General features: G+C 41.1%; 2 protein-coding genes across 5 annotated transcripts in view; both read left to right on the forward strand.

The window, feature by feature from the left end:
* Positions 1-17,991: 17,991 nt before the first annotated feature.
* On the forward strand, positions 17,992-146,827 carry LOC121276022 (kinesin-1 heavy chain). The gene is made up of 27 exons (XM_041183965.1): positions 17,992-18,385; positions 55,571-55,658; positions 70,141-70,214; positions 70,910-71,014; positions 71,505-71,553; positions 88,866-88,921; positions 89,017-89,104; positions 92,481-92,605; positions 96,004-96,108; positions 97,714-97,859; positions 104,883-105,031; positions 105,893-106,065; positions 107,231-107,299; positions 107,883-108,089; positions 108,432-108,575; positions 111,126-111,311; positions 115,837-115,954; positions 117,847-117,908; positions 118,098-118,207; positions 118,781-118,882; positions 119,175-119,235; positions 119,348-119,419; positions 124,082-124,186; positions 126,594-126,810; positions 127,683-127,821; positions 140,181-140,248; positions 143,973-146,827. Exons 1-27 carry the CDS (start codon positions 18,260-18,262, stop codon positions 143,990-143,992), a joined length of 2,964 nt encoding a protein of 987 aa, XP_041039899.1. The 5' UTR covers positions 17,992-18,259; the 3' UTR covers positions 143,993-146,827.
* A 62,178-nt stretch (positions 146,828-209,005) lies between these two features.
* The window catches only part of arhgap12b (Rho GTPase activating protein 12b), a 241,278-nt gene continuing 161,925 nt past the window's right edge, over positions 209,006-288,358 (forward strand). For 2 of the 4 annotated variants that reach the window (XM_041184244.1, XM_041184246.1), the window contains exons 1-2: positions 209,007-209,063; positions 221,975-222,779. In XM_041184244.1, coding sequence (XP_041040178.1) covers positions 209,035-209,063; positions 221,975-222,779 — 834 coding nt within the window. In that variant the 5' untranslated portion in view covers positions 209,007-209,034. Of the gene's footprint in view, positions 209,267-221,974; positions 222,780-288,358 lie in introns of all 4 variants that reach the window. The other 2 variants (XM_041184245.1, XM_041184248.1) reach the window with 2 other exon arrangements.

Raw genomic sequence — 288,358 nt, forward strand, 5'->3', positions numbered from 1 at the left:
TGTTTCTGTTTGCCATGTAAATCTCAAAATGCTGCAATGCCAGGCCCAAAGTCTCCGTTTTAATCGTTGAATATCTTCTCTGTTGAACATTCAACTTCCGTGAAAAATACCCTAATGGTTTCTCAATTCCAGTGTCATCTTCTTGTAACAATACAGCCCCAATGCCTATATCACTTGTGTCAACAGCCAACTTAAATTGCTTGGTATAATTGGATTCTGTCAAAACTGGTTTCATAGTCAATACAGTTTTCAAACTATCAAATGCCTTCTGACACCCTTGTGTCCATTGAAACTTCTTGTTCTTTTTTAATAGTTCAGTTAATGGTGCGACCACACTGCTCAAATTTGGTACAAATTTCTGGTAAAACCCACGCATGCCCAGAAATCTCAAAACTTCTCATTTTATTGTAGGCACAGGGAAATCCATGGTAGCTTTGACTTTCACATCTCTCAGAGCCACCTTACCATGTCCCATGGTATGGCCTAGATATGTAACTTAGCCTTTTGCAAATTCACTTTTAGCCAAGTTCATCACCAAATTAGCGTCTTGTAATCAATTGAATAATTCTTTCAGATGCTGTAAATGCTCCTTTCACATTTGACTGAAAACTATCCAGTTGTCAATATAAACAGCACAATTGCTCAGTCCTGCAATTACTTTGTTTATCAGTCTTTGCAAGTGCATTTTTCATACCAAATGGCATGACATTAAACTGATATAGTCCACATGGCATCACAAAAGCTGATATCACCTTTGCTCTCTCCGATAACGGTACTTGCCAATATCCTCTTAGCAACTCAATCTTTGTGAAACATTTTGATTGTCCCACTTTCTTAATACAAGTTTCCAACTTTTTTATAGATTATGAACCTGCTTTTGTCACCGCATTCATCTTTCAATAGTCCACACACAGTCTTTGTGTTCCATCCAGTTTCAGTACGAGTACAATAGGGGAATTCCAGTTACTGCAACTAGATTCAACGATGTCATTTTGTAGCATGAATGCAATTTCTTTCTGTACTTGTGATAACTTTGCTGAATTTAATCTATAAGGATGTTTCCTTATTGAAGATTAAACTATTACACACACATCATGTATAGCTAAATTTGTCCTCCCCAGCTTAATCCCACAAATAGTTTTGTGTAGCTGTGATAGGTTCTCCAAATCACTTTGACACTTGTCTGAAAGGTAATGCAATATTACATTTGAATTTTCAAGTACCCTTCATTATTCAATTTGATTAGAGGAAAATCAATTTCAGAATCCTGCATCTTTACCTTTTTCTCTTTATCTTCCACCACCAACATCTCCTTTTGGTCCTCTTCCCTGTCAGAGTACTTTTTAAGCATATTTACATGACACACCCTCTGCTTCTTTCTTCTATCTGGAGTATTTATTAAATAATTTACTTCACTCAGTTTCTTTTTAGCCCTGTAAGGTCCACTAAACCTTGCCTTTAATGAGTCACCCAGTACTGGTAACAGAACTAGCACTTTTCTCCCCAGCAACAAAACTACAAGCTGTAGCTTTCCTGTGTGCCTTTACTTTCATCACTTGCTGTGATATATTTAGATGTTCCCTAGCTAACTCAAATGCTCTGTTCAATCTTTCACTGAAGTTTGATACATAATCCAGGAGAGTAGTTTCTGAATTTTGACCCACCAATTTCTCATGAATCAATTTCAGTGGTCCTCTTGCCTCCTGACCATAAACTCATTCAAAAAGACTAAAACCAGTCGATGCATTAGGAGCATCCCTAATAGCAAATAACAAGAATAAAATTCCCCTATTCCAATCCTGTGGATAGTCCTGACTGTATGCCCTCATCATAGTTTTTAAAGTTTGATGCCATCTCTCCAAAACCCCTTTTAACTCAGCATGGTAAGCTGTTGACTAATATTGTTTTATCCCCTAACTATTTATTACTTCTTTAAACAGCTGTGACATGAAATTTGAACCCTGATCTGATTGTATTTCTTTTAGTAAAACATATCTTGTAAAATATTTAGTCAACTTTTTCACACTTTTCTTTGTTGCAATATTTCTCAAAGGTATCGCTTCAGGAAACCTTGTAGACACATCCAATATGGTCAGTAAGTACTGATTTCCACTTTTATTTTTAGGGAGGTGTCCTACACAATCAAACATGACCCTAGTAAAAGGTTCTTCAAAGGCTGGAACTGGAATTAAACCACTGCTTGTGGTTTCCTTATCACCTGAATGTGTGACACATTCCACAGAATTTGACTACATCTCTATGCAATCCAGGCCAATAAAAATGTTTTTGTATTTTCGCTTGTGTCTTTCTAATTCCTAAATGTCCCCCCATTGGAATTTCATGAGCTACCCTCATTTAATTTCTATATCCAAATGATATAACAATCTAATGCACTTCCCATCAGCTTTCATTTGCTGAAACATGATAATGCCACCATTACTCATTAAAACATTATTCTTAAGCTAATAAGTCTGGAATACATTTTGCCTCTGTTTCTGAGCAAGCTGTTTGATATAATTATAAAAACAAAAAAACTGCGGATGCTGGAAATCCAAAACAAAAACAGAATTACCTGGAAAAACTCAGCAGGTCTGGCAGCATCGGCGGAGAAGAAAAGAGTTGACATTTCGAGAGAGATACGGAAATCTTGTCGCAGAGAGGAACAGAACTTCTTCAAGGCTGCATTGTTCCAGTGAAGCCCAACGCAAACTGGAGGAATAACACCTCATCTTCCGACTAGGGACTTTACAGCCTTCCGGACTGAATATTGAATTCAAAACTTTAGGTCGTGAGCTCCCTCCCCCATCCCCACCCCCTTTCTGTTTCCCCCTTCCTTTTTTTTCCAATAAATTATAAAGATTTTCCTTTTCCCACCTATTTCCATTATAAAAAAAACCCCACTAGTGCTATACCTTGAGTGCCCTACCATCCATTCTTAATTAGCACATTCGTTTAGATAATATCACCAACTTTAACTTTAACACCTATGTGTTCTATTGTACTATTGTCATTGACATCTTTTGATGATCTGCTTCTATCACTGCTTGTTTGTCCCTACAACCACATCCCCCCCTCCACCTCTCTGTCTCTCTATCTCTCCGCCCCCCACACACACACCTTAAACCAGCTTATATTTCAACTCTTTCTTGAACTGGAACTCAAGTTCTGTCGAAGGGTCATGAGGACTCGAAACGTCAACTCTTTTCTTCTCCGCCGATGCTGCCAGACCTGCTGAGTTTTTCCAGGTAATTCTGTTTTTGTTTTGTGTTTGATATAATTGTCTTATTTGTATCCTTTTTATGTAACTCCACCAACTGCCTTGAGCTAAATACCTCAGCTGCATTATCCATTCTTTCTTCCTGAACAATCTTATCTTATCTTAGCATCAGATAATTGAACTTCCACAGCTTCTCCCTGCCTTTTAACTTCCTGTTCTTCTTGTTTCAACCTGTGAGCCTATGATCTTGTTATCACCTAGTCTGGAAACAATCCAGGATGCTCTCTATGCAACACTTCTGTTGAAAACACTTCTACAGTGTTGAAAACACTTCAACTACCATAGGCATCACCTACATTTGTGACCCAGCTATATCATTACTGAAAATAAATTGAACTCCTACAAAAGGCAATTTTTCCACTACTCTAATAATCACCTCACCTGTTTTCCACTTACTCTTTAAATTTACCTTCCACAAAGGAATATGTTTAGCATCACCATGAACCCCGCTTATTATCACCTGTTCCTGCAATACTCCCTCTGAACAACAAATGTCACTATCCCACAATGTTAAGAATTGACTAGCTCCTGTGTCTCTTAAAATTTTAACAACTTTACCTACTCCACCCTGTACACATGGACTTTCCCTTCATGTACAAAATCTTTAAACATCTCTGCAACCTGCTCCTCAGAACTCCCTTGAGTAAATTGTGAACACATTCCCACGTCTTTACCTATCACTGATTCTTCCTGTTTTACCTGTACACAAACCACTGGTTTTTCCTGTGCCTGAACCTCAGAACCCACAGTACTTTTACTTACAGAACTTTTCTGTACCCCAATAATCCCAACAGATTTTCCCTGTAATTTCCAACACACTGACTTTGTGTGTCAAACTTTATTACAATGAAAACACCTCAATTTTAAAGTGTCACTTCTACCCTCAGCACTTTTCTTTCACTACTCCTTCTCTTCCCTGACTACCCTCCTTCCTTTCAGCATCCCACTTTCTATCCTTCTCTGATTTAAAGGAATGACAAAAAAAGTTTAGTTATATGAACTAACTCATAATCATCAGCTATCTCTGCTGCTTGTCTTACCGTTTTAGCCCACTGTTCCTCCACATGAGGTCTAACTACCGAAAGAATTGAATCTTTAAATTTTTCCAAAAGAATTGCTTCTCTAAGACCTGCATATGCCATCTCTATCTTTAATGCCCGTATCCACCAATCAAAATTACTTTGTTTTACTCTCTCAAACTCAATATACATTTGCCAGGCTGCGTTTTCATATTCCTAAATTTTTGTCTGTATGCCTCAGGAACCAACTCATATGCACTCAAAATAGCCTTTTTTTTTACCACGTCATAGTTCACCAATATTTCTTCAGACACTGAAGCATAAACCTCATGTGCTCTACCCACCAACCTGGATTGTAACAACAATGTCCAGTTTTCCTATGGCCATTTCATCTGTTTAGCTTTCTTCTCAGATGAAATAAAAAATGCTTCAACATCTCTTTCCTCAAACCTTGGAAGAGTTGTACAAATTTAAACATGTCCCCACTGGATTTTAGGTTAAAGGTTTTTTCAGTTCCTTTGCTTGTTCAAATTGAAGCCTCTTCATTTCTAATTGAAGTCTCACTACATCTAGCTATGACTCACTAGTGTCAGGTATCACTTCCAACTTTAAATGTTGCGCTATCACTTCAACTATGTCTACTTTCTTTGCCCCTACAGGTAACCTCAGCTGAAACTTATCTGCCAACTCTGTTAACTTACCCTTAGATACTTTTTGTAACCCAATCAGAGTTTTATCTTATACTTCCAAAAAAGTGCTAGCCATGAATACAGCTATTTTTGCAGTCTTCCCACTTTAAAAATGCCTCACACCAACTCCTGAATTCAAAGTGTTCCTCGTACTTATAAATTTAAGATTCACTAACTCCAAACCAATCCAAGGAATTTCAAATATATTCTGTAAAGAGCCCCCAATTTTGTTATGGCACAGTAGACGGTAAATGCTGAGCTGCTCAAATCCCAGAGGGAAACTTGAAACAGCTGCCACAACTGTTTTGCAATTTGTATTTCTATTTCGAGATGTGTGCCTTGAATTCAGTAGTAATAAGTCCACCGAGTCTTAGAGGTTTTTTAACAAAATTAAGTTAAACATTTATTAATAAAAGAAATGATTTTAAGCACATACATAGGTCTACAAATTACTACTATAATAACTCCTAAATCTAATTAATCTAGCTCCCAGTTACATTACTGTTAAGGCAACAGTAAAACAACATAGATTTCAACAGACCCAGGCAAAGCACAAAATATCCTGGACAGTGATATTTAAAATGAATTCTTTTAGCTTCAGTTCCTGGAAGCGGCAGCTTGGTATATAGAGGCTGGAGACTTTTCACACTTGTTAGATCTTAGATTTCTTTCTTTCATTAAACATAACCTCATCTCCTTTATACAGGTTTTCAATGTAAATCCCATTGTTCCAAAATATCTTGGCAACTTTTTCGATAATATAAGTCTTTCATAGCACTAATATTATCAGTAAACTTAGTGAGAAATAAATGCACTGCTAGGCTTAGCCTCTGTTGGCTAGGTGTAACACCTTACCATCTCTTTGAAATTCATGACTCTGGTTTATCTAAAAATGCAAATGTTCTTCACGCCTCACATTCTGAAACTTCAGCCATATTTATGTATTTTGCATTTCAAACCTTGTTTCCCTTCTGATACATCAAAGCACCCAGACCAGCTGTCTGTAATTCAGTTAAAACCCACACACACATCTATACACAGAAACTAATCCAAACCCCATTATTAGCCTACCTTTAAATTACAATATTATGAAAATTGCATTTTCATGACAATTCTACCTAGTGTCTTATCTCCTTGCACATCCCCTCTTTTCAGGTAGCAATCCACTTTCCTTTTGAATACCTCGATCAAACCTGCCTCCACCACCCCTCAGGAAGTTCGTTCCAGGCTCCAGCCACCCTCTGGGTGAAAAAAATTTTCTTCACATTATTTTTACTCCTTTTGCCAATTATTTTGGAATTGTGCGCTCTGGTTCTTGATGCTCCCTTGAATGGGAACAGTTTCTCACTATTTACTCTGTCCATACAAGTTCAACATGATCTTCTTATTCTTGAACTCAATGCCCTATTAATAAAGCCTAAGATACTATATGCTTTATTAACTGCTCTCTCAACAGGTCCTGCCATCTTTAATGAATTATGTACATATACATGTACGCTGTTCCTGCAACTCCTTTAGAGTTTCTCCCTTTGTTTTTTGCTGCCGAAATAAATCACCTCACACTTCTCTGCTTTGAACTTCATCTGCCACTTGTCTGCCCAATCCACCAACAAGTCTATCTCCTTTTGAATTTCAAGACTATCCTTATCACAGTTGGCGATGTTTCCAATCTTCGTATCACCAGCAAATTTTGACATCACCACAGTCTAGGTCATTAATAAACATCAGGAGGAGCAAGGGTCCCCAACACTAACCCCTGAGGAACTCCACTACAGAGCTTCTTCCAATCTGAAAAACAACCCTTTATCAATACTTGCTGTTTCCTGTCACTCAGCCAATTTCTTTTCCAAGTGCCTACTTTCTCTTTTATTCCACGAGCTAGAATTTTGATCACAAGTCTATTGTGTGGCACTATATCAAATGCCTTTTGAAAATCCATATATGCCACATCAACAGCATTGCCCTTATCAACCTTCTTTGTTGCCTCCACAACACATTCCAGCAAGTTAGTGAAATGTGATTTTCCCTTAACAAATCCATGTTGGTTTTCCTTAATTGTCCTGCACTTGTCTAAGTGATTATTGATTTTGTCCAGAATTATAGTTTCCCTTCCACTGAAGTCAAATTGACTGGTCTGTAGTTGCCAGCTTTATCTTTGCACCCCTTTTTGAATAAGGGTGTAACATTTGCAATTCTCCAGTACTCTGGCACTACCCCCGTGTCTAAGGAAGACTGGAAGATTATCACTAGGGCCTCTGCAATTTCCACACTCACTTCCCTCAGTACCCTTGGATGCATCTCATCCGGTGCTTGTTCCTATCTATTTTAAGTAAAGATAGCCTTTCAAACACCTCCTCCTTCTCAACTGTAAATTCCTCGAGTGTACCAGTTACCTCCTCTCTCACCTCAGCCAGGGTAGCATCCTCTTCCTTTGTAAAGACAAGTGCAAAGTACTTGTTTAATACGTCCGCTGTTTCTCCTGCTTCCACATGCAAGTTCCCTTTTTATTCCTAATTAGCCTAACTCTATGTTTTACCACCCTTTTATTATTTATATGCTTATAGAAGACCTTGGGATTCACTTTTATGTTAGCTGCTAGTCTCTTTTTACACTGTCTTCTTGTTTTTCTTATTAGTTTTTTTCAGTTCCCCACTGGTCCTTCTATATTCAGCCTGATTCTCCATTGTATTTTCTACTAACATCTGCCATACATGTAGTTCTTCCTTTTCAACTTCACCTCTATCTCTCTCGCCATCCAGGGCGATTTATTTTTCATACTTTTCCCCTTCAAGGGAATATACCTTGACATTGCCTGCAATACTTTTTCTTTGAAGGTGGACCATTGATCAGACACCATCTTTTCTGCCAACATTTGATTCTAATTCACTCAATTTAGATGCATTCTAATCCCATCAAAGTTGGCTTTCCCCCCCCCCCCCCAACTAATTAATTATCCCTGCTTTGGATTGGGCACTGTCCTTTCCCATGACCAACCTAAACATTATGATACAATGGTCGCTGTCCCCTAAATGCTGTCCCACTGATATTTGATCCACTTGGGCCAACTTATGCCTCAGGACTGGGTGCCCAACCTTTCGTTGGACCGGAAACATACTGCTGCAGAAAATTATCTTGAACATATTTCACGAACTCACGCCCCTCTTCTCCCTTTACACTATTCCTATCCTAGTTTATATTTGGATAATTGAAGTCCCCCATTATAATTACTGTACAATTCTTGCACCTCTCTGTAATTTCTTTGCAAATTTGTTTCTCTATATCCCTTTCACTGGTTGGTGATCTATATAAGGCACTGATTAGCTACATACTACACCGATTATTGCATCTTTTTAATTCCTTACCTCTAGCCAGAGAGATTCTGTTCATGAGCCCGCTGGAACATCCTCTCTCTCTAGTACTGTAATGTAATGCCATCTTTAATCAATTTTGCCACTCCCCACCCCCTCCCACCCTCTTCTTCCTTTCCTGTCTCTGCTAATCACCTTGTACCCAGCAATATTTAATGTCCAATCTTTGAGCCAGGTCTCTGTTATAATAAAAATATCCTAATTCCATTTATCAACCTGTGCCGGTAGTTCAGCAAGCTTATTAGACACACTCCGTACATTCACATACATGCAAATTAAGCCTGATTTAGGCTTTTTTACTTCCCTGCTTACTCTGACTCCACCTAATGACTTACTATTTCCTTGTCTAATTTTATCAAACTCTCCAAGTATTCTATTTACATTGATACTGCTCTTTGACATATCCTCCTTATCAGTTAATACTTCTCTACTTCCCACTGCAAGTATTTCTCCTCTCTACTCTAAATGCCCCCTCACATTCCCATCCCCTGCCAATCTAGTTTAAACCCTCCCCAACAGCACTAGCTGAGGAGATTACAGAGATAGAGAGGAGCAAGGCCTTGGAGGGGTTTGAAAAAAAGGATGAGAATGTTAAGATCAAACCGTTGTTTGACCGGGAGCCATTGAAGGTCAGCAAGAATGGGGTGATAGGGGAAGCTGAGTTTTGGATGCCCTCAGGTTTACGGAGGGTAAAATGGAGACCAGCCAGGAGTGCATTGAAATAGCTGAGTCTAAAGGTAATGAAGGCATGAATGATGGTTTCAGCAACAGATGAACAGAGATGGGTGAAGTCAGGTGATGTTACAGAGGGGGAAATAGGTGATCTCAGTACTCGCACAAATATGAGGCTGGAAGCTCATCTCTGGATCAAATGTGTTGTGAACAGACTGGCTTAATCTCAGACTGTTGCCAGGGAGAGGGATGGAATAGGTAGAATGAAAATAAATGTTTTAAATAGAAGTAGCAAATAGTGGAAATACTCAGCAGGTCTGGCAGCACAGTGGAAAAAGAAACAAAGTAAATGAGCCTGATTTTAACCCATTCAAATGAACAATTAATCTAGCATCAGTTGCCATTTACAGGAGTTCCAACCTTCTATGATCCTTTGTGGGAACAACTGTTTCCTAATTTCACTGCCGAAAGGCTTGGCTCTAATTTTTATACTATGCCCCTTAGTCCTAGACTCCACGAAAAACATAAATAGTTTCTCTCAATCTAACCTATTTTCTTTATTATCTTGAAAACTTCGATCAAATCACCCCTTAAACTTCTAAATTCTGAGGAATACAACCCTAGTTTGTTTTATCTCTCCCCATAGCTTAATCCCTGGAGTCTAGGTATCATTGTGGTAAATCTCTGCTGCACTCCCTCCAAGGCCAAAATATCCTTCCTAAGGTCTAGTGCCCAGACCTGCTCACAGTACTCCTGGTGTGGTCTAACCAGGGCTTTGTTTTACTAACTGAAGCATGACTTCTACCCCTTGTATTCTATTCCTATATATATAAAAACCAGCATTCCATAGGCCTTTTAGATTTATTTCTGTACCTGTTCACGACATTTGAAAGATCTGTGTACTTAACCCCCATGTCTCTTCGGGCATTCACCGTTTCTAGCTTTTCACCATTTAGAAAGTACCCTGTTTTATCCTTTTCTAGGTCCAAAGTGGATAATCTCACATTTCCCTACATTTCTAGTACTGAGCCACAGCAGGAGAATCTGAATATACTTGGGAATTGGGGTGACAAAATTCAATGCATAGAACTGCAAACTGCTTCATATAGGGGCCAAAAGTTCTGGAAGGGTTTCATTGATTAAAGGAAAAGAAAATAACCTGTCTGGAGACTGAAAGACCTAATGGTCCAGTTTAACAATAAATTGAAACTGTCACAACATTGCTTAGAGGAAGTAAGTAAAATAAATCAGATATTGCAATGTAATAAGAGATCGATATTGAGCTGAATGAATGAGACAACTCTGCTGCTTTATAAATCATAGCTGCATAGAGAATAATGTGTACATTTCTGGTCATCACAGTATATGGAGGTGGTGGTGTAGTGGTATTGTCACTGGACTAGTAATTCTGGGACCTAGGGTAATGCTCTGGGAACCTGGGTTCAAATCCTACCATGGCAGATGGTGAAATTTTAATTTATTAAGTCTAATGATGACCATGAAATGATTGTTGTAAAAACCCATCTGGTTCACTAATGCCCTTTAGGGAAAGGAAATCTGCTGTCCTCACCTGGTTGGGCCTACATGTGACTCCAGACCCTCAGCAATGTGGTTGGCTTTTAAAAAAAAAAATGCCCTCTGAACAAGGACAATAAATGCTGACCTAGCCAGCAACATCCCACAATTGAATTTAAAAAAAAGGTTATTGAGATGATACAATAGAGAGCAATCAGAATGATGGAGGGGTTTGATTATGTTGAGCAATTATATAAACTGTGCATCTTCTCACCAAAAATGAGGATGAGAAGTGAAATGATTGCTGTTTTTAGGATTCTATTGGGGCCAGATAATGTTGACCATGACAAACTGTTGCAAGTGCCTGAACAGTAGAAACAAAGACATGGCCTGTGCCTGAAGAGTTTTAAATTTAAAACTAATCAGTGGAAATATCAATTTCAGTAAGTGGTAAAGCTGCGGGAAAAGCTCCCCAGAGAGATTGCAGAAGCATATGGAGTTAATTCGTTCAGCCACAAATGGATAGAATTCATTCAGAAAATAATATTTCAGGATACAGTATATGAGTAATTTGAGATAAATGTAGAACGATTAAGAGGAATGGGTGACTTTGAACTTATGGTTTCCAAAACTTTTCTTGCCTCATCACTGAGTCTGTTGTAGATTAAATGCCATTACTCACCAATTCCATTGTTGTATGATGTGACTACCAAGTTTGTAAAGGGTAAATTGGAAAATTGCGAACAGTACGCCCTTGTTCAAAAAAGGTTGTAAGGACAAGCCTAGCGATTACAGACCAGTCAGTTTAACTTCAGTAGTGGACAAGATTCTAGAGACAAGTATTCAGGATAGAGTTAGTAGTCACATGGAAAAAATTGGGTTGATAAGAGCCTGCATGGATTTCTAAGGGGGAAATCATGTTTAACTAACTTGCTGGAATTTTTTGAAGAGTTAACAGAAAAGGTTGATGAGAGTAATGCTGTTGATGTGGTGTATATGGAATTTCAAGAGGCATTTAACACAGTGCCACACAACTGACTTGTGAGAAAAGTTACTGCTCATGGAATTAAAGGGACAGTAGCAACGTGGATACAAAATTGCCTGAAAAATAGGAAGCAGAGAGTAATGGTCAATGGACATTTTTCGGGCTGGAGGAAGGTTTGTAGTGGAGATCCCCAGGGGTCGGTATTGGGACCCTTGCTTTTCCTGATATATATTAATGATCTAGCTCTTGGCGTGCAGGGGACAATTTCAAAGTTTGCAGATGATACAAAGCTTAGGACTGTTGTGAACTGCGAGGAGGATGGTGTGGAACTTCAAGAGGACATAGACAAGTCGGTGGAGTGGGCAGATGGATGGCAGATGAAGTTCAATGTGAAGTGTGAGGTGATACATTTTGGTAGGAAGAACATGGACAGATAATATAAAATAAGGGGTGAAATTTTGAACGGGGTGCAGAAGCAGAAAGACTTGGGTGTCATTAAAAGTGGCAGGACAGGTGGGGACAGAGGGCAGCTAATAAAGCATATAGCATCCTGGGCTTTATTAATAAGAGCATAGAGTACAGGAGCAGGAAGGTTATGCTGAATTTATACAAGACACTCATTAGAACTGTGTACAGTTCTGGGCACCATATTATAGAAAGGATGTGAACACATTGGAGAGAGTGCAGAAGAGGTTTACAAGGATGGTTCCAGGGATGAGAAGCTTCAGCTATGAGAATAGATTGAAGAGGTTGGGACTGTTCTTCTTCGAGAGAAGAAGGCTGAGAGGAGATTTGATAGAGATGTTCAAAATCATGAGGGGGCTGGACAGAGCAGATAGGGAGAAGCTGTTCCCACTCGTAAAAGGATCAAGAGCGAGGGGGCACAGATTTAAAGTGATTTGCAAAAGAAGCAAATATAATACGAGAAAAAGTGTTTCCACACAACTAATGGTTCGGGTCTGGAATGCACTGCCTGGAAAAGTGGCGGAGGCAGGTTCAATCAAGGCATTCAAGGACATTAGATGATTATTTGAATTGAAACAATGAGCAAGGGTACGGGGAAAAGACAGGGCAATGGCACTAGATCATAATGCTCATTCGGAGAGCTGGTGCAGACATGATGGGCTAAATGTTCTCCTGCTGTACCATTATGATTCTGTGAACTAGATAGGCGATGATCTTTTTCCATCTTAAAAATTCTACATTCTACTGACAACAGTATTGATATGAATTGACAATTGTCATTTAATTATCATGGAACCACACAATGTTGGAGCACAAAAAAGGGCCATTTGACTCCTCAGGTCTTTGGTGGTGTTTTCTCCACAAACCACCCATCTAATCCTACTCTGCTCCTCATCCCCATTAATATTCCACAGCTTCAAGCAAAGACCTAATTCCCTTCGAAAATAAATTATGTCTTTTCCTTAGGTTTGCCAATCCTCCAAGATTCCTGGAGCCTCCAGTAATTAATATTTAATATTCTGATTACTGCTGTGACCAACCCAGGAGAAAAATCATAGAGACTTTATAATAAATCGTGCAATTCTTTTTCAGTTTCTTTCAGCATTTATTAGTTGAACAAAGATTGCAGATGGACTATAAAGATTGTTTGACAGTCAATTATAGAAGCATAGGAACTGGAGTAGCTCCTGATACTATTCAATGAGATCAATGATTGATCTGTGGTCTATCATCATCCAAATGGGTAAGAAAAAGCAGGGCTACTTTAGCCTAGGAAAGTGGTGCACTGTAAGGATAGGTGTGTTGACAACAAATGGCAGGAGTATGTGAACATAAGAAATAGGAATAGTAGACGATACTGTCTCTCACGCCTGCTCAGCCATTCAATATTATCATGGCTGATCTTCTGCCTCACTTTCCCACTTGCTCCCCATATCTCATAAAATTGGAGGTGGGGGTAGGGTGGTGGAAGGCATGAGGTTATTTGATGAAACCTCGGGGAATACATCCAGCTACAGGTGGCACCAAACTTCTGCTTCATACATGACTTATTACAGGAATTCCACATTTAAGCCATTCCCTTAGAATTTTCTAACATTCCCTTTCATTACATGGAATAAAAGGAACAGTAGCAATATGGATACAAAATTGGTTGAGTGACAGGAAAGAGAGAGTAGTGATTAACGGATGCTTTTCGGATTGGAGGAACGTTTGTAGTGAAGTTCCCCAGAGGTCAGTGTTAGGATCCTTGCTCTTCCTGATATGAATGACCTTTGCAGATGATACTAAACTTGGAAGCATTGTAAAACAAAAACAGAATTACCTGGAAAAACTCAGCAAGTCTGGCAGCATCGGCGGAGAAGAAAAGAGTTGACGTTGACAACTCATCGACAGCAACACCCATCTAGGACCCTCCATCCCTGCCTGTCCCTCCGTCCCCACCCCATCTTCCAATCCCAGCCCCAGCCGTGTATTCACTATACCCCCGACCTTCCCCTCTCCGATGCTGAACGTTCAGTGCTCAGCAAAGGACTTAGTTTCATACCCCTACGCCCTCACCTTAATGAATTTCGGGCTCAGCACGATGCTGAACTCTTCTTCCGCCGTCTTCGTCTCCGGGCTCACTACTTTGGGCAGGAGTCCTCTCCCCGTTCAACGGATCCTTTCACCCACCTCCAATATTCTCCCTCCACCTGGAACCCTCCCTCTTGGTTCTTACCTTCTCTTGATCTTTTCATTGATAACTGTCGGCGCGACATTAGTCGTCTCAATTTCTCTGCTCCTCCAACCCATTCTAATCTCTCTCTCGCTGAACTTACTGCACTCCATTCTCTCAGGTCCAACCCTGACATCGTCATCAAACCCGCTGACAAGGGTGGTGCTGTTGTTGTCTGGCACACTGACCTCTACCTCGCGGAGGCTGAGTGTCAACTCACAGACACTTCCTCCTACCTCTCCCTGGACCATGACCCCACCACTGAACATCAAGCCATTGTTTCCAGGACTGTCACTGACCTCATCTCCTCTGGGGATCTTCCTCCCACAGCTTCCAACCTGATAGTCGCCCAACCTCGGACGGCCCGCTTCTACTTCCTACCCAAAATCAACAAACAGAACTGTCCCGGTAGACCGATCGTGTCAGCTTGCTCCTGCCCCATTGAACTCATCTCTCTTTATCTTGACTCCCTTCTCTCTCCCCTTGTCCAGTCCCTTCCCACCTACATCCGTGATTCCTCTGACACCTTACGTCACATCAACAATTTCCAGTTCCCTGGCCCCAACCGCTTCCTCTTCACCATGGACACCCTCTACACCTCCATCCCCCACCAGGATGGTCTGAGGGCCCTTAGCTTCTTCCTCGAACAGAGGCCCGAACAATCCCCATCCACTACTACTCTCCTCCGTCTGGCTGAACTTGTTCTCGCACTGACCAATTTCTCCTTCAACTCCTCTCACTTCCTCCAAATAAAAGGTGTGGCTATGGGTATCCGCATGGGCCCCAGCTGTGCCTGTCTCTTTATGGGGTATGTGGAACATTCCTTGTTCCAGTCCTACTCCGGCCCCCTTCCACAACTCTTTCTCCGGTACATCGATGATTACTTCGGTGCTGCTTCGTGCTCTCGTCGGGATTTGGAAAAATTTATTAATTTTGCTTCCAATCTCCACCCCTCCATCATTTTCACGTGGTCCATCTCTGACACTTCTCTTCCCTTCCTTGACCTCGCTGTCTCAATCTCTGGTGATAGACTGTCCACCAATATCTATTACAAGCCTACCGACTCCCACAGCTACCTCGACTACAGCTCCTCACACCCCGCTTCCTGTAAGGACTCCATCCCATTCTCTCAATTCCTTCGCCTCCGTCGCATCTGTTCCAATGATGCTACCTTCAAAAACAGTTCCTCTGACATGTCCTCCTTCTTCCTTAACCGAGGTTTTCCACCCACGGTCGTTGACAGGGCCCTCAACCGTGTCCGGCCCATCTCCCGCGCATCCGCCCTCATGCCTTCTCCTCCCTCCCAGAAACATGATAGGGTCCCCTTTGTCCTCACTTATCACCCCACCAGCCTCCGCATTCAAAGGATCATCCTCCACCATTTCCGCCAACTCCAGCATGATGCCACTACCAAACACATCTTCCCTTCACCCCCATTGTCGGCATTCCGTAGGGATCGTTCCCTCCGGGACATCCTGGTCCACTTCTCCATCACCCCCTACTCCCCAACCCACACCTATGGCACCACCCCATGCCCACGCAAAAGATGTAATACCTGCCCCTTCACTTCCTCTCTCCTCACCGTCCAAGGGCCCAAACACTCCTTTCAAGTGAAGCAACGTTTCACTTGCATTTCCCCCAACTTAGTCTACTGCATTTGTTGCTCCCAATGCAGTCTCCCCTACATTGGAGAGACCAAACGTAAACTGGGCGACCGCTTTGCAGAACACCTGCGGTCTGTCCGCAAGAATGACCCAAACCACCCTGTCGCTTGCCATTTCAACACTGCACCCTGCTCTCTTGCCCACATGTCTGTCCTTGGCTTGCTGCATTGTTCCAGTGAAGCCCAACACAAAATGGAGGAACAACATCTCATCTTCCAACTCGGCACTTTACAGCCTTCCGGACTGAATATTGAATTCGACAACTTTATGTTTTGACCTCCCTCCTCCATCCCCACCCCCACTTCTGTTTCTTCCCCCTTCCTTTTGTTTTTTTCCAATAAATTATATAGATTTTTCTTTTTCCCTCCTCCTATTTCCATTATTTTAACATCTTTTATGCTCCCCCCACCCCCACTAGAGCTATACCTTGAGTGCCCTACCATCCATTCTTAATTAGCACATTCGTTTAGATAATATCACCAACTTCGACACCTCTGTGTTCTTTTGTTCTGCCGTCTGTGACATCTTTTGATGATCTGCTTCTATCACTGCTTTTGCCTACAACCACACCACCCCCCTCCACTTCTCTCCCTCTCCCCCCACCCAACCCCCCCCACCTTAAACCAGCTTATATTTCAACCCTTCCTGGGATTCACCTAGTTCTGTCGAAGGGTCATGAGGACTTGAAACGTCAACTCTTTTCTTCTCCGCCGATGCTGCCAGACCTGCTGAGTTTTTCCAGGTAATTCTGTTTTTGCTTTGGATTTCCAGCATCCGCAGTTTTTTGTTTTTATTATTGGAAGCATTGTAAACTGCAATGAGGATAATGTAGAACTTCAAAAGGACATAGACAGGCGTGGTCAGAATGAGTGAATTTCAGTTAGGTAGATTGATTGGAGAAGCTGGGACTGTTTTTTTTGGAGAAGAGAAGGTCGAGGGGAGAGTTGATAGAGATATTCAAAATCATGAGGACAGAGTAGATAGGGCGAAACTGTTCCCATTGGTGGAAGGATCAAGAACAAAAGGGCACAGATTTAAGGCAACTGGCAAAATGGAGACACGAGGGGAAACTTTTTCACAGGCTCTGCCTGAGTGTGGTGAAGGCAGGTTCAATCAAGGAATTCAAGATTATCTGAAAATGAAGTATGTACAGGCCTATGAGGAGAAGACAGAGTGACACTAGTTAAATAGTTAAATCCTTTGGAGAGCTAGCACACGCATGGCCTCCTTCTGTGCTATAATAATTCTGTGATTGTGATTACTAGGGTTGCTAATCCTTCAGGGTTGTCCCAGCTGGAGTTTCCAGAAATTAACATTTAATACCCTGGTCACTATTATGAGCATCAGAGGAGGTAACTCATAAGGGCATCAAAAACATTTTGTCATTTCATCAATACTTTGTCTATTAGTTATAGCGACATTAGAAAATGAGGGCAGGGAGGGAATAAAGTCTATTTAACTGGGAGATGAAGTTACAGGCAGGAAGTCATATGATGAAACCTTCACACATATGTCCAATCAGAATTAGCAAACCTGTTAATTATCCATCGTTAACTTTAATTTGGTCAGCTGGCTTGTTTGCTTTTCAGGGTGCCTGGCAGAACGGGCCAAAGTCTGTACACAGAGCAGGACAGGACTAATAAAGTGCAAGCCTCCAATCCTGTAATTGAGTCATGTGATTGAGGGTTGAAAGGGTTGAGTGGTTTACTCTCAGCGCTGTCATCGCGGCGAATCTCGCGATATTTGGCTTCGGATGACATCATTTTCTCCACATATTACCCACAGAGCGTGGGGCGGCTCCTGCTCATGATAGCAGTACTAGCCGTCTTTCAATCAACTGAACATACTATTGGTCTTCCTTTTTGGGGGAAAAAACAAATTGTCCTCACGAAACTCTTAAAAGCAAAGTATGAACGACACCCGTCAATTCTTCCCGCTTCCTACTCAGGTTGGGAAGGGGGGAAAGCAAACACCGCGCGCGTGCACAATTAGGCGGCAGGGCATGTCACGCGCGTGCGCAGTTGGTCGGCGGAACACGAGCGGGGAGAGCAGCCGCGGGGATAGTATGGGTAGATATGACGGCACCGCCCCGCTCCCATTAGTCCCGCCCCCTCCCTCCCCGCGCGCTGAGTGAGAGTGAGGCCGCGGCTGCGAGACGGGTGTTCGCCGGTTTAATGGCGGCCATGTTGCATCGGAAGTGAAGTGAAAAGGGAGAGAGCGGAAGAAAAAAAAACAAAGTCGCCGTCAGGATCGCGAACCGGCTCGCTACGCTCGGCGGAGAGACATCAACCACCGATCAGGAGGGTGAAAGAAGCAAAGCTGTTAGGGGGGGGAAGTTTAATTTGTATTATTTTTGAAAATTTTCCCCCCCAATACAATAAAAAAGGACAATGGCGGATCCGGCAGAGTGCAGTATAAAAGTGATGTGCCGCTTCAGGCCCCTGAATGACTCGGAGGTCCAACGCGGAGATAAATATATCTGCAAATTTCAAGGGGATGAAACTGTGTCGGTCGGGGTGAGTTGTTTTTCTGGCTCCGGCGCTGTCATTCTTCGTGTGTTTCTAAAGACAGATTATTTTCAGTATTTTATGTGTGTTACCATAGACTGTTCAAGTTTGAGCTGTGCGTGAGTCTTCCTTTGGAATCGGATGCAGTATGAGATTGAAAGGGTTGGGGCTGTAAAATATAATCATCTGTCAAGGCGTCTCCCCGAAGTGTGCCTGTTGTTTAAAAACTTCTTCCAGGTCTACTACTGCTTCGCTCTGATATTTTCTTTCTACCGTAGAAATCATGATTTCTTTCACTGCTGAAGTATTGGAAAATGCCACGTCTTATCTTGGAGTGATTAGAGAGCATAGCGTAGGGTGTGGATATTTTAAATTGAGGAAAACGCACTGTAAATTTTGTCCTCTGAGTAATGCTTAGTGCTTGAGGCGAATGGAATGAGCCCGAACTTGACATTTAGGACGATCTTTTACTTTTTGGGAGGGAGGGTAGGTGGGAGTGACAGTTATTATAGTTCAGTACAAATATCTTGCAGCAAGAGCCCAAGCTTTCTTTAAAAGGCACGAACTTCTTTGTGCATTGATTTAATCAGAATTTGAAGTCAGTCTGGTAATTATTTTGAATCGCATTCAAATTGAGATTACCCTCATCAAATGGTATACGTTGAAGTTGCAAGCTGGAACTAGTTCTACTGATCTAGAGTGTTGATTTCTCCACCCTGAAAGCTGTTATTGGGCATGATGGAAGTTGGGTAGTATTTTAGGAGATGGTGTACTAATAAGTATGATTAAACATTTTAAAGTTCTGATTTATAAATTATTTAATAGGTAGCTACTTGCAATTGTTAGTAAAGACTGACTTTTCTTGTGATGTATTATTAGGCTTAGGTGATTTTTAAAGTGCAAGTACGCTGACCCAGGATTGTCATATGGGAAATTTCTAGCTTGATCTCCAACATCCCTAATGTAAAATTTCTTCTAATTTCCTCAAACATCAGGATCAAACAGCTATTTTCAAGAAGGAAATAAATGTTTTAGATACATTCTGACTGGAATTGCATGTTGTCCATTTAGATTTATTTACAGGTTTGGAATTGCGTGTTGCCTGGTTAGAGATTTATTTACAGGTCTGGAAAACAAAAGGGCTTTGATTTTTTTGAGGTGCCACCTGTATAAATAGGTAAACTGTTATTGGTAAATTTCTTGTCTGAAATCCTCAAAACGTTTAATGGGAATTAATGATCAATTAATTTTTTTGAACTTTTGCAGTTTTGTGAATTTATTTAAATTTTGTATAGAAAGTACAGTAAACACTGCTCAATTTTATGCAATTTCTGTGCTGTTTAAAAGTTTAAAGCCCCTCATTGACCCCGTTCTAGAATTATTAATTAGATGCAAACCATAACCCCAGTGGAAAACCCATGTGAAGTGGCACCAATTTAGTGCCTTCTGTAATTCTCAAAAGAAGCCCAATTTAATTCTCAGGGAAATATGTGTTACACAATGCATGGCCTGGAGAGTTGAAAATCTTTACTACCACTGACCTAATGAATAAAAATCTGACATCAGAAACTGTAGTACAGTACTTCTATATTGACTTATGCAATTGAAAAAGCTGTATGGGTGGGCAGTGATATTGGAAAATGACATAGGCATTCAAAGAATGAAATCATATTAGCTAAAGCAAGCCAAGAAAAACTTCTTTTTGGAAATGCAGTATATATTCACCTCTTCCTGTCACATGGCAGAATTTTTATACAAGGAGGACCTGTAAATTAAGCAACCTAATGACATAGAAAAACTAAGCCATAATTGAAAATGCAATCCTAACTAGTCAAAACTAATAAGGTAGCAGGATATTGACACCCCACACTGACAACAGCCACATAGAGATGAGAAAGAATTGCATATTCCATCTCCAACAGCTCAAGAAAGTAGTTTTTTCCTAATTGGGCTTGTGTTATAATAAGTATAAAGGAGTGTGAAAAGTCAAGGAGCCAGTATTGAGTAGCCTGAAATGTGTTCTAAATGATGAGTGAAAATATATAAATATTGGAAAGCAGGCGTCGTATGTACAGTTAGTTGGTGAAAAAGCTATGTTCAAATCTGGACGAAACTTTTTAATTGTTTCATTTCAACCTAGTATCCAATGAAGGGAGTAAATGTTTATCACTGTAATTTAGGCTGATCGAGGGTGTATTCTGATGACAATATTGCCCATTTCTTTGGGCTAATGTACTAGAGCCATTGATCGTGGAAAGATGTTTGGAATTGTAGCATACGGTTTCCTGAAAATGCACATTTTCCCCCCAAAATCCTGAAATCTTGTACAATAAAAATTAACTGATTTATTTTGTCACTAAATTTGTGGTGCTGTTTATATGGTTTCTTTCAGGTTAGAAGCTTTGGGGGGGTTGTGACGATCAACGTAATATGCTGCCCTATCACTTTTTTCCTATCAGAGCAAATAGAAGTCACCTAAAATGTTTCCCTACTTTGGCAATCGCCCACCAATGGTAGCTTTCCCAGCTTGCTGTTAGACTTTACCTCTATAGTGAGCAGTTGTGGCTTGCATTTGGCTAATATTTGCATATGGCAAATGTTTGCCGATCATAATCCTTTAAACTTATCCTATGATGTCAGTACAATAGCATACAACTTGAAACATCAGTCTCAATGTGGAAAATACAAAGTGAGATGTTTTCACTGTAAAATACAAGAATCCCTTTGTATCTGTACAGGAGTTTTGCATCTGAACGTTCAGTTGAGACTTTCTGACAAAATTTTAGAATGTTAACTTATGGTCTTTTTATTTAAAAAATCTTGCTAACTATCTGCTGCTCATCTTAACCTCTGACCTGAATCTGCTTGTTGAAAATTCATTCATATCTTCGGAACTTAGGGCAAAAACGTGTATTTTTAATATTTGTCTTTCCTCTTTCCTCATTGCTGAAAGTGGTGATTTATGTAGGTTAAAGCTCTCTGTCTGCTAGTAGCCTTCAATTGCCTATTCATACTTGAGCTTAAATAGTAATTATCACCATGCTATTCAACTTTGAGAGACTGTTATAGTTGAGCAGTGTCCTATTCTTGTCTGCTTCTGATTTTCACCCGCTCAACACATGCACTTTCCAGCAGGGGTCACTGGATAGCAAATAGGAGTTGGAATTCTGGTTCATTTAACCCCCACCTTTTTCCCAGTTTGGGCCATTAATATTAATTGTGGTCCAATTGATGCCTTGGTAGAGAGAGTTTCACTCCTGATGTGGATAACCTGTGCGAAGATACAATGGTATGATTCTCATGGCCATGTTTTGTTTAGGTACTGAGGTAGAACAATGGCCTGGCTGATTCTTTTAAGCTTGCATCTGGTTTGGCGTAACTACACAAGGCAAACTGGACAAGATCACTGTGATGACTCTTTTCACCTTATCTCATATCTTCCATGGTGGACAACTGTATTTTGCTTTTGAATTTTGGAAGTTTTTTGATCAGCTTCAGTTTGGTATAATTGGTAGGATTGTTGCCTGTTAGAACATAAGACCATAAATAGGAGCAGGAAAAGACCATTCTGCCCTTTGAACCTGCCCACCTTTCAATGAGATCATGGCTGACCTACTTCAACACCTTGTTCCTGCACTATCCCTCTCTCCTTTGATGATTTTAATACGTAGAAATCTATCAATCTCTGTCTTGAACATACTTAAGGCTGAGCCTCCACAGCCTGCTGGGGCGGAGAATTCCAAAAATTCACCACCCTCTGAGTGAAGAAACTCCTCCTCATCTCAGTCCTAAATGACCTGCCTCTTACCCTGAGACTATGTCGTCTCTTCTAGATCACCCAGCCAGGGGAAACATCCTTTCTGCATCTATCCTGTCCAGCCAGTATGATTTTATGTTTGAATGACATCACCTCTCATCCTTCTAAACTCTAGAGAATAAAGGCCCAGGCTATTTAGTCTTTCCTCCTAGGACAACTCCTCCATCCCAGGAATTAGTTTGGTAAACCTTCATTGCACTCCCTCTTTGGCAAGTATATCTTTCCTTGAGCAAGGAAACCAAAACTGCGCACAACACTCCAGGTGTGGTCTCACCAAGGCTCTATATAATTACAGTAAAACATCTTTACTCCTATACTCAAACCCTTTTGTAATAAAGGCCATCGTACCATTTACTACCTTAATGGCTTGCGTAACCTGCATTTTACCTTTCTATGACTCGTGAACAAGGACGTCCTAGATCCTTTGAAATTCAACATTTCCCAGTCTCTCGCCATTTAAGAAATACTCTTTTTTTCACATTGTGTTCCATCTGCAAAATTTTTGCCCACTCAACTTAGCTTCTCCAACTTCCCTTGAAGCGTCGTTGCATCCTCGCAACTTGCACTTCCACTTAGTTTTATGTCATCTTCAAACTTGGAAATATTACATTTAATGCACACATTCAACTCATTGATATAGATTATGAATAGCTGGGGCCCAAGTACTGATCCTTGTGGTACCCTGCTAGTTACAGCCTGCCAACCTGAAAATGACCCATTAATTCCTACACTCCTTTCTGTTCACAAACCAGTTCTCAATCCATGCCAGTATATTCCCCCCCACCCCCCGAATCCCACGTGCTCCAACTTTGTTTACTAGCCTCTTGTGTGGAACCTTATCAAAAACGAAAATCTAAATATACTGCATCCACCCGTTTCCCCATTATCTATTGTGTGAGATAAATACTCCAAGGTTCATTAAACATGATTTCCCCTTTCATAAATCCGTGTTGACTCTGCCCAATCTTACCAGTGTTTTCTAAATGTCCTGTTATCACATCCTTTATTATAGATCCTAGCATTTTCCCTGTAACTGATCTTAGGCTGAGGTCTGGAGTTCCCCATATTCTCTCTTTCTCCTTTCTTAAGTAGTGGGGTTGCATTTGCAATCAGCAGAAACCATTTCAGAGTCTATAGAATTTTGAAAGATGGTGACCAATGCATATACTTGCATCTCTACAGAAAGAGTTGACTATGGATATAGATGTATTGGTCGTCATCATTCAAAACTACAGGGGATTTATCTACTTTAAGTCCCATTAATTTCTCAAGTACCTTTTTTTTCCACTAATGTTAAAATCTTGCAGTTCCTCACTTACACTAGCCCCTTGATTCTCCATTTATTTCTGGGAGGCTTTTGGTATTTTCCTCTGTAGAGACAGACATGAAATATTTGTTTAGTTTCTCTGCCGTTTCCTTATTTCCCATTTACCCATTATAAATTCTTCTGACCCACATTTGTTTTTGCTAATCTTTTCCTTTGCACACACCTATGGAAGCTTTTACAGTCTTTTTATGTTCCTCGCTAGTTTACTCTCATTCTATCTTTCTTCATCTTTCTCTTGGTCCTCCTTTACGAATTCTAAAATGCTCTTAATCCTCAGGCTTGCCATTTTTTGGCAACTTTATGCATCTCTTTCTTTGATCTAAAAAGATCCTTGATTTCTTTCATTAGCTGTGCTTTGAGCACTTTCGTTTCCTGGGTTTTTGTGCGTTAAAGGAAAATATTTTTGTTGTAAACTATATATTAGTTCTTTAAATGTTAGCCATTGCCTGTCTACTATCATACTTTTTAACGTAGTTTCCCAATCCACCACAGCCAATTTCTCCTTCATACCTTCATAGTTTCCTTTGTTTAGATTTAAGATCCAAGTTTCTGATAGAATTTTACATTAATTTTTAAAGTGATATAGTTCTATCATATTATGGTCACTCTTTCCTAAAAGCTCCTTTACAACAAGATTATTAATTAGCCCTTTTTCATTACATAATACTAGATCTAAATAGCCCATTCCCTAGTTGGTTCCTCAACATACAATTCTAGAAAGCCATCTCGAGTATGTCCCAAGAATTCATCCTCCACAGCATCAGTACTAATTAGGTTTACTCAGTCATTGTTGATTGAAATCTCCCATGATTAGTGTGTCACCCTTGGTTTGTGCCCACATCAGGATTTGGGACTCCAGTGTAGTTTTATAGAAGTTTGAATTTCTATTCTTTGGATGAAACATTAAATCGGGGTCCTGTCAGCTTGTTCAGTGGATGTTAAAAGATTTTGTGGCACTATTTCAAGGAAGGAGTTTGCACATGGTCCTAATCAAATTTTCTTCTTTAAAGCAACATCATCAAAAACTGATTAACTAGTCATTGTGGCATCTTGCTGTGCACAGCAGTCACTGCACTTTATAGTTTACCTCGATGTGAAGTGCTTTTATATTAATATTCATGACTAATTTCATGATTCACAGCACTACTGTGAAGAAATTGTTCAAAAGTGTAAAGTAAATTTACATCTGGCATGTTTCTTAAACTTGGTACACAAAATAGTTGATGGAAAATCTTAAAATTGAGCAGAAAGCATATATTGTGCACCAACTCCACCTGAAAGCAAGGTTTTACTAACCTTTGTTTTTGAAACTGCTAAAAACTTATTTGTTGTTTCCATTATCGTGCATGTTTCCATCTAAAATTATTGGAATATTTTGCAGTTTAGGCATAGATGATCAGTATATTTTAAAATTTTTGATTTGACTTGTTTTCATGAAATATAGACCATTTAGCTTTTGAATTTTGATTGTTTTTGTTTTCTACTCCTGCAATCTTGCAGCCACAGCAAATCACATGAATATAGATGAAGTCCATTTTACCTATTGTAGCTTACCTACTGAAAATATTGTCGTTCTCTTCGTCACCCAACCTAGAAGTCATGATGTGTGTGGAAAAGAACTGTTCAGATTTCCCTTCTGTGAAATTGAATCAATCTATTTTTGACCCACTCTACAGTTTCACCCCAAAATAGTTGCCTGTATTTATACTTGCTGCACTAGTTAGTATCTCGCATAATAATGTGAGGGCCCTATTAGTTGTCTCCATTTATTCAGGTTTTCCAGCATTGACCATTGATTCAAGTGATTGAATAGCTCATTCTGTTCTAGATTTTTACCTATGTTTGGGGCTTGGTAATCAATTGTTTTGTCCATTCACAATATCTTATTGGTTTATGCAGATTGACCATGTCAAATTCCATTTTGGTTACATGGGATTCTGCTGTTTTAAGGATCAAATTCTGCTGTTGCAACCATTTTCCTGTGAAAACCAGTTGGTAGACACGTTCGTAACTCGGTCCACTGGCATTAAGTACAGCCTCTTATCTTGGAGCTTGATTGTCCCATTCAAAAATGGAGTTTGAATTATCGCTAACAGTTTTATGGCATATTCCAATTTGATTCCAATGACTTCCTACCTGACCAGAGCATTGTATAGTTCTAACATAAATTTCTTGACTTTTGACTTTGTTTGCTTGAATGGCTGCTTTTCATTGAACAACATATTAACAGCTGCAATAATATGGAGATAAAAACAAAAAAACTGCAGATGCTGGAAATCCAAAACAAAAACAGAATTACCTGGAAAAACTCAGCAGGTCTGGCAGCATCGGCGGAGAAGAAAAAAGTTGACGTTTCGAGTCCTCATGATGCTGCCGATGCTGCCAGACCTGAGTTTTTCCAGGTAATTCTATTTTTGTATTAACAGCTGCATCCACTTGAACCCATTCATCTCTTTAATACTTCTTCAAAGTTTGAAGAGGTCAAACCATGTGCACTAACATCATAAATTACTGTATTTTGTTAGAGAATTAGGCAAAATAAACCTTTTTTTTAGTTTTCATGTAAGGTAGTTGTGCAGCAATCAGTGTTTGCCTAATTTTTGTTTGCACTGTGTAGCCGGTAGGTCAAAGTGGATTAATCTGTTTCACAGATTGGTATTGGATTATTTCTGTGACTTTCATGCTGGTAGACAAAACATTGTCAGCTTTTTAATCATTTGTGCACTTTAATTTAAAAAAAACCTCAATCATTATGAGGACTTCATTATTTGCATGCTACGTTACAAGATTTTTGTGTTTTAGCAAAATATTTCTTTATAATAGCACATATTTTTAACCAGTAAGAATTTTTTGCCCTGCTAATAACCTCTGTGTTGCATAGTAAATATTAGATGAACTGGCTGATTACTAGCTGTGTTACATTGTTGGAGAGTCTATAAATCATTTCAATGTTAGTGAATTCAAATCTTACTAATAATAACATATGTAACTAGTTGGGATTAATCACAGTTTTAGTATTTTGTGACAGATAATGTTACTAAGACAACATTTTCTAATAAATTGTGTTTAGGGTATTGCTGGGGAAGCGATCTTTGCAGGTAAGTTATAGAACAAATGCCAGCTGAAACCCCACAACACATTTTAGGTTACAAATAATTTTTAGTACTCCTATATTGGATTTCATTTTGTTATTTATAATTTTCTTCAAATGAGGGTTTCGATGGCAAGGCCACCAATGATTGCCTGTCTCTAATTGCCCTTGAAGGTAGTGATGAGCCACCTTCTTGAACTGTTGCAGGCCATGTGGTGTAGGTACACCCGCAGTGCTGTTAGGGAAGGGGTTCCAGGGTTTTGATCTAGCGACAGTGATATAGTTCCAAGTCAGGATCATATGTGACTCGTATTGTTGTTAGTTGTGCTACGAAGATAGTTTGTTTAGTTGCACTGTTAAATGCTGAATACAATCAGGGTGGGGGGGAGAACATCTCTTTTTTCAAATTAAATTTAGAATTATTCCAGCTGGATTCAAATTAAAATGTTCTTTTAAAATAAAACAATTAAATTCCCACCTGCAAAAGTCATCATTTGACCTATTATTATCAAATGACATGTGGATAATTTCATTTTGTTTTTCAAAACTGCTTGTGGAACTTTTGGATATATTTACATTTTGTTTTTGCCAAATAGCATTGTCATTCACTATTTAGTGAAAGTCACAGAGCTGATGATAACTGGACTTCTATAGAGCAGACTTGGAATCTTGATACTCTGTTTAGGATGGAGGTTGATGTACCAACACGTGGATCTATTGCATGTCTACACATTGCTTCTGGTTTATTTTTGAATTCAGCAAGGTCAGTGATGTCAGTGCTGCAGAGTGGATCAATTGGCACCCAGTGTTCCCACTGGCATTTTGAGGTCAGGTCTAGCATAGGCTAAATAAAGCACTCTCGATTATGTCTGGATATTGACTTCAGAAAAGCACCTAATGCACTATGATAACATTTCTATTTTGCATAGAAGTCATTCTTGTGACCTATCTGCCAGTGGATATTGAATTGTTAGTTTTAAAATGGCGATCCCCTACTCTCAGGAATTTGGTTGAGAATGGCAGGCGCTATGTACATGACATTGATTCATTTATGGTGTGGCACACTTAGTATAGCATGACATGCAACTGAAGTTTTTAATATTCCTATAATCTACCCTGTTTAGTTTTCAGATTACATTAGATATTGCAAATAATTTTACAAACATTCACTTTATTTTTTGAGACCAGTGAGAGAAGAACTCGACAGTTTCAACTGAACCAGAGTAGTAAATGTAGATGTTGGCGACCACATCTGACATTTTATGTCTCATATTTCCATAGACATCATGTAACGGGGAGTGGAACTAATCCTTCCATCAGTCTCCATGCCCGTAATTATCAATTTTGTTTGCTCAGAACATTTAACCCATGTTTGGTATTGTAATTTGTTCATCTTTTTATATCACGTGTCAAAAATTGTTCTATCAATGAAACTCAGTACTATGCAAGTTGTCACTGAATTGTATTGTGTACCTCACTGAGCTATTGCAATAAGATAAAATAACAGGGTTTCATGCATTATCTTGCCACTTAAAATAAGACAAAATTGAATCAGAGTTAGATGCTTCAGTTTACATTGCCTGTATGAACAACTTATTTTTAAGTTTAGCTGATTTAATTAACCATGGAGGGAGAAAATTGCTTTGTTTTTGTGGTTGACATATATTAAACTAATTCTGGCTTTTGAGCATCTGCTATTTTAATCCACTGATGGGTGTGTTTTCTGTTCCCTAAACCCTAAATTCTGGAATATCCTCCCTACACCTCTCTACCTCGCCTACCTTGCTTTCTTCTTAAGGCATTCTTTAAAGCCTATCTGTTTGACCAAGCTTTTGGTCATCTGGTCTTATATCTCCTTATTTGACTCTGTGTCCTGTGAAGCTTCTTGGGACTTTTTTTGTGTTTAAAGGCGGTGGCACCTTGGTATTGTCACAGGACTAGTAATCCCTCTGGCTAATGCTCTGGGGGCCAAGGTTTGAATCCCACCACAGCAGATGGTGAAATTTGAATTCAATCAAAAGTCTAATTACCATGAAACCATTGTCACTTATCATCAAAACCCATCTGGTTCACTGCTGTCCTTTTTAGGGAAGGAAATCTGCTGATTTAACTCGGTCTGGACTACGTGACTCCAGATCCATAGCAATGTGGTTGACTCTTAAGTGCCCTTTGAAATGGCCTAGCAAGCCACTCAGCTGCATCAAACTGCTAAAAAGTCAAAAAAGAATGAAACGGCATGGACCACCCAGCATCAACCTAGGCCCTGGAACTGACACCGTTAAAAATTGGCCCTGTCGATCCTGCAAAGTTCTCCTTACTAAAATCTGGGGGCTTGTGCCAAAATTGGGAGAGCTGTCTCACAGACTGGTCAAGCAATGGAATCATACCTTGCAGACAATGTCCCAGATGCCACCTCACCATCCCTGGGTATGTCCTGTCCCATTGGCGGGACAGACCCAGCAGAGGTGGCGACACAGTGGTATAAAGTCGGGAGGTAGTTGTCCTGGGAGTCCTCCAACATCAACTCTGGACCCGATGAAGTTATGACATCAGGTCAAACATGTGCAAGGAAACCTCCTGCTGATTACCACATACTGCCCCCCTCCCTCCCCAAGCTGATGAATCAGTGCTCCTCTATGTTGAACACTACTTGGAGGAAGCAGTGAGTGTGGCAAGGGTGCAGAATTTACTCAGGGTGGGGGTCTTCAATGTCCATCACCAAGAGTGGCTTGCTAGCACCACTGCAGACTGAGCTGGCTGAGTCTGAAATTACATAGCTGCTAGACTGGGTCTGCAGCAGATGGTGAGGGAAAATATGCTTGATCTCATCCTCACCAACCTGCCTGTTGCAGATGCTTCTGTCCGTGCCAGTATCAGTAGAAGTGACCACTGCACAGTCCTTGTGGAGACGAAGTCCCGCCCTCACACTGAGGATACCCTTCATGTGTGTGGCACTGCCACAGTGCTAAACAACTAGAGACTGGGCAACGATGAGACACTGTGGGCCATCAGCAGCAGCAGAATTGTGCTTGACCACAATCTGTAACTTCATGGCCCGGCATTTCCCCATCTCAACCATTACCACCAAGCCAGGGGATCAACTCTGGTTCAATGAAGAGCGCAGGAGGGCATGCCAGGAGCAACACAAGGCGCACCTAAAAATGAGGTGTCAAATGAGGTGAAGCTATAACACAGGACTACTTGGTGCCAAGCAGCATAGGCTGCCAGTGATAGAGCTAAGCGATCCCACAACCAGTGGATCGGAACTAAGCTCTGCTGTGCTGCCACATCCAGGCGTGACTGGTGGTGGGCAATTAGACAACTCACTGGAAGAGGAGGCTCTAAAAATACCCTCCTCCTCAATGTGCAAAAGATAAGGGTGAAGCATTTGCAATGATCTTCAGTCAGAAGTGCTGAGTGGATATTCTATCTCTGCCTCCTCTGTGGGTCTCCAGCATCACAGATGTCAGTCTTCAGCCAATTTGATTCACTCCACCTGTTATCAAGAAGGCACTGGATACTGCAATGGATATGGACCCTGACAATATTCTGGAAATAGTGAAGACTTGATCTTTGGAACTTGCCACGCCCATAGCCAAGCTGTTCCAGTACACCTACAATGGCATCCATCCAGCAGTGTGGAAAATTGCGCAGGTATGTCCTGTACACGCGCAGTGACAAATCCAACCCAACCAACTACCGCATTGTCTTCTCTCTACACCAGTAAAGTGATGGAAGAGGTCATCAACAATACAATCAAGCGGCACTTGCTCAGCAATATTCTCACGGGTGCTCAGTTTGAATTCCATCAGGGCCAATGAACTCCTGATTCATTACAGCCATGGTTCAAATGTGGACAAAAGAGCTGAACTCGAGGCAAAGAGAGAGTGATTGCCCTTAGCATCAAGGCAGCATTGACCAAGTATGGCATCAATGAGCCCTAGCAAAACTGGAATCAGGAGAAAACTCTTCGCTGGTTGGAGTCATACCTAGCACAGGAGATGGTTGTGGTTGTTAGAGGTCAGTTATCTCAGTGCCCGGAGTTCTTCAGAGTATTGTCTTGGGCGCAACCATCTTCAGCTGCTTCAATGACCTTCCTTCCACCATAAGGTCAGAAGTGGGGATGTTCGCTGCTGATTGCGTAATGTTCAGCACCATTCGTGACTTCTCAGATACTGAAACAGTTCATGTCCAAATGCTGCAAGAACTGGACAATATCCAGACTTGGGCTGACAAGTGGCAAGTAACATTCATGTCACACAAGAGCCAGGCAATGACCATCTCCAATGAGAGAGAATCCAACCATCGCCCCTTGATATTTAATGGCATTACCATTGCTGAATCCCCATGATCAACATCCTGGGGGTGTTACCATTGACCAGAGCCTGAACTGGACTAGCCACATAAATACTGTGCCTACAAGAACAGGTCAGAGGCTAGGAATCCTGTTGCAAGTAATTCACCTCGTGACTCCCCCAAAGCCCATCCATCATCTACAAGGCACAAGTCGGGATTGTTTTGGAATACTCTCCATTTGCCTGGATGAGTGCAGCTCCAACAACACTCAAGAAGCTTGACACCATCTAGGACAAAGCCCGCTTGATTGGCACCCCATCCGCAAACATTGACTCCCTCCACCATTGACGCACAGTGTTAGCAGTGTGTACCTTCTACAAGATGCACTGCAGAAACTCACCATGGTCCTTAGGCAGCACCTTCCAAACCCATGGCCACTACATCTAGAAGGACAAGGGCAGCAGATGGTTGGGAACACCACCACCTGGAAGTACCCCTCCAAGGCACACTCCATCCTGACTTGAAAATACATTGCCATTCCTTCACTTGTCTGGATCAAAGCCCTAGAACTCCCTTCCTAACATCACTGTGGGTGTACTTACACCTCATGGACTGCAGCGGTTCAAGAAGGCAGATCACCACCGCCTCTAGGGCAATTGGGGATGAGCAGTAATTGCTGGCCCAGCCAGTGATGCCCACAACCCATGAATGAATTTTTAAAAAATACTAGCTGTTCTTGTCTGTACTTAGAAATAATAATTACATCCTCCTTATCCTTCAAATAAATATTTCCATCACTTAAATGGTTACATTTGTGACATAACCAGGTATGTATAGACAAAATTAGTGGAAATTCTGTCAAGGCACCCTGGAGCAAGAATAAGTCTGCTGTCAGCTCCTTTGTCATTATAGGTAGCAGGTCAGGCAGCTGTGACTCTGTCCCTCCCCAGCAGGTTGTCTAACGTACCAAACTGCATATACCTTATGACTTTTTAAATTTAAGAGCTGGGAGTAGAGACAGTTGTTAGAGGGGGGAGGAAGCAGTGGAGGGAGAGTTGCTAAAAGGGGAGGGCCTTGGTCATATGGCAGCCATATTTATAACTTGTTTATGAAGCTGTGCACATTAAGCAGAATCATTTTGTGAACCTGAAGTTGATTAGTCACATTCAGGATTAAAATTAGTGAATTTACATGTGAGCTGGAATGAGGACCCAGAGACTGTATAAGTGAAGGTAGCAGTCTGGGAGCTTTATCCTACGTCTAGTCAGACCCCTGATATTCCTTGGCTAATGTTACCAATAGCTATGTGCGTTTTACTTGAACTTACTCACAATAGCATCATCTCTCGGTGCTACATGACGAACAAGCTCAGGAGTGATGAATACTGCATAACTTCAGTTTAGTATTTGGATTTTTCAACCGCTTCACGTTGATGTAATGGACTTCGAAGCATTTATGTACTACCTTATCACGTCCTCAGATCAGCCCAAAGTGACCTGCTTGAGAACCACTAACATTCCTTAAGTCCAGTTACTGTTATGCAAGCTGGCTGCTTTGTTTGCTTGCCTGTAGCAAGTTCCAAAAATAACACAAAATTAATGACCATATACAGTACCCTATTTTTGGTTGTATTGAGAGTGGAACGTTGCCAGGACACCTAAAACTCTGACCTTTGATTATTGCTTGGGGTGAATTCAGAAGATCCCAATCGGGAGAAGGAATCTGTGTATAACGTTATCTGAAAGACAGAACCTCCAGTGATGCAGTATTCTCCCAAAGCATCAACATGATGAATTTTTTAAAATGCTTTTAGGATGTGAGTGACAATGGCAAGGGATCATTTATTGCCCATCTCTAGTTGTTCTGAGGGAATTGAGGATCCTCTCTCATGGTATGGACTAGAATTATATAATCATAGAATGAAATAACACAGGCTTTTTGGCCCATTGTGCCTGCACTGGCACTTGGAATGTAACTAATTGTATCATTCTACTCCTGCTCTTTCTCCATATCTCTGTAAATCCGTTCCCTTCAATTACTTATCTCATTCCCCTTTGAAAATTACTATTTAATCTGCTGCCTCCAGTTTTTCAGGTTGTGCATTCCAGATGACAACACTTCACTAATATTTAAAAAAGGTTTCCTTGTGTCATCTGTGGTTCTTTTGTCAGTCAACTTAAATCTGTGTCCTCTGATTACTTCTCATATGGATTATTGCCACTGGAAATAGTTTCTCCTTGATTACTCTATCAGAACCTTTTATGACTTTGCATGTCTCTACCAAATCTCCTTTTAACCTTTTCTGCTCCAAGGAGAACAACCCCAACATCTCTAGTCTCCTCACGCAACTGAACTCCCTCATCCCTATTATCAATCTTGTACATCTCTTCTGTGCCTTCTATAAGCTCTTGACTTCCTTCCTAAAGCATGGTGCCAGAGTTGAACACACAAGAACATAAGTAGGAGCAGGAGTAAGCTATTCAGCCGCTTGAGCCTGCTCCACCATTCAATAAGATTATGGCTGATCTGCCCCAGGCCTCAACTCTTTTGTGCCAGCTCCTCATAGCCCTCAAATCCCCAATATGTTCCTTTTTTAATGTTCTACTCTTACTTTTATATTACCTCTACTCCTTCCCAGCAAAATTGTATCACTTCACATTTTACTGTCATGTGCCTGTCCATTTTCCCAGTTTGTCTCCTCAAGTTTGTTACTATCCTTTTCTTTGTTTCATATCATCAGTGAACTTATGTCCTGTGTAACCATGCCTAGGTCATTAATAGATATCAGAGCTGTGGTCATAATACTGACCTCTAGGGAATATACTTTTTAAAAAAAACAACTATTCATCACTATTCTCTGCTTTCTGCCCTTTGCCCAATTTTGTACACATGCTGTGACTGCCCCTTTAATCCAATGGACTTGAATTTTGCTAGCAATTCTACATGTAGGCCAGAGCAGCTTTCAAGGTGATATGATTTATTGAACTCAGTTGCACAATTGGCCATGGTGAGATTTAAACATGCCTGCTAACACAATACCATAACCAGTAGGCTAAAATACCTGTGACCCAAATCCATAATGGAGTTGGAACTCCAGAAGTCTGGCTCTGGTAAGAATACTAACAATTGAGCCAAGCTGACCCTTGTTCTTTAAGTGTAACTGGATTGCCAGCAATAGCTTGGAATATATTATATGATGTCAGTCCAGCATTCTGCTGCATAGCTCTTGTGATTCTTCTACCCTGCAGGCTCATGATATGATCAATAGGATGTCAATTCTTCTGTTTAGAATGCTTCCAGGATGTGTTTTGCTTGAATTGGTAATGATCTGTTCTTGCTCAATGCATTCTTTGAGGAGGTCAATAATAATTAAAATAAATAATTTCAGGGATGATGACTGCCCTGTCAGCCCATTCATTAAAGTCTTGCATGAACATTTTGATAGTCATGGTGATGTTGCAATGATTATATCATCTAATTTATAATGAAACTACTCCTTCAACTTGTCTTGCTTATCATTGGTGTAATAGCACTCATGGTCTAGTGATAGTCAGTTTTCAGGCATTCACCTATGTCATTTTGCAAATTAGCTTGCTAAAATGTAATTCATGGCCCCAACACCAGTGATCTGTGGTATCATTTTTTCAAGCAATCCAGAAGAAGGTAAGTCATTGCTACGTTTCACAACGTGACATTCTGGAGCCAGGATAATGTTATAATGTCATTGTAAGCCAACTCTTGTGCTGCTGTCTTTTTTAATCTTGTCTACAAAAGAATTCCATGAAGACGATCCGTATTTTTTTATTTCCTTCCTTTTATGACTGCAGCGAAAAAGTTTTGGCCTATCAACTTTAGCTAGGGCAGCATTTTGCGGATCCTGCCCCACCACCAAAAATGCCAGCAGGGGAGGCAGTGACGTCGTGGTATTGTCACTGGACTCGTAATCCAGAGACCCAGGGTAATGCTCTGGGTACCCAGGTTGGAATCCCGCCACAGCTGATGGTGGAATTTGAATTCAATAAATATCTGGAATTAAAAGTCTAACGATGACCATGAAACCATTGCCGATTGTCATTTAAAAATAAGATCTGGTTCACGAATGTCCTTTAGGGAAGGAAATCTGCTGCCCTCACTTGGTCTGGCCTGCATGTGACTCCAGACCCACAAATTGACTCTTAAAAATGCCCTCTGAGCAAGGGCAATTAGAGATGGGCAATAAATGTTGGCCTAGGCAGCATTGTCCCCATCCCATGAACAATTTTTTTTAAAAAAAGCAACGCATCCCCACAGCCATTTAGCACACTGAGTTGACTAGAGGCAGGACTTTAGCCCCTCACTAGTGAGGGAAGTCCCACCTCGGCTGCCAGCCAGTCGTTTTGACTGGCAGCTCTCTAGTTCCAGCACAATCATGTGTGATGGCCACTGTTGGGACTGAACATAGAATATAGGGACTAAGTGCTGGGAGCCCCAGAATCATGTAAATATGTGGATCTCATGACAGGGATTGGAGGGGTGGACCTGGAAAAGGGGGGTGGAGAGTTGGCAAGGTTAGTGGCTGGGGAGCACCTGATTTGGTTGGATTGGGGGGAGGTGATGGGTGTGGGGAGACCTTGGATGTCTGGGAAAAAGGGCCCTTAGGGAGGCCCCCCCCCCCGATCTCCCATTAAGGGTCTTGGTTGGTTTGAGAGTGGGTGGCCTGCTGTAGGCCCCAGTCACACACACACACACACACACACACACACACACACACACACCCCCCCCTCCTATAAAATTTCAGACAAGTCAGGGCAGCAAGGGAAGACCACCTAAGGAACTTTATTTTCCCGCCTGCCTGCAAACCTGCTGGCAGGAGCCCTTAAAATTCTGTCCCTGGTCTCACTGTTAAGATTTGTGTTTTGGATACCTTTTTTTTTTTCTCTTCTTTGCACGTGGGGTGAGCTATGGGCAGGGCTGCCAAGTCATCTGAACAATGCCGTAGACTCAAATCTAGGCCCAGGTTGCCTGCATGTAGGTATTCTGATACAGCTTCCACCTTTTCTACGAGCCCTAAGCTCTTCTGTCTTATCATACAAAATAGGAGCAGGAGTAGCGCATCAAGCCTACTCCTTCAATAAGACCATAGCTGATCTGATTGTGGCCTTAACTCTACTTTCTTGCCTATCCCCCATGACTCAAAGACCCAGTCTCCGCTGCTCTCTGTACAAAAAAAGTTCCAAAGGTTAATGACCCTCTTAACTGGGAAACCCCTCATGTTTAAACTGTGTCCCCCAGTTCTAGATTCTCCCATGAGTGGAAACAACCTCTCAGCATCTGTCAAGCCTCTTCAGAATCTCATGTTTCAATAAACTCACCTCTCATTCTTCTAAACTGCAATGAGAATAGGCCCAACCTGCTCGAACTTTCCTCAAAACAAACCCTTCATCCCAATGAATTTTCTCTGAACTGTTTCTGATGCAAGTATATCCTTCCTTAAGGAGACCAGAACTGTGTACACTTCTCCTAACCAATGACCTGTACAGCTGTAGCAAGACTTCACTACTTTTATCTATCCCCCTTGCAATAAAGGTCAAAATTTCACTTGCCGCCTTAATTTTTGTGATTCATGTACAAGGACACCGAGATTTCTCTGTACTGCAAAATTCCAAAATTCCCCTCTATTCAAAGAATACTCTACTTTTCTACTCTATCTGCTAAACTGGACAACATCACATTTTCCTACATTATACGCCATCTGCCAAAATTTTGCTGACTCTCAACCTATCTTATATACCTTTGTAGACTCTTTGCATCCTCCTCAAAACCTGCTTTCAGGGGAATTTTTTTTGATCAGTATGTCTTCAGCCTAATGAGGAAGGGGTCCAGATGACTGAAGTTAGGCCTGTCAGTGTGGGATCAAGTAAGTTTAAATACACAAGTGCCAGATTGAGAAACACAGTGCTTGGAGGGTTGTAGAACCAGAGAGATTCCAGATAGGAAGAATGAGCCCATGAAGGACTTCTAATGCAATGAGCATTTCAGACATAAAGCATTGGGAAACTTGCGTCCAGTGTAGGCAAGTGTGAGCAAGAGTGAGATGGAGGAGGGGAACTGTGGGCGTCAGTGTTTTGGATGAACTGAAATTTGTGGCCAGGGGAGCTTTGGATTAGTCAAGCCTGGAGATGACAATGGCCTGGATCTACTATGGCAGCAGATGGACTAGGGCAAGGGCAGAGATGGACAGTGCTGCAGTGATGCAACCTGAGACAGTAGGTGGAGAGGGGGATGAAGTTGGTGCTCAGGGAAGTTTGTGACGAGAGCCGAAGTGATTGCTTTGGTATACCCAATGTTCAACTGCAGGAAAGTGCAGTTATTCCAGGTAGAACATCGGGAGAATAATTTAACAGCAGGCAGAAGGGCAAGTATATTGGTGAAGGGGCAGATCTGCATCTCATCATGTACATATGGAGTTTGAGCCTATGTCTTTGTTATCCAAAGCAGCATTTTGATGAAGAGTTGGTGGAGCCAAGGGGATGGGTCATCATCAACCTGACACATTAACTCTGTTTCTCTCCATTGATGTTGCCTGACCTAAGCATTTCCAGCATTTTTTTAAATTTCATGCCTGGTGAAGCTATAAAACAGGACTACTTGCATGCCAAACACATAAGCAGCAAGTGATAGACAAAGCTAAGCGATCCCACAACCAATCGATCAGATCTAAGCTCTGCAGTCCTGCCACATCCAGTCGTGAATGGTGATGGACAATTAAACAACTCACTGGAGGAGGTGGCTCCACAAATATCCCCATCCTCAATGATGCAGGAGTGCATAGCAGTGCTAAAGATAAAGCTGAAGCATTCACAACAATCTTCAGCCAGAAGTGCCGAGTGGATGACCCTGGCAGCCTCCGGAGGTCCCAAGCATCACAGATGCCAGTCTTCAGCCAATTCGATTCACTCCACGTGATATCAAGAAACAGCTGAAGGCACTGTATACTGCAAAGACTATGGGACTTGACAACATACCAGCAGTAACACTGTAGAACTGTGCTCCAGAACTTGCCGCTCCCCCAGCCAAGCTGTTCCAGTACAGCTACAACACTGGCATCTACCCGGCTACGTGGAAAAAGCAGGACAAATCCAACCCAGCCAAATTACCGCCCCATCAGTCTACTCTTGATCATCAGTAAACTAATGGAAGGGGTCATCAACAGTGCTATAAAGTGGCACTTGCTTAGCAATAACCTGCTCACTGATGCCCAGTTTGGGTTCCGGCAGGGCCACTCAGCTCCCAACCTCGTTACAGCCTTGGTTCAAACATGGACAAAAGAGCTGAACTCCTGAGGTAAGGTGAGAGTGACTGCCCTTGACATCAAGACAGTATTTGACTGATTGTGCCAACAAGGAGCCCTAGCAAAACTAGAGTCAATGGGAATCGGGGGAAAACTCTCCACTGATTGGAGTCATACCTAGCACAAAGGAAGATGGTTGTGGTTGTTGGAGGTCAGTCATCTCAGCTCCAGGAGATCCTCAGGGTAGTGTCCCCAACCATCTTCAGCTGCTTCATCAATGACCTTCCTTCCATCATAAGATCAGAAGTGGGGCTGTTTGCTGATGATTGCACAATGTTCACCATTCACGGCTCCTCATACTGAAGCAGGCCATGTCCAAATGCAGCAAGACCTGGACGATATCCAGGCTTGGGCTGACAAGTGGCAAGTAACATTTGCATCATACAAGTGTCAGGCAGTGAACATTTCCAAGAGAGAATCCAACCATTGCCCCATGACGTTCGATGGTATTACCATCACTGAATCCCCTACTATCAACGTCCTGGGGGTTACCATTGACCAGAAACTGAACTGGACTAGCCATATAAATACTGTGGCTACAAGAGCAGGTCAGAGTCTAGGAATTGTGTGATGAGTAACTTGCCTCCTGACTCTCCAAAGCCTGTCCACCATCTACAAGGCACAAGTCAAGAATGTGATGGAATATTCCCCACTTGCCTGGATGAGTGCAGCTCCTACAACACTCAAGAAACTGGACACTATCCAGGACAAAGCAGTCTTCATGATTCGCACCATGTCTACAAACATTCACTCCCTCTACCACTGACGCACAGTATCAGCAGTGTGTATGATATACAAGATGCACTGCAGGAATTCACCAAGGTTCCTTAGACAGCACCTTCCAAACCCACAACTGCTACCACCTAGAACGACTAGGGCAGCAGATAGATGGGAACACCACCACCTGGAAGCTCCCCTCAAGTCATTCACCATCCTGACTTGGAAAGATATCGCCATTCCTTCACTGTCGCTGGGTCAAAATTCTGGAACTCCCTTCTTAACAGCACTATGGGTGTACCTACACCACATGGACTGCAGTGGTTCAAGAAGGCAGCTCACCACCACCACCTCAAGGGCAACTAGGAATGGGCAATAAATGCTGGCCCAGCCAGTGAATGAATTTTTTAAAAATACAAACATACAAAATATGGGCAGCAGTAGGTCATTCGGCCCCTCGAGCCTGCTCTGCCATTCATTAAAATCCTGGCTCATTTCTTTGTTTTGAATTCCACTTTCCCATCTACCCCCGATAACCTTTTGATTCCCTAGCCAAACAAGAATCTATATACCTCTGCCTTAAAAATAGTCAGTGACCACTGCCTTCTGAGGCAGAGTGTTCCAAGGTGTCTGTCCTCAGAAAAAAAATTCTCCTCATCTGTTCTAAAAGGTGACCCCTAACTTTAAAACAGTGCCCCCTAGTCTGGACTCAGCCACAAGAGGAAACATCCTTTCCATGTCCACCTTGTCAATACCGTTCAGGATCTTTTATACTTTACTCAAGTCACTCCTCAGTCTTCTTATCTCCAGTGGAAACAAGCCCAGTCTGTCTAACTTTTACTCTTAAGACAATCCGCTCATTCCAGTATCAATCTAGTATAACTCCTCTTAACCACCTGATTGCCAGAATTTGCAGTATTTTGCTTGTGTTAGGGCTTTAAAAGTCTTTGAAAGGAAATTGGAGGTTAGAAATGGGGCTTTAATTTGTAAGCACAGAGTGGATGAGGATGATTTTTGAAGTAGTTGAGGATGATGGCTATTCTGAAAGGAACAGTACGCGAGGAAAGGAAACCATTTACAATGTTAACTAACATGAAGACAACAAACAGAAGCTGGGTGATTAGAGTATATTGGGAGTGGAGAGGAGAGAGACCATTGGTGTCCTGGACAAAACTTTTAGTGAGGGAACTGGGGGCAATAGGGAAGAAACTGGGAAAAGATGTCATGCTTGCAGTAGAGCAGGGGAACATTTAAGAGGTTTGGTTTGGTGGGGAGGATGACAACATGGATGCAGCAGAGGCAGCTCTACAGATGAACTCAATTTTGAGATGATCTCAACCTCCTGCTGGTTATCACCTACCATCCCCCATCAGCTGATGAATCATTGCTCCTCCATCTTGAGCACCGCTTTGAGGAAACAGAGTAGACGAGGGTCCGGAACTTACCCTGGGTCAGGGACTTAGATGTTCATTACGAAGAGTGACTCGGGATCACTACTATTGACCGAACTGGCCAAGCCCTGAAGGACATAGTTGCTAGACTGGGTTTTCAGCAGATGATGAGGGAGCCAACGAGAGAAAAATCTACTTGACCTCGTCCTCCCCAATCTACCTGTTGCTGATTCAGCTATCCATGACAGAATTGATGGAGTAACCACTGCACTGATTTTGTGGAGACGAAGTCCTGCTTTCACATTGAGGATATCCTCAATTTTTTTTGTGGCGCTGGTGGAGGGAATGATTGAAGGTAGTGGATGAGGTGCTAATCTGGCTTTGCCTTGGATGGTGTCAAGCTTCTTGAGTGTTATTGGGGTTGTACCCATCCGGGCAAGTGGATAGTATTCCATCACACTCCTGACTCCTGCCATGCATATGGTGGACAGGCTTTGGCGAGTCGAGAGGTGAGTTACTCGCTGCGGGATTCCCAGTCTCAGACCTGCTTTTCTATTCACGGCATTTATATGGCTGGTCCTGTTCTGTTTCTGGTCAATGGTAACCCCCAGGATATTGATAGTGGGCAATTTAGCAATGGCAATGTCATTGAATGCCAAGGGGGGACGCTTAGATTCTCTCTTGCTGGCAATGGTTATTCCCTGGCTTTTGTGTGTTGCAAATGTTATTTGTCACTTATCAGCCCAAGTCTGAATGTTGTCCAGGTCTTGCTGTGTACGGACACAGGCTGTTTCAATATCAGAGGAGCTGAGAATGGTACTAAACATTGTACAATCATCAGCGAACATCCCAACTTCTGATCTTATGATGGAGGAAAAGCCATTGATGAAGCAGCTGAAGATGGTTGGGCCTAGGGCACTACCCTGAGGAACTCCTGCAGCGATGTCATAAGGCTGAGATGAATGGCCTCCAACAACCACAACCATCTTTTGTGTTAGATATAACTCCAATCAGTGGAGAGTTTTTACCTGATTCGCAATGACTTAATTTTGCAGGGCCCCTTGATGTCACACGTGGTTAAATGCAGCATTGATATCAATGACAATTACTCCCACCTCGTCTCTTATTCAGTTCTTTTGCCCATGTTTGGACCAAAGCTGTGGTCCATGAGGGCAGAACCCAAAATGAGACGACAAAACCCTGCTTGCTGCTAAGTGCCATTTGATAGCACTGTTGACAACACCTTCCATCATTTTTCTAATGATGGAGGGCAGGCTGATTGGGTTGTAATTGTCCAGATTAGATTTGTCCTGCTTTTGGTGGATAGGACATACCTAGGCAATTTTCCACATTGTTAGGTTGATACTACTGTTTCAGTTGTACTGGAACTGCTTGGCTAGGGCACGACTAACTCTGGAGCACAAGTACTATTGCTAGAATGTTGTCAGGGACCATAGCCTTTACAGTACCTTTCAGCCACCTCTCAATATCACATGGAGTGAATCAAATTGGCTGAAGACTGGCACCTGTGATGCTTAGGACCACAAGAGGATGAAGGATCATCCACTCATCACTTATGGATGAAGATGGTTGCAAATGCTTCAGCCTTGCCTTTGGCACCAACGTACTGGGCTTCCCCATCATGGAAAATGGGGATAATTGTGAAGATGCCTCTCTGATTAGCTGTTTAATTGTCCACCACAATTCACAACTGGATGTGGCAGGACTGTGAAGCTTAGATCTGATCTGTTGTTTGTGGAATCACGGAGCTCTGTCTATCACATGCTGCTCTGCATACAAGTAGTCTGTGTAGTAGCTGCACCAGGCTCACACCTCATTTTTTAGGTGTGTCTGGTGCTGCTCCTGGCATGCACTCTTCATTGAACCAGGTTGATCCCTTGGCTTGATGATAATGGTAGAGTGGGGGATATGCTAAGCCATGAAGCCACACTGCTTTTTTTATTCTTTGGGATGTAGGCATCACAGGGCCAGCATTTGCTGTCCATCCCTAATTGCCATTGAACTGAGTGGCCGTTTCAGAAAGCTATTAAGAGACAACCACATTGTTGCGTTTCTAGAATCACATGTAGGTCAAAGCAGGCAGATTGTCTTCCCCGAAGGGCACTTGTGAACCAGATAGGTTTTTATGACAGTCAAATGATAGTTGTTGTGGTCAGCTTTACTGAGACAAGCTTTTGTATTCCAGATTAATTAATTGAATTTATCAATTAAATTTAGATTCCACCAGCTGCCCTGGTGAGGTCTGAACCCGTATACCCACAGCATTAACCTGGGCCTCTGGATTACTTGTCCAATGACATTACCACTATGCCACCATCTCTCTCTACCCACAATGAAAAAAATATTCTGAAGGGCTATAATGAGAAAACCACCAGTTGACAACAAATCAGGCTCGAGTGGAAGACAATGGAGTGAAAGAAAGGAATGGATCAGTGCTTAAGTCTCAGGAAGCGATTGGGTAAGGTGGTCACCATGAACAAGGATCAGTCAGTTGGGTTTACCGTAATTGGCTATGGCAGAGAATTCCAAAAGGAGGAACAGAGAGAGATGATGGGCTTGTTGAGAAAAGAATGGGCAACAAGAAATAGAGTTGGCAGAGGATTAGGACTGGAAGGGCTAAGGGGAGCATGCTTTTTTTAAAAAAAAAAGTGGGGAAAAAAAGGGTGAAGTGACAAAAGCAAGTGCCGAAGAAAGGGGAAGAGAATGGAGCTGTCATCAACTGTCTCTCGATTTGAGTATGACTTCTACTCGGCCATGAACCTCTGTCATGTGTCTTCAAATAACTGCATATCTTTGTTCATAGGGACAGGACGGCCAACGATGTAGTGGGACCCCGAGTGAAGAACTTGCTTCCTTTTCTTTCCTTCTCTGCTGCTGCTCTGCTTCATCATTAAGATGTTGTGACTCAAAGCATAATGCTGCTTGATAGACAAGTTGTCGCCATTCTGAATGATTGGGTAGCAAGCTTCTCCCAGTAAATGGAGAATGACTGCATAATTGAGGTACAGAGGGATCTAGGTGTTCTAGTACATGAGTCACAAAAATTTAGTTTGCAGGTACTGCAAGTATTTAAGGTGGCTAATGGGATTCTATATTCTATTACGAGGGATTGAACATAAAAGTAAGGATGTTATGCTTCAGTTATACAGCGCATTGGTGAGACTGCACCTCAAATACTGTGTGCAGTTTTGGTCTCCTTATTTAAGGAAAGATGTAAATGCATTGGAGGCCGTTCAAAAAAGGCTTACTGGATTGATACCTGGAATGAGCGGGTTGCCTTATGAGGAAAGGTTGGGCAGACTGGGCTTGGAGTCTAGAAGAGTGAGGGGTGATTTGATTGAAATGTCAAGGCCGTTTAGGATCTTGTATAAGGTGGACATTGAAAGGATGTTTCCTCATGTGGGTAAGTCCAGAACTAGGGGAGCAGGGGACACTGTTCTAAAAGAACAATTCCTAATTTTAAGACAGAGGTGAGAAGAAATATTTTCACTGAAGCTTGTGTGACTTTGGAACTCTCTGCCTCAGAAGGTGGTGGAAGCAGGGTAATTGAATATTTTAAGGCAAAGGTAGGTCCTTGTTTGGCAAGGAATCAAAGGTTATCAGGGGTAGATGGGAATGTGGAAATCAAAACACACAATGATCAGCCATGATCTTATTGAATGGTGGAGCAGGCTCGAGGGGTCAAATGGTCTACTCCTGTTCCTATTTCTTATGTTGTTATGGTAAATACTACTTCGCTTCAAGGAGAGCTTCAGAGTGTCTTTGAAGTATTTTCTTTGTCCTCTACTGGAATTTGAGAGTTGAGAAAACAGGACCTGACACAGGATGCAGTTTCCACCCAACAGTGTGTTCAATCCATTGAAGTTTATTGCGCAGGAGTTTTTCCCAAATGCTTGTGGAGCTGGCTTCAAGAAGGACACTAGTGTTTATTCGTCAGCCCTCCTATTGAATCAGAGGATGTGGTGGAGGCAACAATGGTGAAATATCTCTAGTGCCCTGCTCATACATAATCCAGGTCTCACTGCAGAACAGGAGCATGGTAATAATTGCTCAGTGTACACAAACTTTAGAGGTCTTTGTTGTCACTCACACACTGATGTAGATTGCAGAAGGCTGAGCTAGCACGACCAATCCGGTATTGGATCTCATCACTCCTGGTCTTTTGAGAGAGGTGACTGCTAGGATGTGGGAAACACTCTTTCCAGAGTGTCTCCTTCAACATATATGGACGGTGAAATATTCGGCTAACCGTGTGTGGGTTGAGATGAATTTTTGTTTTGGTAACATTCAAGGAGAGGCTGAATTTATTGTATGCAGAGTGGGCAACGACACTGCAGCCATCCACAAACTGTAGGTCATGAATACAGAATGGAGTAGGTGCATGGTAAGCTGATTGAAAAGATCAGGAGAGAGGTTTAACCAGTTCACAAGGAGTTGAAAGAATTTTTAACTAGTGTAAGAAATGAATCTAAACAACATAGTCTTTTGGCTGACGCAATGATACCAACAAAATCAATGTGATACAAATTTACAAATACTGATTTTTAAAAAAAATTTGTTCATGAGATGTGGGTGTCGCTGGCTAGGCCAGCATTTATTGCCCTTGGTCAGACAGCATTTAAGAGTCAACCACATTGCTATATGGCCTGGAGTCACATGTAGGCCAGACCAGATAAGGACAGCAGTGTAAAGGAACATTAGTGAACCAGATGAGTTCTTGCAACAATCAGCAATAGTTTCATGGTCAGACTTTTAATCCCAGATTTTTTTTATTGAATTCCAATTTCACCATCTGTCTGGTGGGATTTGAACCCTGGTCCCCAGAGTATTATCCAGGGTCTCTGGAATACCAGTGAGTGACAATACCACTACACCACTGATTGCTTCACAAAAAGTAGTTAAAACAACAACATAAAAAGTAGCAGCACGCACTGTATATCATCGGGATTGGTTTTGAGGTCATTGTTACTTTCATAGAACATAGAAGCAGAGAAACTAGGAGGAGGAGTAGGCCCTTCGAGCCTGCTCCGTCATTCAATATGATCAAGGCTGATCCTCTATCTCAACGCCATATTCCTGCTTTCTCTCCATACTCCTTGATTTCCCCCAATATCCAAAAAATTATCAATTTCTTTCTTGAATGTACTCAAGTGACCTGGCTTTCACAGCCTTCAGTGGTAGAGAATTCCACAGGTTGACCACCCTCTGAGTGAAGAAATTTTTCTTCATCTCAGTCCTAAATGGCCTGTCCCGTACACTGAGACTGTGGCCCCTGGTTCTAGACTCCCCAACCAGGGGAAACATCCTCCCTACATCCAGTCTGTCTAGCCCTGTTAGAATTTTATACATTTCAATCAGATGCTGTCTCATTCTTCTAAACTCCAGTGAACACAGGCCCAGTCAAACCAATCTTCCCTCATATGACAGTCCTGCCATCCCCTGTGTCAGCCTAGTGAACCTTCGCTGCTCTCCCTCTATGGCAAGTATATCCTTTTTTATGTAGAGAGACCAAAACTGCACGCAATACTCCAGGTGTGGTCTCACCAAGGCCCTGTATAACTGCAGTAAGACATCTCCACTTCTGAACTCAAATCCTCTTGCAATGAAGGCCAACATACAATTTGCCTTCCTAATTGCTTGCTGCACCTACCTATTTACTGTCACTGACTGGTGTACAAGAACACCCAGGTCCCTTTGTAATCTTTAAAATGATCGACCTAAATGGAGCTGGTGTATTTGGTGACTGCTTTGGTGCCTTCAGAGATAGCCTGTTTGGCCAGTTCCCTGGCCGAGATCGTATGGCTCTTGTTGTAGTGAATGAGGTGCGAAGCCTCAGGCGATGCGCTCAAATGTCGATAACGAAGGAATTCATAACACTCATAGCCTTGGATGAGATCCTGGTGGAAGAGTGGACCTGAGTCAGCACCCTGTACACGTAAGTGGAATAGCTCTGCTTACGAGATCTCCGCTTCATAGGCAGCTTTTTGGTGACTTTAGTCAGTGACTGTTTCAACGCACATTTCCCAATATATCACCATTTAATTAATACTCTGCCTTTCTGTTTTTCACACCGAAGTGTATAACTTCACATTTATCCATGTTATGCTTGCTGCTTATGTCAGAGCGGTTACAGCACAGGAAGCCATTCAGCTCTCTGAGAGCAACTCAGCTGATTCCACCTGCCTACCTTTTCACCAAATTTCATCAATTTTCAGAAAATTTCTCTTCAGGTAATCATCCAATTCCCTCTTGAGGCATTATTGAACCTGCCTATACCACACTTAGGCAATGCATCCCACATCCTAACCACTTGCTGCATGAAAATATTTGCCCTCATGTCCCTTTGGTTCTTTTGCTAATCACTTTAAATCAATGTCCTCTGCCTCTTGACCTTTTTGCCAGTGGGAACAGTTTCTCCCTATCTATTCTGTCCAGACTTCCCTCATTATTTTGAACATCTTGATCAAATCTCCTGTTAACCTCTTCTCAAAGAGAACAATCCAGCTTCTCTAATCTATCCACAACTGTAGTCGCTCATCCCTGGAACCATTCTTGTACATCTTTTCTGTACCTTCTCCAATGCCTTCATGTCCTTCCAAAGTGTGGTGCCCAGAATTACGCACACTATTCCAATGAAGGCTAAACCAGTGTTTTACAAAAGGTTCACCATAGCTTCCTTGCTTTTTTTACTCCATGTCTCTATTTAGAAAGTCCAGGATCTTGTATTTTGGCCTCTTACTCAACCTGCCTTGCTACCTTTAACCATTTGTGCACATGTACCCCCAGATCCCTGTGCTCCCATACCCTCTTTAGGATTGAACCCTTTATTTTATATTGCCTCTCTACATTTTGGTAGGAAGAATGAATTACTTCACACTTCTGTGCATTAAATTTCATTTGCCAGGTTTCCACCCACCTATGTCCTCTTGAAGTTCATCTGGGGGTGGGGTGAGGGGATAAGGGGAGACACTGGCAGTTAATAATTATTAATGGCGTTTAATTTTTTTTAACCAGTCTGCCATGTGAGACCTTGTCAAAAACCATGCTTAAATCCAAATGTTCAGTCTGAAAAACAATCATTTAACACTACTGCTTCCTGTCGCTCAGCCAACCTTGTATCTTTGCTGCTGCTCCTATGCTGACAAGCCAGTTATGTGACATTTTATCAAATGCTTTCTGGAAGTCCATATATATCACGTCATTCGCATCACTCTCATCAATTCTCTCTCGTTGCCTCAAAAGACTATCAAGTTAGTTAAATACAATTTCCCTTTAACAAATCCATGCTTACTTTCCTTAATTAATCCACATTTGTCCAAGTGACTGCCTATTTTGTCTTCGATTATTGTTTCTAAAAATTTTTCTACCAAAATTAAACAAACTGACCTGTAGTTGCTAAGCTTATACGTACACCCTTTTTTTGAACTAGGGTGTAACATTTGCAATTCTCCAGTCCTTTGACACCATCCCTGTATCTGAGGAGAATTGGAAAATTATGGCCCATGCCTCTGAAAATGCCACATTTACTTCTTTCAACAATCACTCTTTCCTGACAGCCAATTTTGCACTCAGCTTCCTTCATTCCCCTAGACACCCCGGGCTTTTAATTTTTTAACCAGTCTGCTGTGTGGGACCTTGTCAAAAACTTAGCTTAAATCCGTGTAGACCACATCAACTACACTACCCCCAATCCTCCTTGTAACTTTCTCAAAAAAAAATTCACTTAGACGCAACCTTCCCTTAAAAAATCCATACTGACTGTCCTTGATTAATCGATGCCTTTCTAAGTGACAGTTTATCCTGTCCCTCAGAATTGATGGTATACACTACCACCACTGTGCGTCAGTGGTAGAGGGAGTGAATGTTTGAGGTGGTGGATACGTTGGCAGTCAAGTGGATTGCTTTGTCCTGGATGGTGTCACGCTCCTTCTGTTGTGTGAGATACACTGATACAGGAAAGTGGAGAGTATTCTGTTACTCCTGACTTGTGCCTTGTGGATGCTGGGCAAGTGTTGGGAGTCAGCAAGTGAGTTACTTGTTGCAGGATTCCTTGCCTCTGACCTGCTCTTGTATATTGCTAGTCCAGTTTAGTTTCTGGTCAGTGGTAACCCCCAGGATGTTGATTGATTCAGCAATGGTAATGCTATTGAATGTGAAGGGACGGTAGTTAGATTCTCTCGTTGGAGATGGCCATTGCCTGGCACTTGTGTGGCATGAATGTTACTTGCCTCTTGTCAGCCCAAGCCTAGATATTGTCCTGGTTTTGTGCATTTGGACATGGACTGCTTCAGTAACTGAGGAGTTGCAAATGTTCCAAATATTGTGCAATCATCTGCAGACATCCTCACTTCTGACCTTACGATGGAAGTAAGGTCATTGATGAAGCAGCTAAGAAGCTTAGGCCTCGGAGCCTAGCCTGAGGAACTGCTGCAGTGATGTCCTGGAGCTGAGATGATTAACCTCCAACAACGACAACCATCTTCCTTGATGCTAAGTATGATTCTAACCAGTGGAGAGTTTTCCCCCTGATTCCCATTGACTCCAATGTTGCTCGGGCTCCTTGATGACATCACAGCAGCATTTGTATGGCAAGGGCAGCCACACTCACCTCACTTCTGGAGTTCAGCTCTTTTGTCCATGTCTAAACCAAGGCTGTAATGAGGTCAGAAGCTGAGTGGCCCTGGAGGAGCCCAAACTGAGTGTCTGAGCAGGTTATTTCTAAGCAGGTGTTGCTTGATAGCCCTATTGATGACCCCTTCCATTGCTTTACTGATTGAGTGTAGACTGATGGGGCAGTAATTGGCCAGGCTGGATTTGCCCTGTGTATTTTGTACAGGACAAACCTGAGCAATTTTCGACACAGCTGGGTAGGTGCCCTAGTATTGTAATTGGATCAGCTTGGCTAAAGGGCACAATAGGTTCTGGAGCACAAGTCTTCAGTACTATTAATATTATTAGGAATATTGTCAGGGTCCAAAGCCTTTTCAGTATCCAGTGCCTTCAGCCATTTTTTGATATCATGTGGAGTGAACCGAATTGGCTAGAGACTTGAATCTGTGATGCTGGGGGTCTCTGGAGGAGGCTGAGATGGATCATCTGCTCGGCACTTCTGGCTGGAGGTTGTTGTGAATGTCTCAGCCTTGTCTTTTGCACTGATGTGCTGAGCACCTCCATCGTTGAGGATGGGGATGTTTGTGGAGCCACCTCCAGTGAGTCATTCAATTGTCCTCCACCATTCACGACTGGATGTGGCAGGACTGCAGGGCTTAGATCTGATCCATTGGTTGTGGGATCACTAAGCTCTTCTATTACTTGCTGCTTATGCTGTTTGGCATGCAAGTAGTCCTGTGTTGTAGCTTCACCTGGTTGACACCTCACTTTTAGGTATGCCTGGGTGCTACTCCCTAGCATGCCCTCCTGCACTCTTCATTAAACCAGGGCTGATCTCCTGGCTGGGTGGTAATGGTAGAGTGGGGGATATGCCAGGCCATGAGGCTACAGATTGTGGTTGAGTACCATTCTGCTGCTGCTCATGGCCCATAGTGCCTCATGGTGCTCAGTCTTGAGTTGCTAGACCTGTTTGAAATCTATCCCCTTTAGCATGGTGGTAGTGGCAGACAAAACAATGGAGTGTATCCTCAATATGAAGGCAGGACTTTGTCTCCACAAGGACTCTGCGGCAGGCAGGTTGGAGAGGATGAATAGAAGATGGTCAAGTATGTTGCTTCCCTCTTGTTGGTTCTTTCACCACCTGTCGCAGACCCACCAAGCAGCTTTTGTCCTTAAGGGCTCGGTCTGTAGTGGTGCTACTAAGCCACTCTTGGTGGTGGACATTGAAGTCCCCCACCCATATTGACTTTTTAGCTGTTTGATACAACTGTGTGGTTTGCTTGGCCATTTCAGAGGGCATTTAAGAGACAACCATGCTACTGTGGACCTGGAGTTGCATGTAGGCCTGACCAGATGAAGACGGCAGATTTCCTTCCCTAAAGGACCAGATGGATTTTTATGACAATCAACAATGGTTTCAATGTCATTTTTAATTCCAGATTATTATTCAATTCAAATTTCACCATCTGGTGTGGTAGCCCCAAAACATTACCCTGGGTCCCAGGATTACCAGTCAGTGACAGTATCACCATGCCACTGCCTATACTCCCATTGACTTGGAACTATATCACCATTCCTTCACTGTCGCTGGGTTGACAACCTGGAACTCCCATCCTAACAGCACTATGGGGATACCTTCACCAGATGATCTGCAGCGGTTCAGGAAAGCAGCTCATCACCACTTTCTCAGACAATCAGGGATGGGCAACAAATGTTGTTCCTTCCATGAAAGAATTGAAGAAAAAAAGTTGACTTCCTGCCACTACCTGTCTCGCAGGTAGTGACTCATTCTCACCCATTAAAATTTACCTGCCAGGCTGCACATTTCATTACCCACACAACAGTGCAGGTGTGGCTGCCCACACATTTGTGTAATAGATAAATTACTGGGCTAATCATGCAACCACTCAGTTGTCAACAGTCCATGATCACATTCAGGGCAGCAAGGAATGGGCAATAAATGCTGGCCTTTCCAGTGACACCATAACCTGAAAATGAATAACATTTCTGACTTCCAATTCTACCTTAACCTCAACTTTTACGTTGCTCCCACCCACACTTATATCACCTCAAAATTGCCATCTCCTGTGACCTCGCCACCTTCAAAGCTTGATCACTATCCTTGATGACTACATTGACTGCCTTACCATCCACATGTCCTTGCCTAGTTCTCTCTTCCCTCTACCCCTCACCACCAAAAAAAAGGTGCTCCTGCAAGCTCACCAATTCCAACTACCTCAGCCTTTGGCCCTTCACCATCATTGTCACTGTTGACCTGCTTACCAGCTTCATTACTTCTGCCTTCAACAGCTGCACCAGTGTTACTGATGCCATTGTTTCCCTGGGCAGCTATGTCCTGATCCTCAACATTATTCCCACTAAGACTGCCTTACTTCCTTTCCTGGCCCCATGCAGCTGATACCATTAGCAGTTCTGTCTCTTCAGGGACTGTCTCCCTCCTCTAGATATGTGCTTTATATTAAAATAAAGAGGGTGACAACCACAAGTGTTGACCCAACCATTCTCAATTTTCTTATTCATTTTTTTCTCCATGTGACTCAAAGTTTCATTGTTTATGGTAAAAGTTTTTAAAATGGTTTTCAGCTCGGTAGCTTGGCAAAAGCCATCACCTGGAGCTCTCGAGTACATTTTTAAAATTTTACATATGCAAATTAAAGCCAAGATTGACTGGCTGTATTTATAGCCAGATACGTACTGTGCAGTCGGTATATTTTTGAGTTTGGCTGTCAAAAGCAATTCCATATGAATGTATATTTGTATCATTTTTTTTAAAGGTTTATTTGTGACATTCTGTGGGTGTGCCAGCAAAATAGTACCATGGGCCATAAGCAGCTTTTTAGAGGATTTTGCACTCTTTATTTCATTATGGGGTATTAAGGACCAATTCAGACAAAATGAATACAGTGATACTATTTCCTTCATAGGAACAATACCAGACCAGGTTTCTTTCTTTCTGCAGAAGATTAAACATGACTCCCCATCTTGCTGCTCGTCCTCTTCCTTTATACCTTTCACTGTCCCTGCTGCATGACAGCAGCGATTTACTTGTTGCAATTGCTCTTTATTTCCCAGATTTTGAATGTACTTTACAATTTGTGTAGGTAAATGTAATCATACTCTTCTGGTGAAGTAAATGGCACTCCACTGATGAAATGACATTGGCGTCCTTGCACTTAGCCCAGTAAATGTTAGCTACCTTAGCCCCCATCACATTTTTTCTATTTCTGATCACTCTTCATCCTTGGAAATCTGTTGATTTCCAGAACCTCAGAACTGCACCCCCCCCCCCCCCCCCCCCCCCCCGTCAATTTTAGCACCTACATCAAGGGCATTTTGTATATCTCATTAACTCTTTCCATTCCAAGTTGCTCAGCTTATGTTGTTCAGTTGTTATTGTCATGTCCTTCTAATTTGATTGAGTAGCTCTCATACTGTCTTGAAATTAGTTTATTGCTGTGAATCCATTATCCTGTTCAGCATCCATGGAAAATGATTTCACTGGATGTTGTGTAATTTCTGGATATTTAGGGCCTGATCTACATTGTGGCTACATTGATGAGCTCTGCATGTGAATGCAGTGCAAAATGTACTGTTTTATACAAATCAGTATTTAGCATTTTACTAGCACAGACAGACTGCAGGTAGCGTGGAATAAGGATGGAAAAGTAGCCTAGATTCTTGCTTCTGATGGCTGTACAGTGATTTCTAGAAAATATTCACTTCTGACTCGCATGAGAATAGGTTAAAATCAGCTGTCATGTCCCTCCAAGGCTGAATAGCCTTCCAGGACTTGCTGTCTTTCAGTTTAAGTAAAGAATAGCCTCCTGATAGGCATGAGACGGCTGCTGTCTGTGGAACAGTAACTCATTGTGATCATCAGTTTGAGAGGAAATATGTATTGGGAGAAGAGTAACAAACTCATCATTTAATTTGACTGAGATCTTGTAGGGACTTTTGTGTTCCATTCAGCTCATGGAAAAATCTGATGTTGATTCAGATTACTGTACTGAGAATGGAATGTTGGTTTGGCTCCAAAACAGTGAAGCCCTGTCCTGAAAGTTGTATTTTCTTTTTTTTTAGAAAGTCACTCTAGAAATACTATAGATTGGATACACTTGAATATATCTGAAAGTAGATGCAACAGAGCAAACCACACCACCTTTCATATAACAAGTTTATAATGTTTATGCTTTTAATGTTGAAAAATTCCCAAGGTGCATTCAGTGTAGAAAGGATGTCAAATCTTTGTAGAAGAATTCAAAGGTGACCTGAGACTTGATTGAAGAAATAGGGTTTCAGCAGAAACAGCAGTCAAGGCGCATAGGTTAAAGGGACTTTAATATATTTTGAAGTACATTGTAAGTTTGTCAGCTTCTGAAAAAGGGAAAGTTAAAGGATGTTTACCCAAAACCTTGTCTCTTCATGGGTGCTGATTGACCTGTATATTTCTTGTGTTTCCTGATTTCATTTTACTATGTTTTTAATCTCTACCTGTGTCTACAATGTGTATTCTACCAAGCCCCATCTCAGGATGGTGCAGAGATTATCCAACAGCCCTAAGTTTTATTATGGGTTGGTCTTGCCAACTATGGCCATACATGCGTTTGTTGTATTTGATGCAAGACTGTTTGAGATTGTGGTTGCTAAAGTTATTGTATGTTATTTATAATGTACACCATAATTCATCTCTTCTACAAATGGTCAAAAGAATCTGTGATTAAAGCTCATACCACAGAATTAATGAAAAATACTTTCTACTGGTTGACACATTAATAACGAGGGGGAATGGATTTTAGGTCATTGGAAGAAAAGGGAATTCAGAAAAATATTTTCAACTAGAATGTGAAATCCATTATTACAAGTGCTTATTACGTAGATATTATAAATGTTTAATTCCTTTTTGAATAAAGAATAATATAAAATGACAGGGAAAAGGCAGAGGGAGTGGAATTAAGATAGCTCTAGTTGCAATCTAATTACAATACAGTCATGAATGTGCATAAGTCTCCTTTTGTGCTACAACTTTTGAACATCTTCATTCTTGTTGAAATCATGCATATAAAAACGAGACACAATTCTCCTGAATTAAGTCACTTTAAATATTAGGATACCTTGGGATTCCTGGAATCTCTGTTCAAAGTTCTATGCTATCCACAATTTTAACTAAGACTTTGACATTAAATAGTGGGAGATGGGTTGTGTAAATGTCTTTTGTTTTTGTACTTGGAACATTGGATGAGAGAGTACAATGCCATAGTAAAAGCAAAAAACTGCGGACGCTGGAAATCCAAAACAAAAATACCTGGAAAAACTCAACAGGTCTGGCAGCATCTGCGGAAAGGAACACAGTTAACGTTTCGAGCCCGAATGACTCTTCAACAGAACTAAGTAAAAATAGAAGAGAGGTGAAATATAAGCTGGTTTGGGGGGTGTGGTGGGGGGGTATCCTGACAGAAGAGCAATACTACTTCAAGGTAGGCATTCCTTGAAGAGAAGTAGCAGTCAATTAAACACAAAGATAAAAGCAAAAAACTGCGGATGCTGGAAATCCAAAATAAAAACAAAAATACCTGGAAAAACTCAGGTCTGGCAGCATCTGCGGAGAGGAACACAGTACAATGCTGTCCATTTGGCAGATTCCAGAAACAAATGCCTCTCGATTACACTCTCTCTCCCTATCTCTCTTTTCCTCTCTTCATCTAGTATCTTTGTAGACTGAGTGTTGCTCATTGCTATGGTGCAAGGCAAGGAGGCAGAACCCAGGAACTACCTCAGCCAGTATAGGGATCGAACCTGTGCTGTTGGTGTTATTCTGCACTGCACTCTAGCTATCCTACTAACTGAGCTAACCTGCAATCCCTCAATCGCTTGTTTCCTCAAGTCTAATTTTCCCTTATTTCCACGCTGCCTTCTCTCTGAGGAGTCCATTTCACATATTCACCATCCCTAACATGGGCAAATCTAAATTCATTTCCTTCCCTCTTAAATTTAAGCCTTTATCATCCAGTTGTAGAGTTTGGTGATATCTTGAATGTATTGCAGTATTGCTTTTTTGTTATCCTTCAATTAACTTGCTCGTTTGCTAAGCTATCATAATCAGGAGAGAAAGGAGGAGGAGACTGGGATGTTCTCTTGTGCAGATTAGCTATTCAGGTAATACATTGATTATGTGGTGTATATGGCCTTGTTCAAGCAATGTACTGCATTCAGTTCATTTTCTTCCCAGTGGCAAATCTATTCTTCAAACTGTGTGTCTCCACACATTTTATAATTGTTTTTTAATCTTTAGGCTTCATACATTTTTCCTTGGAAGCCAGAAGTTTCTATTTTTTAGTGGATCTGTTTTTTTTTTAATTTCTAGTTTTGCGCACTGTAGTGTTTGTTTCAGTACCATGCTGTTCAAAACAGCTGCAGCCAGTTGGGGTTGAATTTCCACCCATACAATTATGAATACTTAATTCAAAACAATTAATTTTTATACAGTGTATTACTGTTAGGAGTAAATATAAATTATTTCAAAGTTCTGTGCAAAATATTTTCCAAATTTACAGTATCAATTTAATTTTTTTTCAGGGCAAGTCTTATGTGTATGACTATGTTTTTCCATCAAATGCAACACAAGAACAAGTGTACAATGCCTGTGCAAAAAATATTGTCAAAGGTGAGTCACGTTGACGAAAAGTAGATGTTTGAATTTGTTTTATAAATTTTCCATTGTAAAGTATGAACAATTTTGAGTTGCATAGTATATTGTAATGCATTAAAATTAACATTGGCGACTTGGCAAAAATAATAATATGCATACAATTGATGAAATTGTTTGATTTCACTAACCACAAATATTTTGCATGTAAATGCTTTGTTCCATATGCATAAAATCTTTGCACGAAGGATCTTGCAATCCATAAACTTTGTCCAAGTATTTATTCTTGTGTGAGGCCATCAGTAATGCCAACCCCACAATTTCAGAAATCGCGACAAACTCTTGATTTGGTATAAAATTCATGAGTTGCTATTTTTTTTTTTTTCAAACAAAAACCAATATAGATTGCTAGTTGATCTATGAGTGTATATGATTTTACTAGTGGCTTATTTAATCGCAGCCATATTAGAGCTGTTTACAAAAATTACATTTTACATCTTGAAATACTTTACTGAGTCCCATACATGGAGATCCCAGGTCCCATACTCGGCCTGTCCTGACCCAGTGTCTGTGCTTCTGCAGTTAGTAATCAGGACTAGGAACCACGGCAATTTTTAATCTGCTTTGCTTTCAAAAAGCTCCGAGAATTCGGAACTTAGAACCCAGTTGCTAGTGACGCTCAATTTTACTTCACAATCATGTCTCTCTCAAATTTACAAAGGTGGCATGTCTGGCCAAAGCCAATTTTAACAAGCAGGTCAAGTACAGATGAGCAAACCCTTTCAGGCCATTATAGCTCAATCATCCAGAAATGCTATGATTTTTTTTTATAGTATCCAGCTTTTTTTAATGGTTTTTGCTCTCATTAATCCATATGAAGCCCACTGCATGTGTTTATAACATTGTCCAAAGAAGTCTGGAATTCACTCCCTAATCCTCTGCTTCACTTAAAGGTCCTTCTTAAAATCTACTGCTTGACTAAGCTTTTTGTCACCCAGTATCACATTTGGCTCTCAGTTTTTGTCTTGGGTGCCTGTGAAGCCGACGTTTCCCCTACATTTTTTTTACTTCATTCATGGGATGTGGACATCCCAGCATTTATTGCCCTTGTTCAGAGAGCATTTAAGAGTCAACTATGGGTCACATGTAGGCCAGACCAGGTAAGGATGAGGCTAAAGGATTTTACAACATGGACAATGATTTCATGGTCATCATTAGACTTTTATTTCCAGATTTTTACTGAATTCAAATTCCACCATCTACCATGGTGGGATTCGAACCCGGGCCCCCAGAACATTACCCTGGGTCTCTGGATTACTAGTCCAGTGACAATTCCAGTATGTTATCGCGTCCCCCCAATATATAAATGGAAGTTGCTATAATTGAACTTCCTGATAATAGCCCAAAATTTCTCTCTTTGAATTTGCACCCCTCTCCCTCATTCTACTGCCAGGATAGCTTGAAGTACTTTTGGAGATTTACCCTCTATAACATGCCATGTATCATTTTGTATACTTCAAACCCCATTCCCTAACTACCATCTCCATCCTTCTCCCTGGCAACAGCTTTTAAAAAGCCTCAGAGTTTGTTTGCAACCATGGTGTCACATTTTATCCTCATCCTCATATTTGCACCATTACTAAGACTGCCTATTTATATCTGTCATTGCCGGAATTCTCCTGTCTCCGCTTATCTCTGAAATATTTATTCATGTCTTTGTTACCTCTAGACTTGACAATTCTAAAGCACTACTAGCTGGTCTCCTACATTTTACTCTCCGTAAACCTGAGGTCATCCAAAACTTTGCTGCCTGTAGCTTAACTTGCAGCAAGTCCCATTTCTATCACTTGCTGACCCATACTGGCTCCTTATCAAGCAACGTCTTGATTTTAAAATTCTCATCCCTTGTTTTCAAATCCCTTCGGCCCTGTCCCTCCCAATTTCTGTCATTCCCCTAGTCCCACAAGCCTCTGAGATATATGCATACCTCCTAAATTTGGTCTCTTAAACATCTCCAGTATTAATCGCTCCACTGTTGGTGACTGTGTTTTCAGTTGCTTTGGACCTAAGTTCAAGAATACCCTCTCCATACCTCTCTACCTCACTTTCCTTCTTTTGATGTACATCTTAAAAACTGCCTCTTTGACCAAATCTTTGACTGTCTGCCCCAATATCTCATTATGTGGCTTGGTGTTGTATTTTGTTTTAAAGTGCTCCTGTTAAGCATCTTAGGACATTATTCTCATGTTAAATATGCTATATAAATATAGTTTGTTGTAAACTAAGTTACCTTTTGAAGTTGCTTCCTATCAAGACTCAAGACCAAGTTTCTCCAGTCAGTGTCAGCCAGCTCTTAGTAGCAATTTCACCTGAATCAGAAGGTTGAGGGCCTAAGTCCCACCCCAGGACTTGAGCATGTAGACCTGAGGGAGTGCTGCGCTGTCGGAGTTGCCAACTTTTGAATGAGATGTTAAACCGAGGCCCCATCTGCCCCATTGGGTGGATATAACAGATCCCGTGAAACTATTTTAAACAACAATAGGTGTCCTGGCCAATGTTTATGCCTCAATCAACATCTCAAAATAGATAATCTGGTCATTATCGTATTGCAAACTGGCTGCCGCATTTCCTACATTACAACAGTGACTATACCTCAGAATATTTAATTGGCTGTAAAGCACTTTGGGACGTCCTGATGTCATGAAACATGCTATATAAATGCAAGTTTTTTTTTCTTTTTCTCTTCCAATGTAATTCAATCATCTAATGCAAGCCATTAACCCCTTAGCTCTTCTCTGCACCATCTCTAGGATTTGAAGGAGCTCCTTGTCTCTTGGTAACAAGATGCACCACTTTAAGGTGTAGTCTTACCTGAGCACTTCATAGTTTAAATACACTTTTCATCACTTGTACCCCATTGTCTTTTCTGTATAGTTCATTCTGTTTCTTTAATTTAATAAATATTATTCAATATTTGGACATGATGAATGTTCAGCCTACTAAAATTCCTATCACCTTCGACTTTATCCTTAGCTGTGTGAATTTAAGTTATGAAGTACTTGTCGACAGGATCCAGAAACGGGAGTTCAAATCCACCATGCAAGCTGCAGACTTTAAGTTCGGTTAATTAAATCTGCAGTAAGATCTTAGTCTTTGTAATGCAGATCATGAAACTACCAGATTGCCATAAAAATCCAGCTAGTTTACTATTATCCTTTTTGGGAAAGGAAATCTGCTACCATTATCCAGTCTGGCTGATAAGTGACTCCAGACCCACAGCAATATGGTTGTCTCTTACCTGCCCAGAAATGGCCTAGCAAGTTGTTCAGTTGTATCATACCACTATGAAAAGGTGAGATAAAAGAGACAGGATGGATTACCCAGCATCGACTTTAACACCAGACATTACCAAGACAGATCCAATCCATTCAGCCTGCAGTCTTCCTCACTAACTCCTGGGGATTTGTGCCAAAATTGAGTGTGTTGTCCCATGGACTAGTCAAGTAACAGCCTAATGTAGTCATAGAATCACACCTTTCAATCAACGTCCCAGACTCCTCCATTATCATCCTAGGATAGGTCCTAACCCCTGGTAGGACAGACCCTGTGCAGTTTTGACCCAGGGAGTTTTGAACATCGACTCGACCCCATGACTGTTATCAGGTTAAACATGGACAAGGAAGCCTCCTATTGATCGCTACCTATTCTCCTCAGCTGATAAAATCAGTGCTCCTCCATGTTGAACACCACTCAGAGGAAGCACTGAGGCTATAAAATGTACTTTGGATTGAGGACTTGATTATCCATCACCAAGAATGGCTTGATAGCACCACTATTGATTTGAGCTGGCAGAAGCCTGAAGGCTGCAACTGCTAGACTTGGGCTTGTAGCAAGTGGTGAGAGTACCAGCACAAGGGAAATACCTACTTCATGCCCTGAAATCTATCTGTTGCAGGTGCATCGATCCATGGCGGTATTGGTAGGACTGATCACCACACGGTCCTTTTGGAGATAAAGTCCTGTTTTCAGACTCAACACCATCCATTGTGTTTGTGGCCATTTCACCAAACTAAATGGGATAGGTTTAGAACAGCTTTAGCAGCTCAAGACTGGATATCCATCAGGTGCTGAGAGCCATCAGTAGCAGCATTGGTATTCTACCACAATCCATAATCTCATGGCTTGAAATACCTGTCAGTCTACCACTTACCATTAAGCCAGGCAGGGGATCAACCTTGGTTCAATGAGGAGTGTAGAAGAGCATGCTAAGAGCAGCAACAGGTACAGCTAAAATGAGATGACAACCTGGTGAAGTTATAACACCTAGTTACAAGCATGATAAACAATGTACCGAGCTAAACAGTCCCACATCCAGCTGATCAAATCAACACTTTGCAGTCCTGCCACATGAATGGTGGTAGGCAGTTGAGCAACTAACAGGAGAAGGGGGTGGCTCCTGAATGATGGTTACAAGCATTTCACTCATCATCTGTACTCAGCTTTGCCCTCTGCAGCCAGAAATGTTGAATGGATGATCCATTTTGGCCTCCTTCTGAGGTCCCCACCATAACAGATGCCAGTCGTCAGCCAATTCAATTCACTCCACGTGATATCAAGAAATTGCTGAGCTTGCTGAATACAAAGTCTGTGGGCCCCAACAGCATCTCAGCTGACGTGCTGAAGATTTGTGCTCCAGAACTACTCATGCCTTTAACCAAACTATTCCCATACAGTTGCAACACTGGCATCTGCCTAAGTATGGCGTATCCACCAAAGGCAGGACAATCCATCCAACTAACATCCTCTCCATCTATTCATCAGCAAAGTGATGGGAAAGATCGTAGATAGTACTATCAAACATCTACGTACTCACCACTAAACAGTTTTTAAATCACTTACTTGCCAATAACCCGTTTACAGATACTCAAGTCTGGTTTCATCAGGACCATTGGTTCCAGATCTCATTAAAACCTTGGTCCAAACATGTCAAATTGGCTGAATTCCAGAGGTGAAGTGGGAATGATAGCCTTTGATTTCAAGGCAGCATTTGACAGAATGACATCAAGCAACCTTAGTATAATTGAAGGTAATGTGAATCGGGACAGTTACATTATATTGCCTGGAGCCATACCCAGCACAAACAAAAATGATTGTTGGAGGCCCATCATCTCAGCCCAAGAACGTTGCTGCAGGAGTCAATGTAGTGTTCTAGGCTGAATCACCTTCAGCTGCTTCATCAATGGCCATCAGTTAAGATATTTGCTGCAGGTTGTGCAATATTCAATTTCATTTGCAACTGTAGCAAGATATGGGCAATGTTCAGGCTTGGGCTGATAATTGGCAAATAACATTTGCACAATGCAACTACCAGGCAGAGTCTGACCACCACTACTGAAAGGCATCCAATGACCAGAAACCTAACTGGATAAACTGGCTGCAAACACAGTCTAGAGCCATGACATTTTGTGGCGGGTAACTCTTGATTCTGACTCCCTAAAGCCTTTCCATCATCTACAAAGCACAAGCTCTACACCATCCCAGACAAAGCAGCCCACTTGATTGGCACTCCATCCTCCACCTTTACTGTGGTTGCATTGTGTACCATCTACAAGATGCATTGCAGCATTTTGCCAATGCTTCTTTGGCAGAAACTTACAAACTCGTGACTTCTACTGCCTAGATGAACAATAGCAATGAGTGGGAGCACCACCAACTGCAAGTTCTCCCCCAAGTCGCTCATGATCCTGACTAGGAAATATATAGCCATCCCTACATCTTAATGGGTCAAAATCCTGAAACTTTCTGCCTAACATTTCTGTGGGAGCACCTATACTACAACTCAAGAAGGTGACCTTCCACCACCGCCTCAAGGAGAATTGGGGGTGGCCAATAAATGCTGGTCTTGGCAGGGATGCCCACATCCCATGAATAAATGAAAAAACTCATGACATTTCTGGTGTGCTTCCATGGATTCAACTGCTATTCCTGGTTTGCAAATTTAATGATTCACAAATGTAAGAAATTTGCATTGAGCTGCTGAATCCAAATCTTCAGTAAAGATTAGAAGCAGTCAGAATTCCAAATATCATTCCTGTGATCCTCAACTTGGTATGCCTGTACCCCACCCGTGCCATAATTCAGTTAACAAATACCCCTTGTGTTCAGCCAATTTCTTATCTCAGGTTTTTGACTTGAATTCCCACTGCTTTAAACTTTAGCTCTGCAAGAAGAATCTATAACTTTGTCAAACATGTTTTGGAATTCAAAGTGCATCACATCAAAGTCCATTTTGCATATTACTTCAACAAATTGCATTTGAATAGAGCCTTTGTAGAAAAACATCCCAAGGATCTTTTAGAACCATGTGGGGGAAAATAGATATGAAGTCGGGGGAGTAAACTAAAATTTAGATTAAGTAAGTTTTTTAAGGAGACTGTTAAAGGAACAGTTGGAGTTAGAGGTACAAGGAGATTTAGGGAGGGAATTTTAGAGTGGGACTACGTAACTGAAGGCACAGGTAGCAATGATGGAAAGCAAGGAGTGAGGATGCACAAGACCAGAGTCAGCTGACCTTTCATGCAGAATTTGAGGCCCATTGGAACAGCGTATTTTATATGTACATACAAATTAGGAGCAGGACCCTTGATCCTACTTCGCCATTCAATAAGATCATGGTTGATCTGATTCTGACCTCAACTCCTCACATTCCTGCCTACCCCGATAACCTTTCATTCCCTTTTCTTATCTAAAATCTCTCTACTCCTGCCTTAAATATTCAAAGGATCTATTTCCACCACCTTTTGAAGAAGAGTTCCAAAGACAGTCAACTCTCAGAAAAAGTCTCCCCACCTCCTTTAATTGGGCGACCCCTTATTTTTAAACAGTGACCCCCTAGTTCTAGATTCCTCCACAAGAGGAAACTTCCTTTCCATATCGACCCTGTCAAGACCCCTCAGGATCTTATGTTTCAATCAAATAACCTCTCACCTAGCCTATCCAGCCTTTACTCAAGACAACTTGCCAACTCCAGGTATTAGTCTAGTAAACTTTCTCTGAACTGCTTCCAATGCATTTACATCCTTCCTTAAATACGGAGACTAATACCTTACACAGTACTCCAGATGTGGTCTCACAATGTCCTGTATAACTGAAGCATAACCTCCCTACTTTTGCATTCAATTCCCCTGACAAGCAATTTTGTTCTATTAGCTTTGCTTATTACTTGCTGTACCTGCATACTAACTTTTGCATTTCACGCACTAAAACACCCGGATCCCTCTGTATCTCAGAGCTCTGCAACTCTTTGCCCACTCACTTACCCTACCGCTTATGTCCTCTTCACAACTTACTTTCCTACATATCTGTGCTATCAGCAAATTTAGCAACCATACCTTCGGTCCCTTCATCCAAATCATTTACATAAATTGTAAAGAGTTGAGGCCCCAGCACTGATCCTTGTTGCGTGCTACCTGTTGCACCTTGCCAACCAGAAAATGGTTAATTTATGCCTACTGTTCCCTGTTGGCCAACCAATCTTCTGACCATGCCAATATGTTAGCACCTCCAACATGAGCTTTTATTTTCCACAATAACTTTTGTGGCACCTTTTCAGATGCCTTCTGGAAGTCGAAATATAGTACATGCACCAGTTCCCTTTATCCACAGGACATGCTACTACTTCAGGACTCCAATAAATTGGTTAAATATAATTAATTCCTTTTCACAAAACCATGTTGACTATGCCTGATTATTTTGGATTTATCCAAGTCCCCTGCTATAACGTCTTTAATAATAGCTTCTAATGTTTGCCCTGTGACAGATGTTAAGCTGAATGCTTAGGCGAACACATCTACAGGAAGTACCACCGGCTGCAGAAGCTTGAGCTCCAGGTTTGGGAACTCAAGCAGCGGCTCAGGTTACTATGGTGCATCTACAGGGCAGAGAACTACATGGATAGCATGTTTAGGGAGGTGGGTCACACAGCAGGTTAGGTGGTTACGAGAGTAGACAGGGGTGAGTGGCAGGTGACCGCCAGGCAGGCAGTACAGGAGTCGCCTGAGTCTACTTTGCTTGTTAATGGGTTTTCCATTTTGGATACTGGTGAGGGTAATGGTTCCTCAGGGGAGTTCAGCCAGAACCAACTCCATGGCACCATGGGTGGCTCAACTTCCTCAGAAGGGAAGGAGGAAGAGTGGAAAAGTGAGTGTGATATGGGATTTGCTAGACAGGCATTTCTGTGGCAGTAAACATTACTCTAGGGTGATGAGTTGCCTCCCTGGTACCAGGATCAAGTCTGTCATGGAATGGCTGCAGGACATCCTTCTGTGGGAGGGTGAACGGTCAGGCCGTGATCCACATTGTTACCAATGACATAGGTAGGAAGAGGAATGAAGCCCTGAAAACTGATTTTAGTGAGCTTGGAAGGAAATTTAAAAAGCAGGGCCTCGAGCGGTAATCTCGGGAATACTCCCAGTCCAATGTGCTAGTGAGCATAGGAAGAGGAGGATTGATCAATTGAACACGTAGCTGGAGAATTGGTTTAGGAGGGAGGGCATTGGGAACAGTTCTGGGGCAGATGAGACCTGTACAAGATAGATGGGTTGCACCTTAACAGGACTGGGACTAATATCTTTGCAGGGAGATTTGCTAGTGCTGTTGGGAAGGGGTTAAACCAGTTTGTCAGGGGGATGGGAACATGAGGGGTGGCTCAAATTGGAAGGAAGTAAAGCTGGTAATGACAAGTAGAAAAGTAGCAAGTGAAGTTAGAAGGCAGGCATAACAAAGGCAAGAATCAACTAAGCTTAAAATGCGGAATAAAAAGACAAAGTTAAGGGCATTCTATCTGAATGCACGCAGAATTCACAAGATAAATTATTTAAAGACACAAATAGAGGTATGTGGATATGATCGAATTGCCATTATGAAAATGTGGCAACAGGGTGACCAAGGCTGGAAACTGGATATTCAACATTCTAGGAAAGACGGGCAGAAAGGAAAAGGTGGGTTGCACTGATAACGTATTTGGGATCAGTACATTAGCAAGGAAGGATCTCAGATTGGAAGAACAGTGTGAAATCTTTGGGTGAAACTAAGCAACAACAAAGGGCACCAAATATTGGTAGAAGTTGTTTGTAGGCCACCAAACAGTAGTGGTAGTGTGGGGCATAGTATAAATCAGGAGATTAGGGAAGTGCGTAGCAAGGGTAATACAGTAATCGTGGGTAACTTCAATCTGCATGTAGACTGGGTAAACCTAAAGAGCACTAATGCTGTGGAGGACTAGTTTCTGAAGTGAGTTAGGGATGAATTTCTAGAGTAGTGTTGAGGAACTGATTAGAGAACAGACTATTTTAGATCTAGTATAATGCAATGAGGGAGAGCTAATTAATAATCTTGTAAAAGAACATTTAGGGGTGAGTGATAATAAATATGATGGAATTTTACATTCTGTTTGAAAGTGAGGTAGTTTAATCTGAAGCCAGGGTGTTAAATTTGAACAAAGGAAATTATAAAGGGCAAATTGGCTGAAACGGATTGGGAAAATACATTAAAAGGTGTGATGGTACATCGCAATGGATAGTCTTTAAATAATTGTTACATAGTTTACAGCAACTATACGTTCCATCAAGGCACAAAAAACCCAAAAAGGAAAGTCAGTCGACCATGACCAGCAAAGGAAGTTGAGGATTGTATAAGATTAAAAGAAAAGGCCGATAAAGTTGCCAGAAATAATAGTAAACCTGTGGATTGGGAGCATTTTAGAATACAACAAAAGACGACCAAGAAACTGATAAAGAAAAGGAGAATGGACCATATGACATAGGAGCAGAAATTAGGCCATTTGGCACATTGAGTCTGCTCTGCCATTCAATCATGGCTGATAAGTTTCTCAACCCCATTCTCCCACCTTCTCCCTGTAACCTTTGATCCCCTTTCCAATCAAGAACCTATCTATCTCGGTCTTAAATACGCTCAATGATCTGGCCTCCACAGCCTTCTGTGGCAATGAATTCCATAGATTCACCACTCTGTAGCTAAAGAAGTTTCTCCTCATCCCTGTTCTAAAAGGACTTCCCTTTACTCTGAGGCTGTGCCCTCGGGTCCTAGTCTCTCCTACTAGTGGAAACATCTTCCCCACGTCCACTCTATCCAGGCCTTTCAGTATTCTGTAAGTTTCAATCAGATCCCCCCTCATCCTTCTAAAGAGTCTATAGACCCAGAGTCCTCAAACATTCCTCATATGTTAAACCTTTCATTCCTGGTATCGTTCTCATGAACCTCCTCTGGACCCTCTCCAAGGCCAGAACATCCTTCCTGAGACACGGGGCCCAAAATTGCTCATAATATTCTTAATGTGGTCTGACATTGTAAAGCCTCAGCAGCATATCCCTGCTTTTATATTCTAGTCCCCTCGAAATAAATGCCAACATTGCATTTGCCTTCCTAACTACCGACTCAACCTGCAAGTTAACCTTAAGAGAATCCTGGACTAGGACTCCCAAGTCCCTTTGCACTCCAGATTTCTGAATTCTCTCCCCATTTAGAAAAGAGTCTATGCCTCTATTCTTCCTACCAAAGTACATGACCTCACACTTGCCCACGTTGTATTCCATCTGCAACTTCTTTGTCCATTCTCCTAACCTGTCCAAAGCCTTCTGCAGCCTCCCTGCCTCCTCAATACTACCTGTCCCTCCACCTATCTTTGTATCATCTGCAAACTTAGCCAGGATGCCCTCAGTTCCTTCATCTAGATCATTAATGTATAAAGTGAAAAGCTGTGGTCCCAACACTGACCCCTGCGGAACTCCACTAGTCACCAGCCACCATCCTGAGAAGGACCCCCTTATCCCCACTCTCTGCCTCCTACCAGACAGCCAATCTTTTATCCATGCTAGTACCTTGCCTCTAACATCATGGGCTCTTGTCTTACTGAACAGCCTCCTGTGCGGCACCTTGTCAAAGGCCTTCTGGAAGTCCAAGTAGATAACATCCATTGGCTCTCCTTTGTCTAACTTACTCGTTACCTCCTCAAAGAATTCTAACAGATTTGTCAGGCATGACCTCCCTGTGATGAAACCATGCTGACTTTGCCCTATTTTACCATGCGCTTCCAAGTATTCTGAAATCTCTTCCTTAATAATGGATTCTAAAATCTTATCAATGACCGAGGTCAGGCTAATCAGCCTATAATTTCCCGTCTTTTGCCTCACTCCCTTCTTAAATAGGGGTGTTTCATTAGCAATTTTCCAGTCCTCTGAGACCCTCCCTGACTCGAGTGATTCCTGAAAGATCACCACTAACGCCTCCACTATCTCCTTCAGAACTCTGGGGTGTAATCCATCTGGTCCAGGTGATTTATTCACCTTCAGACCTATCAGTTTTCCTAGCACCTTCTCTTTGGTAATGGCCACCATACTCACCTCTGCCCCCCGACTCTCTTGAACTTTGGAGATGTTACTCGTGTCTTCCACTGTGAAGACTGACGCAAAGTACCTATTCAGTTGCTCTGCCATTTCTTTGTTCCCCACTACTATTTCTCCAGCGTCATTTTCCAACGGCCCAATGTCCAATTTTGCCTCTCTCTTACCCTTTATATATCTCCTACAATCTTCTTTTATATTACTGGCTAGTTTACCCTCATATTTAATCTTCTCCCTCCTTATTTCTTTTTTAGTTGTCTTCTGTTGGTCTTTGTAGGCTTCTCAATCTCCTAGTTTCCCACTGCTCCTCGCCGCATTGTATGCTTTCTCTTTAGCTTTTATGCTGTCCCTGACTTCCCTTGTCAGCCATGGCTGCCTCATCCTCCCTTTAGTATGCTTCTTCCTAGGAATGAATTTTTGCTGTGTCTCCCAAATTACTCCCAGAAACTCCTGCCATTGCTGTTCCACTGTCTTTCCTGCTAGGCTCATCTCCCAGTCAATTCTGGCCAGCTCCTCCCTCATCCCTCTGTAGTTGCCTTTATTCAACTGTAATACCGTTACATCTGATTCCAGCTTTTTCCCCTCAAATTGCGGGGTAAATTCTATCATATTATGGTCACTAAATCTAGAATTGCCTGTTCCCTAGTGGGCTCCACCACAAGCTGCTCCAAAAAGCCATCTCGTAGACATTCCATAAATGTCTTAGGATCCACTACCAACCTGATTTTCCCAGTCTACCTGCATATTGAAATCCCGTATGATCACTGTAACCTTGCCTTTCTTACACGCCTTTTCTATCTCCTGGTGTATCTTGTGCCCCACATCCTGACTACTGTTTGGAGGCCTGTACCTAACTCCCATTATGGTTTTTTTTTACCTTTGCAGTTCCTCACCCCTACCCACACAGATTCTACATCATCTGACCCTACGTCATTTCTTGCTATCAATTTAATTTAATTTCTTACTAACAAAGCAACCCCAACCCCTCTGCCAACCTGCCTATCTTTTCGATAGGATGTATATCTTTGGATATTTAGCTCCCAGTCCTGATCCCATTGCAGCCATGTCTCCGTGAAGCCCACCACATCATACCTGCCAATTTCAATCTGTGCCACAAGCTCATTTACCTTATTTCATGTACTGCATGCATTCAGATACAAATGGAATATGAATGTAAACTAGCAAAAAAAATAAGGGATTGTAAAAGCTTCTCAGTATTTAAAAAGGAAGTGTTTGGCTAAGACAAATGTGGGCCTATTACAGGCAGAATCAGGAGAATTTATAATGAGAAATAGAGAAATGGCAGAGGCTAAATAATTTCTTTTGTGTCTGTCTTCACTGAGGAAAATGCAAGAAGTCTCCCAGAATTAGAGATCTAAGGGACTAGGGAGAATGAGGAATTGAAGGATATTAGTAAGAAGGTTGCAGTGGAGAAATTAATGGGACTGAAAGTTCGTAAGTCCCCAGGACCTGATATACTACATCCCAGAGTGTTGAAAGAGGTAGTTATGGAGATAGTGGATGCACTGGTGAACATCTTCCAAATTTTATAGGTGCTGGAATGATTCCTCAGCTTGTAAGGTAGCAAATGCCACCCCACTATTTAAGAAAGGAGGGAGAGAGAAAAAAATCTCACATCAGTAGGAGGGAAAATGCTCTTTTATAAACGATGGGATAAATGGACACTTGGATAATAATGATCTGGTGGGGCACAGTCAACATGGATTTATGAATGGGAAATCATGGTTGATGGACTTGTTGGATTTGTTTTGAGAATGTTACTAACAGAATTGATAAAGGGGAGTTGGTGGGCACAGTGTACTTGGATTTTCAGAAGGCTTTTGATAAAGTCCCCCACGGGAAGTTGGTTAGCAAAATTAAAGCACGTGGAATAGGAGTAATGTATTGGCATGGATTAAGGATTGTTTTCTGCATGTTAGCCAGAGTAAGAATAAATGGGTCATTCTCACATTAGCAGACTGTGACTAGTGGGGTACTGCAAAGAATCAGTACTTGGGGGCCCTAGCTGTTCATCAATGATTTGGATGTGGGGACCAAATGTAATATTTCCAAGTTTGTAGATGAGACAAAGCTAGGTGGAAATGTGTGTTGTGAAGATGATGCAAAGCGGCTTCGAGAGGATTTGGCAGACTTGGCCGCTGGGATTTTCCGGCCCATCCAGAAGTCTATTGATTTGCAGCAGGACCAGAAGATCCCAGTGGCAGGCGGGTGCAGAAAATCCCACCCAGTGACTGAGCAAGGACATGGCAGATGGAATATAATGTGGAAAAATGAGGTTATCCACTTTGGTAGGAGGAACAGGTGTGCAGAGTATTAAATGGTAAGAGATTAGAAAGCATAGATGTACACGGGGACCTGGGTTGTCCTCATCATAAGTCACTGAAAGCTAACATGCAGGTGCTTCAAGCAATTAGGAAGGCTAATGGTATGTTAGCCTTTATCGCAAGGGGATTTGAGTACAGGAGTAGCGAAGCCTATTTCAATTGTATAGAACCTTGGTTAGACCGCACCTGGAGTACTGTGTGCAGTTTTGGTCCCCTTACCTCAGAAAGGATATTATTGCCATAGAGGGAATGCAACGAAGGTTCACTAGACTTGTTCCAGGGGTGGCGGGACTGTTTTATGAAGAGAGGATTTTTCCCTTAGCTGGACAGTCTAGAACAAGAGGACACATTTTCAAAATAAGGGGGAAGCCACTTAGGGCTGAGATGAGGAGAATTTTTTTACTGAGGGTTGTGAATCTTTGGAATTCTCTGCCCCAGAGGGCTGTAGAAGCCCAGCCATTGAGTACGTTTAAAGCAGAGATTGGTATTGAGGAATCTGTTGATGACGAAGGGATATGGGGATTATGTGGGGGAAAAGGCATTGAAGTGGATGATCAGCCATGATTGTATTGAATGGCAGAGCAGGCTTAATGGGCCATATGGTCTAATACCTCCTTCTATTTCTTGTGTTCTTATGTGCTAAAGTACTTGCAGCAAATCGGCATGGAGATCTGTTATGGTCAGCTTGTGCTAACTTTGTATTATTGATCCCCCCCCCCACCGACCTGTTTCTAGATGTTCTTGATGGATATAATGGTACAATATTCGCATATGGGCAGACGTCTTCTGGTAAAACTCACACTATGGAGGTAAGTGTTTTCCCCACCCATCTGTGAGATCAGCAAAAGGTGTTTGCCTGGTCAAAAACAGAATTACCTGGAAAAACTCAGCAGGTCTGGAGTTCTGTTGAAGGGTCACGAGGACTCGAAACGTCAACTCTTCTTCTCCGCCGATGCTGCCAGACCTGCTGAGTTTTTCCAGGTAATTCTGTTTTTGTTTTGGATTTCCAGCATCCGCAATTTTTTGTTTTTATCTCGGTGTTTGCCTGGTATTCGACCATTATTTGCTCACCCCTCACCATCATTGATCTGTGTCTGCCAATTCCTGACCAATTTATTAGTAAAAGTAACAAGTGTTTTTTAAAAAAAACTTAATTTTGAACAAACAAATGATATTGCTGGTACAGGCACTGGGCTTTGGCTTCTGAAAACTATTTCTAAAGATACAAAAAGATTTAAGAGCTCTGCTTACATTACTTGGATTTTTATCCCTAAAGTTGCCTTTAAGTCTTAAACACAAATATTGCCTTAAGAGATTGAATCAAGAAAGGTTGCTGCTGATTTATTTGCAGTGTATTAGAAATGCTGGTTGGGAAAACTGAGCTTACGCTCTACTGGTATCAACTAAACTGTTAACTTATCAACTACAGTTAACTTCTTTGGTTTAAAGAAAGTCATGTCTTTGGGTGTCATTTATAATACCATAATTGTGTTTCTAATTACAGGGAACACTTCATGATCCTGATTGTATGGGAATAATTCCCAGGATAGCCCAAGATATTTTTAATTACATTTACTCCATGGATGAAAATTTGGAATTCCACATCAAGGTAAAAGTGCCTTTGAAACAAACTTGGTAGATGTGGTTGACTCTGGCAAGGCTGCTATTTATTGCTCATCCTTAGTTGCTCTTGTTGAGAAGATCATTCGGAGTCTTTTTCTTAGACTGCTATAATGTAGTGTTTTGACACACATGAGAAATTTGCTTAGGTCACTTTAGAAAGCAGTTGAGTCATGTATTAGCTAGACCAGATAGGAATGGAAGGTTTCTATGCCTGAAGGGCAATAGTGAACCAGTTGCTTTTTTTTTTGCACCTTGGCAACAACGATCATTTTTACTGGTTTCATTTATTTGAGACTTTTTGGAAAAAAAATGTCAAATTCTCAAACTGTTGCTGTGGGTTGTGCTTGTGTTTGCTAGAATATTTGTCTAGTCCATAGCTGATTAAAAATAATTTCTGCAACCACCTATTAAAATCAATTTTAATTAACATCAGTTCCTTTGCAAGTAACTGGTGTCATTTCAATTATATATTCCAGGTTTCATATTTTGAAATTTACTTGGACAAGATTAGGGATCTTTTGGATGGTAAGATTCTTCATTTTTCTGATCTAGATAGTGTTTGTACGTGACATTACTTAGTGTTATGATAGCTCAAAATACTAACTGGGGTTTCTTTTTATGCATGAATTATATATTTGGAAGTGGTATTGCCAAAAAAATTCATTTGAAGTCTTGAAGAATTGTAGAAGTTGCCGATTTTAAAAGTAGAGTGGTCAATATTCTTAAATAATTTGTTAAAACACATCTCCATTTGTGGATGTCGCTTGCTAGGTTAGCTCAGAGAGCATTTAAGAGTCAACCACATTGCTGTGGTCATGGAGTCAAATGCAGGCCAGTCCAGGTAAAGACAGCAGATCTCATCCTCTAAAGGGCATTAGTGAACTTGATGGGTCTTTACGACAATCAGCAATGATTTTGTGGTCATCATCAGACTTTTAATTCTAGATTTTCATTGATTTCAAATTTTACTATCTGCCGTGGTGGGATTCGAACCCTGGTCCCCAGACCATTACCCTGGTCTCTGGAATACTAGTCCAGTGATAATACCACATGCCACTGCCTCTCCCTCTCAGGTACATAGTGAAATGACACCAGTGCGTTCTGGCAGGAAGATATATTTAAACCATATTCTGTAATTTTTTTTCTTCCCCGAACTGCACTAGATCCAAATGCTTTCCTATCACAATTTCTTTCCTATGTGGTCAGAATGATTAAAACAGACTTTCTTCCTGAGCAGCTTTCTGTAATCATTTGATGTGAGGTTTTACACTATTACTCCACACAGTTCCAACTTTCCTCAGAACTGGGTCACTGTCAATGCAATTCCTTTTTAGAGATTTTCTTTTTCTGCCATTGAGATTTTTTAAGAACATATATATTTTATAATTTCTTTGCATGGCTGCAGATTGCTAACATACAAAATTGTGTTATTGTGGGAAAAGAAATATTTTATGAAAATTGAAATGTTACGATCATAGGCCCAACCAAGTTTTTGGTAAGATTCGGTTAGGGACCAATAAAGTTTTGTTTAAAGTAGACAATGTTTGAGATTCAAGACACTTAAAGAAGAAGAACATAAGAAATAGGAACAGGAGTAGACCATTCGGCCCCTCAAGCATGCCCCGCCTTTCGAAAAGGTCCTGGCTGGTCATCGTGTGTTTCAATTTCCAAGTTCCCATTTAACCCCGATAACCTTAGATTCTTGTTAGGCAAGGGAAGCGATCTATCTCTACCTCAAAAATATTCAATGACCCCACTTCCACCATCTTCTGAGGCAGAGAATTCCAAAGTCACACAACCCTCAGAGAAAAAAATTCTCCTCATCTCTGTCCTAAAAGGGCATCCCCTAATTTTAACAATGCCCCCTAGTTCTGGACTCGCCCACAAGAAGAAAACATCCTTTCGTCATCCCCCTTGTCAAGGCCGTTCAATATCTTGTACACTTCAATCAAATCACCCCTCACACTTCTAAGCTCCAGTGGAAACAAACCCAGCCTGTTTAACCTTTCCTCATAAGACAACTCACTCATTCCAGGTCTCAATCTAGTAAACTACCTTTGAACCGCCTCCAGTGCATTTACATCAACACACTATTCGAGGTGCGGTTTCACCAATGCCCAGTTTAACTGAAGCATAACACCCTTATTTTTATGTTCAACCTCCCTCGTAATAAAGGATAGCATTCCATTAGCCGCCTTAATTGCTTGCTGTACCTGCATACTAATCTTTTGTGACTCACGTACTAGAACATCTAGATCCCTCTGCACCTCAGAATTATCCAGCCGTTCTCCATTTAAGTAATACTCTGCATTTTTATTCTTCCTGCCAAAGTAAACAAATTCACATTTTCCCACATTTAACTCAATTTGCCAGATCTTTGCCCACTGAACCTATCTACATCCATCTGCAACCTCCTCATAACCTCTCCATAACATACTTTCCTACCTATCTTTGTGTCATTTGCAAATATAGCTACCATGTCTTCACTCCCCTCACCTAAATCATTGATGTAAACTGTAAAAAATTGATGCCCTAGTACAGATCCCTTTGGGACTCAACTCGTCACATCCTCTACCAAACAGAAAAAGACCCATTTATGCATTATTTCTGCCAGCCAGCCAATCTTCTATCCATGCTAATATGTTATCCCCTACACATGTGCTTTTATTTTCTGTAATAACCTTTGATGTGGCATCTTTTCAAATGCCTTCTGGAAATCCAAGTACAGTAAATCTACACGCTCTACTTTATCCACTGCACATGTTACTCCTTCAAAAATTCCAATAAATTGGTTAAACATGATTTTCCTTTTATAAAACCATGCTGACTCTTCACTATTGCCTTGAGCTCTTCTATGTGCCCAGCTATAACCTCCTTAATGATAGATTCTAATAACTTCCCCATGACAGATGTTAAGCATACTGGCCTATAGTTCCCTGTTTTCTGCCTCCCCCTCTTCTTGAATACTTTCTACTTTTCCAATCTGATGGAACCTTTCCAGAATTTAGCAAACTTTGGAAAATTAACACCAGTGCATCAACTACCTCAGCCACCTCTTTTAAGACCCTAGGATGTAGTCCGTCGGGACCCGGAGATTTGCCAGCCTGCAGCTCCATTGATTTGCTCAGTACAGTTACACTAGTGATTTCAATTTCACCAAGTTCCTTTCTCCTAGACAACACCTGATTTGCAGCTATTACTGGAATATTTTTTATATCCTCTATAGTGAACACAGAAGTTAAATATTTGTTAATTTCTTCCGCCATTTCCTTATTATCTACTATTAACTCCACACTGTCACTCTCTAGAGGACCAGCACTTACTTAACTTGCTCATTTCCTTTTTAAGAAACTCTTGCCATCCATTTTTACGTTTCTAGCTAACTTCCTCTCGTACTCTAATTTCTTTCTCCTGATTAACCTTTGTTATTCTCTGCCATTCTTTATATTCTGTCCAATCACCTGTCCTGCCACTCATCTTTGCTGCGTTGTATGCTTTTTCCTTAAGTTTGATGCTTTCCTTAATATCTTTAGTTAACCATGGATGGTGGGTTCTCCCCTTAGAGTTTTTCTTTATAGTAAGAATGTACTTATTCTGAATACTCTGAAATATCCCCTTAAATGACTGCCACTGCTTCTTTATTGATCTCTCCTTTAGCATAGTTTTCTACTTCACTTCAGCTAGTTCAGCTTTCAACCACACATTGTTGCCCTTAAGTTTAAGATACTAGTGTTAGACCTGCTCTTCTCCCTTTCAAATTGGATGTAAAATTCAATCATGTAGTGGTTGCTGTTATCTAGGGGTGCCTTTCTCTGATGTCATTAATTAACCCTGCCACGTTACACAATATCAAGTCTAATATAACCTGCTCTCTGGTTGGTTCCAGAACATGCTGATCTAAGAAACTATCTTGAAAGCATTCTAAGAACTCCTCATCCAGGCTACTACTGCCAATCTGATTTTTCTAATTTGTGTAGATTTAAATCACCCATGATTACTGCTGTCCCTTGTGTCCCAAGCACACAACATTTTCTCATAAATACTTGCTCCTACACTGGCTACTGTAGGGGGCCTGTAGACCACTCCCACTAATGATTTATTTCCTTGACTTTTCCTTATCTCCTCCCAAACCAATTCTACACCCTGATCTCTGAACCAAGGTAATCTCTAACTGCTGCACCAATGCCCTCTTTGCTTAACTGTGATACCCTTCCACCTTTACCTAGCTTCCTATTCTTCTTGAATATCACGTACCCTTCAGTATGAAGGACCCTATCTTTGTCGTCCTGCAGCCACATCTCCCTAATTGCTATCAGATCATATTTATTTACTTCAATGTGAGCCATCAATTCATTTACTTTATGAATGCTATGCGCATTCAGATAGAGAGCTTTCAGTTTTGTCTTTTTGTTACCTTTGTAACATCTAGTCTTGACTGTTGATGTATTCTTAGGCTTTTACTCTCTGTCCCTTCCTGCCATTCTCTGAACCTCTCCTGTCTTGACTCTACACCTTGAATTGCTACTCTACCCAAGCTTGATCCTTCACCCCTCTTGTTTAGTTTAAAGCCCTCTCTACTTCCCTAGTTACGCGATTTGCGAGGATACTCATCCCACCACGGTTCAGGTGTAAACCGTCCCAATGGTACAGCCCCACTTTCCCCAGTACTGATGCCAGTGCGCCATAAACCGGAACCCATTCTCCCACATCAGTCTTTAAGCCACGCGTTCGTGACTCTAATGTTATTTGCCCTATGCCAATTTGCATGTGGTTCAAGTAATAATCCAGAGATTATAACCTTTGAGGCTCTGCTTCTTAATTTTTTGTACCTAGCTCCTCATGCTGACTTTGCAGAACCTCTTTTCTAGTTCTACCCATGTTATTGGTACCAACATGGGCCACGACAACTGGATCCTCCCCCTCCCATTGCAAGTTCCTCTCCAGCCCTGACCAAATGTCCCTAGCCCTGGCACTGGGCAGGCAACATAGCCATCTGGACTCTTGCTGTTTGCTGCAGAGAACAATATCAATCCCCCTCACTATACTATCCCCTAATACCTCTACATTTGTTTTTGTAACCCCCACTTAAATGGCTCCCTGTATCCCTGTGCCACAGTGCCATGGCCAGCCAGCTCATCCACCTTGCAGACTTCACTTTCATCCACACAGGTTGTGAGCACCTCAGACCTGTTTGACAAGTACAAAGCCTGAGGTTCCTCCCCTGCTGTCTGCTCGTTCCCATTACCTGCCTCGCTGACAATCACATCCTGCTGACCAAAACAGATGTCCCTCTTCTTAGAGATGTGACTGTCTTCAGGAACAAAGTATTCAGGTATTTCTCCCCCTCCCTTATGTTGCGCAGTGTCTGCATTTCGGCTTTCAGATCAATAATCCTGATCCAGAATTCCTCAAGCTGCTTATACTTCCGGCAGACATGCTTGTCATGGATCGCCTAGGCATCCAAAAGCTTCTACAGCTGCAACATAACTCCATTCTAACTTATATTTAGTTAATTTACTTGAATTACTTTCTTCCTATGAATGTTACAATTTACTGTGTTTATTGAATGCTAATACCACTGACAACTAAAGGTTATATGCTTCTTAACTACCAGGTATGTGTTTTAGATGTTTGTTTAAATTACTTTATTGCTTTTTTACCTTTATCGTTTGATTTTAATTTTAAAGTTTTCAAATTTTGGTTTATTATTTTAAAGCTTTAGTCCTTTTTATTTATAGATCTACCTTAACTCGCCTGTCCTAAGCTGGTTTCTCGCACACTGTCCCTTAGACTGAGCATTTACCGGCTAATCAACTTATAAATAAAGCCACAAGATTCCATGGGTGTGTGGAACAAACAAAAATAAACTTAACTTTACAAGGTCATAAAGATTAAACAATTTCACTATTTATCTTGTACTCTAATATTCAGGGTTAGTATGAGATACATGCGAATTAACAGGAAAACTGTGGTCGAACACGGCACACTGCACAATAAATGCCAGATGTGACCAAAACAGAGCACACAGATTTCTCAACAACCCACCCAGATGCACTTGCCCAGTAACATTGAGTTAACCCATTACACTGAAACTGGAATCGCTCGCAAGAGAGAGAGAGAGCACAATCATCACTTTTGAAGATCTATCCAAGGAATTCTCTCCTCCAGTCACACCAACTCAGAAGGCATTGATGACAGCCCACGTCGCAGGGTTTCCCAATCGTCTCGCATGATTCTAGTCCCCTGGATTCCTGAGTATACATTCAAGCACAAGCTCACAAGCACAACTTCAGCTCTCTGGCATATATTTGTCTGCAGCACAGAGTCACTAACCTGTGGATGCCTTATTCACTTAAAGTCTGCTCCCCACAACCCTTTTTCTGTTCAGAGCCTGTTTCTCTCTTTTTAGCTGAAATTGGAACTTTTCCTGTCCCTGTCCCCTCTCTAGGACTCTTCTTTAGGGATCTCTCCCTGTCCCCTGCCTGGGACACTTCTCAGTGGTGTCGTGCCCCCCCCCCCCCCCGCCCCAACCGGTCACATGACTTAGGTTTTTGTGCCATGTTGTCTCCCTGCACAGGTGTGCTGGGCCCAAAGAACTTAAAAATATATATATTATATGCAGAACTGCGCATGTGCAGCCCGCTCCCAAACTGTGCATGTGCAAAAGCTCAGGTCCATCGGGAGCTGAAGTTCCTGACCTCTGCTTTCGATGAGAGAAACATAGATTTCATAACAATATAAACTTTAAATTTGAGCAACAGGATCAACAGGGGGGAGGTAGGGGATTGAAGGTCTTTGAGTAAGTTTGGAGAGAAATGGCATGATAATTGTTGATACTAGCATTTGTCATAAAGCACTTGTATCTTTCCCTGTTCTACTTTTCTGCTTTTGTTTCCTTTTCATTTTTCCTCATGCTATCACTACAGGCTGAGTGAAAGTTTTTTGCGACAGGAGAATGAGTTTACCCCCACTGCTCAGTGAGTTCTCTACTTATTCTAGACAATATTGCCATCACAGATTGGTGTGGGTAAGCTCAATCTCCATTATTTTGAGTTGTTTCCTTGTGAATGAAGGTGGACTTTACCCATACTCATTGAGTGTGAAACCACTGTGTAAAATATATTTCACTCTTGCTAGTTCTATTGAGTTAGCTTACGTTATTTTGAGAAACATTCCATTGACATGATAATCATGCCATCCTGGCCCACTTTGGTCATTGTTGTCATAAAATAGTCCACTCAGTATCATCTGACTTTTATTGTAGTATCGGTGCGGAAAATTTAAATATCGAATAGTTTGTTACCTTGTACAGGTATGCAGGTATTTTGCATTACATGACAAAATAGTGGTTGATACCCAATAATCTCTTGCCTTCTGCTCTTGTCTGTTTTCTAGAAAAAGTTGATACTGAACGTTGGCTGACAGTGTAATTAAAAACTGATTTCTATGCAAGCAGTTTGTTTTATTAACTAGCGCAATTTTATTTTTGTTTCATAATAATTTAATGACCTGGTTGGTTCAAAACTTTTTACAGAAAGACCAGCCTTTAGTCTACAGATCTGAGAATACCAAAAAGTTAATTTCCTGCACAGAGTGCTATGTTCTATAGATAACCAGACTGTATTTATAGGGCCACACCTAACCATCAGATTTTGTAGCTGCACTTTGGTTTTGCTTTTACTCATGATTTTTACCTGAACTCTTCAAATTATTTTATTTCAGTGTACCTCATCTGCAGGCTATATAAACAGGAAGATTTTAACAGCAAAGGAAAGGCCTTGTCATCAGTGCTCAATTTTAAGAATAAACTGGTTATAAAAAATTATTATAAGACTTTAGGATTATGTTATCTCTGTTCATCTGAATATTTTTGTATAAACAATTAATGATGTAGTTAACATTGGTAAAAATTGACAATACGTGAAGTCTTCAGCTGCCTTGATATTTTGCCCTGACCTCTGCTCTCAATGAGAGAAATATAGATTTCACAACAATATGAACTTTAAATTTGAGCAACATTTTGTCAAACAATCTGTCCATGTATGTTAATTAACCTCCACATGGTTTTAACATTGCTTGGATGGACTGCTGACCAAACATCAAATCAAAAATCTTTTGTACAAAAACCTGTCTTACTCATTTTTCTTAATATATATTAAAGGAATATGGATGGTGAAACTAAATTCTAGTAAGAAAATTATTTTAACCCACTTTTCCACTTGTTAAAAATTTTCTTGGTTAAGTCACGATAAAGCAAGATGGAGTAAGATAGTACCAGAGTCCACAACTACATTGTTAGGGATCAGTGTATCATTAATTCTTAGTTTTAAGAAATGCTTATTTCCTACTGGCGTCTGTCCAATAAGAAATTGGCTAATCGTTTTGAGAGGTATTGATTAAGGAAGACATTTATAAAGTACATATCTTTGTGGGTCTTGAGTTTACTATATTTTGAGCATCCCTGAATTATGTGCAGATATAAACAACACTGTCTTAAATTACTTTTAGTTTGCATGTAGTAGAAAATGCTCCTGTTTCCACAAAAATGGATTGTTGCGATGGCAATGGAACAACCTTGTCAAACTAATAAGTTACAAGTCAATTGTGTGGATGTTGGTATGTTCAAAACATAATTGTATTTGGTATCCAAGTCAATGATTTCTTCCCATCATGAGATTTGCTTGAGGTAAATGGTTATCATTGTTATCATGTTTTTGGGCAGTCTTGCAGTAGTTGTGTGTGGTAACTGTTACAGTTTACTGGGGCAAGCTATATAAGCTAAATGCCCATTGAATATGGAATATCTTACTGTTGCTGCTTGTGGGTAGTGCTACCGATTGGATTGATAGCTTATTTCCTGTTTGGCACAAATTGTAAAAGGAAATTGGGTAGTAATTTAAAGGATTAAAGCTAATTCTTCAACATCATCACAAATCAGCAAAACCTTGTGAAAACTTTTTTCAAATGAAGTCAATTTAAGCACATCACCCTTTCGTTAGTCATTCTTGGTTAATAGCACAATTGCCTCGAGTCAAAAGATTGTGGGTTCAAATAAGATTCTGGGATTTGAACACAAATTAAGGTTTACACTCCAGTGCAGTAATGCAGGAGTGCTGCACTGTTGGAGGTGCCATCTTTTGGATGAGAAATTAAACCAAGACCCTGTTTGCCCCCTTGGTGGATGTAAAAGATTCCATGGCCCTATCTCCAGAGTCCTAGCAAATAGTTATCCCTCAATTAACATCAGTAAAAAACATTGTCGGGTCATTGCTGCTTGAGAGCTTGTGTGCAAATTGGCTGCTGCCTTTCCTGCAGTGAACAGTGACTATACTTCAAAAGCACTTCATTGGCTGTAAAGCACTTGGGGGTGTCCTTTGGCTGTGAAAGGCGCTATATAAACACAAGTCTTTTTCTTTTGATTGAAGTTCTGTTCTACTTTAACAACTTTCTCTATAACTTCTCAGTAAGATTGCAAGTAGAACATATTTCTTATTTTTGTAAAGCACTAATTTCCTGTTCCTCGTATGGCCATCCTAAATCAACAATTTCCAAGCATTTTTAACCAGTATTTGTTCATTCAACATTTGAATATAAGAGCTATTCAAGAAACCAAGAAATCTGGAGGATATTTACTTTTTTGACTTTTACATTGTTGATGTAGCAGTGTGACCTGTCACCATGCATTACAATATATAATTTCATTTTGATATCTTTCCTCTGGCCAAGAGTGGTAGAAGACCTAATAGAGGATTGGCAGGGCACTCCCCTGGAGTGCACATCTTGTTCCATGTGGGTTCTCCTGTGCCCTGGTTAACCATATATGCAGGAAGTGCAATCAGCAGTAGTAGTTTGAGTTCCAGTTTTCGGAGCTTGAGGAGCAGCTGCCATCACTGCCACAGATCTGTGGAGTTGAAAGCTTTGTAGATATAGTCACCCCACAGCTTGGTTATGCAAAAAGAGGGGGAAATGGGTGCCAACCAGGCAGTCAAGAAGAAGCAGGCAAGTGGTGCATCTCTCTCTCTGGCATGCAGCCAGAGCCAAGTCCATTGCACCCACAGCTACCTCAGCTGTACAGGGAGGTGTAATAGTGATAGGAAATTCAATAGTTAGGGGAGCAGACAGGTGTTTCTGCGGCCAAGGATGGGATATTGCCTCAGGGACAAGGATGTCACTGAAGAGCTGCAGAGCTCCCTGAGGTGAGCAAGAGGGTGATCAGCCAACAGTTGTGGTCCATGTTGGTGCTAACGACATAGGTAGCAAGGGGGATATGATCCTACAGTTGGAATTTAGGGAGCTAGATAGGAAGTTGAGAAACAGGACCTCAAAAGTAGTAGTCTCCAGATTACACTTGTATAACCTACCAGGAATATAGAAATAGGAGGATAGAGCAGATGAATGCATGGCTGTAGAGATGTGTAGGAGGGAGGGCTTTACATTCTTGGGACATCGGGATCAGTTCAGGGGCGATGGAACCAGTATAGGCTGGAAGGGTTGCACCTAAACAGAGCCAGGACCAATCCCCTTGCAGGGTTATTTGCTACTACTATTGGGGAGGGTTTAAACTAACTGGCAAATAATATTAGTGAGGAATACCAAGGTACAAAGAGTATATTTTTTATTCCTTCACGGGAGTTCAAAGATTTTGACCCAGTGACAGTGAAGGAACAGCGATATGCTTCCAAGTCAGGAAAGTGAGTGGCTTGGAGGGCAACTACCAGGTGGTGGTGTTCCCATCTGTCTGCTGCCCTTGTTCCTCTAGAAGGTAGTGGTCATGAGTTTGGAAAGTACTGTCTAAGGAACCTTGGTGAATTCTTGCAGTGCATCTTGTGGATGATGCACACTGCTGCTACTGTGCGTCAGTGGTGGAGGGACTGAGGTGTTTGTGAATACTGGGGGAGACTGATGGTACTAGAATAGGAACTAGTAAGGTATTAGGTGGGCTCAGTGTAAGAGGGAAAGAAATAGTCTAGGGTTACAATGCACACATGTGAATGCGTGGTGTGTAGGAAATAAAATTGGTCAGTTTCGGATGCAGATAAACACGTAAAAATATTTATGTTGTGGCAATAACGGAGACCTGGCCTAAAGAAAGGCAGGATTGGGTATTAAGTACTCCCTGGGTATCCAGTGTTTAGGAAAGGAGGGGTGGCAGTATTGATTAAAGAGAACAATACAGTGCTGGCGAGAGATGTCCCAGATGTGTTAAGGGCAAATTCTATTTGGCTAGAGCTAAGGGAAGAAAAAAGGTACAATTATGTTGCTGGGTATAGTCTATAGGCCACCAACTTGTAAGAAAGGTGTAGAACAAATTTACAAGGAAATTGGAGAGATGCAGGAATTAGAGTAGTTGTAATGTGGGACTAATTAACCAAAAGAGCTTGAATAGGAAGGACAGAGAGGGGCAAGAGTTCCTAGAGTGTGTTCAGGAGAATTTTCTACAGTATGTTTCCAGTATAACAAAACCTGGTTCTTGGGAATGAGGTGGGCGAAGTGGATCAAGTGTTAGTAGGGGAACATTTAGGGGACAGTGATCATTGCATCACAAAGTTTAGATTGGCTATCGAGTTGGACATCTAAAGATTAGCAGGCAAAACTAAGTGAGCATGCGTTGCCTTTAATGAAGAGAGTTTGAATACAGTCAAAGTAGATTCCCATGAAGAGGAAATATAGGGCAAACAAATTCAGAGCTCCCTGGATGATGAAAGAGGTAGAGATTAAGATGAAGTAGGAAAAGTGTACCTGGGGCAAATGTCAAGTGGATATTTCAGTTGATAACCAGGCCAAATAGAGAAGGTTCAGACGAGAATTGATAAAGCAAATAAAAGCAACAAAGCGTGAGAGAGACTGGCAGCTAACATAAAAGAAAATCCAAAAGTCGTCTTTAGGCATACAAATGGTAAAACGGTGGTAAGAAAAGCAGATTACGGACCAAAAAAGGGGCTTACATATGGAGGCAGGGAGCATAGTAGAGATACTAGATGAATACTTTGCATCTGTCTTTATCAAGAAAAATGCTGCTGCCCAGTTCATGGTGAAAACAGAGGTAGTTCAGATACTTGAAGGGCTTAAAATTGATGAGCAGTGGTATTGGATATTGTCTATACTTATTATTTGATAAGGCACCAGGACCAGAAAAATTAAGTGCAAATATACTGAGGGAAGTGAGTGTGGTCATTGCGGAGGCACTGGCCATAATTTTCCAGTCTTCCTTAGACTCAGGGTGATGTTAGAGAACTGGAGAATTGTAAATGTTACACCTTTGTTCAAAAGAGGGTGTAAAGATAAACCCAGCATTTACAGGCGAGTCAGTTTAACCTTGGTGGTGGAGAAGCTTAAAGAAAGGATAGTTTTGGACAAAATTAATAGTAACTTATTAAAATTTATTTGTTTGCAGGATGTGGGTGTCGCTGGAAGGGCCAGTATTTATTGTCAACCTGTAATTACCTTTGAAGGTGCAAATGAGCTACTTTGAATCATTGCAATCCATGTGGTATAGGTACACCCACAGTGCTTTTAGGAAGGGAGTTCCAGGGTTTTGACCTAGCGACAGTGAAGGTGATATAGTTCCAAGTCAGGATGCTGTGTGACTTGGAGGGGGATCTTGCAGATGGTGTTGTTGCCCTGAATATGTAGACCTTGCCATTCTAGTTAGTAGAGGTCGCAGTTTTGGAGGATGCTGTCAGAGGAGCTTTGTTGAGTTACTGCATTGCATCTTGGAAATGGTACACACTTCTGCCACCGTGCATTGGTGGCGGAAGGAGTGAATGTTGAAGGTGGTGGATGGGATGCTAATCAAGTTAGCTGCTGGGTGCTGGATGGTGTTGAACTTCTCGAGTGTTGTTGGTGCTGCATTCATCTGGGCAAGTGGAGAGTATTCCATCACACTCCTGACTTGTGCTTTCTTGATGGTGAACAAGCTTTGAGGAGTCTGGAGGTGAGTTACTCACTGCAGAATCCCCAGCTTCTGACCTGCTCTTGTATCCACAGTATTTATATGGCTGGTCTAGTTTAGTCTCTGGTTAGTGGTAGCCCCCAGGATGTTGATGATGGGGGATTTAACGATGGTAATGTCATTGAATGTCGTGGGGAGATTATTAGATTCTCTCTTGTTGGAGTTGCCTAGCACTTGTGTGGTGTGAATGTTTCTTGGGCAAATTGTGTTTAACTAACTTGCATAAGGGTAATGCTGTTGATGTGGTGTACATGGACTTCCAAAAGGCATTTGATAAAGTTCCACACAACAGACTTGACAGCAAAGTGAGAATTAAAGGGACAGTAGCAACATGGATACAAATTGGCTGGGTGATAGGAAACAAAGAGTAGTGGTGAATGCTTGTTTTTTGGACTGACAGGTTTATAGTGGAATTCCTCAGATGTCATTTAGGACCTCTGCTCTTCCTGGTGTCCATTAATGACCTAGACCTTGGTGTACAGGACACAATTTCATAATATGTGGATGATATAAAACTTGGAAGTATACTGAACCATGAGGAGGATAATGTAGAATTTTGAAAGGACAGCCAGGTGGAATGGGTGGACAAGTGACAGATGAAATTTAATGCAGAGAAGCGGGAAGTGATTAATTTTGATAGGAAGAATGTAGAGAGGCAATAGAAAATAAAGGGTATACAGACTTAAGGAGGTGCAGAAGCAGAGAGACCTCTGTATATATGCAAAAATCATTGAAGATGGCAGGAAAAGTTGAGCAATTAATAAAGCATATAGCATCCTAGGCTTTATCAATGGGGGAATAGAGCCCAAAAGCAGGGAGTTATGTTAAGCTTATATAAAACATTGGTTCAGCCTCAGCTGGAGAATTGCATCCCGTTCTGAGCATCACACTTAAGGAAGGATGTGAAGGCATTGGAAAGTGTGTACAAAAGATTCATGAGAATGGTTCCAGGAATGAGGAACTGCAGTTATATAGAAAGGTTGGCGCTGTTGTCCTTGGGGAAGAGAGGTGGACATGGGATTTGATAGAGGTATTCAAAGTCATCAGGGGCTTGGACAGAATAGATTAGGAGAAATTGCTCCCATTGGTGGAAGGATTGAGAACAAGAAGGCACAAATTTAAGGTAATTGGTAAAACAGTGACGTGAAAAATATTCATGGAGCATGTGCTTCGGGTCTAGAATGCAGTACTTGATACTGTCGGACAAAGTCACAAAAAAGGAATGAAACCGGACGGACCACCCGGCATTGACCTAGGCACTGGAAATGACAATGGCAGTCTGTCCTGTCGACCCTGCAAAGTTCTACTTACTAGCACCTGGGGGCTAGTGCCAAAATTGGAAGAGCTGTCTCACAGACGAGTCAAGCAACAGCCTGACATAGAATCATATCTTACAGATAATGTCCCAGGCACACCATCACCATCCCTGAGTACGTCCTGTCTCACCGGCAGGATAAGCCCAGCAGAGGTAGCGGCACAGTGGTATACAGTCGGGAGGGTGTTGCCTTGGGAGTCCTCAACATCGACTTCGTACCCCATGAAGTCTTATGGCATCAGGTCAAACATGGACAAGGTAACCTCCTGATTACTATGTACTGCCCTCCCTCAGCTGATGAATCAGTGCTCCTCCATGTTGACAGAAGCAGTGAGGGTGGCAAGAGTGCAGAACGTACTCTGGGTGGGGGACTTCAGTGTCTATCACCAAGAGTGGCTCAGTAGCACCGCTACTGACCGAGCTGGCTGAGTCCTAAATGACACAGCTGCTAGATTGAGTCTGCAGCAGGTGGTGAGGGAACCAGCAAGAGGGAAAAACATACTTGATCTCACCCTCACCAAGCTGCCTGCCGCAGACGCATCTTTTCATGACAGTATAGGTAGGAATGACCACGCACAGTCCTTGAGGAGACAAAGTCCTGCCTACACATTGAGGATACCCTCCATCATGTTGCATGGTACTACCAACATGCTAAATGGAATCGATTTTGAACAGTTCTGGCAACTCGACTAGGCCAACCATGAGGTGCTGTTGGCCATCAGCGGCAGCAGAATTGTATTCGAACGAAATCTGTAACTTCATGGCCACACATATTCCCCACTCTGCCATTACCATTAAGCCAGGGGATCAACCCTGGCTCAATGAACAGTGCAGGAGGGCATGCCCGGAACAGCACCAGGCATACCTAAAAATGAGGTGTCAACCTGGTGAAGCTATAATACTACTTGCATGCCAAACAGCATAAGCAGCAAGTGAGAGATGGCTAAGCAATCCCACAACCAACAGATCAGATCTAAGCTCTGCAGTCCTGCCACATCCAGCCGTGAATGATGGTGGACAACTGAACAACTCACTGGAGGAGGAAGCTCCACAAATATCCCCATCCTCAATGATGGAGGAGCCCAGCACCTCAGTGCAAAAGATAAGGCTGAAGCATTTGCAACAATCTTCAGCCAGAAGTGCCGAGTGGATGATCCATCTCTGCCTCCTCCAGGGGTCCCCAGCATCACACATGCCAGTCTTTGGCCAATTTGATTCACTCCAAGTGATATCAAGAAACGGCTGAAGGCACTGGATATTGCAAAGGCTGTGGGTCCTGGACAATATTCCGGCAATAGTACTGAAGACGTGCTCCAGAATTTTCCGCGCCCCTAGCCAAGCTGTTCCAGTACAGCTACAATACTGGTATCTACCCAGCTATATGGAAAATTGCCCGGTTATGTCCTGTACAGAAAAATCAGGACAAATTCAACCCAGCCAATTACTGCCCCATCAGTCTACACTCGATCATCAGTAAAGTAATGGAAGGGGTCATCAACAGTGCCATCAAGTGGCACATGCTTAGCAATAACTTGCTCACTGATGCCCATTTTGGGTTCTGCGAGGGCCACTCAGCTCCTGACCTCATCGCAGCCTTTGTTCAAACGTGGACAAAAGAGCTGAACTCCTGAGGTGAGGTGAGAGTGAATGCCCTTGACATCAAGGCAGCATTTGACTGGTGTGGCATCAAGGAACCCTAACAAAAAGTGGAGTCGATGGGAATCGGGGGGAAAAACTCTCTGCTGGTTGGAGTCATACCTAGCACAAAGGAAGATGGCTGTGGTTGTTGGAGGTCAGTCATCTCAGCTCTAGGACCTCACTGCAGAAGTTCCTCAGGATAATGTCCTCAGCCCAACCATCTTCAGCTGCTTCATCAATGACCTTCCTTCCATCATAAGGTCAGAAGCGGAGATGTTCGCTGATTATACAATGTTCACTATTCACAACTCCTCAGACACTGAAGTAGCCCATGTCCAAATGTAGCAAGACCTGGACCATCTCCAGGCTTGGGCTGACAAGTGGCAAGTAATATTCGCGTCACACAAGTGTCAGGCAATGACCATCCCCAACAAGAGAGAATTCAACCATTACACCTTTATGTTCAATGGCATTGCTATCACTGAATTCCCCCAGTATTAACATCCTGGGGGTTATCATTGACCAGGAACTGAACTGGACCAGCCATATAAATACTGTGGCTACAAGAGCAGGTTAATCCTGTGGCGAGTAACTCACCTCCTGACTCCCCAAAGCCTGTCCACCAGCTACAAGGTACAAGTCAGGAGTGTGATGGAATACTCCCCACTTGGCCAGAAGCTTGACACTGTCCAGGACAAAGCAGCCTGCTTGATTGGCACCACACCCACAAACATTCACTCCCTCTGCCACTGATGCACAGTAGCAGCTGTGTGCACTATCTGCAAGATGCACTGCAGGAATTCACCAAGGCTCCTTCAACAGCACCTTCCAAACCCACGACCACTACTGTCGAGAAGGGCAAGGGCAGCAGATAGATGGGAACACCACCACCTGGAAGTTCCCCTCCAAGTCACTCACCACCCTGACTTGGAAACGTATCGCCGTTCCTTCACTGTTGCTGGATCAAAATCTTGGAACTCCCTTCCTAACAGCTCTCTGGGTGTACCTACACCATTCAGTGATTCAAGAAGGAAGCTCACCACCACCACCTCAAGGGCAACTAGGGATGGGCAATAAATGCTGGCCCAGCCAGTGAAGCCCGCATCCCATGAATGAATTTTTTTTAAAAAAGTGTAGCAGAGATAGGGTCAATTGAGACTTTCAAGAGGGAATTGGATTATTAACTGAAAAGGAAATATTTGCAGGGCTATGGTGAAAAGGCAGTGAAGTGGTGAGAGGCTCCTTTTGAGAGCTTATTAGTCATGTCGGGCCAAATATCCATCTGTGCTATAACCATTCTATCAAGATACAAAGCAGAATGTTCAATCATAATCTAAAATGGATTGTAGTTACATTTTTAGATGTTTAATGGCTGGTACAAATTTTGAAATTTGAGCATAAGTAATAAATGTCTGCCAGGGAAGTGAAACTTTGTTAAAACTATATGATTGATTTTCTGATGATGATACCATGTATCTCATGAGATTAAATCTAAATCTACCAGAGGATATGGGGATAAATTCTGGGATAAAGTTTATTTCCATACTGCTTGACCAATGAAGGGTGTAGAAGAACTAGCGCAGACACGATGGGCCAAAGGATTTCCTTCAATGTCATAAATTTCTATGTTCTATAAGTTAAAGATTCCACCTAATTTTGTCTTGATTTGCTAACTTTATATTTGTCCACTAAGTCTGTGCACAACCCAAATTTAAATATCTGATTGCATCTACGTTATCAATTTCTCTCATGATTTAAAAAACACTGTTATATGCCTTATCTTAATTTTTCACCAAGGAATGCAAAACATGGCAAAATAGTATTGAAAACGGTTTAATTTGCATTAATGTGGCTAAATATTATATTTGTATGTAGACCTTAATTACAGGAACTATTAGGTTTTGAGAAAACATTGTTCCTTTCTGTTTGCAGTGTCGAAGACTAATCTCTCTGTCCATGAAGATAAAAATAGAGTTCCTTATGTTAAGGTGAGTGAAATGTACCAAAGATGCATTTAGCATCACACACTGTGATACCATTTTGTTTACAAGACTTGTCTTTTTTTTTTGTTCTCCTGGTATAGGGCTGCACCGAACGTTTTGTTTGCAGTCCTGATGAGGTCATGGATACAATTGATGAAGGAAAGTCCAACAGGCATGTAGCAGTTACAAGTAAGTATAGCTACCATTGTGTTAAGCTGTGCACCAAACAGTTTTAAACTAGACACAATCACATGCAACATTGTAGTGTTGAAAGGATGTGATGTGATTGAATATGGTGTTTTTTTTTAATTATTTAAATCTGCAATTTTATGGAACTAGTTTAGGCAAATTACACAATTTTAAACATGCACTTGCAGAGCTCATGTGGTGTTCCGTATTCATTGTTTTGATCAAGACTTCTGTCAGTCGTGTAGGAATAATTTAGGTGAGGGGTCTCCTTGAGCCATTGCTTCTCATTTCTCGTAGTTGACTTAATTGGATAAAAAGTAATGGGAACCTTTCTCCCCTCCAGCCTCTGTCTTTCATTTATTGTGAAATACCAATTGTAAGAAGAGTTGACCTGTGGCTAGCATTGTTAAGGAGCAGTTGTGCTCCAAGGAGATTATCATGCTCTATATATCTTCGTCAGTCTTCAATAAAATTGAATAACTAATTCAACTGACAAGCCCTCTGAGCTCGAAAGTATCTTGAAGTGTAATTCGGGTTAATTTACCTTTAACTGTTTTCTTTTGAGGTGAAAGGATTATTACCATGGTTGGTGAATTACAAAGGAGAGACGTTAAATCACATTAGTGCTAGAAGTATAAGGAAGAGGTTAGACAATTTATTTTTCATGCAAAAGATTTTTAGAATATGGAACATCAAACCGCGTAGTTGTTGAAAATGTCAACTAAAATACTTAAGATGAATACTTAGACAAATAGTACAAGGGATAGACAAATAGTACAAGGGACAGACAAAAATGCTGGGAAATGGTGTTAGTGCATAGCTCCAACGTGAAGCTCATACCAGCACAGTTCAAATCAATCAAATGGCCTCCTCTGTTCTGTCATTCCTATGTTAATGCATACTTCTTAGTGACTTGTTGGATTGAAGTGCAGTATCAATATTTAGGTTTGTAATTTAAAATAATTATTTAGAACCAACTGCATCACATTTTCTGTCTTGGATTATGTGTAGGTATCATTACAAATAGGTCTAGGAAGTAAGTATTAAAGTATGGAGGTGCACACACTCAGGGTAAATGGAACAGCTGGTAATGAATTAAGAAGGCCTGGCTCACTAAATGGGTTTGGTTTAACAAAACTTTCAGTGTAGATAATGGGAGCCAGTAGATGTAGCATATTTAGATTTTCAGAAGAAGGCGTTACACACGATTGGAGCTCATAAGGTTGGCAATGATGTAGATGGAATGCAGATTGGTTGGTTCAGGGGCAAAAAGCAGAGTAGGAATAAATGGGTCACATTTGGATCAGCAAGGTGTAACTAGTTGGGTTATGCAAGGATCAGTGTTTGAGCCTCCACTATTTACAGTCTATATCAGCGATTTAAATGAAGGGACTGAGCATGTTAATCCAATTTTACTGACAATGCAAAGGATGATGGACAAGTAAGCTGCAAGGATGCAAAGAGGCTGTAAAGGGATTTAGACAGATTAAATGGACAAAAAGGGGCAGATATTTTTATTATTTCGTGGGATATGGGCATTGCTGGCTAGACCAGCATTTGTTGCCCATCCCTAATTGCCCTTGAAGAGCTATTAAGGTACCTTCTTGAACTGCTGAAGTGCATGTGGTGTCGGCACACTTGCAGTGCTGTTAGGAAGGGAGTACCAGGATTTTGACCCAGCAACAGTAAAAGAACGGTAATGTAGTAATGTAGTAAGTCAAAATAGTTTGTGACTTGGAGGGAAATTTGCATGTAGTCCTGTTCCAATGTGTCTGCTGCCCTTGTCCTTCTAGGTGGTATAAGTCCTACGCTTGGAAGGTGCTGTTGAAGGAACCTTGTTGAGTTACTGCTGCGCATCTTGTAGATGGGGTACACAGCTGCCACTGTTTGGTGAAGGAGGGAGGGTGCATGCTAACCTTTTGTGATTCATATACGAGGACACCCAGATCCTTCTGTACTACAGCATTCTGTCGTCTCTCCATTTAAGTAATATTCTGCTTTTCTATTTTTCCCACCAAAGTGGACAACCTCACACTTCTCTGCTTTATATTCCATCTGCCAAATTTTCTCCCACTCTCTTAAATCACTATGCAAACCAATAGATAGATTGAGTGTCTTTGTACATGAATCATAAAGTTAACATACAGCAAGCAATTAGAACAGAAAATGGTATGTAAACCTTTATTGCAAGGGACTTGGAGTAGAAGAGTAAGGAAGTTTTGCTGCAGTTACATCGGGATTTGGTGAGATCACACCTGAGTACTGTATATAGTTTTGACCTGCTTCCCTAAGGAAGGATATGCTTGCCTTAGAAGGAATGCAACAAAGGTTCACTGGACTGATTCCTGAGATGAAAGTGTTGACATATAGATCCATTTTACTCAATTTCTTCTTATTATCTGGAGCTTAGAAGAATGAGAGGCAAACTGAAACATAATTCTTAAGAGGGTTTGGCAGGCTAGTTTGCTGAGAGGCTATTTTCCCTGATTGGAGAGCCTCAAACTAGGGGTCAGTCTCAGGGTAAGGGGCTGTCCATTTAGGACTGATGAGAAAGTTATTCACCTGACTGTGAATCTTTGGAATCCTCTACTTGGGGTATGTATACTCAGTCATTTGAGTATATGCAAGACTGAGATCAATAGGTATTTGGGCACTAAGGAAATAGAGGGATATTGGGATTGGACAGGAAAGTGGTGTTGAGGTAGAAGATTCAATGTGATCTTACTGCCTGGTGGAGCAGGGTTGAGGCACTTTATGACCTACTGCTATTCCTTGTGCTATAACAAAATTCAAGCTTTGAGAAAGTTATAGGATGTGAATTTGAGCTCAGATCAATGCACCTAGAAATATTTTTTGTATTGTCATTTGACAACTAATGAAACATTTTATTAAATTTTCACTAAGCTTGATATTCTCCCCTTAACATAATTTGTGTATATTTTAGTTCTTCTAATTTCGCTATCTTGCAGATTGTTTAACCATTTTCTATTAAAGTTCGCAGGTAATTTAAATCACCCCCTCTCTGATGTATCTGTGACTGCATGAAAGTTTTGCAAATTTGTAAATAGAAGTTGCATATTTTACAAAATCACATCTGCAATGCCTGGAGAAGAATACCCTGTTCTCTCTCCCTCCCAATCCACTTTCTAATGATCTCTGTATCATGCATCGTCTGAAGTCAATAAATTTAACTGATGACACCGTGCCAAAAGAAAATCAACCTTTGGTTGTACTTTAACTGTTCACTTACTGGGTTTGCAACAGCTTTGAAAAATAGGAGACCAAGGAAGGAAATGGGACTAGGCTACCCTGTAATTTTTGCATTAGAGGCGAGATGAAATACACATTTTTAATCAGTAGCCTCTGTCTGTTTCAGATATGAATGAACACAGCTCACGTAGCCACAGTATCTTCCTTATTAATGTCAAACAAGAAAACACTGCAACAGAGCAGAAGCTAAGTGGCAAACTTTATCTGGTTGACTTGGCAGGTAGCGAGAAGGTATGATTTTTTTTTTTATAATTCTATACCTTAAAAAGAAAAGTGTTTGTGAACCAACCACTTTGAGATTGTTGTGATTTCCAGACCAATTGAATGAGAAAAATGCTTGATCTAAGCTTAATTGTTTTCTTAAAAATCCTAGCTACGTCACGCTAATATTATCACCCAAGGTGTGGCAAGCCTTTTTGTTATGTAAATTAAAGGAGGGTTGCACAATACAGTTTTGGTCAAAAATTTAAATACATTTCTGCAATATTTTTCTAAATTTGCTAAATACTTCAGCTCTTATTTTGCATAATACCCCAGCCCATCAAAACTCCATCAGATTGGAAAATAGCGAATGTGACTCCCCTATTCAAGAAAGAAGGGAGGTAGAAAGTAGGAAACTACAAGCCAGTTAAGTTAACGTCTGTCATAAGGAAGATGCTCAAATTTGGTCTTACGGAGGTTATAGTGTGGCGCTTAGAAAATCTCAGTACAATCTTGTAGAATGGTTTTGTGAAATAGAAATAATGTTTGACTAACTATTGGAATTCTTTGAGGAAGTAACAACCAATCTGTGGATGTGGTGTACTTAGATTTCCAGAAGGCATTTGACAAGGTGCCACATCAAAGATTACTATGCAAAATAAAAGTTCATGGTGTAGGAGTAACATATTAGCATGGATAGAAGATTGGTTAGTAATAGAAAACAGTAGGTATATATGGTTATTTTCAAGTAGGCAAAATGTGATGAGTGGAGTGCCACAGGGATCAGCGTTGGGGCCTCAGCAATTTACAATTTGTGTAAATAATTTGAATGAAGGGACCAAATGTATGGTTGCTGATGACACAAAGATAGGTAGGAAAGTAAGTTGTGAAGAGAACATAGGAGTCTGCAAAGGGACATAGGTGAAGTGAATGGACAAAAATTTGGCAGATGGCATATAATGTGAGGAAAATGTGAACTTCTCGGCTTTGGCAGGAAGAATAGAAAAGCAACTTATTATTTAAATGGAGAGAGATTGCATAACTTTAAGGTATAAAGGGATTTGGGTGTCTTGGTAGATGAATCACAAAATGTTAATATGCAGGGACAGCAAGTGATTAGGAAGACACATGCAATGTTGTCATTCATTGCAAGGGGAATGGAATATAAAAGGGATGTTTTTCTACAGTTGTACAGGGCTTTGAGACCAAATTTTGAGTACTGTATACAGTTTTGGTCTCCTTTAAGAAAGGATATAAATGCATTAGAAGCAGTTCAGAGAAGGCTCACTAGACTGAATTGGGGGTGGGGAGGTTATCTTATGAGGAAAGGATGGACAAGCTGGGCCTGTATCCATTAGAGTTCAGAAGAATGAGGGGTGATCTTGTTGAAACATACAAAATCCTGAGGGAACTTGATGGGTGGAGGCTGAGAGGATGTTTTACCCTCGTGGGAGAGACTAGGGCTCGTCTAGTTTGTCTTAAATGAGAGACACAGTTTTAGAAACGAGGAGACCTTTTCTTTTCTTACAGGGGGCTGTAAGCCTGGGGGCTAGATGGGAATGTGGAGTTGGCGTTGCAATCAGATCAGCAATGATCTTATTGAATGGTGGAGCAGGCTCAAGGGGCCAAATGGCCTCCTACTCATTCATATGTTTGTACGGTTTTAAAGAATATTTTGGCAGCAAAGCTAATTAGTGTTAAGTCATGTTCAATACCACATGGATGCTTGGGGCTCCCAACACCAAAAGGTAATGAAGTAGTAGCAATCAAGTAAAAGATGTTTAAATACCAAATAGAAAAGTAGACTTTGGCAAGTTAATAAAAGCAAAATACTACAGATGCTGGAAATCTGAAATAAAAACAGAAAATGCTGGAAAAACTTAGCAGGTCTGACAGCATCTGTGAAGAGAGAAACTGAGTTAAAGTTTCGAGTCCATATGACTCTTCAGAGTCTGAAGAAGAGTCATGTGGACTCTAAACGTTGACTTTGTTTCTCTTTCCACAGATGCTGCCAGATCTGAGTTTTTACAGCATTTTTTTAATCTGGCAAATTGATTTAGTTTTGAGAGGATATTGAGATGTAGGCAAGAGTTTTACAGTAGGTCTTAATGTAAACCTAGATTTGCACTTATTCACTAATGTCCTTTAGGGAAAGAAATCTTTAGTCCTTTCCTGGTCGGGCCTATAAGTGACTCCAGACTGACCAGAAATGTGGTTGACTCTTAACTGCCCTTTGAAATGGCCTAGCTACCCACTCAGTTATATATGAAAAAAGTGGTTCACCACCAACCCTCAAGGGCAGTTAGGGATGAGCAATAAATGTTGGCCTGCCAGCGATGCCCACATCCCAAGAATAATTTCTTTTAAAAAAAAAGTTAGCATACATTTGAAAAAGAGAGAATTCAGTTTGGACCCCTAAAATCAGATTGGTAAGCACCATAAGAGAACTATCTAACACAAAGCTAGGACAAGACAGCAAGTTAGTTAATTCATTTATTGTTGTCCCTAAATAAAAATTGAACAAAATTAGTCAGCACAATGGCCTTTCCTGTATCCGAAAGCTTGTAACTGAAGTGAGTTTCCATCAGGTAACAGTTCCTGGCACTGTTCCACAAATGTATTAGAGTGCTGTTGTCCTTTTGGAAACTTGATTCATAAATGTATTGATTGCCATTCAGAAGGAAATGCTGGCATGCTTAAAGCCACATTTCTTATAATAGATATATGACTTTCACAATGTTCCTGTATTTCAATGGCCTGGACTGAATTCAGAGAATGAGAGTTTAAATCCCACCATGGCAGCTTGAGAATTTGAATTCAGTTAAAATCTGGAAATTAAAAGCAATTAGCAGCAGAAATGACCACAAAGTCATCAGATTGGGGTTTTTAAAACAACAACCCTTTTCATTAAATGTCCTTTAGGGAAGAAACTTTGCTGTCCTTACTTGGCCAGGCCCATTTACGATTCCAATCCCACACTGTAATTGACCCTTTGCTGTCCTCTGAAGTGGCCTAACGAGCTGTTTACTTATATCAAATAGCTACAGCAAAATGGAAGCACCATTACTACATTGAACTGCAGGGTTCAAGAATGTTCACTTTCAACTTCTCAGGCAGTTAGGGATGGGTAATAAAGGGTGGCCTGCCAGCAATGCTTAGATCCCAAAAATGGGAAAAAAGTTGACCCCTGAGCATGAAGTCAAGTATTCAAATCCTCTGTCTTTCAAACACTTTTCACTTAAACTAATTCGCCTGAGGAAGGGGGTGTGCATGTGATTTGCTCTACTTCAAATTTTATGCTCCCTCATTAGCATTATTTATCAAATCATTTGGTCTGTAATGTGACAGAAAGGGAAAACTATATTTTTTAAATCTGGAAATTATTGTAGTAACACTGCGTTTGTTTCTTTTGTTGAAAATCCATTAAGGTCAGTAAAACTGGAGCAGAAGGGGCTGTGCTCGATGAGGCCAAGAATATCAACAAGTCTTTGTCAGCACTGGGGAATGTCATTGCTTCTCTAGCAGAGTCAAGCGTGAGTATTCAACATGTACTATTTGTGTAAATCTTAACAGATATAGGATTTTTCACTTACATGCCTTTGAAACTTAACCAAAGACAACATAGAATAAATTCACCAACCTGAGACTTGTCAGTTGTATTGCCATTTATTTTTATTAGGAGTAAATTTAAATGCAAAAGAATTCCGTAGAGAACACAGCATATGCAGGAGAATTTAAAAAGCATATTAAACAATAACCTGTATCCTATAAAATGTCTTTTGTTGCATGTTTTTCATTTTTTAAATCTCTCTGCCAATTGTCTTGTGTTATTAGCAATTTGAAATCATTAAGCTAATAGATTGTTCATAATCTTTGTTCTGAAATTTACACTCCATCCTATTGTGTGTATTATGACACAACAGTTGGTAAAGCTGAGTTATTTAGAAATCCCAGAGGGAAATTTTAAACAACTGTCATAACCTGTATTTTCATTTGGTATGTTTGGGATGCAACTCTGAATTCAGGCATAAAACCACCAGCTCTCGAGAGGTTTTTACATCAAAATACATGAGATATTTATTAATTTACACAAGTTAAACATATACACATGGCTACAAATTACGACTATCATAACTTTTAACAAATTCCCAGATTAATCTCCACTAAAGCAACAACAACCCATAGACTTTAAGCAGACACCAGGCAAAGCACTTTCATCTTACAAATTCAAAATGAGGTTCCTTTCACTTTGGTTCCTTTGCAGACAGTGGTAGGCTTACAGGCTTTGATTTTACATGCCTCTGTATTGCACACACAAAACTGCTGTCTGTTATACTCAGCACATCTCTTTGAATGTAAATTCTCATTGTATCACCAGCACTTTTGAACTCCACCTCTTCTAACAATAAAACCCCTTTCATATTTTATTAGTAATATAAACATTGCTTGGTCTCTGCTAGCTAGGCGCCAGATTTCACTCCCCTTCTTGATTGCTCTATTCAACAAAATACAAATGCACTCTACCTCTCTTACATCTCAAAGCTAGGATACATCAAAGCACCCAGACCAGCTGGCTTTAGTCCACTTAAGACACACCGACAGATTAAACTTTTTTTAAAAATAATTTCCAACAATATTATATACATTAATAGCTTCATGACCATGTGTATGCCTTGAAATGCATTAAATTCCACTCTCTCATCACTCCTGTCTGTACCAGCCTGTGCTAGTTCCCAGCTACCACGTTTGCATCAAATTTCAGATCCTTTTTTATAAATCCCTCCATAGCTTTCCCTGCCATGCCCATGCAACCTCCTGCAGCCTTGCATCCCTGCACTGCCACCATCTCTTTCTACTGTTCCTTCCACTATAGGTGCTACTCCATCTCAAATCCCTCTGCCTTTCTACTTCCTTTCACATCTTAACAGGTGTCCAGAAAACCCATATCTTCAACTGAGTCACCTTGCTGACTGCCCCTCGTTAATTTTTTTGCTTCTCACCTGCAAAGTGCCATAGGATGTTTTCAATGTCATGTGCTGTATGAATGCAAGTTGCAATTGCACAGTAGGCTGATAAGCATATAAAAGTTAAGATAGATTTGTACATGTATGTCTTTAAAACCTTGGTTGTTCTTTTAGACATACGTACCATACCGTGACAGCAAAATGACCAGAATTTTACAGGATTCACTGGGTGGTAACTGCAGAACTACTATAGTTATTTGCTGCTCTCCATCATCCTACAATGAGACAGAGACTAAAACTACATTGATGTTTGGTCAGAGGTAAGTAAACTATTTTTAGGAACAATTACAAATGTTTTTTGTGCTGTGTAGACTCCGGGAGGAGTCCTATGCTACATACAAACATATGAACAAGGAGCAGGAGTAGGCCATTCAGCCCCTTGAGTCTGCTCCTCCATTTAATAAGATCTACCTCTACCTTCAAAATATTCAAAGACTCTGCTTTCACTGCCTTTTCAGGAAAAGAGTTCCAAGGACTCTCAACCCTCAGAAAAAATTTCGCTTCCTCTCTGTTTTAAATGGGCGAACCCTTATTTTTAAACAGTGACCCCCTAGTTGTAGATCCTCCCACAAGAGGAAACATCCTCTCCACATCCGCCCTGTCAAGACCCCTCAGGATCTTGTATGTTTCAATCTTCTCACTCTTACTCTTCTAAATTCCAGCAGATAATGCCTAGCCTGTCCAACCTTTCCTCATAAGGCAACCTGCCCATTCCAGGTATCAGTATGGTAAACCTTCTCTGAACTGCTTTCAACGCATTTACATCCTTCCTTAAATAAGATGACCAATACTGCACAACACCAGATGTAATCTCATTCGTGCTCTGTATAACTGAAGCATAACCTCCCTACTTCAGCATTCAATTCCCCTTGCAATAAATGATAACATTCTATTAACTTTCCTAATTACTTGCTGTACCTGCATACTAGCCTTTTACGATTCGTGCACTAGGACACCCAGAACCCTCCACATCTAGAACTCTGTAATCTCTTGCCATTTAAATAATATACTTCTCTTCTATTCTTCCTGCCAAAATGGACAATTTCACATTTTACTGCATTATACTCCATTTGCCAGATCTTTGCCCACTCACTTAACCTGTCTATATCTTTTTGAACTTCCTTATGTCGTCTTTACAACTTACTTTCCTACCTATCTTTGTGTCATCAGCAAATTTGGCAATTATCCCAACCATCACTTCATTAGACCATAAGATGCAGGAGCAGAAGTAGGCCATTTGGCCCATCAAGTCTGCTCCACCATTCAATGAGATTATGGCTGATCTAATAACCCTCAACTTGACTTCCCTCCGTTTTCCCCATAACCCTTGATTCCCTTACTGACTTAAAATCTGTCTACCTCAGCCTTGAATATACTTAACGGCCCAGCCCCTACAGCCCTCTGTGGTAAAGAATTCCACAGATTCACTACCCTCTGAGAGAAGAAATTCCTCCTCATCTCTGTCTTAAATGGACGACCTCTTACAATTAGATTATACCCCCTGGTACTAGACTCTCCCACAAGGGAAAATAACCTCTCAGCATCTACCCTGTCAAGCCTCCTAAGAATCTTAAGTTTCAGTAAGGTCGCCTCTCATTCTTGTAAACTCCAGCAAGTACAGGCCCAACCTATTCAACCTCTCCTCATAAGAAAATCCCTCCATACCAGGGATCAACCTCATGAACCTTCTCTGGACTGCCTCCAATGCCAGTGTAGTTTTCCTTCGGTAAGAGGTTGTTCACAGTAGTCTAGGTGTGGTATAACTAGTGCCTTATATAATTTTAGCAAGACTTCCATATTTTTATACTTAATTTCCTTTGAAATAAAGGTCAACATTCCATTTGCCTTCCCTATTGTATGCTAGCTTTTTGTGATTCATGCATGAGGACCCCCCAAATCCCTCTCTGCTGCACCTTCTGAAGTCTTTCTCCACTTAAATAATATTCAGCTCTTCTATTCTATCCGCCAAAGTGCATAATCTCACATTTTCCCACATTATATTCCACCTGCCAAGCTTTTGCCCACTCATTTAGCCTTTCTATATCCCTCTGTAGACTTTGTGTCATCCTCGCCGCTTGCCTTCCCATCTATTTTTGTATCATCTGCAAACCTGGCGATAATACATTCACTTCCTTCACCCAAGTCATTAATATCCATGTAAATTTATTTATGTAAATTGTAAACAGTTGAGGTCCCAGAACTGATCCCTGTGGCACATCACACATTACGTCTTGCCAACCTGAAAAAGACCCATTTATGCCTACTCTCTGCTTCTTGTTAGCCAGCCAATCTCCTGTACAGTCCATCCATGAGTTCCCTTTTATCCACGCCACATGATACTTCTTCCAAGAACTCTAATAAGTTGGTTAAATATGACTTCCCTTTCACAAAACCATGTGCTGGAGAGGGAGGTATCCTGTATTCATGCTAGATTATTTCCTTGTGACATTTACTTAATCCCTGTGGTTTTAAAAATCATATTAATGTTTGCTTTACTAAACATATTCTACTACGTCATTCATCTTTAACAATCCTACTTTTTAAAACAAATATAACAGGTTATGAAGAGCTTTTCTGAATTTTTTTGCAAAACTGGAAATAAACATGATTTATATATAGAGATAAAAACAAAAAACTGCGGATGCTGGAAATCCAAAACAAAAACAGAATTACCTGGAAAAACTCAGCAGGTCTGGCAGCATCGGCGGAGAAGAAAAGAGTTGACGTTTCGAGTCCTCATGACCCTTCCACAGAACTCTAATTGTACTCAAAAGGGTTTTAATCTGAAACTCACTTTTTCTTGTTTTTCTATATTTCTATCTTATCCTTTTCTGAAAGTGGCTGATTGCTGGTTGTGTTTTCTGAGAATAACTGTCACCCACTGTTACTTCCAACACATATCAGTATTTCAAGTGCATGAGCCTTTCTAGCTAGTTGGTTGACTGTGGTAACCATCATTATAGCTGAGTGAAATCTTATACAATATCCAGGGGCTGTACATGCACACTTCCACCAGGGATTGTAGGTAAATGTGAGGAATTGGAACCTGGACCAGCTCCATCATAACCTCCCTACTCCTGTATTGAGTGCCTTGACTAATAAAGGCAAGTACACCATATGCTTTCTTAACCACCTTATCTACCTGTTTTGCTGCCTTCAAGGATCAATGAACATGCACACCAAGGTGCCTCTGATCCTCTGTACTTCCTAGGATCCTATCATTCATCATGTTCTCCCTTGTCTTATTCGTCCTCCCAAAATGCATCACCTCACACTTTTTCATGATTAAATTCCATTTGCCACTGTTCTGCCCATCTGACCAGCCCTTCCATATCATCCTGTAGCCTGAAGCTTACCTCCTTACTATTTACAACCAACAATTTTCGTGTCATCTGCGAACTTGTTGACCATATGTCCTACATTCGTATCTAGATCATTAATGTACAGCGAACCCTGCAATGTGCCACTAGACACAGGCTTCCTGTTCCAAAAACAACCTTCGACCATCATGAACACTCTCCTCCATCCCCACCCCCTTTCCAATCCACCTTTTTTTACCAATAATTTATATAGATTTTTCTTTTCCCACCTATTTCCATTATTTTAAAATGTATTTCCATCCATTGTTTTATCTCTACCTTTTAGCCTTTTTCGATTCCTTCACCCCACCCCACCCCCACTAGGGCTATCTGTACCTTGCTTGTCCTGCTTTCTATCCTTAGCACATTCCTTAGATAATATCACCACCTTTTGTATGTGACATCTTTTGGTTATCTCCACCTATCACTGGCCCTTTATCCAGCTCTACTTGTCCCAACCCTGCCGATGCTGCCAGACCTGCTGAGTTTTTCCAGGTAATTCTGTTTTTGTTTTTGTTTTGGATTTCCAGCATCCGCAGTTTTTTTGTTTTATCTACTTGTCCCACCCTCCCTCATTCTTAATCCAGCTTATATTTCACCTCTCTTCTATTTTTACTTAGTTCTGTTGAAGAGTCATTCGGACTTGAAACGTTAACTGTGTTCCTCTCCGCAGATGCTGCCAGACCTGCTGAGTTTTTCCAGGTTTTTTTTTTTGTCTTCAACCATCACCCTCTGCCTCCTGCCACTAAGCCAATTTGGCATCCAATTTGTCAAATTGCTCTGGATCCCATGGGCTTTTACCACCTTGATCAGTCTCCCATGCAAGACTTTGTCAAAAGCCTTGCTGAAGTCCATGTAGACTACATCAACTGCGCTACCCTCACCTACACAGCTAGTTGTCACCTTGAAAAATTCAATCAAATTTGTTAGACATGACCTCCTCCTGACAAAGCTATGCTGACTATCGTTGATTAACCCTTGCCTCTCCCAAGTGGAGATCAATTCTGTGTCTCGGGTTTTTTTCCAAAAGTTGATGTTAGACTCACTGGCCTCCAGTTCCCAGGTTTATCCCTATCGCCCTTCTTGAATAATAGTACCACATTAGCTGTCCTCCAGTCCTCTGGCACCTCTCTCGTGGCCAGAGAGGATTTGAAAATTTATGTCAGGGTCCCTGCAATCTCCTCTCTTGCCTCCCACAGCAGCCTGGGATACATCTCATCTGGGTCTGGGGATTTATCCACTTTTAAGCCTGTTGATTAGTTCAAGTATATCTCAATCCCCCTCCCTGATTTCTATACCTACATCATGCTTCTCTATAATGAATACAGGTGCAAAGTATTCACTTAAAACCTCACCTACATCTTCTGGTTCCTCACACAGATTGCCACTTTGGTCCCTAATGGGCCCTATTCTTTCCCTGGTTATCCTCTTGCTCCTAATAATAACTCCTTATAAAACGCCTTTGGATTTTCCTTTATTTTACCTGCCAGTGTTTTTTCATACCCCCTCTTCGCTCTCCTAATTTTTTTCAAGTACTTTCTCTACTCCTCTAGGGCTTCTGCTGTTTTGAGCGCTCAGTATCTACTATTTGCATCCCTTATTTTTCCCTGATCCAACCCTGTACGTTCCTCGACACCCAGGGTTCTCTGGACTTGTTAGTCCCACCCTTCACCTTTACGGGAACATATTGGCCCTGCACTCTCACTATTTTCTTTTTCAACAACTCCCACTGCTCTAATGTTGATTTTCCTACAAGTAACTGCTCCCAGTCCACTTTGGTCAGATCCTGTCTTATCATACTAAAATTGGCCTTCCCCCTATTCAGAACCTTTATTTCCAGTCTATCTTTGTCCTTTTCCATAACTACCTTAAATCTTACAGAGTTATGGTCACTATCCCTGAAATGCTCCCCCACTGACACTTCTACCACTTGCCCGGCTTTAGTCCCTAAGATTAGGTCCGGCACCACCACCTCTCTTGTGGGACTTTCTACGTACTTAAAAAGCTCTACTGGACACATTTTAAGAAATCTGCCCCTCTAAGCCTTTCACACTAAAATTATCCCAGTTAATGTTAGGGAAGTTGAAATCCGCTACTATTAGTACCCTGTTATTTTTACACTTCTGAGATTTGCCCACATATCTGCATTTCTATCTCTCCCTGACTGTTTATGGGTCTAAAGTATAGTCCCAGCAATGTGATTGCCCCCTTTTTTGTTTTTAAGTTCTATCCACATGGCCTCAGTTGAGAAGCCTTCTAAGATATCACCCCTCCTAATTACAGTAATTGATTCCTTGATCAATATTGCTACATCTGTTTTACGTCCTCCCCCTCAATCTCGGTGTCTCCTGCAGATTCTATACCCTGGAATATCGAGCTGCTAGTCCTGTCTCTCCCTCAACCATGTCTCCATGATAGCAATGATGTCATATCCCTCAACTCATCTGCCTTACTCACAAGACTCCATGCATTAAAACAAATGCAACCCAGCCTTAATGCTCCCTTGTACCTTAACTTGACTGTATACAATATGTGGGCTGTTGTAGATCCACAGTGTATCTAGAGGCTGCATATTTGCACGGTGTGGGGAAAATTTGACTCTGGAACAGAGGCTTTCTGCTCCAAGAACAGTTGGCCATGCAGCATCAGAGAGGGTGGAAAGTTTTATTGATCAGACTTTTCACAATGTGGCTACCAAAGGTGCAGTGCCAGACATTTCAGAACATAGGAATGGTATAGAAAGGAAGAATCATGTGACTATCCATAGGGACAGCAGAGGGCAAGGATGCTCGAGCGTAAGGAGCTACTGAAACTCTTCAACTGATGCAGAGTTGAACAAGTATGAAGTTGACAGTGATTCTAGATGATGGTGGCCTTGGAACAACACTGCCTCTATGAAGCAGGGCAGCATTCAGCAGAGTGATTAAACAGGTAGATTTATAAGACTGTCAGGGTGCCAGTAGTGGTCAATTTGGGCTGCTTTTTTTGTTTCGCAAGTGTGACGGGGAATGCTGAATGGTATGTTGCCTCTCTGATTCATGGACGAAGGATATCACTGAACAGGCAAAAAGCATCTTGGAAGGGAAAGAAAAGCAGTCAGTGATAAAATAAAAAAATACTGGAAGTACTCAGGAGGATAGATTGTATCTGTGTAGAGGGAAACAGAGTTGATAATGTAGGTTGGTGACCTTTCATCATCGATTTGAAACTTTAATTCTGCTTCTCTCCAGATGCTGAGTATATCCAGTGTTTTCTGTTTTTTATTTGATTTCTAGTACCTGTTATACTTTAGTCAAAAGTTGCAGTTTGCAATGGAACTAATGACAGCATGGTTGGGAAGTCAGTGACCAGGGTTCAGCAATTTTAAATTGTCACTAAGGTGATATAATGACATGAGAGCGGTTAGAAATTTAGTTGGTGAGCATGGAATCCTTTGACAACTCCAAAGGAGTAGCAGCAGAGATCATTTGAAGGAAAATTCAGTTAAATATTTAAAGCAAAAAAAAAATGCCAGTCCATGAAAAGAGAGAAAAAAGGCACAGTGCAGTTGTTTTGGATTGTGCTAGCAAGAACCTTTTCTCCGATATAAATTTCAGTACTTCTCATTTATTTAAGTTTTTCTGGGTTCCCCCGGATAAGGTTTGAGAAACACCTGTTTTATTTGACCTCTTTACAGTTGCATGTGAATTTATAATATGGTGTATCATTTAATGTAGACAAAGGAGAACTTACTCTGATGTGCCATGCCAAAATAGTGCAGTACGCGTATGGATGGACCCACGTTATTCCAAGAGCAAAAAGCTTGGGTTTTTGGGGAGGCATTTATATGTATGAAATTCGGATGACAGGCCAGGCAAGATACTGTTTTTGTTTCTTTAACCAAGTAATTTACTAGTTTAATCATTATTTTTCTGTTCCCTACAGAGCCAAGACCATTAAGAATACTGTAACTGTTAATGTTGAGCTCACGGCAGAACAGTGGAAGAAGAAATATGAAAAAGAGAAGGAGAAAAACAAGACTTTAAGAAATACTATACAGTGGCTTGAAAATGAACTCAATAGATGGCGGAAAGGCATGTAAACTTTCATCAGTAAAGTTGCACCATACTTAAGTTACAACTTCAAAAATTGTGGACTTGGAAAGTGACCTATCTTTCCAGCCAATTGCTTTATTAGATTACCCATGTTATTTAGAATTCTTGACTAGAGAGAAGCTATGCATAGTTCCATTAACATTTGCAGCATTAGTCTATTCTAATTCAGGAGTTAACACGCTTATATAATACAAAAATTGTCTTCAAAATTAAAATTTTTGGGTTTACTTTGAAGTGCATACTTTTTGAGTTAGACCATATTTTGAGAATTTTGATCTTCAGCTAATTATAAAGACAGTGACTATTCAGAATTAATACAGTTTTCTCACCCTGCATTTTGTATCAGCTGTCAAGTTTGCCCCATTCAGTAGACTTCTATAACTCCATACATGATCTTCCTGCCTCCTGGCAGAGGCAAAAAATATTGTGCCCAATTCAGGAAAAAGAAATTCTCTGATTCCCTGAGACAGTCGAGCAAGCTCTTGATGAATTTGGTTGCCTATCACAATCTGAGCAAATTAGCGCTTACCTCCTATCACTGGCAAAGGTCCTCCTCTCTGAAACTTGCCAAGTGCTCCTTTAAATGACTGCAGTGACCTCATGTTTTCAAAATGTTCCAGAAATTTGTTCAGAAGTCATTGACTGCAAAAAGAAATACTTCCTAATTGTCTACCATGCCTCCAGTGCTAATATTCATATCCATTTGAAATTGGTTATATTTGTATTCTACATGGTTAAGTTTGTAAACCAGTCGTTTTGTTTCATGACATTTTAGATAAATTAAAAGCACTTAACCAGGATTATTTGTTTTGTCTTACTTCAATGAATTCTTTCCTATAGGTGAGTCTGTACCTGTAGAAGAACAGTATGACAAAGAGAAACACAAGGAAGCACTTGAGATTGTTCTCACCAATGACAAAATAGAGGAAACACCTACTGTTAAACTCACCGATGCAGAGAAACTAAAGATGGATTCAGAAATTTCAAAACTGTATAAGCAGCTTGATGATAAGGTATGCTAATTATCTGCCCCTAATTATACTACAGCGCATTTAAATGAACATTAGAAATGCTCTTTTCTAGTGTCTTTTTTGCTGTTGTAAACATGTTTGTTTTGCTGAAATAGATCATTTCCTTTTGATTCTCACTCCCCAGAAATATTTCTCAGGGCAACAAATTTCTTTAACATTTGTGATGTAGTTGACCTATTGCAGTTGAATTGGTCTCCTGATAGTTATCCTACAAATATTATAAATCTGCCATTTTAAACTGAAGGAACTAACCCAAAAACTAGACAACCCACAATGTTTTTCAATCCATTCCAATGGTAACCAGTTTAAGAAAAGAAATATTCTGAGCAGCGTTAAAGATGAATAATTTTGAAATAAAACTGGGTGTTACATCTTGATGATATTGGCTGAAAGAAAGAAAGCATAATTTTAATTGGATACGGAGCCAGTTGTAGGAGAGGAAATATCACTGTTTAGTAAAACTCTCAACAATGAAGATATACGAACATAATTGAACTTATTATTTTTCAGAGAAGGTAAAATTGAGAACTGGCATGATTCATGTATTTAAAATACTGTGAAAGGCTTGCTTAATGTGGATGTAATCAGGTTAACTTGGGCAATTACAACTATGTGAAATCAAAATGTATCCACTGTATACATTTTCCTCAAGATACCAAATTCAAATTATAGCTAGTTCATTATGTTGTTTAGTTTCTATAAACAGAGAAGCCAGGCTATTACCTAGAAAGGACATTGACAAATAAAAGGATGAGCACGAATGACTCAAAGCTTTGCCGTTGTCCTATTTGAACCATAGAATTGTCATCTGTGGAATTTGATAGGCCAAAATAAATAATTCCCAATTATTTTTCAAAACTTGCACGTTGGTCATTGCAAGAAATGGATTTGTAGCCCTAAGTTTATCATTTAGGATTTTGTTAATGTAAATACACAATTGTGTTTTGTATCTTAAATACAATTTAAGGAGTCACTTTTCCATTTCATAGATCATACATAACAAAGAAATTGTTTTTCACTGGCAGAGGGAAAAACAAAGTCCTTCCAAATTATTCTGCACCAGTGTGGCCTTGCACAAGGATTTTTTTAATGTAATATTAGTATTGTTGATGAATCACTAATTGCAGAATGCTTGAACTGGTTGCAGGATGAGGAGATCAATCAGCAGAGCCAACTGGTGGAAAAACTTAAGCAGCAGATGTTGGACCAGGAAGAAGTAAGCTTGATCAAACTTGTCGACATAATTGTGTTCATATAGTTGTATAAGATAGACATTGACCTGCGTCAGGCAATGGCTCCCTGGATGTTGACAGCCATCGAGAGCCCACTCAATTAGCTTTTTTCATAAATCAGCTGCCTTGTGTACTTTTAGAAGCAGAAATTATTGAATGCAAACAGTGATCCTGACTGACTTTTCATTTGTTCTGCTTTCTAGCTCAGAGTATTAAGACCATTTATGCTGCTGGTGCTATAATTGTTACACTGTCTAATTCTGAATAGATCAGAGATCCTACCTGAGGACTTTTTCCATTTCTATAGCATTAATCCAACATTGGCTGATGATCTTACACATTAAAACATTAGGAGATTTTAAACTTCTTCACTGATTATCTTGAGAAACAGTATTAAGTGCATCATTGAAGGCATTTCTTAATCTTTAGGAATAAAATGATGAAATAATTGTGCCTTTTTTAATATAACATTAAGAAATTGTAACTTCTTTATAAAGTGCAGGCAACATGAAAATGAAAAACGTATGTGCGTTCATCTATGTAGTGCTGATTTACATCTTTATATAGCTTCTGGCATCCACCAGACGAGACCAAGACAATATGCAGTCGGAACTAAATCGCCTACAGGCTGAGAATGATGCCTCCAAAGAGGAAGTGAAAGAGGTGTTGCAAGCCTTGGAGGAACTTGCAGTTAACTATGACCAGAAATCACAAGAAGTGGAGGACAAGACAAGAGAATTTGAGCTACTAAGCGATGAACTGGGTCAAAAGTCGGTAAGAAATCGTTCCAGAAGCAAGGCTCCCAAAATTGTATACAGTGTTCAAACATCTTAGCTGGTAATTTCCTTGAAGATTTTGGTACTGTTTATGGTTTAAAAGTGAAAGTTCTGTGCTAAATAATTTTAATAAAACTGGTAGGCTATCGGAAGGGTGTTTCTAAGTAGCCTCCACGCAAATTAACGTGAGCTTTGTATCCTTTTCACATGTCAAAGCAACATTTGATAGTCCCTGGTTTGAACCTCTGATTCTAATTTATGGTTTAAGTGGTTATCTTATTTCTTTAAACTTTAAATCATCATTGTTTTAAAACTATTGCTTTTAATTCTGGTATTGCAGGCTACATTAACGTCCATTGATGCAGAGCTGCAAAAACTGAAGGAAATGACCAATCATCAGAAGAAACGAGTGACTGAGATGATGACGTCATTATTAAAAGATCTTGCAGAAATTGGAATTGCAGTTGGCAACAATGATGTTAAGGTAAGCATACAATCTTGAATAGTTCTAAATTGTGGCTGTCTACCAACAAGCTTCTGCAAAAATAATGTGCTTCTGGAACAGATTATTTTTTAATCATCTTGTCCAGTCCTGCTTCTAAGAATTTGAGACATTATCTTGCTGCTGTTTTGACGTTCAGTCTCAAAAGTCCTAAAATGGTTTGTTATATTACTTCAGTCACTCTCGAATATGAAATTGAATGTTGCTACATAGTACGATGGCAACATTGTTTTTATCAAAGCCCATGTAGTCATATATGTGATATCAACCACCTCCTTCACCTTTTCTAAGTAAGGATGTATATTTCCCAGGTAGCATTACCAACTGTGATAATTCCAAAATCCTCATGTTGAAATCAAGTGAAATTGCCTCCCATGGCTGCTACTAGATCTATGTAGCCTGTTGACCACCTAGAGGAGAAAAAACTCTATCTAATCAGGTTAATGTCAAAGTACGTTTTGTACCAGATTTGGGCATTTTTGAGATTCTTGTAAAACTGGAGCTCCGTCAATGTTGACAAAAGATACAATCTGCAGTTATTTTCTTGGAAGTGTAGATTTTCTAATTGGGACATTTGCACCTGTTGTCTAGGTCACATGAGAGTTAATTAACATGCTATTGATCTTCAGTTGAACTGCTGTATTGAGCAAAAACTGTTGGCTTGAAAGTTCAAAGCTGTCACTGGTTCCTCCTGTTAAGATTCCTCTGTCTGCAGGAAAATTTTGTCTTAATTTGTTACTGGAAAAGGCACCAAGGTTATCTAAAAGATTATAGACATTTGATTTATTACTGTGAACAAGCAGTTTTAGGCTCAATTCTTTCTATTATCAAAAGTATCTTACAATACATTTAGAATATTTTAAAAAAATGTTTGTGTAGACAGAGGTCATGATGATCAAGATTGAGTGGTATGAATGAGCCTTGAAAATATGCACTCAAGCGGTGCATAATTGGGTTCTGAAAGAAGAACCATCTGTTGGGTTAAAAAATACAATCCATCTGCAAATTTTAGATGACTTCAATCTTCTTGAATATAATCTAGCCCCCTTTTTCTGGATAGCTAATTTTTCAAAAGCAATGATGGGTTTATTTTCTGGCAAGAAAAGAGCAGGGCCATCAGCATATTTACGTGAATCACTGAGTTGTTTACCATGAAGCCCTGCGGTCTGTATTTTATAAACAAGCCACCTTGATCTTGGTGTGTTTGTAAGATTAGAGGAAAATAAACACATGAGATTCAGCCACAGGGTGTTGCAGCATTATAATTTAGAAAGACATCATCTTACTGCAATAAGCCAAGATGAACTTAATTACTAAACTATTGTTTGGGGTGCTTTGCTGCTAAAACACCAGGAATGTTAGCATCAGAAAGGACTGGCTTTAGTAAGCAGGAGTTGCTGCAGAATGTAATATCCTCATGTATAGCCCTTTAAACAATTATATCTCCAACCTCATACAGTCATACAATCCTTAGATCTCTGCACTCCTCCAATTCTGGTCTGTTAACCCTGATTTTCATTTCTCCAACACTGGCAACCAGGAAAGCCCTAAATCTGTCCACCTCTCTACTTCTGTACTCCCCCCTTGTCCTTTAAGATGTTCTTTAAAAACCTACAGTTTTGACCAAACATTTGATCACATTTCTTGACTTGGTGTAAAACTTTGTGTGACACTGTTCTGGCGAAAGTGCTTTGGGTTGCTTTACTACAGTCAAGTGCTGTAGTACTGCAAGTTGCTATAAGTAGCAAATCGGCCTGAGATTTAACTAATGAAACTATCTCTTGCTGAACTTAGCTTTTCTTTAACATTGTAAACTGTTGAAACATAAGCTAACTTGGAAATGTATTCACTACAAAAACAGAATTACCTGGAAAAACTCAGCAGGTCTGGCAGCATCGGCGGAGAAGAAAAGAGTTGACGTTTCGAGTCCTCATGACCCTTCGACAGAACTTGAGTTTGAGTCCAAGAAAGAGTTGAAATATAAGCTGGTTTAAGGTGTGTGTGTGGGGGGGAGCGGAGAGATAGACAGAGAGAGAGGTGGGGGTGTGGTTGTAGGGACAAACAAGCAGTGATAGAAGCAGATCATCAAAAGATGTCAACGACAATAGTACAATAGAACACATAGGTGTTAAAGTTGGTGATATTATCTAAACGAATGTGCTAATTAAGAATGGATGGTAGGGCACTCAAGGTATAGCTCTAGTGGGGTTTTTTTTATATATAATGGAAATAGGTGGGAAAAGGAAAATCTTTATAATTTATTGGAAAAAAAAAGGAAGGGGGAAACAGAAAGGGGGTGGGGATGGGGGAGGGAGCTCACGACCTAAAGTTGTTGAATTCAATATTCAGTCCAGAAGGCTGTAAAGTCCCTAGTCGGAAGATGCTGCCAGACCTGCTGAGTTTTTCCAGGTAATTCTGTTTTTGTTTTGGATTTCCAGCATCCGCAGTTTTTTTGTTTTTATCAATGTATTCACTAACCTGTTTGCCTGACATTGTGACAAAGTACGTGAATGTAAGTTTACTACTTTGCAGCCTGAGGGAAGTGGTCTGCTAGATGAGGAATTTACAGTGGCACGGCTGTACATTAGCAAAATGAAATCTGAAGTGAAGACCATGGTGAAACGCTGCAAGCAGTTGGAAAGCACGCAAGTCGAGAGTAACCAGAAGTTAGAAGAGAATGAAAAGGAACTGGCAGCTTGTCAACTTCGCATTTCCCAGGTAACTGATGGAATAATCTAAGGTTGGCTGGCTAATTTCATTATTCAGCTAGCTGCAGTTTCAATCCGAAGAGGTGTCAAGGAAGAGCATCAACAAATCCTACAGTTTTAATCTGTTTGATCTATTATTTGAGCAATGAACCTTTTCATTGTGTTTATATTGAGGCCATAAATTACCTCTATAAGACCAGTCAGTGTCAGCACTTTCAAATTGGAAAGAACTACAAAAACATGTGTTGTCATGATTCACAGGGCACATCAGGGACCAAGTGCTTGAACAAACTGACAATTGGTGTATTACATCTCTGCCATGCCACATTTCTCGGCTTTTGCTTTTAAAATAAAAGCTGGAAACTGAGTTCTACCATCTGTTGGGCTCATGTAACTTCTGACAAGTTACAATCAGTCATAAAGCAGCATTGGCCCGAATCTTCCACTTTACTGTGACACGTCGGAGTGCCACGTTTCTGGCCGACCTTCTGACCTGGCTCCTTCAGAAATGTGAAGCGTACCTTCAATCCAGCTGCTTCCTTATAGCACTGGATCATTGGGGGGAAGTCAAGCCACACCCCTTTTTATGGCACTAGCTGCTGTATTCTGTTAAATGTTCACTAATGTACTGAAAAGCTGGTGCATTTAAAAAGCTTGTTAGTGTGTAAGTGTCTGAGTGAATAGATATTGTGGGTGTAGGTAGAGTGGCGAGGTCAGGTTGCGGGTGGGGGAGAAAGAGTGGGCGGTTGGGGTGGAGTTGGGGAGGCAGTCAGGTCCGGGGGAGCGGTGTGGTGAGGCTTCAGGGAATCGAGTGGTGAGATTGGGTCAGGGGTAAGTAGGAGGGGGATGTCAGGTGGTAGGCGCTAGTCAGGTCGGTTGTTGGGTGGGGTGGGGTCAGTGACCATGACTGGGATGGTCAGTTGTATAGTTACCCAGGAGCTAGAATAAGATTTTTCTGTCCTAACGTTTCCTGGGTAACTATCCAGTAAGTAAGTTGGAACTGTCCGAAGTCTCCGATTCTAACTCCCTTCCTGGGGAGCAGGGGAATTTCCCATCGGAGGTTCAAACTCCCGAGGCAATTCCCACAAAGTCGTTGCTTTGGAACTTCTGAGGGGTCCTGACATGCATTGTGGTGGGGGAGGAGGAATGGATGTGGCCTCCATCTGGTCTCCAGTGATCTGAAGATCTGGGCCACTGTTGCGTAACCACCAGCCATAATCAGATATCAAAAGTTTAGAACCTAAAAATCATCTCTAATCACTCAAACAGCCAGGAGAAACTAAATGATAAAAGTTAAATATATTACTTGTTACGATCCCCATAGGACCAATAACATTTTGGGGAAAAAAAGAAATTTGAACTTCCAGTGAATTGTTGAAAGGATGCCACAGCAAGATTTGATGTTCCAAGACTTTTACTGTAACCACCAAATCAAAAGCAACGTTGACTAAAAGCTACTTTTCTAGGCAACTTATACTTTAAACTATAAAACAAAACTTTCCTCTTTACATTTAACACAACTGAAAATCCTACTTTACACTGTTTAAGTAGACATGCAATTCTCCCGGAACCATTCCAAAGTGATTTTTCACTCCCAAGGGCTTATTTCCATTCTTTTCCTTTCCTAGCCTGGTAACCTTTAACCCCAGAACACTCCTTTATGGTTATAGTTTTCCTGGAAATTCTCTCTCTAGCTCAAGCTAAGCATATCTTCCAGGCTTGTTTTAACCCCTCACAAATTTGATCTTTTTATCTGAGCAACAGCTCCCACTCATAATCCTGTGTGGTGAACCATAGAGAATGGCTGCCTCTGGTTGTTCTCCCTGTCTCTCGGATCCCTGTAGACTAACTCTAAGAGTTAAAGGGATACCTCAGAAACCCTTCCCCTCTCAAAGCCCATCTCCACAACAATGAATCGTATGAGCCTCATATCCAGGTTGCATTGCTGAGTAACTATCCTTTAGACCCCCAACTCTCGTCTATCTTGGAATCAAGTGACCAGTTTCAAATATAACAGTTTACAACCTGACATTCTCAACACCTCCCTGTTACTTGGAGAACAACAGTCTATCCATTGTTAGCACAGATGCTTTTGCGATTGTCCACAAGCTTGAACATCTTGCACCAACTTCCAGTAAAACAACCTGGGTCCCTCTTTAATCTTAAAACCTGGGTGGTTTGATTGTTGCTGTCAGGTCACGTGGTCACTTCATTTTACCCTAAATTAAAGAGAGTCCCAAACGTAGCAATCCTATAAACCTCATACTTGTAACAATCTATGAAATCTTGCTGGCCGTACAAAGCTCTTCAGTGGGCTGCCAGTTAGACAGTGCTGGTTTAGATGCTTGGTTCAAATAAACTTAAGTTGGTTTGTGTAACTTTTCTCTTTTTCCTCCCTTGCCATAACCCCAGTAGACAAGATTCCCATTTGATCCACTGAAGCTCAGTGAAAATCAAATCAGTGAAATCAAGGAAAAAGAAAGCTCCTATCCAAGATTTTCAAATAGCATTATTTTAACATCTGGTGTGGTTATCACCAGATCTTCTGACCCTTCTACTTTCTTTCAATTCAATCTGTTCATCTGAGTGCCTGTTACTCAAAGGAATATTTGAGAAAAGCTCACATTTTTGAGTGTTTTTGAGTAAAATGCCATTGGGATATTATTTAACACTAATATCCAACACTACTCCAACACTCATTCATTCACTTAAAAAATTGAATAGAAAACTTAACTGGAATATTTTCTCTATTTACACCAATTTCCCATATCAGGTTATTTGTACCTATTGCTATGTTCTGCAGTCATTTTAGGTGTAAGGTGGTGATCAAATTATATAGGAAGATGAATCCATGTTCCCAGAAAAAGCTGAACAAGGACCTGAAAATAAAATTTCATCAGATATACTGAACCTGTGGCAAGATGTCACTGTACATTACCTGATCTGATGAAAGCTGGAAATAGGCTGCCCACTGAGTGGACCAATATGTCAAACCAAGTGGGAGAAGGTTAATGGGTGCGGCATTCCGATGATGAGGTTAGTTGCCCTCATTGAACATGACTTTCTCCTGTGCTCGGCAGGCAGGAGCTTCATAAATTTAGAAAAATTAGTATTGCCTTTGCAGCAATAATATCCTATAGGCATTTTAGGAAGGGCCTGGGTGTGGAAGCTACTGTGGCTTTGCTGCCAGCATAAAGCAGGTTGGCAGTTTGTGGGAAGTTCAAAGAGGTATGTTGAGTAAGTCAGAAACTTTTTGTGGGGGCACAAAGAACAGGAGTCTTTCTACAAGCTCCACAATGGAAGTCTCAACTTCCCTCCCACCAGGAGACCTGAGGAAGAATGTTTTTATGCAATGAGTGGTAATGACCTTGAACTCGCTGCCTGTGAGGTTGGTGGAAGTGCAGAGGATCAGTGATTTCAGAAGGAAAGTAGAACAGCACCAAGGAGGGAAATAATGCAGGGCTTTGGGGGTGGTGCTGGGTGGTGGTAGAATGAGACTGACTGGATTGCTCAAGAAAGAGCAGGCATGGATTTGATGGGTTGAATGGCTTCCTCCTGCCCACAATGACTCTGATTCTGAGCTCCTTTTCACCTCCTGGAAATCCTCTCCAGTTACCTGAATGCCAAGGGTAACTTGGTACCCTGCTGAAAACTGTTCTGTGCTCTCTTCCCATCTGGAAGGTTGACAGTTAAAATACCCCAGGTCTGAAATTTAGGCCATCAAATGGGTTTTTCAGCGGACCCCTTGGTAAAATTGCAATGACTTTATTTTCCAACATGATTCAAAAGACAGAATGAACATCTCAAACTCAGCATTTTTAGCCCAGAGCCAATTTGGTACATTTGACTGACAAATGAACAACCTAGGTATTGATTAAGGTTTGCATCTCTAGAATTATTTGTGCAATTTTTCCATCTCTGTTCAGTCAGGTCATTTGTTCCACGGTTATGTCAATCTATGTGATGCCACTATGACTGGATTGGATCTGAGCTAGTAAACCATATTGTAGTAATGTTGACTCGCAATGGAGTCCACTGCGGCATTTGGAGGGGGGGGCGGGTAAAAGTGATAAATGCTGTTCAAGGATATAAAACATCAAACTGGCAGCAATTCCATCACATCGAGATTAAAAATCTGTTGCTTGTGTACAAAACAATTAATACACAGTTGTATTTAAAATTGTTTCAGTAAAGCTGTTCGCAGTTTTGCTATTTCTATTTAGCTTGATGCTCCCCATTAACTGCCCTCATTTCTAAGTAGGTTTCTTTTCTGCCTCCTCTGCCTATATAGTAACTTATTTTTGGCTCATTGTAATTTTAACTCTTAGACATTCGACTGCAAAAGGGCAAAAGCCTGTAAGTTTAAAATAATAACCTAGATTGCCTCCTTAATCTGTCTATCATTTAATAGAAATATCCTAATACAGAGACCCACCCAAATTTGTGGTGTGGGGGATGGGGGGGAGCGGGAGGAAGAGATTCTGAATCATTCTAGTCAAACCATAGCTTTATTTTTTTTAAATCAATTACCCTAGCATGAGGCAAAGATCAAGTCGCTCACAGAGTACCTGCAGAACGTAGAACACAAAAAGAGACATCTGGAAGAGTCTGTTGATTCACTCAACGAAGACTTGGTCAAGCTTCAGACACAAGGTATGTTTAAGATTCATAGCTCTCTTGGCAAGAGTATGTTTTTGTGGGCTGCGTAGTATTTTTACAGAATACTGAATGCAATTTTTTAATAAGAATTATAGTTTATAGAAATGTTTTGATGCAGTATTTAGTTGCATCTATTATATATTTTTTTGTTCACCGCTTACCTTTGCAATTCTCTACATTTCACCAAGAAAAGATGTTTATAATTATATAAATTGGGAGTAGTTTGTCTAAATTGTAGGAGGCAGAAATTTGAGTGGAAGGAGATGAGTAAAATGAGGCAGGATTTTCACCTCTTTGGGGTGAGAACTGAGGCGAGTGGGCGTGTTTGAGGGCATAATTTCATGCAGCCAATCGGCATGCCGGTTTACTGGCACCATCCGGCCTTCGAGCCATTTTGCTGCAGACTGAATTAAGGGGGTAGAGTAGCTACCTGCTTGCAAGCGGCAGGTGGCCCATTATGCTAGTTAAAAGACCAATTAAGGCCATGAATGAGAGGCCAACTGGAATTTTCCATTTGGCCTGCGGGCCCCACTGTGGCATCAGCAGTAGATCTGCCTGGAGGTAACCTCCAAGTGACAGACTACAGGGTTGGGTGGGGGGGCAGCGCTCGAGGTAGACTTTGGCTTTCATCTTCTCAATGGTGGCCCAACAGCTGTGGCCATTTTTTGCAGTAAAAGTTTTAAGTTTGAGATGGTGCCCTGATAGAGGCATCCTCTCTCTCACCCTTACCTGCTGTAGCTCCTTCTGTGCTGGAGTGCCTCCTGTGCCTCCAGCTTCAAGAGCCTGTTCACCATCCAACTTAGGTAAAATTGAGGTCGGATAGCTGCTCTCGACACAGAGGGTATGGAATCGGGATCCCCATTTGACCCCGATGTTGGGATCAGGACCCAAAACGCAAAATCCTGCCCTTGGTTTTTGTTTCCATCTTGAGTGAAATTAAGAGTCTTCTATTTTCTGTATCTTCAAAAAAAAATAGACATTTTATGTTAGCTGGTTGATCTCCCATGCCATTGCGCCTGGATTGAGTGTAGTATTTGGATTAAGTAGGATTTTAGGGTTGGGTGGAGGGGTGTGATTACATTAAGAAGGGGAAAGGAGAAGCTGGAGAGAAGGTGATAAACTCCATAGATAATCTCAACAGTGGGGTTGGCCAGGGACTTCAGTCATTCTCAGTTTGGGCAGTGGGGTGGGCTGACAGGCATGGCCAGTAAAATTTAACAGGAGAGATGGGGGAGAACATGGCAAGAAAATGTTCTCAGCTGGGTGGAGTCGTGGTTTGGACTTCACCTAGCCAAAGAATTCTCTCTGAGGTGGGGACCAAGGTTAAAAAACTATCTTGGCGAGATGGTAGTAAACTATTGCAAGTAACAACAGAAAATGCTGGAAAAGTAGGTCTGGCAGCATTTGTGGAAAGAGAAACAGAGTTAATGTTTCAAGTCTAATATGACTCTTGGGAGCTAAGTCCAATTTGACTGTTCTTCAGAATTAGTCCTGAAGAAGTGTCATGTTGTACTCTATGTTACCTCTGTTTCTCTTTCCTCAGGTGCAGCCAGACCTGGGTTTTTCCAGCATTTTATGTTCCTATTTGACATTTCCAGCATCTGCAGTATTTTACTTTTATTTTAGTAAACTATTGCAGTTTGCCAGGGGGTCAAGGCTAGGAATCTCGCACGGGAAAGGGAAACCGAGGTCAAAAACGTCTAAAATCTCAGCTCTAGTAGTAAATTTATCTTCAGATTTGACAGAATGGAGAAAATAGACCTGAAAGTAAATGTTTAATTATGGTCTTTGAATAGCTTGTTTTGAATTTATTAAGCTCTAAGTAATTCAGGTTTTGTTAGTTTGAGATTTTACAGAATGAGTGATGATCTTTTACAATTTTACAGAAAAAGTACATGAAATGGAAAAAGAGCACTTGAACAAAGTGCAGACTGCAAATGAAGTAAAGGTAACTCCATCCATTGTTACTGTCAGAATGAATTCTGTGTATGATATTTTGTCCAGATGCCTTAAATGATGTACAGGCCTGTATTTTCATTTATGACAGTGATAAATATTGTGAAACAATATGTATGTTTTATAGATTGTTCAGACTTTAAACTGATGTATAATATTTCTCATTCATTTCTGACTATAGCAAGCTGTAGAGCAACAAATGCAGAGCCACCGTGAGGCCCATCAGAAACAGATCAGCAGTTTGAGGGATGAAATTGAAAAGAAGGAAAAGCTCATCACTGACCTTCAAGAGTATGTTTCAATACTTTTTAAGCACAATACTTGAATTTATTAACAAATATTTGGTCTAATTGTTTCTTTTGTAAGTTTTATGCAGTACATCAGTTTCCTTTGATTTTTTTTCTGATCTATAACATCAGTTAGCACTTTGATTAAAAGAATCTTTAATGTTTTAGACAAGTGTGGGATGCAGTTTGAAACCTTTAACGAAGTATTTGGCTCCCAACAACTGCTCAAACTTTACAAGCCTCTTTAAATAAGGCTTATTATTTTCTGGGTGCACCTTTATTTTTTTAAAGAATTGCATTGGCATTGTAAGTTGATCAGTTCTTGTATCAGACCCTTACTGCCCTAGAACCTGTACCATATGTTGGCTGAGAATTGAGTAAAGACTCAAGTTTACAATGTTCTGGCCTCCCCTGCTGAACTATTGTGAGAGATCTTTGATTTCCCTGCCTATTTGGAGTTCAAAGGAGGGTATAATTTTTTCAGACATGAGTGTTGTTACTACTTTATTAGGTGTGGCTTGTTTACAGCTGAAAACAAAATATACTATATTCATGTTCTTTTCCCATTTGATAACAGCCAAAATCAGAAAATGATGCTAGAGCAGGAGCGTCTACATGTAGAACATGAAAAGCTAAAAACTGTAGATCAGGAAAAAAGCCGCAAATTACATGAACTGACGTAAGTAATGTGTGGGTTTATGTGCACCTATATTAAGACTTTTTCAAAATGTATTAAAACTTTACTGTTACTTGAAGGTTAAAACTCAATGCTGTACTATTGAAACAAAATTAATTTAGGACAAGCTAATTCAATACATTATTAGTAACATAAATTTCAAACACTTTCCTGTTTATAGGAGCAGGAATTAGATTTTGTATTTGTTCCAAAATCATTGGTAGTGTATGTAATTTGTTGTCGTTTGTGTAAATATATCTCATTATTCTAAATAATACAATATACTGCCATTTAGCATTATGCAGGATCGACGAGAACAAGCAAGGCAGGACCTCAAAGGACTGGAAGAAACAGTGGTAAGTGAAAGTTGAAGATGTTAGGTTTGGGTTTTGGAGAATTTTTTTAAGGAATTCCTTCATAAAATTACTGTGTAAGAGTTAATCAGTGTTCTCATTTTGATTTCTGTAGGCAAAAGAACTCCAGACACTCCATAACCTTCGGAAGTTATTTGTTCAAGACTTAGCGACCAGAGTTAAAAAGGTATGTAAATAGTGATTTTACTTCTGGGTAATGTCACACATTACCCAGAACATTGGAACATGATGGAAATGAATTCGCAGCTTTCAAAATAATTATATTTTGGTTGGCTCCTTTCAATACAAAAAGCAAGTACATATATGTATATTTGTTTGGAGATTTGAATTTGGACCAGTGAATTTACACTACTGAAGCATGTCTACGAGAATTAGCTTCTGTTATAGACTTGATAAAACACACATACAAGATCTTTTTCTTATGTCTTCAGGACATCCACAATGCTTTACCTACAGTTAATTATTTTTGAATTACAGTTAATGTTATGTAGGGTAATGCAACGGCCAGTTTTAATACAAGTACAGATATGGTTTATTTTATATATCAATACCTTCTCAAAACCTACTGTAAGTGTGAAACCAGTAATTTTGTCTGTGGACTACAAGAGTCTTGCTGTTGGTTTTACATCCTTAATTTTGAGTGCTCTGTCGGGATTTTCTCTTTTGACAGTTTGTAAACTTTGATAGTCAAAGTCTTGATCATGTGAATGGGAAATTCCTATTTCAAGAACCCAATTTCAGCATTAATAATAAAATCAAAATACTGTGGAAGCTGAAGATCTTAAATAAAAACAAAGTGCTGGAAAAACTCAGCAGGTCTGACCGTGTCTGCGGAGAGGGAAAAAATTAACGTTTCAAGCCCAATATGACTCTTCATCAAGAAACCCAGCTGGCCAGGTTTAACATGCAAAGCCAGTCTGTTCTTCCCCAATCCCAGAAGAGCATCTTTTTATTACGGCACTGCAATATTTTCCTTTCATGGCCATGATCCTGTGACCACTGATCTACGGTGCTAGTTTATTGGTGTACATTAGTCCAAAGGGCAATTTGCAATGTTGGACCCAAGCCCATTAAGAACTGTTTTGAGACTCTCCAAACTTTTCTGAATGTTGACCTTTTTTGCCGGCAAATGAAGAAAGTGTTAGCCCATCATTCTAGGCTTGAACCTGTGCTCCAGAACTGAGAGTCCAGTCTCTAACCCATTATCATCGAGTTCCCCCAAGAAGTTTTTTTAATCAATGTAATAAGCCTGCATGGCATTGTTTATTGCATGCAGTCAATTGATTTAAAATGACTTATCTAAGTTTTGCACAATCTTGATTGACAGCAGCTCCAACAGCACAACTGCCTTTAACTTCTTAAAACATTGAAAAGGATGTATGATATGCAGACTATTGGCTGGTTCCAAGCTTAAGATATCTTGGTATAATTAGGAATTCTTATTTGAATTTACTGTTGCTTTTATACTTGGAAATTATTAAATATAAAGCAACTCATATAATTGCCCTAAGATAATTTACTATGTGCTCTCTTGCATGAAACACAGCCAGTTTTTAAATGTTTTGTGTCAGATGACTGCTACAGTAATCATGTTGTACCACTAGAGGTCCTATGTCAGTTGTTATTCAGAATTACAAAGGATTAGTAGCATAGGTTTCTCAACTTTCTTTTTCAATGCAAAGTGGTACTATTTGTGATTTAACTGGTACTTTAAGTCCAGAACATTGCCTCTTTGGATTCTGGTTACTATTGTTCTGGTTACCTCCCTGAGGAGAAATTTGAGTGGAAACACTGATGTAGTTTGGGCTTTTGATCTGGGATGGATTTTGGTTATCAGGATTTAGGATTCCACTACTGGTGAATGAAATAGTTGCACAAAGTTTGCTACTCAGTGCTAGGATTCAGCAATTCCAGTTTTGGGATTGCCATTGCTGACATTTTTGGAATGTTGTTGTGCATTTATTGCCCATCTCTAGTGGCCCTTAAAGGTGGCTGTATGTCACCTTCTTGATATGTTAACTGTTTGATATAACTGAGTGGCTTGCTAGGGCATGTCAGAGGTGAAGGAAGTGTTGGTATGCAGTTGAAGACCAACACCAGGTAAGGACAGACACCAGATTTCCTTCCCAAAAGGACCTTGGTGAACCAGTTAGATTTTTAATCAGCGGCTTCATGGTCACATAGCGAACCATCTGGTTCACTAATGTCCTTTAGGGAAGGAAATCTATGGCCCTTGACTGGTCTAGCCTACATGTGACTCCAGACCCACAGCAATGTGGTTGACTCTGAAATGGTCTAGCAAACCACTCAGTTGTATTAAACTGCTAAAAAGTCTGAAAGAAATGAAATGAGACGGACCACCGAGCATTAACGTAGCCACTGAAAATGACAACGGCAAACTCAGCCCTTTCAACCCTGCAAAGCTGCCCTCCATCTGGAGGTTGGTTCCAAAATTGGGCCTCCTGCTGATTATCACATACCACCTCAGCTAATGAATCAGTACATCTCTATGTTGAACATCACTTGGAGGAAGCAGTGAGTGTAGCAAGGGCGCAGAATGTACTCTGGGTAGAGGACTTCAATGTCCATCACCAAGGGTGGCTCGGTAGCACCACTCCAGACTGAGCTGGCTGAGTCCTAAAGGACATAGCTGCTAGACTGGGTATGCAGCAGATGGTGAGGGAACCAAAGAGAGGAAAAAACCACATCCTTACCAACCTGCCAGCCACAGATGCATCTGTCCATGATGTGACCACCCCACAGTCCTTGTGGAAATGAAGTCCCATGTTCACATTGAGGATACCTGCCATCATGTGGTGTGGCACTACCACCTTGCTAAATGGGATAGATTTTGAACAGATCTAGCAACTCCAGACTGGGCATCCATCAGGTGCTGTGGGCCATCAGCAGCAGCAGAATTGTACTCAACCACAATCTGTAGCCTCATGGCCTGGCCACTCTATCATTACCACCAAGCCAGGGAATCAACCCTGGTTCAATGAAGAGTACAGGAAGGCATGCTAAGAGCAGCACTAGGCAAACCCAAAAGTGAGGTGTCACCCTGGTGAACCTACAGCTCAGGGACTATTTGAATGCCAAACAACATAAGCAGCAAATGATAGACAGAGTTAAGTGATTCTACAATCAATGGATCAGATCCAAGCCTTGCACTTCTGCCATATTCAGTTGCGAATGGTGGTGGACGATTACACAACTCACTGGAGGAGGAGGCTTCACAAATATTCCCATCCTCAATGATGGAGGAGCCCAGGACATCAGTGCAAAAGATAAGACTGAGGCTTTTTTAATTTGTTCATGGGATGTGGGTGTCGCTGGCAAGGGCAGCATTTGTTGCCCATCGTCCCCCCATTTTCCCTTCTTGAACTAGTGCTATAAAGCAGCATTTGCTTAGCAATAACCTGCTCCCTGATGCTCAGTTTAGATTCTGACAGGGCCACTCAGCATCTCACCTCATTGTAACCTTGGTCCAAACATGGAAAAAAGAGCTGAACTCTAGAGGTGACATGAGAGTGACTGCCCTTGACATCAAGGCGCTCCAGCTGAAGTCAATGGGAATCGGGGGGAAGACTCTCCGCTGGTTGGAGTCATACCTAGCGCAAAGGAAGATGGTTGTGGTTGTTGGAGGTTAAACATCTCAGTTCCAGGACATCACTGCAGGAGTTCCTCAGGGTAGTGTCCTCGGCCCAACCATCTTCAGCTGCTTCATTGACCTCCCAGCACCATTGATGACTCCTCAGATACTGAAGCAGTCCATGTCCGAATGCATCAAGATCTGGACAATATCCAGGCTTGGGCTGACAAGCGGCAAAAAACTGTGTTTTGTGCCAGGCAATTACCATTGCTGAATCCCCCACTATCAACATCCTGGCTCTTACCATTGACTAGAAACTGAACTGCACTAGCCATATAAATACTGTGGCTACAAGAGTAGGTCAGATGCTAGGAATTCTGTGGCAAGTAACTCAGCTCCTGACACCTCAAAGCCTGTCCACCACCTACAAGGCAAGTCAGGAGTGTGATGGAATACTCTCCACTTGCCTGGATGAGTGCAGTTCCAACAACACTCATGAAGCTTGACACCATCCAGGACAAAGCAGCTCTCTTGATTGGCACCCCATCCATAAACATTCACTCGCTCCACCACTGATGCACAGTGGCTGCAGTGTGTACCATCTACAAGATGCACTGCAGAAACTTACTAAGGCTCCTTAGACAGCACCTTCCAAATCCACGATCACTACCATCTAGAAGGACAAGGACAGCAGACGTATGGGAACATCACCAGCTAGAAGTTCCCCTCTAAGCCAGTTGCCATCCTGACTTGAAAATATATTGTCGTTCCTTCACTGTCGCTGAGTCAAAATCCTGGAACTCCCTTCCTAACAGCACTGTGGGTGTACCCACACCACATGGACTGCAGCAGTTCAAGAAGGCACCTTCTCAAGGACAATTAGGGATAGACAATAGATGCTGAACTAACCAGCAATATCCCATGAATGAATAAAAAAAATACATTGAACAGTACTATAGTACACATGACAATCTATCATCTTCATTCAGCTACGAATATGATAAGCCTCTGTTAATCCAGGTATTATACTTGTTTGGCTTATTATTGCTAAAAAAAATTAAACTCTACTTCAGTCACTTGAGAAAAATTAATTCTGGGCTGGTGAGTTTGTTGACATTTACTTGTACTGTAATTCATTAAAGATGTGTCTTACAATAATAAAGTTCCAACTCAATGTTTGAATGCCTTGCAGCTGTTAATCTTTATCATGGCTCAATATAATGTATTTTATCCCAGAGTGCAGAAATGGATTCTGATGATACTGGTGGTAGTGCTGCACAGAAGCAAAAAATCTCCTTTCTCGAGAACAACCTTGAACAGCTCACAAAGGTTCATAAACAGGTAAGCCAATGAACTTTAGCTTTAGACGTCAGACCTTATGCTTGATTGACACAGATTTCATATTCAGAAAACAGCAACAAATAACAGCTGAAAAAGTAGGAAACATACTAATGAGGAATGGAAACTACCAATCACAGTTTCAAAAGCTACAAATCAAAAGTGGCCAATCATGATTAAGCTGCCATTTTATAAAAATCATTTTAGCTGCCATTCTGGACTCTTCACTAAATAGATTACTTACTGCTTAAATTAAAATCTGTAACAAGGTATAAAATTACAAAATTTGCAGACGACCTGTGCCTCTTTGAGAAGCCTAAGCACTGATGCCAGATCCACCACAATTAGCGTAAGAGATTTTTGTTACAGCCTACATTTGCCAGGATCCAGCTACACACCTACAGCTTCTATAATTTATTTTGATTGGCACAAGGCCAAGCCATTCAGAATGCCAGGACTTGCATTTAACACTAACCATTCTAATGGTAAATTACTGAACAAAACCCCAAGGAAAACAATTTTAGGAATAATCAGAATGTTTTTGTTTAAATCTTTAGAACAACATCAATTATGAACTCCAGCTTTTTTCTGAGGTAACCTTGAAAGCAAAAAATATGCATAATGTATATTAGCTGATGTCCTGTAATTATAGCAAGACAGTAAAAGAGAAATGCACAAAAGAAAAGATTAAACTAAAGTGTTTGAGTATTTATTATTTAAAGCTAAGTTCTAAATAGATGGACAATAAAGATTAAAAAGTTGCTTCCCTCTATTATGTTGAGATTTACTCGGTTGTATTATTATACTAAGTAGTATGTCATAAATGATCAGTTGTCCTTTTTTTACTGAGGCAGCTTGATGTTCATTCTTGATCATGCACAACTTAGAATTATCAGAAAGCAAAGCATGATCTTTTAAAAAAATTTAAAAAATTTCAGAATTAAGATCATCCGTTTTTAAGTTACAGCCCAAAAGGAACATGAGGGAAGCAGATTTGTTGCTGACATACAACAGGTAAATCAGTCATAAACAAGTACCTCGGTTGGTACTTGTTTATGAACCACGCAATTGGTGAGAAATATACTGTTGTCTTTTGATTGCTGTTTGGAAAACATTTTGTTGCCTAGGGGGCGATCTCACCAATGTTGTCATTGAAGATGTGCATCCAACCCCCCCACCCAACAACCTCCACACAAAAACACCAAATTGTGTGTCACTCACTGAGCATTATCATGATAGATCTGCTGGTATAAATAAACAGTTTTGACGGGTTTGTGCCTATCACACTCAAGTTGATGCAGTGCAGATTTAAAACAAAACATCTTTCTTTTAAAACCAAAGGGAGCCTTTGATTTGAAGGCTAGAATTTATAAGCATTTGATCTTAGTTTATAAGCAGCTACAATTATTTTGATTTTCCTATTTCAATTAGGGTTTCCATTCTGTAACCCTAGGTGGTGCCTGAGCTATGGCATTCTGGCCCTTAAAACCAAGGTACTATAGTCCAACTTATATTTGTAATTCTTGTTTCTGGCATGTCCTGTTTGAATTTTTTGGTCTGGAGGCTTATAAAGGGATGCCTTCTAGCAATCTTGCTTCCTTGTTCGATAAACCGTGAATCAGAACACTCAAGATCTGTAACTAACTTAAAGTATACAAATCAATGAGTCTATATTTAAACTTCTTGGTACCCAAGGCTCTACGGTGCTATAGTTCAATAGCTTGAACTGTCCCAATTTAAACCATCTACCCGCAAAGGCAGACCAGGTTAGTAGCTGGGCCATTGAAGCAATTAAATCTATCAGGTTACATGCACAGTTTTTTGTCTCTTCAGGCCTTAAGCTATTCAAAGTATCACTGCTAGTTACATTGTCTCTGCTTTGATTAAAAGCAATACACTTAAAATATTGCGATTATTCAGCAATCAGAAACTTATAGCTGAATCTTGCTTTAATGCTCGGTTCTTAGCAACAAAAATCAAAGTTTTCAATTAATTCATGACTACCAATAAAATCAATCCCCACAAATTAAAAGCAGCTTCACTTCATTTCCTCTTGTTTGTGATGAATTTTTTTAAAACTTGATCAGTATTTATGATACTGATTTCAATAACATATAAAATACTATAATTCCATTTGAAACATTTAGTTTCTTTGAAACATTCTAAAAATATAGAAACATAATCATTGATGGGCTCATATAGGTCAAGGACTGGGAAATAAATTGGGTATCTTCTATGTATATTAAATAAACCAGTTTAAATTCTGTCACTGCATTCAACTTTATCTTATCTTTGCTGAAGTTTGTTACTGTCCAATTCTTTGCTTTTAAATTGTAATTTTGTTAAGCCCTGATACAATCTGATCAGGTTTTCACATTTACTAATGTTAAGTTGTTATAATTGCCTTTAGTTGGTACGAGATAATGCAGATCTCCGTTGTGAGCTTCCAAAACTGGAGAAACGACTTAGAGCTACAGCTGAGAGAGTCAAGGCTTTGGAATCTGCATTAAAGGAAGCCAAAGAGAATGCAGCCCGAGATCGCAAACGCTACCAGCAGGAAGTAGATCGCATCAAGGATGCTGTGCGAGCAAAGAACATGGCGAAGAGAGTGCACTCTGCACAGATCGGTACGTTAGGTACATTATAGCAGTGTAGAATCCAACAATTTACCTAGTCATGAATTGATCATTTTTAAAGTTTTCTAAATAATTTGATGTAATACTTTTCCTGTGGTTTAATTTATGGTTTAAAAACCAGTTATTTTGTTAATTATTGAAATAAGTTGCTGCTCAAGCAGGGAGACAACATGGACATGGCAGGCTAATGGTCTCCTTTTATGCTGTAACCATTCTATGATATTGAAATGAAATCATGTTTTCTCTATCTATCTCAAATGTAGCAACTAAATTTTTATAACAAATTATGGACTCTTATCGTGTTAACCACATAACTGAAAATATAATCAGAATTAATTGTTTGAAAACTGGGTGAAAGATTAAAGATTCCTTTGGAAAAGAGGAGACCTGATGGAGGTCTTTTAAAAGTATGAATGGATTGATGAAGGGATTTGGGGAAACAGTTTCCACTTGAGTAATTCAGAACAAGGGGGCAAAAATATAAGATTATTGCAGAATTTCAGTATTGGTAAGAATGTGGAACTTGCTTCCACATGGGGTGGGTGAAGCAGGTAGCATTGATACATTTAAGAGAAAGGCATGAGTGAGAAAGGAATAGAGGAATAGACAATTAGAATTGGTGGAGGTAATTAGCATGTAAGGAGGCTTGTGGAATGTAAGCACCAACATAGACCAGTTGGCATAACTGTCTGTTTCTCTGTATATAATGTAATTCAATGCACCGTTCATAAATTGTACAAAATTGACTGACCTTTTTTTTACCTATGCAAATAGCAAGTTCTTAAAATGCAAAGCTATAACTTGGTCTCTAAGCAAGATTTAAGCAGTTAATGTTTTCACAAATGCATTCTTATTTTGTCTAGCTAAACCCATCCGCCCTGGTCAACCCCCTATGGCTTCCCCAACTCACCCAAGTGCAATTCGTGGGGGAGGTGGATTCTTCCAAAACAGCCAAGCAGTTGCCGTACGTGGAGGTGGAGGCGGCGTGAAATCAGATAAGTTGTACGTACCTTGTGTGTCAAAAATTATTTGAAAAGGTTCCAAAAACAAATGTTTTGACTAAACCTGCATTTTTTTAATGCTCTTATTGTGGGACAATGAGTTTCAAGCCCCTGCAAGCTAATAATTTATACATCTTATTTTTTTTAATAACTTCCAGATTTTTCAAATCTACTGAATTCTGCTCATCCTCTGTCAAACGTTTTCCTGTTGGAAAGTTTGCATGTACCATTTATTAGTGGACAGAATAGTAGAACTATCATGTTCTACCATAATAAAGGCAATCCCCTACCCCAGTGAATAATTGCCTTAAGTGGCAAATTAAAAATCTCCAAATTTTGGCCACGTTCAAAGTTTATCCTGGACATGGAATGAAGATGAGAACTAAACAAATAATATAGATTGAATTTAATCTTCAATTGTAAAGTTGATATCAGATTGGGGAATTTCATGTCCTAATGCTGTGAAGTGAGAGGGATGTAGAGAAACAAATTTGTAAAGAAACTAGAGTTGCAAGGATTATAGAACAATTATAATGGGGGACATCAATTAACCAAATATAGACTGGGATCGGAATAGTGCAAAGGAACAAGAAGGGCGTGAGTTTCTGAAGAGTGTTCAACGTTATTTTCTGCAGCAGTATGTTTCGGTCCAACGAGAGGGCAGGCACTGTTGGACCTGGTTCTGAGGAATGAGTTGGCCCAAGCTGATCAAGTAACAGTGGGAGGGCATGTAGGGCACAGTGACCATTGAATCATAAGGTTTAGATTGGGTAAGGAAAAGGAGCAATCCAGAGCAGGGATAATTAATTGGGGGAAGCCAACTACGATGGGATGAAAATGCATCTGAGTCGAGTGAGTTGGAATCATGTTGGCAAAAAAGATGGTGGCTGCCTTCAAAGAGAGTATTGCAAGCAATATCAAGGTATATTCCCTTGAAGGGGAAAGGTAGGACAAATAAACCTAGAACACCCTGGATGATGAGAGAAATAGAGGTGAAAATGAAAAGGTAGAAGTAAACGTATGACAGATATCAGGTAGAAAGTACAATGGTTGTTCAGGCTGATTATAGAAGGACCAGAGAGGAAGTGAAAAGAAAAATCAGAAAAGCAAGGAGGTAACATGAAAGTAGACCAGCGGCTAACATAAAAGGGAATCCCAAGGTCGTCTTTAAGCATGTAAATAATAAAAAGGTGGTTAAAGAAAGAGTAGGACCAATTAAGGATAAAAGAGACTTGCATGTGGAGGCAGGAGAAGGAGCAGCGGTATTAAATGAGTACTTTTCATCTGTCTTTACAAAGGAAGAGGATGCTACCCAGGCAGAGGTGAGAGAGGAGGTAACTGGTACACTCGAGGAATTTACAATTGAGGAGGAGGAGGTATTAGGCTATCTTTAATTAAAATTGATAAGGTACCAGGACCGGATGAGATGCATCCGAGGATACTGAGGGAGGTGAGTGTGGAAATTTCAAAGGCAGTGATAATCTTCCAGTCTTCCTTAGATACAAGGGTGGCACCGGAGGACTGGAGAATTGCAAATGTTACACCCTTGTTCAAAAAGGGGGTGCAAGGATAATGCCAGCAACCACAGACCAGTCATTTTGACTGCAGTATTAGGGAAACTTCTGGAAACTGTAGTTCAGGACAAAATCAATAGTCACTTTGACAGGTGCAGGATAATTAAGGAAACTGTGGATTCATTAAGGGAAAATCATGTTTAATTAACTTGCTGGAATTTTTTGAGGAGCTAACAGAGAAGGTTGATAAGGACAATGCTGTTGATGTGTATATGGATTTTCAAAAGGCATTTGATATAGTGCCACACAATAGACTTGTGAGCAAAATTCAAGCTCATGGAATAAAAGGGAAAGTATGCACTTGGATAAGAAATTGGCTGAGTAACAGGAAACAGAATAGTGATAAATGGTCATTTTTCAGATTGGAGGAAGGTCTATAGTGGAGTTCCCCAGTGGTCAATGTTGGGACCCTTGCTCCTCTTGATGTGTATTAATAACCTAGACTGTGGTGTGCAGGGCATGATTTCAAAATTTGCAGATGATATGAAGATTGGAAACATTGTGATGAAGGTAGCCTTGAACTTCAAAAGTACATAGACATATTGGTGGATTGGGCAAACAAATGCCAGATGAAGTTCAATGCAGAGAAGTGTGAGGTGATTCATTTTGGCAGGAAGAATGTGGAGGCACAGTATAAAATAAAGGGAGAAATGCTAAAGGAAGTGTAGGAACAAAGGGACCTCCAGTGTGTGTATATGTACATGAGTCATAGAAGGTGGCAGGGTATGTTGATAGAGCAGTAAATAAAGCCCATGTATCCGAGGTTTTATTAATAGGGGCATTGAGTACAAGAGTAAGGAAGTCATGTTGAACTTGTAAAAGACACTAATTAGGCTTCATGTGGAGCCCTTTGTCCAGTTCTGGGCACCATTCTTGAGGAAGGGTGTGAAGGCATTGGAGAAAGTATGAATGATTCCAGGGATAACCAACTAAACATAAGGATAGATTGGAGAGGTTGGGTTTGTTTTCCTTGGCGAAAAGAAGGCTGAGAGGACACTTGATAGATCAAGATCCTGAGGGGTATGGACAGTGTAAATAGTGAGAAACTGTTCCCACTCACGTGTACATCAAGAACTAGAGGGCAGAGATTCAAAATAATGGGCAAAAAGAGTAGAAGTTATGTGAGGATTTTTTTTTTCACCCAGAGGGTGGTTGGAGACTGGAACAAACTTTCTGCAAATGTGGTGGAGGCAGGTTCGATGGAGGTATTCAAAAGGGAATTGGATTGTTACCTGAAAAGAATGTGCAAGATTACAAGGATAAGGCAAGGTAGTGGGATTAGTTAGAATGCATTTTCAGCGAGCCAGTGCAGACTCGATGGGCCAAATGGCCACCTCCTGCACTGTAAAGATTGTGATTCTGTGAAGTGAGGCAATGTTTCATGAGGTTTAATGCTGTCAATATTTTGGAGACTATTGTGGATAATTGAAGTGTGTATAATAGAAGTATAATTAAGTTATTGACTGATATTTAATTTCTGGACCATATGAATGGCAGACATAACTTAAGGATCAATTTGAGCTTGATCAAGGTAAGTGCTGTAATTAATTGCACAGGTCATTCTGCCTTTATTGTTCTAAACACTGAAATGCTGTTTCTGTCGATTTGTTTGAAATGTATGTGTTTGTTCATTCTGGTTAAGCTAAAATCTTGTACACTGTTTGAAGTTCAGTTGATAACATTCCAAAGGCAGGATGTCATCTTGGTAAAGCTACCTCGTTTTAAGCAGTAGCTTCACCAACAGGATGAAGGAAAATGATACCCATTGCTACCTGCTGGCTACCTGCTTTTGAGAAGGTTGCCCTAAGGAAATTTCTGAGAGTAACATACCTTGTACGTTGCTGCTCTAAGTAATTCTCAAAACACTAAAGAAAAGTGAGTAAAGATCAACTTCAAAGTATTCTACATATGTGCAGGATTTTTCCCTGTTTTCTTCAATCACCAGAAAGAATGAACTACAAGGTAGGTCCCATTGAAAGAGCTTGAAGGATTGAAGCAGAAAATAGATGACACTGATTGCAATGTTAATTCAGTGCCTCTGATTGGCTTCTGAAGCTGGTTGAGTTTTATGCTGGCTGGAATTATGCAATTAAAATGTATCAACATAATTTACAAAATATTCCAGTGTGGAGTTATTTGGTTTCTTTGATTTGTCACTCTAAATCAGATAGCAATGTTTACAGATATTGATGGTGGTTTTCAGGGAGAGAAGAGCTTTAAATCCCCATGCTTTGTTCCTTTTATAATTAAATACATATAGCAGTTTTTTTTAGTCTTTAATTATGGCTACGTAAGCTTCTGTTTATATGTTCTTTTAATGATGTATAATAATTTTCTACTCAGTTAAAGAATATCCCTTTTAGGCAAGGTCCAGTTTCTTTTCTGGGGAAGGAAATGTTCCTATTAGGAACACAAATGGAATCTGCCTGCTAAGCTGAATGATTACTGACCAGTTGCTCTTGCATTGATAGTCATGAAGTGTTTCGAGCGCATTGTGTTAAATCATCTTTTAAATCCTCTTGTTCCACATGTTAATTGGTTATAGCTTGCCTATCAACCTTGTAAGTTGGTGGACACCCTGTTCTGACGTTGGTCCATCTGATCCAACAGCACATGGATAGATCGGGCAACCATGCTCGTGCTACCTTTGTTGAATTTTCAGCTTTTAATACTTATGCAACCATTTGAACTTATTGAAAAAATTAAAAACTTTGATGTCAATCTTACTCGGCTACTTTGGATCAGTGATTTCCTTTACAACAGAAACCAACAGGTAGAAGTTTCCATGATTTTCTGAGCGCATGCTAATGAATATTGGATCTCCTCAGGGCTGTGTGCTTTTACTTTGATTGTCAATCAGCATACAATGACATAATCCTGAAGTATCCTGATGATGTAGCACTTATGGATCTCCAGGAATAACGAAGGAAACCAAAGAAACTCGGTGGAAAAGTTTGTAAAATGGTGTGATAACAGTTCACTTGAACGAAAACAAGATGAAAGTACTAGTTATAGACTTAGGAAAAATCCAGTTAATGATGATGTTCCTGTGAATATTCATGATGTGGATATTGAAATTGTTACTAACAAATCCGTAGATTTCACAGTAAATGATAAATTGATTTAGAGGGAACAGTGTACAGATGTGGTGGCCAAGAGACATGCACAATTATACTACCTCAAAATTAAAATCCTTTTGAGTAGATCCTACAATCATGAAACCTTTCTTTATGGCTGTAGTTGAGAGTGTTATCCTTTTTGTGTGCCTTGCATGGTACAGTTTTTTTTAAGAGAGCAGACTCTAAGGGTACAGAGATTATTGAAACAGGCAAGAAGGGTGTTTGATAGACATATCTTTCTCGATGAAATCTGCTCTTGAAGAAGTTTGACGAAAATAGTGTTGTTAATAATTAGAATCACCCCTTGTCTCAGTATTACTGTTGCTTGCGTTCAGGGAAAAAGCTACAATCCCTCAGATGCATGAACTCCTTTGTACTCTTCTGTGTAAGAACTTTTAACAGGAGTTTGATGGATTGAGAATCACATTTTAATGCATTGTGATAGTTTTTAATACATTTTAATTAAAGGCAGATCTCTGTGATAGGGTAACTTTTTTTATTATAATTCATTCATACAAGTTTGGTAGTATAGAACTGAAGTATTGCTGAAAAAAGAAACATGCTGTCGAAGCTTTTCATCTTGCACTCATCAGGACAAGACTACCAATTGTAAAGGGAACAACAATTTATGCTATGAGAAGAGTGCTGATTGGTTGGCATTTGGACTTGGTAGAGGTGTTGCTTTGGAGAACAGTTGCCAGGGAACAGTTAACTGCCAAGCTTTTGTTTAATTGCAAACCAGGCAGGTCGACTCTTGTGAAGGCATTGCCTTGGGAAACGAACCAGGAAATGGCTGGCCCCAAAACTTTTTAGTTGAAAAAGACGCAATGTGTGGACCTGCTCTTCCTGTCTGAAAAGGACAGGGCCCTGTTTGTCAACATATGTAGCTTCTAGCACGTGTAAATGAGCTATACTGCGAGCCCGACTGACAATCTTAAATTGGTTGTTAGTGTCGTTTTGAGCACAATCAGGATTGTATGGCAAGTGCTGTCCAATTGCGGCATCACATTTCGAATGCTGGGCACTGTGTTTTGAGTTTTGCAAACATGGGCTGGTTGGGTCTGGTCAGTGCTTTGCATGTTGTGAACAGCTGAAGGGACATGCTGTTTGATATGATCATACGTAGAAAGTGGGATGAGGTCCTGCAACAAAAGAATTTATGGAGCTAGGTAGCAGATTAAGAAGGAGGACCTCAAAGGTTGTAATCCCTGGTTTACTCCCTGTGCCACGCGCTAGTGAATATCGGAATAGGAGGATAGAGAGGATGAATGCATGGCTGGAGAGATGGTGCGGGGGGGCGGGGGGGGGTTAGTTTCCTGGATCACTGGGTCTATTTCTGGCGAAGGTATGGCCTATACAAGTCGGACAGATTGCACCTGAATCGGAATGGGACCAACATCCTTGCCTGAAGGTTTTCTAGTGCTGTTTGTGGTTGGTTAAACCAATTTGGCGGGGGGTGGGATACAGAGTGGAGGTACAGTAAGGGGTGATGCACAGCCAATTATAGAAGAGAAATTAAGTCAGTCTGGAAGGCAAAGCATATGTTAAGGCACAAGGGAATAATGCAAGGCTGGATTGCATCTATTTTAATGCAAGGAGTCTTACAAGTAAGGCAGATGAATTGAGGGCATTGATTAACACATGGGAATATAATATTGCAATCTCACACATGGTTGAGGGAAGGGCAGGACTGACAGCTCAATCTTCCAGGTTATAGAATCTTCAGGTGTGACAGGGAGGTGGTGCAAAAGAGGATATGGCATGCACTATTGATCAAGGAGTCAATTATGCAGTAAGGAGGGATGGTGTCTTAGAAGGTTCCTGAGATGAGGTCATATGGGTAGAACATAAAAACAAAAAGGGGGCAATCACTTTGCTGGGAGTGTACTATAGGCCTCCAAACAGTCAGGGGGAGATAGAGGAGCAGATATGTAGGGAAATCTCCGCAAAGTGTAAAAATAATAAGGCAATAATAGTAAGGGATTTCAACATTCCCAATATTAACTGGGATAGTCTTGGTGTGAAAGGCTTGGTGGGGAGGGGGCGGAATTCTTAAGGGTGCATCCAGGGGAGCTTTTTGACCCAGCATGTAGAAAATCCTACAAGAGAACAGGTGGTATTGGACCTAATCTTAGGAATTGAAGCCAGGCAAGTGGTAGAAGTGTCAGTGGGGGAGCATTTCAGGGATAGTGACCATAACTCTGTAAGATTTAAGGTAGTTATGGAAAAGGACAAAGGTGTACCAGAAATAAAGGCCCTGAATTGGAGGAAGGCCGATTTTCAATATGATAAGACAGGATCTAGCCAAAGTGGACTGGGAGCAGCTACTTGTAGACCAGTGGGAATGATTCAAAAAAAATAGTGAGAATTCAAGGATGTCAAGGGATGTAGAGGATTTGATAAGGGAAAAAAAAGAGGCTTATGGCAGAAACAGAGGGTTGAAAACAGCAGAAGCCCTGGAGAAATATAGAAAGTATAGGGAGGTACTTAAAAGTAATTAGGAGAGCGAAGAGGGGGCATGGAAAAACGCTGGCAGGCAATTTAAAGGAAAACCCCCAAGTCATTTTATAAATATGTTAAGGGCAAGAGTAGGGCCCATTAGGGACCAAAGTGGCAATCTGTGCATGGAGCCAGAGGACGTAGGTGAGGTTTTGAATAATTACTTTTCATCCCTGTTCAATATGGAGAAGGACTGTGTAGGTGTAGAAATCAGGGAGGGGGACTGACATACTTGAACAAATTAGCATCGAAAGGGAGAGGAGGTATTTGCAGTTTTAGCGGGCTTAGAAGTTGTTAAATCCCCAGGTGCAGGTGAGATGTATCTCAGGCTCCGATGTGAGGCAAGGGAAGAGATTGCATGGGCTCTGTCAGTAATTTTTAAATCCTCTCTGGCCACAGGAGAGGTGCCAGAGGACTGGAGGACAGCAAATGTGGTACCATTATTCAAGAAGTGTAGTGAGGATAAACCAGATAATTACAGGCCAGTGAGTCTAACACCAGTGATAGGGGAACTATTGAAAAAAAGTGAGGGACAGGATTAATCTCTGCTTGGAGAGGCAGGGATTAATCAGGGATAGTCAGCATGGCTTTGTCAGGGGGAGATCATGTCTAACAAACTTGATTTGAATTTTTCAAGGAGATGACTGGTTGTGTAGATGAGGGTAGTGCAGTTGATGTAATCTACATGGACTTCAGTAAAGCTTTTTACAAGTTCTTGCATGGGAGACTGATCAAGGTGGTAAAAACCCATGGCATCCAGAGCAATTTGGCAAATTGGATCCAAAATTGGCTTAGTGGCAGGAGGCAGAGGGTGATGGTCGAAGTTTGTTTTTGCGATTGGAAGCCTGTGATGAGTCATGTACCGCAGGGATCAGTGCTGGGACCCTTGCTGTTTGTCGTGTACATTAATGATTTAGACATGAATAAAGGAGGTATGATCAGTAAGTTTGCAGATCACATGAAAATTGGTGGTGTCGTAAATAGTGAGGAGGAAAGCCTTAGATTATAGGACAATATAGATGGGCTGTTAAGGTGGGCAGAGCAGTGACAAATGGAATTTAATCCTGAGAAGTGAGAGGTGATGCATTTTGGGAGGACTAACACAACAAGGTAATACACAATGAATGGTAGGACCCTAGGAAGTACAGAAGATCAGAGGAACCTTGGTGTGCATGTCCATAGATCCCTGAAGGCAGCAGCACAGGTAGATAATGTGGTTAAGAAGGCATATGGGATACTTGCCTTTATTAGCCGAGGCACAATATAAGCGCAGGGAGGTTATGTTGGAGCTGTATAAAACGCTAGTTAGGTCACAGCTGGAGTACTGTGTGCAGTTCTGGTCACTGCACTGTGGGAAGGATGTGATTGCACTGGATAAGGTGCAGAGGAGATTCACCAGGATGTTGCTTGGGCTGGAGCATTTTCACTATGAAGAGAGACTGGATAACTAGGGTTGTTTTCCTTAGAGCAGGGAAAGTGGAGGGGGGACCTGATCGATGTATACAAAATTGAGGAGCATAAATAGGGTAGATAAGAAGAAACTTTTCCCCTTAGCAGAGGTTTCAATAACCAGGGGGCATCGATTTAAGGTAAGGGGCAGGAGGTTTAAAGGAGATTTGAGGCAAGATTTTTTCACCGAGAAGGTAGTTGGAATCTGGAACTAACTGCCTGAGGGGTTGGTAGAGGCAGGAACCCTCAACATTTAAGAAGTATTTAGACGAGCACTTGAAGCACCATAGCATACAGGGCTATGGGCCAAGTGCTGGAAAATGGAATTAGAATAGATAGGTGCTTGATGGCTGACATGGACGCAATGGGCCGAAGGGCCTGTTTCTGTGCTATATAATTCTATATTCAGTGATTTGGCCTCCACAGCCCTCTGTGGTAGAGAATTCCACAGGTTCACCACCCTCTTGAGTGAAGAAATTTCTCCACATCCCAGTCCTTGTATCCTGAGACTGTGACCCCTTGTTCTAGATCCCTCCCAGCCTACATTCAGTCTGTCCATCCCTGTCAGAATTTTATGTTTCAATGAGATCTCCTCTCACTCTTCTAAACTCCAGTAAATACAGGTCTAGTCAGCCCAATCTCCTCTCGTATGACAATCCTGCCATCGCAGGAATCAGTCTGGTGAACCTTCGCTGCACTGCCTCTATAGCAACTATATCCTTTCTTAGGTAAGGAGACCAAAACTGCATGCAGTATTCCAGGTGTGGTCTCACCAAGGCCCTGTACAGCTGCAACAAGACATCCTTGCTCCTGTACTCAAGTCTTCACAATGAAGGCCAACATACCATTTGCCTTCTTAACTGCTTGCTGCACCTGCATGCTTGCTTTTAGTGATTATGTACAAGGACACCCAGTTCCCAACCTATCATTATTTAAATAATACTTTGCCATTCTGTTATTCCTCCCGAAATGAACAACTTCACACTTACCCACATTATACTGCATCTGCCATGTGTATTTGCCCACTCACTCAACCTGTCTAAATCACCTTGAAGCCTCTTAAAACCCTCCTCACTGCTCACGCTCCCACCAAGTTTCATGTCGTCAGCAAACTTGGAAATATTACATTTGGATCCTTCATCCAAATCATGATACATATTGCAAATAGCTGGGGCCCAAGCACTGATCCCTGCGGTACCCCACAAGTCAGCATCTGCCACTCTGAAAAAGACCCATTTATTCCTACTCGGTTTCCTGTCTGCTAATCAATTCTCAATCCATGCCAATATATTACCTCCAATCCCATGTGCCTGAATTTGACGTACTAATCTCTTATGTGGGACTTTATCCAAAGCTTTCTGAAAATTCAAATACACCACATCCACTGGTTCTCCCTTATCTATTCTGCTAGTTGTGTCCTCAAAAAAAACTCCAGGTTTGTCAAACATGATTTCCCTTTCATAAACCCATGTTGACTTTGCCTAATCCTGTTGATATTTTCTAAGTGTCCTGTTATCACACCCTTTATAATTGACTCTAGTATTTTCTCTACTTATTTAGGTTAGGCTAACCCATCTGTAATTCACTGTTATCTCCCTCCCTCCTTTTTTAAATAGTGCGGTTACATTTGCCACCCACCAATCTGCTGGGAATGTTCCAGAATTTACAAAATTTTGAAAGATGACAACCATTGCACCCGCTATTTCCATTGCCACCTCCTTTAGTACCCTGGGATGAAGATTACCGGGCACTGGGGATGTATTGGCTCTTAGCCCCATTAATTTCTCCAGCATTATTGTTTTAGTAATACTAATTTCCTTCAATTCCTCCTCCTCCTCATTAGACCCTTGGTTCCTAGTATTTTTGGAAAGTTATTTGTGTCCTCCATAAAGACAGAACTGAAATAGTTGTTTAATTGCTATGACGTTTCCTTGTTCCCTATTATAAATTCTACCGTTTCGGACTGTAAGTTACCTACATTTGTCTTCACTAATCTTTTTCTTTTTACATACTTAGAAGCTTTTACAGTCCACTTTTATGTTCCTTGCAAGTTTACTGTCATACTCTCTTTTTCCCCTCTTAATCAATCTCTTGATGCTCCTTTGCTGAATTCTAAACTGCTTCCAATCGTCAAGCTTGCTACTATTTCTAGCAACTTTATATGACTCCTCTTTGGATCTAATATTATCTTTTGTCAGCCATGGTTGGGCCACTTTTCCTGCTGTGTTTTTACACCAGAAAGGAACGTCTAACTGTTGCAATGCATAGATTAGTTCCTTAAATATTTGCCATTGCCTATCCACCATCATGCCTTGTAATGAAGTTCCCCAATCTATCTTCCCAACTCAAGCCTCATACATTTGTAGTTTCCTTTAAGATTTAGGAACCTAGTTTCAGATCAAACTACTTGTACTTTCCAAAACAAAAACAGAATTACCTGGAAAAACTCAGCAGGTCTGGCAGCATCGGCGGAGAAGAAAAGAGTTGACGTTGCCGATGCTGCCAGACCTGCTGAGTTTTTCCAGGTAATTCTGTTTTTGTTTTGGATTTCCAGCATCCGCAGTTTTTTTGTTTTTTTACTTTACTTTCCATCCTAATGAAGGATTCTACATTGTTTGATCAAGGTGGTGCAACAGATGTATATATAAGCTTTTAGACAAAGACATTAAACAAAGTTCCTCACAGGCTTGTTAAGAAGATGGAAGCCCATGGAATTGAAGGGAAAGTGGCGGTATGAATATGGTTTAGCTCAGTGACAGGAAGTAGAGAGTAGTGGTGGATGGATGTTTATCAGACTAGGAGGTGTTTTCATTGGTGTTTCTCGATGGTCAGTTTTGGGTTTGTTACTTTTATCAGATTTTAGATTCAAAATCTAATTTGAATGTCACTTGAAGTTGAGATTGAATCTGACCTCTGGGAGTGAATTTTCATTATATTCTTCATGAGGTGTGGGCATTGCTGGCAAAGCCAGCATTTACCCATTCCTGTTGTATCTACCACTTAAATTATTTAGCCCTGCACTTTAGTTGGGTTCTTGATTTGAAGTTTGACATCAGATTTTGGTTCTTTTGAGATGTGTGTAGACCATGGCTAGTTTGGATGAAGCAAGTGGAGACAGTTCTCACTAACAGTTTCAAGTGCAATCTTGTTCCCATTATATCTGTCTAAAATATATTTCCTAAGGTATAATGTGCCACAATACTTCAAGGGAGGAAGCTTAACATTTAAATTTCATTACAAACCCTTATTGAAAATGTTCAAGGAACAGAAAATATTGAGTATCAAGACTACAGTGGTAGCATCTGTTTTCAGAGGATTAATATACATTTTTATTATGAAATGATAACCATATTGTGGAGGGATGTGGTAGCTTCAGGAAGGACATTATAGTAATCAAAGGGGAAGTGGTGTAGTGTCGTGGGTAGCAGTAGCCGCAGTGAGCAGCGATGTGGAATCAGGCTCTGGGTGTGAAAGAATTTGTCAGTGGATACTGTGATTAGAATTTTGTGCTTTTTTTTAGCTGGTGTGTTTTGCTCCAGATGATATGTGCTGTTTGTGTACAGCTATTTCTGATTACAAACCATTGTCAGGATAAATTTGTTGAGTCAGCTATACAGAAATTTGCTAATATTGTGCTCAGTCACTTGCTGTCCAAAAATAAAAATCAAGATTTGTTTGGAAGCCTGGTATTGTACTAAATAAAAACTTTTTTTTTGTAGTGTCAGTGGAGGGATGGCTAATAATGCTGAAATTGGAGACATTGGCTTCTTGCCTTCTTCTGTAAAAGGTAGGTCATCTGCTAAATATAAAAGTAACATCAAGCTTGTTACTCAGTGTAAGCTAGAGGTTAAGGGGATATTTTGAATGTATTTTCAGATTATTAGGTATGTTCAGAATGATGCAACAAATTGTCTGTATTTAGGAATGGCTGAGTGTGCAGTGCATGTAGTTTTGCACATTTTGCTGTGTATGTGTTCTTGAACACCTGTAATTGTCCCCTAACCATCTTTGCTTACGTTGCCTATGGAACTAAAATAAGTTGTGAATTAATGGTTTGCAGTGAAGAATGGATGATTGATATCTGAGATAATGGTCTGGATTTTGCAGTAGTTATGACAATGAAACAGTCAGCTTTCACTGGCGTTACTCTTAATTAAATAACTTGCTGTTAGTTTCTTGTGTAGTTAAAAACAGAAATCCAGAAGCTGTTGTCTTGAAACATTCAAAAGTTGTCCCTTATTGAATGAAGTGTAACTAGGGTTTTAATAGCATACAAAGTTTATAACAACCACTCTAGCCCTAAAAAAAAACTAATTTTTGTTTGAGGAATGTCAAATTTCTCCATTGTGGTAAAATACACATTTAATTTTTAAAAAATTTTCAAATGCCAGTTTCTACCTTAATCCAATTTGCATGTCCCAATCCCAATTTGTTTAGCCTTCACTTTTTAATACCATTTTACAGTGCATTTTATTTCCTGGTTTACTGCCAATGTGATTTGGTTGTTTATCCTGTTTGATGGCATCCCTGGATGTCTGGAGATCCCCTTGACTTTGCTTCAGATCGAAACTAATATCGAGAAGGGGAAAATCCATGCTACAAAGATAACTAGATCTTTGTGGACAGCTTTCTTTGAGGTCACATGGGGGCAGTGTCGCTTTGCTGTTGACCACAAAATATATTGAAAATTTCCACATGCAGTTTGAGTAAACCATCTTGTTTATAATGTCATTTGGTAAACACTGCCTTGTGACAAGTTAACTTGGTGCCTTTATGTTTGCAAGATCAAATCGGTGATTGTTTTTTAGCTCTTTCAATTGACATGCAAATCTGAATTATTTGACTTTGATCAACATGAACGAATGTGGTTATTACAGTGAATTATTTAAATTGAAGAGGTTTGTCAGTTTGTATAATCATAAATGTGCATTATTAGAACACTGTTCCCAACCTGTTTCTAGAGGATGGTGTGATTTGCAAAAGGGATCCAGCTAATGGGTGATCAGTGGTGAAAATTTGGATTAATCGAATGTTGTTTGCTAGAGTGAATCACTTGAAATAACTGATATACCTGTTGTACTGGCAGGTATAGATTCGTTTACTCCACTACATCAGTGGAATGTAAGAATTGTTCTTTTGAAGTACTGTTCCTGCAACATATGCATTATTTTCAAGAAGAGCTGTCTTCAAGCTTTTCTCTCTCCCACACACACACCTGTTCAATAAAATAAATTTTCAACATTCCATTAACTTTACTGTTACGCTTTTTCTTTCTCTCTCTCTCTCTCTCCCCCCCCCTCCCCTGGATATTCTTTGATCATGCAGGTGACCCGAGAGATGTAAATGATAATAGGTGAATACATAATCTCTATTCTCACACTTGTAGTGATAGTTTATTCCCTCCCCCAAACTTTTCCTAATCCTGTAGATCCCCTTTGAACTTTGTATGTTTGAAATAATTTAAATTAAAATAATCCCTTAGAATTTACCTGTGACATTTTATACATTTAGTCACCCAATGAAAACACATAATAAATAACTTATCCACCCCATTTGTACTGTGACCCTTCCCAAGTTATTCTTTTAAGACTGGGCTTTATTGTTTTATGTACAGAGATCACTAGTTATGATTTTTCTTGCTGTGTATGATTCCAGCGCATAATGATGTTACCTTGTACTTTTAGTGCCAGTTTGACACACATACCTACTTTTAGGATGCAAGGAAATAGCACCAGCATACTGCCCATTTACACTGCCTTCAAAAAAAACAATGCAGTTACACACCTCAAGCCTCCAACTAGCTTGTTATATTTCTGTTAGAAACATAGGCAAGGTAATTGGTATTTTCTTAAAATTATAAGCTTTGAAAATTGAGTGGACTGTGTTCAAGCTTTAACTTGTAAAGTTTCAAAAGTTGGCTTTGTTCTTTTAGTTATGAGTTTGAAGCAGAGTTGAGATTAACTCCAGAGCTCCTCACATCTGATACCTCCTCACATCCGATACCATCTCAAACTGCCGGTTTGGCTGCAGTTTTACTGCACTATTTGATACCCTATTAACAATACACTGAAGAAACACTAAGATAAAAGCAAAAGACTACGGATGCTGGAAATCCAAAACAAAAACAAAAATACCTGGAAAAACTCAGCAGGTCTGGCAGCATCTGTGGAGAGGAGCACAGTTAACATTTTGAGTCCGCATGACTTTTCAACAGAACTAAGAAAGATAGAAAAGGGGTGAAATATAAACTGGTTTAAGGGGAGGGGGGCGTGGGGAAAAGAAGAGCTGGATAGAGGGCCAGTGATAGGTGGAGATAACCAAAAGATGTCACAGACAAAAGGACAAAGAGGTGTTGAAGGTGGTGATATTATCTAAAGGAATGTGCTAATTAAGGGTAGAAAGCAGGACGAGCAAGGTACAGATAGCCCTAGTGGGGGTAGGGTTGGGTGAAGGAATCAAAAAATGGTTAAAAGTTGAGATAAAACAATGGATGGAAATACATTTAAGAAACACTGAAGAAACACTACTGTTTGCCTTCTACAGTGAGCAGATTTCATTTTTCTATGTGGAAAGCACTTAGATTAAGAATGATAATCTTAGTCATTCTAATTAGCCAGTAACCATTCTAATGCATTGTGTTAGTCAAAATTTTGGTGATCTGACATATTGTGTATTTCTGGTGAAACTATATCTTCCGAATATGATCCATAACCTTGTCTCAAAGTGGTGAGCAAAAATTTTAATTTCCATGTGTAGAGGGAAGTCCACTTTTAACAGTTTGTTCAGTTTGTCAGTATCTTTCTTTCAATTCAAATATTATTGAACTTTCAGAATTTTAGTATAAAAATTTATTACAGTTTTGCTATACATTTCATTCCATGATGGTCAACATCCGAAAGGAAAAAGTAAATTAGTTTCATTTGCTTGCTTCATTCAGCAAATGCTAGGAACAGGATTAGGTCATTCAGCCCCCATCAGAGCGGTTTCACCATTCAGTGAGATCATGGTTGGTCTGTGTCCTAGCTTCATCCATCTTCCTTGGCGTCATATCCCTTTAAATTGGAGATGCATAGATTTTTGCTAGGCCAGAGTATAAAGATCTGACATTGAGCTGGCATTTACCGATTGTGGGAGGGAGTTCCACACTTCTACAACCCTTTGTGTGAAGAAATATTACTAAGTTCTCTTGTGAAAGAGCTTTCTCTGATTTTAAACACTAAAACATTAATGTAGTTGAATTTAAATATAATGTGCCTATTTTAAAATCAGGATTCCAAGTTATAGCTCCTCAATTCTTAATCCTCATCGTCTTTACCTTCTTTTCTCTTGTCCCTCCTACAATTCCATTAAGGGGAAGATTTGTTCCAGCTTTGTTTTTACTAGAATAAAAATGTTGTTTAGGTTTTGCAATACTGTTCAGATATTTGTATCATTAAGTGACTTTCTACAAACCAGTGTGAATTGGTTAGCACTTAGTTTTCCTTGAATGCTGATTTCTTTTTTCTTTACAGCTGCTAAAGCAACAACATAATCAAAGAGAAGCAGACATCATCCAAACAACCCATCATTCCAAAGCAGTGTGAACTCTCCAACTAAGACTTTTCACAGGATTATTTTTGAAAAATTTAAAAAAAAACTGGCCTGTACAGCTCCACCCTTGGCAAAATCTCCTTACTGATCTCCTTGCAAAACAAGAGTGCAATGTAGGCGTCTTGCAAATAACTACATCTAATTTACCGTGTAGCTCCATTGCACAGTACATTGTCATTCATGTCTTAAATTTAGTCTGCACTGTGCCAAGTTGAATGTACGTTGTTGCAGGAAAACTTTAGCAGAAGCGTTGAAGCCTAATTTGTGTACATTTCATTGTTTTAGGACTTGTGAAACAATGTCGCCAAGTAGATTTGATAAGCTTGTTTTACAGTGAAAAATGATTTGGCGGAATGCAGCTATCATTCTCGTGTAAATTAAGATAGTACTTGAAGTTTTTCTTGAAATGGATTTTTTTTGGCTCGAGATGAAGAGGAGTAGTACAATTTGAATACTGAAGGTACATTCATGACAGTATGGGGTTAGAGCAGAGTGTTAGGGTAGTACTGAATAAAATGCTGCTAACAATGAAATACAGGAATGTTCAATGAGACTGTTTAACATGAATATGTTGTGACGTTGTCCGACTAAGTTTATGGGAGAACGCTAAAACACTTTGGCTGACCATAAATGTATGAGGGAAAAATTAAAAGGCATTATATTTTAAGATGGAGCACACAACAACATATTCTGTCCAGATTCTTGCCATCGCTTTTTGTGGTAAATTAAAGATCAATATTTCACCCTTGGGCTCATTATATAGCAAGATAGCATTATTTTAAAAATATTTGAGTTAAGACATTGCACTGTTACTGGTTTTATAATGGATTTCAGGTGAAGTGCAAACACTCAAAAAAAAAATTTAAGTTTTAATTGATAAAATCATTAACAACTGGCCATTGAACATTTTGCTGTCATCTCTAGTGTGCTAAGTACTTAGTACATGCTATTAATCACTATTCAGTGATAACCAATAAAATTCAAGATGGCTTAAAAAAGGCACAAATGGAAAGCAGGTAAAATTTGTAAAGTACTATTTTACCACAATTGGGTTTTTCTAGAAAAGCAAAATACTGATGTTGAATCTAACTTATCTTTAAAAACAAATCTTATCCACAAGAGGTAAAACTGATTCTATTCTGGCACTTATCCAGAAAACATATTTACAGTATAAAAGGCTGGTTATTAACATAAACAGGAAAAGGTGAGGAACAGAATAAATGATGCAAAAGATTAGATAACTGGGTAAGACTTATTTTTTGGAGGAAAAAAATGAGAAAGCAATATGTGATGAATAAAACTTCAATGAAGTATCTCCAAGGACCCAATGGTCTAAATCTAGTCCTGATGTAAACACTGTTGAGGAATATCTTGAAGTGGCGCAGCCCCTAATATATATCAATCTTGCATGTGTCATTTATAGTTACAAAAATACAGGTCTCTGCTTGTCAAATCAATTAGGATTACTTGTGGAGTGTTATTACGTGTGACTATAGGCAGAAAGTTGTTCTGCTCCGTTTCTCCTAAACTTAATGGATCAAGCCTTGTGACAAGGTTTTGGCTAAGAAGACTATTGGATGTGTGAATAAGTGAATTCATTCTTGTGCAAAAGAAAATGCACTTTACAAGTTAGTAAATAGCCAAATTGGCAGGTCGAACAAATGTTTTTTGTGTGGTCTGAATAAATGACTCATTGTTATACCATTTTAAACATGAGGTGATTATTTTTGGCATTGTATCCTTCAGCCTCTGAATTTTCGAATTCTATGATTTACTTCTGACTTGGTGGAGGCTGACCAACAAATCAGCCAATAAAGCAACTCTTTTAAACACAGTGCCGAACATACATAACCGCTACTGTTTCTGATGCCTTGTCGTTGCAAGGTTGATCACTCTTGGATTTGTTGCTCTTGATACTGATAAACAGTCAGTGTATCAGGACATCTGACAAAAAGGCCTTACAGATGCTATATTAATAGGATTGATATAAAAATCTTTTAAGTTTGATTATCTTTCCTTCAAAAAAAACAATGCCATACTCCAATTGGTTTTGAAAAAAGGAATATTTGGACCATAAGACACTATTTATTGTCTAAGATGAAACTTAATTGCTTTTGTACATTTATTGTCTTTACAATAGTACAAACAACCTAATTTTGCATATTTACTTGTTAGTTTTCCTGTTTGACATATTGGGTCATGTATGTGCCTAAAACTCAATATTGGCCAAAAGGTGCAGCCACTGCACTGAAGACATGACTGGTTTAAGGACCTGTTTCCTGTATTCCAATTTTCTTTGATGCACATCACATTTTGAAATTGCACAAAGTTGCCATGGCAAATCATCTGGACAGGACTGCACACTGGATGTTGAATACAAATTTATTCTCATTTGCCGAATAGTAAATGCCTTGCTATCCTGATTGCATTGCAGTGTACTCTTCAAGTGCTTATTGTGAGCTCATTCCTCAGATCTTGTAGAAATGAATGGTTTTAAAACATAAACGCAATTGAATAAAAACCTAGTATTTATTCATGGTGATCAACTAAATTATTTGCATAATTTAAACAATGCTAAGGAAATTACTGTAATAGTTCTAAATTTGACATGAGATGACACTATGGTTTCCGCCTGTGGAATATGGTGCAGAATAAGTCGGACAGCAGAAGGCACATAACATTCTGTTTTCGTTAAGCCATCATTTAGTTTTGACTGACTGCATGCTGTAAATGTATTTGTGTTTAAATAAATGACTTTTGTCTGGGAATTCTGTGAGCTTTCGAGTAGAAACATTTTTTGTATTTTTTAAAAAAAGCTTCAGTCCAACACACCCCTAATGACTGCTTAATTATAAAGTACAAAAAACAAATCTTGGTGTTTCCATGCAAACTAGTACAGTGTTCAGCTGGCCACTTGCACCAGTTTGTCCAGTGAAAGGTTCACATGGAAAATATTCAGTCCAGTTCATGAAAATTCTAGTCAGTTTAGTTCATCTGTTTGCAAATTAAAATACCAAAGCTGGCTATTACTTTATGGTATCAGTTTTAACAAACTTTCAAGTCGTAATGAAAACGAGTTATTTCAGGCGTGAACTATTCTTCCTTCATAACACTACATTCAAGCTATAACCTATGATCATTGGAATAAATTAATCATTAGTGGAACATTTTTGACAGAAATGGGTATAGAATATTCCAAATGGTCAAATTTTTCAGCATTGGTAACTGTCACTAGATTGTGTCCTTTTCCACTCGGAAAATGAATAGCATATCACAGATAACTCAAGTGACAGTGAGATGCCATATCCTATTTGTAGGGTATTCGAAATTTAATTTTAAAGTGTTTCAAGTTTACTGTTAGGTAGAATTTAATTTTGTTTTTCCTACTTCCCCTTCTGAAGAAAAAAAAGTTCCCCGTCATATCTTGTACCTTTTGTTTGGCTGCAGTTGAGAGCTCTTGGTTTATCTGATGAGTGGGATGATACAAGCAGCATGTACGAAAGATTATTCTACCATTGATTAGCTTGATTCCTGTTGTCACTAAATCTTAGGCAAGATTTTTTTTAAATCAATTAGAACAAAGTAAGATTGCAGTCAGTCCTGCAAGTAAAATTGTACAAGAATGTGGCATCCATTGTGACTTGTGCACAATAACTAGGCATTGTTGCAGGAAGACATGGTATAAGCGTATTAACCAAAGGCAAACTTTGCTGCTAATTACCCCAAAGAAAAATTAAATGTAAATGAGGTCTTCAGCTGAGTGTTTTAAGTTATTGTATTTTTATCAATATTTGGAACTGCAGTATTAATTTGTGTATGTTGATTGAGTACCATTGTCTGAAAAGTGCCTTTATGGTAAAACGTCCCAAGTTACTGCATAGGAACGCCATCAAACAAAATTTGACATCGAGCATGTAAAGCAACATTAGGTCAGATGACCAAAAGCTTGGTCAAAGAGGTTTTTAAGCAGTGTCATAAAGGAGGAATGCAAGGCAGGAAGGTTTAGGGACGGATTTCTAGAGTTTGGGGCCTTAGCAGCTGAAGGCTGAGCTTCCAATGGGTAAAGTGATTAAAATCGGGCATGTTCAACAAGCCAGGATTGGAGGAACGCATATCTTTGAGGGTTGCAAGCGATAGGGAGGGACGAGGCCGTGGAGGAATTTGAAAGTGAGGGTGGAGGCATTGCTTAATTGGGATCGTAGGTCAGCAAGCACAGGGTGATGGGTGAACAGAATTTTGTGCAAGTGGGACATGTGCAGCAGTGTTTTAGATAACATGTTTACAGAGGTTAGATTGGTAGATAGAAGAGGCTGAGCAGGGCTGCATTTGAATAGTCAAGTCTCGAGGCATGATTGATGAGCTGAGGCAGGGTGGATGCGGCTAATGTTATGGAGGTGAAAACAAGTCTTAGATATATGGTCAGAAGCTCATCTTGGAGTCATATATAACATCAAAGTTTCGAACAGTCTGATTCAACTTCAGTTGCCAGGGAGATGAATGAAGTCTGAGACAAGGGAACAGGGTATGTGGTGTGGACTAAAGTCAATGACATCAGTCTTCCCAGTAATTAATTGGAGGAAATTTCTGTTCATCCAGTACTAGATGTCTGACAAACTGACAACTTAAAGATAACGAAGGGGTCAAGAAAGGTGGTAGTGATGTGGAGCTAAGTGTCATCCGCATACATGTGGAAATGGGTGCTGTTTTGTCACCAAAGAGTAGCCTATAGATGAGAATTAGGAGGGGGACATTCAAAGTATAGTTGAAGTGAGAAGAGAAGCTATTGCAAGCGATTGTCAGGCTACGACTGGATAGATAAGAATGGAACCAAGTGAGCACAGTCCCGCCAAGCTAGACATCGGCGGGATAGGTGATGAAGGAGGGAGGATATTGTGATCAACCTTGTCAAAGATTGCAAACAAATCAACAAGGGCCAAGGGGGATAATTTACCTTTCGCACTGAATGTCATTTATTTCATGTGGGAGGAGAGGAAACCTGATTGGAGTAATTCGATATTTAGCTCTAAAAGACCACAATATTTCATGCACAATGTAGGGTTATTTTGTCATGCAGGGTAAATTTCACATACACTTTGCAAAATAAATAAATGGTTGCTTGAATAGAGGTCATATATTGTGCACTGAAATACACCAATTGAGGACTGCAGTTTCCCCACACTTTCTGGGTTAGATCTGTCCACAAACAGCAGCATGTGAAGTATCTGATGCTATTGTGATCAACTGTCTCACGTATGAAGTAGGCAGAGGAGTGAGTTATGCTTTTCAATACGATGATAGCTGAACATCTACATCAACTTCACATTACTTCCCATCCCCAATCTCAGCCTTGAATTAGCTCCCCAACTGAGCACCTACCACCATCTGGAATGGAGAACTCTAAAGATTGACAACTGAGTGAAGAAATTTCCCCTCATCTGTCCTAAATTGACCCTTATTCTTAGACTGACTCAATTTTCTAGACTCCCCATCCAGGGGAAATAGCATGCTTGACAGAGTAGATGCTGAGAGGCTAAGAATTTTATATATTTCAATGAGCTCACTGCTCGTTCTTCTAATCTCTAGAGAATATACTCTCACCTCCGGAATCAATCAAGTGAATCATTGCATCCTCTCCAAAGCAAGTATATTCCTGGGTTTTTAAAAAAGCATAACTCCACTCAGAAGGTATGGCCTTGTTAAAGCCCACTGTAGTTGCAACAAAACTTCCTTACTCTTCTATTCCAACCGCTTTGCAGTAAAGATGAACATACCATTTGCCTTCCTAATTGCTTGGTGTACCTGCATGTTAACTTTGTGATTTTATATACAAGGACCACCAAATCGCTCTACATACCAACATTTATTTAAAAAAAAAAATCATTTTCCATTCTTCCTACCAAAATGGATAATTTGACACTTCCCCACATTATACTCCATCTGCCATCCTCTTGCCCAATCACTTAGCCTCTCCCTAGCCCTTTGTAGTATATTTGTATTTTCCTCTCAGTTTACTTTCCTACTTGGTTTTGCATCATCACGAAACTTGGATACATTACACAGTCTACTCATCTAAGACATCAATATGGATTGAAAATAGCTGAGGCTCAAGCACTGGTCATTTTGGCACTCCACTAATTATACCTTGCCATTTCCTGTTTTCTCTCTCCCTTCTTTCTTAAACAGTAGCATTTATATTTGCCACTTTTCTAGAATCTAGAATTCTGGAAGATCAAAACTGATGCACTATTATTTCTGCAGCTACTTTTTAAAACCTAGGATGTAGGCCATCAGGTCCAGGGGATTTGTTGATATTTAGTCCCATTAATATCCCCAGTACATTTTCTTTACCAATATTAATTACTTTTGGGTTTCTCACCCTTCCTTTGACCCTTGGTTCCCATTATTTCTTGTGTGTTTGTATCTCTTACGGTGAAGAGAAATACAAAATATTTGTTTAATGTTGGTCATTGCAAATAGTCATTTGGTGGTACAGAACTTGAGTATTGCTGAAAAAGGAGACATCAATGCTTTTTGTTTTGCACTCATCAGGACACTTCAAGAATACCAATATAAGAGGAAAACAACAATTTACACTGTGAAGAGTACTGATTGGTTGAGGCATTGCCATGGAGAATGCGCCAGTGATGGTGACTGACAAGTACAGCACGTCTAAAGGCTCCCCTTTATCCACAGTGCATGTTACTCCTTCAAAAAAACTCCAATAAATTGGTTAAACATGATTTCCCTTTCACAAAATCATGCTGACTCTTCCCTTAAGCTTTTCCAAGTACCCAAATATAACCACCTTACTTATAACACATTGCCCATGCCAGACATCAAGCTAACTAGTCTATAGTTTTCTGCCTCCCTTGCTTCTTGAATAGAGGGGTTATATTTGCTACTTTTCAGTCTGATGGAACCTTTTAAGAAACTAAAGATTTGGAAAATTAACACCAACACACCTGCCTCATTAGCCACTTATTTTAAGATCCTAGCATGAAGTCCATCAGGACCCAGAGACTTGGCATCAGTTGCTCAGTACCGCTTCCCTAGTGATGGTGTAATTGCACCAAATCCCTTCTCCCTTCCACCTCTTGATTTATGGTTATTAATGGAATGTTTTTTGTATCCTCTGTGGTGAAGACAGAAGCACAATATTTGTTCAAGTCATCTACTATTTCCTTATTACCTACTATTAACTCCCCACTATCACTCTCTAGAAGACTAACATTCACTTTATTCTTTTCTAATTTAAATACCGACAGAAACTCTTGCTATCCGTTTTTACATTTCTAGCTAGCTTCCTCTCATGCTGTAATTTCTTTCTCCTGATTAGCCTTTTAGTCATTCTCTGCTGTTCTTTAAATGCTGATCAATCATCTGACCACTCATCTTTGCACAGTTATATGGTTTTCCATTAACTTTGATGCTTTCCATAACTTCTTTAGTTAACCATGGATGGTGGGTCCTCCCTTTCGAATTTTTCTTTATAGTAGGAACATATCTATTCTGAGTATTCTGAAATATCTCCTTAAATGTCTGCCACTACTTCTCCATTGTCTTTTGTCTGCACTGGAGTGCTGCTTTGGGCTGTAGTAGAGTGCTTAAGTTGGAGTTTGGTGACTGAGGGAATTCGGTGAGGAGGGAACGAAGTGATCCTTTGAGTACCGTGAGTACGGTCGGGTAAGTATTTACTACTTTTACCATTTATAGTTTTAAAGGTCTTATTTTGTGGTTCAGCCTTGTGTAAAGGCTATATTCTGTAACAACGAGGAGCAGGGAAGAAGGGCCCTAGAGTAATTGATATTACTTGATATAAGTATCTTCCAAAAGGTTTAATTTAATTTAAAGGGGTAAGTCATGGCAGGAGAGCTCAAAGGCATGGTGTGCTTCTCCTGATCTATGTGGGAAGCCAGGAACACTTCCAGTGCCCGGGACCAGCATGTGTGTGGGAAGCGTCTCCAGCTGCAGCTCCTGGAAGCCCGGGTTTCAGAGCGGAGCTGGAGCGGCGGCTGGGGACACTTCGTGGAGCATTCGCGAAGTGGATATCATGTCGTGGATAGCATGTATAGAGAGATGGTCACACCGCAGGCTAAGAGCCCACAGGCAGGACATGAATGTGTGACCACCAGGCAGAGCAAAAGGACTAGGCAGGCAGTGCAGGAATCTCCTATGGCTATTCCCCTGCAAAATAGATATACTGCTTTGTTTACTGTTGAGGGGAATGGCCTCTCAGGGAAAAGCAGCAACAGCCAAATTCGTTGCACCGCGGTTGGCTCTGCGGCACAGGGAAGGAGTAAAAAGTGTGGGAATGCAATAGTTATAGGGGATTCAACTGTAAGAGAAATAGATAGGCGTTTCTGTGGCCTCAAATGAGACTCCAGGATGGTATAAAAGCAAAAAACTGTGGATGCTGGAAATCAAAAACAAAAACAATGGATGGTATGTTGCCTCCCTGGTGCTAGGCCCAAGAATGTCTCAGAGCAGCTACAGGACATTCTGAAGAGGGAGGGTGAACAGCCAGTGGTCGTGGTACACATTGGTACAACACATAGTTACATACACATAGGTAAGAAAAAGGGTTGAGGTCGTAAAAGGAGAATATAGGGAGCTAGGAGTAAGTTGAAAAGTAGGACTTCAAAGTTAGTGATCTCAGGATTACTACCAGTGCCATGTGCAAGTCAAAGTAGAAATAGTAGAGTATATCGGATGAATATGTGGCTGAAGAAATGGTGTGACGGGGGTAGTTTCAGAGTCCTGGGACATTGGGACCGGTTCTGGGGGAGGTGGAACCAGTACAAACTGGACGGGTTTCACCTGGGCAGGTCCGGGACTGACGTCCTCGAAGGAATATCTGCTAAAGTGGTTGGGGAGAGTTTAACCTAAAATGGCAGGGGTTTGGGAACCTATGCAAGGAGTCAGAGGAGGGGGAATCAAGGACAAGAACAAAAGAAAGAAAGGGGAAGAAGAAAAGTGATCAGAGAAATCGAGGGCAAGAACATAGGGTTTAGTGAGAGGGAGGAACTGAAAGAAAACAGTATTAGTTAGGAAATGGTGTTGCGAAAATTGTTGGGATTGAAGGCCGATAAATCCCCAGGGCCTGATCATCTACATCCCAGAGTACTTAAGGAAGTGGTCCCAAGAAATAGTGGATGCATTGGCGGTCATCTTCCAAGATTCTATAGACTCTGGAACAGTTCCTATAGATCGGAGGGTAGCTAATGTAACCCCACTATTTAAAAAGGGAGGTAGAGAGGAAACAGGGAATTATAGACCGGTCAGCCTGACATCGGTAGTGGGGAAAATTCTAGAGACCATTATAAAAGATTTAATAGCTGAACACTTGGAAAACAGTGGCAGAATCGGACAGAGTCAGCATGGATTTACGAAAGGGAAATCATGCTTGACAAATCTACTGGAATTTTTGAGGATGTAACTAGTGGAGTTGATGAGGGGGAGCCAGTGGATGTGGTTTATTTGGACTTTCAGAAGGCTTTCGACAAAGTCCCACATAAGAGATTAGCGTGTAAAATTAAAGCTCATGGGATTGGGGGTAGTGTATTGAGATGGATAGAAAACTGGTTGGCAGACAGGAAACAAAGAGGAGGAATAAACGGGTCTTTTCCGAATGGCAGACAGTGACGAGTGGGGTACCGCAGGGATCGGTGCTGGGACCCCAGCTGTTCATAATATATATTAATCATTTAGATAAGGGAACTAAATGTAATGTCTTCAGAGATGCTTCAGTGTGATTTGGACAAGCTGAGTAAGTAGGCAAATGCATGGCAGCTGCAGTATAATGTGGATAAATGTGAGGTTATCCACTTTGGTGGCAAAAACAGGAAGGCAGATTATTATCTGAATGGTTATAAATTGAGAGAGGGAATGTGCAACGAGACCTGGGTGTCCTTGTACACCAGTCGCTGAAGGTAAGCATGCAGGTGCAGCAGGCAGTAAAGGTGGCAAATGGTATGTTGGCCTTCATAGCGAGAGGATTCAAGTACAGGAGCAGGGATGTCTTGCTGCAAATATACAGGGTCTTAGTGAGACCACACCTGGAATATTGTGTGCAGTTTTGGTCTCCTTATCTGAGGAAGGATGTTCTTGCTATAGAGGAAGTGCAGCAAAAGTTTATCAGACTGATTCCTTGTGATGGCGGGACAGACATGAGGAGAGATTGAGTCTGTTAGGATTATATTCACTGGAGTTCAGAAGAATGAGGGGGGATCTCATAGAAACCTATAAAATTCTAACAGGACTAGTCAGGGTAGATGCAGGAAGGATATTCCCAATGGTGGGGGAGTCCAGAACTAAGGGTCACAGTCTGAGGATACGAGGTAGACCATTTAGGACTGAGATGAGAAATTTTTTCACCCAGAGAGTGGTGAGCCTGTGGAATTCACTACCACAGAAAGTAGTTGAGGCCAAAACATTGTATGTTTTCAAGAAGGAGTTAGATATAGCTCTTGGGGCGAAAGGGATCAATGGATATGGGGAGAAAGCGGAAGCAGGCTATTGAGTTGGATGATCAGCCATGATCATTTTGAATGGCGGAGCAGGCTCAAAGGGCCAAATGGCCTACTCCTGCTCCTATTTTCTATGTTTCTATTTATCTATCCCATAGCCTGGTATCCTAGTTCATTCAGCTAACTCAACTTTCATGTCCACATAGTTGCCCTTATTTAAGTTTAAAATACTAATCTTAGATCCACTCTTCTCCCTTTCAAAGTGGATGTAAAATTTAATCATATTGTGGTTATTGCTAACTAGGGGTGCCTTCACTCTGAGGTTATTAATTAATCCTGTCACATTGCACAGTACCAAGTCTAACATAACCTGCTCTCTGGCTGGTTCCAGAATGTGCTGCTCTTAAAAAAACTCTCTCAAAAGCATTCTATGAACTCTTCATCCAGGCTACTACTTCCAATCTGATTTTTCCAGTTTATATGTCAATCAAAATCACCCATGATTATTGCTGTCCCTTTATCACACGCTCCCAATTTTTCTTCTTGTATATTTTGTCCTACATTGTGGTCATTGTTAGGGGGCCTGTAGACCACTCCCACAAGCGACTTCTTCTACTATTCCTCATCTCCACCCAAACCAATTCTACATCCTGATGTCCTGAACCAAGGTCATCTCTAACTATTGTACCAATGCCATCCATGATTAACAGTGCTACCCCTCCACCTTTACCTAGTTTCCTGTTCTTCTTGAATATCATATACCCCTCAATATTCAGGGCCCAATGCTTGTCATCCTGCAGCCACATCTCCGTAATGGCTACCAGATCATATTTATTTACTTCAATGTGCGCTATCAATTCCTTTACTTCGTTATGAATGCTACGTGCATTCAGATACAGAGCCTTTAGTTTCGTCTTTTTGTCATCTTTATAACATCTAGTCTTGACTATTGGTGTATTCCTAGGTTTTATTTCTCTGTCCCTTCCTGCTATTCTACGACTGTCATTTCCAATATTACTATTATGGTCTCCTGCCTTGAAACTACCCCTTGATTTGCCACATCCACCCAAGCTTGATCCTTCACCCAACCTACTCCACCACCCCCCCCCACCACCACCACCACCACCCACTTGTTTAGTTTAAAGCCCTCTCTACTTCCTTAGTTATGCGATTCACAAGAACACAGTCCCAGACAGTTCAGGTGTAGACCATCCCAACAGTCTTTGAGCCACACATTCATCTCCTTAATCTTATTTTCCCTATGCCAATTTGCGCATAGCCCAGGTAATAATTCAGAGATTATTATCTTTTGAGGTTCTGCTTCTTAATTTGGTGCCTAGCTTCTCATACTGACTATGCAGAATCTCCTTCCTCATCCTTTCTATGTCGTGGTATCAAAACAGGGATAACATTCTAGGCTATGGGCCAAGTGCTGGTAAATGGGTTAAAAACAAAAAACTGCGGATGTGAAAATCCAAAACAAAAACAGAAACAGAAATACCTGGAAAAGCTCAGCAGGTCTGGCAGCATCGGCGGAGAAGAGTACAGTTGACGTTTCGAGTCCTCATGACCCTTCAACAGAACTGAGGACTCGAAACATCAACTGTACTCTTCTCCGCTGATGCTGCCAGACCTGCTGAGTTTTACCAGGTATTTCTTTTTCTGTTTTTGTGCTGGTAAATGGGATTAGGTAGGTCAGGTGTTTCTCATGTGTTGGTGCAAACTTGATAAGCCGAAGGGCCTGTTTTGCAGTGTGAGATTCTGTGATTCTATGACTGGATCCTCCCCCTCCCACTGCGCAGATGTCCTGAGCCCTGGCATCGGGCAGACAACAAAGCCGTCTGGACTCTGTCTTTGCTGCACTCCCCCTCCCTACGCTGTACCCTACTGCCACTACATTCCTGTTTGTTCCCCCCACTTGAATGGCTTCCTGTACCGTGCTGTCATGGCCAGCCTGCTCAACCAACTTGCAGACCTCGCTTTCGTCCACTAGGTTGTAAGCACCTCAAACCTGTTTGACAATTGCAAAGTCTGAGGTTCTTCCACTACTGCCTGCTTGGTCCCATTACCTGCCTCGCTCACGGTCACATCCTGCTGTCCCTCACTGACCAAAACAGATGACCCTATTCTAAGTGGCGTGACTGTCCTCTGGAACAAAGTGTCCAGGTATTTCTCCCCCTCCCTTTTGTTGCGCAGTGTCTTAAGTTCGGCTTCCAGGTCAATAATCCTGATCCAGGATTCCTCTAGCTGCTTACACTTTCTTGCAGATATGTTTGTCATGTCTCGCCTTGGCATGCAAAAGCATCCATTTTCCACAGCTGCAACATAACAGCTGTACTGCCATTGTTACTTATGTTATTTAGTTAATTTAATTAACTTAGAATAATTCCTAACCTGTGCACCGAATTCCCACTTGAAGCTAATTTGCTACTCACTCGGTCTCCACCTCACTCCAGCACAGTCACCTGCCTTCTCATGCACCTCTTACTGATCATATTATAATCACTTCCCCATAGGATCCTTTATGATAATCACAATACACAACACGAGATCTAAAATAGCTTGTTCTCTCATTGGTTGCTGGACATTTTGTTCTGCAAAACTGTCTCAAATGTGATCCACGAACTTGTTGTCCATGTTATTTTTGCTAACGTAGGCAATATAAGATTTCAAATTTCAGTTGGACGTGGGGTTTTGCAGCAAAATGCTTGGTTCAAAATTTTGGAGAAGTAACTTTTTGGAGAGTAGGTAAAGGCACCATACTCCAGCAGAGCATGAAGTACCTCTGACATTGCTAAGATGATTATGACCTGCATCTTTTGTCAGTGACCCACTTCTTTTTAAAAGTATCTTTTTTCAATAGAGAAAGCTCTACCTCTCAGCTTAAAAAGCTGAACATGGAGTTAATGACCCAGAACAAAACTTGACTAACTTTAAGTGCCCGATTTTAATTTGAATAAGATTGCCCATTATCCCAATACTTCTAAAGAATCTTGCCAGTTTTGAAAGCAACAGAACATCACCTCAGACCTTGTTTTACATTTAAAATATAATGTACATGTATACAAGATTAAATAAATCATCTAGCAGCAATATATAAAATTGTTTAGTCAGACATTTAAGTCAAAAGAAACATGAGTCAAATCTAATACTGAGCTTTTGAGAGTTAACTTTCATATACCTAGACATAGTAATACAGATTTGAGTTTGTGTAAACAAAGGGGAAGAAAGATAGACTGTTAGTTTGAGGATATTTGACAAAGTTGTAATTTTATATCGTATCTTACCATATTCCCATGATGTTCCAAAGTGCTTCACAGCCAATTAATTACTTGACGTATAGTCACAGTTTATGGAAGCAAAGGTGGCAGCTGATCTGTGTACACCAAGATCTCGTAAAGAGCAGTGTGATAAATGACCACTTAATCAATTTTCAGTTGTTTGGTCGAAGGGTAGACATTAGCCAGGACAATGGGAAAACTCCCCTGTTTGTCTTTGAATACAACCGTGGGATATTTTACATCCACTTGAAGAGGCTGATGGATTTCGATTTAACATCCCATCAGAAAGATGATACCTCCATTGTTGCAGCATTCCCTCAGTATTGCAGTGAAGTGTCAGCCTAGATTAAGTGCTCAAGCTTTAAATCCTTGATGTTCTGAATCAAGCTGACACAGTAAAGGGATATAAATTATTTAAGTGGGCAGCACAATGGCATGTGCAATTTAATATAATGAAGTGTCATCACAACATTGCCCACTTCCACCTCTATCTCAGAACTCCAAGCAATTTAAAAACAAATCCTTTTCCAGTTTAGCTGAAGTTACTGCCGAGGTTAAGCATGTAGGGGAGTGGAATATGGCAGACAGGACCATTATAGAAGAGAATAGCAGGGAGGAAAGATCGTTTAAGTCATAATCAGCATTTGCGAACAATAAAACAAAATGGAACACAGGAACAGGCCATTCAGCCTCTGGAACCTGTTTCACCATTTAATTAGGTCATAGCTGAACTGTTTAACTCCACTTACCCACTTTAATACTGTAATCCTTAATACCCTTACCCAGTAAAAAAAACTTATCAACCTCAGTTTTGACATTTTCAAGTGACCGCGTCTCAACAGTTTTCTGTGGGAAGAGGTTTCCAGACTTCAATACACTTTGTGAAAAAATGCTTCCTGACTTCACCCCGAACAGCCTAGCTCTAATTTTAAGGCAATGTCTTTTTGCTTGGGACTCACCCACCAGAGTAAATTGTTTCCTTCTACCAATCTAACCCTTTAATCATCTTAAACACCTTAGTTAGATCACCCCTTGACTTTCTAGTCTTAAGGGAGTAGTCTGTGCAACATGTCTTTATAATTTAACTGTTTTAGTTCATGTATTATTTGGGTACATCTGTTCTGCACACCCCAACCAGAAGCAATACATCCTCTGAGATGCAGTGCCCAGAACTGAACACAGTACCACATGTAGAAGTCTAATCAGAGCTTTACATTACTGCATACTTCCACTACTTTGTATTCCAGTCCCATTACGATGAGTGCCAACATTACGTTAGCCTTTTAAACTTTTTTTCTTTTATTTATCCACTAGTCTTCAGCAATTTCAGCACTTGGACCTCTAAATCTTTCTGTTGCTTCAGAGTTCAAAGCTTCCCATCCATTAGAAAATAATTTGATCTATTTTTCTTAGACTCACATTGGTGACCTCGTCAATTCACATACTGAACTCTACTGCTGCAAAATGTGGGAGTATACACTGGTTTGAGAAAGTGAGACAAGCAGAGATGGAAGTCAGCAAAGCAGATAGCGTAAGGCAAGGGGAGGATGACCACAGATAGTGGGTTCCTACCTACCTCCTCGGGTGGTGCGAATGGAGGGTGAGCAGGAGACATGCAGAGTTGGGGAGGTGAGAACAATAGGGTTCAGCATATAGCTCAAAGGCAATGGGAATGTGGAGTTGCAGGAAGGGAAGTAGGTAGTTAGAAGGTAAAAGGGGAAGGGAATCAATCAGTAAGAAGGGATGGTATAGAGATAGAAATGACAGGGAAGGGATATGGAAAGCCATAGGAGTTGTAAATTGCATTTCCCTGGAACTGCCATCAGAAAATGTAGCTTGAAGCTACAGGTATTTTCCTTTCCTTCCCCACAATATTTAGCCTTCTACCAAAAAGATGAAAGACCAGTAAAAGGAACAATCTGTAGATGACCGACAGATAAGGAAAACACCATATTCTCTGATTTAATGTGTGCAATGCCAAGGCAAATTCTTCAGTTATAAAATAGGGCAAGTTCAATGCAATATCACTTGTCACAACAGGGAGGTAGATTGGATTTAGTGCTATAATGTTCCAGAACAAATTCCCTGCCCCTTACTAGTTTCCAGAGCAGCTCCCTGCTTGATGCATTTGGCTGCATTTGACACTGATTTACAATCTGATAAATACAAGAAGATATTTTCTGGCACAGTTTTAACTACAGTGTCCTCAACCTTACCCCTTCAAGTTTTTATGAATTGGCCAAAATGACAATCCATGGTTTCAATTTAACATTTCGATACATTACTGAGGTTATGAAAGCAGGACAAAGGTTTTCTGTATAAAAGGTATGTGGAACATTCCTTGTTCCAGTCCTACTCAGACCCCCTCCCACAACTCTTTCTCCAGTACATCATCAAAGACTGCTTCGGTGTCGCTTCATGCTCTCATCTGGACCTGGAAAAATTTATTAATTTTGCTTCCGATTTCCACCCCTCCATCATTTTCATGTGGTCCATCACTGACACTTCCCTTCCCTTCCTTGACCTTTCTGTCTCAATTTCTGGTGATAGACTGTCCACCAATATCATCACAAGCCTACCGACTCCCACAGCTACCTCGACAACAGCTCCTCACACCCCGCTTCCTGTAAGAACTCCATCCATTCTCTCCAAAACAGTTCCTCTGACATGTCTTCCTTTTTCCTTAACCGAGGTTTTCCACCCACGGTCGTTGACAGGGCCCTCAACCGTGTCCGGCCCATCTCCCAAACATCCACCCTCACACCGTCCTCTCCCTCCCAGAGCCATGATAGGGTCCCCCTTGTCCTCACTTATCACCCCACCAACCTCCGTGTTCAAAGGATCCTCCGCTATTTCTGCCAACTCCAGCATGATGCCACTACCAAACACATCTTCCTTTCACCCCCCCTTGGCGGCATTCTGCAGGGATCGTTCCTTCCGTGACACCCTGGTCCACTCCTCCATCACCTCCTACACCTCAACCCCCTCCCATGGCACCTTCCCATGCAACTGCAGAAGGTGCAACAACTGACCCTTTACTTCCCCACTCCTCAACATCCAAGGGCCCAAACACTCCCTTCAAGTGAAGCAGCACTTCACTTGCACTTCCCTCAATTTAGTCTACTGCATTCACTGCTCCCAATGTGGTCTCCTCTACATTGGAGAGACCAAACGCAGACTGGGTGACCGCTTTGTGGAACACCTTCGGTGTGTCTGCAAACATGACCCAGACCTCCCTGTCGCTTGCCATTTCAACACACCACCCTGCTCCCATGCCCACATGTCCATCCCTGGCCTGCTGCAATGTTCCAGTGAAGCTCAACCCAAACTGGAGGAACAGCACCTCATCTTCCGACTAGGCACTTTGCAGCCTTCTGGACTTAATATTGAGTTCAACAGTTTCAGATCTTGAATCTCTCCTCCATCCCCATCCCTTTTCTGATCACCCTTTTTCCAATAATTTATCATTTTTTTACACTATATTTTTCCCCTCCTATTTTTAAATTTATTTCGATCTATTGTTTTATCTCCACCTTTTAGCCCATTTTGATCCCTCCACCCCCCCCCCCCCCCCCCCCCCCCCCCCCCCACCCCACCCCCACTCGGACCATCAGCCACTAGCTTGCTTCCCTTAATGTCTCCATTAGCACATCTTTTAGATAATATCACCACCACCAACACTCCTTTGTACTTTTGTCTATGACATCTTTGGCAGTCTCTTCTTGGCCTCCATCTATCACTGGCCCTCTATCCAGCTCTACCTGTCCCACCCCCCTCTACCAGCTTATATTTCATCTCATTTCTATATGTCTTAGTTCTGATAAAGGGTCATACAGACTCAAAACGTCAACTGTATCCCTCTCCGAAAATGCTGTGAGACCTGCTAAGTTTTTCCAGGTATTTTTGTTTTTGTTCTAGATTTCCAGCAACTGCAGTATTTTGCTTTTATCTAAAGGTTTCTACTCCTGGAACGTCTTAGTTCAAATATCAAGCATTGTGTATCCAAGAGGTTTGATGGCTTAAAAGCTCTGATAAAACCCTGTGTCATTTCACTCACTGCTGCTCTGTGGTAATGGCACTGGACAAGTAATCCAGCAGTCCAGGCTAGTGCTCTGGGGACATGAGTTCCACAGTAGCTGGTGGAATTTAATTCCAATTAATAAATCTGAAATTGTAATGCTGGTTTCAGCAATGGTGACCATGAAACTATTACCAGTAAAAACCGAATTGGTTCACTAATGCCCTTTACCTGGTCTGGCCTACATGTGACTGACAGAGGGACAGGAAGAAGAAAGCAATGGTGAAATCTGAAAGCTGTGATGAGCTAATGGCAAAAACTGAGAGTGAAAGCGTGGCTGAACTTTACTGCTTTAACTCCAAGGTACTGGAGTCCCCACACCTGACCCGACCATTACCTTAACTTACCTCTTAAAAAGGTCTGATTAACGTTCCCAACTTCTCAGAGTCATGCTCTGTGCCAGGTCCATGCCCATGTCACATAAAATTTGCAAAAATTCCAGTCTCCATATTATGAAAAAGATTTGGAGGCACTGGAGAATGTGCAACTGAATGATACCAGAAATGAGAAGTTATACCCATCAGGAAAAATTGAACTGGCTTGGGACGGTTTTCTCCTGAAAAAGGAAAGCTGAGGGGTGGCTTGAAAGAGGTCTTTAAGATGGTAAAAGGTTGTGATGAAGTAGGGAAGATGTTTCTGCTTGTTGGGGAGACCAAAAGAATGTGGTGGAACAAAAATATAATAGTCACTAAATCAAATATGGAATTGAGGAGAATCTTCTTTACCTAACAGAGTGTTGAGATTCTGGAACTTGCTGCCAAAGGGAGTGATTGAAGTGAGTAGATGTATTTAAGGAGAAGCTAGATAACTACACAAGGGAGAAAGGAATGCAAGGATATTTTCATGGTGTTAGATAAAGAGGGATGGGAAGAAGCTCAGGTGGAACATAAACACTGATGTGGATCTTTTTGGCCAAGTGATCTGTTTCTGTGCTGACACATTTCAGTAGAACGCAAATGGAACAGCTTTGAACGTTTAAAACTGAGTGTGCCAGATAAATAACATTTCCAACAGGGTCCAGCTGCACAAATATCATTTTAAATGTCGGTAGTGGGGAAAATTCTAGAGTCCATTATAAAAGATTTAATAGCTGAGCATTTGGAAAACAGTGGCAGAATCAGCATGGATTTATGAAAGGGAAATCATGCTTGACAAATCCGCTGGAATTTTTCGAGGATGTAACTAGTTGAATTGATGAGGGGGAGCCAGCGGATGTGGTTTATTTGGACTTTCAGAAGGCTTTCGACAAAGTCCCACAAAAGAGATTAGCTTGTAAAATTAAAGCACATGGGATTGGGGGTAGTGTATTGAGATGGATAGAAAACTGGTTGGCAGACAGGAAAGAAAGAGTAAGAATAAATGGGTCTTTTCCGAATGGCAGACAGTGACTAGTGGGGCACCACAGGGATCGGTGCTGGGACCCCAGACATTCACAATATATATTAATCATTTGGATGAGGGAACTAAATGTAATATCTCCAAATTTGCAAAGCTGAGTGGGAGGGTGAGCTGTGAGGAGGATGCAGAGATGCTTCAGTGTGATTTGGACAAGCTGAGTGAGTGGGCAAATGCATGGCAGATGCAGTATAATGTGGATAAATGTTAGGTTATCCACTTTGGTAGCAAAAACAGGAAGGCAAGTTATCTGAATGGCTATAAATTGAGAGAGGGGAATGTGCAACGAGACCTGGGTGTTCTCATACACCAGTCGCTGAAGGTAAGCATGCAGATGCAGCAGGCAATAAAGAAGGCCTTCATAACAAGAGGATTCGAGTACAGGAGCAGGAATGTCTTGCTGCAATTATACAGGGCCTTAGTGAGACCACACTTGGAATATTGTGTGCAGTTTTGATCTCTTTATCTGAGGAAGGATATACTTGCTATAGAGGAAGTGCAGTGAAGGTTTACCAGACTGATTCCTGGGATGGTGGGACTGACATGAGGAGAGATTGAGTCAGTTAGGATTATATTCACTGGAGTTCAGAAGAATGAGGGGGGATCTCATAGAAACCTATAAAATTCTAACATGACTAGTCAGGGTAGATGCAGGAAGGATATTCCCAATGGTGGGGGAGTCCAGAACCGGGGGTCACAGTCTGAGGATACGAGGTAGACCATTTAGGACTGAGATGAGGAGAAATTTCTTCACCCAGAGAGTGGTGAGCCTGTGGAATTCACTACCACAGAAAGTAGTTGAGGCCAAAACATTGTATGTTTTCAAGAAGGAGTTAGATATAGCTCTTGGGGCGAAAGGGATCAAAGGATATGGGGAGAAAGCGGGAGCAGGCTATTGAGTTGGATGATCAGCCATAATCATTTTGAACGGTGTAGCAGGCTTGAAGGGCTGAATGGCCTACTCCTGCTCCTATTTTTCTATGTTTCTGTGACTCTGGACCCACAACAATGTGGTCTGACTCTGAATAGCCCTCTGAAATGGTTTAAAAAGCCATTCAGTTAAAGGGCAATTGCGGATGGGCAAAAATTGCTGACCTTGTCAATTATACCCACATCCCACGAAAGAATAAAGAAACAAAAAGATACAGTCAGACTGTAATTATTCTCTGCTGGCAGAGGGACAGAGACTCAGTTACTAGTCCCTGCATAGTTATATGATTTAATTGCAATGAGTATAAATGATTTAGTGTGATAAATATTAATTATTGCAGCCTGATTAAAAATGAGTCACTTACTGCATTCCTGGGATGATAAAAATAATAATTAGTTGTAATGAATGAAAAATGATTTGTGTGTAAATAAAATTAGTCATTCATGGCAGCGCCATTAAAAGAATTAACTCAAACAAAACTCACAAAGCCTTGTGTAGAACTCACTCTGTCCTCCTCTGCCACCTCAACTCTTTCCCTACCTAAAGAATAGTCTGTACAACCAGACTAGAAAAACTGCTAAAGTGGATTATTGGGTAATCTCAGATGAATGTTGGTTTTTACTCACAAAAGTAGAAGCAGACACTGGAACTGAAACCCTAACTATTTGCAATAACATGTGGGTTAAATCTCCATTGAATGAATCCCAAACCTATAACATTGTACTGCAGTCAGCTAGTTTATTTTAAGACTATCTGCAACTCATATAAATTATTTTGGCTTGAAAGGTACAATCACAATAGACTCCCAAATGCTGGGAAATACTCCCAACTGATGTATAAAAGATAAACTCTTTTTTCTGAAAAATATATTTTATGTCTTAAAACAATGGTTCTTAAAGTATGGTCCATGAACTACCAATGGTCCATGGCTTGGTCCAAATTGCGAGCCACTGACTGCACATAAAGCTGTACGAGAGAACAGATCAGGGGACGCAGCCTAATCACTGGCGTGATTTCACACAACCAGACTGGTTCCTGTTTGTGCGGTATGAGCTATCAGAAGCACCAGCAATAACATTGTCACTTTATAAGTAATATTTATGTTACTTTTACAACAAACAACTACAAGATCAGATTTCAACATTTGTGGGGCTGAAAACAAGGAAGAGGAACTGACTGAATGAATGTGCAGCTGACATGAGACTGAAGCTCTCTCGCTTTGAACCAGATATCACCTCACTGGTGTCTCATCAAAAGCAGCACCATTCTCCCTATTAATTCTGATGAGCTTTTTGCAGTGGCAAGAGAAAACAGGTGGGGTAAGACTGGTAGATGGTCCACAGGGTCTTTTGCCCTGCCTAAGTGGATCAGCAGATGTAAACATTTGCAAACCACTGCTTAAACATTTATATTTTTTCAAATTTTCTTGTGCTTATCAGGGATCATTTTGTAAGGTGCCTTGATGAACCTTGTAAGATAGGTATCAAATTTGACCCAATATTTTGTAGCCCTACTTTTGATACACTTCATCCAGCAAGCCTCCACACCAGGAGTATTGCCTCACCAATCCTTCCAATACTAATGAATGAATTCAGGCTGATTCCATGAACCAGTACTGCTTGCTAATGTCTCCCCAGTGCTGGAACTCTCAGTATAAGGCCTATATCGTTTTTAAAAATCACTCATGGGATGTGGGCATCACTGGCTAGGTCAGCATTTATTGCCCATGCCTAATTGCCCTTGAGAAGGTGGTGGTGAGCCACTTTCTTGAGTTTCTGCAGTCTATGTGGTGTTGGAACACCCACAGTGCTGTTAGGAAGGGAGTACCAAGATTTTGACCCAGTGACAGTGAAGGAACGGTGATATATTTCTAAGTCAGGATGTTGTGTGGCTTGAAGGGGAACTTGCAGGTGGGTGGTGTTCCCACGCATCTGCTGCCCTTGTCATACGAACAAGGAGCAGAAGTAGGCCATTCGGCCTCTTGGGCTTGCTCTGTCATTCAATAAAATCATGGCTGATCTGATAGTAATCTCAAATCTGCATCCTGCCTACCCCCAACAACCTCTTACCCTCTTGCTTCCAAAGAATATATCCACCTCTGTCTTAAAAATATTCAAAGACTCTGCTTCCACCACCTTTTCAGGAAGAGAGTTCCAAAGACTTTCTGTCATTCTAGGTGGTAGAGTTCATCGGTTTGGAAGGTGCTGCCGAAGGAGCCTTGGTGAGCTGCTGCAGTGCATCTTGAAGATGGAACACACTGTTGCCACTGTGTATCAGTGGTGGAGGGAGTGAATGTTTAAGGCGGTGGGATAGGATGCTAATAAAGTGGGCTGCTTTGTCCTGATGGTGTCAAGCTTCTTGAGCACTGTTAGAGCTGCAGTTATCCCGGTGAGTGAAGAGTATTTCATCACAGTCCTGACTCGGGCCTTATAGATGGCGGACAGACTTTGGGGAATCTGACCTGCTCTTGTAGCCATAGTATTTATATGGCTAGTCCAGTTTCTGGTCAATGGTAAAGCCAAGGATTTTGATAATGGGGGAGTCAGTGATGGTAATGCCATTGAATGTCAAGGGGTGATGGTTAGATTCTTTAATGTTGGAGATGGTCATTGCCTGGCTCTTGTGTAGCACAAACGTTAATTACTACCCATCAGCCCAAGCCTGGAAATTGTCCAGGTCTTGCTGCATTTGGACATGGAACCATAGAAAATTTACAGCACAGGAGGAGACCATTCGGCCCATCTTGTCCATGCCAGCCAGAGGACACCCAGGTGCTCTTTCTAATCCCTTCCTGCACCTGGCCCAAGGCCCTGCAGCTTACAGCACTTTAGGTGCAGACCCAGGTACTTTTTAAAAGAGTTTAAAGTTTCTGCCTCTACCATCAACTCGGGCAGCGAATTCCAGACATCCACTACCCTCTGCGTATAAAAGTTCTTCCTCATGTTCCCCCTACACCTTCTGCCACTTATTTTGAATCTATGTCCCATGGTTCTAGATTTCTCCAACAAGGGAAACTTGGACTGCTTCAGTATCTGAGGAGTCATGAATAGTGCAGAACATTGTGCAATCAGCAACGAATATCCCCACTTCTGACCTTATGATGGAAGGAAGGTCATTGATGAAGCAGCTGAAGACGGTTGGGCCTCGGAACTCCTGCAACAATGTCCCAGGACTGAGGCAATTGACCTCCAACAACTACAATCATCTTCCTTTGTGCTCCGTATCACTCCAAACAGCGGAGAGTTTTCACCCTGATTCCTATTGACTTCAGTTTTGCTAGGGCTCCTTAATGCCACACACGATCAACTGCTGCCTTGATGTCAAAAGGCAATCATTCTCACCTCACCTCTGGAGTTCAGTTCTTTTGTTCATGTTTGGATGAAGGCTGTAATCAGGTCAGGAGCTGACTGGTCCTCAGTGAGCAGGTTATTGCTGAGCAAGTGCATTTGAAAGTACTGTCAACCACCACCACCTGGAAGTTCCCTCCAAGCCACTCACCATCCTGACTTGGAAATATATCGCTGTCCCTTCACAGCCGCTGGGTCAAAATCCTGGAACTTCCTCCCTAACAGCACTGTGAGTGTACCTACACCACAGGGACTGCAGCAGTTCAAGAAGGCAGCTCATCATCACTTTCTCAAGGGCAATTAGGGTGGGCAATAAATGCTGGCCCAGCCAGCGACACCCACATCCCGTAAATTAATTTTTAAAAATCTTTCCACCACTTTGCTGATGAACGAGAAGAGGTGGATGGGTCAGTAATTGGCTGGGTTGGATTTATCCTGCTTTTTGTGGAGAGGACATACTTGGCCAATTTTCCATATTGCCAGGTAGATGCCAGTGTTGTAGCTGTACTGGAACAGCTTGGCTAAGGGTGTGGCTAGTTCTGGAGCACAAATCTTCAGTACTATTGCTGGAATATTGTCAGGGCCCTTTGCAGTATCTAATGCCATCAACTGTTTCTTGATTTCATGTGGAGTGAATCAAATTGGCTGAAGACTGGCATCTATGATGCTGGGGACCTAAGGGGCAAGCTGAGATGGATCATCCACTCAGCTCTTCTGGCTGAAGATAGCTGCAAATGCTTCAGCCTTATCTTTTGCACTGATGTGTTGGGCTGCTCCATCATTATCTCTGTGTCCCGTTGCTCTTTCAACCTACTAACCCATTTTTGGGTAACCTAATTTTGTGATGCTATGTCATCTTTTCGTAGTTTTCTAGGTTAACATATGTAATAATGATTAAATCTGTTGCAGGTAAGTGTAAAGCATTGCACATAGACAATGTAGATATGCCATGACTTTTTTTTTACCTAAAGACGAAATTAAAGAGATCTGGTTGACTCCATTTTCAACTTGTACAATCGCTGCAGAGCAACATTGAACAAAGCAAGTAAACTGCTGAAAGATACATTCTATGTTTTGGTTGTAAATCAGAGGAAGGTGTGCTCAAAGTGTACTGTGCTTTGATCAGACCACAGTGACTACTATGCCAAGACAACAAAACTGAGTTTCTGCATTAGGGATCTGATAAATGACTGGAGAAATGTTAGTTTTTTTGACGTTCAAATCCTAATTGAAAGGTGGCCATACAGGTGTACATAAGATAGTAACATAGGGCTGAATTTTCTGGCTGGTGGGGGGTGGAGCAGGCACGGGTGGCCACAGACCCAATCGCCGCCCACGATTGGGTCTGCACCGCCATTTTTTGCAAGCGGGCCAATTAAGGCCCACCCAGCGTACTTCACAACTCCCATGCATACCGGGTCCGATGGTGAACCAGTGACCTGTATTAAGGAAGGCCTGGCAGCCTTGGAAAGGCTGCTCACAATGGCTGGGCCAAGGGCTCTGCAGAGGGACAATGGAGATGATGCAAGTCCAGTAGGTAGGCCATCGGAGCAGGCCAGGCCGGAGGGTAGGCCCTCAGGGCAGGCCAGGCCGGAGGGTAGGCCATCAGGGCAGGCCAGGCCGGAAGGTAGGGCGGCGGCCAGTGTGCCCCTCGTTTTTCTTTTGACTGCCTTGCTGCCCTCCTCGAGGAGGTGGCAGCATGGCAGGAAGTGCTGGTTCCCCAGGACGGGAGGAGGAGGCTCCCCCACATGACGAAATGTGCCTGGGAGGAGGTGGCGGTGGTGGTAATCTCCCACGACGTGGTGCAGTGCACCTGGATCCAGTGCCGCCAGTGCTTCAATGACTTGTTGCGCTCTGGAAGGGTCAGGACAATGTTGGCATTGGTCACCTAACCCAGCAGGTCGGCTTTCCCCTCCGCTGCTCCCCACCCACCCCCCCGCCCCGCATGTCAACAAGTCTGAGTGTAGTGACTGCACTGAATCATTGACGGCATGTGTTCTTTACTGGGTGGGCCAGCAGATATTGCCTATGCTGAGGTCAGCCTGAGAGGGTGGTGAAGAGATGGGTTCTGTGCCCACAGCATTTGTTACACTGAAACCTACATGACTGTTTTGGCAGCAACCTGGAGGAGCTGCACCCAGGCGCAGTGCTGGAACTGCAGGACATGTCAAAGTCAGGGTGATGACAGGCTGGGAGGGGAGCTTCAAGGTGGTGTGACAACGAACTGTCTGCTACCCTCTGCGCCTCCTTGCTTTGGAAGGATATACCGTGTGGTGCCTAATGTGATGTAGGCAGCATGTGTCCAAGGCAGGGGTGGGGGGTGGGGAACAGGCCTAGCATCTTTGTGTGAGTGTTCAGCAGCAGCGGGGTGAGGAGGCACTGAAGCCTGATATGTCCCACTCTGGTTGGGGTGGGCCGTGTGCGAAGAGAGTCCATGTTGCACAATTTTCACAAATCAATGCTCTTCTGTCATTTTCAGGATAAGAATGCTCTTAATGCTGCAGAGCGTGGGAGGACTGGCAGCAGCCAGGCGCAGTTAGCCATTCTCAGCCGGTTTGAGCAGGAAGCCCTGGATTTGGAGAAGTGCCATGCGCCCAGGTTCACTGGTGTCAGTGAGGCTGGGGTGCCACGGCCAGGTATGTATGGCCAGCAGTGAGGTCAGCATTGTTCTCCCAACAGCCATAGCAATGTTGAATGTTCAGTGATTGAAGTTTGCAACATGGCTTGACCATTAGTAATGGAAGGATGAGTGCATAATGATCTGGGAGACAGGGATGGGTTTTGTCATTGTCTCCACATTAACTGATCCAATGTCCTTGTTCTTCCTTTCAGCATCAGTGGAGCAGGGCCGGGAGGAGGAGCAGAGGTCTCCTCTCACACCTGAGGGCCCTGAAGTCTCACCAGCGTCACACCATCTCTGCCAGGCAGGCACCAGCGCAGATATTAGCACCTCGGTGGGAATTAGAACATCGGCTAGTGTCCCAGGGCACAGCGGTCAGGGCACTTCACAGTTGCTGAGGAACTGGCAGAGACAGAGAGTGTCCATGGCGCCAGCAGTCGGAGGGTTGCAGGGGACCAGGCATATGCTCAGTCGGTGCCTGATGATGTGCCTCTGGAGTCGTCCATGATGCAGCAAGTGCAGTAAATGCGGCTGGGTGTGCGGGATCATCTGGTGGAGATACGTGAGGCAATGCTTGGCTTGGTGTCCGTGGTGGAGGAGTCTACGCGGACGATTGCCAAAGCAATGAGCCTCATGTCCGAGCACCATGCATCCTCCATGGAGAAAGTGGTGACTCTCGTTGAGAGGCTCCTCCAGGAGACCCATCAGGGCTTCCTGGGGATGTGCTCGGACCAGCAAGCCCTCAGAGCAGCATTGACCTTAGCTGGTCAGTGCCAGTGTGGGAGATGGTCTGGGCACCAACTTTCCCAGCTCGGTGCTTATCCATCCACGGTGAGCAGGGAGGTCCGAAGCGACCTCACGTCGGTGCAGCAGCTGCCTGTCGTCTCTGCGGGCTCCTCTCAGGTTGCTCCGGATGAGGGCAGCAGCTCCACCACCTCTCAGCCAGTGACCATTGCATCCAGTGAGGCTGTGACGACTGGGGAGATGCCAGCTATGGAACTGGCAGCTCCCTTCCAGGCAGGGTCAGCACAGACTCCACGCGCCAGAGGACAACCACTAAGGTCATCAAGGCCAACAGGACAGCAGAGTGAGCAGGCTGTCTCAGATGCCACTCCCAGCAAGGGGACAGCACCAAGACGTAGCACCCAGAAGCGTAAATATAAGGCACCTTGGGCACACCACGGGTTTATCACTGGTGCTTTTGTGTTGGCCCCGAGATGAGGTCTTTATGATTTGATTTGAATTGGAACACCATTGTCATTTTTTTGGCGTAAGTTTATTTGCTTGTGATATTAAATTCAGACATGTGACCATGGCTGAGGGTGCCTCTTTTCTTCTGCTTGTGCATGGTTTCCAAAAATGTCATGAGTGCTTTGTGGGACATTCACCTTTATTAACAAGGCCCTTAGTTACTGTTCCTAACCTGGCACATTTGGCACTTAGGTATCGATGATCAGGAGACGATGAGAAGGAAAAGAGAGGCTTTTAGCAGGTACAAGGGAAGCAAATCAGCGGAGGCATTAGTGGAGTACAGAAAGTGCAGGGTGGAGCTTAAAAAAGCAAGTGGAGAGCAAAGAGGGGATATGAGAAAGCTCTGGCTGATAAAAGTAGAGAAAATCCCAAGATATTCTATAAGTATCTCAATGGGAAGAGGATAACCAGGGAAAGAGTAGGGCCCATTAGGGACCAAGGGGGCAATTTATGGGTGGAGCCAAAGGACATCGGTAGAATGTTGAATGAATACTTCACATCTGTCTTCACCCAAGAGAATGAGAATGAAGGTATCGAACTCGGGGAGAGAGACTGTGAGGTTCTTGAGCAAATTGATACAGGGAGTGACAAGGTATTAGAGTTGTTGGCAGGCTTAAAAGTGGACAAATCTCCAGGTCCGGATGATTTGTGACCCAGACTGCTGAGGGAGGCAAGGGAGGAGATCGCAGGGGCTCTGACCCAAATTTATAATTCCTCTCTGGCCACGGGGGAGGTGCCAGAGGACTGGAGAACAGCTAATGTGGTTCGGCTATTTAAGAAGGGTTGTAGAGATAAGCCAGGGAACTACAGGCCAGTGAGTCTCATATCAGTGGTAGGGAAACTATTGAAGAAAATTCTGAAGGAGAGAATCTATCTCCACTTGGAGAGGCAAGGTTTGATCAGGGATATACAGCATAGCTTTGTCAGAGGGAGGTCATGCCTAACAAAGTTGATTGAATTTTTTGAGGAGGTGACCAGGTATGTAGATGAGGGTAGTGCAGTTGATGTAGTTTATATGGATTTCAGCAAAGCCTTTGACAAGGTCCCACATGGGGGACTTATAAAGAAGGCAAATGCACATGGGATACAGGGTAATTTGATAGGGTGGATTCAAAATTGTCTTAGTTGTAGGAGACAGAGGGTGATGACAGAAGGATGCTTTAGTGACTGGAAGCCAGTGTCCAGTGGCGTACCACAGAAATCTGTGCTGGATCCCCTATTATTTGTCATTTATATAAACGACATAGATGACTATGTGGGGGATAGAATTAGTAAGTTTGCGGATGACACAAAGATTGGCCAGGTGATTAACATCGAGGTTGAGTGTCTTGGGCTACAGGAAGATATAGACGGGATGGTCAAATGGGCAGATAAGTGGCAGATGGAATTTAACCCTGAAAAGTGTGAGATGATACACTAATTTGACAAGGAAGTATTCAATGAATAGCATGATACTAGTAAGTTCTGAGGAACAAAGGAACCTTGGCGTGTGTGTCCATAGATCTCTGAAGGCGGAGGGACATGTTAGTGGGGTGGCGAAAAAGGCATATAGAACACTTGCCTTTATCAATCGAGGCATAGATTACAAAAGTAGGGAGATCATGTATAGAACCTTGGTTGTATAGAACCTTGGTGAGGCCACAGCAGGAGTACTGTGTGCTGTTCTGGTCCCATATTATAGGAAGGATGTGATTGCACTGGAGGGGGTGCAGAGGAGATTCACCAGGTTGTTGCCTGAGATGAAACATTTAAGTTATGGAAAGAGGTTGGAGAGACTTGGTTCTTTTCGTTGGAGCAGAGAAGACTGAGGGGCGACCTGATCAAGGTGTACGAGATTTTGAGGGGCATGGACAGGATGGATAGGGAGCAGCTGTTCCCCTTAGTTGAAGGGTCAAGTCATGAGGTGATATAAGTTCAAGGTGAGGGACAAGAGGTTTAGGGGGGATGTGAGGAAAAACTTTTTTACCCCGAGGGTGGTGACAGACTCGAATGTGCTGCCTGGGAGGATGGTGGAGGCCTCACATCCTTTAAAAAGTATCTGGATGAGCACTTGGCACGTCATAACATTCAAGGCTATGGGCCAAGTGCTGGTAAATGGGATTAGGTAGGTAGGTCAGGTGTTTCTCATGTGTCGGTGCAGACTCGATGGGTCGAAGAGCCTCTTCTGCATTGTGTGATTCTGTGATCGAGTATGGAGCCTACTGCCCAGGCTTATCCTGGTGGTCCATCTGTGGTGTGCTTGCTGAAGGCTCATTGGATTAAAGCCTCCCTGCAGAATGCCCGGGTCAGCGTCTACCCCCTCAGCATTTCCCTGTGCATGCTCATCCTTGAACTCACTGCTGGACTCTTCCTGTGCAACCACAGCCACTGCATCGATATCTTCATCGTCCTCTGCATCCCCCTTTCCCAGTGCAAGATTGTGGAGAGCGCAGCATGCAACCACTATCACTGACACACGATCTGGGGGGGGTACTGGAGTGGTCCAGGCTTTGGAAGCGCATATTGAGAAGACTTATGGTTCTCTCCATCACAGCCCTTGTGGAGCTGTGGCTCCTATTGTACCACTGCTCAGCTTCTGTTCTTGCATAGCAGAGAGGCGTCATGAGCCACCTTCTGAGGGGATAGCCCTTGTCACCCAGCAGTCATCGAACCAGCCGGGCTGGAGCACTGAAGAGCCCCAGCACCTGGGACAGTCTGAGGATGTAGGCGTGGTGGGAGCTGCCTGGGTACCTTGCACAGACTTGTAAAATCAGCATCCTGTGATCACACACTATCTGCACATTCATGGAGTGGAAGCCCTTCCTGTTGACGAAGGCACCGGGCTCACTGCTAGCACCTTGATGGCCACCTGTGTACAGTCTATTGCACCCTGGACACAGGGGAAGCCAGTAATGTGTCTGGCTTGCCTGGTCCCAACAGAAGTAGATGAAGGTCAATGCATGGCCAACCAGAGCGTCTGTAACCTGCTTCACACAAGTGTGGACAGCTGATTAGAAGACACCACAAAGACACCCACCAACCCCTGGAATGAGCCAGAGGCATAGAAGTTGAGGGCAGCTGTGACCTTTACAGCCTCTTCCCACACAGTTCGTGAAGATCTCAGGGCCAATCATCTGACAGAAATAGTTGATTGTCTCCCATGAGAGATGGACCTTCATTCGGCACTACACCTCAGACATATTATGGTAGCTGCTTCACCGCCTGTATACTCTGGCAGTAGGATAGTGGCATCTTCTGTGGCCCGTTCCGCCTTGGACTACCTCTTGGCCCTGCACCCCTTGTGCCTGCACCTGTCCTCCCAAAGATGGCTCCCCTGGAGACTGAATGTGCATCCCTGGCCTCCTCCCCCTTCTAGCCCTCCCTTCCTCCTCAGAGGAGGTGCCTCCAGTGGAGAGTTCAGCTCCCATTCCCAGGCTAAGGGAAGGCTTCCTGAACCTGCAGGCCCAAAAAAGATTCCTTGCTGCAGCTTGCTAACCTGAGGGTTAAGAGCCCAGACAAAGCAGCTGGTATGCATTCTGAAGTACTGCAGATCACACAGGCAAGTTTCAAAAACTTTGAAAAATCAATACTTGAGAGAACACACTCGCGACCTCAGTGAACCCTCTTATCCCGCCCGTGGATGAGGTTTATACAAATGTGTCCTACCCACCTGCCCATTGTGCCCGTGCGCCGACCCGAAGATTGTACTGACGCTGAAAAATCAGCATTGATTGGTGAATCAAGGGCCTTAAGTGGCCCATTAATTAATGGCAGGTGCGCCTGCAGGAAAATTCTGCCCATAGGTTTGACAGCACTGAAACAGGCCATATGGCCCAACCAGTTCATGTCAGTGCTTATTCTCTACTCAACCCTCTTCCCACATCTAAATTTACCATTATAACCATCTATTCCCTTCCCCTCATATGCTTGTCTTGTTTCCCCTTAAATACATGTGTACTATTTTCTTCAACCACTCCCTGTGGTAGTGAATTCCACATTCTCACCACTTTTTGGTTGAAGAAATTTCTTCTGAATTCCCTATTGGATTTCCTGGTGACTATATAGTTATGCTCATCCCCCACACGAGGAGACATTCTCTCTGTATCCACTCTATCAAAACTTTTCACCATTTTAAAGACCTTTATTTGGTCACCCCTCAGCCTACTTTATTCAAGAGTAAAGAGACCCAGCTGTCAAGTCTTTCCGGGTCTGTATACCTATGTATTTCTGCTTTCATCCTTGTAAACCTTCTCTCCACTCTCTCCAGCACCTCTATATCCATTTTGTAATATGGCAGCCAGAGAAATGGAAAGCTCCGCTGGCTGAGAATAGGGCCCAGAGAAAACAGAGACCAGCGAATGCTGCACCTTCTCAGCTCAGTCTTCATCTGCAGGACTGTCATTGCCCCCTTCTTAAATAAAAACACCCGGGACTCAATATTTCTTGCAAACCACCAATCGGTTTTCAACCTCAATTTCCTCTCAGAACATTGTCATCATGTTGCATCCTAATCAATGCCAATATCTCCTATAACTCTCTGAGATTTCTCAAGTTTCTGCCCCTCCCACACCACCTTACCTGATATTCAATCTTGGATAAACAGCAGTCCTCCAGCTAAACATTGGAGCCATCATCCAACACTGCCACAAGGCAATGGCTTGATGTTCCTTCTCAGGCACTTGCGCAGGCTGAACCAAAATGGTCACAATCTTGGTGTCCCATATGGCTTTGAGTTGAGCACCAGACTCTGTATCCTCTCCAGTCCAAAAACAGATTGCTTCCACATCTGTAATATTGCTCATCTCCTCCCTTAGCTCAGCCTACCTATTATAAAAACCTCTTCCATGCCTTTATGATCTCCACACTTGACTATTCCAATGCTCTCTCTTGGCCAATGTTCCATCACCCACCTTCTGTATCTTTTGAGTTATCCAAAACCCTACTGCCCATATCCTATCCTGCACACTCTTCATTTCTCTGTTCCTTCGCACTCTGACCTTTAGTGGCTACCAGTCCTCCAGCGCCTCAAAAAAGTGTCAGCCTTAGACTTAAATTCCTTTATGGCTTTGCGCCTCCCCTCCCCCACCGCCATCTATGTAATATGCTCCAATACTATTACCCCCTCTGTTCCTTTGAACAGTTCTTTCCTCTGCCTCTGCCCTACTGAACCTTCAGTCACAGACCTCACACTTTGGAATTCCGTCCTTACATTCCTCTACCATCTTTCTCTCCTCCACCATCTTTCTCTCCTCCTTTAAGAGTCTCCTTAAAACCTACCACTTTGATTAAGCTTTTGGTCAAACCCTGCCTAATCTCTCCACCTTTGGCTCCAAGCTGAATTTAATACTATCAACACAAGGAAGAAACTATGGATTCCCATGTCACAGAATTAAAACAGCAGCAATTTAAACATAGCTTTAAGAAATAAAAAGCAGAAATTGTTGGGAATAGACAATCAGCAACAATAAAGAGAGGTGACACAACATGTCAGGCAGAATCCTTCAATTCATAATTATTTTCTCCCCTTACAGATACTGATGTTTCCAGCATTTTCATTTTTTATTTTAAATTTATAGCATTTACAGATTTTTTTCTCTTTTTGTGACTTAAACAGTTGTGCTGGGCTTGAGGATGGGGAGAGCACAGGGCTGGGGTTTCTTTTTGAATGTAGGAGTTATAATGAGCTGACTGACCTTCCTCATCTCTACCTCTCATTCTGGTAAAATTGCCTCTCTCAGTTAAGCAGATTGAGTTGCAGCATCAACACCAGGTGGCAGACTTAACAGATTTTTCTGACACCTGATAATGCCTAATTATTGAAGTGAGATTAACCCAATTGTCATGACTACTTCTAGATGCAATATTATTATATACACGCACTTACCTGTTGGTAACTATTGCTACCCATGTCCCTAAACTCAGTGAATTTTTTTTTAGAGGATAAGTTTCCAAATTTTGATCTAGGGAAGGCTGAGGTCAGTTAGAATTAGTCCAGAACAATTTTTGTGAGCGAGGAAACCCAGATGGTATTGTTAAATGCTCAGTAATTTGTGATTGGAATAAGTTGTGTGCTGAAAACAATATAAACCAATACAGCAGTCTGTGACTATCAGCAGTAGCACAGGACTAATACTGGTGTATGGTCATTGCTAGAAATTTAATACTTGCCATACACTGTTTATTTTTAAATTCTTCATCCAATTTTCTCTCCCCATCCTGAGGGAGGCTTCACTATCAATTAATTCCTAAACTGTTCCTCACACACACAGATTTACATGCTGGAAGGTTAATGATAAGGCGGAAATCTGACTGATTAATTCTCTCCGTAGCCCAGGGCATGCAGAGGTCAGTTGTTTGACCGGTGTCCTGCCTGAGACCAGCTAGCTGTAAACAAATGCAAGATTCAACCTGGGACTTCCTGGTCTGTATGGTTCAATTTCGCAATATGCAGTGCAGCTACCAGATGAGCCAACAGGAAGAGTTATATGTCCTTATTATTGGCATTGGAGAGGTTTTACTGCATTAGAGGAATGGAGATATTAGGATGCAGACACTTAGCTATTTAACGTTGAAAGAGCAGATTCTGGATTTGATATACAGTAGTATTGGGCCTAGCTGTGTGAAGAACTGCCATGGAGCTCCATGGATGGCAGATTGGGGTCAAGCAATCTGGAATATAAAATAACACAGCTGATTCTCAGTACACCAGGTTTTGGAATGAACAAGTTTGGTCAATGTGAGGAGGTTGCATTCTTGACAATGTCCTTGATCTTTTTTTAAATCTCTAAATTACATTGAATTTAATCCAACCCGCCATGGGGGAAACATGGCGGCCGGGCCCACTTAGATGTGGGAGTGCCCAGTTCCTTGGGGGCAAGTAAATCTCCCATGATCAAGTCAGATGCAGGAAGGGGCCTGTGCAGGAAAATCGCCCACTCACGACACAATGTCAATTAGGCCATTATTGAGCCAATTGACACCAATTATCACTGAGCCCACCAGAATTTAGTGGTGGCTCAGGGATTAAATAAATCCAGGGGTCCAGAAATGTTCCCTGGTAAAAGTCCTTACAGCAGTTCGGTGGTGCAGAGGGCAATGGAGAGATGCTGACCTCTGATTGGTAGAAGAGGCTGGGGGAGGGAGAACCCAAAGGGACAGACCTTCGGTGGGCCCCAATGTGGAAGGGGAGTCCTTGAGGGAGGTGGTTCCCCCTTCCCGCCTGAGGCCAGAGCAAGGGGAACCTGCTGCTTAAGTGGTCACTTAAGGGCCACAATTGGGGAAAGGACGGATGGGCCACCTAGGCAGACAGGTCGGGAATGGGTGGGAGGGCAGCAGGAAGGCCACCCGGGAATGTTATGGGCTCTCCCTTCTGTAAAGCCACCAGCAGAGAACCTCACAGTTCTGCCCTTAGTGTGTAAATTGCTCATTTTCTTACAAAACAGTAGCAACTCCACTCGTAAAGAAAGCAATTAATTCTTTAGAAGTGCTTAAGCCTGTCCTGAGGACTGAGGCAATAAGTGCAAGTCCTTTCTTTATTGTTCCTGAGTACATGAGGCTTGCCTTGTATTAAAATCATAGAATCATATAGCACAAAAGGAGGCCATTTGGTCCATTATTCCTCTGCCGGCTCTTTGAAAGAGTTATTCAATTTATCTCACTCCCTTGCTCTTTCCCCATAATCTGCAAATTTTGCCTTTACAAGTATTACTTAAATCAACTAGACGTTTGTGCTTTGTTCAAATGGGCTGCCACATTTATCTACAAAATAACAATATTATGCTTAAAAATATAATTAATTGGTTTAAAGTGCTTGGGAGGTCTGAGGAAGTGAAAGATGCTACATAAATGCAATAATAGCTTTCCTACAAGGCGTATCCAGAACTACTATCTATGCCTCCTAGGTCTCTGGCTAGATTGGAGTCATATCTAACACAAAGAAAGATGGTTGTGGTTGTTGGAGGTCAATCAGAGGCTCAGGACATCACTGCAGGAGTTCCTCTGGGTAGTGTCCTAGGCCCAACCATCTTCAGCTATTTCATCAATGGCCATCATAAGGTCAAGTTCACTGATGATTACACAATTTTCGGCACTGTTTGTGGCCCCTCAGATATTGAAGCAGTCCATGTCCATATGCAGCAAGCATGGACAGCATTCAGGCTTGAACTGGCAAGTAACGTATCTACCACAGAAGTGTCAGGCAATGACCCTCTCCAACTAGAGAGAATCTAATCATTCCCCTTTGACATTCATTGGCATTACCATTGCTAAATTCCTTACTACCAACATCCTGAGATTACCTTTGATCAGAAGCGGAACTGGGCCGGCCATATAAATACTGTGACTACAAGAACAGGTCAGAGGCTGGGAATTCTGTGGCAAGTGACTCATCTCCTGTCTCCTCAAAGCCTGTTCGCCATTTACAAGGCATAAGTCTACTTGCCTGGATGAGTGTGGTTCCAACAACGCTCAAAGAAGCTCAACACCTTCCAGGACAAAGCAGCCGCTTAATCGGCACCCCATCCACCAACATAAATATTCACTCCCTCCACCACCGATGAACAGTCACAGCACTGTGTACCATATATGAGATGCACTGCAGCAACACTCAAAGCCTCCTTCAACAGCATCTTCAAAACCGGCGAACTCTACCACCTAGAAGGACAAAAGCAGCAGATGCATGGGAACACCACCAATTACAAATTCTCCTCCGAGCCACATAACATCCTGACTTGGAACTATATCGCCATTCCTTCACTGTCGCTGGATCAAAATCCTGGATCAGCATTATGGATGTACCTACACCAGTTGGACTGCAGCTTACTACCACCTTCTCAAGGTCAATTAGGGATGGGCAACAAATGCTGGCTTTGCCAGTGATGCCCACATCTCAATAAATTTTTAAAAAGCTATAATCCAATTTAGACCAATATGCATTGATGATGTCCTCTTGCTGTAATATTTGTCATGCACAGTGAGAACCAAAACATTAATAGTGAAAGTAACAGGGGAAAAAAGTGTTCCTTGTCACAGCTCACTGCCACAGACTGCAAGATATGAAGATGAAAGCAAAATACCGCGGGTGCTGGAAATCTGAAGTAAAAGTGAAAATGCTGGAAAAACTCAGTAGGACTGGCAGCATCCGTGGAGAGAGAAATAGAGTTAACATTTCAAGTCCATATGACTCTACTTCAGAGCTAAAGAGAAGTAGAAATGTGATGGATTTTATACTGTTTAAGGAGGGGTAGAGCAGGTGGAGCAAAATGAAAGGTCAGGAATAGGTGGGAGCTCAGGAGAGATTGACAAAGATGTCAAGGACACAAGACAAAGGGAGCGTTACTGGTAGTGTTAAAGACTAAAGAAAGGGCTGATAGTGACATAAAAGTGAAATAGCACAATGTGTTAATAGCAGAACAAGGGTCAGCGGTCTGTGAAAGCACAACATAGAAACCAGTGACAGATGGCCCTGTGGGGGGAAAAGGTGGGCATTGGGGGAAAAGGATAAAAATAGGTTATTAAATAATTTAAAAATGAATAAATAAATAAAAACAAATAAAAGGAGTGAAAACAATAAATAAAAATTAAAAATTAGATTCAAAAAGGGGTAAAGATGGAGGAGAGGGTTCAAGGTCTGAAACTGTTCAACTCAATGTCTTGAAGGCTAATCAGAAGGTGAGGGAGGTACTGTTCCTCCAATTTGGGTTGGACTTCATTGGAACATTTCAGCAGGCCGAGGACGGACATGTGGGCATGAGAGCAGGATGGTGTGTTGAAATACAAGCGACAGGAAGGTCTGGGTCATGCCTGTGGACTGAGCGAAGGTGTTCCATGCAGCAGCCACCCAGTCTGTGTTTAGCCTCCTCATTGTAGAGGACGCTGCATTGGGAGCAGCAAATGCAGTAGACTTCACCTGCTTCACCTGAAAGGATTGTTTGGGGCCTTGGATTGTGAGGAGGGTGAAGGTAAAGGGGCAGGTGCTTCACCTTCTGCAATTGCATCAGAAAGTGCCATGGGAAGGGGATGAGGAGTTGGGGGTGATGAGGAGTGGACCAGGTTGTCACAGAAGGCATGATCCCTATGGAATGCTGACGTGTATGGGGGGTGGGGGTGGGGGTGGGGGTGGGTGGTGAAGGGAAGATGCGTTTGGTGGTGGCATCATGCTGGAGTTGGCAGAAAAGGTGGAGGGTGATTCTTTGAATGTGGAGATTGGTGGGGTGAAAAGTGAGGACAAAGGGGACCCTATCATGGTTCTGGGAGGGAGCGGCAGGTGTAAGGGCAGAGGTGTTGGAGATGGGTTGGACACAGTTGAGGGCCCTGTCAACCAAAGTGGGGAGAACACTCTGTTAAGGAAAAAGGAAGACATGTCAGAAACGCCATTTTAGAAGATAGCATCATTAGAACAGGCTCATTAGAGGCAGCGGAACTGGGAGAATGAAATGGAGTCCTTACAGAAGCAGGTTGTGAGGAGCTGTATCCTTTTTCCCCAACACACCCTCCCCTCACAGGGCCATCTGACATTGCTTTCTATGTTGTGCTTTCACAGAACACTGACCCTTGTCCTGCTATTAACACATTCTGCTGTCTTACCTTTTTGCCACTATCAGTGTCTCCTTTAGTCTTTAACAGTACAATTAACACTCCCTTTGTCTTGTGTCCAAGACATCTTTGTCAAGCTCTCCTGAGCTCCCACCTTTCCCTGACCTTCTATTTTGCTCCACTTGCTCCACCCACCTTTTAGACAATATAAAACCCATCACATTTCTACTTCTCTTTAGCTCTGAAGGAGTCATATGGTCTTGAAACGTTAACTCTGTTTCTTTCTCCACAGATGCTGCCAGATCTACTGAGCTTTTCCAGCATTTTCTGTTTTTACTGCAAGATATGAATTTGTCTTCATGATTCCCTATATGGAATATTCTTAATCTGGTAAATATCATCAGGGAGAAGCAACAAACAGAAGGCAAGCACTTTCACACAGGGTGGAGCGGAAACTGAAGGATTAGGATAACACAGGCCTACTGATTCCAGTAAACAGCTTGTGCCAAATATTCGCACAATTCAAACAGTAGGCCACCTGTCACTTTCAAACTAGAAAAATGCTTCCTCCTGAAATGGAAATTAACTTTAAAAAATGGAATACACTACCAACACAATCCAGTGTGACTCATTTCACACAATTTAGTGTTAGAATCCAAAAATGAAAATCAACTTGCTATCTAACACCAACAAAGGACTTCTCACCAGCTGAATCCTAATCCAGAACCCACACATTGCTGAATATGAATGATTATCAGCTTCAATGGAGGACCAAACCATGTTGTTCAACATAGCCCAATGAATTCCTTCAGTATTTAATAATGGATTTATTAGTTCAGGTTATTCTTAAAATATGGACAATAAAATATACTCAGTTAGACAGCCTAAGCAGAGATGTGATATCAATAAAAACCTAGTGAATTTCCATTGAATACATTTTAATAGAATATGCAATATTTTAAGCTTTTGGACATCAATATGGGGTTGGGTCTGCTCACCATAAATATTTTACAGTAAGCTCCTTTCATGTACTGTCTAACAAGGACTGCTTTATTTGTTTTGCGATGTGATATATAGTGCTGCCGAACAATCAAATATCCATCTGTATTTGTTCAGCCTACAAATATTTAAATGAGTTTAGCTACTATGTGCTTGAGCCTATTTGAACAGATTAACATGAACTTTATCCCAATCTTTAGTTCTGGATTAGGCAGAAGATTGTTTGTCTCTGAAATGTTCTCTTCCCCTTTCCTGAAATAAATTGACCTCAGAAAATTCACTGATGATTCACAAAGTTAAGCTTAAGTCATTGAGTTTTATTTTGAATGTTCGTTCATTTAAAAAAAAGGGAAAAAAGAGAATACCATGTATTTATTTTAATAACAACATCACCATGGTGCCGTTGAAACTATTTCAAGACAGAGGATGTGGGGCCATAAAAGTTTTTAAAAATTGCATCTTTTTCATACTCTGATCAAAGAAAACTGTAAATTCCTTTGTAAGTCCAAAAGCTTAAAATATTGTGCAGTCACATAGCCTGTCACAAACCAGCATTTTCTAACAGGGGTTCAAAGTATGTGAATGTGTTTTGTTGTTTCAAAGAAGACCATGTGCCTTTATTCTGAGAAAACTAGCTTCATTAAGTTAGGTCCTGTGTTTTCTGGATATCAACTGATTGTGACTCTATAACTTGCGTCCAGCCATTTAATTCAGCATCAGAAATTGTTTATCTAATTTTATTATTGTGTAGCTTCAGACTTGAATGTGTTTTTATTGTGATTGTGTTAAAATTGGCAAACTTGTATGCATGAAAGGAGTCAGGCACTGGACTGAAACAATGAATTATAATCCTATTGTATTTTAATTTGATAATATATTTATGACTAATTTGCTTTGCTCAAAGGAAGTAAATGGACAACGGCAGGATTTATCTGCAATCTCTTTGTATACTGAAGACTGTTCAGTTAACTTCATAGAGCTCTGTGAGTCATTGACTTACATATTTCTCAAGAAACTGGCCAGCTAAGACAACTTGAGACAACATCCTGGGGTGGATTTTACGGCGTGGCAGGGGCAAACAGATTAACTCCTCCCAAAACCTAAAAAGTCAGTCAGCACTTAGTTGATGTGAAATCCTGCTGCCTCCTGTGGTACCACATTAATTATGTAAATACATAGTCTACATCGTCAGTGATATAAGATCACACGATAGCAGAGCCTGAAGAGGGATTGTTCTATGTAGAGCACCTTGCAGACACTACCTTGTAAATAGTTAGCATAATGTTCAATAAAAGACAGAATTTGCTAACAGTATTTCCTTCAGTCTTATCTATAAATCCAGGACCGCGACTACCACAGACCGAAGACAACAGTAACAGGTGGTGGCAATGGTTAAACACAACGGAAGGAGCAACAACTAAAGAGCCCACTGGAAGGTGCAGCAAGGAAAAGGACTGAAGGACAAGGACAGCGTGGGAAAATCTTCAACTGTATACCAGAAGAAGCAACAGTAAAAGGAAGAGATGGAAAGAATCCTACTTTTGCCAGAGTGCTTCAGCCATGTGGAAGGCCCAGATCAAGCTGAGAAGAGGCAGAAGGTACAGAACAGCATCAGGGTTAGCAGAAAAGACTAGCAAGGAGCAGGTCAGTACCTCACTATATGCCATAGACAGTAGTGCAAACAATATCATGGTCAGATAGGGCAAAAAGAAGACACAGGTTCATATGAGTAAGTTATTAAAGCCTTAAATGCTTATTTTAATCTTAAGAAAATCATTATAGAGCAAACGAAATTTAATAGGTACACCCAAAGATCAGGAGAGAGCACAGATTCCTTTATTAATGAGCCATATCAATTGGCAAAAATTTGTGAATACGGAGCCCTGAAAGATGACTTCAATAGGCATCGTATTGTCATGGGAGTCTTAGAAGAGACACTCTCTGATGTTTTGCAGTCGCAGGAAGATTTGACCCAATGGAAAGCAGTACAGATGGAGGGGCAGGCAGAGAGAAAGCAAAACTAAAGTTTAATTCGAGGAGTAAGAAATCTCAGGCTGATACAGTCCAGTTTATAGCCTGAAAGAATTGCCGTGTACCTAATCCTAAATGGAGAAAAAGAGAAGAGGGCACAGTAGCCAGCATTATTCTGTGTTCTTGTTGTGGCAGGAAAAGTTTGCATCGGCGCAAAGATGCCCAGTCAAAAATGCAGAATGCCATTCCTGCAAGAAGAGAGGCCATTTTAAATCAGCTTGCTGCAGTAAACATTTTTTAACCAAACAACTAAAGGAGAAACAGCCAAGATCATGTACTATTCAGGAAACTGAACACATTCAAGAAATTGAAGAAGAAAAAGAACCAGAAACATAATTCTTGGGAGAAGTCACAGGATCAAATGGAAATTATTGGAGTGAAGGTATTATGGCCAACGGACATAAAATAAACTTCAAGTTAGACACGAGAACAATTGTTTCAACAGAGGTAGAAAAGTGGTCAAAAACAGAGATACTCTGGCATCAACCGTAAAACTCCATGGTCCAGGAGGCATTCAGCTGCCTGCTAAACTCCAGCCAAAGGAAGAGAAATCATAAGAACTTTGTATGTGATTCACAATCAAGAATGCTCACTGTTAAGCATGCTTGGACAGATTTACAACTTCTCTTTAAAGAAGATGAATTGGAAGACATAGAGGAAACCAGACGCAAGATTTCTTTGAAACAACAGTGAAGGAACCAGATGAGGGAGGCAGCAAGGCAAGCAACAAACACACCAGATGCATTGTCAGGTATTCCTGTTGGGAGGCCTGAACAGGAGGACATAAATCACTCATAATGAAATTCTTACCAGCAATCACACAGAAGCTGAACAAAAAGTACCAAGCACGGAAAACAGCTGAAGAATGTGCTAAAATTAGAGAATACTGTGAAAATGGATGACCTCAGAGTAAAGGCACGAATACAATATGACTGAATTTTACATCCAGTTTAAAAAGCTGCAGAACAGGCCTTAAGCTTAAATAAGGGCAACTATGTGGGGATGAAAGCTGAGCTAGCTGAAGTGAACTGGGAAATGGCTAGAGGACAGATCAATAGAGAAGCAGTGGCAGACATTTAAGGAGATATTTCAGAGTATTCAGAATAAGTACATTCCTACTATAAAGAAAAATTCTAAGGGGAGGACCCACCATCCGTGGTTAACTAAAGATATTAAGGAAAGCACCAAACTTAAGGAAAAAGCATACAACTCAGCAAAGATGATTAGCAGGACAGTTGATTGGACAGAATATAAAGAATGGCAGAGAATGAAAGGTTAATCAGGAGAAAGAATTTAGAGTTTGAGAGGAAGCTAGCTAGAAACGGAAAAATGGATAGCAAAGAGTTTCTACGGGTACTTAAAAGGAAAAGAGCAAGTAAAGTGAGTGTTGGTCTTCTAGAGAGTGACAGTGAGGAGTTAATAGTAGATAATAAAGGAAATGGCGGAAGAAGTGAACAAATATTTAACTTCTGTGTTCACTGTAGAGGATACAAAAAACATTCCAGTAATAGCTGCAAATCAGGAGGTGAATGGGAGAAAGGAACTTGGTGAAATTGAAATCACTAGGGAAATGGTACTGAGCAAATTGATGGAGCTGCGGGCTGGCAAGTCTCCGGGTCCCGATGTATTACATCCTAGGGTCTTAAAAGAGGTGGCTAAAGAGGTAGTTGATGCTATGGTGCTAATTTTCCAAAATTCATTAGATTCTGAAAAGGTTCCATCAGATTGGAAAGTAGCAAATATAACCCCTCTCTTCAAGAAGGGAGGGAGGCAGAAAAGAGGAAATTATGGGCAGAATTTTCCCCCCCTTTGGGAGGGGGGGAGAGTTTAAGAACGGGCATGCCTCCAATCTATGCCCCCAATTGGGGGTGTGCCGCCATTTTACATGGGTGGGCCAATTAAGGCCCGCCCAGTGTGACATGCGTCAGGAAGCACTATGTGCTCCCTGTGTTGGGGGGGATTCCCTGAGCCGACAGTGCGCACTTTTGTGCATGCGAATGAAAGAGTGCACTCATCTCCCTAAGGCTAAGTGCTGCCTCAGGGAGATCGGCTCTACAGTAAAAAATCTTAAATAGAAAAAAAATTTCCCTGACATATCCCCTCATGTGACACTGTCACATGAGTTGGGACATGTCATTCACTTCTAAGTACAGTTTAATTACATTTTTAAAAACCTACATGAAACCTCATCCCGCCTGTGGATGAGGTTTCATGCTTTTTCTAATGCCCGCCAGGGGTCCTTAACGTTGAACAGGCAGGTCCATTAATTACTTTAATGACTCTGTCAATGGCCTCAATTGGCTGATTCTGCTGAACACCTGCCTACTTGAAAATTAAAATGGGGCTGGGTGACGTTGGGAGTTCCGCCCAAAGTTATCCCACGTCGTTTTACGTGTCGGCGAGCAGGCCCTGCCACACCACCCCCCGACCCCACCCCTCTCACTGACCAGAAAATCCTGGCCTATAGGTCAGTTAGCTTGACCCCTGTCGTGGGGAAGTTATTAGAATTGATCATTAAGGAGGTTATGGCTGTGCACTGGAAGAGCTCAAAGCAATAGGGAAGAGACAGCATGGTTTTGTGAAAGGAAAATCATGTTTAACCAGTTTATTGGAGTTTTTGAAGGAGTAACATGTGCAGCGGATAAAGGGGAGACATAGATATACTGTACTTGGATTTCCAGAAGGCACTTGATAAGGTGCCACATCAAAGATTACGGAAAATAAAAGGGCATGGTACAGTGGGTAACGCATTACCATGGATAGAAGATTGGCTGACTGGCAGAAAGCAGAGATTATGCATAAATGGGTCCTTTTTTGATTGACAGGATGTGACGATTGGAGTCCACAGGGGTCTGTACTGGGGCCTCAACTATTTACGATTTACATCAATGAGTTAGATGAGGGGTGTGAAGACATGGTAGCTAACTTTGCAGATGACATAAAGATAGATAGGAAAGTATGTTGTGAAGAGGACATGAGGTTGCAGATGGGTATAGATAGGTTGAGTGAGTGGGCAAAGATCTGGCAAATGGAGTTTAATGTGGGGAAATGTGAAGTTGCTTACTTCGGTAGGAAGAACAAAAAAAAAAAGTATTACTTATATGAAGAACGACTGCATAATTCTGAGGTGTAGAGGGATCTGGGTGTACTAGTACGAGTCACAAAAAGTTAGCATGCAGGTACAGCAATTATTTGAGAAAGCTAATGGAATGCTACCCTTTATTACAAGAGGGATTGAACATAAAAGTATGCCTCACTTATACAGGGCATTGGTGAGGCTGCACCTCGAATATTGTGTGCAGTTTTGGTCTCCTTATTTAAGGAAGGATATAAATGCATTGGAGGCAGTTCAAAGGAGGTTTACTAGATTGACACCTGGAATGAGTGGATTGTCTTATGAGGAAAGGTTGGACAGCCTGGGCTTGTTTCCACTGGAGTTTAGAAGAGTGAGGGATGATTTGATTGAAGTATACAAGATCCTGAACAGCCTTGAAAAGGTGGATGTCGAAAGGATGTTTCCTCTTGTGGGTGAGTCCAGAACTAGGGGGGTACTGTTGTAAAATTAGGGGTCACCCTTTTAGGACAGAGATGAGGAGAATTTTTTTCTCTCACAGAATTGTGCAACTTTGGAATTCTCTGCCTCAGCAGGTCATGGAGGCAAGGTCATTGAATATTTTTAAGGCAGAGTTAGATTGATTCTTGTTAGGCAAGGGAATCAAAGGTTATTGGGGTTAGATGGGAATGTGGAAATTGAAACACAAGATCATCAGCCATGATCTTATTGAATGGCGGAGCAGGCTCAAGGGGCCAAATATTCTACTCCTACTCCTGTTCCTGTTTCTTATATTCTTATGTTCTTCAGAATTTGTACTTAACAATCTCATCTTAAAACAGTCCTTTGAGCAACACAGACATCTCAGTATTGTGGATGACTAATCTACAATGAGAGATTGGTTGTACCAAGAGTCTACAGACTCAAAATCCTTCAAAGAATACATCAGAGATACCTAGGCATTACAATGTGTTATGCGAGGGCACAAAATTCAGTTTGGTGGCCAGGAATTTCAAAATTACTAGGGCACATGAATTCAAGCGGCATCACCTGCGCAATCTATCACCAAGAGCAGAAGGAACCTTTGATGGTATCATCATTTCCAACCAGGCCCTGGGAACATCTTGGAATGGACATATTCGAGCTCAAGGGGAAGACATCTCTTATCGTTGTTGATTATTACTCAGATGGGTTGAGGTTAAACATCTTCATGGAACAACCTCAGAAATAGTCATCAGTTCATTAAAAGAAACTTTTGCCACACATGGCTATCCAGATCTTGTCATTTAAGACAATAGTCCATAGTTTACAAATGAAGGGTTAAAACATTTTTACCAAGGCTATGGATTTGTTCACCCAACTAGTTCACCTGGGTACCCACAAGAAAATGGTGAGGCCGAGAGAGGAGTAACAGCGGTCAAAGCTTTGTTGATAAAGAAAGATTATCTCAACTTAGCACTGTTGAGCTATCGTTCCACACCACTTCAGAAAGGGTTAGCTTCATTAGACTACTGATGGGAAGAAGATTACACAATCAACTTCCTGTTCTTTCACATATGCTCATGCCAAGTCTAAAAACCGCTGACATTGCTAGAGTAAGGGAGCAGAAGGATGAATATCGTGCAAATCAGACAAAGAATCACAATTACCGCGATGGAGTGCATGAATTACCAGAATTCCAACAGAATCAGTCTGGATTAGAGACCAGAAAACCAAGCACTGGAAAAGACACAAAGTTAGAGATTTATCTTGTTGAAACAGAGAATGGAATAGTGAGAAAAAAAATAGAAGCACATTCATCATTTTTTTGTTTACTCGTTCATGGGATGTGGGGTTTGTTTCCCATCCCTAATTGTTCTTGAACTGAACATTTCAGAGGGTAATTAAAGAGTCAACCGCATTGCTGTGGGTCTGCAGTCAGGCAAGGCCAGGGAAGGATGTCAGATATCAATAAGAAGACCATCGATTGAATGGACTAAGATAAAAGCAAAATACAGCAGATGATGGAAATCTGAAATAAAAACAAAAAATGCTGGAAAAACTCAGCAGGTCTGACAGCATCTGTGGAGAGAGAAACAAAGTTAACATCTTGAGTCCATATGACTTGCTCTGATGGTTGACGGTTTTGAAGAAGAGTCATATGGACTTGAAACATTAACTCTGTTTCTCTCTCCATAGATGCTGCCAGGCCTGCTGAGTTTTTCCAGCATTTTCTGTTTTTATTTTATATTATATATTATTTATAATTGAATTGACTAATTATCCATATGATCAGGAAGACAACCTGAACAAAAACTAATAGTCTCTGAGGATTCACAAGAGGGAACATGGAGAACCTGAATCCCACGCCACTCCAAGAGAGATGCGAACAAAGTCGGGGAGATTGGTAAAACCATCACAACACTTATCTCTGTGAACAAGAGATAAGACAAAAACTTTGCAGGGAGATGTAGAATAATGTAAATAGCATTTATTGAGTCAGAGGCTTGGGGGAGACACAGTATAAAGCGATAATATGAAATGTGTAAATGTATACTGTTCATCATTAGTGAAGTAAGATTACATGATAGAACTCTCTCTCCATGCTCTGCTCTGTAGAGCATCGTGAAGAGACTACCTTGTAAATAGTTAGCATTATGTTCAATAAAAGATAGAGTTTGCTAACAGTATCGCCTCCAGCCTTATTTATAAGTCCAGGATGACGACTACCACATACCAGAGCAAAACAACAATAACAGACCTTGCAGCACTATTACTCTGGGGGAGGCTGGAATTAGTTAAGAGTGGGACTTCAGCCCCCTTCAGGGAAGTCGTCCTAGCCTAGAGAGCTGCTGCTCTGTAATCCCAGCTGTGCCCAAAGACAGTAGTGGCCAATGCTGGGACTTCAACCAATCCTCATGAAGAAATAAAGATGGATATTGGACTTAAGGTACATCCAGGAATTTTTGGCCAGCACGGCTATGAGACCCTAGCAAGCAGGGGAGGGGGATTGGTTGGGGGTGATCATGTTAGAGAGGCAGGTGGAAGGCATAAAGGGGTTGCCTGTGTTGTCAAAGTTGCCTGGTTGCTTGCCTACCTTCAGTCTTGTCCTGCAGGCAGTGGCAGAATGAGGTCAAGTGGCAGCTGATTTCCTCCTAAGGGTTTCAATAGGCCTAAGGGCGGGCAGGCAGGTGGGCAGGCTTCCTGACACCTTACTTGTGTCCCTGTAATATGGGCGCAGGTCAGGGTAGGTGGGAAGAAGACAGTTTGGCCACCCGCCAAACCGCCCCCTCACCTTCAAATACACCAGCACGGGGCAGGGTAAATAGGCCCCTGATCTTCCACCCTTCATAAACTTGAGTTCATCCAAAAATCTGTTGCCCACATCTTACTCTCTCCAAGTCCATTCACATATCACACTCTGACCTTTGCTTCTGGTCCAACAATGCCTCAAGTTTTAAATTCTTATTGTGTTTTCAAATCCCTCCATGGCCTTGCCACCACATCCCCAATGTGTTCTGGCATCATGCTTTAGGTTTGCTGTATTAGTCTTGGCATAAGTTCACTTCAAGACACCATTCTAACTACTAGAGAACATGGAGCTTTGTGGAACTCCACCTGTGACCAGGCTCCATTCCTATTTATAACAATCTTCTGCCTATGAGAGTTCAACTAGTTTATTATCCAAAATGATATATGCCCTATACAGCTGTCCCTCATTTGGCATTCCTAAAAAAACTGAGCTAAATGAAAATGTACTAAACAGAAATTACTTTTCCATAAAAAGTCATGTAATAAAGGTTATGTTTCTGGACTGTAATTTTGATCTGATCTTAATTTTTACGTTAAAAAGCAATTTGCTGCCTTTAACCTAAATGGTTCAAAAATCCTTTTACTAACTTATTATTGTTACTAGTGTATTACTCTCACTAACATAATACTCTTTTTACTCACCTTGCTCACTGCTTCCTGCATCCTCCTCAACGCTCCCCATCACCTGCCTCTCTTCCTCAAGTTCACCACCCCTCTCCCAGCTTCCTCACTCCCTTCCACACGTCACCCCTCTTGCTGCCTATCTCACTCGTTCCTGTTCACCACTACCCTCTCCTGACATCCTTGTTTCCTCCCACTCTCCACCCCTCTCTTGAGCTCTCCACAAGGGCTTAGGAGAGGGGTGGCAAGCAGGTGGAGAGCAGGAAGCAGCGAGGGGGTCAGGGGAGGGAGGTGATGAGCAGAAAGGAGTGAGCAGCTTTGGTGGCCATGTGCAAAGCACGGCGTGTTTACTAAGCATGTGCATTTACAACGTGGTTCTTAGCACATGCTTAGTAATCACTCTAAAATGAAAATTGGGGCAACGCTATTCAGGGAAGTTCCATTGTTTTCAAAAAATGCTAAAATGAAAATGCACCATTAGAATGCACTTTATATGGGGGATACTCGTAATTCCATATGATCTAATCCTAATCAGTAGAGATTCACTAAATTGTTACAAGGGTTCCAAGGGTTAGATTATGAGATAAAATAAACTAGCCTATGGAATCAAAGCAGGTAGGTGGAGTTAGGACACTGATAAACTATAATCTCACTGAATGGCCTGCTCCTGTTCCTATTGAGGTAATCATGCACGAACTGTAGAAGACTGGGTCAAATGAACTTTTCTTATTCCATGTTTTCTTTCGTTGTTAACTTATTATTGCCTACATAGATAAATTTATATTCCAAAAGGATATTTGTGTGCACATGACTGGTGTGTTTCCCTCCCTGCCTTGGGCATCCAAAAAGCCTACCCTTTTCATCCTTGCCAACTATTGCCCAAATTTTTCCTTTTTCGGCTTAGTATCAACTCCCCGCATTATAAAGTACTCAGATATATTCTCTTACGCAAGGAGTACTTAAATTTGTAAGTAAAATCTGACAAACTATAATTGTAACTTAAAGGTTTACCACCTTTGGAACAATGCTGGGAAGCTGCCACAGGGAACCAAATTGGATTGTGCAAATTTTGTAAATCAGGAAAGTGGGCTTGGAAGACAGAAGGTCAGGGTTGAGGTTAGGAGGGGATGACACATGTAGAGACGATCTAGAATGGGGTAGAGTCAACAGGGAAGACTGGGGCATAGAGCTGCACAATGATTTACGGGAATTGCTTTGTTAGGTTACATCAGACTCATAGTACCTGGTTGTTCAGTTCAGATATAAAACCTCAGCCAAGTTCCTGAACCGTGAAGTAACAGGAATGGTAACCCCAGATTGGAGATGGTTAAGATGCAGCAGACAATTGTTGTGGGGGGAGTGATTTGTTGGGACAAATGGAAGATGGGATCGATTGGCTTATTGGTAAATTTACAATTTTCTAGTGAATGCAAAAGTAGGGATAATCCAATACTAAAGTTGACACGTCCTCAGATGTCCATGCTGCTTTCTTCCCTCTCATCCCAAAGTAGCTCCACACATCAGTTATACTTAAAGTATTCAAGTTATTTTTTATATATACGGGTTCCCTTATAAATCATTATATATGGTGGGGAAGAGTCAAATATTGAGACTTATAACACTTAATCAATGAGAAAGAAGACAATTGACCAACAGATCAACAGTCGCAATGGAGATTACAGGCTTAATTTATACATTCAGAAGAAATTTTTAGTAAAATACTATTCTTCCGGTTTTGCAAAATTTTCAGATCCTAGTAGATTAATGCCTGTATAACAAAAATGCAGAAAAACAGAAAAAAAACTGTATAATTGTTTGAATTATGTTTTTGGAAAAGAACAGTAAAAACTTAAGAATTTTGAGATCTAAAACAAACTAGTAGCAGTTGTTAGCTCTGTCAGCTTTTGAATCTCTACTTCAGTTAGTAGAGGAACAAACACACCACATCAATTATAAATACAATACAAGTGAAGAGGGCACTCACGAGAGTGCATACTTCCACCACACTGTGTTAATGTTACTAGAATAAGGCAGTTCTGCTTTAAGGGTTTTCCCTGTCTGGTTGATGCTCTGTAACTACACAGCTGAAAAAAGAATTTTTTTTATTCAGAGCTTCCATCTCACTGAGGAGGCTTCAGGCCAAATCACATTCAACAACCTGGTCTGAAAACTCTGCTCACATTTTGACAGCTGTGACAAATTCCACCACAGCAGCTGCGATAATCCACAACATTCTAAAACAATCCACAACATTCTAAATAAAACATGCCACAACATTCGAAAAAAAAGTCAATTCACCCTATTTATCAATGTTAATGGATCCTTTAAAAAAAAAACCCAGATCCGGATTTTCACCAAAAACTAATTAGCTCTTCATTGTTCAATATCGTATTTGTGCACCAAGTTTCGTTGATATCCATCCATTAGTTTTTGAGATATTATTTACTCACAAACAAACAGACTAACAAACAAGGATGAAAGCATTACCTCCACCCACCCTCAGTCATGGAGGTAACCACACAGCATAGACCCAGGCATCGGAAATGACACCGACAAACTCAGCCCTGTTGAACCTGCAAAATCCTCCTTATGGACATCTGTTAGCATGTGCCAAATTGGGAGAGTTGTCTCACAGACCTAGTCAAGCAACAGCTTGATACAGTCATACAAATGGAATCATACCTTACAGATAACCCAGACACAACCATCACCATCCCTGGGTATGCCCAGTGCTACCGGCAGGACAGACTCAGCAGACTTGGCAGCACCTGTGGTATACAATCAGGTGGGAGTTGCCCTGAGAGTCCTCAATATCAACTCCCGACCCCATGAAGTCTCATGGCATCAGGTCAAACATGGGCAAGGAAACGTCCTGCTGATTACCACCTACTGTCCCACCACAGCTGATGAATCAGTACTCCTCCATGTTGAACATCATGCGGAGGAAGCACGGGGGTAGGCAAGGGTGAACAATGTACTCTGGTTGAGGAACTTCAATGTTCTCACCAAGAGTCACTCAGTAGAACCACTTCATACCGAACTGGCCGAGCCCTAAAGGACATAGCTGCTAGACTAGGTCTGTGGCAGCTGATGAGCGAACCAACAAGGTGGAAAAACCTACTTGACCTCATCCTCACCAACCTGCCTGCTGCAGATACATCTGTCCATGACGGTATCGGTAGGAGTGACTATCCCACAGTCCTTGTGGAGATGAAGGCCCATCTTCACATTGTAGATACCCTCCATTGTGTTGTGTGGCACTACCACATGCTAACTGGGATAAATTTTGAACAGATCTAGCACATCAAGATTGGGCAACCACAAGGCATTGTGGGCCATCAGCCACAGCAGAACTGTGCTCAATCACAATCTATAACCTCATGGCCCAGCATATCCCTCACTTTATCATTACCTCCAAGCCAGGGGATCAACCATGGTTCAATGAAGAGTGCAGGAGGGTTTGAAAGAAGCTAGGTTTGAAATGCTAATATGTAAACATGGCTGAAGTTTTGTAGAAGTGAAGTGAGGAGAATTTGCATTTTTAGATAAATCAGAGTGGTTTGAATTTCAAAGAGATGGTAGGATGTTACATCTAGCTAGAGAAACTAGGCCAAGCAGTGTGTTTATTTTTCCCAAAGGTTACTCATAATATTAGCACCATGAATAGATTTGTATTATGAAAGAGTAAAGTTCTAAAGACATATGGGAACAATGCAATTTACATTAAAAGGGAGAAACATGTATAAAGGAGAATGAGTTGTGTGTCAGGGAAGGCATTGCAAGGTCTACCAGAAGTGCGAAAAGCCTCCTGTATTTGTGCATTAAGCTGCTATCTACAGAAACCAAGGGCAGAATTTTGCCCTCGGGTGGCATGCGGGCCCCACCGGCTCAGTGGTGGGCGGACAGCTGACCCCTGCCACTGAAATGGGGCCGGCCGCCATTTTGAGTGGGCAGGCCAATTAAGGCCCGCCCAGCGGCCTGCCCAACAGGAAGTGCTATGCGCTTCCTGTTCCAGGAGGGGGAGGGAATCCCCATCTGTCAAAGTGCGCTGTTTCGCGCATGTGCGTGAAAGAGCCCACTGCTCCCTGAGGCAAAGTCCTGTCTCAGGGAGATTAGTGACAGGTAAGTAAAGTCTAAAAATAGAAAAAAATTAAAATTATTAACATGTCCCCCTCATGTGACAATGTCACACGAGATGCGACATGTTAATAATAAACACTTAAAATTTATTACATTTTTAAAAAACGGACATGAAATTTCATCCCGCCAGTGGATGAAGTTTCATGAATAATCTGGAGCCCGCTGGGGCTCCTGGCCTGCCTGCCAGCCTTAAGGTTGGACGGGCAGGTATTTAATTATCTTAACTAACCTGTCAATGGCCTCAATTGGCCACTGACAGGTCAGCGGTTGGACAGCTGATTTCGCTGTCCGCCCGACTTCCTAAAAATTTAAATGGCCCGGGATGATGTCGGGGATTCCTCCTGACGTCATTCCGTGTCACTTTCCCCTCGGCGAGCGGGTTCTGTCCCCAAATTGCCAAGGGGAAATCCCTGGTCCAAAGCTGGGAAAAGCCATTTTGAATTCTACTGTCCAGGGTATTGTGCTAACTGGCCGGAATCTATTTAAAATATATTTGTTTTTACTGTTGCTTTAATGGGGGTGCAAGTGGAAGCCTGACTAATTAGGGGTTTTGGGAGTTTTTATACTAGTAATTTATAGACCTATGTATGTGTTTGAAATCTTTACTTTTGTTAATAAATGTTAATTTAGTTTTCTAAAAAAATCTCTAGAGTCTAGGGTGGTCTTATTACTACAGAATTCAGGGCATGCATCTCGAAATAAATACAAATTACAAAACTATTGTGACCACGTGATCAAGTTTCCCTCATGGATGTGATCCGCCTGGCACACATCATCTGCTGTGACATAACAATATGGCTAGTGCAGCTCAGTTTCTGGTCAATACTAACCCCCAGGATGTTGATAGTGGAGGATTCAGCAATGGTAATGTCATTGAAGGGGAGATGGTTAGATTCTCTCTTGTTGGAGATGATGATTGCCTGACATTTGTGTGGCAGGATATTTTCTTGCCAGTTGTCAGCCCAAGTCTGCATATAGTCCAGGTCTTGCTGCATTTAGATATGGGCTGTTTCAGTATCTGATGAGTCGCGAATGGTATTGAATATTGTACAGTCAACAGTGAACATCCCCACTTCTGACCTTATGAAGGAAGGTCATTGATGAAGCAGTTGAAGGTGGTTGGGCCTTGGACACTACCCTGAGGAGCTCCTGCAGTGATGTTCTAGAACTGAGACGATTGACCTCCAACAATCACAACCATCTTCCATTGCGCTAGGTAGAGCTCCAACCAGCAAAGAGTTTCCCCCCTGATTCCCATTGACTCCAGTTTTGCTAGGGCTCCTTGATGCTGCACTCGGTCAAAGGTGGCCTCACCCTGTGTGTAACATTGCAACAATATCTCACTATCTCCTATCAAGTTTGGTGTACTCTGAGTACAACCACACGCCTTCTTTGTAAACATTTCTTACTAATGTCACCCTGCAGTAGTTGAAGAATGCCAGACACGCCTTCTAGCCATTTCTGCTCTGTAAGCTGTACTTTGTCAGTCAAAATAGAGGTGGTGATTCAGCCCTAGTTAACAAATCACAGGTTAGGTGCAGTCCTAATTAAAGGAGTGTAACAACATTTGTATTATATCATTGTACAACCTTGTTGTAGAAGCAAGTTAAGAAATTCAGCAAATCTAGCTTTGTAATGGCTTTTTAATCTTTTTTCTATCAATCATAGCTCCTACTGGTTTCATTCGCAGCTTCTAAATTTCTAAATGTTTGTGTTATGTATATGTATTAATGCCCAACCAATATTATGAATGCTTTATGTTAACTTATCCTACTGAGTTTTCAATGCACCTAGAATATTTTTCAATGCATTGTTGATGTTTCGGTTTCATTTTCTGAAACTCCCTAGATTCGGGGAAGGTCCCATTAGATTGGGAGATAGTAAATGTAACTCCATTATTCAAAAAGCGACAGAGACAGAAAGCAGGAAACCACAGGCCAGTAAGCATAACCCCTGTCATAGGGAAACTGTTAGAAGCTATTATTAAAGAAGCCATTGCAAGGCACTTTGATAAACTCAAGGTCATCAGGCAGGATCATCATGGTTTTGTGAAAGGGAAATCGTATTTAACCAACTTTTTAGAATTCTTTGAGGAAGTAACGTGTGCTGTAGATAAAGGGGAACCGGTGGATATATTGTATTTTATTGAATACTTTATCAAATGCCACATCAGAGATTATTGCAGAAAATAAAAGCTCACGGTATAGGGGGTAACATATTGGCATAGACAGAAGATTGGCTGGCTAACAGGAAACAGGGATTAGGCATAAATTGGTATTTTTCAGGTAGGCAAGATGTAATGAGTAGTGTGCCACAGTGATCAGTTTTGGGACCTCAACTATTTACAATTTATATAAATGACTTGGATGAAGGGATGGTTGCCAAATTTGCTGATGACATAATATAGGTAGGAAAGTAAGTTGTAAAGAGGACAAAAGGAGGCTACAAAAAGATATAGGTAGGTTGATTGAGTGGGCAAAGATCTGGCAAATGGAGTATAATGTGGGAAAATGTGAAATTGTCCATTTTGGCAGGAAGAATAAAAGAGAAGCATATCTAAATAGTGAGAGATTGCAGAGCTCTGAGATGCAGAGAGATCTGGGTGTCTTAGTGCATGAATCACAAAAGGTTAGTATGCAGGTGCAGCAAGTAATTAGGAAAGCTAATAGAATGTTATCATTTATTGTGAGGGGAATTGAATACAAAAGTAGTGATACAAAAATTCAGTTATACAGAGCACTAGTGAGACCACATTTGGAGTTGTGCAGTATTGGTCACCTTATTTAAGGAAGGATGTAAATGTGTTGGAAGCAGTTCAGAGAAGGTTTACCATACTGATACCTGGAATGGGTAGGTTGTCTTATGAGGAAAGGTTGGACAGGCTAGGCTTGTATCCACTTGAGTTTAGAAGAGTAAGAGGTGACTTGATTGAAACATGTAAGATCCTGAAGGATCTTGATAGGGTGGATGTGAAGAGGATGTTTCCTCATGTGGCAAAATCTAGAACTAGGTGTCACTGTTTAAAAATAAGGTGTCGCCCATTTAAAATGGAGATGAGGTGAAATATTTGCTCTTGGAGGGCCATGAGTCTTTGGAACTCTCTTCCTGAAAAGGTGGTGGAAGAGTCTTTGAATATTTTTAAGGCAGAGGTGGATAGATTCTTGGTAAGCAAGGGGGTGATAGGTTATCAGGGATAGGTGGGATGCAGATTTGAGGTTACTGTCAGATCAGCAATGATCTTATTAATGGTGGAGCAGGCTCGAGGGACTGAATGGCCGACTCCTGCTCCTTGTTCGTATAATATTTTGCAGATGATAATCTCAGTACCTCATAAGTTCAAGCATTTTGCAAAACCCACCTCTGTTAATTTACTTTGTGGCACCTTCAAAGACCCAGCCTATTATTTATTGGCTTTTCAGTCAATGAATCTGCTCATGTAGACTATTGCATTGATCATTTGTCTAATCAATGAAAATTCTTTTCAAAATGTTTTGATTTATTGTTCTCCTGCACAGGTCCAATTTCAACTTGCTTGCCCTACTGACCCTGATGCTTTGCATTTCTTGTGCAATTTAATCCTGGATTACTTGCATCAATCCCAGTTATGTCTGATGGCTTTTCATGTTTTGTTATGCTTAAACATCACAACTATAATTGTTTGTCAGTATCTCTGGTATATTTTATTTGCGATTGCTCTACAATAACAGGAAAATCTTTTCAACAGAAGATATTGTGCATTTAATGTTGGAAACTGTGTTTTTGTGCATCTGAGTTCCTTTTAGCACTTCCCTGATAAATGAGACTTTCTCCTTTATCTGAATTAGTGCATTCTCTTAAACCAGATTCTATTGTTCAGGTTTATTTTAATGATTGTTTACCAGAATACAAGTATAAATTCACAATTATGCCAGTGAAAATATTAAATGATTTTTCTATTTTTATTGATTTATTTATAATAGTGGGGAGATGGTGGCATAGCAGTAATGTCACTGGACAGAGGCCCAGGCTAATACCCTGCAGACATGGGTTTTAATCCCACCACCGCAGCTGATATAATTTGATTTCAATTAATTAACAAATTCAATTGATTAATAAAAGAAAAATCTGGAATTTAAAGCTAGTCTCAGTAATGGTGACCATGAAACTATCACTGATTGTTGCAGAAACCCATCTGATTCACTTATGTCCTTCAGGGAAGGAAATCTGCTGTCCTTACCCGGTCTGGCCTACATGTGACTCCAGACGCAGCAATGTGGTTGACTTTTAACTGCCGTCTGAAATAACCAAGCAAACCACTCAGTTCAAGGGCAATTAGGGATGGGCAACAAATGCTGGCCTTGCCAGCGACACCCACATCCCATCCTACTTACCACAAACCTCCTGCAGATTACATTCCTGTAAAACATTTTACATCAACTGAATAGCAACACATGCCAATAGCAAGCCAGAGTTATTTTTTATCATTTAAAATAATCTGATTTACATATACAAACCAATGTATAAATAGGAATGCTACTAAAAATAATCTCAACCTGAAGTTCAATTAAATTCCTTCCTTGTATTTACTCTGAAAATACTATCCTTTATTTTCAATTTAATGTTTTCATTATATTTTTGTTTCCAGTTGAAGGTCATGAGCTTCGCTGACAGGTTAATGCTTAAAAAGATCATGCAAACATTACAATGCACTGTATATGTAACTAATTCTACTTATTTTACAATTTGCTATGCTGCACACTAACTGTTTTGTCGAGTGGAGTTCAGTTAATTTTCCTGTAGATAATCTGTTCCTAATCTTGTTATCTTGAATCTCATTGGTTTGCATCAATCTCAACACACGTCTCAGAGCATATCAGGAGAATTATATTACTATGATGTAAACAGCAAAGTTGAGAGTTGGCAACAATTTGCCTATTAGTCATTGTACTATTAGGACTGTACATATGTCAATTTGATTGTGGTTGAGATTTAAAACACAGATTATAAATCATCTAGCTACACATCTGTGATGCATATTATGTGAGTCTGCCTATCCCTTTGACCAGGTTTGAGGAATGGGAATGAAGTTAAATATGACAGGATATTACTCTGTTAAATGGAGATTCATTGCCCAATAACATTATCCATTTCCTGCTGCAGATCTTTTGCCTGTGTATAAGTGATGCATAAAAATTACAGGACTCAGAGCTCCCTGTTGGCTCCAGTGATCCTCAGTTTGATTCCCAATTTGCACTGGATGCATGGGTCTCAGCCAAAGTAGGAGTGTGGCCATCATAATAGCATCCTTGAGCCAGAGAGGGAAAATATTAAACTAGTGTTTTCATTTATGATCATTATCACTGCTGTGCATATGTAAATATTGGGTGAGGATAGTATTGTGCTTGACTCTGCTGTTCCTCATAGCTTAAAAGCTTGCTGTCACACACTGCCAGTGCTCATATGTTGAGAATAGTTATTGGAGTGAGAGATGGACAGCTGATATGCTTGTGGAGACATACTGCAGTTTGACTTACATCACTTGAGGGGTAGGAGGAATACCCTCCTGACCAGGTTCCTTCCCACAGATCTACCTTTTCTTGGCCTAATGCTGACTGACAACATTACCAGCACCCTTTCCACAGGCTTCAAAAAAAATGCCACTAACAAAGACACCAACAACACACTTTGTGACTATCCCTTAATAGCCCTCTTTGCCCTGCCAACGGCATTCAAAATGGACAATAATCCCATCCTTCTCCATTGTATCTCCTTTGTATTCCAGTAAAATACATAGTTATGACACTGGATTCATAAATCAGAAGTTATGAACTCCCTCTATGGCATGTTACAAAATTTAATTCAAAATAAAAACTTTACAATCACATTAGCAAACAAGTTAAAGCCTGTTCTAATTATTCTTCTTCCTCTTGGCTACACCAGGACAAATCTCCCAGAATCCTTAGAAGGCCGCAGGATGTGTCTCTTCAACCAGAGACCATCTCCCTCCCACATCCAGCTGCGGTAGTTCACAAAGCCAAACAGCCTTTTCTCTCTGATGACCACACACAACTTCTTTCTGAGATATTCTTGACTTGTAGGGAAGTCTGCAACCTGATCTCAAAAAATGACTTTCTCTGCCCTTTTCTCCATGGCAATGTGAAACACATTAACTTTGGATCCTGGTGGTAGTGCTGATTAGCTGTTCTTGACCCCAACTCTCTTTCATCTTAGAAGTAAATGGGCAGTTGAAAGCACAACTTTGCAACACGATGCCTTCAACATCTTTCTGGGATTTTGGGAGACTCAGAGTCTACCCATTATGAACTCAGAGACTGCTGCCATTGTTTCCAAGTGTTAATTCCTTGCATTTTCTTCCCAGTAAAACAATCCTTTCTTGATCTCTAACAATCAAACCAGCCAGGCTTACTGTCAGGCAGACTTCCGAACAGGTCACATGACGCCCCTTCATTTACTCTAAGCTGAAAGACACAGTCCCAAAACATAATAATCTTATAAGCCCCACAATTGTAACATAACAGATCCTTTAAAAAATCCAGGATCCAGATTTGGAACTGTATCTTCCCAAAACATGAATCAGTTCTTCCTCATGCTATTCCGTACCTGCGTAACAAGTTCTGTTGAAATCTGTCCATTATTTTTTGAGATATATTGCTTACAGACAAACAGACCAACAGGAGTGAAAACATTATCTCCACCCAACTTCATCAGCAGAGGTAAGAAGAGGGTGATCAGAAGCTATGTGAGCCCTTGGAAAACTGATAACAGTGATGCTGTTAATGAAAATAAGAAAATGGTGAACATACCGAATAACTACTTTGTATAAGTGTTTACAGTAGAGGAAGAGGCCAGCATGCCAGACTTCCAAGAAAACTAGTATCGAATCAAAGGCATAAGTAAAATAACAGTAAAGGAGAAAATAATAACGCTAAAGAGAAACAAATCCCCAAGAGTACATGGTTTCCATCCCAGGGTTTTAAAAGTAGGTAGGTGAGAACATTGAAAATGCCCCAAGTAGAATCTTTAAAAGTCTCTAGATTCAGGAACAATTCCTTTAGATTGGGAAATGGTGCATTCCACTCCTCTATTAAGAGAGGTGAGAGAGGGAAGCCAGGGAATTTGGACCAGGTAGCTGAACATCTCTTGTCTGAAAATTGCTCGAATCTATAATTAAAGATTGGGTGAGTGAACACCTTAAAAATTGTCAGCAATTCAGAGAGAGCATAGATTTGTAAAGGGTAAGTCATGCCTGATTAATTTGATTAATATTTTGAAGAGGTGACTAAAGTAGTGGTTAGGGGAACCTCTATGAATGTTATTTATATGGGCTTCCAGAAGGATTTGATAAAAATGACCTCAAAAGAGGCTGTCGGCTAAAGTTGAAGCTCACGGAATTCAAAGCAAATTATCGAGCTGATTAGCTGGGTGGGAGGACGAGCTGTGAAAGGATGCAGAGATGCTTCAGTGTGATTTGGACAAGCTGAGTGAGTGGGCAAATGCATGGCAGATGCAGTATGTGGATAAATGTGAGGTTATCCACTTTGGTAGCAAAAACAGGAAGGCAGATTATTCACTATTATCTGCTATTTAAGAAGGGTTGTAGAGATAAGCCAGGGAACTACAGGCCAGTGAGTCTCACGTCAGTGGTAGGGAAACTATTGGAGAAATTTCTGAAGGAGAGTATCTATCTCTGCTTGGAGAGGCAAGGTTTAATCAGGGATAGTCAGCATGGCTTTGTCAGAAGGAGGTCATGCCTAACAAATTTGATTGAATTTTTTGAGGAGGTGACCAGGTGTGTAGATGAGGGTAGAGTAGTTGATGTAGTTTATATGGATTTCAGCAAAGCCTTTGACAAGGTCCCACGTGGGAGACTTATAAAGAAGGCAAATGCACATTGGATACAGGGTAATTTGATAAGGTGGATTCAAAATTAGCTTAGTTGTAGGAGGCAGAGGGTGATGACAGAAGGATGCTTTAGTGACTAGAAACCAGGTGACCAGTGGCATACAACAGGAATCTGTGCTGGGTCCCCTATTATTTGTCATTTAAATAAACAACATAGAAGACTATGTGGGGGGTAGGATTAGTAAGTTTGTGGATGGCCGGGCGGTTAACAGTGAGGTTGAGTGTCTTGGGCTACAGGAAGATATAGATGGGATGGTCAACTGGGCAGATAAGTGGCAGATGGAATTTAACCCTGAAAAGTGTGAGGTGATACACTTTGGAAGGAGTAATTTGACAAGGAAGTATTCAATGAATGGCATGACACTAGGAAGTTCTGAGGAACACGGGGTCCTTGGCGTGTGTGCCCATAGATCTCTGAAGGCAGAGGGGCATGTTAGTGGGGTGGTGAAAAAGACATATGGGACACTTGCCTTTATCAATCGAGGAATAGATTACAAAAGTAGGGGGGTCATGTTGGAGTTGTATAGAACCCTAGCGAGGCCACAGCTGGAGTTTTGTGTGCTGTTCTGGTCGCCACATTATAGGAAGGATGTGATTACACTGAAGGGGGTGCAGAGGAGATTCACCAGGATGTTGCCTGGGATGAGACATTTAAGTTATGAAGAGAGGTTGGATAGACTTGGGTTGTTTTTGTTGGAGCATAGAAGACCGAGGGGCGATCTGATCGAGGTGTACAAGATTATGAGGGCCATGGACAGGGTGGATAGGGACCAGCTTTTCCCCTTAGTTGAAGGGTCAGTCACAAGGGGGCATAAGTTCAAAGTGAGGGGCAGGAGGTTTCGGGGGGATGTGAGGAAAAACTTTTTTACCCAGAGGGTGGTGACGGTCTGGAATGCACTGCCTGGGATGGTGGTGGAGGTGGGTTGCCTCACACCCTTTAAAAAGTACCTGGATGAACACTTGGAAAGTCATAACATGCAATGCTATGGGCCAAGTGCTGGTAAATGGGATTAGATAGGTAGGTCAGGTGTTTTTCACGTGCCGGTGCAGATGTGACGGGCCGAAGGGCCTCTTCTACACTGTGATTCTGTGCTTCTGTGATCTAAATGTATATAAATTGAGAGAGGGGAATGTGTAATGAGACCTGGGTGTCTTCATACACCAGTCACTGAAGGTAAGCATGCAGGTGTAGCAGGTGGTAAAGAAGGCAAATGGTATATTGGCCTTCATAGCGAAAGGATTCGAGTATAGGAGCAGGGATATCTTGCTGCAATCGTACAGGGCCTTGGTGAGACCACACCTGGAATATTGTGTGCAGTTTTGGTCTCCTTATCTGAGGAAGGATGCACTTGCTGTAGAGGGAGTGCAGCGAAGGTTTACTAGACTGATTCCTGGGATGGTGGGACTGACATATGAGGAGTGATTGAGCCGGTTAGGATTATATTCGCTGGAGTTCAGAAGAATGAGGGGGGATCTCATTGAAACCTATAAAATTCTAAAAGGACTAGACAGGGTAGATGCAGGAAGGATAGTCCCGATGGTGGCGGAGTCCAGAACCAGGGGTCACAGTCTGAGGATACAGGGTAGACCATTTAGGACTGAGATGAGGAGAAATTTCTTCACCAAGACAGCAATGAGCCTGTGGAATTCGCTATCACAGAAAGTAGTTGAGGCCAAAACATTGTATGTTTTCAAGAAGGAGTTAGATATAGATCTTGGGGCGAAAGGGATCAAAGGATATTGAGAGAAAGCGGGAGCAAGCTATCGAGTTGGATGATCAGCCATGATCATGATGAATGGTGGAGCAGGCTCGAAGGGCCAAATGGCCTACTCCTGCTCCTCTTTTCTATGTTTCTATGATTAGGAAATAGGCTGAGCGACAGGAGACAGTGAGTAGGAATAATAGGCAGGTATTCTAATTGGCACAATATGATTTGTGATATCACGTAAGGATCTGTATTGGGACCACAACTATTCATATTTATTAATGACTTAGGTAATGGGATGGAGAGCCACAGATTCAAATTTGCCAATGAAATAAAGATACATGACACTCTATAATTTCATGCTTCCATCTACACAGTTTAAAGAAATCTTGATAGATGAAGCGAATGAATGAAACTGTCGCAAATGAATTTCAATGTAGGGAACTGGTAATCCTCTTTGGACCAAAAAAAGATAGAATGGGGTACTTTCTAAATGGTGAAAAGTGGAGGTCTAAAGAGACTTGGGGCCTGAGGTACATAGATCATTAAAATGCCATGAACCAGTACAGAAAATAATCAAAAGTCTATTGGATTGCTGGCTTTTATATCTAAAAAAACTAGAATGCAATGGGGGAAAGTCATGCTTCAGGTGTACAAACCCTGGTCAGACCACACCTGGAGTGCTATGTGCCGGACCAGGCACCACAGCTTAGGAAGGGTATATTAGCCTTGGATGGAGTGCAGCATAGATTGACCAGAATAATACCTGGACTCCAAGAGTTAAATTGTGAGGAGAGATTACACAAAGGAGGCTTGTACTCCCTGGAATTTTAAAGGTTAAAAGGTGATTTGATCAAAGTTTTCAAGATATTAATGGGGATTAGATACAGTTGATAGAAATAAACTGTTCCTGCTGGTTGGGGAGTTTAGGACTAGGAAGAATGGGCTAAAAATTTGAGCCACACCGTTCAGGAGTGAAATTAGGAAAGGTTTCTTGACACAAGGGGTGGGAGAAGTTTGGACCCCCCTTCTGCAAATGGCAATTGTAGCTGGATCAATATTCATTTTAGAACTTAAATAGTTAACCAGCAGGATTAAGGCAAAATAGTAAAGGCAAAGGTGGGTATATGGAGTTAGGTTGCAGATCAGCCATGATTTCATTGAATTTTGCTCCTATTCTTATGTTCCTAGGTGTTAGTTGTTGTCAATCACAATGCGGAGGAAAAAATAATCAATCAAAAGGTACTTAAAAAATGTATTTATTGGATCTTTAATACTGGGCTACATTTCCTGAGTTACTGCTGATATCACCGAATTAATGCCTCTACTGCTGGATTTAATTTTACAAGAGGATGTTAGAAATGTTTTTGGCTGTCCCCGATGACTTAATTGGTAAGTGTACTTAGTACGAAGTTCAATAAAGTCTATGTACATAGGGAGTCAGAATAGTTTCCTTTGGTGATTGATTGTTGTGGAGCATGTCGTTATATCTTGATTATTAAAACGCTCTGGTGAATTTGCCAGTTTTTTTTGGTGTGAAAATCCGTAGGGCCATTTTCTTCAAAGCTTCAGAAACGAAACCAGCAACGCTTCGTGCAGTCTAACTCAGTTTCTGTGGACGGTCGTATGTGATTATATTCAGGTTGACCTCCTGTGGTAAAGCTGTTTACATTTCAACATCTTGATATACAATGAAAGTATTAAACTTGAATGACCCTGTTTTTTATACAAGCCCAAATATGGGCTGGTATTAAAGGTCACCCTTGCTCCAAAGAGGTTTTGATCCTGGGACCCTATCTGCATATCAGCCAGGGAAAGATAGCGAATATAAAAACAAAAAACAAAAAAAAACTGCGGATGCCAGAAATCCAAAACAAAAACAGAATTACCTGGAAAAACACAGCAGGTCTGGCAGCATCGGCAGAGAAGAAAAGAGTTGACGTTTCAAGTCCTCATGACCCTTCAACAGAACTAGGTGAATCCAAGGAAGGGGTGAAATATAAGCTGGTTTAAGGTGTGTTGGGGGGGGGGGGGGAGGGTTTGGGTGGGGGGAGAGAAGTGGAGGGGGGTGGTGTGGTTGTAGGGACAAACATGCAGTGATAGAAGCAGATCATCAAAAGATGTCACAGACAACAGAACAAAAGAACACATAGGTGTTGAAGTTGGTGATATTATCTAAACGAATGTGCTAATTAAGAATGGATGGTAGGGCACTCAAGGTATAGCTCTAGTGGGGGTGGGGGGAGCATAAAAGATTTAAAAATATTTAAAAATAATGGAAATAGGTGGGAAAAGAAAAGTCTATATAATTTATTGGAAAGAACAAAAGGAAGGGGGAAGAAACAGAAAGGGGGTGGGGATGGAGGAGGGAGCTCAAGACCTAAAGTTGTTGAATTCAATATTCAGTCCAGAAGGCTGTAAAGTGCCTAGTCGGAAGATGAGGTGCTGTTCCTCCAGTTTGCGTTGGGCTTCACTGGAACAATGCAGCAAGCCAAGGACAGACATGTGGGCAAGAGAGCAGGGTGGAGTGTTAAAATGGCAAGCGACAGGGAGGTTTGGGTCATTCTTGCGGACAGACCGCAAGTGTTCTGCAAAGCGGTCGCCCAGTTTACGTTTGGTCTCTCCAATGTAGAGGAGACCGCATTGGGAGCAACGAATGCAGTAGACTAAGTCGGGGGAAATGCAAGTAACATGCTGCTTCACTTGAAAGGAGTGTTTGGGCCCTTGGACAGTGAGGAGAGAAGAAGTGAAGGGGCAGGTGTTATATCTTTTGCTTGGGCATGGGGTGATAGCGAATACTTTGCAAGAGGCGGTGCTAAATTGCTTGTGCCACTCTTTAACAGTTTATGATGGTAATCTCTCACCTCTTCAAGTACAAATACCCTCAAATCCAACTTCAGCGACTGTGACTTTTTTTTTGGGGGGGGGGGGGAGTAGCTTTTAATCTTTCGCCATGATAACCTTCTACCCTCTATTCTAGAGAAAGCCGGTCCCACTCTGAAAACAGAAACAGAATTACCTGGAAAAACTCAGCAGGTCTGGCAGCATCAGCGGAGAAGAAAAGAGTTGACGTTTCGAGTCCTCATGACCCTTCAGCAGAACTGGCCCACTCTGCCCGTCCTTCGCAGCCTCCCCACTCACACCCTTGGCCCCCTTGTAGCCGCAAGGCGTCGCTGCCAGGCAACTGCCCCGCGCCGCGCCGCGCGCGCACGAGCAGCCTGAGCTGGAGGGAGAGAGGGAGCGGGGCAGGTTCAGAACTGAGGGAGGGGAGGGGCGCGGCGCATGCGCGCACCTCCCCCCCTCCCCCCAACCCATCCCTCCCGGGGGCCGGAGGAGGGAGGAAGGAAGGCAGGCAGGCGGATGGAGCACGCACACGGGGATGGACGGAGGTAGGCCAGCGGGAGCGCGCACGCGCGCAAGTGGAAACGAGGCGAGATGTTTGTTCGACGGCAGGAGGGATTAGAATAATGATTAAAAAAAATAAATCAAACCTGTAAGGGAGTCGTCAGTTTACAGACATTAAACCATATTTCCAGAAAATTTAACCTCCACCATTTCCTCCCCCGGCGGCTGTCGCCACTGTCCAGAGCAGGTGCGTGATGGGTTTTCTTTTATTTATTGCTCAAAGTTTCTGATGTGTGAAGTGAATTTGCAGCGAAAAGTTTCTCCTGTCTCCTTTGTGTTTTTCTCCCTCCTAATCACTTGTCGCAAATATGAGCGATCGCTTTCCTCTGCTCCCGCGGGGTGTGTGTGTGGGCGAGCGAGCGAGGAGGCCGGGACCGAAACCGAGACCGGGGCCTCGTTTAAAGCGAAGGAGGAAGCACTAACCACAAGAGAGCCTGAGATTTACTCAGTGGCCGCCGCAACACTCACCCTCCTTTTTACAGATCAGAGATATAAATCATAAAACGATATCAATAACTGCACCGAGTCAGGCTCAAGGCATTGATCAGTTCTCTTTACCCTGTTACCCCCCCCCCCCCATACAACCACCCCTCCCTCCCCCTCTGTCTCTCCACTCAGACGCCCCTACTCAGACCCTCCTTCAGCTCCTTCCCCTACAACCCGAACACATCCACTCACCCCCACCCCACCCCACCCCACCCCACCACACCACACCAAACATACCCGCGCACTTGTTTTAAATCGACTGGTATTGTGTTGAAGGCTGGGGAGAGGAATTTATAAATCTCCAAACGCTTGTGAATTGCATACTCGTTTCCCTCTCTGCCTTGTTATTATTTCATCTCCAGAGCTACAGGGTCGCTCGCTGTGTGTTACCCTGAAGCTACGTGCGTGTGTTTATTATGGAAATTACTGCTCTCCCAGAAAATGTTATTGTTAATATTGTGCAATGTTAAAATGAGTTACAAGGCGTGCGTTGCCTACGATTTTTCTATTGGTTTTTCAAAACCCTTGTTGTTATTAAAACACCTGGAAATGTTTTACTGATCAGGAATGAACTGGGTGGCAAGTTACAACATGAACCAGGCAAACATGGGGGAGGCGATGGCATAGTGATATTGTCACTGTACTGGTATTCCACTGGTAACCCAGGTTCAAATCCCACCATGGCAGATGGTGAAATTTGAATTCAATTAAAAAAAAATCTGCAATTAAATGCCTGATGATGACGATCATGAAACCATTGGTTTCAAAAACCCATCTGGTTCACTAACGTCCTTTAGGGAAGGAAATCTGCCATCCTCACCTAGTCCGGCCTACATGTGACTCCAGACCCACAGCAGTGTGGTTGACTCTTGAATGCCCTCTGAACAAGAGCAATTAGGGATGGGCAATAAATGCTAACCTAGCCAGCAATGCCAACATTCCATGAATGAATTAAAAAAAACAACAAAACATAAGATTTTTGCTTTGAAGTTTTGTCTTTTTCCCCCCAAGATGGCTCCTGGGCAGTCAGTTTACTGGGGAGCTCCTTATCATGAACTTCAGTCCCTGGCCAACTGCTGCCATTCATGGCCTTCTCTCCCTAAATTTCCCCGTTCCGTTTCAACTGCCAATGTACTTCCCCATCCATATATGCTCACTGAATTCCTCAGTGAGCTCTGGGTTTTTTTTCTTGAATTTTGGCTTCAAATTCCTGAAAACTCTGGACTTCAAGACAATGCTTCTACGCTGGATAACACAGGTTACTGTGCAAGATGCAGCTACTGTGTCTCTGATTTGCTGCTCTGTTATTTATGTTTAAAATTAATTTTGATCAGTTTCAGCCCTTCCCCCATTGCTGCTGTGATGCAGGGTCTGAGGGACTCAGTACCCTAGTGAGCTAGTATTTGGACTGGTTTTTCTGGTTTGTCAGCCTCAGCTACAGCCTGGTTCCTGCCCAGCGTTATACCATCCTGGACTGAAGCACATCTCTCTGTCACTTCTGGATTGTATGGTGACTTCTAACATTGTCGTCATCTTCTGCCCTGCAACTGATTCTGCACACTTCCTGGATCTTCATTTCAACAGGAATTCCTCCATCAGTACATCCTGTGATACTCTACTCTTCAAGCTTCATTTGCCCACCACACTTGTCAATGGTTCATCAATTTGCCATGCTGATTCCACCTACCTACATCAACTTTAATCCACTATTATGACTTTAACTCTGAACTATCCCCTATTGTTTTCTATCTTTCCAATGTAAGCTAATTAATGCCACGTAACCAGCCTATGTAACTTTCCCTTTGTCCCTTTGCATGCGCACTTTCCTGATGCTGCGGACCTGAGCTCATTGTTTTCATTTCTACTTTATTATTTCCCCTTCTTCTCTGCCCCTTCAAGACCCTTCTTTCCTGTCATTAGGTCTCCTTTCGTTTCTCCTCTTTCAGGTACTCAACCTTCCTAAATTCTTACCCCAAACCTTCAGACTCCTTGATTTTCCTACCCTCCTGCTGCTGTCCCAAACTTGACTCCCTCTTGGGTTAGCCTATATCTTTCTGTGCCTGTCTTGGCATCCCCTGAAGGTCATATTGAGGCAAATCCTGTCTCCTCACAAGCAGCAACCCCAGGCTCACTCATTGTACTCTCTCACTGACCTTCCCCTTTCATGCCAGCTGAGGGGTTGATCTAGCCAATCTCCTGTCGGTCCAACTCACCCTCCCTAGTCCTTTTTGACCTGTCTGCAACCTTTGACGCAGTTGACCACACCACCCTCCTCCAGTACCTCTGTCGTCCATCTGGGTGGGACTGCGCAAGCCTGGCTCCATGTTGAACTATCTAATCGTAGTTAGAGAATTGCCATCAATAGCTTCTTTTCCTATTCTAGCACTCTTGCCTCTGTTGTCCCCCCAGTGATTTATATTATCCCCTTACAATTTCTCATCTACGTGCTGCCCCTTGGTGACATATCTGAAAACACCTTCATTGACAACACTTAAGGTCTCCCTCACCAATACCATTCTTGACCTTTCCACTAATTCTAAACTGTCATGTTGCTTATCCCGCATCCAGTACTGGATGAGCAGAAATTTCCTCCATTTAAATATTGGGAAGACTGACCCTAATTCTTCAGTCTCCATCACAAATTCCATTTCTTTGCCACCAATTCCATCCACCTCTCCTGGCAACTGTCTGAGACTGAACCATCTGTTTGCAACTTTGGTTTTATATTTGACTCCAAGATTCAGCTTTCAACCACACACCTGTGCCTATTTCCACCTGTGTAAATCACCCATCTCTGCCCCTGCCACTGCTCTTCTGCTGAAACCATCATCATGCCTTTGTTGCCTCTAGAGTGACAATTCTAACATGTTCCTGACCTGCCTCCCACATTTCTACTGTTTGTAAATTGAGGTAATGCAAAATTCTGCTGCCTGTGTCCTAACATGTACCAATAGCTGTTCATTCGTCACCCCTGTGGATTGGCTCCTGGTTAAACATTGCCTCTATTTTAAAATTCTCACCCATATTTTCAAATCCCCCTGCCCCCCCAATTTTTGTAATTGCCTCAAACTTTATAACCCTCCCAGATGTCTGTGCTCTAATCCTGGACTCTTGTACTCCCAATTTTAAACCCTCCAGCATTGTTGGCTGTGCCTTCAGCTGCCTAGATCCTAAGCTCTGGAATTCCTTTGTTGCTCTTTCACTTCTCTCTACCTTGCTTTCCTCCTTTAAGACACCTTAAAACCTACCTATTTGGCGAAGCTCATCTGCCCTAATATCTCTTAATATGGATCAGTGTCAAATTTTGTTTTAGAATGATTCCATGAAACATGTTGGGACTTTTTCATTACATTAAAGGTGGTATATAAATATAAGTTGTTGAAACCGTCTGCTCCTGTTTTAAAACACTGGATGTTATTTTTCCAGATCAGAAATATGAACTTGTTTTTAGATGCAGCAAATTAAGGTAGGCATCCCCTAGTTCAATCAATATGAGGAAAAAATCTACTTGACTTCATCCTCATCAATTTTTAAAAAATTTGTTCATGGGATGTGGGCATCGCTGACTAGGCCAGCATTTGTTGCCCATCCCTAATTGCCCTTGTTCAGAGAGCATTTTAAGAGTCAACAACATTGCTTTGGGTCTGGAGTCACATGTCGGCCAGACCAGGTAAGAGTGACAAATTTTCTTCCCTGAAGGACATTAGTGAACCAGATGGGTTTTTACGACAATTAGCAATGGTTTTGTGGTCATCATTAGACTTTCAATTCCAGATTTTTATTGAATTCAAATTTAATCATCTGCTGTGGTGGGATTTGAACCTGGGTCCCCAGAGCATTACCCTGGGTCTCTGAAATACCAGCTTATTGAAAATGTCACTACACAACTGCTTCCCCTTGTCAACTGGTTGTAGATGCACCTTTCCATGACAGTATTGGTAGGAGTGACCACTTCAAAGTTCTGCCTTCCATGCTTCACTACGACAGTGCTAAATGGGATAGATTCAGCAAAGATCTAGCAGCTGAAAAGTGGCCATCCATGATGTGTGGTGGGCCATCAGCAGCAGCAGAATTATCTTTAACCACAAGCAGTAACTCAAGGCTGAAGCGTTTGCAACCACCTTCAACCAGAAGTGTCGAGTGAATGATCCACCTTGGCCTCCTCCTTGAGGCCTCCACCTTCACAGATGCAAGTCTTCAGCTGATTCAGTTTGCTCCAGGTGATGTCAATAAAGGTTGGGTGCACTGGATATGGCAGAGCACTGTGACAATGTCCTCGCTGTGGTGCTGAAGACCAGTGCTCCAGAAATAGATGCAATTCCAGCCAAGCTGTTCCAATACAGCGACAGTGCTGACACCGACAGCGTGTCTAGGCATAGCCTGTCCACAAGCAGGACCAATTAATTCCTGCCAATTACAGCTTATCAGTCTACACTCAATGAGCAAAGTGACGGAAGGTATAGGTGGTACTTACTCACCAATAACCTGGTTATTGGGTTCCGCCAGGATCATTTGGCCCCCAGAGCTCATTACAGGCTTGGATTGAACATGGGCAATGATTTGAATTCCAGAGGTGAGGTGAGATTGACTGCCTTTGATGTCAAGGCAGCATTGGACTGAATGTGGTATCAAGGAACCCTAGAAAAACTGAAATCAATGAAAATCGGGGAAATTTACCACTTGTTGGAGTCATACCAAGATGGTCGTGATTGTTGGAGGCCAGTCACTTCATCCTCAGGACATTGCTGCAGGAATTTCGCTGCGCAGTGTCTTAAGCCTAACCATAAGAACTAGGAGTAGGCCATATGACCTATAAAGCCTGCTCCATCATTTAAAAAAAAAATGGCTGATCTGATCTTGACCTCAATCCACTTTTCTTCTTATCCCCCATAACCTTTGACTCCCCTATAGTTTAAGAATTTGTCTCTCTTAGCCTTGAATACTATGGCTGTAGGATCAGGCTGGGTATTTTGTGGCAAGTGACTCATCTGATTTCCTAAAGCCTTTACAAAGGCACAAGTCAAATGGACTTGATGGATTACTCTCCACTTGACTGGATGGGTGCAGCTCCAGCTCACTGAAGAACCTCAACAGTCAATCCACTTGATTGACACTTTGACCACCACATTAAATTGTCACTCCTTGCAGCATGGGTACGCCATGGCTGTAGTGTTGATCATATACAAGACTCAAGTCTTTCCAAACCTATGATGTCTACATCCTAGAAGAACAAGAGCAACAGGAACATCATTACCTCCAAGTCACACACCATCTGACTTGGAAATATATTGCTGTTTCTTCATTATCGGTCAAGAACTCTCCCTAACAGCACTGTGGGAGTACCTTCACTACACTGTAGCAGTTCAAGCCGACGGCTCACTATCATCTTCTCGTGGGCAATTGGAGCTGGGCAGTATATAATGGCCCTGCCAGCGATGCCTACAAACTATGCATTATTTTATTTTAAAAAAGGAAATCGTTAAGTTGAATAAATCTTTCTTATAACCTGTGTATATGAGAGAGAATTTTTTATTATTGTTTCATGGGGTGTGGGTGTCGCTGGCTAGGCCAACATTTATTGCCCATCCTTAATTGCCCGTGAGAAAGTATTGGTAAGAATCTGCCTTGAACCAATGTAGTCCATGTGGAATGGGTACACCCACAGTGCTATTTGGGAGTTTCAGTATTTTGATCCAGCAACAATGAAGGAATAGCAATGTAGTTCCAAGTCTGGATGGTGTGTGGCTTGGAGGAGAACTTGCAGGTGGTGGCATTCCCATTCACCTGCTGCCCTTATCTTTCTTGGAGGTCAGGGATTTGGGAGGTGTTGTTGAAAGAACTTTGAATTGCTGTAGCGCACCTTGTAGATTGTTCACACTACTGCCACAGTGCGACTGTAGTGGAGGGAGTGAATGATGAAGGTAGTGGATGGGGTGCCAATCAAGTGGGCTGATTTTGTCCTAGATGGTGTCGAGCTTCTTGAGAGTTGTTGGAGGTGCGCTCGTACAGGCAGAGTATTCCATTACTCTAGTACCTTGTCAATGCTGGACAGACTTTGGGGAGTCAGGAGGTGTTTTCATTGTTGCAGAGTTCCCATCCTTACTCAGAATGACACAAAGATAGGTAGGAAAGTAATTTGTGAAAAGGACATAAGGAGGCTACAAAGAGATATAGATAGGTTAAGTGAGTGGGCAAAGATCTGGAGTGTAATGCGGGAAAATGTGAAATTGTCCATTTTGGCAGGAAGAATAAAAGAGAGGCATATTATCTAAATGGTGAGAAATTACAAGCTCTGATATGCAGAGGGTTCTGGGTGTCTTAGTGCATGCATTGCAGAAGGCTAGTATGCAGATACAGCAAGTAATTAGGAAAACTAATAGAATGTTATTTATTGTGAGAGGAATTGAATACAAAAGTAAGGACATACAACTGAAGTATGCTTCAGTTATACAGAGCACGAGTGAGACCACATCTGGAGTACTGTGTACAGTATTGGACACCTTATTTAAGGAAGGATGTAAATATGTTTAAAGCAGTTCGGAGAATGTTTACCAGACTGATAAAAATAGGGGGGGTGCTGCCCATTTAAAACATAAAAGGCAAATTTTTTTCTGAGGGTCGTGAGTCTTTGGAACTCTCTACCCAAAACGGTAATGGAAGCAGAGACTTTGAATATTTTTAAGGCAGAGGTAGATAGGTTCTTAGTAAGCAAGAGGGGTGCTAGGTTATTGGGGGTAGGCGGGATGCAGATTTGAGGTTACTATCAGATCAACCATGATCTTATTAAATGGCAGAGCAGACTTGAGGGGCCAGATGGCTTATTCCTGCTCCTTGTTTGTATGTTCGCATCTTCTGACCTGCTCCTGTAACCACAGTGTTTAGATGGCTGGTCCAGTTCAGTTTCTGGTCAATGGCAATCTCCAGGATGTTGTTAGTGGGGTATTTAGTGATGGTAATGCCATTTAATGTCAAGGGGAGATGGTTAGATTCTCTCTTGTTGGAAATGGTCATTGCTTGGCACTTGTGTAGCATGAATGTAATTTGCCACTTATCAGCCCAAGCATTTACAATATGCTTTTTAGAATCTCAGAACATCCCAAAGTGCTTTCATAGCAATTAAGTACTTTGAGTTATAGCAACTGTCGTAATGTAGGAAAACATGCTGCCAATATATACACAGCAAGTCACCACAAACTGCAATGAAATAATGACCAGGTAAATAATTAATTTTAGCAATGTGGGTTGAGGGATAAATATTGGCCAAGACACGTATCAGTAAAAGGCATGACCCGATTAATAAGGCCATTTAAAATAAAATGGAACAAAACACTGGGGTTCATTTCTAGAGTGATAGAATTAAAAATAAGAGATGTTATGTTAAACTGTTATCGAACTGCAGTAGACCAATTTGGAGTACTGTGAATGGTCTGTTCTCCATATTTTAGATGTAATATGATTGGGCATTGGGGAAGGTGCAAAATAGATTCACTAGAAAGATGCCAGAACTGAGAGGTCAGATCGATCAGGAAAAATCAAACAGGTTATTGGCTCTTTTCTCTAGAAAAAAGAAGCCTAAGGAGGTACCTCACCAAAGCATATTTGGCAGCACCTTCCAAACCCATGACCACTACCTTTGGGAACACCACCACCTGCAAGTTCCCCTCCAAGCCACACACCATCCTGATTTGTGACTGTATCACTGGCCCTTCACTCTCGCTTAGATGGACTGCAGCAGTTCAAGAAGTCAGCTCACTGCCACATTCTTGAGAGCAATTAGGGATGAACAACAAATGCTGGTCCAGCCTGCCACACCTACATCCTGTGAAAGGAAAATATACTTGCAAGAGAGACCAGAACTAGCGGTTGTAAATATAAGATACTCACTAATAAATTCAATAGAAAATTCAGGGTAAACCCCTTTAACCAGAGAGTGGTTAGAATGTGGACCTCACTGCTACAAAGAGTAGTTGAGCCAACTAACATAATTGCATTTAAGGGGATGCTGGAATGTTGGATAAATCCATGAGGGAGAAAGTAAAAGAGGAATATGTTCATGGTTTGATGAAAAAAGGTGGGAGGAGGACCGCGTGGAGCAGAAATATTGGGACAGATCTGTAGGGCTGAATGGCCTGTTCCTGTGCTGTATGTACTGTGTAAGATTATGAAAACACTGGTGCGAATTCCATTACCCCTTGAGTAATACAATCATCAGAGAGCAGATCTCAGTTTAATGTCTCATCCAAAATACATCATCTCCAACTGTGTACCGAAGTCCCACACTGAATTTTTCAGCCTGGATTATATGTTCAAATCCCTGGATTGGGGTTGAACCCACAACCTCTGACTCCAAGGTCATAGTGTTACCTAGCAATAGATGCAACTATTGTTGTTTAGCATGATAAGTTCCGTAAAACTGAGGTTTAATGCTGGTTCTCTATTTCTTTCTTACTGGAAAAAATAGTTATGCACGCAATTGTTTGTACAGACTACCCACTAACTTTTTAAATTTTACTTGACACTAGTGCGCTTATATGGTAGCATATGCAAAGCTAAAGGCAGTGTTGCATTGATTCTCTAAATTTAATTTGGACAACCTTGCATGCAAGTTACTCCACATGGCTTGTGTCAAACAAGCAGGAAACTTTTCCTGGGTTATAATTGTAACTTGTAAATATTGTAATAAATAGTCTACGTGAGACAGCACAATTTAAAAGTTCAGATGACATAAGCCATGAGTGGTTTATAATGTCATTGGAATTCTGAGATTTGTACCACCTTTATATAAACATGATAAAAGTCAATTTTTTTACAATACAATGTATTTATTTTGTACGTGAAACTTAAAAGTAGAATTACCACAGTCACTTTGGGAATAACTACACTTTATAATGTAAGCAACATGTGTTGAGATGAGAATTTCACAGGACTGATACTTAATCAGGCTTATAAAAACATTACCCACATGAAAAATGTGACTTACTGAAATCCAGTACTGTTCAATAATGAGTTATAATACACTTGTAGGTATGTAATGTCATTTTTATTTAAATACAGCCTGAACCTCCTGTGTCACATTTTATGGAACAATTTTTGGTCATGCCATATTTATCTTTTGTATACATTGAGTAACTGGCTGAGGTAGCTGCTTCTGATCTTGGTAACAACAAAACCTCTTATTTTTAAAAATAAATCTTATGCCTTCTGCCACTGACCCGATGTGGTCTTCCCTAGTTGCTGTGACTACTTTCTTTACCTGCTCATTTTCCCTGCTCCAACACCAAAGAATGTGAGAGTTTGTCTTTGTCATTGACTGGTACCTAGATACATATTTTTTTCCTACTTAAACAACTTAAAGTTAGTTCCTAGCTAAGACAATGAATACTTCTTTACTTTTCTTTACTGCAGAATGTGATTCCCAAAGGTTCATAGTACTTGAGTTGGGAAGAATCCTAAAACCTATAAACATCATATTAAGTTTATGTAAAATAAGATGCTCTTTCACTCATTACTAGGCAGTCCTTTTCCAAAACCTCCTGGGTTGTGAAGAATTAATGATTGTACAACCTTTCTTCTCTTTGAGCCCCCTCTCTCTATTCCTACCTACACCCAGTATAATCTCCTGTGCTTTTTAGCTTCTTATTGTTGTATAAATGTGTTTCTCTACAAATTGAGCAGAATATAATGTAGGTGACAGGGGTCTCGCCTGCCTGCTGGAGCCTGCAAGAATTCTGCATTGCCAATTTAAGGGAAGGCCTGATGAATTAAGAGCCAAATTGGGTAGTGTCGGGCATTCTCTGGGATGAAAGACCCTGGGGGCAGAAATCCCTCCCCCTCAAGAGCTGCTGACCAATTAGAGACTGGCAACTGTGCTTTACTCAGCAGCACCACCAGGGAAGTGATGGCTGCTGCAAGTATTGCACCTCCCTGAGGCCCAGGATTGCCAAGGGGCCAGAGACAGATGAGTGATGGCAGATGGGGTTATGGCAACAAGGACAGTAGGGTGGCTCTTAGTGGGTCACTGTTCCTGATTCCAGGCCCTTCGATCAGGCACCGAGTGCTTTTAAATGAGGGGGACCCCACCCCCCCCACACCCCGCCCTCCGAAAGTGTACAAGCAACCTTGAAATGGTTTGTTTTTCAGACTTCCTGCATGCCAATTCCCCAGCCTGCTGCTGAGTGAATATCCATGGCAGTCAGATTAGGCAGATCTCAATTGGCAGGTGGGTGGGAAGGCTATTTACAAGCCTTACCACCGCAGGCTTAATTGGGCCAGAGGCGGGCTGACCCTTCACCCTATCCCAGCGTCAAACTTGGCTTGCAGAGTTACATTCTGTCCATTAAGATTAGGATATCTCTGGTTAAATCACATACTGCACATACATTGTAATTAACATACAGTTGACAATTATATTATCACTGCAATATGCACTCTTGGTGACAACCTTTTGTAAAACATATGAGAGGGAGTTCTGATCAACACTTACAACCTTCACTTTTGTTTATTTCATTCCCACACCAAGTACCATTGCCTTTTCACTCTCAACACTCAGAAAAAGGTAGCAAGAAAATGTTCAATTTCTGCCTTCAAGGTCTTGAGGCTTTTGTTTCACTTTGTACCATTGAAGTACCCCAGCTACATTATCAAAGCATTTCTTCCTGATTGACTGGGGAACAAGTTTTAAGTTAAAATGTTTCCTTTTACCAAGATATTAAATGAATTGTAAGTGCTTTAAATAACTTCTAGCCAGTTTGCAGGTTTGGGCTTTGAATGTGGTTTTAGCTTTTCCTCCCTCCCCAACAACCATCCCCCCACTCCCCTATCAGTTCCTACTTCATTGTACTTGGTAGTCTCACACTTAAAGTGCCTGGAGATAGCTCTACCATCAATCAGACACCCAAAGATACTCTCCCCAATACTCATTACACATTACTGCTCTGCTCCAGCACGCCTGCACCACTCCTACATGCATGTCATAGGGATCCTGGAATTAAAAAAGTAAGACATAAGATTGGGTATGTAGTTAGCGCGTAATAATTGTGATTACTTATAATTTTCTGAAGTTGATTCAAAAATCTGAAGCTGAAGACATAATTTGAACTTGAATCAGTCACATAAAACAGCGGCTCATCCTGTTCACTAAGCAACATCACTGAAGATCAGCTAGCACGTATTGTATTGCATATGGAAATATTTAGCATGTTTGCCACACTTTGCTATGGATATAAAAATAACAGGTTGATAAAACAGCAACTTACTGCTGGATTCTGAGCTTAAAATTGAAACACCTTTTAATCTGCCTTGTGCGTTTTGTAAATTACAATTAAACACTGATTGTTTTAAGGTTGTATTTACTTAACCTCAGTTAGATGTTGTTTCCTTCAAGAGCTATAGCTCTCCCTTAGCTGAATAATACAAGCCCACTTCTGATAATTCAAAGTTTTTTTAATGCTAAAAAGTAGAATTGTGTAGTAATTTAAGTTTGAATGACCAGAATTGGACTAAGTGATTTTGGAGCTGGAGATGTGAATTTTATTCACAGAGATAAAAACAAAAAACTGTGGATGCTGGAAATCCAAAACAAAAACAGAATTACCTGGAAAAACTCAGCAGGTCCGGCAGCGTCTGTTCTGTTGAAGGGTCATGAGGACTCGAAACGTCATCTCTTTTTCTCTGCAGATGCTGCCAGACCTGCTAAGTTTTTCCAGGTAATTCTGTTTTTGATGTGAATTTTATTGTCCATTAGGCAGCATAATACTCCTGCATTCTTAGAATAGTGGTTTTATTTGATTCACTGAGATGTGAGATCTGCTGATTTATAGATATTACCATAGTACCTGAAAACCTAAACTAGGCTTGAGAAGCTTGTGCAAGTTTCCTAGAATTCTCCTTTAGTATCTTAAGTTTTTGCAATTCTTTTCGGAGGCTGTCTTTTGTTTACTTAATAGTTGTCATCAATTCACCCTGTAGCTTTTCTTTGTGTTGCTCTTAATGTTTTTTAGGCAGCTCAATAATGTGGCATTTAGCATTAATTATTCCTTCTCAATGTGGTTTTCTCTGCTCATATTGCATTTATTCTCATCTTTTCTAAGTCTGCCTCAATAAAATGTTTGAGTTACAGCATATATAGTACACAAGTTAATTATTATGAAGTGAAAATCTGTTGTAAAAATGAATTAGAAGATCTTGCTGTAATTCAGAGATTTGATTGAATTCTGACTAAAGCAGTAATTTTAAGATTGTCTAAGAAAACCATGATATGCAGGTCTATTGCCTTTAAGTCATCTAAAAAGTGTAAAAATGTACGGTGATCAATGTTTATTACAAGCCTTTACAATGATCTTCAGTATATTGAGGATAAACAGGTAGTACTTACTAATGTCTTTTTTTTCTACCCTCCCCCCAATTTTAGCGCAACATTGGAAACAAATCATGTGGATTACTGCCAGCTTCAAAAGGTGAACAATAGTTTATTTGAGATGGCTGAGAAAGACGGAAAACTAGATGTATCTATTGTTCCAGGACAGATCTATATTGAGGTGGAGTATGATTATGAATATGAGGCAAAAGATAGAAAGATTACAATAAGGCAAGGTGAAAGGTATATTTTGTTGAAGAAGACGAATAATGATTGGTGGCAGGTTAAGAAGGAAGATGGCTCCAAGCCTTTTTATCTTCCAGCACAGTATGTTAAAGAACTACCTCGGAAGGCATTAATGCCACCAGTGAAACATGTACCCACTTCTGTTAAAATCAAATCTGCTAGTTTAAATGCAGATGCCAAGCTATTGCAACTGTCCACTGAAAATCTTTCCAAACCACTAGACTACTCCAGCTCTTTCAAATCCTCAATGGGACAATTGCAAGCTCAGACTTCTGCACAGAACCAGACAAAAAACCAAAGCACAAGCCAAGCACTGAACCAGGACCAGGCTTGTGTTCAAGGGATAGGCCACTTGCATTCTGGAGTCCAAAGTAGTGTCAAAGCTAGCAACCATAGTCAAGGATTCGGAGAAAATACATCACACTATTTAAGAGTTACAAATCCAAACCGAATTCTAGGACAGCCACAAGAATTTGAAAACCTGGATGTAGAGAAAATTAAAAACTTGGCTCATGAACCTTCATATGAATTGGCACAAGAGAGTTTGGAAAAGCATCAGCAAGACTCTGAATCAGGAGATGAACATAGTAGCAGCTCCACAGAACAGTTGCAGGTATGAATTCCATATTACCACATTAAAGATTATAATTTTACTGTTGTTTTTAAGAGTAGAATTGCATTGCCTCAGATATTCTTATTGAAGCTTGCACCTTGTACAAACCTCCTCTGGAATTTTTAGATACTTATGCCTGTTAGATTGACCTGTTTTTCTGTGCCCGCGTCTCATTAAAAAATCTGGATTTTTGGTGGAAATTTTGGCAAAAGTGATCTTTCCACACTGACGTGATGTCTGCGAAAACCCCTGCCACATAAACCCTATACTGCAACTTCCTCATTCGCTAAGTGTTTATTCAGTTGTCAATTGATTTGTTGTGAAGTTGTTTTAAGGTTCCTGAAACAATAGAATAACATAGTATTTGCTTGATAGAATAGCGATGTTTAAAACACACAGGTTTACAAAAAACATTTTGTGTTAAGTGATCAAACCTGTTCCATCAGCAATCAGTAAATATATTCTGATGTTGGTTCATGGTCATTGGATTGCAAGAATATATCCAGAAATGTACTTTGGGATATATTTTACAATTCACGCCTGACAGGTACCAATTAGAAGGCTGAAGTGGTGTAAATTCTGTCATGTTGGTGATCCAATCATTTTTATTGTGACCTGCCATAGTGATTTTGTCAAGTACTCTTCCTGTGAAATGGTAAATACATTAGTTCATTGTGTAGATTAATTTAAGATACTAAAGGTTTACTTAAATTTTCAAAAAAAAATCATTCAGAACAGGTATGTATATCAGTATTTGAAAATCCTTGCTTTAAATTCATTATTAGGCTAGCTTGGCAATACTAAACTTTTGAGGATTGAAGAGTTGCTGAGTGGGGAATGAACACACAATTGATCCCTATGTCCCTCAGTTTTTAATTTGAGAATTTTTTGTAGCAGAGGCTGCAGTAACTCCTATAGTGAAGTAACACTAGAGGGGTAGAGCTATGTGTACGCCTGTTGTTTTGCAGTCACTGAATAAGTCAAATTCCATTTTTTTATTTTGTGGCATTCAAAAGCTTCTGCTGGTGTATATGCATCAAAGTCTGCATTTTCTGATGGTTTGCTGTGATTAGGGCAAATTCCATTTTAATTAAATGGGACATTGGGATTTTCTATATTGGTTGTTGTATTCTGAGAGTGGTACATTATTCTTTGAATGGCACACAGTTGTGTTCTTGGTGATGCGTAGCGATCTTTAATGTCTTATGGGACCAAAACTATCAAACAACCACTTAATGCATCAATATCAAATTCCTAACTGCGAATGAAGTGTTTAAGCCATTTAAAATTGAGGATTTGGATGCACAAATGGTTAGTGTTCTAATTTTTCCCTTGAAATACCTTGTAGCTTTCCTGGGCATAAAGTATAATGGTCAGCAGCAAATAAACAGCTAGCCATTCATTATACTTACACTTCCCCACAGACTTTATCAGCATTTGCACTGTTAATTAGGAAACAAAAGCGATATGGTGTTCTCTACAGGGCACCTGGAACTTGTGTGAACACGGCACGTGAACAGTGTATCGCCTTAACCAGTCAGATTGCCCAAAGTTTATTAAGCAGTGCGGAGACTAAATTAGGAAATGTAAATTAGGACAGCTAATTCAGTGCCAAATATGAGAACAAAATAGGGGAAGCAAGATGGGTGTAAGAGACAGAATTTTTTAAAAAGTTTTTTCGTTTTTTATATTTTTTAAGTCTCCAACAATAACTCAGAAGGAATGAGACTATATGCTTATAAAAGTTAGTTTTCAGTGCTAGTGAGGTTGTTTGGTAGTAATTAAGACTTATCACACCATTAAAAATTCACTTACCCTTAATGAACAAGTCCTAACCCTTGTCTGCCTTGTTTAGTGGATATCTACCTCGCAGGTACTCCAACTTTATACCATTGCATATATTTCAAAGCCAAGACTTTCGGTGAGATGGCAGTATAGCAAATTTCTGAGGGAGCATGGCAACAGCTTCGTAATATTCGCACTTAACTGCTCATCTGCGAGTGCTGGAAGTTGCTGTCCAATTAGTTCTTTATTTGCAGTAACAGCCTCACTGTAATTTCTACCTCAAAATCCTGGCCAAAATGTCAAAGTTACCACTAAATGTCCTTCTAGATGAGATGCCTCTGGGTACGCTCTAGGTGCAACTGTGTAATATCGACCAGAGTATTGTGGGTCTGTGCTGACTTAGCTAATTACAGGAAGTATGTTACATGTGGCTTCAATGTATCTGGGAAAGGGAGAGGAAAATCCTGTTTTGCTCATGTTGGAAACTATGGATGTGTTTGATGGCAAAATAGAGAGCACTTTTAATTGAGTGTATATATGGGTGTGTATGTATTTGTATATCTTTTAAAGCCTTATCTTTTTTGTAATACTCTGTCAGCCCTTCAGAATAACTGGGTATCCCCTAATTCAGTTGTAAATAGAGGTACCATTCAGTAAGTCAAAAAGTTTATGCATATCTGACTTTTGTTCTGTGAAAAGTAATATTTGAAATTAATTGCCTTGTTACTAGCTTTGGCACATTGATAAAACAGCGGGAAGTAAAATAAAATGTACATTTATTAAAGGCAGAAAACTAAAAGCTGCTTCTGCATGTACAGATGTGTATCTAAAGCTCAAGACTATCTTGTTGCTTTCACTAAAATGATAACTAGCTGGTCATTATAGTGGACTTTATCTACCTACCATTGCCTTTGAGAAAGCATTATTTTCCAAATATTAGTGCAGCTGCACAGAAACAAACATGTTAATTTTATAGTAATTGTGTTTAATTGTATGCAGGTGATGGGCATTAACTTGGGGTTCACTTGAGCCCCTGTAGACACAGCCTGAGGCTTGGCCTACATAGCCAAGTGGTTATGGTACTGGGTTTGTAACCCCAGGATCAAGAGTTCAAATCTCACAATGGCAAACTATGAAACAATGTAACTTCATCTGAAACAGATGGAAACGGGTTTGTACTCAAAAGAGTTACAGCCCTCTGCACTTTCTGTGCCTGATTTATCCCAATTTTGTTGATTTGGTTTTCATTTAAAAGATTATCAAGAGTTCAAATCTCACAATGGGAAACTATGAAACAATGTAACTTCATCTGAAACAGATAGAAATGGGTTTGACTCGAAAGAGTTAAAGAGTAGACACAGCCTGAAACTGTTGTTGTTGGAGTTAGGTGTGTACCCATAATGTATAGCTCTAAATTAATAAATAATTTAAGATTGGCTGCAGTTTTGTTCTTCATCATCAGGCTTTCTGGGCAAGAACATAGAGGGCTACTTAAATGCATAACACATCAGTTTTTTGAAATTTGAAGTTTTTCTGTTTTAACCATTGCTCAACTTAAAGAATAAATTTCAAGTCATTGGTGCAATGAATGGTGTGATGAAATATTTAATGATCACATAAATATATCCTTTTGATATTTTACAATATATTTTCCCATGAGCTGATTCTTACACAGATAAAATGAGGAAAGAAGTATCATTTGCGGCTGCTATAGCAGGTTCTAGCCATGTTGATTTTGAGTCGGCCATTAGAAGTTGCTTCCTAAGGTGACTTATCCCTAATTTCTTGTAGAGGGTTGTCTACGCTGCACTCATCTCCAATAGTCCTTACAGCTGAGGTTAAGAAGTTTGGCATATGGCTACAATTAAGGACTTGGCAAATGGGAGATCATCGGCTCAAAGCTACCTTCCGCCACTTGATTTGATTTATTGGTTGACGAACTGCCTGCAGTTCTCTGAATCTTAACTATTATATTTAAATTTCACTTTCTGTAACGTTTTCCCCTTTCAAGTACATTTAATTTCAAACAGTAGCCACACTGACAAAAGTGAAGCTAATTTGGATTTTCCTCCACTTTGAAAAATACATTTGGCACAATTTGCCTTTATGGTATCTTTTTTGACTGACAGAGACCATTTTTTAAAATTAGCTTTACAAATGCCTTTACCACCAATAGAAGGCAAGACTATAAGTTACAAATGAAATACCTTACCATAACGAGGTGCTTCATCTGGCTAAGAATTGGCAAAATAGTAAATTTAATGTTAACAAAATGAAATTCAAAGTAACTTCTCTCTAATAAAATGTAAAATTGTAATTTAGTGGTGTTTTTTTTTGTACCTTTAAAAGTTTGTGGATCCAAGAGTGTAAAACGAGAAAGTCATTGTTCTGTTCAGTATTCCATGAGTTTAGAAGTAGGATGTGCTGAGCTCAGAAAATTTTATCTCCTTGGTAGCCAAGCTGCACAGATTTTTTTCTGGTTTGTATGAAATTTATTATCTCATGACGCTACAATTAGTGTTAATGCCCCAGGTTAGGGAGGGGAACATTGGGCAGTGAATTTATGCTCTAGACTGCAGTTGCCCTTGGTGCATCTGTGTAGTAGTGTTAGTAAGAACAGGGCCATACTTGGGGCAGGAATGGCATCTATAAACAATGATGCCTGTTGCAGTTCAATAGGTTGCAAACATTTAGTATATAATAATATATTATTAAACACCAATAATGGATGAGTTTACTGGAGGAGTGTACTCTAGCAATGTTCTCAACATATTTAATCTTTACTCATGAGTTAGGGTAGCACAATTCAAATTTGAACTTACTATACTAAAATTTAAAACTCTGAAATATTTTGATTTGACTATCTTGTATGGATTCCTTTTTGATGCTTTTTAGACCAAAGTTTGTAAGATAGAAAATGGTCTAATTATTTATAGCGCATGAGAAGAAAATGGTTGTCTCCTGACTAAACGCCATGACACCATACATTAGGTATATCTATCAGAGCTGCACCAGACAAGTATCTGCTTGTAATTAAAAGGAATTTTTTTTGTTAGCTGCAGTCTAAGACCAATTCTACGAACTTTGAAAATATTTCCACTTCTGGTCTCTTGCCACTACATGCTTGAAGCTGCTTTATTCCCTGGACTGGATTCATATTATAGTTTGAGAGTTTTCTCATTTATGTCTGTACCTCCACAAATAAATATTCTTCCGACATTGCACACTTGAGGAATTACAAAATGTTTCCACCGTTCAAACAGATCATCGCAGATCATCTACTTCCTACACCATTTTTCCCTGCTATAATTTGTTTAATTTCCTGATTAAACTTAATTTTTCTACGTTTTCATAATTCAACTCAGAATCCTTCAAATGGTACTGAAATAGCTTCACTTAAAACTGCATTTTTGAATTCCCTTTAGCCCTCCATTTGTCCCAATACATTTTGATCGCTTGCTTGCTCACACACGCACGCGCCTGCTCGCTTGCTCTCCCCCTGCCACCCCCTCCCCCACTCATCCCATGCTGCTCATTCCACCTAGTACGGCCACCATCTTCACTCCAGGATGTATACTTGAGTGTAATCTGGCACAGTGTTGGTTTAACCATTTTTCTTGGATATGGCTTGACCACATCAAGCATTATTTGGCTCAACTCTTCTCTGCTAAAACAGCTCTCTATTCTAGGATCATCTTTTATTTACTGCCAAGCACCCCATCCCCTTTCAAACTCACATGAAACAAGTGTGCAGAGCTCATGGTCTCCATCATGGTGATAAAGAAATCCATCCCTTTCCTTTCCCAGGCCTAGCAAACCAAATTTCTCTCTCGCTGCAGCCCTGAGCTCACATTCTATAGCTTCTATCTCCCCTATTGACCATGAGACACAACTGTTCTTGCGACCATGTTGTCTGTAAATTGCTGACCTTCCAAGCCTGGCTTTCATGATAACAGATGTTGGAAATGATTTAATTTCCTAAGGCACTGTTCACTTCCCTTTCATAACCTCCAACCTTGATCCCTCTGTTGTTGCAGCTTCTGATCTTATATCAAATCCATCACCAAGACTGCCTACTTCCACCTCAACATTGCTTGTTTCTCCCTCTGCTTCAGCCTTTCTGTCGCTGAAAGCCTCAACCATGCTTTGGTTACTTTCAAATTTAACCATTGCAGTGCTCCCCTTGTAGGCCTCCCATTGCCCACCCTTCATAATCTTAAATTCATCTTCATAATTCATGGCAAGTCTTGTTTGCCATCATCCCTGTGCTTGTGGACCTACATGCACTCCCAGTTCAGCAACACATCAGATTTTAAAAAAAAACCTTATTCAGATCCCTCCAAGACTTTGTGCTTCTCTATCTCTGTAATCCCCCTACAACCCTCCAAGAACTCTGCATTCCTCCAGTCTATTTTCGTTGTGCATTCTTCATTTACTTTGCTGCTGCGTCACCCCCCCCCCATCTCAACCATGGGCAGTTGTGCCTTCAGTTATCCAAACCCTAAACTCTGGATTCCCTCCCTAAATCTCTTTGTATCTATCTATCTCCGCTTCTTTCAGATGCTTCTTAAAATTCACCTCTTTGAATGTTTTCTTTGCCTGTCTGAATAGTTCCATATTTGGTTTGATGCTTGATTTGTCTGATTACACTTCTGGAAAATGTCTTGGTAAATTTTAATATGTTGAACAGGTTATTCATTGCAAGTTGTTTTACTGTCAGAACAAAAGATTGAACTAGGATAATATCTTTAAGTATATTTTTCCTTTAGAACTGAATCCCATTCCTTTGTTAGCTTATGAAATGTTAAATACATTGCTTCTTTGCATTTGAGTGTATTTTGTTGGCATGGACATGATAGGCTAAATGGCCTCCTGTGTTGTGACCATTCAATGAATTCAGGCATGGTATTAAGAATCTTAACTGCAACCATCTTTTCTATTTTAAGACATCCACCATAATAGTTGCAATTTTATTTTTCTATTCGTTATCATCCTTTTATCACTTTTGAGAACCAGATGACAATATAGGCTGCTCCTTTGTGATCCCTTCAAGGTTGCATGCCATTTGTGGCAATTTTTTTTATTTGTTCATGGGAAGTGGGTATTTGTTGCCCATCCCTAATTGCCCTTGAACTGAGTGGCTTGCCACACTATTGCAGAGGGCAGTTAAGGGCTGTGAACCTAGAGACATGTCCCTGAAGAACATTAGTGAACCAGATGGGTTTTTACAACAATGGCTTCATGGTCACCATTACTGAGACTAGCTTTTCAGTACTAGATTATTGTTTGAATTCACATTCCACCAGCTGCCATGGTGGGATTTGAACCCTTGTCCCCAGAAGCCTGGGCTTCTGGATTATTAGCCTAGTGACATTACCATTATGCCGCCATCTATCATTGTATATTGAGTTCTCCTGTGGCTTAAACTGCTAGAATCTTGCTGTTGTGACTGCTGTCTCTATTTTCTCTGTATAACCAGGAAGACCTATGGAAGTGTTTAGTAAGGCATTATTATGTAAAATACTGAGAGGTATAGACTACTGCTTGGATTTTTTTTATGTAGATAAATATTGGCTAACAGTAAATTTGTTACAAGGTCACAGTGGTGAAACTGATACATTGCAAACATACATAGTTACTCTGTCATTACAAACGAACTCAGTCTAAACAAAATAGGTCTGTTGTTACTGATCCATGGATGTCAGTTGTACTGATTTGTTTTCGCTCCCAATTTAACCTCTTATCCATGCTCCAACACCCACCTAAATCCCATTTTGGTTCCTTTGGTTTATTTAATGCTTTATAAGGTGCCGAATATAAGAGCATAGGACCAAGTAAGCTATTCCCTTGAGCTTGTTCCAGAATTTAGTTAGAGCATTGCTGATTTGCACCTCAAGTCTTCCATTTACCTGTGTGCCCCATATCCCCTGATGTTCTTAACCAGATTAAGTGAAAATGGCAAGATCTTTATTAGGAAGAGCTTTGCTCTAGAGGATGGTTATGAAAGGTGATCCATTTTTCCATACATAATTTTCTAGAACTAAGCTGTATTTGTCTTTTAAAGGAAAATTGCTTTCCAAAAGTGTTTTCCTAGTTTACCATTCTTGCCTCATTGTTCCCCTAACTTAAATGCAGCAACCCTTTATCTGGGAAGGCTAGCCATTTCCCCAGTAGGAACAAGTCCCAATCTATAAATATAAACCAGAAAAAAGGTCGAAGCACTCATTGGGTCATGTCACATCTGTAAGGAAAGGAAAATAATTAATCATGCAGGATATTTGAAATGTTGCTCTCTTTCTTTACAGATGCTGCCTGCGTGTCCTGTTGAGTGTTTTCTATTTTGTCTCACTACTTTGCTCATTTGCAAGTAACGAAGTTAAATGTAACACATCAGGTCCTCCAACCTTTATTCTGGAAAACGGTTCATCGGGAATAGTAGTTAATTGTGCTTTCATAATGAGTGCAATAGATGGCCCACGTGTCTGTTGTGACTCAGTTTAAGTTCCATTCCAGCGAATTCTGCACAAAATCCAGGTCCACACTCCCTTGTGCCAGTACTAAGGAAATGCTGCACTGTCGGAGGTGTTGGCTTTCGATGGTTTTTTCTGTCTCGTAGGGATGTGGTAGCATAGTGGTTATGTAAATTAGTTAATTAAATACATTTTGAATGAAAATATGTTAGTATCAGTAATGGTGACCATGAAACTACCTGATTGTCATAAATCCTATCTGATACACTGCCTTATAGAGAAGGAAATCTGTCCTTACCTGCTGTACCCTCTCTGTGACTTCAGACCTACAGCAATGTAGTTGCCTCTCAATTTCCCTCTGAAGTGGCTCAGAAAGCCACTCAGTTTATCAAAATGTCTACAAACAACTAGAAAATGAAAAAAAAATGGTCAGAGCACCCAACATTGACCTAGGCATTAGATTCGGGCGTGTTAACAAGGACTTAGTTGGTAGCACACTCAGCACTGTGACAGAAGATTGTGGGCTCAAGCCCCATTCTAGAGACTTGATTGCACCAATGAAGGTGCTGTCTTTTGGATTAAATATTAAACTGAGTCCTTATCTGCTGTCTGAGGTGTATGTAAAAGATACCACGACACTATTTTAAAGAAGAACGGGGGAGTTATCCCCAGTGTCCTGGCCAATATTTATCCCTTAATCAGCTCTACTAAATTGAATATTTGGCCATTATCACATTATTATTGGTAGGAGCTTGAAGTACACAAACAGGCTGCCACCCTTTCTACATTACAACAGTGACTACACGTCAAAAGTACTTAATTAGCTGTAAAATGTTTTGGGATATTCTGAAGTTGTAAAAAGCACTATACAATTGCCAGTCTGTCTTGTTTACGACAAAAATGTGCACAACTAGCGAATCTGGTTATGATTTTCCAAAGTTCCCTGGATTCTAGAGCAGGCTCAGTGGATTGGAAGTTAGCAAATGTGACACTGCTATTCAAGAAAAGAGGGAGAGAGAAAACGGGGAACTACAGGCCAGTTAGCCCTATGTCAGTCATTGGGAAAATTCTGGAATCTATTATTAAGGAAGTCTTAACCATACGCTTAGAAAATCATAAGTTAACATGGTTTTATGAGGAGAAAAATGGTGCTTTTGACATTTTATTAAAGGTTTTAGAGGATGTAACTACTAGACAAAGTGAAACCAGTGGATGTAGCGTACTTGGATTTCTAAAAAGCATGGAGTTGGGGGTTATGAAGGATTGATTAATGGACGGGAAGCAGAGTAGGAATAAACATGGCATTTTCAAGTTGGTAAGCTGTAATACAGAGTGCTGCAAGAATCAGTACTGGGCCCTCAGCTATTTACCATCTATATTAATGACTTAGACAAAGAGACAGAGAGCAATGTATCTCTAAGATAAAAGCAAAAAACTGCGGATGCTGGAAATCCAAAACAAAAATAAAAATACCTGGAAAAACTCAGCAGGTCCAGCAGTGTATCTCTGTTGTTTGCTGATGGTGTAGCTTACATTCACACCTAACTTTGTAAGGAGGACACAAAGAGGCTGCCAAGAAATATAGACGGTTAAATGAGTGGGCAACAAGTGGGCAGATACAGTATAATGTGGGGAAGTCTGGGCTTGTTTACTTTGGTTGCAAGAATAAAAAAATCAATGTTTTAAAAATCGTGAGACTTCTAAGTGTTATTCAGTGGGACTTGTTTGTATTAGTAAATGGATTATATAGGCCTGTTCCTGTGCCATATATCCTTTAAGCCCAACCAGTCCATGCCTCAAGCCTCCTCCAATCTTTCCTCGTCTAAATCTACATTATAACCGTCTATTCCCTTCCTCCTCATACGCTTGTCTAGTTTCCCCTTAACTGCATCTATACTAATTGCATCAACCACTCCCTGTCAAAGTGAGCTCCACATTCTTATAACTCTGGGTGGAGAAATTCCTTCTGAAATCTCTATTGGATTTCTTAGTGACTGAGTCATACTGATGGCCCCTAGTTATATTCGTCCCCAGAAGAGGAGGCATTCTCTATCAATTCTTATCAAAACCTTCCATAATATTCAATACCTCTGTTAGGTCCCCCCTCAGCTGCTTTTCTTTTTTTGAAGAGAAAAGAGACCGAGCCTGTCCATCCTTTCCTGATATTTATATCCACACAATTCTGGTACCATCCTTGTTAAGCTTGTATGTCTCCACTCTAGGGCCTCTATATCCTTTTCATTAAAATATGGCAATTGGAGTAGCATGCAGTGCTCCTAAGTATGGTTTAACCATGGTTCGATACATGTTTAGCATAGCTTGTCTACTTTTCAATTCTGCATCTCTAGAAGTAAAAACTAGTGTATGGTTTGCTTTTTTTATGACCTTGTTAACCTGTGATTTTTAGTGATTGACTCTATGTGAACCTGAGACCTGTATGAGCATGGTAAGGAACAGCTTGGCTCTTCGGCCATTCAGATTGAAGAATCCTTAATGAGATGTGCAGAATCTAAACCAGGAGGTATAAATTAGAATGTTTAATTCATTGTAAACTTATTTTCAGAAAGTAAATAAAGCAAGGGAAAGAAAGATGAAATTGAGAGAGACAAGAGATGGAATGAAAAAGTGAAAATTTATTTTAATTTAAAAAATCTCCAATAATTAAAATCTGGCATTCACATTTGTAAAAGTAAATTTTCAGTGCCAGTGTGGTTGTTTTGGTAGTAGTAACGACATAGAATTTCCTTATGCTTAAACGCACAAGCCCTACATTTTTCTGGCATGTTTAGTGGCTAGCAAATGGGCAAGTGCCACAACTTCACGTCCTTCATGTGTTTCAATGTGGAATGTCTCCGTGTGGAGGAGTAGGGCAAATTGGACAATGTCCTGATTTCTCTGATTAACTATTAATTGGCTGGCACCAGATATTGCTGTCCAATTTACTTCATAATACTTCATTATAACTTTGAGTACTGATGTACTCACTGTTATTCCTAACGCAAAATCTGGCAAATGTCTTGTTGCAATTGTGGTAGAACTTTGACAGGGCAGGACTTCTCCCTGTGCTTCTGTCCCTGGCTAACTTCCCAGGGCTGGGGTTAATTGAATAATTTTAACGGGCTCCAATGTCTGTCATTGCAAGGTCACCTCCCTCGGGTGGTGAATGGGAGAGAATTGGCTGGAGTGCTGGCTCTAAATTTTAAGTTTCTGTAGTTATTTCCTCTCCTCTCACATTGCTTAGTAAAATTACGCTATTTAAAATAAAATTTAATTTTAATCTTGCCCCCACAATAGCCCCGGCTGTTGGAACGTGGCCGTCATTGGGACCAGCTTTATTGTGATGCAATTGCTGGGATATACAGTTTAGTAGATATTCGCGTCATTTTGAGTTTCATCGTAATATGTTTTCCTATTTTGAATGTCAGTTTAGATGGGCAGTTACTGAACTGGGGCCAGATGGTGGAAGGCCAGCAGAATAGCTCCAAGCTCATCTTTCTTCTAATAACTCAGGTACTCAAGTTTATGAATATAATCAGAGGAAATTTTGCCTCAGGGTTATAAACTATTCTTGCTTGGGACTAGTTCACTTCCAGTGTTCCCTAGATTTAAACTTGGAGATTAAAACTTGTAACAAGAATGCTTTCACCAGTAAATAGTCTTTTTGTGGAAATAAAATTCTTGCACTGCAATGAATCATGAAAAGGCTGTAAAGATGCTGAAATTTAATTAAATTTTGAACTTTATCTCTTTAGGCAGAAGGAAATAAACATTTTTAATCTGCTTAGCTAGAATGAATAATTATCTTTTTATTTTCTTTTGCGACTGCAAGGAAAATGTAGCCAGAAATACAGTACAAGTAAAGGAACCATCTTTAGCACACAATGTTTTATGTTTGTCTTAAACTGAAAATTACCTTTTAAGTTAGTGATTTCCGAGTGAAAATCCAAGTGAAGCAATGCCAATGTTAAAAATAAATATTGACTTTTGTAACACAGAAGATGTTCTATGTGGGGCATCATGGATTTCAGCATTTCTATGGTATTTTTGTTCCATCTCTGACCCCAGCAAGTACTTGTTAATGCATTTTAGGCTATAAATGTGGGGCATCATAGCTGACCTTGAACTCTGCCTTTTTTCGATGTTCAGATATATCCACTTCATTAATGGAGCACTCCATGGTGATCAGAAACAAAAAGTCTGGCTAGAATGTAAATAGTTGTTCCTTTCTTATTCTGTGCTGACCAGCAACACCTGCACATCCATGTTGAGTGAGATGGGTTACCTGAGCACAGACCAAGATACCTAGGAACTGTATAATGAGTTCATTCATACTAGTAGAATGGAGATGGTGCGATATCAAATTGTAAATTCAACACACTAAAGAAATAATAAAAGTGTTTCAGTCTATCACAGTTTATTTTTAATAGCTATATGCCTGCACACATCATTAAATCAAATTAATAGTTTAAGCAAGGTACTACTAGATCTGAAAAGAGGGAATGGAGATTTATTAGATCAGAGATGGGCAGCTGAAATCTGTGGCTTGCGATCTCTGCGCCATGTGGGAATTTCAGTACACTTCATGCATCTTTGGAGACTGTGTGTGTATGAAATACCTCCAGCTGTTTAAGTTCAAGCTTTTGGCTTCAGAGCATGAAGGACAGCTGGAGTTGCTGCGGAGCATCAGGGAGGGTGAGAATTTCCTGGATCGCATGTTCTAGGGGGTGGCCGTCCCACAGGAAGTGTGTGTTCAGGATAATGAATGATGGCTATCTGGAAGAGTAGGAAGAGGCAAGACTTATGACCGTTTTTGGAGTATGTGCCTCTCTCAAACCAGGGCACTTGGCATTGAGGACTGCTGGGAATGCAGATACCTTGAAGGAATGCAGTCCAGACCATGGCAGTAAGGGACAATGAACAGCATGGTGGGAAGCAGTAAAATGTAGTTGTTATAGAAGATTCCATAATTACCTATGACAGCTGCTGAGTCCTGCATGGTGTGTTGCCTCTCTGGCGCCAAGGGTAATGGACATTATGAAGATGCGGAATATTCTACAGGGAAAGGGAGTGAGCCACAACTTGTGGTATATATTAGTACCAACGACAGAGAGGGCAGGTATTGAGGTCCTACGGTCAGAATTTCAGGAACTGGAGAGGAAGTTTAAAAAGTAGGACCTTGAAGATAATCTTTTTTTCATTCGTACATGGGATGTGGGTGTCATTGGCTAGGACCAGTAGTTATTGCCCATCCCTAATTGCCCTGAGAAGTGGTGGTGAGCAGCCGCCTTGAACCGTTGCAATCTATGTAACGTAGGTTCTGGACATTTAAGGGTCATTGCTGTGGGTCTGGAGTCACGTGTAAGCCAGACCAGGTAAGGATGACAGATTTCATTCCCTAAAGGGCATTAGTGAACCAGATGGGTTTTTATGACAATTGATAATGGTTTCATGGTCATCATTAGACTTTTAATTCCAGATTTTTATTGAATACAAATTTCATCATTTCATCCATAGTGGAATTCGAACCTGGGACCCCAGAGTATTACTCTGGGTCTTTGGATTAGTGGTGCAGTGACAATACCACTATGTCACCGCCTCTCTTTTCTCTTCTCTCCCCCACCCCACCGTGGGCCATCAACAGCAGCAGAATTATGTTCAACCACAATATTTAACCTGATGGCCTAGCATATACCTCACCCTGTTGTCAAGCTAGGAGGATCAACCCTGATTCAATGAAGAGTGCAAGAGGGCACACCATGAACAGGATACCTAAAAATGAGGTGTCAGCCTGGTGAAGCTGCAACACAGGACTACTTGCGAGCCAAACAGTTTAAGCACAGCAAGTAATAGACAAAGCTAAGCAATTCCACAGCCAACGGATCGGATCTAAGCCCTGCAGTCTTGCCACACACTGTTGTGAATGATGGGGGATAATTAAATAATTCACTGGAGGAGGTGGCTCCACAATGATGGGGGAGCCCTGTTCATCTGTGCAGAAGATAAGACTGAAACATTTGCAACAATCTTCAGCCAGAAGTGCTGAGTGAATGATCCATCTTGGCCACCTCCAGAGGTGCCCTGCATTGCAAATGTCAGTCTTCGGCCAATTCGATTCACTCTATGAATCAAGAAATGTCTGAAGGCATTGGATACTGAAATATATATGGGCCCTGACCACATTCTGGCCGTAGCACTGAAGACAGCTACGCATCTACCCAACAATGTTGAAAATTGCCAAGGTAGGTCCTGTACACAATAAGCAGGACAAATCCAACCTGGCCAATTACTACCCCCTCAGTCTACTCTCGCTCATCAGTAAAGTGATGGAAAGGGTAATAAAAAGTGCTATCAGGTGGTACTTGCTTAGCAATAACTGCTCACTGACCCCCAGTTTGGGGTTCCGCCAGGGCCACTCAGTTCGTGACCTCATTACAGCCTTGGTTCAAACATGGACAAAAGAGCTGAACTCCAAAGGTGAGGCCAGAGTGACTGTCCTTGACATCAAGGCAACATTTGACCCGATTGTGACATCAAGGAGTACACCTAAACTGGAGTCACTGGGAATTGGGAGGAAAACACTCTGTTGTTTGGAGTCGTACTGAGCACATTGGAAGATGGTTGTGGTTGTTGGAGGTCAGTCATTTCGGTCCCAGGGTTTCACTGCAGGAGTTCCTCAGGGTAGTGTCGTAGGTCCAACTATCTTCAGCTGCTTCATCAGTGACCTTCCTCCCATCAAAAGATCAGAAGTGGTAATGTTTGCTGATGATTGCAGAATGTTCAGTATCATTCGCTACTCTTCAGATATTGAAACAACCCATGTCCAAATACATCAAGACCCTGATAATATCCAGCCTTGGGCTGATAAGTGGCAAGTAACATTGATGCCACAGAAGTGCCAGGCAATGACCAATCTCCAACAAGAGAGAACCTAACCATCGCCCCTTGGCTACAAGAGCAGGTCAGACACTAGGAATCCTGTGGCGAGTAACTCACCGCCTGACTTGCCAAAGCCTGTCCACAGTTTACAAAGCACAAGTCAGGACCGTGATGGAATATTCTCCACTTGCCTGGATGAATGTAGCCCCAACAACACTCGAAGCTTGACACCATTCAGGACAAAGCAGCCCTCTTGATTGGCACCCCATCCACAAACATTCACTCCCTCCACCACTGATGCACAGTGACAACGGTGTGTAAAATCTACAGGATACACTGCAGGAACTCAACCAAAGGTTCTTAGACATCACCTTCTGAACCCACGACCATTAAAATCTAGAAGGACAAGGACAGCAGACCTATGGGAACGCTCACCGGGAAGTTCCTCTCCAGGCCACTCACCAATTGGACTTGGAAATATATTGCCATTCCTTCACTGTTATTGGGTCAAAATCCTGGAAGCCCTTCCCTAACATCACTGTGGGTGTACCTGCATCACATGGATTGCAGGAATTCAAGAAGTAGCTTACCGTCATCTTCCTGAAGGCAAGTAGGGATGTGCAATAAATGCTGGCCTAGCCAGTGACGGTTCATCCCATGAATTAAAAAAAAACTTGCAGTGTCACGTCAGTGAAACTTTGAAATAGGATGATAGAAAGGATGAATGAGGCATGGTGCAGAAGGGAGGGCTTCAGCTTTGGGATGTTGGGACAGTTCAGGTGCTTACTGCTCCTGTTCAAAAGGGACAGGTTTCACCTCCAGAGTACTCTGACCAAAGTCCTTGAGAAGTTCACAAGTGATCGGTGAGCATTTAAACTAAATTAACAAGGGGATGGGCGCTAGCATATACCAATAGAAAAGAGGAATAGGGGCATGAAGGATTGCTTGTTGGATCGTACTAGAGTAGGAAGCAATACCATATTAGGACTAAGAAGCAGAACCTGGTGGTGAATAAGATGGGTGAGCTACAAGCCGAACTAGCATATTAAAATTTGATGTGGCAATAACAGAAATGTGATTTGGACTGGCCACTTAATATTCAAACTCGTGTGTGTGTGTGTTGTGTGTGTGTGTGTGTGTGTGTGTTGTGTGTGTGTTGTGTGTGTGTGTTGTGTGTGTGTGTTGTGTGTGTGTGTTGTGTGTGTGTGTGTGTTGTGTGTGTGTGTGTGTGTGTGCGCGTGTGTGTGTTGGGGGGGTGTTGCGGTGATGATATAGGGAAGTAGGATGGCAGCACTGATTATGGAGGACATTGTAGTGTTGGAAGTAGAGGGTATCTTTGAGGGGGCAGGGATAGAATCCATTTGATTAGAGTTAAGAAATAAGAAAGGTATGATCACTCGATATATGCTGTAGGGCTCCAAATAGTGAAAGAAAGAGGAATTTTGAGGGAAATCAGAGATGAACTAGAAATGGGGGCATTGCTAGAGGATTGGAGATTGGCACATGGCACCCTTATTCAAGAAAGGCCTCGTAACTCTTGGCTGGTCAGTTTAACATTAGTGGAGGGGGGTGGGTGGGGACAAGATTTTAGAAACAATACCCAAGAAAAACAAATTAACGAGCACTTGGAGAGATTTGTATAAATTGAGAGCCAGCATGGATTTGTAAAAGGCAGATCATGTTTGACTAATTTCTAGAATTTTTTGATGAAGTAACAGAGAAGCTTGATGAAGGGAATTCAGTGGATAGCATTTGACAAAGTACCACATAGGGCTGGTCAACAAAATTGACTGTCATGGAATAGGAGTGTCAAGTGTCAGCTTGGATAAAAGATTAGTTTAAGGACAAAACACAGCCATGGTAAATAGTTTTTCAGAGTACAGAATGGTAGACGGTGTTCCCCAAGGGCCGGTGCTAGGAATACCTATGACTTGGATATTGGAATGTTGGAGAGAGTAAAATTGCCAATAGTGGTATTGAGAATGATACGCATCGACTGCTAGCAGAATCGGCAATGTCAGATGGAATTTAATATGTGGGAGTGAGAGTTGATGCATTTTGGCAGAAAGGATAGGGACACACAATATATACTTAAAGACACAGTTCTAAAGTGTGTGCAGGGACAGAGGGGCATGTAGGTTCATGCGCTTATGCCTTTGAAGGCGGTAGGACATACTGAGAGTAGATAGCAAAGCATGTTAGGTTTCATCAATAGAGGTAAAGTACAAAAGCAGGAACCTTTCTAAAGCTCTGGTTAGGCTACAACTGGAGGATTACATCTAATTTTGGTCACCACACTTAAAGAAGGATGTGAGAGTGCTCGAGAGGGTGCAGAAGAGATTATTCAGAATTGTTTCTTAGTGGAAAAGGGTGCACGGACATTATACTATGCCTGAGTGAGACGTTGATTGAGTGAGGAGTTGAGAATTTGGTTTGGAATGGGATTCAGTGCACAGGGGAAAGAGGTGCTCTTTTTTCTACTTTTTGCAGCCTTCAGTGGTTGGTAAGTTTCCTTCCTTGTCTTTAAGCTAGGTGAGTGCAATTTTCTATTACTTTATCTGCGTAAATTATTAACTAATTGACTGAATAAGTAAGGTTGGATAGAAACAGCAGGGCTTGTGGTGTGCTGTGACTGCAGCATGTGGGAATTTTGTGGAATGCATGGCAATCCCAGGCAACCAGTTCTGCAGAAAGTGTCTGCAGCTTAGCCAACGTCAGCTCTGAGTTGCTGAACTGGAGTCTGAGTTACAGACATTGCAGGGCACCAGGGAAGGGGAGAGTTACCTGGACACTTTGTTCCAGGAAGCTGCCACTCCCCTTAGGTTAGGCAGTACTTTAGAGTTCGCCACTGGTCAAGGACAGGAGGATGTGACTGCGAGCCAGGCAGGTAAGGGGAGCCAGTATGTAATGCTAGAGGAGCTTCAGCCCCTGACTTTGTCCAACAGGTAAAGACGTTTGCTACTTGTGTGGATGAAGAGAAGGGCTGCAAGATGTATGAGCGGACTGATCATGGCACCATGTTGAAGGATGCCATTCAAGTCAGGGGAGTGAAGAGGAATGTGGTAGTGATAGGAGACAGCATAGTCAAGGGAATAGCTACTGTTCTCTGCAGTCAAGAGCATGAGTCCAGATGGCTGTGTTGCAAGTCCGGTGCCAGGGTTCGGGATAACTGGAGAGGAACTTGCAGTGGGAGAGGAAGGATCCAGTGTTCGTGGCCCATGTAGGAGCAATGACATAGGCAAGACTAGAAAGAGGCTCTGCATAGAGAGGATGAGGAGCTAGGCACTAAATTTAAAAAGTAGAACCTCAAAGGTAATAATCTCTGGATTATTACTTATGGCAGTTTGCATGTGGCTCAGGGTAAATAAAATTAGAGAGGTGAATGCATGGCTTAAAGACTGGTGTGGGAGAAGTGCGTTCCGATTTGTGGGGCACTGACACCTGTACTGAGGAAAGTGGGGACAGTACCATTGGGATGGTCTACACCTGAACCGGGCTGGGACTTGGGTTCTGGTGAGCCGCAAAATTAGGGAAGTAGAGAGGATTTAAACTAAATATTGGGGGCAAGGGATCAAATTTGGGAAGATGTGGTAAATCAAAGAGTAGAGAATAGGCAAGCGAGAAAGGTATTAATATGGGAAATGATGAACAGACCATGACAGGAAATACAAATCTAAGAGTAAATCAGCAGATAAAGCTAAAGGTTACAAAAATAATAAAAAAGACAAAACTAAAGGCTCTGTATCTGAATCACAAAGCATTTGAAACAAAGCAGAAGAACTGATAGTGAAAATAGAAATAAATAACTATGATCTGATAGCCATTATGGAGAAATGGCACGTCATGACATGACAGGATGGCAGATTGGGATCTTAATATCTGAATATTGAAGGGGACGTAACATTTAGGAAGGACAGGAAGCTAGGAAAAGGTGGAGGGGTGGCTCTATTAATTCATGATGGTATTAGCACAATAGAGAGGGATGACCTAATTTCAGAAAACCAGGATGTGGAAGCAGTTTGGGGTAGAGATGAGAAACACTAAAGGTAAGAAATCACTTGTGGGAATGGTGTGCAGGTCCTCCAACAGTAATCAAATGATAGGATGGGGTACAAAGGGGGAAATAATGGGAGCTTGTCAGAAAGGTATGATGATAATCATGAAATTTTAATCTACATATAAACTGGAAAAATCAGATGGAGAAAGATAACCTAGATAAGGAATTTATAGAATGTCTTTGGGCTAGTTTCTCAGAACAGCATGTTCTGGCGCCAACCAGAAAGCCGGCTATACTAGACCTGGTATTGTGCAATGAGAGGGAATTCATTAATGATCTCATAATGAAGGCAGCCCTAGGTGGCAGTAATCATAGGATTGAATTTAACATTCAGTTTGAGGAAGAGAAGAGTGGGCCTTAGACTAGTATTTTAACCTTAAATAAGGGCAATTATGAGGGCATGAATATAGAGCCCTAGCTAAAGTCAACTGGCAAATTAGGTTAAGGTATAGGTTAAGGGATAGGTCAAAAGAGATGAAATGGCAGACATTTAAGGGGATATTTCAGACTGCACAGAATAGATGCATTCCAACAAAAAGGAAAAATACCAAGGGGGTGGGGGGGACCCACCATCCATGTTAACTAAAGATATTATCAAACTTAAAGAAAAAACATATAATTGTGCAAAAGTGGATAGCAGGTCAGAAGATTGGACAGAGTATAAAAAACAGCAAAGAATGACTAAAAGAGTAATAAGGAGAAAAATATTAGAGCACAAGAGAAAACAAGCTAGAAATCAAGACAGATAATAAGTAAGAGTTTCTATAGGCATTTTAAAAAGGAAAGAGTTAGCAAAGTGAGCATTAGTCCTTTAAAAAGTGAGTCTGGGGAATTAATATTGTAAAATAAGGGGATGGCAGATGAATTGAACAGGTAATTTGGATTGATCTTCACTATAGAGGATACAAGTAACATTCCATAAATAACTAAATCAGGAAATGGAGGGGAGGGAGGAACTCGGAAATTTACAATCGGCAGGGAAGTGATACTGATCAAATTGTTGGAGCTGCAGGCTGACAAGTCATCCAGGATCTTAAAATACATGGCTAGGGAGATAGTTGATGAGTTGGCTATAATTTTTTTAAATTCCCTGGATTCAGGGAAGGTTTCATTAGATTGGAAAATAGCAAATATAGCTTCTTTATTCAAAAAGGGAGGGAGACAGAAAGCAGGAAACTACAGGCCAGTTAGCTTGACATCTGTCATAGGGAAAATGTTAGAAGCTATTAAAATGTAATAGCATGGCACTTAAAAAAAAATTCAAGGCAATCAGGCAGCGTCACCATGGCTTTATAAAAGGGAAATCATGTTTAACCAATATATTGCCGTTCTTTGAAGAAGTAACATGCTGTGGATAAAGGGATGTACTGTACTTAGATTTCCAGAAGGATTTTGATAAGATGCCATATCAAAGGTTGTTGCAGAAAATAAAAGCTCCTTTGTAGGGGGTAACATATTGGCATAGATAGAAGATTGGCTCGCTAGTGGAAAACAGGCATAAAAACAGGTCATTTTCTGGTTGGCAAGATGTAATGAGTGGTGTGCCACAAGGATCAGTGCTTGGGCCTCAACTTTTTATGAAGGAAGGGACCACAGGTATGGTTGCTAAGTTTGCTGATGACACAAAGATAGGAAAGTAAGTTGTGGAGAGGACATAAGGAGGGTACAAAGGGATATATATAGATTAAGTGAGTAGGCAAAATCTGACAAATGAAGTATAATGTGGGAAATGTAAAATTGTCCATTTTGGCAGGAAGAATAAAAAAGAAGCATATCTAAATGGTGAGAGATTGCAGAGCTCTGAGATGGAGAGGGACCTGGGTGTCCTAGTGCATGAATTGCAAAAGGTTAGTACAACAAGTAATTAGGAATAATTGAATGTTATTGTTTATTATGAGGGGAATTGAATACAAAAATAGGGAGGTTATGCTTCAGTTATACAGGGCATGGTGAGACTACATCTGGAGCACTTTGTACAGTATTGGTCTCCTTATTTAAGGAAGGATGTAAATCCATTGGAAGCAGTTCAGGGAAAGTTTACTAGACTAATGCCAGGAATGATTGGGTTGTCTTATGAGGAATGGTTGGTCCAGCTAGGCTAGAAGAGTAAGAGGCGACTTGATTGAAACATAAGACCCTGAGGAGTCTTGACAGGGTGGATATGGAAAGGATGTTTCCTCTTGTGGGAGAATCTCGAGTTAAGGGTCACTGTTTAAAAATAAGGGGCCACTCTTTATGACCGAGATGTTTTCTGAGGATTGAGAGTCTTTGGAACTCCTCCTGAAAAGGCAGTGAGAACAGAGTCTTTGAATATTTTTAAGGCAGAGGAGGGTAGATTTTTGATAAGCAAGGCAGTGAAAAGTTATTGGGGGTAGGTGGGAATGTGGAGTTGAGGTTACAGTCAGATCAGCCATGATCTTATTGAATGGCAAAGCAGGATTGAAGGGCCAAGTGTTCTCCTAATTCCTATGCTTGTATGTTTCAGGTTAGGTTGGAGAAGCTTGGGTGGCTCTCCTGGGAGCAAAGGTGTCTGGCAGAAGATTTGATGGTGTTTATAAGATTATGATTGGTTTAGGTACTAAAGCTGCTCCTGGTAGTTGAGGTGCAAGGACATGGGGAACACAGATTTAAAGTTTTAGATAAAATATGCAGGGTAAGCATGAGGAAGAACTTTTTATGCAGTAAGTGGCAATGACTAAGGATTAAGTGGGGGAATGCGACTGACTGGATTGCTCTACAGAGTACTAGCATAGACTCAATGGGGCCAGATGGCTTCCTTCTGTGCTATTATGACTCTTGAGTCTCTGACTAAATGGTTATATTACCGTATATAGTGTATTCATTGAATGATCAGAGAAGTTTGAATATTAAGTACAGCAAGTCCTTGCTTAAGTTTGTAGTTGCTTTAAATGAAACAACATTAAGTAAATCAGATTTTCCCATTATAACCAATGTAAAAGCTGTCGTTATGTTCTGAGGGACCTTTTTCATCAGAAAAAAAGATGAAGCATTGTATCCTGTAAGCTGAAATACATTACATTGCTAAATCCCTATATTCGAAAATGAAATAACTTTCAAAATAAAATGAATATAAAAGAAATATGCTGATTCTTCTAGTTGCCTCCAGCTTGCAGCCTCTCCTGCTCCTCGTCCTTCCAGCTTGCAGCCTCTCCCTGACCCTTCGGCTTGCCCCTCTCCTGCATCCTGACTCTATTGCTCACTGACTTCCCACTTCCCTGACCCTTCTGGTTGTTGCCAATTGTACTTGCTGGGCCTCTCTTTTACTGGGCCTCCCTCGTCCACTTGCTGTTTCCCTCTCCTGCTCACTGCTTCGCTCTCCTGAACCCTTACCTTGAACAAGGGCTTGTGAGTTGAGGGTTGACATGCAGGAAGAGCAGCTTTGGGTTGCAGAGGTAAGCCACAAGCTAGAGAGATAGTGACCAGGAGGGCTGGCGGTGACCTGGATGGCCACGGAGTGTAGAGGCCACTCCAAAATGGTGCCGATCGGGTCACCTGACCCTGCGTCAGATCCAGTGCGAAACAGTGTTAAACAAAACTGCCAATGGTAAATATGAACACGGGCCCTCTGAATTGATGGACATTAAAGCAGAGTAATTTAAAATGGGCTTACTGTGTACATTTTCCTTTGGTAACTTTTTTTATTACCAAAGTAAATATAAGTATAAAACATTCCTCCTACCTACTTTATACATTTGCTCACAAGTACAAGAAATTAGAGTTTTACCTTTCAGCCTTGAATAAACATCTTTGGCAGTAATGAACCTAATTCATCATCTAATAGATGTCTGCTGGGTTGACAAAGGAATATCTTTGTTAACGGCGCTGTTAGTGCCATTTATGATGTGTTCAGTCATGACCATTAAAAGTTATCATAGATGGTTGTAGTTTTATTAAAATTGTTTCTTTAATGGCATGTTTAATTTACAGATTGATATTTCACTTTCTCCAGTCTACTAATACTAATTAGTTCATTGTGCTCACAATTGAGAGTTGGAATTCCACTGGATTTGTCAATTGTTCTAGATCAGTCGTAGAAACATAGCATGTAGTGCGTGGGATACTTGTGCCTGCACTGTGGTTAATATCTTTTAAGGTCATGCGCTGTAAAGATTTTGGAATTTCTTAATCCTTGTTTATGCTGATTCTTAGTAGAACAAAATTTGGAGAGCAAGCATGGTGAGGAATTACACTTCAAACCACTCAACTGTTTTACTTGTGTCAGAGCTTGATTACATGTTTGCAGTGCACAGCTGCAAGAGCTCAGTTGGTGTAAGCTGCTTACTAAACTGCTGGCATAGTATGTGAAGAAACTGGAAAATCAGAATTTATGTTTTTAATAGTTGTGTATCAAATCTATAGTATTATGGTAAACTAAATATATTCAGAACAAAAAGTAGATTTAAAAAAAAATCGGACCTGGACTTAATAGTAGAAGTGTATATGCTTATGTTGAGAACCATTTTAAATTTTTTGGCAATTTACTATTGCCGGTGAATTTTACTGATATTGGCAGGTACAGCTAATCGTTGATATGGTTTTGTCTTTCTCAAATAGGGCTCTGCATTCTTCCAATTCCTGGCCTCTTTCACACCCTCCAAATCATGCCACAGTTGGTGCTCATGCCTAAAGCTGTCTAGTACCCCTGATCCTGAATTTCCTCTCTTAAACATCTCTGCCTCCAGATTGCTCTCTTCCTTTAAGACCTTGCTTAAAGCCCATGGCTTTGAACAAACTATTTGTCAACTCTGCCAACATTATCTCCTTTTCTGGATATTGATTTTTGCCTGATCATGCTTATGTTAAGCGCCTTGAGACATTTTTATACCTTAAAGGTGCTTATAAATGCAAATTATTATTGAAAATCTCACTGGGTGATGGATGAACGGGATTTGGTGCGAGATAGTACAGGGGCAGCAGAGTTTTGAAGCACATTAATTGCAATTCTTTGGAATGTGGAATAGTAGAACATGGATTCATATCCATGACTTTCCATGTGGTAAGTTATTAATTTTAGATGTGCAGTGGAAGTGTAGGAGAGTCTGGGTGATATTGCAAACAGTGGGGTGAGTCAACCTGCCTATATCTTTCCCACAGTTCCATGTTGGATATCTCCAGCTTGGCTTCTGCCCTTCTCAAAGGATCGGAATGGTTCCAGCTGAAATTGCGAATATCCACCTTTATGATTGTGGTACATTATCTTTATTCAACCTTTCACATCTCCACAATATTGAACACACTGCCACCCTGCTCAAAAGCCATCTCTATCGTCCAGATCCTTTGACTATCCTTGCATAATTCCATGTACAAATTAGCCAACATATCTTCAACAATGGCTTTTTCTCCCTCCTTGCACTATTGCCTCAGATCTATTGCCAAATTCTTGGCCCCTCTTCCTTATCCTGTTGCACTGGGTAACACCTGGAGCCACTTCTCTTGATTACCTCTTTGCAATCTGATTCCTTGTCCCACATCAAGTACTAAATGAATCACCGGCTTGTGTAGCTGAACATGAGGAATACTGAAGCCATTATAATTTACTGCACCACAAGCTTTCTTCCTCTGCCCTTCATCCACCTTCTGGCTACATCTCATGCTGAACCTGACAATATGCAGTCTTGGCATCCCGTTTGGATCTGAGATGATCTTCACATCCTATTTGTCTACACATTCCAATCTCTGGTATTGCCCACTTCTACCCCTGCCCCATTGCCCACCAAACTCTTATGTATGTCTTTGTCATCTTCAGATTTGACAGCTCTAATGATACGCTGGAGGCTTTCCATCCTCTACCCTCACCGCTTCCTAAATGTATCCTGCACTGAGATGTGATTACCCATTACTCTTGTTCTTGATGATCTACATTGATTCATAGGGCAAGAGGTCACAGATTCAAACTAATAAAAGGCAACACAGTGATGGAACTTTGGGATTTCTCTGGATAGTGGAACTATTTGGTGATCTTGTGTAGCATGTGGACTTGGGGAAGCAAAACATAGAGAAAAGAACCACATGATAAGTATTGGACATTTATTTTAAATTTAGTCGTTATAAATAAGCTGCTTAACTGAAAACTGCTGATATGGAATTGAAAATGCAATTTAAATATATTCAGAGTTTATTCAGGGCGAAAGAATATTTGGCTGTGTACTGTAATGTCTGTCAAAACAAAGTTGGAGGTCTTTTTTTGAAAGAAGTTATTTGAAGACTTCTGGAGAATGATTTAAACCCTTTACACTTTCTTTCGGCAGGGCATAAAAATATCCTGGGATACCTACCTGCGATTTTAATTTAGGCTTTTGGATGGGTGACTATATCAGGGGTCCTCATTGACAAATATAGATCGACAAGTATTTAAAGTATCAGACCCCACTGCAGTTCTAATGTTGATCTGAACAGAGAAGCCACTTCTTGAAGTCAAAGTGAGGAAAGGATTCAGGGCTATAAGAGGCCTTTTGTTTGTTTGTGGGACTGTGAGGAACACAAATGTATTTCAAGGCTCCACAAGGAAATATTAGGCCTTTGCTACACATTTGCCACAAGACCTCAGAACTTGTTCCCTTGCAGCGACCTGCATATTGGCAGGGATTCATAGGATTTTCTGCAGGCCACCAGCCATGTGTTAATGAGGTCTGGGAGTCAAAATACTCTTGCCTACTGTTTCTTCCAGTGGCTGCAATTCTAAATCATCTGCTTAGCAACCTGCTCAAAACCTTCCTGGAGTTAAAATCTGAGATCTGTTTCTTGTGGCCAGTAAAATGAAGAAATGTTATTGCTCAGGAATGAAAATCCTTTTTATTTTTCATGCTAAGCATTGGGCATCACGTGGGTGTAACATAGGCAAAATGTAGGCTATAGCTAAAATTTCCTCTAATCTTTAACAATATGTTTAAACCCTAACTTCTTGAGCTCTTCCCAGTATATCAGTATCAGTTTCTTCTTTCCTATGGCAGCAGTCGATATGTCCATTGTCTCTTCCCAACAATTCTATCTCAGTGCAGCATAGGACCCAATAAATATCTTGTGCAAAAATTATTTGAATTATAAATGTTATGTCACAGAAGCAAACCATTATCATGTCTGTTTCATAAGAGCCTTGTCATGTAGATAATCATATATATGAAGTTATTGGAAATTATTTTAAATTGGTCTTGTAGTAGGGTCTGTGCCTGTGGGTGTGAGAGTATGTGTCTTAATTGGATTAAAACCAGCTAGTGTGGGTGCTTTGATGTATAGTAGTTTTGAGATGTTAAACAGTAAGGTAAAGAGTGCATTTGCATTTTGTTGAATAAACCATTCAATGACTGGGGGTGAATTCTTGCACCCAGCTAGGAGACGCCAAGCAATGTGTTCATATTACTAATAAAATTGGTACTATGAAATGGGTTTTATTGTTAGAAGAGGTGAAGTTTCAAAGGGCCTGATGATACAATGAAAATTTGCATTCAAAGGGAAGGCTAGTTATATACAGAAAAGAGTTTTGTGTGTGGTTAAGAGGCATGAAGAAATGTTATTGCTCAGGAATGAAAAACTTTTTTATTTTTCAAGCTAAGCATTGGGCATCACGTGGGTGTAACACAGGCAAAATGTAGGCTAAATCTAAAACTTCCTCTAATCTTTAACAAAAACCCCAACTTCTTGAGTTCTTCCCAGTATATCAGTGTCAGTAAGCCTATAACTGTGCGAAGGAACCTCATTTTGAATTTGTAAGATAAAATGTGCTTTGCTTGGTGTCTATTAGGTCTGTGCGTTATTGTTGCCTTGGGGAAGATTACCTGGGAGTAATTCATTTGGGGATTTGTTTAAAAGTTATTTTGGTAGTAATTTGTAGACATGTGTATGTGCTTAAATTTGTTGTTAAATTAAGAAATGTTTAATTTAATTTATATTAAAACCCTCTTGAAGCTTAGTGGTTTCATTTCTAATTCAGAGCTGCATTTCAAACGTACCAGTTGAAAATATAGGTTATGACAGTTGTTTAAAGTTTTCCTCTGGGATTTTAAATAATTCAGCCTTTACCAACTGTTGTGTCATAACAGCCTACTTATTGCTAAATCACAATCCTGCTTAATGATCTTCATTTTCAAGCAGCAATTTCTGAATTTGGCAGAGAGTTCCAAATTCTATTCTGAAAAAAGTTATTTTTCTAATGTCCCCTGTAATTATTTTTGAAACAATCTTATATTAATGTTGAAAGCTGCAGAGAGATCTAGAAGGAGTGATAAACTGCAGTTCTAGCCACACACAATGTTAGCGATTTTGATGAGGGCAGTATTATTGCTGTTAACTCAGACTCGATTTGAAATATGTATTTTTGGGAGTGAAGGGCAGAATTGGGTGACATACATATTCCAGAAACTTGGAATGAAAGACCACACTGGGACAGTAATTAGAAGGGCAGAGGGCAAAGCAGGCAAAAGTTTGGGGAAGCAGTTGAACTACTGATAAGTATTGGAACAATGAGGGGAAAGAGAGTGGTCAGGAGTTGAGCCTAGAGGATTATTTTTGGGTTTGTAATTCTCATAGAAGTAAACCTGATGAGGGCTGTGTTTGAGATATGAGACACTTTTGTGCTGTTACTACTATGGCAGGGTGACCAACTCTTCGGTAGTAAATTAAGGGATAGTTTCGCACTAGACCAAGGTGGGAGAGGGGAGCACCCATACATGCCAGAGCGGGTGGCAAAGTGCAGTGCTGCCAGACCTGTCAGAGCAGACTGTTGGGAGCATAATTGCAAAGTGCGCACGTGCAAAATTTAAAGGTGAAAATTATGCATCCTGGATAGTGACCCAGGGACAATCTCCTCAAATCCAGGAGGGTTGGTCACCTTGGGTGTGAATTGGGAAACACAGGCAGTTGAGTAGAATATTCAAACTTGCGGCTACACAGAAATTCCATGAGCTTTTCACAACTGGAATCAGAGCTAAGGATGGAAGAAATAGAATAAAGCTTGAAGGAGGTGAATGGTAGCGGAGAAGAGTTGAGATTTTCCTTATTTTTCAGGATAATACTGGAGTAACAAGATGACTTAGGTTGCTGAGAGGAAGAAATATTTTTTTTCAGCCCGTTAACCCAGACCTGACTATGCTAACTAGCTGGTCGTGTAGCACATGCACTCTTCAGTTGCAGTGTTCTTGTGTGTATGCAGGAATTCTTGTCTTTTGAAGAATGAAACATGAGGAAATATTGTAATCTTCAGGAAATTAAAAGCAAGAAATATCCCAGCATTAGTTAAATACTGTATTGGTTACTTGAAGTCACTTGAAGCCTGGAAAAATAATCAAGACATCTAAAATGGAACAAGTGGGAGATTTATCATCTTTTTTACAATATATTTATATATTGTGTATATTAGTTTTATGGTAGAATAGCCAAACGTTTTTGAACTAATTTTGAGTGTGTCTCAGACACTTGTGGAACAGGAATTTGTGAAGCAATGAAATAAGCAAGTCTCAACCAGCTAAAACTATTATGGGAATGGTAGCATGGTGATTAAGTTACTAGATTAGTAATCCAGAGACCTGGACTAATGCTCCAGAGATGTGAGTTCAAATTCCACCATGGCAGCTGGAAAATTTAATTAAATTAAACAAATCTGAAGTACAAACTAGTCCCAGAAGTGGTGACTATAAAACTACTGATTGTTGTAGAAGTCCATCTGCTTCATCAATGACTGGGAAGTAAATCTGCTGTCCTCACCCGTTCTGACCTACAGACCCACAGCTCTGTGTGGTTGACTCCCAAATGCCCTCTGAAATGGCCTAACAAGCCACAGTTGGTATGAGAAGTGAAATTTGTATAACATTGGAGGGACACCACTTGGAAGAAACACAGAGCATAGGAATTTAGAAGCAGGAGTAGGCCATTCAGCCCATCGAGCCAATTCTGTCATTCAATATGACATGGCTGATTGACCACTTCGATTCCTTTTCCCAACACTATCTGCATTATCACTTCCAGTGGTATTTGGAAATCTTTCAATCTCTGCTTTAAACATACCCATTCTCAGGGGTGGAGAATTCCAAACCTCTGAGTAAAAAAATAACTCTCCCTAAGTAGCTTCCCCCATATTTTGAAATTGTGTATCCTGGTTCTATACACCCCAACCAGGGGAAACATCTACCCTGTCTATCCCTTTAAGTATTTTGTAGGCTTCAATGAGATCACCTGTCATTCTTTGGAACTCTAGAGAATACAGGCCCAGTTTCCCCAATCTCCTCCCATAGGACAGTCCTGCCATCCTCGTACATGTCTAGTGAACCTTCATTACACTCACAGTATGGCAATAATATCCTTTCTGAGGTAAGGTGACCAAAACTACACACGATACTCCATGTGCCAAGGTTCTATACATATAAGTAAGACTTCACTAGTCCTGTACTCAAATCCGCTTGCGATAAAGGCTAACATACTATTAGCCTTCCTAATTGCTTGCTGCATCTGCATGTTAGTTTTCACTGACTTATTGACGCAGACACCCAGGTCCCTTTGTACGTCTACATTTTCTAAACTCTTACCATTTAAGAAATATTCTGCACATCTGTTCTTCCTACCAAAATGGATATCCTCTCATTTTTCCACATTATATTCCATCTGCCATGTTCTTATCCACTCACTAAGTCTGTCTAAATCCTCTTGAAACTGCTTTGCATCATCCTCATAACACACATTCCCACCTAGCTTTGTGTCATCTGTGAACTTGGAAATATTACATTTGGTCCCCACGTCCAAATCATTAATATATATTATGAATAGCTGGGGCCCAAGTACTGATCGTTGCAGTACCCCACTAGTCACAGCCTGCCAACACGAGAAGGACCTGATCTCTTCCTACTGTTTTCTACCTGTTAACCAATTGTTTAATCCATGCCAGCATATTACCCCTTATCCCATTTGCTTTAATTTTGCCAACTGATCTGCTGTGGGGAACTTTATCAAAAGCCTTCTGTGAACCCAAGTACACTATATTCCCTTTATCAATTCTGTTAGCAACATCCCCAAAAACTGCCAACAGGTTCGTCGAACAGGATTTCCCATTCATAAATCCATGTTGACCAAGTCCAATTAGTATTTAAGTGTCCATTTATCACAGCCTTTATAATAGATTCTAGCATTTTCTCTACTACTGATGTAAGACTAATAGGCCTGTGGTCCCTTATTTTCTCTCTCTCCTCCCTTCTTAGATAGTGGGGTGACATTTGTTACCTTCCAATCTGCAGGAACCATTTCAGAATCTGTAGAATTTTGGAAGATGATCGTTAATGCATCCACTATCTCCATAGCTGCCTCTTTCAACACTCTGGGTAGAATATCAGGTCTCAGGGACTTTCAAACTTCAGTCCCATTAATTTATTCAATACAACCTTCTTACTGATACTAATTTCCCTCAATTCCTCATTCTTCCTAGCCCCTTGAATTTCGAATTCAGCATGATTTCTTGTATCTTCCTCAGTGAAGACAGATACAAAGTAATCATTTAGCTTCTCTGCCATTTCTGCAAGCCCCATTAAAAATCCTCCTAACTGCATCTGTAATGGACCCACATTTGTCTTAGCCAAACATTTGCTTTTTACGTAACAAGAAGCTTCTACAATCATTTTTGTCTTTTGCTAGTTTACATTCATATTCTATTCTCACTTTCTTCATCAGTTTCTTGGTCCCGCTTTGCTGTATTGTGAAAAAGCTCCTCAGGATTACTGCTATTGCTGGCAACTTTATAGGCCTTTTCTTTTAATCTTATTAAATCCTTAACTTCCTTTGTTAGCCACAATTGACTGTCTTTTCTCTTTGGGTTTTTGTGCCTTGAAGGAATGTATAGTTGCTGTAAACTATGCAATAATTATTTAAAGACATTCCGTTGTCTAGGTACCGTCATACCTTTTAATGTATTTTCCCAATCCACCTCAGCCAATTTTCCACTCATACCTTCATAATTTCCTTTGTTCAAATTTAACACCCTGGCTTCAGATTGAACTAACTCACTTTCAAACACAATGTAAAATGCTACCATATTATGGTCACTCATCCCTAAAGGGTTTTTTTAACAACAAGATTGTTAATTAGCTCTTTCTCATTACATAATACTAGATTTAAAATAGCCTGTTCTCTAGTTGGTTCCTCAACTGACTGCTCTAGAAAATCATCCCTAACACACTTCAGAAACTTGTCCTCTACAGCATTAGTGCTCATTAGGTTTACCCGGTCTACATGCAGATTGAAGTCACCCATGATTACTGTATTACCCATGCTATATTATTCTCTAAACTCCTGTTTAGTACTATACCCCACACTACCACTCCTCCTATAAACTATTCCTACGAATGTTTGCTGTCCCTTGTGATTTCTTAGCTTCACCCAAACACATTCTATATTTTGTCCTTCCAATCAGAGATCCTTCCTTACTGATGTACTGATCCTATCCCTATTATCAATGCAACACCATCACATTTTCCTTTTTACCTGTCCTTCCTAAATGTCAAATGACCTTGAACATTCAGTCCCCAGTCTTTATCATCTTTCCATAATGGCAATTAGATGATACCCATTTTCCTCCTATTTGTGCCTTTAAATCATCAACCTTGCGTGCATTTAGGTGAAATGCCCTTAGTTTTGTCATCTTGGCATTATTCCACATACTAAGCTTAGTTGATGTTCACCTTCATTCCGTCAGCCTTCTAATTTTGTTATTTTTCTACTTTCTGTTAACAGATTTTCTTCCTTCCAATTTGAGCTACCCCTCAGATTTCCATTCCCCGACAAACTAGGTTAAACCCTCCCCAATAGCACTGGTAAATTGCCCTGTGACGATATTAGTCCCGGTCCTGTTAACGTGTAACCAGTCCATCTTGTGAAAGTCCCACTTGCCCAGACCCAGTCCCAATGCCTCAGAAACCTGATGCCCTCCCTCTTACACCAGTTCTCCAGCCACATGTTCAATCGATCAATCCTCCTTTTCCTATGCTCATTAGCACATGGCACTGGGAGTAATCCTGATATTGCTGCACTTGAGGTCCTGCTTCTTAATTTCCTTCTGTTGTGGAGTATCTAAAAGACACTCAACAGAGTGAGTTGTAGGTAGAGACGACAGCATTTTTATTCAGTACAAGTGTGCACACATACGAAGTGCTCTTTCAGATTGCTCTAAAAGACAATTTGTTGTTGCACAGTTTCTGTCACTTGTATATACCATCTTTGGGATACCTCACCATTAGCTCAGTGTTGTTATATTATACTTCTACTTTGTTACATCCATAATTACAAATTGATTTTTAAAACAATCACGGAATGACCTGATCTTTAGCACAAATGATGTCCACAGTTTTTTCCAAAACATGAAATTTGCTTATCTGATGTTTCACTGCAGTGCCTAATCATCTGCATATCTTAGCTTGATCTTGAGGTCAAGTAATCAGTTTATTATGGTATAACTCATTCATCAACTTATTTTATCCTTACCCAAAGATCACATTCTTTTGGTTTATCTGATCCATAGGCAAGTCATCAACTTCCTGGCCTTTCCAATAGGACATATTCCCTATTATATCCATTCTAATTGTTTTTCTGCAAACTATTTTAAAACTTGTATCCGCAACTTGGCCAAGCCTGGGTGCTTCCATGATGCATCCTAATATGCCACTTCACTTTAATTTTAATTTATTTCCTAACTCCCTAACATTTGTTTTCAGAACCTCATCCCACTTCCTACCTATGCATAACAAGGGCTTAGAATGTACTGTAGGTGGGGTCTTCAATGCCATCACCAAGAATGGCTTGCTAGCACCACTGTTGACTGAGCTGGCCACGTTCAGAAGGACATAATTTCCAGAGTAGGAGTGGGGCAAGTGATGAGTGAACTAACAAAAGTGAGAAACCTATGTGACCTCAGCCTCTCAAATTTACTTGTCACCGATGCATCTGTCCATTACAGTTTTAGTAGGAGCCTTTCTGAGACAAAATCCCGTTTGACATTGAGGGTATACCCTCCGTTGTGATATGTGGCACTGCCACCATGCTAAATGAGAAAGATTCAGTAGAGAAGAGACCTAGCAGCTCAAAACTGGACTTTTGTGAGTTCCTGTGGGCTATATGCAGCTGTATTCCGCCTCAACCTGTAACCTCATGCCCAGCAAATGTCTGACTGTATCATTACCTCAAGCTAGGGGGCCAACCTCCTTCGTTAAAGAGTGCAGGAAGGCATGCCAAGAGCAACACTAGGCCTACCTAAGAATGAGGTGTCAACCCAGTGAACCTACTTACTATGCAGAGCTACTTCTATGCAAAGCAGCAGAAGTAGCATGTGATAAACGGACCTTAGTAACCAATGGATAAGATCAAAGCTCAGCCACATTCAGTCATGAACAGTGGTGGACAATTAAACAACTAACTGGAGGAGGAGGCGATGCCACAAATATCCCCATCCTCACTGATGGTGGAGCCCAGCACAGAGCAAAAAGACAAGGCTTGAAGCATTGTAGCCAGCTTCAGCCAGAAGTGCCAAGTGGATAATCTGTCTCAGCCATCGTCTCGGGTCCCCAACACCACAATTTCTAGCCAATTTGTTTTACTCCACATCATATCAAGAAATGACTGAAGGCACTACATTAACAGCAAAGGCCAAGAGTCCTGACAACATCCTGGCAGTAGTATTGAAGACTTATGCTCCAGAACTAGAATTCCCCTAGGCAAGCTGTTCCACTACAGTTACAACACTGACATCTACCCGACGATTTGGAAAATTGCCCAGGTATGTCCAGTCCACATAAAGCCAGGACAAATATCTGGCCAAATACCAGCCCATCAGTCTACTCAGTTTATGTCTGCTCGAACAACTCCGCTCCAGAGCTCATTACTGCCTTGGTCCAAACATAGATGGAAGAACTGAATGCCAGATGTGAGGTAAGAGTCCTTCTGTTATTCAGTATCTAAAAGCCACTCAACAGAGTCAGTTGTAGGTAGAGATGAGCAGCAGTTTTATTCAGTATAAGTATGCACACAGGGGAAATGTTCTTTCGGAATGCTCTAAAAGACATCTCTATCACTTATATATACCATCTTTGGGATACCTTATTAACTTGACGTCAAGGCAGTATTTGACTGACTGGCATCAAGGAACTGTAGCAAAACTGAAATCAATATGACTCGGGGAAAACTTTTCCCGAGGCAGTTGGGGTTGGGCAATGAATGCTGGCTTTTCCAGTGATACTGAAATCTCAAGAATGAATAAAAAAAAACTTTAATTTCAGTTTCAATGTGTCCTGGGTCCAGTAAGTGTACTGTCCCTACAGCAACTGTACATTCCAAAGAATTATTAAAGTTTAGATAAAAGAGCAGAGATTTCCAAAATATTTTTGGATCTCCCCTCCAGTCATGTAATCTTGGAAACAGTATTTTTGCGTTGTTTCTCTTGATTATACTTGTTTATGTATGTAAATATGCAACAAATATATGAAGGCAATCCATACAGAACCTATAAAAAGTCTTATTTGATTTGAACCTTTTTATGTTGCAGGTTTTGTAATGTGCCCCAGAATTTTTTTTCAACGCAATATTGCAGTATTTGATTTCTGCCACTAGAGGCCCTCGGTGTGTTTTGCAACAAAGGATTGCATACTCGGCTTCCATTATAAATGAGGTGTATTTCTGTTGGTTTGTCTAATTTTGTAATTTTTTTGTGCACATGTAAAGCATGGGATATGCAATTACTTTGAACTGTCTTAACTCACGGACTGGAACTTGTTGCACAAAACTAACCAGAATTTAGGATTAGCTCGGAACCTCAAACACAAGGCCTGACACCAGCAAGCAGAGATCTGTATATTTGGTACTGGGTTAGACTGTTGTTGGCTTTCCTGGGGCCAGTAAATGTACTGTCGCTACAACAGGTACGCCATCTTCAGTTATTAAAATTTAGACAAAATAACACAATCCAAACTTCTTTTTACTGAACTACTCCTACGGAGAGCCACGTCTTCTTAGAAACGATATTTTAGCTTGATTAATGTTAGTGTAGATGAGGACTAGTGTGAATAAACCAGTACTTCAGCAGTTTTGTCACTTCAGCTGTTAAAATTATGTTCCCTTGTACTTTAGAAGTTTAATATAAAATCAAATCAGATAACAGTTACTGAATTGTTGCAGCGCAGGATGTGGCCATTTGGCCCATCGCACCTGTACTAGTTCTCTGAGCATTTCACCTAGTACCATTTTCCTGCCTTCTCCCTATAACCCTGCACATTTGTTTTTCTTCAAATAATCGTCTAATTCCCTCTTGAATGCCTTGATTGAACCTGCCTCCACCACACTCTCAGATGGTGCATTCCAGACCCAAACCACTTGCTGTGTGAAAAAGTTTTTATTAAATCGCTTTTGCTTCTTTTACCGATTACTTAAATCTGTGCCCCTGGTTCTCAATCCTTCCACCAATGGGACAGTTTCTCTCTATCTACCCCGTCCAGGCCCCTATGATTTTGAATACCTCTGTCAAATCTCTTGTTGGCCGCCTTTTCTCCAAGGAAGAGTCCCAGCTTCTCCAATCTTTTTTCATGACTTAAGTTTCTCATCCCTGAAACCATTCTTGTAAACCTCTTCTGCACTCTTCAATGCCTTCATATCTTTTCTAAAATGCGGTGTCCAGAATTGTATGCAGTACTCCTGCTGGAGTCTAACTAGTGTCTTATGCAAGTTCAACAAACCTCCTTACTCTTGTACTCTACGCCCCTATTAATAAAGCCTAGGATGTTGTATGCTTTATTAACTGCTCTCAACCTGCCCTTGTACCTTTAGTGACTTAGGCACGTATCCATCCAGATCCTTCTGCATCTGCACTCCCTTAAGAGTTGTACCCTTTTTTTTTATCATGTCTCTCCATTTCTTCCTATCAAAATATATCTCCTCACATTTCTTCACATTGAACTTCATCTGCCACCTATCTGCCCATTCCACCAACTTGTCTGTGCCCTTTTGAAGTTCTGCACTGTGCTCCTCACAGCTTATATAAGAACATAATATAAGAAATAGGAGCAGGAGTAGGCAATTCAGCCCCTTGAGCCTGCCCCGCCATTCATTACGATCATAGCTGATCTCATTTCGGCCTCAACTCCAATTACCCGCCCTCTCCCCAGATCCTTTCAACCCGTTACTAATTAAAAATCTGTCTATCTCCTCCTCAAATTTATTCAGTGTCCCGGCATCCACTGCACTCTGAGGTAGTGAATTCCGCAGATTCACGACCCTTTGAGAAAAGCAATCTTCCAATGCTTCCAAGTTTCATATCCGCAGACCTTGAAATTGCTCCATGTACATCCTGGTCTAGATCATTAATATGTATCAGGAAAAGCAAGGGTCCCAATACCAACCCCTGAGGAACTCCACTACAAACCTTCTTTCAGCCCAAAAACATTCATTAATCATTGCTCTATTTCCTGTCACTCACTTTAGCCAATTTTGTATCCATGTTGCTACTGTCCCTTTTATTCCCTGAGCTATAACTTTTCTCACAAAGAACTCATTGGCTGGGCGATTCCTCGGATCTGCTAACCCTTCATTGAGGAATTTGCTGGACACTGTTTGACATCCTTCTTATGATTACCCCTGCCCCCAATACCCAACTTTGGAAACCCCAGCCCTAGAGTGATCCAAAGCTAATCTCATTTCCCTTTTCCCATAAGTATACTTCAAACATTAGTCCAAATTTCCTATGAAGTTTTGATGAAGGGCCAGATTTTGCTGTCAAAATAATGAGGCTAGTGGTGCTCATGACTGTTTGTGTATATGATATATGAGCTTCAGGTGAGAAACAGGTGTGCAGTGAAATGCCAATATTAAAAAGTTGTCACCCTGTTGTTAGCTTCACACAATTGGAATTGACATGCACTGAGTGTCATGAAGTTGCTCTAATTATGTGTGGGCGATAGGAACTAAATTTGCCACACCGAGTTAAATCTTGACATTACAAGCATAAGTAACTTTATAACAATGTGATAATTGTTAATGCCAATAAATCTCTGGTACAGAAAATTAACTATTACAAGTCTGAAGCCTCAACCCTTCAGGGATTTATTGTTGGAGATTTAAAAAATTCAAATTTAAAATGCTTGCTTACTTAAACTTCACGGAGAATTACGGTTGGTAAACCAGTTCACTCGCCTCCCAGTTCTCTCGCGCCCCAGTTCCTTCACTGCACTGTTATCAGCGCATCCTTGCAGCAAATTGTGACAAACCCTAAATGTGCATGAACAAATTTAGTTAACGGAAATCACCATTCGATGCCCTGCTACAGCAAAATAAAGGTTATTAAGTTGAAGAAGGAGAAGCTGTATTTGCTGACTGACAATTTTTTGTTTTCTTTTTATTAATATCTGATATTGTCTAATTATCTGGCTTGTTTGTATATTTAAAAATATTAGTATGTTTAACTGAATGCTGTGCTTATCTTGCAACTTCAGTTGATTACAATAAGGACTTAAAATAAATGCAGTAACCTCTTTCTTGTTTCTGATCAAGTATATAATCTAAATAATTAACATTCAGAATAGAAATATACTTTTTATCTCTCTTACCGCAGTTAGTGGTGCTCTCATTTCTCTATGTATTGGTTCCGGACTCCATACCCGAGACCATAACTTAGGTTGGGCACTTCCATGCAATATGAAGGAACTGCTGAATTTAAAGTGGTGCTGTTTTTTGGCCTGTTCTGGCAATTCCACTAATTCATGTAGATATGAGGCACAATACCCTGGACAGTGTTCCTTGTTTAATCTGTTTTATGCATTGGTTGGTTATTTGTGGGACATTGCTAGCACAGAATGGCTACTGTGTTTGTTTTTATTGCAAACACCGCACTTCTAATTTAGGGTGCAATAATACTGGACCAATAATAATCTAGAGAATGCAAGTTCAAATTCCCCATGAATTTAAAAAAAAAAAGAAATCTGGAAATTAAACTTGTATTAGCGAAGTGAAGGCCATGAAACTGTCAACTGGCTTGCTAATGTACTTTAGGGAAGGAAACCTGGCATCCTTATCTGATCTGGCCTATATGTGATACTGCCCTCTGGTTTAAAAAGCCACTGTACTGTATTGAGTAACTAGAGATGGGCAGTATTGGCCTCACCAGCAGTGTCCACATCCTGAGAGTGCATTTTTTTTAAACATTAAGAGTAATTATGTTTGAAGTGCTTAGGAGCATTTGATGTGAAAGGTGTTGTAGAAATAAATATTTTTCTATAATGTCATTAACGAGATTTCTTAGTATTAGATATTGAGGACAAAGTAGAGAGAATTGTTAAGATTTGGAGGAACTTGGCATTACATAGTGACTTTCATGACCTCGGGATACCTCAGCAATTTACATAATGAAATACTTTTGAAGCATAATCACTGTAGTAATGTAGGGAAACGCGGCAGTCAGTATGCACACAGCTAACTCAAACAGCAAAGTGGTAACGACCAGATAATTTTTTTTTTGTGATGTTGATTTGAGGGATAAGTATCAGTCAGGAAATGAGAGATAATGTCCCTGTCCTTTTTCGCAATAGCACTCAGCAAAGTTCCACAAACGGCAATAAGATCATGACCAGATCCTTTTTTGGTGTTTTTATTCATGGGCTCATGGGATACTAGCCTCTCCTAAATTATAACCTCAGGTATAGAGTTCGAAACCGATACACACAGAAATGAGAGCACCACTAACTGTGGTAAGAAGGGGGAAAAAAGTATATTTCTATTCTGAATGTTAATTAGTTAGAATATATACTTGATCAGAAACAAGAAAGAAGTTACTGCATCCGCTTTAAGTCCTTATTATAATCAACAGAAGCTGCAAGTTAAGCACAGCTTTCAGTGAAACATACTAATTTTTTAAATATACAAACGAGCCAGATAATTAGTTTTGCACATTAATAAAAAGAAAACAAAAACTATTGCTAGTCAGCAAATACAGCTTCCCAAACTTAATAACCCTTATTTTGCTGCAGCAAAGCATCGAATAGTGAATTCCGTTAATCGGACTTGTTACTCCTTATTATTCTTGAGATGATAGCGGTGAGCTGTCTTTTGAACCACTGCAGTTTGTGGTGAAGGTACACCCACTATGCTGTTAGGAAAGGATTTGCAAGATTTTTTTCAAAATATAAATATTTTCAAATCAGGATGGTGTGTGCTTTGGAGAGCAACATGCAGATGGTGATGTTCCCATGCATCTGTTGTTCTTGACCTCCTAGGTGGTAGAGAACGCAGGTTTAAAAGTTTTCTGTTAGAGAAGCTTTAGCGAGCTGCTGCATTGCATCTTGTAAGATGGCACACACTGATTCTGAAATGCACAGATGGTGGAGGGAGTTAATGTTTTAGATGGTGGATGGGGTACCAATCAAGTGGACTGCTTTGTCCTTTATGGTGTTGAACTTCTTGAGTGTTGTTGTAGCTGTATTCACCCAAGTTGATAGTTTTGATCACACTCTTGACTTGTGCCTTGTAGTTGGTGGTCAGGCTTTTGCCAGTCAGGAGTCGAATTACTTGCAACAGAATTCCCAACCTTTGACCTGCTCTTATGCAACAGTATTTGTATGGCTTGTTCAGTTCAGTTCCTGGTCAATGGTAACCCCCAGGATATTGATGGTGGAGGATTCAGCGATGCTGATGCCAATGAATGTCAAAGGGTGATGGTCAGGTTCTATATTGTTGGAGATGGTCATTGTCTGCATTTGGCATAAATGCTTGTTGCCACAGCCCAAGCCTGAATTTTGCTACATGTGGACAAACATCTCCACTTTCAACCTTACATTGGAGGGAATGAGGAACTCCTGCATTGATTTCCTGAGGCTGAGATGATTGACCCCCAAGAAGCATAATATCTTCCTTTGTGCTAGGGATGACTTAGCCAGTGGAGAGTTTTCCCCATGATTCCTACAAACATATGAATTAGGAGCACGTGAATGCTATTCGGCCCCTCGAGCCTGCTCCGCCATTCAATAAGATCATGACTGATCTGAATGTAATCTCAACCCCACATTCCTGCCTACCCCGATAACCTTTCACTCCCTTGTTAATCAAGAATCTATCTTGCTCTGCCTTAAAACTATTCAAAGACTCTGCTTCCACTGCCTTTTGAGGAAGAGAGTCCTAAAGACACTCAAACCTCTGAGAGGAAAAAGTTCTCATCTCTGTCTTAAATGAGCAATTCCTTATTTTTAAACAGTGACCCCTAGTTCTAGATTATCCCACAAGAGGAAACATCCTCTGCATCCACCCTGCAGAGACCCCTCAGGCTCTTAAAGGCTTCAATCAAGTCGCCTCTTGCTCTTCTAAATTCCAATGGATACAAGCCTAACCTGTCCAGCCTTTCCTCAAAAGACAACCTGCCCATTCCTGGTATTATTCTAGTAAACCTTTTCTTTAAATGCATTAGTAGTAGTTCAACTTTCTTTAAGGAGACCAGTACTGTGCACAATGCTCCAAATGTGGTCATACCAATGCCCTGTATAACTGAAGCCTAACCTCCATACTTTTGTAATCAATTCCCCTCACAATAAATTATAACATTCTATTAGCTTTCCTAATTATACTGTACCTGCATACTAATCTTTTGTGATCCATGTATTAGGACACCCAGACCCTTCTGAATCTGAGCTCTGCAATCACTCACAATTTAGATAATAAGCTTTTTTATTCTTCTTGCCAAAATGAACAATTTCACATTTGCCCACTTTATACTCCGTTTGCCAGATCCTTGCCCACTCACTTAACCTGTGTCACTTTGTAGCCTCCTTATGCGCTCTTCACAATTTACTTTCCTACCTATCTTTGGCTCATCAGCAAATTTAGCAACCATTCCTTCTGTCCTTTCATCCAAGTCATTTATATAAATTGTAAAATTTTCATGCCCCAGCACTGATCCCTGTGGCACACCACTTGTCACACCCTGCGAACAAGAAAAAGACCCATTTATGCCAACTCCCTGTTAGCTAGCCAATCTTCTGTCCATGTCAACGTGTTACCCCCTACATCATGAGCATTTATTTTCTGCAATAACCTTAGATGTGGCACTTTATCAAACGCCTTCTGAAAATCTAAGCACTGTACATCCACTGGCTCCCCTTTATCCACAGAACATGTGACTCCTTCAAAGAACTCAAATAAATTGGTTAAATATGATTTCATTTTTATAAAACGATGTTGACTCTGCCTGATTGCCTTGAATTTTTCTAAGTCCCCTGCTGTAACATCTTCAATAATAGTTTCTAACATTTCCCAATGACAGATGTTAGGCCAACTGGCCTGTAGTTTCCTGCTTTTTGTCTCCCCTTTTTGAATAAAGGAGTTCCAATTGCTATTTTCCAATATAATGGAACCTTCCCCAAATCGAGGGAATTTTGGAAAAATAAAACCAATACATTAGCTATTTCACTAGCCACTTCTTTCAAGACCTTAGGGTGAAGTCTGTTCGGACCTGGGGATTTGTCAGCTTGCAGCCCCAACGATTTGCTCAATACCACTTCCCTGGTGACTGTAATTTTCCTGAGTTTCTCCCTGCCTTCCGTTTCCTGATTTACAGCTATTTCTGGGATGTTACTTGTGTCTTTTATGGTGAAGACCAAAGCAAAAAACGTGTATAATTCATCTGCCATCTTCCTACTTTCTATTATCAATTCCTAGGCGCACTTTCTATAGGACCAATGCTCACTTTGTTAACTCTTTTCTTATTAAAGTATCTATAGAAACTCTTACTATTCATCTTTATATTACTAGCTAGCTTTCTCTCATACTCTAATTATTCCCTCCTTATTAACTTTTTTGTCATCCTTTGCTGTTCTTTATATTCTCTCCAATCTTCTGACCTGTCACCTGTCCTTGTGTAATTATATGCTTTTTCTTAAAATTTGATACTGTCTTTAACTTTTTGAGTTAACCACAGATGGTGGGCCCTCCTCTTGGAATTTTTCTTTCTCGCTCTCATTCCCAATGCCTTCAATTTTACTATGGCTTCTTGATACCATGCTCAGTCAAATGCTGCCTTGATGTCAGGGCAATCATTTACCTCTCTGCTGGAATTCAGCTCGATGTTTGGATCAAAGCTGTAATATGGCCTGTAGCCTAATGGCCCTGTGGAACCCAACCTGAACAGATTATTGCTGAGTAAATGTCCCTTTATAGCACTGTTGATGCACCTTCCTTCACTTTGCTGATGTTCAAGAGTAGACTGGTGGGGCGATAAGTGCCCAGATTGGATTTATCCTCTTTTTGTGGACAGGATATACCTGGCAATTTTCCACATTGTCAGGTAGGTGTCAGTGTTGTAGCTGCATTAGAATAGCTTGGCTAGTTGCACAGCTAGTTCGGGAGCAGAAATCTTTAGTACTGTGGCCAGGCTTTTATCAGAATCCATGGTCTTTGCTGTATCCAATGCCATTTTGCAATCTCACAGAGTGAATCAAAATGGCTGAAAACTGGCAGCTGTGTTGCTGGAGACCTTAGGAGGAGGTCAAGATGGATCATCTATTTGGCACTTCTCATTGAAGATGATTGCAAATGCTTATCTGTACCAATATTAGGATGTGAGTGTTTATGGAGCCTCCTCCTTTGCTTAATTACTTAATTGTCTACCACCATTCAACTGGATGTGGCAGGATTTATAGACCTGTGATTTGATCCATTGCTGAATAGGCTGGCTCTGCCAATAGGTTGAGGGATAAATATTGGCCAAGTCATGGAGAACTTTCATGTTCTTTGAGTAATGTTATGGGATCTTTTAAGTCCACCTGAGAGATAGTAATTCTGATAATGCTGCACTTGCATAGTACTGCGCTGAAGTGTCCACCTGGATTATGTGCTTCGATTTCTGCACTGGGGCCTACACTACAGCTCGTAAGAACCATTAATTTGTGTAAGGGAAATAAATAATTAGTAATTCAATTCGACTAGCAATAGCATACTTACAGATACTAAACTACAGTACTGGTTTTGTCATCTTTATAAAAAATCATGAGCTGTACTATAGTAGGTTGGAGATTTTGGTACTGGTATGACCTAACTATACTCAGCCATGTCCTGATTAAATCTTTTTCTAAAGGCCTATAGTTTAGATTGATCCCTCAAATGCTGATTAGGGTGGTATTATACAATCCTTTGAGTAGAATTTATTTGCTGCAGTGGCATGATGGTGGATTATTGACCATTGCTTCATCAGCACAATTTGTAGAGCAAATTCTTGCCATCTCAGCTGTAATATCCTGCTTACTGAGTTCATTTACATGTGCATTAGTCTCTCTAGGCACAGTATTTGGAATGGTTTTATTAAATTTATGACAAAGTAGGTCAGAACTAATTAGCTTTTTAAATCACCAGTGCTTCTTAATCTCTTGCCAAAGAACAAACAGGAGCATGTGTCTTCCATCATTATCCTAGATTTGCTTGACATGTGGTTGTTGTCTTTTCACTGTTTGTTTGTGTGTATATCTATGTACACATCCAATTTTTAGTTAACTTGCCTGTTACTTTAGTGCTAAAATTCTTTATTTGCTTAAAAAAAGATGAGAATAAATTTCATTTGCTCCTTCAGACTTGGGTAAGCAGAACATAAGAACTAGGAGCAGGAGTTGGCAATTCAGCCCCTCAAGCCTGCCCCGCCATTCATTATGACCATGGCTGATCTCATTTCGGCCTCAACTCAATTTCCCGCCCTCTCCCCATAACCTTTCAATCCATTACTAATTAAAAATCTGTCTATCTCCTCCTTAAATTTGTTCAGCGTCCCGGCATCCACTGCCCTCTGGGGCAGTGAATTCCACAGATTCACAATCCTTTGAGAAAAGTAATTCCTCCTCATCTGTGATTTAAATCTACCTCCCTTAGCCTAAAACTATGGCGCCTCGTTCTAGAATGCCCCACAAGGAGAAACATCTCCACGTCTACTTTGTCTATCCCCTTTAGCATCTTATATACCTCAATTAGATCTCCTCTCATCCTTCTAAACTCTAGCAAGTATAGGCCTAAACTGCTCAATCTTGCCTCATAAGACAAGCCCCGCATCTCTGGAATCAATCTAATGAACCTCCCCTGAACCGCCTCCAATGCAACTACATCCTCAAGTAAGGGGACCAAAACTGTGCACAGTACTCCAGGTGCAGTCTCGCCAATGCTTTGTACAGTTGCAACAACATTTTCCTATTTTTATACTCTATTCTTGTAGCAATAAATGCCAAAATTCCACTTGCTTTCCATATTACCTGCTGTACCTGCATACTAGCTTTCAGCGATTCATGCACGAGGACACTCAGATCCCTCTGCACTGAAGCATTCTGAAGTTTCTCTCCATTTAAATAAGTCGCCTTTTTATTCTTCCGACCAAAATGGGTAACCTCACACTTATCCACGTTAAACTCCATCTGCCAAATTTTGGCCCATTTACCATATCCATTTGTAACTTTCTTATATCTTCATTGCAATTTACTTTCCCACCTATTTTGGTGTTATCTGCAAATTTAGCTATAGCACCTTCTATCCCTGAATCCAAGTCATTAATATAGATTGTAAATAGTTGGAGCCCAAGGACCAAACCCTGTGGCACCCCACTAGTTACAGCTCTGCTTTCTGTTGGTTAGCCAATCCTCTATCCAAGCTAATATATTACCCCTAACTCCGTGTGATCTTATCTTGTGTATTAATCTTCTGTGTGGCACCTTATCAAAGGCCTTCTGGATATACTACATCTAAAGGATCCCCATTATCCACTTTGCTTGTCACATCTTCAAAGAACTCTAGCAAATTAGTCAAATATGATTTACTCTTCATAGAACCATGCTGACTCTGATGGATTGCATTTTGACTTTCCAAATGCCCCATTACTACTACCTTAATAATGGATTCCAACAATTTCCCAACGACAGACGCTAGACTAGCTGGCCTATAGTTTCCTACTTTCCACCTCCCCTGCCCCCCCCCCTTTTTTTTTTGTTAATTAAGGGTGTTTCTATCACCTTTTTTCCAATCCACTGGAACCTTTACAAAATCCAGGGAATTTTGGAATATTATAACCAATGCATCCACTATCTCCGCTGCCTTTCCTTTAAGACCCTGGGATGTAAAAAAGGAGACATGAGAAGTGACATGGCTCTGATGTAGGAAAGCATCCAAGAGGAACATTTAAATCAAAATTAGTTGGTGCATAGTGGAAAACTTTAATTCAAAGAATAAATATAGCTGATCATGAAATTAAAGCACTAAATGAAGTCTTATTTTCAATATTGCATTTCTAAACTAATGGTTAAATCACTGTTTGGCCTGGCGATTGAATTACCAGGCATTGTTAAAGAAAAGTTCTAGTGTGAAAAAAATAGCAGAAACAGTGTGAGGTAGAATGTTGAAGTTATAAAATATAATAATTAAAATTGTTTTATATTGCTAACTTTCAATTTTATAGGCACAAAATAGCTGCCATGAATTTAGACACTTGTCTGAAATATATGCAAATGCCTCCAAACCCAAGTTGTCAGCTATGACCTATTTATTTATAGTCTGGTCAACTACTTCTATTTCAAATTCCTGGAGTTGATGAACCAAAAAAAACCCTCCTTCCCAAATAAAATTGAGTTTACTTTTCTTCTCTTCAGACTTCCCTAGGTACAGAAACTAGGAAAATCTTTGTTACTCTATCGTTAATAGGAAGACCACAAAAGTGAATGATGTTTCCTGGTTCCTCCTTTTCCCTTTGGCCTTAACTTATGTAGCATGTTGAAATCAGGAATTTTAATTGGGAACTGAGAGATAAAACAATCTGTACCCTACCATTTCTGAAGTAGAGTATGTTGCAGTGTAAATCTATTGCACCACAGAGCTTTCATTTAAAATTAGCGCACAACAGGAGAGCAGTATGTGATGAAAAGGAATTTATTTTAAAGATTTTAAAATAGTTAAGATTAGAATGAAGACTGTCTTCCATTAAGATTTAAAATGGAAGACCAAGATCTGCAAAAAATGAGGCAAATATCTTTTAAGAAACCAATTAAGTTGAAGATGGAAACATTGGTAGCTGACACATGCAGCATGTTGTTGAGAGGAAAATCTAATTTCCTGTTACTTCCAGGTGTCAAAACAAGCAGGCGGTTCTGTATCAGGAAGCCAAAAAGCCATTCGTGTTTTGTCAGGCAAGATGTAAACATTGTTAACATTTTGTTGCCTGCTTGCTTCAAAGAGAGAGAGCTATTCTAATTATCTTAGAACTTCCTTGTTTTCTATTTTGCTAGTTTGCACAAAATACGAAGGGGAAGTCACATCAGAATATGAAATAAAATGAGTCAGAAGCAACACCCCATCTAAGCTGCCAACTCCAGTATGATGCCACGACCAAACACATAGAAACATAGAAAATAGGAGCAGGAGCAGGTCATTCGGCCCTTCAAGCCTGCTCTGCCATTCATTTTGATCATGGTGATCCTCTATCTCAAAGCCATACTCCCGCTCTCGCCCCATACCCCTTGATGCCTTTGGAGTCTAGAAATCTATTTCCTCAAATATATTCAGTGACTTGGCCTCCATCGCCTTCTGTGGTAGAGAATTCCACAGGATCAACACCCTCTGAGTGAAGAAGTTTCTCCTCTAGTCAGTCTTAAATGGCCTAACCCCGTATCCTGAGATTATGACCCCTTGTTCGAGACCCCCAGCCAGAGGAAACATCATCCCTGCATCCAGTCTGTCCAGCCCTCTCAGAATTTTGTTTCATTCTTCTAAACTCCAGTGAATACAGGCCTGGTCGGCCCAAACTCTCCTCATTCAAAAACCCTGCCATCCCAGGAATCAGCCTGGTGAACCTTCGCTGCACTCCCTCTATGGCAAGTATATCCTTTCTTAGATATCTTCCTCTCACCTCCCCTGCCAACATTCTGTAGGGATCGTTCCTTCCATGACACCCTGGTCCGCTCCTCCATCACCCCCAACACCTCATTCCTCCTCCCATGGCACCTTTCCATGCATTCGCAGGAGGTGTAACATCTGCCCCTTTACCTCCTTCCTCCTCACAATCCAAGGCCCCAAACACTGCTTTCAGATGAAGTAGTGATTTACTGCACCTCTTTCAATTTAGTCTACTGCCAATTTGCTGCTCCCAATGCGGAGTTCTCTACTTTGGGGGGACTAAATGCAGTGACCGCTTTGCCGAACACCTTCACTCTGTCTGCAAGCATGACCCTGACCTTCCTGTCTTTTGTCATTTCAGTTCACCACCTTGCTCTTCATGTTCACATTTTCATCCTTGGCTAGCTGCAATGTTCCAGTGAAGCCCAACACAAACTGGAGGAACAGCACCTTATCTTCCGATTGAACACTTTACAACCTTCTGGACTTAACATTTGAGTTCAGAACTTCAGAGCATGAGGTCTGTCCTCCATTTTGATCATTTCTTTTTAATTTATTTCCCAATCCCCCGTCCCCCCACAGGGCCAGTCTGTAACTTGTTCTTATGTTTTGCTTTCAGAGCGCTAACCCTTGTTCTATTAAAGCATTCTGCCATCTGACATTTATGCTATTATTAGCACCCTTTTTAGTCGTTAATGCTACCACTTACACTCCCTTTATCTTGTGTTCATGCCATCTTTGTCAAATCTCTCCTGAGCTCCCACCTATTCCTGACCTATTTTGCTCCACCTGTGTCATCCCCTCTCTTCAAGTGTAAAATTAATCCCATTTCTACCTCTTCAGCCTGAAGAAGAATCATATGCACTTGAAATGTTAACTCTTCCTCCCTCCACAGATGCTGCCAGATCTGCTGAGTTTTTCCCCAGCATTTTCTGTTTTTATCCCCCTCTAAGCTGCATGGGTGTGCAGCCATGCAGCAGCCCATAACACATCGAGCAGGGAACAAATAGGCCACATACTAGAACTAGCCCCTTTAAGATGGGCATATCTGCAGCCACACAGCAAAAAGGGACTGCAAAGTACAACAAGCAGGTTGCGCATAATGAAGGGAAATCAGAGGGAACATGGGTTAGAAGGACAAATTTAGCTAATAAGGCACAATGTAGCTAATAGGCTACAATCTAAGTATGATTGGGAGATCAATATTCCAAGCTATGTGATCTGTTCAAACAATAGGGTAATAGGGAAAAAAGGGAAATAGATTTAAAAAAACACAATTATCACTATATAGATAACGGACAATTACTACAGTAGAAAGGATTTTTTGAATGAGTTTGATTGGGCAGTGGTAGAGTTAAAGAACAGTAAAGTATTCAAGACTAATATCAGTTGTCTATAGGTCTCCTGATGGGCAAGGTTTTGTTTACATGCTTTCAAATTGAAAGATTTGTGATCTTATCACTGATTTGTCCAAAGGCCATGGATGCCAGAAGTCATTTCTTGATGAATAGTTTTAGTTTCACCCTTAGAAGGTTTTGGAGCTATGACATTGTCTGGTGTATAATATATTCAGAATGAGAATTGCTTAGCTGATGCAACAGGAGACTTATAGTGCAGTGCACTGCAATTTTCCCAAAACATTCAATGGCTGTAATGTTTGGGGAAAGCAGTTAATTGTCTAAATAGGTACACAGGGGAGGTCATATTATGAGTACACAGGCCTAGTGAGGCTTGTAAACAGAAACTCCGAGCATGCTTTGATGGCTAGTTTTACCATGAACCAAATATCTAGAAATTATACACACAAGCTGTTTTTAGCCGAGTCTTTTCAGCTAACAATGATGGGTTAAGAACCTGCATGAATTCATGGTTCAGACTTCTGTGGACACAGAATTCTGATGGAAAACTTGCTGCTAGCATTTTAAATGCATAAAATGACATATAGGCTTAATTATTTTACTGAAAATTTGTAATTTTTTGCTTTTTTGCAAGCCTTATTTCCAGTACCCGATGAGTTCAAAATGGGAGCTAAAGTTAATTTCAAGAAATATTTTGATTGGTTTACCTTTTTTTAGTTGGTGGCTATTTGCTGATTATTGTCTGACAAAGAATTATCAAAACTGGTTGAAATATCTAGAATCTGGTTTTCTGTTCTAGCTAAGGTCAACATCTAACTGGCTACAGTTTTGAATATTTGCAAGCATCTGTAAAATTGCAGTTATATTGGAAATCCTTCCTCGTTGATTCAACTCCCATGCTCATTTAGACTTGTTGACCTCCATGATGAATGAGCAACTCCGCATGCATTGTAATGGGATAGCAGTTGGAAGAGATGCTTCTGCATAGCTGGTACCCTACATCTGCAGTAGTTGCATTAGGGGCTGGACTTTGCAGTCAGTAGAGCTCACCGCTCACTGCTGACCTCAAAGAAAGTTACCCATAAAGAACTAGCGATCTCTGTGGCGTGGATTCCTCCTTTCCCATGTCAGTGTGAATCTGGCACCAAATTAAGGAGATCCCCAGGTGTCTAGCAGCAGAGATGTCATCAAGCAGTGTAAGCAATCAATCTGGTGGAAATATTCTCACTGACAGGAAACCAGTTTTATATTCCAGAAAGCCAGTTGAAGAATAGAACTAGAGCAAACCTTTTCACACTTTCATAAGCATTTATATACAGAGTTAGACATTCCAAGCATACACTTCCTAATCCACCAATTTGCAATTTCATTCTATTTAGTTATTGGAGAAAAAGTTCATCCCCAGTTAATGCTTGCCACTTGTATGTAATTAAACAGAGTAAACAATTAACAACCAGTAAGCAAAAACCACTGAATCCACTCACTTTCATGTGGAGTGCTTTTCCAGGACAGCAAGGACCTGTGGGACATGCACTTTACAAAATACAGCAGATCAGAAGAAACAAAAGCATGTGAGTGACCTGTGGAATATAAAAAGCGAAACAGGAAAAGAGGAATTAGTCTGAATCAGGTTTCAGATACATTACAAATAGATTCAAGATCTTGTGGATACACTGTACAAAGTTATATTTCTACTCACGCCCTCACCTTTAAATATCTTCGCAAACTACAGCTGTTAGATCAAATCTTCAAAAGGCTTGGTGCAATATCCTATTCTCCTCTGTGAAGCACTTGGGCATGCTTTTTAAAAATCTTTCATGGGATGTGGGTGTTGCTGGCAAGGCCAGCATTTGTTGCCCATCACTAATTGCCCTTGAGAAGATGGTGGTGAGCTGCTGTCTTGACTCCAAGGCAGTGAAGGAACAATGATATTGTTGCAAGTCAGGAAGGTGTGGTGTTCCCATGTATCTGCTGCTTTTGCCCCTCTAGGTGGTAGAGTTTGCAGGTTTGAAAGGTGCTGTTAAAGGAGCCTTGGTGAGTTGCTGCACTGAATCTTTTATGTTTTTTTAAAAATTAACTTACGGGATGTGGGCATCGCTGGCTAGGCTAGCATTTATTGCTTATCCCTAATTGCCCTTGAGAAGGTGGTGATGAGCTGCCTTCTTGAACCGTTGCACTCCACGTGGTGTAGTTACACCCACAGTACTGTTTGGGAGGGAGTTCCAGGATTTTGACCCAGTGACAGTGGAGGAACAGTGATATATTTCCAAGTCAGGATGCTGAAGGTCTTGGGAGGGAACTTGCAGGTGGTGGTGTTCCCATGTATCTGCTGCCCTTGTCCTCCTAGGTGGCAGTGGTCGTGGATTTGGAAGGTGCTGTCTAAGGAGCCTTGGTGAGTTTCTGCAGTGCATCTTGTAGATGGCACACACTGCCACTGTGCATCAGTGCTGGAGGGAGTGAATGTTTGTGGATGGGGTTCCAATAAAGCAGGCTGCTTTGTCTTGGATGGTGTGAATCTCTGAGGCAAGTGGAGAGTACTCCATCACACTTCTGACCTGTGCCTTGTAGATGATGGACAGGTTTTGGGAAGTTAGGAGGTGAGTTATTCTCGGCAGGATTCCTAGCTTCTGACCTACTTTTGTAGCCACAGTATTTATATGGTTAGTCCAGTTCCATTTCTGATCAATGGTAAGCCCCAGGATGTTGATATAGTACGCACTGCTGCTACTGTGCGTCAGTGGTGGAGGGAGTGAATGTTTGTGGATCGGGTGCCAGTCAAGTGGGTTGCTTTGTCCTGGATGGCATTGATCTTTGAGTGTTGTCAGAGCTACACTCAACAAGGCAGGTAGAAAGTGTTCAATCACATGTTTGACTTGTGCCTGATATATATCCTGAAGATACTCAATAAATACAAGTTGCTCTACCCTTTGCCTTAGCTATTGAGCCCCTAGAAGTAGCCACAATGGAAGTATCAGATATTTAAAGCAAAGAGATTGGAATTATCGCTGTACACTAATAATGGGGAGGTGCTTACATAGTGGTATTGTCACTGGACTACTAATCTAGAGACCCAAAGTAACGCTCTGGGAACCAGGATACGAATCCTATGATGGCAGATAGTGGAAATGGAATTCAATAAAAATCTGGAATTAAAGTCTAGTGATGACTGTGAAGCCATTGCCGATTGTTGTAAAAACCCATCTAGTTCACCGATGTCCTTTAAGGAAGGAAATTTGCTGTCCTTACCTGGTCTGGCGTACATGTTGCTCTTAAAAATGCCCTAGCAAGCCACTTGGTTGTATCAAACCACTACGAAGTCTAAAAGGAATGAAACCGCAAGGACCACCCAGCATCGACTTAGGAACCAGAAACGACAACGGCAAACTCAGCCCCGTCGATCCTGCAAAGTCTTCCTTATGAACATCTGGGGGCTTGTGCCGAAATTGAGAGAGTTGTCTCAAGATTAGTCAAGCCTGACATAGTCATGCCCATGAAATCATACCTTCCAAACAATGTCCTAGACACCACCAGCACCATGCCCTCTCCCAACGGCAGCACAGATCCAGCAGAGGTGGCGGATCCAGCACAGTGATATACAGTTGGAAGGGAGTTACCATGGGAGTCCTCAACATGGACAATGAAGCCTCGGCATCAGGTCAAACATGGGCAAGGAAACCTCCTGCTGATTACCATGAAACCACCCTGCCCCCTCTTCTCAGCTGATGAATCTGGACTCCTCCTTGTATTCTGGGTGGGAGATTTCAATGTCCATCACCATTGTGGCATGGTAACATCACTACAGACCGAGCTTGCAAAATACTAAGGGATGTAGTTGCTGGATAGGGCCTGTGGCAGGTGGTGAAGGAACTAATGAGGGAAAAACATACTTGACCTCATCCTTACCAATCTGCCTGCCACAGATTCATCTGCCCATGACAGTATCATTAGGAGTGACCTCTGCACAGTCCTTGTGGAGCCCTGTCTTCACATTGAGGATACCCTCCATCATGTTGTGTGGCATGTGCTAGGTGGGATAGATTGTGAACAGGTTTAGCAACTCAAGACTGGGCAACCATTAGGAACTGTGAGCCATCAGCAGCAGCAGAATTGTGCTCAACCACAATCTGTAACCTCATGGCCTGGCATAAACCCCACTCTACTATTACTACCAAGCCAGCGGATCAACCCTGGCTCAACAAAGAGTGCAGGAGGGCATGCCAAGCATACCTAAAAATGAGGTGTCAACCTGGTGAAGCTACAACTCAGGACTACTTGTGTACCAATCAGCATAAACTGCAAGTGATAGACAGAGCTAAGTGACTCCACAACCAATGCATCAGATCCAAGCTCTGCAGTCCACAGTTGCAAATGGTGGTGGACAATTAAATAACTCACTGGAGGGGCTGGCTCCACAAATATCCCATCCTCAATGATAGGGGTGCCCAGCACATCTGTGCAAAAGATGAGGCAACAACAATCTTCAGCCAAAAGTGCCGAGTGGATGATCCATCTTGGCCTTCTGCAGAAGACTGGCATCTGTGCTGGCATCACAGATGCCAATCTTCAGCCAATTCTATTCACTCTACGTGATACCAAGAAATGGCTGAAGGCACTGGTTACTGCAAAAGCTATGGGCCCTGCCAATATTCCAACAATAGTAGTGAAGACTTGTGCTCCAGAACTTTCAACGTCCCTAGCCCAGCTGTTCAAGTGCAGCTACAACACTGGCACCTACCCAGCAATATGGAAAGTTGCCCAGATGTGTCCTATATTTAAAAGGTAGGACAAATCCAACCTGGCCAATTACCACCCCATCAGTCTACTCTCAATCATTATTAGAGTGATAGAAGGGGTCATCAACAGTGCTGTCAAGCAGCACTTTCCTAGCAATAACCTGCACACTGACACTCAGTTTGGGTTCCACCAGGGCTACTCAGCTCCTGACCTCATTTCAGCCTTGGACAAAAGAGCTGACCTCCAGAAGTGAGATGTGTACGACTGCCCTTGGCATCAAGGCAGCATTTGATCAAATGTGGCATCAAGGATTCCTAGCAAAACTGAAGTCAATGGGAATCAGGGGGAAAACTCTCCACTGGTTGGAGTCATACCTAGCACAAAGGAAGATGGTTGTGGTTGTTGGAGGTCAATCATCTCAGTTCCAGGACATCACTGCAGGAGTTCCTCAGGGTAGTGTCCTAGGCCCAACCACCTTCAGCTGCTTCATCAATGACCTTCCTTCCATCGTAAGTTCGGAAGTGGGATGTTCGCTGGTGATTGCACAATGTTCACCATTTGTGACCTCAGATACTGAAGCAGTCCATGTCCAAATACACCGCCACTTGGAAGTTGATCTCCAAATCACTCACCATCCTGACTTGGAAATCCATTGCCATTCCTTCACTGTCGCTGGGTCAAAATCCTTCACAGCACTGTGTGTGTACTTACACCATGTGGACTGCAGCAGTTCAAGAAGGAAGCTCACCACCACCTTCTCAAGCGAAATTAGGGATGGGGAATAAATGCTGGCCTAGCCAACGAAGCCCATATCCCATGAATGAATGAAAAAAATTGCTACCTTCCTGTGAGGACTTACTGACTTAATTCAACCTGTCAAGGTGTAGGCTCCCAACACAGACACAGTTTCTTCAAAACAATGCATTCTATTCATCCATGTGGAGCTGCTTCTCTCCATGTTCCCTTGTACATTCTGGCTTTTACAAACTCCGAAGGCATCACATTTGAAACCAACTAACATTCTATAGTGACAGTAAGCCTCAACCTGGCAGGAAGTTTGTGAGTCAGTGAATATAACTAGGACTCTCTTCCCTAACAGTGAACTTTCTCTCCCTAAATTTAGGACCTGACACAAGAACAGGGATTAGAGCTTGGATAGCTACTCCAGGTGAAACACCTGCTCAGTATTCTTTTCGTGCTTGGGATTTTGATATCATTAGTGAAAGAAAGACTTGCATTTATACAGTGCTTTTCACAACCACTGGACATCCCAAAGTGATTTACAACCAAGAAGTAGCTTTGAAGTGTCGTATTTGTTGTAATGTCGGAAATGTGCCAGCCAAAATGCCCACAGCTAACTTTAACGAACAATAATGTGAGACATGCCAGATAAATTGTTTTTGTGATGTTGATTGGGGGAATAAATATTAGTCTAGACAACAGGGGTAACACTCCTACTCCTCTTCAAAATTGTGCCAAGGATTTTGTACGTCCACGTGAGCAACCAGATGGGGTCTCAGTTTAAGGTCTCATCCAAAAGACAGTAGCTCCAACAGTGCAGTACTCCCCCAGTGCAGTACTTTGTTGGAGTGTCAGCCTTTTGTGCCCAAGTCCAGGACTAGAACTTGAGCACAGAACCTTGTGACTCAGAGGGAAGAATGTTATCAAGACAAGGTCGGCATTTATTGGCCATGGTGAACAAATAGCAACTTAACCAACACAACCATTATTATCCAAGCTCATTGTAAGAACACAAAGATCCATAGTGAGAAAATGTCATGCAGCTTATGACATCTGTTCCATCTCAAGCCTTAAAATGGTCTTCTCGGAAATGAGCACTGACACTTTCTAAGCGTATTGATAATGCTAGAATGCAATTCTCCGTCCCTGAAAAAAAGGCAGTATTGTTAAGAATCTTTACACCTCAATACCACTTTTAAAAAGACACTTAGTAAACAGTTCAAAGATCCCAGAGTATGCCTCGCCCAAAGATGCCCATATTTTGTGAATGCAGCACAATTTATGTTGGTTCAGTAATTCACATTCTTAAGATACTTAAACTACTATTTGAATATAATGTTACCTGCTGTGTCAAAGATGAAAGGAATATTATACAACTGATTTGGAATTTAGTGTACTGTCCACGTAGTTACAATTATTCCCTCCCTTTGAGGCCTGTTCATAACTCATTCAGTCATTTAGGACCCGGAGGAGGCCATTCAGTCCATCAAATCCCATGCTGGATCTCTGTAATGCAATCCAGGCAGTTCCATTCCTCAGCTCTATCCCCAAGCCCTGCAAATTTATTTCTTTCAGGTCTCCATTCGATTTCCTTTCGAAATTATTGATTATCTCTGCTTCCAACACCTTCATGGGCAGCGTGTTCGAGGTCATTGCCACTTGCTGCATAAAGGTGTTCTCCCTCACATCCCCCTGCATCTCTTGCACAAAATTTTAAATCTGTGTCCTCTAGTCCTTGTACCTTCAGCTAATGGGAACGTTTTTTTCCTTGCCTACCTTATCCAAACCCGTCATAATCTTGTACACCTTTATCAAATCTCCCTTCAATCTCCTTTGCTCCAAGAAAAACAACTCCAGCTTCTCCAATCTAAACTTGTAGCTAAAATTCCCCATCCTTGGAACCAATCTGGTAAATTGGTGTACCCTTTTAAGGTCCCTCACATCCTTCCTAAACTGAAATCTTAATTCTAGAGAGACACCTATTTTAACAACTACCAGTAACAAAAATTTCATAGTAAAAGGTTTACAATATGAACAATAAATTCATACAGAATGAGAAGGAAGCCATTTTGCTCATGTTTGCACAGGCTCTTTTGGCTCCATTTCCTGACTCTTTTTTAAAAAAGCTCTCATTCAAATAAATATATGCTTTCATTTTAAAACCTATTGTGCTTTTTGTAGCTACTGCTGTTCCTGGTATCCCATGTCCCAATAGCCCTCTGTTTAAAACCTCTTTCATCATGTACCTTTAAAAAGTTTTTGCAGTTAGGACCTTTAAAAGCAACCTAATCAGGTATGAAAACTTGCCTATCCAAAATAAAAATAAAATGGTGGAAAAACACAGCGGGTCTTTGACCATCTGTGGAGAGAGAAGCATTTCAACTCGAGAGTTCCGAAGAAGAGTCCTATTGGTCTCGAAACATTGGCCAGAATTTTACGTTGACCACACGGGCATGCGCCCGACCCAAATGCATGAGAAATTGCACGAAATGATGTCGGGCATGTGTCCCGGCTTTATTGTACACACGAGCAATATTGAGGTCGTTAGGCGTGCACAGGAGTCCGAGCCGCACTCGTTGACAATTAAAGGGCCACTAAAACCCTATTGTCCGTGATTTTACGTTGCCCATGCAATTTCGTGCTCGTCGCATGGGCCAAACGGACAGGCAGGCAGCCCATTTTAAGGAAACCTCATCCAAAGGCAGGATGAAATGTCTGGGGTGAAATATAATTAAAAAAAGATATCTGGGGACTGATATTTTTTTTTTGAGTTCTGCTGTTAGGTGTTTGAATGTATTGTGTAGACGCAGGTTGGTGCAATTTTTTCTTGTCATTTAATCTGTACAGGCCTGCAGCTCCGCAGCAGCTGTTTGTCTTCAGGGAGCCAGCTAGACACGTCCATCCCCACCCCCACCCTCACTTTTGTCAGTGCCTGCCCGCTTCCTGCCCCCCTCAGCAGCGCTGAAACTTTCTGAGCATGAAATTGCGCTCAGGGGCCGATTGCAGGCGGAAGCACATTTTGTCTTCACTTCCGGCCATTAACTTTGTTTCTCTCTCCACAGGTGCTATCAGACTTGCTGAGTTTTTCCAGCATTTTCTGTTTTTATTTCAGATTTCCAACATCCAGTATTGGGTTTTATTTACCTTAATAAAACATGCCTTTCTTTTCAAGAGCCTCTCCGTTTAACTTATTGTTAATGTTTTGTTTGGAATAGTACTAATGTTGAGGGGGAAATCAATTCGAAAATCAAGAAATCCTGACTTTTATTTGCATACTCTTTGACTTTCTTGAAATCTGTAGTAAGAGATTCCAAGCAGGAACTGAGCAAGATCGCAAATACAATAGTAACATTTTCCAGATTCAGACCACTATCTTTTGCTGGTGGGAATATTCTTCTAAATTTCCTAAATCTGGTTTATTTTAAATTAATTTACCCATCTCATCAAAGTTGCTGATAATCATTACTTACATATTTTAAGATTAATTTTTATGAAAAAATTAAACGTTTCACAAATACAGTTTATAGGAATGTAATACGGTATAAGGTGATTTTTTTTTATATAGAATGAAAGAGACATAAGGGGTATTACTAACTACAAAAAACAAGCAGCTTTTGGTTGTGTGGGAAGTTAAAATGTTAACTTCAAATCTAGACTCAACCTGCCACATCCAGTTTTAACAGAGTCAGGATGAAGGGTGGTGACCAATCCACTCCCAGGAGGAAGCTTGGTCATTAAACCTTTTAAGATGTCTATGTTCTTCCATTTTCAAGAAGATTTATTCTTTTTTTTAAACTATCAGCTGTTTCCCAGGCCTTGTGAAACCCAGCAAGTAAAAAGAGATGTCAAGAGTTGGATCCATCACTTGTGTCTTTGCAACACTACTTATGATCCAGGAGAATTAGGAATGTTTCCTCTAAGTCCATCAAGGTTCCCTGTAAAGCCCCATTATCTGTTAAATCCCAATTTCCTCTTGACACCCCAGTGATTGCAGATCCCCCACCATGCGATCTCCACCACAATGCTTCTGCCCGCCAGTCTGCTGATTGTGCCTTGCTTTCCACACCCCACCGAGAGTGCCCGAAAGACTGCCTGTTCAAATTTAAACACACCCTGGATTTAAAACGTTCTAGCAAACCCTCCTCTCACCTCACCCCCCCCCGCCCCACCACTTTGAGGCCACAGACACTCCCTTTGTAACATCATCGTAATAACATTAACCTAGATATGCACTTTAAGAGAAAGCTTGAACTGTTGCAATGTGATAGCACTTTGTACATGTCAATGTGTGCAAAATCGTCAATCAAATTAGTTTCTAAGCATGTATTTCTAATACCTGAAATTAAATCTCCATCTCCTTAAATTATAAAAGCAAATTTGCAGAAGTAATTCAGTTTACTTAAATTCTAATATGCTGTACTTAAAGTCTAATCTACCATCTGTCTCATAAATCTTCTTTCAAGTTCTTGTTTTGCGTTGTTAGAGGGCGTTGAGATAAAATCATTAATTAGTCACATGATAGTATACCAAAGTAAACCACAGCTTTGTTTCGGAGAGCACATTCAAGCTTGTTGTTCATTGGCTAGGCTTTACTTAGATCTACTATTCTTGCCAAGTCATAACCTCCACACTGTTTGGGCACACACTCTACCATGTGAACCTGTCATCCACAAAGACATGAGCATGATGCAGTTTTCGACTTTTAGGAGTATCAGCAGAGAGGAGGAGGGAGAGGATGATGTTTTTATCTGTAGTTCACCTTTAAAGGTATAGTAACAAAAGATTTTCTCCAAGTTCAGCAATGTCACAGCAGGATGTATTTTTGTTTTCCTGAGAATACTATGATCCAGCTGCTTGGTACACAGTAATTATACAGCATTTAAAAAAATATATAGTTAGGCAGTGTATTTTGTAAGATGATTGCAACTAGTCTACCTGGTAGGTTTCAAAATACTCTTATTTAGTGGTATGCAAGTTGCCTTTTTTATCTTACATTAGGAAAATGAAATAGAAACAACCTGATGTAATAACTTGCGCAGTATTTTTGGATTTCAACATACAAGCACTGGAATTTTTAAAGCTGGATTTTAGAGGGACTATTTGGTAATATTCAAATGTTTTTAAATAATTATTTCATTTACTCTACATAAATTAACCAAGTTGACTTGGTTTTCAGAAAGCCTTCGAAATCTGATACTATTATTGTGATCGTTTAAGCTTATCACCTGAAAATGTTTAGTGTTAAACCTGTGGTATTTTGGTTTACAAAACAGAAAATGGCACACACCAATACATAATATATGGTAACTGCTGGTATTAATAAGTTCTGGTGTTGTTATTTTTTGACACATCTATAAATTTCTAGCTAATGTATTACTTAATGTATATGACAGGAGCAGAGATGAGCATAGCTTGAAAATAAGCAAAACCAAAAAGCACAATACCTTGCTGACAATTGCGTTTGGTTACATGAACTACGCATTGAGTTGGTTTCAATGATTAGCAGCTGAAAATTAGGAAGCGCAGGGAAAATATGATGTGATACCATGGTTTTCAGCAACAGCAAAATGTGACTGAATAAATGCTGAACAGTTTGTGAAGTAAAACTAAATTTGATTCTAAATTATTTCTGACCAAAATGTCTTGGAAATTACAGCAAGTCTACCTGGTAAAGGGACTTGGAGTAAGTGAAAATATTTGGGTAATCCATAGATCAGCAATTCCCTTCATAACTCTGCTGAATACCGTGTTGTTTTTGTTAAATGCTGCTTTTGTTTTTGCTGCGCAGTCAACTGTTTTTGTTTATTTATCCTCTTTAACCTCCATAAAAGAAAAGGAAAAAGTAATTTTTAAAAAAGAATTGAGGAACAAAAGAATTGCAACAAATACTATTTAAAGCAAAAATATGCAGATAGTTAATTATCAACATCTCCACTCAGCTTATGACCTAGAGCTTCCTGCTCAAAAATAGGGAAGCCATGGTAACTTATTTAAAATGTATTTTTAAAAAATCATTGCCTTTTCTCCATCTGATCAATTTGCTAAAGTTTATGCAGATTACTGGAATTTATAGGATGCCTGGCCCATTGTAAAAATACATGCACCAGAATGCTTAATTTCCTGCTTTATTTAAACAACAGCTTGCATTTGGTGCACAATTTAAGTTTGCTGCTATAATTTAAGAGTTTACTGCTGGCATAAAATGTTGGCATCATCTTTTACTACTTAAATTGCCTCAGTACCAAAATTGCTCTTATCAAAGTCCCAAATAAAATCATATGTGTCAGTAAAAAAGGTAAACTATCTCTCCTTACCCATCTCAATCTGTCAGCAACCTTTGACACAGTTGACCACATCATCCTCTTCCCATGCCTTTTAGTTAGATTGGACTGCTCACACTTGGTTCCATTTTTGCCTATCTAATTGTAGCTAAAGTATCACCTCCAATGGCTTCTCTTTCTGCTCCCATATCATTACTTCTGGTGTCTCCCAAAAGATTTATATTTAGTGCCCTCCTATTTCTATCTATATGCTGTTCTTTGATAACATCATCCAAAAGCACAGCATTACTTTTCACATGTACACTGGAAACACCCAACTGTACCTCACCACCACTTATTTTGACTCCTCCGCTATAGCTAAATTACCAGGCAGCTGATTCGACATTGAATACCAGAAGAGCAGAAATTTCTTCCAATTAAATATTGGTAAGATTGAAGCTATTGTTTTTGGTCCAGGCTCCAAATCTGACTCCATTCCAGTTCCTGGCCAACAGCTGAGACCAAACCACCCTGTTTATAATCTTGTTGTCATACTTGATCTGTGCTTGCTGACCCACATTGACTCCCGGTCAAGCAATGACTTGATTTTTAAAATTGTCATCCTTGTTTTCAAATCTCTCCATAGCATTGCCCTTCTCTATCTTTCTAGCCCCACAACCCTCTGAGATATCTCTATCTAACTCTAGCCTCTTGAGCATCACCAATTTTTTTAAAAATTGCTCCACCGTTGATAATGCCTAGGCCCTAAGTTCTAGAACTACCTCTCTAAGCCTCCCTGCCTCTCTTCCTCCCTTTCCCCCTTTAACACACCTCTTAAACATAACACTTTGACTAAACTCTTGGTCATCTGACCTAAAAACCTCTTATGTGGCTCAGTATCGGATTTTGTTTTATTATGCAGTGCCTTGGGACATGTTTTATTAAATGCGCTGCATAAATATAAATTATTGTTGTAAATTCTAGATTGAGTGAATAATAAGTAATTCAAATGTGCTCAGCAGAATTTTGGATCTGCCATAGGTATTTGATAAAATGCCGCCCAAAAGCTGATGACTTAAGCTCAAGGCAATTAGGAATTATGCTAAACCCTGGGAATGGAGGAAAAAAACTATATGCAGGGTAGTAAAGAATTAGTAAATTTGTTACAAGAATGCCCCAGGATTGTTTCTAGCTTACATAATTGTCCAGAATTCAGGATCTCGATACCAAGCTAGCAAAGGCAATGGAAGTAAAGGTCAAGAGTTGCAAAATGAGTTGGATAAAATATGACAATTGGTAGAAAATGACAGGTGACATTTAATGTCGAGAAATGTAAATTACTTCACATTGGAAGGAATAATGAGTGGGACATACACTCTGTGAATAGTGTTGATATAGTTCATGATGAAATTGAAAAAGAGCTAGGAGTCTTACTAGACTTAATGTTCAACATGATCAACCATTGCAGAGCACCAATCAGCAAAATTAATGTTGAACTGCATGGCTACTGGAATTTAGTCACAGTAAATCATGCCAGAACTGTGAAATGCCCTGGGCTATACCATACCTTGAGTAGTGTGTGTATTTGACAAGACACAAGAGATATTTAAGCACTGGAGACAATATCTTCAGCATCCATCTGTCTCGGGAGACAATGGACTGCGCCCGGGGTGTATGTCACTTCTGGATTGGGCATCGTCTCTTGTGGTTGTAGAGGCTGATTTGTGACAGGCAGTCCCTTCCACAGCTGGTACAGATGAATTGAGTTGGCCCAAGGTCAACTGATGTTTTTTCGTTCAGGTGGGTTCTCCTTTCCACCACCTGGACATCTCTTTTGTCCTCCACTTTTTCTACGCCCTTCCTGACTGCTTGTCTCCAGGTTCTTCAGTCAGCAGCAAGGACTTCACCCACATTGACTCTGACCTCGGTCAACTGAGTTCTCGCTTAAGACATCGTTGTGTTACAGACATGGGCAACCTGTTGGTCTCGTGCCGATAGCAAGCTCGCAGCAATCATCCATTTGGCTCACATGATCCAGTCACCGGAGTTGCTGCTGACTCAACAGCAAACATGCTGGGCATCCCTGTATGCTGGCGTACCTGCCAGGAGATGCCCAATGTTCATCTGAGGCATTGGAAGTAAAAGCTGTTCAGCTAGCTGTTTTTCTTGGCTTGCATATGTTGTCCATGCCTCACTACTGTAAAGGAGGGTGCTGAGAACACAATGCTGTTACACATGGAGCTTAGTATTTTCAGTTAGTTTGCTGTGGTTTCCTGTTTGGCTTCTCAACTTTGATGTGACAGTTGCAGCATTGGCAATCCTGGTGCTGGTTTTGGCATCAAGGGACAGGTTGCTGATAATTGTTGATCCAAGGTATGTGAAGCTGTCTATGACCTCCAGAGTAAGGTTGCCGATGTTGATGGAAGGTGGAGTCTCTATGTCCTGGCGTATACCTTTGGTTTTCTGAAACTCAGTCCAAGCTCCTTGCAGGCCTGGGAGAACCGATCTTCAAGCTGCTGCAAGTGAACTTTAGTATGAGATGCCAGTGCAGCAGCATCAGCAAACAGCAACTCATGGATTAGGACATTATGCAGTTTGGTCTTGGTGTGCTGGCTTGCCAAGTTGAAAGCTTCTGCACTTCAATAAATAGAATATGAATCAAAAGAGTAATTATTATTGTATAAGATACTGGGTTAGACCGCAGCAACACATTTGTGCAGTATTGGTCATCCTACTATGTGAAAGGATTATTGTCTTTGCAATGGATCTGAATGAACTTTGCCTCAGTTTCTTCTTTTGCAACAAGAACAATGTAACAATTTTCCAAATGATAACAGGAGATAGCTGAAGTTGATCCAGATTAATTTTTATACTGATAGAATTGAAAAATGAACAAATACAATTCAAAAATTAGAAAATTCGGAAAAAATAGGAAATTTAGGCAGAAATTTGACGCACAGAACAAGCTTTCAAAGAAAATGATAAAAGTCAATCAGCTGCAGAGGAATGGAGTACAATGAGAAGGTACAATAGTTGGGGCTAAGATCAACCAAAGAAGGGTATAGCTTGCTGGTTCCAGTGGCTTTTTGTTGCTCTTAAAATGTCTTGCAATGAAAGTTCAAAGGTAGAACAGGAGAGTGAAAAGCCAGGCTTTTATGAATTGGGCTTTGACCCTCATTAAGCTAGAATATTACCTTGAGAGGTACAATGATGGAGAGATTGGTTAGTGTTTAATTATAATAGTTTCAAGTATTTCTTGACTACAATGGCATACTGTTCTAATGTTACAAAGAAGTCTTTTTAAGATTAGTATGGATATCTAGACCGACCAAAGCCAACATTTAATCTTGGGCACATTGGATATGTTCTGCTTTGGTTTTCTGTTTATTGTTTTACAGTTCAAAAAATACAGCCACCTTCCTTGGCCAGATCCATAGCTTTACTTGGGGTGCTTTGGGAAACTTTACTAATACCTTGCCCAGCATTGGCTTCCAAGTTGCAATATGTTTCGCATCAGTCTAGACTGTTGATATATTTCTCTAGGTATTCTGTGACTGGACTTGAGTGAGTCCTGTTCATTAAGACCTTGTTTTTCCACCCTCCCCATTGCACCTCAGTCTCTGCCTGGTGTGTTGGTGTACAGACGGCTTTTGTTTGTTTTAAGATGCACTGCATATTTAATTACAGCTAGGAAATTCAAAACCCTCATTTTGTCCCTTTCACAAAATTATGATAAGGCAAGGTGATTAAATGTTTGTTTGCATGGAACTGATCAATAATTTTGTCATGGTTGATGCTTAACAGGACAGTTTAGTCTTTCAGCTTTCATTAAGTTCTCCAATGTTGAAGGGCTTTTTGATAAATAATGTAATTTTTAAAGTCTTAATGCTATTAATCATCCTGGAATATAACTTTCTATTTAAAGCAAAGTTTCAAAATGTACTCCCTGATGACTCCGTTGGTTGATGCTAGGCAGCTGGGCTGTACTGACTGGGCCTAGCATCAACCCTGGTCTGCTGATTTTTTTTCTGTGGTGGTAGTAAGGTACATTACGTTTGACCTCCACACTCTCAAGCTATGGAAGGAAGAATCATTGAAGATTTCTGCTCCTTGCATACAATGACACCTGTCAAATGTGTCCATGAATACGTATTCAGTGAGGGCAAGATTGGGGTTAACTGCATTTCTTCAGTTGTCAATAGTCTTCTGATGCTCACTGATTACATACATCTATAATGGCTCTCTAGGATGCCACTATGCTTGGAACAATATTGCAAAGAGATATGGTTGCAAAGGAAATGACTGGAGATTGGGAGGATTTGGGCGTTGCTTTGAAATGCAAATTCTTACATAACATGGTTTTTCATGTGTAATTGGTTTTCCACACTTTATGCAATGTGGTAGAAAACATCTGTCAGGATGTTTCATTGCCTCCTCTCTTACGAACATAGGAATTAGGAGCAGGAGTAAGCCACTTGGCTCCTCAAGCCTGCTCTGCCATTCAATAAGATCATGGCTGATCTAATTTTAACTTCATATTCCTACTTACCCCTGATAACATTTCACTCCCTTGCTTATTAAAAACCTGTCTCCTTCTGCCAAGGACTCTCTCCCAAAGGTGGTTGAAGCAGAACTCCAAAGTGTCTCAACCCTCAGAGAAAATTTTTTCCCTCATCTCTGTCCTAAATGAGTGACCCCTTATTTTGAAACAGTGGTCTTGAGTTCTAATTTCTCTCACAAGAGAAAATATCCTTTCTACATTCACCCTGTCAAGTCCCCTCAGGATCTTATGTTTCAGCCAAGTTGCCTCTTACTCTTCTAAACTCCAGCAGATACAAGCCTAGCCTATCCAACCTTTCCTCATAAGATAACCTGCCCATTCCAGGTATTAATTTATTAAATCTTCTCTGAACTACTAATGCATTTACATAATTCCTTAAAAAAGGGTACACAGTACCCTAGATGTAGTCTCACCAATGCCCTGTATAACTGAAGTATAACCTTCCTACTCCTGTTTTCAATCCCCCTTGCAAAAAATGATAACATTCTATTAGCTTTGCTAATTACTTGCTGCACCTGCATATTAACCTTCTGTGATTCATACACTAAGATACTCAGATCCCTCTGCATCTCGAAGCTCTGCAATCTCTCACCGTTTTAAGAAATGTGCCTCTTTTTTTATTCGTCCTGCCAAAATGGACAACCTCACATTTTCAGACATTATACTCCATTTGCCAGATCTTTGCCCACTCTTATCTATATCCTTTTGGAGCCTCTTTATGTCCTCTTCACAACTTACTTTCCTACCTACTTTTGGCACCATATCATCGGTCCCTTTAATTAAATTTATATAAATTGCAAAGAGTTAGCCCTCAGCACTGATACCTGTGGCACACCACTCGTCATGTCCTGCCAACCAGAAAATGAGCCATTTATG

Source organism: Carcharodon carcharias, chromosome 3, assembly GCF_017639515.1.
Source record: "Carcharodon carcharias isolate sCarCar2 chromosome 3, sCarCar2.pri, whole genome shotgun sequence".
Taxonomy (NCBI): domain Eukaryota; kingdom Metazoa; phylum Chordata; class Chondrichthyes; order Lamniformes; family Lamnidae; genus Carcharodon; species Carcharodon carcharias.

Excerpts from the sequence above, each read along its gene's own strand:
- LOC121276022 (XM_041183965.1), top strand. The coding sequence starts at position 18,260 with ATGGCGGATCCGGCAGAGTGCAGTATAAAAGTGATGTGCCGCTTCAGG. Across the intron at positions 111,312-115,836 it reads GTCAACTTCGCATTTCCCAG|CATGAGGCAAAGATCAAGTC; the intron begins GTAACTGATGGA and ends CAATTACCCTAG. Across the intron at positions 126,811-127,682 it reads AGTGCACTCTGCACAGATCG|CTAAACCCATCCGCCCTGGT; the intron begins GTACGTTAGGTA and ends TATTTTGTCTAG.